General features: G+C 42.4%; 6 protein-coding genes across 7 annotated transcripts; 4 read left to right on the top strand and 2 right to left on the bottom strand.

Annotated features, from left to right (window-relative positions):
* The first annotated feature begins 15,236 nt into the window (after positions 1 to 15,236).
* NXN (nucleoredoxin) lies at positions 15,237 to 118,801 on the top strand. Its single transcript, XM_075264904.1, has 8 exons — positions 15,237 to 15,685; positions 86,372 to 86,489; positions 88,704 to 88,837; positions 90,011 to 90,111; positions 98,714 to 98,820; positions 101,819 to 101,998; positions 107,095 to 107,219; positions 117,417 to 118,801. Exons 1-8 carry the CDS (start codon positions 15,353 to 15,355, stop codon positions 117,597 to 117,599), a joined length of 1,281 nt encoding a protein of 426 aa, XP_075121005.1. The 5' UTR covers positions 15,237 to 15,352; the 3' UTR covers positions 117,600 to 118,801.
* Positions 118,802 to 127,922: 9,121 nt separating this feature from the next.
* On the bottom strand, positions 127,923 to 132,677 carry MRM3 (mitochondrial rRNA methyltransferase 3). The gene is made up of 4 exons (XM_075262778.1): positions 132,350 to 132,677; positions 131,219 to 131,463; positions 129,295 to 129,462; positions 127,923 to 128,500 (listed from the first exon to the last, which is right to left on the bottom strand). Exons 1-4 carry the CDS (start codon positions 132,673 to 132,675, stop codon positions 127,968 to 127,970), a joined length of 1,272 nt encoding a protein of 423 aa, XP_075118879.1. The 5' UTR covers positions 132,676 to 132,677; the 3' UTR covers positions 127,923 to 127,967.
* A 217-nt stretch (positions 132,678 to 132,894) lies between these two features.
* Positions 132,895 to 154,110, top strand: GLOD4 (glyoxalase domain containing 4). The gene is made up of 9 exons (XM_075264930.1): positions 132,895 to 133,029; positions 134,435 to 134,484; positions 137,667 to 137,787; positions 139,397 to 139,541; positions 140,066 to 140,202; positions 141,455 to 141,541; positions 146,362 to 146,475; positions 152,107 to 152,193; positions 153,891 to 154,110. Exons 1-9 carry the CDS (start codon positions 132,940 to 132,942, stop codon positions 153,954 to 153,956), a joined length of 897 nt encoding a protein of 298 aa, XP_075121031.1. The 5' UTR covers positions 132,895 to 132,939; the 3' UTR covers positions 153,957 to 154,110.
* An 8,212-nt stretch (positions 154,111 to 162,322) lies between these two features.
* Positions 162,323 to 172,600, top strand: GEMIN4 (gem nuclear organelle associated protein 4). Of its 2 annotated transcripts, XM_075264863.1 has the most exons (3): positions 162,323 to 162,396; positions 162,558 to 162,615; positions 168,947 to 172,600. In XM_075264863.1, exons 2-3 carry the CDS (start codon positions 162,594 to 162,596, stop codon positions 172,147 to 172,149), a joined length of 3,225 nt encoding a protein of 1,074 aa, XP_075120964.1. In that variant the 5' UTR covers positions 162,323 to 162,396; positions 162,558 to 162,593; the 3' UTR covers positions 172,150 to 172,600. The 2 variants fall into 2 exon arrangements, with proteins under 2 accessions (XP_075120964.1, XP_075120963.1); XM_075264862.1 differs by lacking the exon at positions 162,323 to 162,396 and having other exon boundaries at positions 162,550 to 162,615.
* Positions 172,601 to 185,074: 12,474 nt separating this feature from the next.
* On the bottom strand, positions 185,075 to 232,604 carry TLCD3A (TLC domain containing 3A). The gene is made up of 5 exons (XM_075264933.1): positions 232,477 to 232,604; positions 204,595 to 204,678; positions 201,873 to 202,089; positions 199,027 to 199,122; positions 185,075 to 185,739 (listed from the first exon to the last, which is right to left on the bottom strand). Exons 1-5 carry the CDS (start codon positions 232,596 to 232,598, stop codon positions 185,470 to 185,472), a joined length of 789 nt encoding a protein of 262 aa, XP_075121034.1. The 5' UTR covers positions 232,599 to 232,604; the 3' UTR covers positions 185,075 to 185,469.
* Positions 232,605 to 267,663: 35,059 nt separating this feature from the next.
* Positions 267,664 to 281,237, top strand: VKORC1L1 (vitamin K epoxide reductase complex subunit 1 like 1). Its single transcript, XM_075264943.1, has 3 exons — positions 267,664 to 267,871; positions 277,527 to 277,636; positions 280,121 to 281,237. Exons 1-3 carry the CDS (start codon positions 267,681 to 267,683, stop codon positions 280,345 to 280,347), a joined length of 528 nt encoding a protein of 175 aa, XP_075121044.1. The 5' UTR covers positions 267,664 to 267,680; the 3' UTR covers positions 280,348 to 281,237.
* Positions 281,238 to 288,358: the final 7,121 nt, after the last annotated feature.

Consider the following 288,358-nt stretch of genomic DNA (forward strand, 5'->3'; position numbering starts at 1 on the left):
GCTATATATACGGTGTTGTGAGAAACTTTACATAGTGACTTTGGGACCGAAGTATTTGAAGTTAACCCTTTCCCGCCGATGGCATTTTTTGATTTTGGTTTTTCGTTTTTGACTCCCCTCCTTCTAAACCCCATAACTTTTTTATTTCTCCGCTCCCAGAGTCATTTGAGGTCTTAATTTTTCTGGGACAAATTTTTTTTCATGATGCCACCATTATTTATTCTATATAATGTACTGGGAAGCAGGGAAAAAATTCAGAATGGGGTGGATTTGAAGAAAAAATGCATTTCTGCGACTTTCTTATGGGCTTTGGTTTTACGGCGTTCATTGTGCAACCAAATTGAAATGTCCCCTGTATTCTGTGTTTCGTTACGATTCCGGGGATATCAAATTTATATGGTTTTATTTACATTTTGACCCCTTTAAAAAATCCAAAACTATGTTAAAAAAAATTTTTGTGAAAAGTCGCCATATTCCGACAGCCATAACTTTTTTATACGTCCGTGTACGGGGATGCATAGGGCGTCTTTTTTTGCGGGGCCAGGTGTACTTTGTAGTTCTACCATTTTTGGGAAATGTTATTGCTTTGATCACTTTTTATTCAAATTTTTATCAGAATCAAAACAGTGAAAAAACGGCGGTTTGGCACTTTTGACCATTTTTCCTGCTACAGCGTTTACCGAACAGGAAAAATATTTGTATAGCTTTGTAGAGTGGGCGATTTCGGACGTGGGGATACCTAACACGTATGTGGTTCATAGTTTTTAACTACTTTTATATGTGTTCTAGGGAAAGGGGGGTGATTTGAATTTTGAATCCTTTTTATTTGTTTTTATTTTTTTTTTACATTTTTTTTTTTGCATTTATTAGACCGCCTAGGGGTATTGACATGGGTGGGCGGTGTCGCAGATTGTCAGAGCGGTGGGGGTCGGCAAACATGGCTGCTCCGGAGCGTTATAGAGCGCCTCCTGGAGTATCGTTAAGGTGAGGGGCAAAGTGGTAAAGTATATGTATATGTGATTGTGTGGGGTTAGGGGCGAGGCTGTAGAGGGCAATATGAATTTTGTGGCTTGCTATGGTCCAAAGTGTGTGAGATTGCAGAGATGGTGGTGTGAGTTTGGGGTTTTGTGGGGGTCCTGGCACAAATGTATGTGCGCTATTGTGACGAAAAGTAGCCTATTGCGCAATCGGGTGTATTAACTATGTTTGTGGAAACTTTCAGCCAAATCGGTCGAGCGGGTTTTGCGTGATTGAGGAACAAACATCCGAACATCCAAAACTCACAAACCCACAAACTTTCACATTTATAATATTAATAGGATTTATGGGTTCATGTAATTAACTCCCATCTATATTATCCTCGAATGTGACTAGGGATAAAACTTTGGGCTTATTTTTACCTTGAACCTGAATATTCTGGGTTCGGGTATAATAGAGGATATAGATTTTGATTAGATGGAGTTATCGATTAGTCTACTGAAACACTGTGGTTGAGTGTGAGACTGGCTTGTGTGGTATCTATATTGATCCAAAGAGCCCAGTGCATAAGTGCTTTCAGAGTGTTAGTTCTGGACTCATTTTGACTGTCTTATCCAACTGTGTATATACACAAGTATCAGACTACTATTTCAAAAATATTATATATCAAAGATAGTGGTCCTGATTATTAAAAATGGCTATAATAAGCCAATAATTAGCAAAACCACATAACGGTCTCATAGCTATCCCTGTGCAGGAATCTCATCCCAGGCAAGCGTAAAAAGTACTACAGGTAACTGTTTTTTATAGTGTGAGAAAAAAACAAAAAAAACAGATCAATTTTATATATATTGAAATATTATCAAATAATCAATACCAAATATCACCATATATATTACAAACACAAGTCAAACATATATATATATATATATATATATATATATATATATATATATGTATATATCAATAGGTCCATGGTGTGTAGTCAGAAATAAAAAGATGGACCAGATCTGAGAGTCAAAAATTAAAAGATGGACCAGATCTGAGATTTCAGATTTAGTTTTTTATTAAGAGGTCCCATTGTTCTATTATTATATTTACCAAACAGGAAAAAGACACCAAAAAATTAGAACAGGATCCATCAGTGTAAGCCCCAAAGGCCACCAAATTCAAATGGTTGACCACTGAAGTTAAATCTATCAAGATAACAAGACAACAATATCCATCGGGAGCAAAAGACCTCCAAATCAAACAAGAGGTCCTCCGCTCCTCTTCTCTTCATGCGCTTGCGCAGTCTGGAGGTGCCTTCAATTTTTTTCTTTTTTTCTCCTTTTTTTCACTAGTTTTAATGAAGTTTTGCAAGGCTGGAAAACCAAACCACGATTGAAAATGGAGGACGAGGGAGCAGAGGAACATCGGGGAAGAAAACAGCAGGGAAGTGAATAACAGGTGAGAGTCCAACAGCAAATTATAACAAAAATGAGCGGCACCTATTAAATGATACAAAAAAATTGTAGTTGGCGTAGAAAGTTTATCCTTAACACTGGATTGGCATGGAGCTGTACTTGACCAAGAAGCAGTAAGGGTAATACAGAGATGAAAGGTAGGTACCGCATGGTGCATCCTGGAGGCGTAAGGGTGCATTCAGACTACGTAACGCCGGGCGTGTATGAGAGCCGTACACGCCGGCATTACGGCAGACTGCCGAACACTTCCCATTCACTTCAATGGGAGCGCTCGTAAACGCCGCTGTTACGAGCGCTCCCATTGAAGTGAATGGGAAGTGTTCGGCAGTCTGCCGTAATGCCGGCGTGTACGGCTCTCATACACGCCCGGCGTTACGTAGTCTGAATGCACCCTAACTTTGCTTTCTATGTGTATTCTATTAGTAGTTCTGGTCATGTAAAATAACAAGCTTGTCTGTGTTTAAGATGAATGACGGTCTTTACGATGGCGTAAACCACCAGATGTTGTCTAGCCATTTCGTCTTTTTACTTGTTCTGCATTGGGACAATGTCAATCTGCTATGTGTTAACCTATGACCATCCAACACAACTGAAGCATATTAAACAATTTGGACAAGGTAGTAAAATAATTCCCGTAGCTCCAAACTGTTAACGGTTTCCATTAAGAGGCAAATATAAGATGTCAATCTATTTGTAAAAGTCTTTACTGAGTTTATTATCAGTGTCCTCTCCTGACGTGGTCATTTTAATAAATGCTTGTATTAGAATATTTTGCATTATGCTGATCGTCTGCCATTCCTCTTGGAAACGGATGAATAAATGATCATCTAGGCTTAAAAGCTTGTCAATGGGGTGTGTCACTAGACAGTCTTAACATTCTCTAATCTGTATCTAGTACCAACTGTGTCAAACTGAGAGATGACTACTTTACTCGTCATTACAAAAGGGGAGGAAAAGGGAATTGTATACAGCGGTGTTTACGAGCACTCCCATTGAAGTGAATGGGTAGTGCTCGGCAGTCTGCCGTAACGCCGGCGTGTACGGCTGTGATACACGCCTGGCGTTACTCCGTGTGAATGCCCCCTAAGATCAGAAAAACTGTTTGTAAATGGTTTGTTTAAAACCCCATTAAAACAATCCGCAGGTGTATGTTTTGATCCTTTCCACTGTGTATCTGCTCTTTCGAACAGAGACCATAGTCAGACTTACAAGACTTTGTATCCGTACAAAAAATAAGGATACACAACAGACTGCCTCAAAAAAGTTTTGTTTTTAACATTGAGTTCTATGGAAGGCAGACTACAAATATATTACAATGAACAGTTATCTGTTTGAGTCCATTTTGCAATCTGTTTTTCCTTCTGCGCATGCTCAGAATTAGGCTAAGGCCCAGTGGCGGATCCAGGCTTTGCGGGGCCCTGGGCAATTGACTTTTGCGGGACCCTAGTTACCGGAGGGTCTGGGGGGTATTCCAAAAATTAGCCCTAAAAATGCATTTTTGAGGCTTTTTTTACCCCCACCCCACTGTATTATATGCACCTCAGTACCCCCCCCCACTGTATTATATACTCCTCAGTGCCCCTTTACTGTATTATATACTTCTCAGTACCCCTTTACTGTATTATATGCACCTCAGTACTCCCTCCACTGTATTATATACGCCTCAGTACCCCCTCACTGTATTATATACTCCTCAGTACCCCTTTACTGTTTTATATACTCCTCAGTACCCCCCACTGTATTATATACTCCAGTCCTCAGTACAACCAACACACATACCTCCCAACCGTCCCGATTTCCGCGGGACAGTCACGATTTGGGTGACATGTCCCGCGGTCCCGGTTGGAGGGAGGTATGTCCCGATTTCAACTCAGATCTGCGTCCAGAGGACGCAGATCTGAGTTGAACACATATGCGGCTGAAGCAAGGAGCTGACACAGGTCAGCTCCTCGCTTCGCCGCTGCCCGCCTCTCTCCCTGACACACACGGCTGAAGCTGCTCACGTGCTCGCTTCGCCGCTGCGTCTCTCTCTCTCGCTGACACATGCGGCTGAAGCGAGGAGCTGACCTGTGTCAGCTCCTCGCTTCGCCGCTGCCGCCGGCTCCTGGCTTGTAGAGACGATGTAGAAGCCAGGAGCCGGCGGCAGCAGCAAAGCGAGGAGCTGACACAGGTCAGCTCCTCGCTTCAGCCGCATGTGTCAGCGAGAGAGAGAGACGCAGCGGCGAAGCGAGCACGCGAGCAGCTTCAGCCGCGTGTGTCAGGGAGAGAGGCGGGCAGCGGCGAAGCGAGGAGCTGACCTGTGTCAGCTCCTTGCTTCAGCCGCATGTGTCAGCGAGAGAGGCGCGCAGCGGCGAGGGAGCGGAGGAGAAGGTAAGTTTAATGTGGAGGTGGAACGTGAATCTGGGGGCAGATGAAGAAGAGGACGGCATGGCACTGGGGGCAGAGATGGAGAGGACATGAATCTGGGGGCAGAGATGTGGGGACATGAATCTGAGGGCAGAGATGGAGGGACAGGAATCTGGGGGCAGAGATGTGGGACAGGAATCTGGGGGCAGAGATGTGGGACATGAATCTGGGGGCAGAGATGGAGGGGACATGAATCTGGGGGCAGAGATGGAGGGGACATGAATCTGGGGGCAGAGATGGAGGGGACATGAATCTGGGGGCAGATATGGAGGGACATGAATCTGTAGACAGAGATGGGGGGACATGAATATGGGGGCAGAGATGGAGGGACATGAATCTGGGGGAAGAGATGGAGTGGACATGAAACTGGGGGCAGAGATGTGGGACATGAATCTGGGGGCAGAGATGTGGGACATGAATCTGGGGGCAGAGATGTGGGACATGAATCTGGGGGCAGAGATGGAGGGGACATGAATCTGGGGGCAGCGATGGAGTGGACATGAAACTGGGGGCAGAGATGGGGGACATGAATCTGGGGGCAGAGATGGAGAGAACATGAATCTGAGGGCAGAGATGGGGGACATGAATCTGGGGGCAGAGATGGGAGACATGAATCTGGGGGCAGAGATGGAGAGGACATGAATCTGGGGGCAGAGATGGAGGGACATGAATCTGGGGGCAGAGATGGAGGGACATGAATCTGGGGGCAGAGATGTGGGACATGAATCTGGGGGCAGAGATGTGGGGTCATGAATCTGGGGGCAGAGATGGAGAGGACATGAATCTGGGGGCAGAGATGTGGGGACATGAATCTGGGGGTAGAGATGGAGAGGACATGAATCTGGGGGCAGAGATGGAGGGACATGAATCTGGGGGCAGAGATGGAAGAGGGACATGAAACTGGGGGCAGATGAAGGGTGTATATGAAACTGGGGGAGAGATAGAGGGGGGACATATAATGTACGGGTGACTGTAGGAGGATTATACTGTGTGTGGGCACATGAAAAATTAACGAGTGGGCGGGGTCAACACAAAAGTGGGCGGGGCTAAATTTGCCGCGGCGTGCTATGCGCGCCGCACATTTTGTCCCTCTTTCGGTTCTTCAAAAGTTGGGAGGTATGAACACATCATACTGTCATACACTTACTTACCCATGTGAAGAGCCACAGGCCACAGCCGAGCGTCCTCCTCCTTCAAACTGCACTGCAGGACTGGAGCGATGATGTCATTGCGCCTGCGTCGGCCTGGCTACACTGACAGCTTTCAGTTCTATGTCTGTGCATAGAACTGAAAGCACAGCAGCGATCCGCTCACTATCAGGGAATCGAATCGGATTCCCTGTTATTTAGTGAGCGATACACACAGTGGCGTAACTAGGAATGGCGGGGCCCCGTGGCGAACTTTTGACATGGGGCCCCCCCGACACCAAAGATCTCGACCAAGTCCCTCCTATGCATTCCTGTGCGCTCTATTATGTCCCATAGTGGTCCCTGCACACAGTATTATGCCCCATAGTGGCCCCTGCACACAGTATTTATACCCAATAGTGGCCCCTGCACACAGTATTATCTCCCATAGCGGCCCCTGTACACAGTATTATGTCCCTTAGAGGACCCTGCACACCGTATTATACCCAATAGTGGCCCCTGCACACAGTATTATGTCCCATAGTGGCCCCTGCACACAGTATTATGCCCCATAGTGGCCCCTGCACACAGTATTATGTCCCATAGTAGCCCCTGCACACCGTATTATACCCAATAGTGGCCCCTGCACACAGTATTATGTCCCATAGCGGCCCCTGCACACAGTATTATGTCCCTTAGAGGCCCCTGCACATCGTATTTATACCCAATAGTGGCCACTGCACACAGTATTATGTCCCATAGTGGCCCCTGCACACAGTATTATCCCCTATAGTGGCCCCTGCACAAAGTATTATGTCCCATAGCGGCCCCTGCACACAGTATTAAGTCCCTTAGAGGCCCCTGCACACCGTATTATACCCAATAGTGGCCACTGCACACAGTATTATCCCCTATAGTGGCCCCTGCACACAGTATTATTCCCCATAGTGGCCCCTGCACACAGTATTATCCCCTATAGTGGCCCCTGCACACAGTATTATGTCCCATAGCGGCCCCTGCACACAGTATTATGTCCCTTAGAGGCCCCTGCACACAGTATTATACCCAATAGTGGCCACTGCACACAGTATTATGTCCCATAGTGGCCCCTACAGGACTAAATACTGTCACGTCACCCGCTGACCGCTATACCAGGATCTGGAAAATCTGGTCATGTGCATTACAATTTAGTAACTTCATGTGCCTCATATTAATAGCAGTTAACCCCATCATGTCCCTCACATTAACCCCTGTGTGCCTCACCATAAGAGTTACTGATATGTGAGAGACATGGAGGTAATAATAAAGTATCTTCATTACTATTACCCCCATATGTCTCACATATTAGTAACTCTTATGCTGAGGCACACAGGGGTTAATGTGAGGGACATGATGGGGTTAACTGCTATTAATATGAGGCACATGGAGTTACTAAAACAAAAGTAATCACCCCAAATGCCTGATATTAATAAGTATAGTAACCCCAGAATGTACCTGTGGACCTGTTTTCTTTCTTCAGTTTCATTTTCCTTCTTCCTTTCTTCTTCTCCTCTTGCAGGACGGCAAGAGCTCGGCAGGGATAAGCCCCGCCTCCTGGGCTCTCCTCAGCCCTCTCATTGGTGGGCAGAGGACAGGCAGAGAAAGGGAGGGAGGAGAGAGGGGGAGCGTCCTGAAGCGCTGAGAGGAGCCAGACCTGCAGCTCCTGTGTCTCAGCCGTTGCTGCAGCTTCGGGGCCCCCTGTTGGTGGAAAGTATTACAATTATATCTATGGGGAAACTGTTGGTGTTTCCATAGATATAATTGACATGCTGCGATATCCACTTTTGGAAATTGCAGCATGTCCGCAAGGTGGTTTTTACCGCAAACTAGGCATGGGATTCGCTTCAATCAGAATCGAGGAATTATTATTGTCCCTGTCATCCTGATGACTGCATACTAAGCACTCCACTTCCTGCCCCACAGTCACAAAATAAAAGGTAAAGTTAAATGCTCCACTAAAGGTTTTTTTTTTTTTTTTCATGTAGATTGTGAGCCCCACATAGAGCGCACAATGTACATTTTTTCCCTATCAATATGTCTTTGGAATATGGGATGGAAATCCATGCAAAGACGGGGAGAACATACAAACTCCTTGCAGATGGTTTAATGCCCTTGGCGGGATTTGAACACCAGGACTCCAGCGCTGCAAGGCTGCAGTGCTAATCACTGAGCCACCGTGTGGCCCCTTAAAGGTTTTTTTTATGAGATTATGGGGGTGATCACAATGTGTAATACAAGAAAAAAAACGAAAATGTAAAAGTAAAACAAAAAAAACAAATCACAGGTTCTAGTCCCACCCCTGGCACAGCAGTAATTGTCACCTACATAAAATTATTGTAACAGAGAGGGAAAGCCATTTTAAAATCTGTGCAATTAAAAAAAAAAAACACAAAACCACACACATGAAATATATTGCAAACACATAAAAACCTACACATAGGAGGACATAGTCCTGAAATGCAGTGTACAGTGGCTGCTACTGTGTTATTGTAACTCTTAATATCATCAGCTCTGTAACCGACATTATCATTGGGGGCAATGTGATTGATACATATTTCACCATGATAAAAACAGGGGATACATAATATACACACATTTAGAGGTTCTTTACATGGTTGCATTTGCAATCAGTTCCCTTGTACAGTGGGTAAGGAAAGTATTCAAGCCCCTTTAATTTTTTCACTCTTTGTTTTATTGCAGCCATTTGCTAAACACAAAAAAGTTCATTTTATTTCTCATTAATGTACACTCAGTACCCCATCTTGACAGAAAAAAACAGAAATGTAGATATTTTGCAAAATTATTAAAAAAGAAAAACTGAAATATTACATGGTCATAATTATTCACCCTTTGCTGTGAGACTCATATTTAACTCACATGCTGTCCATTTCCTTCTGATCCTCCTTGAGATGGTTCTACTCCTTCATTGGAGTCCAGTTGTGTTTAATTAAACTAATTGCACTTGATTAGGAAAGGCACACACCTGTCTATATATAGTAAGACCTCACAGCTCACAGTGCATGTCAGAGCAAATCATGAGGTCAAAGGAACTGCCCAAGGAGCTCAAAGACAGAATTGTGGCAAGTCACAGAAATTTGGGACAACCAGAACTCTTCCTAGACCTTGTCATCCAGCCAAACTGAGCAATCGTGGGAAAAGGGCCTTGGTGAGAGAGGTAAAGAAGAACCCAAAGATCACTGTGGTTGAGATCTAGAGATGCAGTAGGGAGATGGGAGAAAGTTTCACAAAGTCAACTATCACTGCAGTCCTCCACTAGTCATGGCTTTATGGCATAGTAGCCCAAAGGAAGCCTCTCCTCAGTGCAAGACATATGAAAACCTGCACGGAGTTTGCCAAGAAATACATGAAGGACTTGCAGACTATGAGAAATAAGATTCTCTGGTCTGATAAGACAAAGATTGAACTTTTTGGTGTACTGCTCATCACCTGCCCAATACAATCCCAACAGTGAAACATGGTGGTGGCAGCATCATGCTATGAGGGTGTTTTTCAGCTGCAGGGACAGGACGACTGGTTGTAATTGAAGGAAAGATGAATGCGGCCATGTACAGAGATATCCTGGAAGAAAACCTCTTCCAGAGTGCTCTGGACATCAGACTGGGCCTAAAGTTCTCCTTCCAACAAGACAATGACCCTAAGCACACAGCTAAAATAACAAAGGAGTGGCTTTGGAACAGCTCTGTGACCTTTCTTGAGTGGCCCAGCCAGAGCCCTGACCTAAACCCAATTGATCTCTGGAGAGACCTGAAAATGGCTGTCCATCTACGTTCACCCTCCAACCTGACGGAACTGGAGAGGATCTGCAAGAAAGAATGGCAGAGGATCCCCAAATCCAGATGTGAAAAACTTGTTGCATCATTCCCAAGAAGACACATGGCTGCACTAGCTTAATATTGAGCAAACGGGTCTGAATACTTATATCCATGTGATATTTCAGTTTTTGTTTTTTAACCACTTCTGGACCACCCATTGGATATATACGTCCAGAAGGTTTCTGCCTTGTTCTGCAAGGACGTACCTGTACGTCCAAACAGAACTCAGCAGCTGCACGAAATCGTGCAGCTGCTGAAACTGGGAACTGGCTGTAACTTCAGCCGGAGCTCCCAGAGAGAAGGCAGGGAAGGTTTATTACCTTCCCTGCCTTCTCGATCGCTGTATACAGCACTATGGGTGCTTCCATGATGGGGCCGCTCTCTGACCTGGCGGTCATATGATCAGCTCTATTAGTCTTAAAATAGTGTGCAGGAGGCTGTATTCCTCCTGAAACTAGGCTAAATATACCTGTCCCAGTTGCAGGGGAAATCAGTCTCCAATACAACATAAAAAGTGATTAGATGTCCCCAAAGGTCTATTATGACCTTATGGGGACAAAATGTAAATAAAAAAAATTAATAGAAAAGTTAAATAAATAAAACAATACTCCAATAAAATGCTGTTATTAAAGATTACAGCCCCACCCCCGACAAGAGCATATAAAATAAAAATTACTGTAATGGAGAGGAAAAACTATTTTATAAAGTGTTTTAGTAGCACTTTGTGTTATTAAATATAAAAAAAAGAAAAGTGAAAAACAGACACGATTTCCCTCCTATTTTGTTTATATTTTTCCGGATATTAAAAAAAAATAAAAGACATGTAAAAATAAAAACAACATAAAAATAAAGCCCTATGTTTAACTGAAAAAAGACGCAGAAATTAGTTGACTAACACATATGATAAAAATGTTGCAACCCTCAAAACCATGCATCCTATTAATATTATAAAGGTGAAGGTTTGTGAGTTTGTGTGTTTAAATGTTTGTTTCTCAATCATGGCCAAACGGCTGAATGGATTTTGGGGAAAATTCACACACACACACACACACACACACACACACACACACACACACACACACACACACACACACACACACACACACACACACACACACATTTGCCAGGAAAAGGTAGTAGGCCACTTTAAATGTGGGTCACTCACCCCAAATCGCCACCATGACCCTCCAAACAATCCTCCGGCTCGGCTACAGCAGCTGGCATTCTGCCAGCGCTGGTCTGTGCACGCACCTCCTATTGTGGGCAGGCTCTGGAGCCAGGGCTGCGGCACCATAGGTTGGGGCTGAAGGTGGGCGTGCCGATTCAGCACGGAAACACTGAGGAAGATGGCGGCAGCCCACATGGTCCCGGCCGCTGTCCCAGCCCACCTACACAGCTCTCAGGTGGAGGAGGCTGCAGCACCCGACACACCACAGGTAAGTGCAGCGGGTACAGGGGGTTGGGGAGGAGGTGTTCCGGGGGGAGGTGGTGTCCCGGGGGGGCCGTGTCCCTACGTCGGGGTCCCCTGGGATCGACCACATACCCCAGCTTCATGTCCCCCCACCCTTCAGCGGCCCCAGCGTAGTTGGACTCACCTTGCCACGCTCCCCCGATGCTCTCTCCGCTCACTCGCTGCACATAGGTGTCGGGTGGCTGGCTGCATATGGTAGGTACACTGCAATACAGGCGCCGGTATTCGGCAATGCACTGTATAATACCGGCGCCTGTATTGCAGTCTACCTGCCTAGGCTGCAATACAACTGCATGCCTGACAGGCCAGGGAGGCCGCACGAGGCTCTGGCTGTCATAGCAACCTGACGCCAGGCCTCGCTCTGCCTCCTATACGCCACATGCAGCCAGCCGCTCAACACCGATGTACAGCAAGCAAGCGGAGGGAGCGACGGGGGAGCGTGGCAAGGTGAGTCCACCTACACTGGGGCCGATGTGAGGGGGGGGACATGAAGCTGGGGGCAGAGATGGGGGGACAAGAAGCTGGGGCCATTCCTCAGCCATAGGCTTTTCTCCAGCGCTGGTACACTGCGTGGTTACTTTGCTAACAATCTCCTGTATTTACTGCGGGCTCGGTCCGGTCTCCTGGAGACTGGTTTGGAGTGCCTTTCCTCTCTTGGCATTTACCGTATTAACGGAATACAATTACATTTATTGGAACAGAGACTGATGAAGGTCCATGGGACCGAAAACGTTCACTTGACTTTACTAATAAAACCTTTGACACTGATAAACGTGAAGTTCATCTTTATACTGCTAGTACAAAATAAACCTAAAATGTTTCTGGTCCTGGACCACAAATTGGCCTGGTACTGAAGTGGTTAATAAATTTGCAAAAATATCTACATTTCTGTTTTGTTTTTTTTTGTGTCAAGATCAGGTGCTGAGTATACATCAATGAGAAATGAAATGAACTTTTTTGCTTTGAGTAAATGGCTGCAATGAAACAAAGAGCGAAAAATTTAAAGGGGTACTTTCCGTATCCACTGTATGAGCTGTGCGAGCGTTTATCAGAGTACACCCCAAATTTATAGCTTACAAACGAAAATAAACCAGAAGTAAAACCCCAGAGTAACCACCCCTAATCATAGAAGCTACTGGAGAAACAGTAGGGAATTTGGTGTTCCCAGTGTAATCCGCACAATGTACATTTTCACTATTCGCTGTGCATTCCCGTTCACTATACCCCCAGATAAATTCTTTGATGGGTGCAGTTTTCAAAATAGGGTCACTTCCTAGCGGATTCCACTTTTCTGGTAACTTAGAGGCTCTACAACCATGACATAGTGTCCAGGTACCAAATATCTAAATCTGCTTTCCAAAAGCCACATAGTGCTCCTTCACATTTGTGCCATGCTGTGTACCCAAACTGCAGTTTATGCCCACATGTATGACATTGGTGTACACAGTATAACATACTTACCCATATGTGTTTATAAACTGTTGTTTGTGTACAACTTGGCATAAAAGGGAACAAGCACTATTTTGGTTTTCGGAGCATAGACTTAGATGGCTTAGCTTTTGGACATCATGACACTTTTGCAGAGATAAAACACCTGTAAAGTGAAATCCCCTGACATGTGACCCCATTTTGGAAACTACACCTCTGAAGGATTTTATCCAGGGGTACAGAGAGGATTTTTAACCCCCAAGTGTTGCATTAATTTTATTATCCATAAATGAATATGCAGCTGATGGTAAAAGGTGAAAATCTTTCCAGGAATATGTCATTTAAGTGTATAATATCTTATGCCCAGCTTGTATCAGAGATGAACGCTTCAAAATCTGTTCTGCCCAGGATACTCGCTTAACAGTTTTGGAGTGTGTGTCTCTGCTGACAAAAGCTGGATAGAACATATTGAGCACAGAAATGATGTATCTCTGGAGAAACAGCTTTTTTCAATTATCATTATCAGCGGCGCAGTCATTTCTGCAAATTAAATTAATGAAACACTCAAGGGTTAAAAAAGCTCATTATGTCACTTGATAAATCCCTTTAGTGGTGAAGTTTCCAAAATGGGGTCACATGTCTGCGGATTCATCTTTACTGGCAATTCAGGGGCTCTGTGAAAGTGGCATGACGTTCAGGAACCAAATTGAACTCCAAAAACCAAAATAGAACTTCTTCCCTTTTGTGCTAGCTGTGCCCAAACAGCAGTTTACATGACATTAAATACGTTATCCTGGGTACAACAGTGCAGCGTCGCACCTCCCATGAGGCAACCTGAAGCGAGCGCTTCAGGCGGCGCTATGCCAGGGCCTCAGGGAGGGTGGCATTTTTGGTTACCTAAGCCAGTCCAGGACAAGCTGTCCTGGACTGGCTTAGCACCGAGCGGTGGTTTGGGGAGGCCACTGGAACAGCGCTGCTCCAGCAGCCTCCTCTCACGCTCAGGCAGAGAGCAGGTCATCTCCGTGCCTGCTCTTTGCCGGCGAACGGCGCTAAGCCTCGCCCCCTTCACTTTGCCACGCCCCCTCCGCTCTGTCCCCTCCTCACGGCAGGGGGGGGGGGGGGTGGGGTGGGCGGCTTTCTGTAGTTCGCCTCGGGCGGCGAAAGGGGCAGGTCTGCCCCTGCAACAGTGTCATACATGTGGCCATAAATCGCCATTTAGGCACACAGCAAGGAACAGATGTGAAGGAGCACTATGTGCTTTTGGAGTGCAGATTTAGCTTGTTGGATTTTGGACCTCATAAAATGGGGTCACTTCTTGGTGAATTCCAGTTTACTGGCACCTCCAGGGCTCTGTAGTACAGGAGACTTGAAGATGAGAAGGAGACAGCCTCCCTTGCCCATGCAACAGAGCTGGAGCACTCCAGCTCTACTGTGCAGGCGGCAGAAAACAAGAGGAGACGGACAGAAGGATCCCCCATGCCCAGATCTAGACAGGAAGACAGATAAGTATGATGAGGTGGGCTGAGTGAGATAGGTAGTGCTAGTAGTCCGTGGGCTAGCTAGGGAAACATGGAGGAGGTGTGAGAGGGAGAGAGGGGAATCTGTGTGAACAACAATGCATCATAGTAGTTGTAGAGTAAGGGCTAGTTCACACGGGGCCAAAGAGGCGGATTTTGACAGCAAAATCCACGTCATAATCCGCCTCCTTACAATGGTGGTCTATGGAGACCATTAGCGTTCTTTTTTCCGCTATCAACAACTGCCGATAGCGGAAAAAAGAAGCGAGCTGCCCTTTCTTCAGGCGGATGCCGCGGCTTCCGCCTGGCAGCCGCAACCTCTGGTGTCGGCCCATTCATTTGAGCCGACTCCGGGGTGGGGGAAGCTGCGTCCGTGACATCGTGGCAGGCGGGTTTTGACCATATTTTGACTTGGCTCCCCGAGTCAAAATATGCCTAAAATCTGCCCCACTGCTCCCCGTGTGAACAAGCCCTAAGAGAGCAGAAAGCTACCCATGTAAACATATGCAGATGATACCAAGGGCGCCAGAGAAATGCACAAATCACTCAAAACACTGCTAAAAGTATTTGGGTGCACTTATTAACCCATTAATAGCACTAACAGACTTAAAAAAAAAAGTTTTTGCCCAGAAAATCCCTTTGTGGGGTTAAAGTTGTGAGTGTGCAGAGAATCTCTATAATAGCCAGCACAGTCAGCTGCAGATTCCTGGAGAAGGAAATACTATGCCAAATGTCAAGAGAAAAGAATAAGGCGAGAGGGAGTCTGCTGAGGCCATATTGGCACTGAGAATCCCAAATATTAGGAAATTGTGAGTGCAAGTAAACTGTTCCCCCTCATCCTACTAAGAGCAGTGTGAGGGGAATGTCCATACATGGCACCCAGGTGGCACTCTTACACAGGGGCTCGGGCTACGACCCCTCCCTCTCTCTGCCCCTGTACTGCCGGCTCTCTGTATAGCCAATCGCCTCAGTGCAGCCTGGACTCCGGCGCAGCTCGTGAAGCGCACACGGCTCATCCCCTCCCGGCCGCCGGGGAGCGCGTCTCTGAAAGCCGTAGCAGCGCAGCACAAGACACGGGGGCCCCAGCATGTCGGGCCCCGGACTGCAAGGGGAGAAGCGGGGGGATGACTCCGGGCTGCTGCTGCTGGAGTTGTTGGGAGATAAGCTGGTGACGGCGGAGCGGGAGGAGGTAGACGTGCAGTCTCTGGGCTCCCGAGTCTCTCTCATAGGGCTGCTCTTCGGCTGCGGAATGAGCGCTCCCTGCCTGCAGCTGCTGCCCAGCCTCAGCGACTTCTATTGTAAGACTCGGGACCGTCTGGAGATCATATTCATCTCTTCGGACCCCGACCAGAAGAAATGGCAGCTCTTCCTCAAGGACATGCCCTGGCTGGCACTGCCGTACCAGGAGAAGCATAAGAAGGTGAGGGGGAGGGCTGGGTTGCCCTGTGTATTGTTACCTACGTAGGAACGCAGACCCTGCCCGGCCGTGTACACTTGTAGCCATGGCAGGCAGCAGTGTGTGGCTGTGCAGGTAGATCCCCCTCCCCAGCTAGTGCCCCGCGTGCCTGTAGCTACATGACTCACTCTGACAGCTCGGGGATGGCTTGGCATAGTCGTCATTGCCATGTCTTATGTATTGCTATGCTGTGTTTGTGATGATTATGTATATACTGCCACGAAGCTAGTGACTTGGTACCCAGTCCTTTGAGCCAGTCACTTCAATGGGCAGTGTTCATCCATGGTATTATAGCAGTCTGGACTGCATTGTGAAGTAATAGGAGTGTGAGTCCAGTTGTCAGCTAGTGTTCTTGTGTCCCCGTGTTGTCAGAATGGCTGTACCTAAATATCCTATCACAAAAATGTTGTGGTTCATTGACCACCGTGTAATTCACCATCTGGGCATGAAACAAAAGCAATGGCATATGAATTAGGTGTAACCAGGCCTGTGTACATAGGCCACCCTGCCCCATACAGTACGAGAATAACGTCAGTATAAAATGTTGGATCTACAGCTGAGATTGTGTAGCTTTCTGCTGTCATCCATCCAGATGGGCATATTATTCATTACGGTATTACAGCATTGCACATTATTTGTGTCGTCATATAAAGCACGGAGATTCCTTTATGCGGGAAGGTAATTGATTGATGCCTGAGGACCTCCATTTTCATTTTGGCATTATTGGGTGGGGGTTGAATGAAATATCACACGTTTAGTTAGTAGTATCGCTAGCATATTCCTTAAGTGGATCCTCTTGCTAGCATATCCCTTGAGTGGTTATAATATTGAGAAACCGTAATATTTATTCCTGCAAATGGGCATTTTACCACTTGTTTGCTAATTGGGCACCTTTAAAGTAGGCAATGATTGTTTGTGTGAGCAATATACCCATGTAACAGGCGCTTCAAACTATCCCTCTGAGCAAAGACAATTTTATTGCCCCTGTAGATGACATGTTTTTATAATTATTAATAGCTGAATGTAAGTTCCTCATCAACTCTTTTTTTTTTTATGTAGATTGTGAGCCCCACATAGAGCTCACAATGTACATTTTTCCCTATCAGTATGTCTTTTTGGAATATGGGATGGAAATCCATGCAAACACGGGGAGAACATACAAACTCCTTGCAGATGGTTTTATGCCCGTGGCAGGATTTGAACACCAAGACTCCACGCTGCAAGGCTGCAGTGCTAACCACTGAGCCACCGTGTGGCCCCTCATCAACTCTTTTTAGGTTTCTGTTTTCTCTACTGGATGGGCATTAGATCATGAGCTTAGCAGTGAAAGTCTGGTGGAAAAAAGCTGAAGGTTGTTCTTATACCTTAGGCTAAATTCACAAGACCGAGTTTCACCCAATTTGATGGCCTGACCTTCGTGCCAGGAGCAGGACACCTAGCATAATAGTTATGTATGATGCTAGGAGTCCCTGCCTCCCAGAAACATACTATCCCTACCAATTACAGTACAGGATAGTATGTTGTCTTGGAGGCAGGGACTTCTATTATCATACATAACTATAATGCTAGGAGCCTCATTCCTAGTGTGAAGGAAGGTCTGTCCAGTAAATCTGGCGAACACACAGAAACTTGGTCATAGTTGAAACTTGGTTACAACAAATAGCTGTCATACCCTGATTAAAGGGATTCTACCACTAAAACAACTCTGTGCTGTTCCTTAGAAATACTGTTTTTTCCTGGAATGCAAATGAATTCTTTTGCAGCGATGGGGGCGTCCCCACCGCTGCCAGAGAAGTGTCTCCAAGCTCCGCCTCCTTCTTCGTCCGCAGCGTCATCTTCAATGTCTTCTTCCGGTGCAGGCTCGTAACTTCTAGGCCTCGGGCCTTGGGCAGAGCAGTCGCACAGGGCACGGGAAAATGGCCGCTAGCACAGTACTGTTAGCGGCCATTTTCCCGTGGCCTGTGCGCCTGCGCAGTCTGCTCTGCTAGAAGTTACAAGGCTGCACCGGAAGAAGACATTGAAGATGATGCTACAGACGAGGAAGGAGGCGGCGCTGGAGACACTTCTCTGGCAGCGGTGGGGACGCCCCCATCGCTGTTTGAGCGCTGGGGCCCGCTCCCATCGCTGCGAGAGAACTCATTTGCATACCGGTAAAAAAACGGTATTTCTAAGGAACGGCGCAGTGGAGACCACGTCTAAAGGTAAGAGACGAATAGCCTTTCTAAAGGCTATTCCGACGTCTTATCCACAAAAGAAAAAAAAAGGTTTTAATGTAGAATCCCTTTAAGGATAAGGGCCTAGTGATGTCACCTACACAGGTCTGCAGTGGAACTACTTATGGGAAAAACTAGTTGAAATGCCACGGCAAAAATCGCTGAGTTTTCCAGTACCTGCAAAATAAGGCCGAGCCCCCACAGAACGGAAACGCAGCGATTTGGGAAAAATCGTTGTGTTTTACAGTACAGGCAAAGTGATTGGATTCTAGCGAATCCCATGCCCACTTTCAGAACAAAACGCCACGCAGACATGCCACAATTTCCAAAAACATGTCAATTATGCCTACAGAAACACTGGTGGTTTCTCCATAGGTATAATTGTAACAGAAAGACCGCAGAGGAAAAACTCTGCAAACTTTCTGTTGAAAATGTTGCGAAAAGAACTGCGATGCGTTCCCGCCAGGACACGGGATGTCCTGTGGGGCCTTAGCCTAAATGGGATTCTGGCTAATACCATCCACACATCACAGAAAAAAATTTCAGTGCAAAAGCTGCGTTTTCAAAAACACCTACCTTTTTGAAAATCGCAGCATGTCAATTTCAACTGTGGAGACACTGGCGCGTTCCCTATAGGTATAATAAGCACAGATAGTCTGCAGAAAAGAACTCGGCGAAAACCCAATGAAAAATGCTGTGGAAAAAAAATGCAATACGAAGTGATTCAAATGTTTTTTTTGCCATGGCTCTCAGCTTTGATTCTCGGACAATCCGCGTCCACAGGGCTTGAAAACTGAAGGGCAGAAATAATTGATATGCTGTGGTTTTTTTTTCGTGCAGTGTGTGGGTGGGATTTGGTTAAATTCCTCTGCACTGCTTCTGTACATCACAGTGGATTATCCACCTGAATTGTTATAGTGGCAAACCTGTTGTGAGTACTCTACATGTATCACTGTCCAGTACCCGAACTCTGTTATCACGTGACCCCATCAGGAATGGGAGAAAGGGTAGTAACCATATGTTACAAAGTTTCTTCAGATGGTATGAATATTTAATAAGTGCACTAAATAGAAAATGAATAACACTTACAACCTCTGTACATATAACTTAATAGGGTGTTCCATGGATCTTTCTCTTTAAGGCTGGCCTTACACGACCGTATTGAATGTACGGTCCGCAAGTTGCTGATCGGCAACATAGACTCCGCAGACGTCCGTGTCCTGCCGCACTCGCCCATAGAGTTCATAGAATTCACGGCCATTATGGACATGTCCTATAAATTGCAGACCACGGTTGCGGTCTGACCACACCACGGATAAAGTATCTGGTGGTGTAAGAGACCACATTGAATATAATGTGTCCGCAATTGAAAACCCTCAGTTGAGGACCATTTGCGGACTTACATTACGGCCGTGTAAGACCAGCCTTAGTCAGAACAGAGGGCCACTCGCTATTACGTGGGCTATTATTTATCTGCAGGAATGGTTTACGGTTTAGAAAAACAAACATGAATGCTGTCCCCAAAAAACTACTGTTTACTAAAAATTAAATAACTTCTGGCTCTTAGAATAATGTGACACAAGATGAAATTGGGCTAAGTTTACATCTACTTATTTGGAGGCCATTGTTCTCATGTTAGAATGTAAATCTAACGTAATGATGGATGCGGACAGAGCACATTCTATCTCCGTCCGTTATCGTCCAAAACTTTCTTCTGTCTTGTTTATTTAAAAAAAAATACTGCACCCTTATGGCCTAACTAGGACATGTGCAAGGTAGAAGTGAATCTATTCATTGGGGTACAGGTAGCTTGTGCTCACTGGACTGAATTTTCTTGTTAGGTATCATAACAAACCTATGAGGCCCAGTTAACATCTGCACATGGGATTCCATTTGCAGAGTCCACTTGGGGATCCCCCAAATGGAAACCTAGTCTGCATAAAAAAGCAGTTACCAGGGGCCACACGGTGGCTCAGTGGTTAGCACTGCAGCCTTGCAGTGCTGGAGTCCTGGTGTTCAAATCCCGCCAAAGGCATAAAACCATCTGCAAGGAGTTTGTATGTTCTCCCCGTGTTTGCATGGATTTCCATCCCATATTCCAAAAAAGACATAATGATAGGGAAAAATGTACATTGTGAGCTCTATGTGGGGCTCACAATCTACATTTAAAAAAAAAAAAAAAAAAAAAAAGCGGTTACCTTAGGAAACCAACGGACCATATAGACTATAATGGGGTCCGTGTGGTTTCCGCTCAGTTTTGCCACGATGCAGAGAGAAAAGTGCTGCTTGTAGGGGAACGGTGTGGCCCAAACGCAGATGTGTTCCGGGCCTGAGATGTGCAGTTTACACTGACAGCTTTCGACAGCCTGTATTCTGCTGCTTGCACCACAGGGAAATCCTCTGCAGGTTACTGTATCATTCCTGCCTAGAACTGGGGCAGTTGTGATCATAGTTGGCAATTGCTTGTGTAATATGATAAGAGACTCCAGTATGGAGCTTCATTGTAAAATAAGTCTGTACAGCTTGGCACACAGAGAGGGCTGTAATTTTGCTTACTGAGGTTTTCCAGTCTCTGACATAAAGGGAAGTTGCTTTTCCTTGTGCACGTTTAGCCTATCATCACTTTTTTGGAGACTTTACTAAGAATGAGAGATTTCCTCCTCCATCCTCCAAGACTGCAGCTCTGCAGTCAAGGGATTGGTGATGTATTTTTTTACTTACCATACAGCTACATGTTTTGGAATGGTGACCATTGGGAATAGTAGAGCGATGTATTGCTAGAGTTCCAGTGTTGTTTGCAGGGTAGTGTAAATTGTGGTAACATTAATTGGATATTTTGCTGTAATTAGAATTTAATGTTTGTCCCTGAGGATTTTACTCTCAGCATTTGGAACAAGAAGCATATACATATACAGTCACTGCTGAAATCCACAGAACACACAATGGGGCATGTTTCTACATTAGATTTGTAGATGTCTTTGTAGATTTATCTGGAATTTGAAAACTAATTCATATCCTTGGGATAGATGAGAATCCTATGTGGAGATGATAGACATTGGGTCTGTTTTTAATGGTGGGAATTTGGGTTATTGCCTATTCTGCGACTGAGCTAGGAAAACTTAATCTTGTTACAACTAGTAAATCAGAGTATTAACCTTTGACCGTCGTGAGTGAATGCACTGGGGGGGAAAGATGGAAAAACACAAGTAGCATGTACTATTTTTATGGAGGTATTACTTCATTTTAATGTAGACCTGTCACTTCTCCTGACATGACTGTTTTAGTAAAGGAGTGGGTACCTCATGAAATAACAACAATTCTGGAGCATCTTTTCTCTTCATCTTCCACCGCTGTGGTCTAGCCGCGATGATATGCCGATGCAGTGCATCAGCATTCAATCACGGCATCCCGCTCCTAATCAGGTGTAAACCTCGAACCGTGGACCCTGTGGGCAGAATCTGCAGCAAGATCAAGCAGGACGCTTCTTTTTCCGTGTCCTGCTGCAATCTCTGCCTCCCATTGAAAACAAGGAATCTGCTCTGGATTTGGGGGGGATCTGCTCCCAAATCCACGGCATATTCCTCCACGTGAACACACCCTAACTCTGCATTGCGTTGTTCCTCTGTTATCCATCCAAGATGTTTATGAAATCAAGAACTGAATTTTGCCATTCCTTTTGTCAAAGGGGTGCACCCCTACACATTTTGACTCTGGTCCACTTTTCTGGTGTAGGGGATTTGATGAATTCTGCCTTAACTACATTTTTCACACATTGTTCTCCATTGAAGTTAGTGGTTACAATGCTGGAAATACTTCCTTAGCGCATCAGTCATCCCGCTGACTTCAAATATGAAACATGGGGTGGGGGGGTGTCCGCTTGTACAAGGCTGAAGCGAGTTAACTGAGCTGCAATACAATCATCAAAGTGTATTTCCTGCATTTTTTTGTTCCGTATAGTGTAAGCAGCACATGTGGTCACTGGGTCACACTGTATTGTTTATACAGGGAAGAATTTGTAGCTGGTGTTACCACTGTGATTTTGCACTGTAAAACAAAGTTTACATTTTGCTCTGAAATACCCCCATAGTTTGACATCAGCTAATGTCCTGGAATGTGTGGTCAGTAAATATGGGCTTGTCTAAGGCCATAAATCCGTGACACTGATATTTACATCACAGGTGGCTGTTAAAAAGGGACTTTTCTTTCTCTTACCAGTATACAGGGTAAAAGGAAAACCAATAGAAATAAGAACATTTTGTGACCTGTACTTGAGCACAACACTTGCTTTGAACAATTTGTAAAAGGTGTATTTCTGGAATACAGCTATAGTAAGCAGATATGTGCAAGGAGATCTTAGAGCATGACCTATATTACATCTGCCAAGATTGCAATCCATTACCTCAGAAGTAATCTGTTTACTTTATATTCAAGTATTTTGTTCCCCTTGTATATTGGGAAATGTCCCCTTATTCATAAAGTGCAGCAAGGATGTCTATTGGCATGTGCCAGTGCAGTGTCCTTTTGGCATTTACAGTATTTATCTATTGTTATTCTATTACACCATGATTGCAATGCTATGATAAAATAATACTGGTATATATGTACCTAATGTTGCATAATGTTGTTACATATTTGGTGTGACATGCCGTTTATTATCTAGCTTTAGAGTTATGCTTAATCTTTTTCCACATATGTATATATCAATTTCCTCAGCACATTCTTCTCTGTAACATGCTGCTAGCAGATTACATTGCACTTCCAGGTGAAGAGTTCTCCTTAAAGGAGGGGAATTTTAAACCTTAAGTGGTTCCTGTCGTTTCAGCTACCTTGTGGGTAGCCAATGTACATGATCATCAAAAGTGTGAATTATTTTATTTACCTTATTTGTGCTGAAAAAATTGCTCCAAAGTTACAGAGGCAGGATGTCTCCATTTCCTTTTAATCGGGGTTGTCATTAGTGCTGCTTTTCTGTCATTCAAGTCCATTGGGAGAGCCAGACCACTAAAATAACAGTGGCATGCAGAGCCCAGTGGACCTCATTGACTATAATGGGGTCTTTCAGGTGTCTCACTTTTATGCTAGATTCACACACAGCAAAACTGTGTGTGTGTAATATATATATAAATAAAATTTGCTGTATTGTATTAAAGTCCCCACAGAAGTGAAGCTGTAAACAGTAGTAATAGTAAAGCCTGCAAAATGGGCAGAGATTGACAGGCACACGTATATCTAGTTGGCCAATGCATATAGAATGCATGAGGTGAAATCTGGAACAGTCCAAGTACCTAGCTGAAGTGATGACAATAGATTTTAGTGTAGCTGTAGAATTGGGAAATATGCTTGTCCGCTGCCTTTGTTTACATTGGAGAGGCCTGCTAGACATGAAAGAAATTCCAACTATGTGAAAGAATATGTGAACACAGAAATTTAGGGCCGAAAAGTTAATACAGGAATTAATCCTAATGCATGGTTTATTTTTGTTCATAGAGCACTATATGGCAAGTTGAGGAGAAAAACATTGCACCTTGCTCTCTGTTTAAATAAAATATTCCTCTTACAGACAGCCATTATTCTTCGTACAGTCATTTTGTGTAGACTAGCCAGAGTTTAGTATGTTCACATCTGTTCTGCAAGCCTCTGTCATATATTCCTTCAGAAATGGCAAAATAGTGCAGTGCTCTCTGCTGTTTATGCAATAAGCTGGTCCAAATGATAGAAAGTGGGTGGACATTATAGTGAAGGGGCTCCTCTGAGCCCGATTTGTGTCTGTCACGCAGGGGTGTAAGTTGAGAGGGTGCAGTTGCATCGGGCCCTGGAGCCTTAGTCGGCCCATAAGCACTGGCATCATTATTTAGATTTCAGCTTCCATCTGACCATAAGCCAAGGAGACCTACAGATTACCCTAACCACTCTAAGGATGATTAAACTCTGTAGAACCCGTAACCATCACTATCAAGAATTCACTGTATTGGTGAGGAAGGGGGCCCTGGACAAAAGATTGCTTTGGGCTCACAAGACTTTAGTTATGCCACTGTTGTCACGTACAGGATTTGGCTCTTTTGTCAAGTTTGTTCTTCTCCTATGATGAAGGAAACCACTAGCAGAGATGTGAATGGAGCCATAATTCACATATCATGATATGGTGGTATGTAGTGTAGACATAATGTCCATCTTATAAGTGTTTGAATTGTGTCAAATTTAATTTCTTTGCTACTGCCTGACCTTTTTAAAAAGTTCTCTGTGAACCTACCTATTCACACCTTTTGGTACTGCTCCCCCCCATACACACACAGAAGAGGAAAAGCTGTTACAAAATTATTTATAGTACATGTAGTTTAGTCACAGTTCAGTTTAGTTTTTGTTCTAGGAGATTTCTGTCCACCAGACCTAAATTAGGAAAGGGAAGGAAAGAGGTTAAAATGTAAAAGAAAAGGTAAGGTAGGAAAATATATTGAAGGGTATCACCATTCCATTCTTATAGGAGAACTGAGGATCCCTGTACTTTAGATAGGTGGGATCTGATAGGACCTTTCCCCCTAATCCCCTATACTTTGGTTAAGGAAAAAGGATTTGTAGGATAACTGTTCTAAATTGCGGTTTTGTTGGAAGCCTTTAGAATATGTCAATGTGGTATTTTGTTCTGACAGTGTCTTGAATGAGCTATGTTACGGACGTTGGAAGTACCATGGAACGCTATTCAGCTTATATCTAAATTACACTGTGAATGAAAATAAAATACAAAGTGTGATGCAAACCAATTATATATATTATCTGAAATATATTGCGTTAAGTGTATTGATTAAAAAAAAATGAAGTATGCCAGAAATGTGCACTTGTCATATAGTGTTCACATCCTTCTCTTTCCAGGGGGTAACTTTACTTTTTGATGACAGTAGTGTTGGCTGCCTATAAATCACACGGTCTTGCCATGACTTGTGTCAGAGGTTTAGTATTTCTTTAGGGATAGTTTAGTTTGTTAGCAAAATTGCTGGTACCCCTTATTTAATAAAAGAAAAGACCACAATGGTCACAGAAATAACTTGAATCTAACAAAAGTAATAATAAATAAAATTTGTTGACAAGCCACAAAGCTTCTGGGAGAATGTCCTATGGACAGATAAGACAAAAATCGAACTTTTTGGCAAGGCACATCAGCTCTGTGTTCACAGACGGAAAAATGAAGCATATCTTAAAAAGAACATTGTCCCTACTGTGAAACATGGAGGAGGCTCCGTTATGTTCTGGTGCTGCTTTGCTGCATCTGGCGCAGGGTACAATGAAATGTCAAGACTATCAAGGGTGCCTAGAGAGAAATGTGCTACCCAGTGTCAGAAAGCTTGGTCTCAGTCGCAGGTCATGGGTCTTGCAACAGTATAATGACCTAAAACACACAGCTAAAAACACCCAAGAATGGCTAAGAGGAAAACATTGGACTATTCTGAAGTGGCCTTCTATGAGCCCTGACCTAAATCCTATTGAGCATCTTTGGAAGGAGCTGAAACATGCCGTCTGAAAAAGGCACCCTTCAAACCCGAGACAACTGGAGCAGTTTGCTCATGAGGAGGAGAAGGCCAAAATACCTTCTGAGAGGTGCAGAAATCTCATTGACCGTTACAGGAAGCATTTGATTGCAGGAATTGACTCAAAATGTTACGCAGCAAAATATTAAGCTAAAGGGAACTGTCGTTTCTGTCCAGGCCTGGTTCATGAGTTTGATTTATTTTTTTTATTTTTTTTAATTCTGTTGAAGCAAAAAGCAATGTCTGACTTTCATTTGTTCATTTTCATAGAATTTTTTTATTTATTATTACTTTCCTCAGATTCAAGTTATTTCTGTGGCCATTGTGGGCTTTCCTTTCATTAAATAAGGGGTATCAACAATTTTGTCCATGTGTGTATATACAAACTATGACATCTTATTGTAAATCCATAAGGCATTAAAGAGAGTCTACCACCTCTCCCAAGAATTTTCAACTTCAATCTTTGGATCATTACTTGACCCATTACAGTGATGAACCGCATATTATTATTTACTTATATAGCGTCGTCATAATCCGCAGCACTTTACGTCTTTTGTTATGTATGTCCCTTTTGAAGTACCCTGGGTGTCACATTTTTAATTGACGACCTACACTAAGGTCAGAAAAACCACTAAATCCATTAAAAAAAAAATCTTTGGAAAACCTCTTTAATATTTAATTGTCTGAGACAACATGCAGCACAAAGTGCCTTACTCTTTGGGTTCAGAACATGCAGCAGGGGCATTATTGCAACGTCACCACCCATCGGTTTCAACCTTGCAATGCAAGGATTCAGGTCTGTTGCGGGATGTTCAGTGGAGACTTTACACAACATAGGTACATATCTGCTGCAAAGCCCTACGCTCATCTCATCCATGCCATGCCTTTTTTTATTCTTAAGTGCCATGAACTTCATTAAAAAAAATTAATTTTTGGCACGTTTGGCCTTTTTGTAAAAAAAAAGTGCAGCTTTTATTGGCCTTTTTATGCCGCAAATTGGCATTAAATGTGTGATGACACCCATTTGTCAGCCTACTGTTCTGTACTGTGCTTCTTTGATGGCAAAGTGAATATTAAGAATAAAATCAGTTTTCAGCTTTTGCCGAGTAGCTCTTTCTCTATGCCAGATACTTGCTTTGCCCCTGTGATTCCTAGAGATAACTTCTGTAATGTAACTAATCTGCGAGAATAGTATAAATGCAATTTTAAATTGTTCTTTTTTTCTTTCAGAAAGACAAAAATAGAGCTTTATTCACCTCCCGATACATTTAATGATTGTTTATGGTGGGCATAGGCGGGCTAGGCTCCAAGTAGCACTACTATTTCTAACTAGATAAAAGATCTGGTGCGCTGGAGGAAAAGCAAATCTCTTCTATAGCGGCATCTCACAATGAATTATTTTGTTTTATTCCTTTTTGAAGACAAATATTACAACTAGAGGTAATAACATGTTATGCTACACCACAAGTGGCTTGTATGTTCTTTCTGATGTAAAATGAAGAGTAAATGGTTGCAATTTGTACTTGTGGTTGAAAATTGCACATAAATATATTTTTATTTCAGATTCCTGGGAATCTAAAAAGGAGCTCATGTCTTGTTTCATTTCACTTCAACTAACCCCTTGATTTCTGAGACAAATGACTGAGGTGCATGGTAAAAGCATTAGGAAAGTATGTAGGAATCTCAGGAGAGCAGTCACAACCCATTTGTAAGGTAATGGCTGAAGAACTCATCATAGCTGGTATAAGGTGCATATCGAGCATTAGTTGTAGCTGTTTTATGAATACTTTATAGAATTATAATTCTAGAATACAACATGCCATCTAGAATACGTAATTCTAGAATACAACTGTAATATTTTATTCTGCTGATCGAATGTGTAAAATGACAGACTCCCAACAGAGCCCTAAAAATCCCATCCTCAATGTTTAATGGATTCTGCAAGAGAAACGGCATGGTCTTGGGAAGTGATACGTCAATGTCCCAGTTTTTTTTTTAGCGACTACTGTTCTTTATGCAGGCAGAGTCAGAGTATATTGACACTACATGTTTGCTGCAGAAATTTCAGTGACTGAAAATCAATTCCATTCATCCAAATGGGGTTGTTTTGGAGATCGATAAATGGATTTTTGCAAGTTCTGTTGCGATAAATTGGACACTCACAGAAAATGGCAATATGTGAATTTGACTGGCTGGAGAAAGGTCAAGTGTATACAGTATTGTAGATTGTCATGATCATAAACGAATTGAAGCTTTGATAGACTCTTTGCTTTATTGCTGCAGATGTCTTATTGATCGCTTCTTTGTAACACGTCTCCAGACCTCCATATTAGAGGCACATTCATATTTAATGAGCAGGAATTTATTTATTGCAGCACATTCTTCCTTGCCATTGACTGGATGTGACAGGAGTTAAATACCATTGACTTGAAGATGACCTGGTCCATCATAATGTGACTTGTCTTGGAAGCAGCTGCCTGATCTGAAACTTTTGGCCTAGGCGCTTTTTCTTTTCAGTTTAGAGAACAACAGATGGCTTCTTAGCAAAAAATCTGGTGCCCAACAGAAACTTGCCATATGTTCTAAAATACATTTTCTTGTCACCAAAAATAGAAAATTTAATGTCTTCAAAAACAGAACAGAGGACTTTATAATCATATGTATACCGATAATGCTGATCCCAGTTACCATAGTTATAATGGTGCACTTGTGGATTTTGCCCTATTAATTTTATGTGGTATAAATTATGGGCGTCTTTAGTGGTTTGCTCTTTACTTCTTCAGACAGACAAGAAGCAGATGCTACTTTAACATAACCAGCCTGTGCTCCTACAAGTTCTGCTGAGGTGCATTTGATATTCTTCTTGTTATTTCTAAATACTCTGTTAAGGCAGATGATTATTCTTGCACATTAATGTTGTTGAATTTTGAAGAAATATTTTTTAATGTTATAATTGTTGGATGGGATTCTCAGTGGTTCTTCTAACATCCAGTGCTTTTTGGGTTAATTCATGAAAAGTAATAGTGGTAAAATACTAAATAAAGGATGACTGTGTCACACCTCGTGGGGTTGACACTGCTGCTTTATGCTGTGTACTGCATTTTTGCCAGCGCCTTGTATTGTGATTGTTACTTTGCATTTCTGCACTTTTTGTTACAGTTTAAAATTCTCAGACATTTATTTTGCTTACTTATATAGCGCCATCATATTCCGCAGCGCTTTACAGACATTGTCAGTCACCGCCCCGTATAGGGCTCACAATCTACATGAATAATAAAATAAACATCTATAATAATGACACGGAATAAATCTTTACAGAACAGATGTGTAGTATGTTACTGGTTTGTGTTCTTAATCCATTTTCGAACTTCCATTCATTTAGTTATATAGATTGGATTACAGATGGATCCTCATGTAGCAGAGTCTCCTCTTAATAGTTCCAAAATTAAGTTTAGTGCTAACCCCTTAATATGCCCCTAGTGACCAAGCCATTTCTTTGCGTTTTCTGTTCACCTCCTTATACTGTTTAAAGGGGGCATGACCTAAATAATTCTAATTAAGAATTACGATTAACAATTACGGTTAATAATTATTAATTGTAATCTAGGTAAAATGGGTTATCCAGTCATTATCACTTTGTTTTATGCTAATGACCTATCCATACAACATAAATGGATATCTATATACATGAGGATAACTGTGCACTTGTGAACTAGCTGTGCGTGCCAGATGTGACTTTTGCTGATTGTTTTGGTCTCTAGTTTACAGTCTTGCAATAGCTTTCAAGATCCAAAAGTTAATAGAAACATTATCCATTGAAGACTGCTCAGTGTAACTTGGGGCTGATGTGCAGATGTTCAACTAAATTGGAGTTTTGTCTCAGGATATCCTCCTCATCTCAGCATCCAGAATTAAGACTTGCATCCTGCCTTGTGATTTTTTAAAAAATTTTTTTTTTATCGCGCAACAGCTGACAAATGAATTATTGTTCATATGTTTTGCATTTGTGAGCATTTATAAACCTAGTCACAGTAACTTGTAGAGGTATACCTCTGTTCTGAATAGGGTCCCATTTTCATGTAAATCACAGTTTTATTACTATGCACTTTGGGTGCGCGTCTTAGGCTTGGTTCACACATCAGTATGCCATCAGTCCGTTTGAATTCAGTTTGAGACTTTAAAACGGACTGATACACATACTGATTGCATACTGACGCTAGGTTCACACTAGCATTCGGGTCTCCTTTCTGTGGTTTCCGTCTTCTGCACGCAGAAGACGGAAACCTGTCAGCGGGTCCGGCGGTGAGCATTTTATGCTCTCCGCCGCGAAACCATTTTAAAAAAAAATCAGACACAGAGTACTGCATGTTCGACTCTGTGTCCGATTTAAAAAAAAAAAAAAAAAAAAAAAAAAAAAAAAATGGTTTTGCAACGGAGAGCATAAAACGCTCACGGCCGGACATCTTTCAAACCGAATGGGTGAGAAAGAGTCCTGCAGGTTTCCGTCTCCCGCCTCTGTTTTGTGCAGGAAACGGAAACCTGCAGAACGGAGACCGGGCGCAGATGTGAACAAGCCCTGACACCTTTTTATGCTGATAGCAGATACTCAGGGGGGATTAAAAGTAGAAAATTGTAAACAGAGTAGAGATGAGGACATTTATTATATGTCCTTATCTCTACTCTGTTTACAGTTGCTGCCTTTTAATCCCCTTATCTGTCCTGGGACGGAAAATAAAAAATAAAATAAAAAAACAACTTGATAGTCTTAGTTGATACCTTTTTAATGGCTAACTACTAATGATGACTGATTACAACTTTTCGGAAATCTAGGCTCCTTTCTCAAGTAAATTTAGAGTTCTGAAATGTTGTAATCTGTCATCATTATTAGTTAGCCATTAAAAAGGTATCAACTACTGAAGACTATCAAGTTTTATTTATATATATATATATATATATATATATATATATATATATATATATATATATTTCCTAGCCACTGGCTAACACGGTATGAGAACAAACCTTTTCCTTACTCTAGGGGACGGACAGCGTTTTATTATCAGCATAAAAAGATGTCAGTATACAATCAGTACGTGTATCAGTCCGGTTTTAGTCTCAAACTTAATTCCAATGGACGGATGGCATACTGATATGTGAACCAAGCATTAGTTTGCTTGGGCTTTGGGCTACATTCTTGAAGAAAACGTTTTTGTGGTAAAATTAGGGGAGCGGCTTATACTCAGGTCAGCTTATACTTGAGTATATATGGTAAATGGGGGCATTTTTGAAGACCACCACTACCTTCCGTGACATTTTATGTACATGTTCCATTTTTATTTTGCATGTATGCAATAAGGAGACATTTTTTTCAGTGTAACTACATATATGGTCATTTTTATTTATGGAACTTAAGTTTGTAAATTAAAACCGGAAACCTGCTTTATTTTATGGGTGCTCACCAAAGACTATGGATCAATGAAAAAAAAAATGGACAGCATACAGATAGTCTGTTTTTCACTTATTAAACTAAGTATGAAGTATAGCATTTTGTTTCTAAAATTGGTTAATCTGTTTTTCACGTATGCGAAAAACAGATGTACCACTGACACAACGCTTCCAAAAAATCAAGACGTCCGTATGCTGTCATTGGAAAACATGTAAAGTATGTAAAAAATGGAAGTGTGAAAATGGCCTGAAGCCAGTTTTTCTTTATTATTCTGTCCCATTATTTTGACAGGAAGAGACATATTCCCCAATTACACCAAAGAATTCAGAGACAATTTTGTGATGGCAAATATGTTAATGTTTGGCTGCATACACGGAATCATCCCCCTTAGGGGTAGGTTTAATAAGACACCAACATGAACGAACTAGAAATTGCAGCAATAGTTTCAAAAATTAAAATAATTTTTAATAGCTGATAAAACTAGAATGTAAATATAGTTTTCCAAAACTATTGTTCATAGCATCAGCACAAAGAGTCCTATGCAAGTTAAATAATCACCTATGCAACAATAACACTTTATCTTATGTAAAGAATCCCAACAAAAAACACAATTTCTATGGCCTAAGTGAAAATGTATAATGCAAAGCCCAGATCACTAGTGTAAACTGCAAAATATAAACATGTGGGCCCAAATACATGTTTTGCTGCAAGCAATGTATAGTAACTGTGTGGGTCAGAGTCACATTGGTTACCAGCAGGAGAAGGGGGGACATCCTCCATCCGATTGCAGTGCCAGAAAGAAACTACCCCTGCCAGAATTACTACCAGTCCCTATGCGTTTCTTAGATTTTATCTATTCTGAACCCTTCTTCAGGAACATAACAGATTAGTCATTGGGTAGGTATACAGTCTCTGAAACAGCATAGAAAGCTATAGTGGTGGTTACTTTCAAACATATAGCATGTTCCAGGGAACACTTCAGGACTGGTAGGGTGTTTTTTGAACTGTTGTTTTGTCAAATTATATTTTTATTTACTGTTAAGTTTTAAGTTTCAATACTATTTCTGCGATTTGTGGTTTGGCCATATACCATAGTTGTAGGCCAAATCCTTGTTCTGGCAACAGCTATTCCTCCTTGCTGTCTATATACACATTTTATTCATATGCAAATGCTTCGCTGAGCATTCGTGTGTTCTGGGAAGGTGGGAGTAAAGCTGGCCTTACACATGAGATATCAAAATCGGCTGAACTCGTTGAGTTTGCCCATTTGAGTTGCCAATTGTAACATTATACATTATACATTACTGACTGGTTGATCACAAATTATCAAATCTGTAAGAAAATCTTGTCAGTGATCTCCTTTGAACATCTTTGTAGATAAAGTGCCACTAGGTGTGTTCTTGTTTCTGCTGTCTACATTATCCTTAGTGAGATTATCTATCCAGACACTCATACTGGATCATGGAGCAATTCACCATCACCATCCAAGACAGAATAGAGAAATTTCTGGACCTGCCTCGCCCCTCGATCCTACCATAAGTCTTTTCTTGTCTTTGGTGTTGTGTAGTACTTCTAATAGTTAGTCCTTAAGGCTGATATTTTTCTCTTCCCTTCCCCCTTTTTTTTTTAAATAGTGTTTTGTTTTTGTTTTTTTTTATAATTACCACTACAGATTCTATATTACCCTGTACACTTGAAGTGGAAGCTCTTTGAGAAGACCTCTGCATATAACGTACTTTCTCTTGCTTACTGAACTTTTATTTCTCAGTTTTTGTTGTAACATCATATTAGATCAATAAAAATACAGCTAAACAGTAATATCTTGGCCAAATATGGCAGATCATTTGCCATTTTGCTCACACTCAGTATGTTTGTTGCCATCCTGCCTCTAAACTAGCCCCTTGATCAGGCAGGATTGGTCATGTTGAAATCCAAAGCCTGTACTCCTGGCATTTGCTTTACACCTTTCCATAGATTTAGTGGTGGACTATCCTGTTTGGCCAGCATTAGTCTAATCATGTGTATGGCCAGCATAAATTAGCCTGCAGGAAACCATTGTTAGTGGACAGAATAATATAACCTGTTATGCTATTCAACTCTGTATTTAGCTATTTACTATAGAGCTATAATCACTGTATGTGCTTTTCATGGGACTCTGGATGTCGTGTGTATTTATTTTTTTTACATCAGAATTTTAATTCTGTCTAAAGAATAGTAGTCCAGATGGGTGACAATCAAAACGCCAGCTTTCGGTCCTCATAGATTTATTATTTTGTGCTACTGCCAAATAATCTCAATAAACAAGGGTATCCTTAAAATGCTACACCAGTAAATTGGAGACAGCAAGAAACTGTTATATGAATCCTGAAAATGATTATGTGGTATGGAAATAGAATAATAAAAGTTGAAACAATGGAAAGTTTGCATTTTATGTCAAGCATTTTTTCAATTTCCTCAGCCTATTGTGACGTCACTTGTTTTTCTGCCTGAATTTTTTTTAATTTGCTATGTACTCTACAAGCCAGTGTAACAATAATGATCCCTATGAAGTGAAATGGACTGCTCACACATGTAACATCTTAAGCCAGCAGCTTCCTATGAGAACCTGACAAATTACTGCATTCTTGAGAGGCCACAGTGCAATTGCTGCTGCTTTGGCCTTAGGAAGTGTTTGGTAGTATATTGAAATATTGTGCACACAAAAATGTCAAACGGTTTTAGTTCTATTGACTTAATAATGAGTATGTAAGAGATGACTATGTTTGTTCCTTCACTCTGTTCCTTGAAAATGTACCAAATTGTCAATTGAATTATTGGTAGCAAAAAAAAATAAAAAATCTTTCTATGGCACCTCCTGGTGTCCTTTTGATTTCTTTCAGGCTAGGTTCCTACTTGCGCTGGGCTCTGTCTTACCTGGACCACTAAACCAGCAGTTACTTGCAGGGGAGTTCCCCTGTCTGTCTATACAGGTCTGTCTGTCTCTGTACAGGACTTTTCTCTCTGCCGACTTTTGGCGAAATTTGTGGCAGAGACTTCAATGGACTTCAGGGCAGATGTGAACATAGCCTGTGAATGTCCACTCAATGTGTCAGTGCTGGTGGTCACACATGTCCAGAAACTTGCCCCCAATACCAGAATCCCCTTGTACATAGGTAGTAATAATTTTTGCTACAGTTCCTCTAATGCATGCCCTTGTGTTCATGCCAAAGCTGCCTTTCTGTCCATGTTGAAATGTTATTACTGGCTATATGGTGATTTTAAAACCTGCCATGTTGTATGCTTGCTCATTGACCATTTTATAGTAAGGCTTTTTCCACATTGTATTTGCTGTTTATGTTCATTTTATATACTGGATAAATCCTTTGACATATGCATGAAGCATATGGTGTAGAATTAGCAGTTGTTTTTTTTTTGTATACCTATGCCATTATTCTGGTAAATAAATGTTCTCTCCCATCCATGGGATATGGAATAACTATCTGATTTATTTGAGACTCGCAAGATCAGGGATCCTGTGAGCTTTCGATAAATGGATCAGCAAGTTGTTCATGTGTGCAGTTGCTTTGTTCAATTCTGTGGCTATAAGAGATAGTGGCCTGCTGTGCTTTTTTTGGCAGTGCTATAAAGTCAAGCAGCAATGGGCATGCACAACCTGCCACTTTTTGACTGGTCTTACGCGACCGTAATGATTCTACGGTCCGCATGTTGCTGATCAGCAACACTAGTTGCTGATCGGCAACATACACTCCGCAGATGTCCGTGTCCTGCCGCACTCGCCCATAGAGTTCTATAGGCGAGTCCGTGCAGTGCCGCAATTCACAGGCATTACGTACATGCTCTATAAATTGCGGACCACGGTTGCGGCCCAGCCACACCACGGGTAAAATATCCGGTGGTGTAAGAGGCCGCTTTGAGTATAATGTGTCCGCAATTGAAAACCCTCTGACCAGCCTTTTTCATACAGAACACACAGAACCCCCATTCTTGTCTACTTTGGGATCCCTGCCATTCAGATAGTTATCTCTTGTAGTTCAATATCCTGGAAAGCCTCTCTAACTTCCTTCTACACCCTAAAAAGCACATCACTTAGTATATATTTGTGGTATCCTCTTGTATTTGAAAGCTGTTTTCTTTTCTTTTATTAATTATATATATATATATATATATATATATATATATATATATATATATATATATTTTTTAAATGTCAAGTTTTTAGAATCCATACAGAGACAGTATACGAACATGTCACCACGCCCTACTCTTTCATTTTTGTATTATAATCCACCCTACACTACCAGTATATGAATAGAGCATCTATCATTAGTTAGATCTGTATACAGCATCTGAGTGTGCATATATTATATGTACTTGGCATGCACTGAAAAAATAGAGAATATAAAAAAAGAACTAAAAAAAAACAAAAAAAACACTGCATTGTGTAGGCTATATTTACTTCATGTGTAGATAGACTGTACTCACATGAGACTTGCCTGACAGCAATTTCCCCCCAGAGAGCAAATGACAAATGGCTACTGTGGTTTGTCCTCCAGCAAATGGTTGGTCGTGGAACAAACTGAAATATCTTTAAAGAATGCACAGCAACCATTTATTTTCCACTGCACAAATAATTGTATGAATAAAATGGCTTTTTCTACAAAACCGAGCCAGGGTCACGTCATAGAAAATGCCTTTTGTTAAGCTTCGGTTTTACAGAGACTTAGAAGGAGCTCTCAGCTCTGCCTTTGGCAACAAAAGAGTTAAGCCCCAGGAAATCTTTCCTCTTCTATATTTTATTTTCTTAAATAAAAATATCTTGTTCTGACATGTAAAGCAACATTGATGGTTTTAATTAGACTGCTGCAGATGTTTGCTTTTAGCCCTGGAGAAGTGGCAGATTCTGCCTTTTATACAAGCAGATAGAACTGCTTGATAATGAAAGTGCTCATGATATAGACATCCTTGTTATACAGAACAGGAGCGCTTGCAACCAATAAAAGATAGAAAATTCTTGTCTGCAACATAAAGACTGTCATATTCTAAACAGGATAGGTTGTTAGGGTAGAAGCCACAAGAATTCTGCTTAAAGAGGACCTTTCACCACCTCCACCAATTCTAGTTCTTAGCATCTGCTAATAGACACCGCTCCACTGATTCCAGTGCAGTTGGAATTAAAAAAAATTTCTGTAACCCCCACCATTCCCGAGTATCAAGTGCAGTTAGTTTTGGTGCCTGATGAGTTCTGTATTGTCAGAAGGGCGGGGGGGTGATTAAGAGCTCCAATCAGAGCTCAGAATCATACCCCTTGTCTGCTCCTGCCTGACATGTTAGACACCCAAAATAACAACATTGATTGGTCATAAGCAGTGGGAGCTAGATGAAAAATTACAACTGTGCCGGAATCGGTGAAGCAACAGCTATTAATTGATATAAAGTGTTAGATATGGTGGTGGTGAAAGGTCCTCTTTTAATTGTAAAGACCTATTTTTCTATTTTTTTCATACCTCTCTCGCTTTCCCTTGCAAATGAAGAAAAGAGGGGCAATGTTTGCGGAAAAAGGAAATATCTATCTATCTATCTATCTATCTATCTATCTATCTATCTATCTATCTGCCCTTTAGTACTGACAGATACCCTGAATACATGGGACTCTTACGTCATAGCACGGTCATCCAACTTCAAGATCAAGATATGAGTTTTCCAGTGCTAATTCATCTTTACACGTTGGTGACAGACCACTGAAATTGTGATTAAAAAAGGAAATTCTATTGAGCTGAAAAGACTTAAAGGGATTCTATCACTAGAATACACTTTTTAAACTAATTTCACGTAGGAATAGCCTTAAGAAGGCTATTCTTCTTTTACCTTTATGTTTCAGATCCGCGCCACTGTTCCTCTAAAGAGGGCCTTTCATGGGTTTGGGCACAGGCAGTTTTATATATCGCTGGAAAGCTGACAGTGCACTGTGGCCCGGGTGAAGAGCTATCAGTACCGGTACCGTACCATAATGTAGCTCTTCACTGTCAGAAGGGCGTTCCTGACAGTCTGTCAGGAACGTCCTTCTTCACAGCAGCGCCTATAGCGCTGTATAGTGTGAGCGGGGAGGAAAGCCCCCCTAGCTCTCCTCACTTGTCCATAGAGTACTATCAGTAGTCTCTCAGTCCAAGGCTGAGAGACGATACTTGGTAAAATCCCACATCATTGCAGCAAAGGCCTCTGGGAAGGTCGGGCATGATGTTAAAGGGAGCGCCCCCTAGCGGGCTGCATGACTGAGGCACTGTCTTCCTATTTACATCATGGAAGACAGATTTGCATATTCTTCCCATGATTCTTCACAGTGGAGCGTCTATGGCTTAATAAGACTCCACACACCTACATGGTGGTCCCTCCCTAAGGACGATATCCCCTTAACCCTATCTGTGTTACAGGGATGGTCATATATGCAATGTGTAATGCTGGTCCTAAAGATCAGATCCTTAATGGCAAGTTAGGTCTCTTAGATAAACTTTGCCAAATGAGTGGCATTTACCAAAATTCACCAGTATTTGGATTCTGTATTACTTGCGTCTAAGTGATGATGGATTCAGACAAGGTACTGTCTGTGTACTGAATGTCATTAAATAGAAATAAAAAAATGACAAATGGTCCAAAGCAGAAAGTACATAAGAATGGTCCAAGTACAGCCGTTAGATTATGCTGCAGATATCTAGATTTCTAGACAAATTGCAGCATTACCACAGGTCAAGTGTGACCAATTTAGTTTTTTTAAAAAATGATTACGGTAAATGAAGATATTAGCGACTGCAAGATGTTTAAGATCTACTTAACAGAACTAGTGAAGGATTTGCGTTTCCAACAGCTCGTAGAAATTTATTTAGACACTAAATGTACGTAACAAGGCCACATTTTTCTTATTCATCACCCAGAAATGGTTCTACCTCCCTTAGGCATTCCTTTGTTCTCTGCTTGTGGACAATGCTGGTCAGTTCAGGGCAACTGAAAACATTTAAAGGGAATGTTCACCCTGAGTACAATTCCTTTAGGATGGGGGGGTGAGGTGGGATTGGGGAATATTTTATTCTGAGTTTGGCCTCTTATCCTATATTTTAGTCGTAAAACATAGAATTTTATATCGCCCTGACGCGTCTTTATTCTTGTTTAGTGTTTACTTTTGCTTTTAACCACATATACTCCAATTTCCTACAGTTACAGCAGAGACTTGAAAGGAGTCATTATGTTTGATAAGGTAATTATCATACATCATATGTAAGGAGTTACAGATGTTAACCATCTTTTCTTGGAAAGTCCTTCTTACAATTCATGGGAACGAGAGCAGCATTATTACCCAGCCCATCCCCCTGCTGCTAAATAATGCTCCAATAGTAATGGGAATGATATGGAAATGGCTTGGCCTTTGTGTATGTTGCAAATCATTGCAGTCTTTTACTATGAAGTCACAAGCTGTGAAGTGAAGTCAGCAAATAAAAGCTGATGGTTTCTGTGGGGTCTTATTGGGGGTGTAGTATGCAGCATTGTAACATTATCTGAGTCATCCTCCACTTTCCCTGGAGATTATTTTTATTGTCTTTAATATAGCTTGACATTGACTTCCTGTCTCAGCTGTACTTGCTTTGCCTCTGGACTAATACATTTCTGTCCTGTGAAGATATTTATTTAATGACTTGCCATTTGCACCTAGAAGGGCCGCATTCTTTCCCAATGTCACTTCTTTTCTAGGGTCCTTTCTTTTCCTGCTGCCCCTATTAACATATAATTGCAGAGGCATCAACTCTGCATGCTGAAGCTAGCGCCACGCACATAGGCATCCAAGCATTTTGTGAATGCTCTATTCACAATACCATCTGGGGTGCAATAAATCCTTCTGTTATGTTTGCTGGAAATAATAGTGTAGTCTGAAGCACTAGATTTCCTATAAGAAAGCGACAACTTCTCGGCTCAAACTTGCCCTCCCCATATGCCTCGATGTAAACTACCCATAGCAGCAGTGGCAAAACTATTGAACTGCTCCAGGGCTTCTGAATTTATCCATAAACCTCATCAGAGCTGCAGACAGATGGCTAGATACAGTTCTGCAAACTGAATATACTTAGGAATAATAATATAGGAATAATAATGATGATATTTTATTGATGACTAGTAAGAAACCTGTTAACTAGAGATGAGCGAACAGTGTTCTATCGAACTCATGTTCGATCGGATATTAGGCTGTTCGGCATGTTCGAATCGAACACCGCGTGGTAAAGTGCGCCATTACTCGATTCCCCTCCCACCTTCCCTGGCGCCTTTTTTGCTCCAATAACAGCGCAGGGTAGGTGGGACAGGAACTACGACACCGGTGACGTTGAAAAAAGTAGGCAAAACCCATTGGCTGCCGAATACATGTGACCTCTAATTTAAAAGAACAGCGCCGCCCAGGTTCGCGTCATTCTGAGCTTGCAATTCACCGAGGACGGAGGTTTCCGTCCAGCTAGCTAGGGCTTAGATTCTGGGTAGGCAGGGACAGGCTAGGATAGGAAGGAGAAGACAACCAACAGCTCTTGTAAGAGCTAAATTCCAGGGAGAAGCTTGTCAGTGTAACGTGGCACTGACGGGCTCAATCGCCGCAACCCAGCTTTCCCAGGATCCTGAATGGAATACACTGTCAGTGTATTCCCGTATACCCGATATATACCCCGATACCCGTTCCAACGGTGTGCCCCCCCACCTTCACCCCAGAAATACCCTGCAAGTCCCCTAGCAATAGAATTGGGGCTATATACACCCACAATTTTTACTACTGGTATACAGTGCCATTGTCTGACTGGGAATTCAAAGAATATATTGGGAATACAAATACCCTCATTTCTTGCTACTGCCATATAGTGCCAGTGTCTGACTGGGAATTCAAAGAATATATTGGGGTTACGTGCACCCACAATTTTTACTACTGGTATACAGTGCCATTGTCTGACTGGGAATTCAAAGAATATATTGGGAATACAAATACCCTCATTTCTTGCTACTGCCATATAGTGCCAGTTTCTGACTGGTAATTCAAAGAATATATTGGGGTTACGTGCACCCACAATTTTTACTACTGGTATACAGTGCCATTGTCTGACTGGGAATTCAAAGAATATATTGGGAATACAAATACCCTCATTTCTTGCTACTGCCATATAGTGCCAGTGTCTGACTGGGAATTCAAAGAATATATTGGGGTTACGTGCACCCACAATTTTTACTACTGGTATACAGTGCCATTGTCTGACTGGGAATTCAAAGAATATATTGGGAATACAAATACCCTCATTTCTTGCTACTGCCATATAGTGCCAGTGTCTGACTGGGAATTCAAAGAATATATTGGGGTTACGTGCACCCACAATTTTTACTACTGGTATACAGTGCCATTGTCTGACTGGGAATTCAAAGAATATATTGGGAATACAAATACCCTCATTTCTTGCTACTGCCATATAGTGCCAGTGTCTGACTGGTAATTCAAAGAATATATTGGGGTTACGTGCACCCACAATTTTTACTACTGGTATACAGTGCCATTGTCTGACTGGGAATTCAAAGAATATATTGGGAATACAAATACCCTCATTTCTTGCTACTGCCATATAGTGCCAGTGTCTGACTGGGAATTCAAAGAATATATTGGGGTTACGTGCACCCACAATTTTTACTACTGGTATACAGTGCCATTGTCTGACTGGGAATTCAAAGAATATATTGGGGTTATAAATACCCTCATTTCTTGCTACTGCCATATAGTGCCAGTTTCTGACTGGTAATTCAAAGAATATATTGGGGTTACGTGCACCCACAATTTTTACTACTGGTATACAGTGCCATTGTCTGACTGGGAATTCAAAGAGTATATTGGGAATACAAATACCCTCATTTCTTGCTACTGCCATATAGTGCCAGTTTCTGACTGGTAATTCAAAGAATATATTGGGGTTACGTGCACCCACAATTTTTACTACTGGTATACAGTGCCATTGTCTGACTGGGAATTCAAAGAATATATTGGGGTTATAAATACCCTCATTTCTTGCTACTGCCATATAGTGCCAGTTTCTGACTGGTAATTCAAAGAATATATTGGGGTTACGTGCACCCACAATTTTTACTACTGGTATACAGTGCCATTGTTTGACTGGGAATTCAAAGAGTATATTGGGAATACAAATACCCTCATTTCTTGCTACTGCCATATAGTGCCAGTTTCTGACTGGTAATTCAAAGAATATATTGGGGTTACGTGCACCCACAATTTTTACTACTGGTATACAGTGCCATTGTCTGACTGGGAATTCAAAGAGTATATTGGGAATACAAATACCCTCATTTCTTGCTACTGCCATATAGTGCCAGTTTCTGACTGGTAATTCAAAGAATATATTGGGGTTACGTGCACCCACAATTTTTACTACTGGTATACAGTGCCATTGTCTGACTGGGAATTCAAAGAATATATTGGGGTTATAAATACCCTCATTTCTTGCTACTGCCATATAGTGCCAGTTTCTGACTGGTAATTCAAAGAATATATTGGGGTTACGTGCACCCACAATTTTTACTACTGGTATACAGTGCCATTGTCTGACTGGGAATTCAAAGAGTATATTGGGAATACAAATACCCTCATTTCTTGCTACTGCCATATAGTGCCAGTTTCTGACTGGGAATTCAAAGAATATATTGGGGTTACGTGCACCCACAATTTTTACTACTGGTATACAGTGCCATTGTCTGACTGGGAATTCAAAGAATATATTGGGGTTATAAATACCCTCATTTCTTGCTACTGCCATATAGTGCCAGTTTCTGACTGGTAATTCAAAGAATATATTGGGGTTACGTGCACCCACAATTTTTACTACTGGTATACAGTGCCATTGTCTGACTGGGAATTCAAAGAGTATATTGGGAATACAAATACCCTCATTTCTTGCTACTGCCATATAGTGCCAGTTTCTGACTGGGAATTCAAAGAATATATTGGGGTTACGTGCACCCACAATTTTTACTACTGGTATACAGTGCCATTGTCTGACTGGGAATTCAAAGAATATATTGGGGTTATAAATACCCTCATTTCTTGCTACTGCCATATAGTGCCAGTTTCTGACTGGTAATTCAAAGAATATATTGGGGTTACGTGCACCCACAATTTTTACTACTGGTATACAGTGCCATTGTCTGACTGGGAATTCAAAGAGTATATTGGGAATACAAATACCCTCATTTCTTGCTACTGCCATATAGTGCCAGTTTCTGACTGGGAATTCAAAGAATATATTGGGGTTACGTGCACCCACAATTTTTACTACTGGTATACAGTGCCATTGTCTGACTGGGAATTCAAAGAATATATTGGGGTTATAAATACCCTCATTTCTTGCTACTGCCATATAGTGCCAGTTTCTGACTGGTAATTCAAAGAATATATTGGGGTTACGTGCACCCACAATTTTTACTACTGGTATACAGTGCCATTGTCTGACTGGGAATTCAAAGAGTATATTGGGAATACAAATACCCTCATTTCTTGCTACTGCCATATAGTGCCAGTTTCTGACTGGGAATTCAAAGAATATATTGGGGTTACGTGCACCCACAATTTTTACTACTGGTATACAGTGCCATTGTCTGACTGGGAATTCAAAGAATATATTGGGGTTATAAATACCCTCATTTCTTGCTACTGCCATATAGTGCCAGTTTCTGACTGGTAATTCAAAGAATATATTGGGGTTACGTGCACCCACAATTTTTACTACTGGTATACAGTGCCATTGTCTGACTGGGAATTCAAAGAGTATATTGGGAATACAAATACCCTCATTTCTTGCTACTGCCATATAGTGCCAGTTTCTGACTGGTAATTCAAAGAATATATTGGGGTTACGTGCACCCACAATTTTTACTACTGGTATACAGTGCCATTGTCTGACTGGGAATTTAAAGAGTATATTGGGAATACAAATACCCTCATTTCTTGCTACTGCCATATAGTGCCAGTGTCTGACTGGGAATTCAAAGAATATATTGGGGTTACGTGCACCCACAATTTTTACTACTGGTATACAGTGCCAATTTCTAACTAGGAATTCAAAATGCGCAAGGCTCCCGGAAAGGGACGTGGACGAGGCCGTGGGCGAGGTCGGGGGAATGGTTCTGGGGAGCAAGGTAGCAGTGAAGCCACAGGGCGTCCCGTGCCTACTCCTGTGGGGCAGCAAGCATTGCGCCACTCCACAGTGCCAGGGTTGCTTGCCACATTAACTAAACTGCAGGGTACAAACCTTAGTAGGCCCGAGAACCAGGAACAGGTCTTGCAATGGCTGTCAGAGAACGCTTACAGCACATTGTCCAGCAGCCAGTCAGACTCTGCCTCCTCTCCTCCTATTACCCAACAGTCTTGTCTTCCTTCCTCCCAAAATTCCGAAGCTTTACAGAACAATAACCCAAACTGTCCCTGCTCCCCAGAGCTGTTCTCCGCTCCTTTCATTGTCCCTCAACCTGCCTCTCCACGTCACGATTCCACGAACCTAACAGAGGAGCATCTGTGTCCAGATGCTCAAACACTAGAGTCTCCTCCATCTCCGTTCGATTTGGTGGTGGATGACCAGCAACCCACCCTCATCGACGATGATGTGACGCAGTTGCCGTCAGGGCATCCAGTTGACCGGCGCATTGTGCGGGAGGAGGAGATGAGACAGGAGTTGGAAGAGGAAGTGGTGGATGATGAGGACACTGACCCGACCTGGACAGGGGGGATGTCAAGCGGGGAAAGTAGTGTGGATGTTGAGGCAGGTGCAGCACCAAAAAGGGTAGCTAGAGGCAGAGGCAGAGGTCAGCAGCTTAGGCGAAGCCAGGCCACACCCGGAATCTCCCAAGATGTTCCAGTTCGTACCCAGCCCCGAAAAACTCCCACCTCGAGGGCACGTTTCTCGAAGGTGTGGAGTTTTTTCAAGGAATGCGCCGAGGACAGATATAGTGTTGTCTGCACAATTTGCCTCTCGAAATTGATTAGGGGCTCTGAGAAGAGCAACCTGTCCACCACTTCAATGCGCCGTCATTTGGAATCCAAGCACTGGAATCAGTGGCAGGCAGCAACGGCAGGACAAAGGCCGCCTGCCGTTCACGCCACTGCCACTGCCTCTGCCACTGCCTCTGCCTCTGCCACTGCCACTGCTGACTGTGCTGGCGATGCACTCCAGAGGACGAGCCAGGACACCACTTCATCTGCCTCCGCCACTTTGTTGACTTCTACCTCATCCTCCCCTGGTCCTGTCTTATCTCCTTCTCCTGCACCATCAAAGGCACCATCAGGCGTTTCTTTACAACAACCCACCATCTCTCAGACATTGGAGCGGCGGCAGAAATACACTGCTAACCACCCACACGCGCAAGCCTTGAACGCCAACATCGCTAAACTGCTGGCCCAGGAGATGTTGGCGTTCCGGCTTGTTGAAACTCCCGCCTTCCTGGACCTGATGGCAACTGCGGCACCTCGCTATGCCGTCCCTAGCCGTCACTACTTCTCCCGGTGTGCCGTCCCCGCCTTGCACCAGCACGTGTCACTCAACATCAGGCGGGCCCTTAGTTCCGCGCTTTGCACAAAGGTCCACTTGACCACCGACGCGTGGACAAGTGCATGCGGACAGGGACGCTACATTTCACTGACGGCACACTGGGTGAATGTAGTTGAGGCTGGGACTGCTTCCCAAACTGGCCCGGTGTACCTCGTCTCCCCGCCTAACATTCCTGGCAGGGACACGAGAAGAACACCCCCCTCCTCCTCCTCCTCTACCGCCTCCTCCTCCGCCACCGCCTCCTCCTCCGCCACCGCCTCCTCCTCCGCTGTTAGATTGACCCCAGCTACGAGTTGGAAACGTTGCAGCACTGGCGTTGGTAGACGTCAGCAGGCTGTGCTGAAGCTGATCAGCTTGGGGGACAGACAGCACACTGCCTCCGAGGTGAGGGATGCCCTCCTCGATGAGACGGCAATATGGTTTGAGCCGCTGCACCTGGGCCCAGGCATGGTCGTTTGTGATAACGGCCGGAACCTGGTAGCAGCTCTGGAGCTTGCCGGACTCCAACATGTTCCATGCCTGGCCCACGTCTTCAACCTAGTGGTGCAACGTTTCCTAAAGAGCTACCCCAATGTTCCAGAGCTACTGGTGAAAGTGCGGCGCATGTGCGCCCACTTTCGCAAGTCGACAGTAGCCGCTGCTAGCTTAAAATCTCTCCAGCAACGCCTGCATGTGCCACAACACCGGCTTTTGTGCGACGTCCCCACACGCTGGAACTCAACGTTTCAGATGTTGAATAGAGTGGTTGAGCAGCAGAGACCTTTGATGGAATACCAGCTACAAAACCCTAGGGTGCCACAAAGTCAGCTGCCTCAGTTTCACATCCATGAATGGCCATGGATGAGAGACCTTTGTGACATCCTACGGGTCTTTGAGGAGTCCACAAGGAGGGTGAGCTCTGAGGATGCGATGGTGAGCCTTACAATCCCGCTCTTGTGTGTTCTGAGAGAATCCCTGATTGACATCAGGGATAACTCAGATCACACAGAGGAGTTAGGGATAGCATCCGATCCGTCACAGCTGGAGAGTAGGTCCACACATCTGTCCGCTTCATTGCGTTTAATGGAGGAGGAGGAGGAGGAGGAGGAGGAAGAAGAGTTGTCCGATGATGTGATGGTGATACAGGAGGCTTCCGGGCAACTTCGAATCGTCCCATTGTTGCAGCGCGGATGGGTAGACATGGAGGATGAGGAGGAAATGGAGATTGAACTTTCCGGTGGGGCCAGAGGAGTCATGCCAACTAACACTGTGGCAGACATGGCTGAGTTCATGTTGGGGTGCTTTACAACCGACAAGCGTATTGTCAAAATCATGGAGGACAACCAGTACTGGATCTTTGCTATCCTTGACCCCCGGTATAAAAACAACATCTCGTCTTTTATTCCGGTAGAGGGGAGGGCCAATCGCATCAATGCTTGCCACAGGCAATTGGTGCAGAATATGATGGAGATGTTTCCAGCATGTGACGTTGGCGGCAGGGAGGGCAGTTCCTCCAGTAGGCAACCAAGTTCTCACCGGTCCACACAAACGAGGGGCACACTGTCTAAGGTCTGGGACACCTTGATGGCACCCCCTCGCCAAAGTGCCGCCACGGAGGGTCCTAGTGTCACCAGGCGTGAGAAGTATAGGCGCATGTTGCGGGAATACCTTTCCGACCACAGCCCTGTCCTCTCCGACCCCTCTGCGCCCTACACGTATTGGGTGTCGAAGTTGGACCTGTGGCTTGAACTTGCCCTATATGCCTTGGAGGTGCTGTCCTGTCCTGCCGCCAGCGTCCTATCTGAGAGGGTGTTCAGTGCAGCCGGTGGCATCATCACTGACAAGCGCACCCGTCTGTCAGCTGAGAGTGCCGACCGGCTCACTTTGATAAAAATGAACCACCACTGGATAGAGCCTTCATTTTTGTGCCCACCTGTGTAAAGCACCCCAACATGAAACTCCATGTCTGTACTCAACCTCTCCAATTCCTCCGCATCCTCATACTCATCCACCATAAGCGTTGCACAATTCTGCTAATACTAGGCTCCCTCCAACATGATTTCCCCCAACTCTGCTGGTTAGAGGCTCCCTCCACCCTGATTTCCACCAACTCTGCTGGTTAGAGGCTCCCTCCACCCTGCTTTCCCACAACTCTGCTGGTTAGAGGCTCCTTCCACCATGAATTTGCCAAAACTGGGCTGTTTAGAGGCTCCCTCCACCATGAATTGGTCCAAACTGGGCTGGTTAGAGGCTCCCTCCACCATTAATTGGTCCAAACTGGGCTGGTTAGAGGCTCCCTCCACCATGAATTTGCCCAAACTGGGCTGTTTAGAGGCTCCCTCCACCATGAATTTGCCCAAACTGGGCTGTTTAGAGGCTCCCTCCACCATTAATTGGTCCAAACTGGGCTGGTTAGAGGCTCCCTCCACCATTAATTGGTCCAAACTGGGCTGGTTAGAGGCTCCCTCCACCATTAATTGGTCCAAACTGGGCTGGTTAGAGGCTCCCTCCACCATGAATTTGCCCAAACTGGGCTGTTTAGAGGCTCCCTCCACCATGAATTTGCCCAAACTGGGCTGGTTAGAGGCTCCCTCCACCATGAATTGGTCCAAACTGGGGTTTTTAGAGGCTCCCTCCACCATGAATTGGTCCAAACTTGGCTGTTTAGAGGCTCCCTCCACCATGAATTGGTCCAAACTGGGGTGGTTAGAGGCTCCCTCCACCATTAATTGGTCCAAACTGGGCTGGTTAGAGGCTCCCTCCACCATTAATTGGTCCAAACTGGGCTGGTTAGAGGCTCCCTCCACCATGAATTGGTCCAAACTGGGTTTTTTAGAGGCTCCCTCCACCATGAATTTGCCCAAACTGGGCTGTTTAGAGGCTCCCTCCACCATGAATTGGTCCAAACTGGGCTGGTTAGAGGCTCCCTCCACCATGAATTTCCCAAAACTTGGCTGTTTAGAGGCTCCCTCCACCATTAATTGGTCCAAACTGGGCTGGTTAGAGGCTCCCTCCACCATGAATTGGTCCAAACTGGGGTTTTTAGAGGCTCCCTCCACCATGAATTGGTCCAAACTTGGCTGTTTAGAGGCTCCCTCCACCATGAATTGGTCCAAACTGGGGTGGTTAGAGGCTCCCTCCACCATTAATTGGTCCAAACTGGGCTGGTTAGAGGCTCCCTCCACCATTAATTGGTCCAAACTGGGCTGGTTAGAGGCTCCCTCCACCATGAATTTGCCCAAACTGGGCTGTTTAGAGGCTCCCTCCACCATGAATTTGCCCAAACTGGGCTGGTTAGAGGCTCCCTCCACCATGAATTGGTCCAAACGGGTTTTTAGAGGCTCCCTTCACCATGAATTGGTCCAAACTTGGCTGTTTAGAGGCTCCCTCCACCATGAATTGGTCCAAACTGGGGTGGTTAGAGGCTCCCTCCACCATTAATTGGTCCAAACTGGGCTGGTTAGAGGCTCCCTCCACCATGAATTTGCCCAAACTGGGCTGTTTAGAGGCTCCCTCCACCATGAATTTGCCCAAACTGGGCTGGTTAGAGGCTCCCTCCACCATGAATTGGTCCAAACTGGGGTTTTTAGAGGCTCCCTCCACCATGAATTGGTCCAAACTTGGCTGTTTAGAGGCTCCCTCCACCATTAATTGGTCCAAACTGGGCTGGTTAGAGGCTCCCTCCACCATGAATTGGTCCAAACTGGGTTTTTTAGAGGCTCCCTCCACCATGAATTTGCCCAAACTGGGCTGTTTAGAGGCTCCCTCCACCATGAATTGGTCCAAACTGGGGTGGTTAGAGGCTCCCTCCACCATTAATTGGTCCAAACTGGGCTGGTTAGAGGCTCCCTCCACCATTAATTGGTCCAAACTGGGCTGGTTAGAGGCTCCCTCCACCATGAATTGGTCCAAACTGGGGTTTTTAGAGGCTCCCTCCACCATGAATTGGTCCAAACTTGGCTGTTTAGAGGCTCCCTCCACCATTAATTGGTCCAAACTGGGCTGGTTAGAGGCTCCCTCCACCATGAATTGGTCCAAACTGGGTTTTTTAGAGGCTCCCTCCACCATGAATTTGCCCAAACTGGGCTGTTTAGAGGCTCCCTCCACCATGAATTGGTCCAAACTGGGTTTTTTAGAGGCTCCCTCCACCATGAATTGGTCCAAACTGGGCTGGTTAGAGGCTCCCTCCACCATGAATTGGTCCAAACTGGGGTTTTTAGAGGCTCCCTCCACCATGAATTGGTCCAAACTTGGCTGTTTAGAGGCTCCCTCCACCATTAATTGGTCCAAACTGGGCTGGTTAGAGGCTCCCTCCACCATGAATTTGCCCAAACTGGGCTGTTTGAGGCTCCCTCCACCATGAATTGGTCCAAACTGGGGTGGTTAGAGGCTCCCTCCACCATGAATTGGTCCAAACTGGGCTGGTTAGAGGCTCCCTCCACCATTAATTGGTCCAAACTGGGCTGGTTAGAGGCTCCCTCCACCATGAATTTGCCCAAACTGGGCTGGTTAGAGGCTCCCTCCACCATGAATTGGTCCAAACTGGGTTTTTTAGAGGCTCCCTCCACCATGAATTTGCCCAAACTGGGCTGGTTAGAGGCTCCCTCCACCATGAATTGGTCCAAACTGGGGTTTTTAGAGGCTCCCTCCACCATGAATTTGCCCAAACTCTGCTGGTTAGAGGCTCAATCCACCCTGATTTTCAAAACAAATGTTGGTGCCAACCTCAACTTACTACAAGGGCCAAATTCACTGCTGGTGACAAGCTCTCCTCACTGCAAGTGCCAAATACACATGTTTCAAGGTGTTTTCCTACTGTCAGAGAGGTGGTATTGAGTGTGTAAAGTGTGTAGTTGTTAGGCTGTGATGTTGGGGTAATAGAGGGTCTTTGGTGTGTTAGATGCCCCCAGACATGCTTCCCCTGCTGTCCCAGTGTCATTCCAGAGGTGTTGGCATCATTTCCTGGGGTGTCATAGTGGACTTGGTGACCCTCCAGACACGGATTTGGGTTTCCCCCTTAACGAGTATCTGTTCCCCATAGACTATAATGGGGTTCGAAACCCGTTCGAACACACGAACATTGAGCGGCTGTTCGAATCGAATTTCGAACCTCGAACATTTTAGTGTTCGCTCATCTCTACTGTTAACTCTTTTAATTATGTAAATCACATATTGCTCATATTTTGCACCTATATTTTACTCAAATCAGATGCCCATCATTTGGGGTGTGTGTGTGTGTGTGTGTGTGTGTGTGTGTGTGTGTATATATATATATATATATATATATATATATATATATATATATATATGATTTATTTTTTTTTTTGTAAGTCTTTTATTGTTTTTTACATTTTTTACAGCAACATAAACGTAAGTGAACAAATCACATAAAACATTGTGAACATCATAAAATTCAGTTGGAAAACAGAATGTCAAAAAGTCCAAGTCCATTGGATGTCAAGTAATTCCAAAGGAATCTATTAAATATGTGGGTAGAACAAAAAACATATCCAATGATCTGGACTATCCATCTATTACGATGTAATGCAATAACAAAAGTTATGATTTTTCTATAGTAAATGTCTGTCTGGTTTGACACTGGCATCTTTTCTCATGAGGGTTCATTGTAATGAATATGCAATGATTCAGATTAGAGATTGCCCTTCACATGAGGTTGTGTTACATGAGGTAGCATAATTTAAAACCTTCAAGTTATTTCATTTTTTTTATGTCACAGTACGACCTGTAGTAAACTGTGGCCTTTAGGGTCAGTTCACACGTGAAAACCGCCTAGCTTATTTGTGCGAGGTAAAAAACCTCGAGGAGTTTTTTTGACGCTGTTTTTTGCATTCCGCGCGGTTTTTGACGAGGTTTTTGACGCGGTTTTCGCTAGCGGTTTTCGCTAGGTTTTTTTTTTCCTATATGTGCTATAGAAACTGCAGGCGAAAACCGCGCGGTTTTTTGCGAAAACCGCGCGGTTTTGTGTGCAAAAAACCGCGCGGTTTTTTACCGCGCGGTTTTCGCCTCCCATTCACTTCTATGCAATTCTTCAGGCGTTTTCCGCCTGAAGAAAGGTCATGTCGCTTCTTCAGGCGGAAAACGCTAGGAGGAAAAAAAAAGCTAGTGGTCTACATAGACCACCATGTTAAAGGAGAGGTTTTTGAAGCGAATTCCGCTGTCAAAAACCTCCCCTTTGCCCACGTGTGAACTAGCCCTTATTGTGCTTCAGGCAGCATTTGCTAGCTATATATTATTGAGGGTGTTGGCAGTGCCATGGTGCTTGGAGACCAGCAAATCAGCATCTACCTATACCCACAGCCATATTATTTACATATTTTATGTTGGTTTTCATCTTTAACTGCAGGTGTATTATATACAAGATATATTTAACAGCTGCTATATTTCAGCGAATATTTGCTGAATCATATAGGCGTTTTGCACTGTTTCTCTATTAGTTTAGGGATTAGAGGTCAGGTCACCACCAGTGTGATGGTATGTTCCAGTTTAAGATAAGATAATCCCTTAATAGCCCCACCATGGGGAAATTTAGTGTGTTACAGCAGCATGGATAATACAGTAATAATACAAAATACGAATACAAAAAGCTCCACGGTAGAGGCATAACAGTGACAGTAGGTACAGATAAAAAAATAAAGGTAAAGATAGTTAGGAGGAGGGGGGATATCACAACTTAAGGATCTTTCTGTTCTCTTTATGGAATGATCTCTACTTAGTCCGGTGTTGGTTGTACAGCCTGACTGTGGTTGGGAGGAAACACTTCTGATACTTCTCCTTCTCACACTTGGGTGAAGTAGTCGGTCACTGACAGTACTGCTCAGTGCTGTCACAGTCTCATACATGGGATGGGAGTTATTCTCCAGCATGGACCTCACCAAGGACAGTATCCTTCTGTCACCAACCACATGTACTGGGTCTAAAGGGCTCCCCAGGACGGAGCTGGCCCTTCTAAGCAGTTTGTCAAGTCTATTTCTGTCCCTGGCTATATGCTACTCCCCCAGCAGGCCACTCCTAATGCCACTCCTAATGCCTGATGCCACTATAGAGTAACCCTTTTTGTGTAGCGCATCCAAGTGATCAGCCCAGTCCAGTTTATTATTGAGGAGCCACGGTAGCTAGGCATACCCCTTTAAAACCAACGGAAAATAAAGTCAGAAATAACACAGCCACACATATATAGTGGTCTATACCTTTATCTATTTCTAAGGCTAATAGTACATGACCGTGTGCTGGCTGTGATTGAATGACATCCATGTTCCGCCTGTGCACCTGCCGTATTTCTGCCGACGCTTTCATTCAATGAATAGGAACCAAAGGAGCACAGCCATAAAACCAGATCGGAATAGGACCTGTCCTGAGTTTTACAGCCCAGACTTTCGGCCTGCGCATGGAACCGTGTAATACACGGTCATGTGCTTGAGCCGACAGTAATGAATGGATCAGTGTACTAACTTTGAAAACGCAGATGGCAAACTGACCTAATCCATAGGCGTGTTCAAGGGACCTAATTCTATACTTTGTGATCATAAAGTATTTGCTTGCTGTCAGTTATGTGCTACACATTTGATTTGGTGACATCTTAGTCAATATATTCATTGTGATCCATCAGTGAAGAGAGGTGATCTACAGTATCACAAACACACTTCAGAAATGCTGCATGTAAGATGAGGGCTAGTTGTGTTTGCATGTCCTGCTTATGGGGTCATGGCATAATGAACAAAGCAGCAATGTCCCACTGAGCCACGGACATTGTATCTTAAATGCTTGTGGACTAATGTGGTACAGTTCTTTGTCTATGAAGGGATTTGATGCTGCCATCTTTGTCCTTTCTTTTTATCTGTAGTAGCTTTAGCTTGAATGAATCGAGAAATTCTTACATAAATACATTTTATTTAAAGTCACCATATTGTGCTCTTGATGTTGGGGTATCTCATACCGATCATAATATGTCTACAGAGATGAACGCACATCTGACTTGCTTGTTCAGGGTCATTTTTATACTGTGCTTTTGTCTTTCTAACCACTGTATCAGAAGACTTGGTGAAGTCGCACCTGCGGGGTTGTATTTGTTTGGGCCTGTCATAGAGACCCTTCCTCAGAGGCTCTTATTCTCTGGTAACATGCCCTTTAACTAAAGGCTAAATACTGTTATCATGTAATATGGAATATACAGTGAAATCTCTTTGAGACAACCACCAAAAATTGCATTAAAAAATGGTCTTCTTGGTAAATATGGAAAAATGAAAATTTTTGACAGAAAATGTGATCTTTTGGAAAGGTTTCACTGTTATGTTTTTTATTTGTTTTTTCTTGTAGTCTGACTGTGTGTCTTGGAAAGGAATCGGTTGTGCACCCCCAGGTGGGACATCAGTTTGGGGTTTATTCCATACATGAAATGGTTTGTGAATAGCTGTGCCTGAACCACATTTAGGGAACCCCGACTTTCTAGAACATACAAGGCAGGGTAATCTGCCAGAGAGCTCAGCTTTCTATTTATTCCAGAGTAATTAAAACGCTTCGGATGTGTTTTTGTCTTGTAACGGTTTGCTTTAGAGAACTTGCATTTGTAGAACACGTGTTCTGGCTCTATTGCTCGATTTTAACTAGAGCTTAGAGAGTTATGTTAAATACTTGTTTGACCGAGTCATGCCAGAAAAAAATCTTATGTTGAATGATGGTATTCAGACCATTTTTGGACAGAGGTTTTTACATTTGTTCTTTTTATGAGCTATTTTAGTTGTGTATGTTTACAGAGGTTTTCTACTTAGTTTTATAACTGACTTTGCTTGAAATGACTTTGCAATTTATTCTTTGTACTATTTTATTGTATTGTATTTGACTAAATTTCAGTTTATATCGTATATAAAACTATTTCCTCCAATGGAAAATGGCTTCAAAATGAGAATGTTTTTAGGATTCTGTACACTTTAGAGAAAATGGAATGCCGAAGTAGAATATAAAGTGTAATATGGCCATATTCATGAGACATTACACTATATATATGATCATTGCAGCAAAATATCACACAAACAGCCAATGTGAACACAACCTAAGAAAAGTAAGAGTTTTTACTTAGCGAAGTCTGGAGAACAAAAACTGTAATATTTAACATCTACTATGTGAAACATTTGTACTTCTATCATAAAGATGAGGCAGACAGTGGATCAGATATACATCAATGCATTTACATTTTTGTGGACACAACAGCCCAGATATACTATTATGGTTACCACTAGACACTGGCATGGGTTGTAGCACATTTTCAGTGAAATATTGCTTTTCTACTTTTAGCCAAAATGTTTCTACCTGCTGGACATTTGGGTGTGACTTTAATGCCCCGAAAGTTGTGTTGTAAAATTCTTAATCACAGTAAGCCAAGTAAAAGGTGGTATGAACATAGACTAAGCAGTTTAAAGATGTGGTGGATGTATCCTCAAGCATCAGCCACATTAACCAGTTTGTACTGTGTAACTATTAGTAAATCTGAACTGAAGCCGCTGTGCAGCTTTTTCCTACATGTATGAATTTACCTGAGAAAGTAAGCTGGTCTTTAGTAATGCTGAATGTGATGCTTTCACAAAAAAATATTTCGGAAAACAACATTGTTTTAAGGTAGGAAGGAGCAGCTACTCGAAAAATTGCTAAAATCTAAACTCTCCCCGAACATTGTGAACTATTGGAGCTATTGGATAAAGGATATACCACGAACTGTGATAAGTGAATAACTGAAACTAAAATTCAGTGGTATGGTGTGGCATATAAATAGGGAGTGTGTTATGAAAAAACAGGGAATGTCAGATGTGCGTGGGACTTTCTTGGATGCCTGGACACCATGGATTCTCTTCCAGGGCTCTCGGACGTACAGAGACCTGATGGATTGATGCCTGTAGGGCTATATTCCTACAAGAAGTGAAAAATGGATGAAATTCTACATTCTATCACTGCTGATTTGGTCTGTCTAAAAATAGATATGTGAATAGCCCAGTATTACGTTTTTTTTTGTTTTTTTTTTAAAAAAAGGCCCAAGGCTGCATTCACATTGGACAAATTTGGTGTGGATTTACTGCCATAAATATGCTTTTGCAAATCTAAAGTATTTTACATTATCGGCTAAACAGCTTAGATTTTAAGAACTCTCATCCACCCATCCTATGGATTATAAACCTGCAACATATGAGTTTATGCTGCAGCCATTTTTTTACAGTGGGATTCACCTTTACAATACGTATAGAGTGACATCAGAGGAAAACCAGTAGCGACTGTGCTGCCGATTTTGCACCAAAAGCTACATATGGTGTATTTTGGTTGTGAGGTCTCTGTTTTTGTTGTATAAGTTTCTCTACACAAAGTCTACCGTGTATTTGTCTTGTGTGGATGTACGCTAAGAGGAGGCATTTAATACACTAATGTACTGTATATAACATTGATATTATGAAAGTAGCATTGTTGACAAAGATTTTTTTTTTTTTTTTTTTAAATGTGGATTGTGACCCCCACATAGGGCTCACAATGTACATTTTTACCTTTCTGTATGTCTTTGGAGTATGGGATGGAAATCTATGCAAACACGGGGAGGACATACAAACTCCTTGCAGATGGTTTTTCGCCCTTGGCAGGACGCGAACTGAAGACTCCAGCGCTGTAAGGCTGCAGTGCTAACCACTGAGCCACCGTGTGGCCCCTCACAGATTTTTTTTTTTTTTTTTTGTTGCCTAAGGGCAAGTTCACACAGGGTTTTTTGGTCTGGAACCTCGGGTTCCGGACCAAAATACGGGTAGCTGCTACTGAATGCTGGTGCCCTAGTTGGGAGGGAGTGTCTTAAGGTGGATGTCGCAAGGCGAATCGGCCTGAAAGAATGAGCATGTCACTTCTTTTTTCCAGGAGCCAGAACAAACTGACAGACTCCCATTGATTTCAATGGGAGCCGTCTTTTTGGCCAGGATTTTGAGGCGGATACGGCCTCAAAATCCTAACCAAAAAACCCTGTGTAAACTTACTCTAAAACTTATCAAATCTATGAACATGCCTTATCCATTGCAAGGGAATGGTTTTTTTTTGTTACCTCATTTAAATGCAGAGGAAAAATCAGAGCAGAATAAGACTATGCTGTGGCTTTTAAGGTTAGTGGCATAAACTATTCACTATGGATTAACCCTATCACATAACGCCCACTTGTGACTATGCCGGCATATCTGCATGTTAGCCTTCTCTTCCACATGCTGCACTACAGAATTTCAGCTGAACCATCAGAATTTAATTGAACTGTACGCTTTTATTATATGTAAAGTATAATATGTGTTTATTTTCTTTCACTAAACATTGGGATTTTTAGCAGATGACGTGTGATGCACAAAAGGTTTTATGCCAATGTAAGAAATCAAAGGAAATAGAAAAGACAGATTTTCCAGGAAGAAATGATCAGTGCTGAGAATCTCATTTAATCGGTCATGTGCTAGGGATTTTATGTCTCAAGGATATCACAAATCTTACACCGTGAGTACTTTTATAGTGCTGTATGTTAATCATTTCTACAGCATATACAGAGCAGGGTACATTTTTAGGTTTTTTGTTTTTTGTTTCCAGTTTTTTTGCTTATATATTCATGGCTCTAAGCTTGCGTTGCTCTTTATGGGAGATATGGGTAAGTCTAGGTTCACACTGTGTTTGGACATTGTGACTAGTAATATTGTTTAAAATGGAGTACACAGTATAATACCACAACCATCGGCTCCATGAAACTAGCCCTATCCACATTCACATCTGTGATAGTTATTTCCGCTGTTCTACTCCAGCATCGGAACAAATAAAATAATGATAGGGCTAAATCTGTTGCATGACCTAAAGAAACTGGGTCCAACAGACTACAATAACTATAAAGGGATAGCAGGGTTTCCGATAAGGTATCCATGACTTTACCAGACAAAATACAGAAGCATGTGTTGCTATTGTGTCTTATATTTTTCACAAAGCTTGCGAGAGATGCAGATAATGCAGATTTGAAGACAATCACTGCTTTGAAGGAATTTCTTAGCAAAACTCTTGACTGCCATTGCTTTTATGTTATCATAAAGTTAAAAGATGGATTATTATTATTATTATTGTTTATTTATATAGCGCCATTAATTCCGTGGTGCTTTACATTTGGGGATTGACATGTGGCATAATGTACAACAAAATTCCAATGACTTGCAGGCAGAGCTTGATCCATATTTGCTGCCTAATTGCCATGCAAAGGGGAATATGCATTGCAACTCAAGTTAAAAGACAACAGATTTTATAGCAGATTTGTTCATGGTGTAAAATTAAAGTGTTAGTCCCAGCTTGGAAATCACTCCTGAGATGGGAATAACTACCTGTCTGTAAAGTTGTGATCTATCATTAAGTACTATCATTTTTATTTGAGATATTAGACTATTGCACTTTCTGAAATGCAATACTGGTTGTCTGTAACGCACCCTTCTTATATTCATGTTGAAATTTCACATGATAGAGGTTTCCCATGACATTGATTTTCTTGTTAAGGACTATGCAGAATAGATGGACACAGCTTAAAAATGTAACCCGAATTGCAAATGGTAAGAAGAGTTGACAGTATGTATTAAATTGACTTTGTCCTGAAATGCACATCAATTTTAAATCCTATAAAGGTCTTTTTGGTGAGAGTTGCAGTGAAGCTATGGTCTGTGAGTAATGTAGAAAGGCCTTTGTGAGTGAAGCAGACTTGGAGGTTTCTGAGGCTCATACGTCTGATAGGAGTCACCACCCAACTGCAACCACTTCTACCACCAGGAATTGGTTAACTCCTGCCTATGTTCTTGGTTTAATAGTGGTCTCAGCAATCCGACTCCCACCTTTTAAGGCATGTATGCTATGAGATCTACATGTCTTTCTTGGGAAATCCCTAGACTAAATGCAGCAGTTTCATCTCTACTGCCGTGATCATTTGATATACAGAATTCAGGTTCAGTTTTTATGAGCTTGTCTTGCTGTATTGTTCATATTTCATTTCTGCAGGGAAAATGAAATATTATTTGGCATAAAATAAAATGGAGGGGAAGCTGTTCGGGGAAACCATATACGGTATGCACATTTTTCTATCACAGTAAGTGATGGCATATGCCGAGGATAGGTGGTCCAGCTGTACGTAGTGAATTGCAGGCTTAAAGGGACTCTGTCAACAAAATTATGCCATATGAGCCCCACATATGCCTGAATAGCCTTTAAAAAGGATATTCAGGCACCACTAATCTTATTCCCCCCCCTTCCATTTTAAACTAATACCCTAAAAACCAATATGCAAATTATAATTACCATGCACGCTGGGCGGTTCATGCACTGGTCGACGTCATCTTCGGTCCCACCTTCCACTGGTGTCTTCTTCAGCAACGTCCTCCCGGGCTTGCTCTTCCCCGCCTCCATCTTCTTATCTATCCTGCAGGCGCTCCAAACTTCCATTAACAAAAATGGCGTCCAAGCGTGCGCAGTAGTGCTCCAGAGGGAGCGCACGCGCAGGATTTGTACACCGCCCGCAGGAAGATTAGCAGTGCCTGAATAGCTATTCAGGCATATGTGGGGCTCATACAGCATAATTTTGCGGATAGAGCCCCTTTAACATTTCACTACGTTTTTGGACTCTTCTAGGGATTATGTGGGGTCTTGTATTTGTATGGATGATGGTGTCTTCTAACAAATGGTCTGGATGATTGTAATTTCTCTACATATGGAATCCTCATATATAGGCAATAGGAAATAAATACATCATGTACTATGTTGGGGAAACCTCTTTATTGTGCCTTAGTAGGGCATGGGATACAGGGATTTTATATGTTAGAATATTTGGCAATACAGATCAACAGTGATTTGCTTTTTTTTTTTTCTGAAACGTCCAGTTTTAGCATTTTATTGCAACAGCTCAGATTTAGCATTTGGAAGCCATTCAGATCACCACTACTTTCCACAGACTACAGAAGTGGAATGACTTTTTCTTGGGTCTGTTTGGAGCAGTGACCTGGCAGGGTGCTCTTCCATTACATCCTCAGGTTGCCTTTTAGTGACTTTTCAAGATGTTATTTACAAAAATGGATACTTCTAAGAAAATGAAATTGAAAAGCAGTCTGCCAGAAAACAGTGTCAGCCAAATATGTCTTTGTGCTTTGTGAATATCCTACATTGATATGAAAAAATACCCGTCTGTATGTGGTTGTCACATGTGTTTTTTTTCTTTTGTCACATGTACATTTGAAAATTTCATGGGTGAATTTCTCCATCAAAATGGCTTGGTGCAGAGATTGATGGCAGACGGTGAATTCCATTTTGGACACATAGCAGAATTTTACATTTTTCCTGTATTTGTTTATGTTATGCAGGGTTACAAAAGAAACAAAATGCTAGTATGCATGAAATGTTAAAGGAACAGTCCAACAAAAACTCTTTCCCAACACTGAACCCTAAGGCTAGGTTCACACCTGCGCCCGGTCTCCATTCAGGATTTCCGTCTTGAAATCCGCTTAAAAATCGTGGAGAGAAAAGTCCTGCAAGCAGGCCTTCTCTGTCCCCATTTTTCAGCCTTATTAGGGTGGAAACGGCATCAAATGAGCACCTAGGTACAACACCATCAATGCCTGCTGTCAGACCAGTAATTATCCTTTATTTCCGTATTTTACTAAGTTACCAAAGAAGTCATAAGTATATAGTAAAGAAGGCTGAACTGTAATCTTCAGTGACAGCAGCATGTCTAATACGTGCCGGTATCCAAGTTGCAGGTTTTTTATTCCCCATTTGGAAAGCCTACACCGGAAGTGAGATTGTAACTTGTAAAAAGCATAAAGTCATGTAAATTTCAGCAAGACAGAATGAGATGACGTGACCCAACTAAAGGATCCTGTGAATTTTTAGCTATAAAGCAATATCTAAATGAGGTGATACTTATTAATGGTGAGATCTCTGGCAGGTTTTATAGGTGGTCTCCGTTAACAAATCTGGTTATCTGATTATGACAAGAATAGTCTCCATTGCAGTGCTAAAGACAAATTATATTATATATATATATATATATATATATATATATATATATATATATATATATAATCACATGATGCATGCATCATAGCAGATTGCCATGAACACTTTGTGGGTATATCCATATCCGACCTGTGGCAGAGAAGCAAGGCATGTAATCTGATCAGCCCCAGTCAGTTGTTTCCAACAGTAAAGCAAAGCAGGCCACTTCTATTTTCAGCAAGTTGACAAAACAAGTTTTGGTCGCTGTGTCCCATAGATTGCGGATTACTTCAGTGGTGAGTCCAAAGTTGTTGTTTTTTTTTTTTTTTTTTTTTGGGGGGGGGGGGGGGGTGTCACAAATAACACTCTTGCCATCTAGATTTAGGGTGCCTGTGGACAGACACACTTAATTTGCATCAGGATTTATGCTGGAGATGTTTGTAACCGTTTCAATGTTGTAGGAGTAAACCATGCACATTATTATGCCTCTCTTTGTAGTTATAACTTGTCATTTCAATGATTTTTTTAAAAAAATTTTTACTTTTGTGTTGGGAGGGAGTTTTGAGGAAACCGCCTGACATCCAGCAAATAATGTGCTGCATCCTATTAAATAAAATACATTGTGCACATTTGGCTCTGGACCATCTTTCCATGCTAAATACGTCTCTCTGTACAAAAGGTTATGGACCACTGCTGTAAATGTTCTGAGTATGGCTTACTGTTCAGCCTGCCTCACATCTCCCAGCAATGTGTACAGCTTTGTCTCAGGACTTTCCTATAATTTGCTCATAGCACCAGACTAATAACCAATCCACTTCTGTCTGACATGTTTTTCATGATCTGTTGGCTTGATAATGAGAGATGCAGCAAGATAGAAAAAGTGTATTAGTGTTCACAGGTGTGAGGAGAAGGTACCGACTCTGGTCTATCACCTTCACAAGCATATTCAACTGCCACCACTGTGTTACAGGGCACATAACAGTAATAAGCATCATACCTTTATTATGTGAGGGAGCCTTCACACGGAGTAAACGCGTGTGTATTTTTGCAAAATACACGTGTAAAAATAAGACTCCCATTGACTTCAATGATATTTTTTACACGTGTAAAAATACGCCTGTAAAATGTCATTGAATGAACTTCGATGGCGTCCCTGGGTTATGTTCCAGGAATCGTCTGCCTTCTCTACTGCCTTCGCATGAGTGTAACATGGCCGTGTGTTTTCTTTTCCCTTTTTTCCTTGCTTTTATTGTCTTATTTGTGGTTTCTCCGTCTGTCTTGTGTTTGTTTGTTTGTTCTGTGTCCCTTTCTTATTCCCCTTTTCTTTCTCTTGTTGGGCTGTATTTGGTTTGTGCGGAGGGGGGTCTTTTTGGCTTCCCTGCCCGCTGACTTGTATGATCCTGCATTATTGCTCGACTGCATTTCTTTTGCTCGTTCTGTATTTTATTGAAAAATCTTTAATAAAACCCGTTTAAGCATAAAATGTCATTGAAGTCAATGGGAGTCTTTATTTTTACACGTGTATTTTGCAAAAATACATGCGCGTTTACTCTGTGTGAAGACTCCCTAAGTCACTTTTGTAGATTTGGAGAAAAACAACTTTTAAGTCATAGGGGAATAATGCAGTTGGTGTATTGGGGGGCGGGCCTGCAGTGCTGGGAGCAATGCTTTTGCCACTCAGACCCCTGCCATCTTCTGCCTATGCTACCCTGTACATTGAGAGTTGATCCTCCCACTGCTATGACATCCTCCATCCTACTTGAGCAGCAAGAGCAGTGCTCCAGGGAGCTTAAGGCCCGCCCCCAGTGCATCAGCTTCCTCATTTGCATAATAATTAAGAGTTTTCTCCTAATATACAAATTTGAAATACATAACAAAGATATGTTGTGTATCATGGTCATTTGCTCTGTAAAGCAGTGGTAGCAGTTTTCACATGGGGAATATAAAACCTGCAGTTTAGATACCCCCCCCCCCCCCACTCACACACACACACACACACACACACACACACACACACACACCAAATGTACATTTGTAAAAACACCCGTATACAGACTTTATCCCTTGACTTCATCTGGGTGCCTGTGTGTACAATCTCAGCTTTTCTGATACAGAGAGAGTCGGCCACGTATTCCTTCACTTGATATTTGATCAACTGTATCTGCTGCCCTATATACAGATGCTTCTATAGTGAACTGATTCTCAGGCATGCACACTGCCCTGCAAGTGTAAAAAGACAGAATTTCCAAAACCAAGTATTACTGTTTGAGTATGCATTCAAAATCCTATATTTATCTTCTAAGTATATAGCTTGTACTTTCACAATGGCTCATTTTCTAACATTCTGGAACCCACATTTTACTCTGTTTATTTTCAGGATCATTTATCTTTCTTTTGCAAGGAATGCTTTTACATTTGAGCAGTATATTTTATCTGCCGTTTCTCTTTCAGTACAAACATACCCTGAAGGTTGCTGCAGAGAGAGCTAGACTGTGCATATCTGATTGGCTGTATTGCTCTGGATGCTGGGCATTGAAGTTCTTACATTGTTCACTGTCAGCCAAGAAGAGAAACACACAGGGACATTTAGTTAATAGACCAAACTTGTTTATACAATGTATTTTTATCATTATCGTTTTCTAAAATGCAAAGAATTTTTTTTTTTTTTTTTATATCCAAGTTCTGGAATGTGTATGGTGGCGTGTGGCCCCTATATAATGGAGCTATCTGCTTCTTGTTCTCTGCACTACATAGTGGCCCGAACAGCTGATCCTTGCAGGGACCACCTGTCGGCCTCCCACCGATCGATATATATGGCCTATCCTTACATTTATCAATATTAAACCTCCTTGGCCACTTCTCAGTTTGCTGTGATTTCTGACATTTCTTGCTGTTTTCTGATGATGGTTGTGGAACTTATTTAAGGAATCCATGTCATGCAGCAGAAGGAGCTCTTCTTTCTTTCACCCATAAAGTATGATTAATCTCCAAAAACCGAAACATTTCAGGCAGATTCAATGTTAGCGCGTCAGAGCAGGGACGGTTTTTATTATGTGGTCTTAATTGTAGATTTTATATAAACCACATTGATGTCAAAAGGTGGTGACTAAGTAAAGGCTTTACTTGCTAAGAACAATGTGTTTTTTTGCTCGGGATATCTCAGTTTAGCCCAGGACTGAGAGTGGATGGAGCCAGGATGCCTAACTTGTTGGCAGTCATAAGGCAGCGTGATTTCCATTTGCTGACACATTATGGCTTGGATACTTTTCATTATACATGCACAGACTAAGAGGAACCCAACAATCTGACTTTTGTGTTACTGTAAAATATAAAGGAACATTTTCTTGAAAATTCCACATTTGGCCATTTGTATTACACGCTATACAGATGGCTGTGAAAAAGGGATGTTTTTCACAACTGTTTTGCATCCATGGGGCATTTGTTTTCACAGATTTTTTTTTTTTATAGTCTTGAGGCTATTGAGGGATCCGTGAAAATGGGTCGAAAAAATCTGTCATGTGAATAGCCCATGTCATGTGACACATCAAAGTAGCTTTCCTTAAATCTGTTGTTATGAACACCACAAAATATTTTGTGCACGGCCCACATGCTTGGGCTGGTTATATAGTTTATATATGTGTTATAAAATATTTCCAAAGCAATACAGAAGCAAAAGGGTATGGTGAATTGGAAGGGCTCCAGAACATGTTATATACCGTATTTTTCGGACTATAAGACAAACCCAGGTTCAGACTATAAGACGCACCCAGGTTTTAGAGGAGAAAAATAGGGAAAAAAAATTTTCAGGCAAAAAATGGTAAAATATTTAATATATGGGAGTTGTAGTTTTGGAACAGCTGCAAGGCCACATTGACAGGTGACCCTGCAGCTGTACGGGGATGTATAGGGCGTTTTTTTTGTGGGGCCAGGTGTAGACCGGGCATTTTCAGACACAGGGATACCTAATGTATATGTTTCACAGTAATGTTATACTTTTATATGTATTCTAGGGAAAGGAGGTGAACTTTTATTTATTTTATTTTTTATTATATTTTTTAAGTGTTTTTTTTTGTTTTTGTTTTTTTACTATTTTAATATCCCCCGCCTAGGGGGCTTGAACCTGCAATCATTTGATTGCAAGTCCCATAGACGGCAATACAAGTGTATTGCCGTCTATGGGAGATTCTATACATTACTATCGCGGAGGGTCATAGACCAGCCGCGATAGTAATATATATCTATGACAGGCCTCGGAGCCTTCATTAGGCTCCCAGCTGTCATCGGAACAGGCCGGCTCCTGCGGCCTCGCCGTGCAGGAGCCGGCCTGCATCACTAAAGGTATGAGGCCGGGGGGGGGCTAACTAACTGTCGGGACCTGCGGAGGAGCAGTGGGTTTGCAGCATGGCCGTGCTACTGCCACCGCTGGTTTTCTTCAGCGGCAGTAGCGCGGCAATCCGCAGGCCCCGGCAGCTAAGACAGTCCCCGGCATCTGCTGTAATAGACCGGCGGATGCCGGGGAGTGTCTTAGCTGCCGGGGCCTGCAGTATTGTCACACTCCTGCCGCTGAAGAAAACCAGCGGTGACAGTAGCGCGGCAATCTGCAGGCCCCAGCAGCTAAGACACTCCCCGGCATCCGCCGGTCTATTACAGCAGATGCCGGGGACTGTCTTAGCTGCCGGGGCCTGCGGATTGCCGCGCTACTGCCGCTGAAGAAAACCAGCAGTAGCGCGGCCATGCTGCAAACCCACATTCAGACTATAAGACGCACCCTCATTTTCCTCCGAAATTTTGTGCGTCTTATAGTCCGAAAAATACGTTTTTTTCTTTGAATCAACCCTATAGTACAAAAAAAAAAAACTGAGAAGAAGCTATTGCAGTGTTTGCATTGTTTCCAGGGAATATTCTTCTACACAAAAAATGTGTGTATTCTTTATTGGATCAGTCACCACACCCCAATTGTATCGTAAATAACTGTATTTTCATTTGAGAATTCTGCATCCCCTTAGACTCATTGCGAGATCTATCGAGCAATATGCATTAGAATACTGGGGTAATTTGTGGCAACAAGCTGTTTTACGCTAGGTTCACACCTGTGCTGAGCTCTCTGGTGGACGACAAGAGCCGGTCCGCTAAAATGGCGGTTACCTTCTTCCGCCTATGGACTATAGTGGGGTCTGCAGGGTGTTCGTTGGGTTTCCGACGTTTTTATACAGAAACCAGCAGAGAGATCTGGAAACACAATGCATTTCCTCTATCAAACAGGTCTCATAGTTCATATGAGTGTTGCAGCTCTGTCAAACAACTGATCTGTGGGGGTCCTTTGTCTGGGATCTCCACTGATCATGTATGGATGATGTAACCTGTGGATAGGTCATCAATAAAAATACATATTTTCTAATGCGATTCTATAAAATCTTTACTACAGGTGCACAAGACAGACTGGACAGATAAAGGAGTGTGGAAGGAGCACTGTGTAATTGGAACAGATACCTGCGTGATGCAGTATTTAACATGTCTAATCATAGAACCTGCAGCTGTCACCCTGGAATAGTGAGGGAAATGTTATGGGGTTTGGATTGCTATCAGTGAGTTTAGCTTTAAAGCCTTACACCACGTTGTAAGGATTATGTAGTCATGTGGATCGATTTGAGCTGAATCACTCTATGGCACATTTTCATCTTCTGCACAAAAATAGCTGAAGTTACTTGGCACTAGGACATAATATACATTTTTCTCAAGGTATATGAGCTGTCTATGGTGCCACCCCCAAGTCTACAAAGAATATTCTTTCTAGTACAGTAGCTGCATGACCTCTTTGAGTATTATTTTTGCAGCATATTTACCTAAACTCTTGAATTTCCATGGTATATTTTTTTTCTTTTCTTTTAACAAAGCAAATTAACTGTTTCTTGTCCAAGATCATAGAGATGAGTGAGTAGTATTCGATTGAATACCTCCCCGCTATAGGTTTCTGTGTAAGTGGCCAAATACCAAGGGGTTAAATGCATTGAATATTCGATGCACTTAATCCCTTGGTGTTTGGCCACTTACACGGAAACCTGTGGTGGGGAAGTATTCGATCGAATACTACTCCCCCATCTCTAATCATGATCCTTGAAGTATTTTTCATTCTGGCTGTTTGCAGAGTTTTTATTTATTTATTTATTATTTTTATAATTTCAGAATCCATTGCAGCTGTAATAAAAAGTTACATATTTGGTTAAAGCCCCTAAAGTTGGCTGCTTGTTTCCCTTCCATTTATGCTGTTATAGGAGAAGACAGTGGTCCTGTAAGTGACCTGACCACTGCTGACTCAAATGCTCCCCTGCACTAGGGGTCTAGCATCCGCCTCTATAGCCCTACAACTAGTAAGCTACGGAAACATATGGTTGAGCAGCTTGAAGGGCTTTCACTCTCCACTGGGCTCATACTTAGAAATCCCCTGAGGATTGCCCCTCCATCTTGATGGGACATGAAGGAAATGAGGGAAACGGATCTGATTTGATAGGGAGATACAGGGAGAGCTCTGGGAACTGTCAGCTGCAAGTCCGGTTGAGTCCACAACATCTCTCAGTAGGTCCTCTTTTTAGCTAGAACATGGTTTATTATGTACACTTAAATTGGTGATATTCTTTGATCGTTTAAATATTTATTATTGGAAGTTATATTAAAAGTTTAAGTTTTATAGTTTTTTGGATCCTCTGCTGGTGACAGTGGATTATTGGATTGTGAAGTTTGTTTGATAACGTTGTAATTGCATGCTTTGGCAACAAAGAATGTTAACATAACAATATTCTAACAATTTGTTTCAGCCTACCCTCGGTTACAGTATAGTTATCCACCAAACCCTGTTGGCTTCTCCTGCCCACCAGGCTCTGCCTCATTTCTGCCCAAGAGGACAAGAGATCTAAAGTGTAGTGATATAGTTATGTCCCTACAAAGTTACAAACATTGCCTCTACTATATTTGTGTGCGGTGTCCAGAATTTCCTTATGAGATGAAGCTTCACATTGCTCTCCCCCTCTCCTCCCAGTTTGTAAGATCTGGTATAAACCTTGTACTAGCAGGAGGCAGGGGAGACGGACTAAATGCTGGATCACAGGGGAATAGACTGTACCTCAGCAGTGTGTATTAGAAACTTTACTCCACTGATTTATTACTTTGCTTCCCATAGATGGGATGCAGAACAAGTGCAAAAGATGAGAGATCCCTATCAGGGGAAATGTAGGCTGCATTTAGGTAATCATCTCATACAAAGAGAGAATCAAGATGATATCAAATAAAATAGATATACTGGACTGGCTGCATATTATATGTAAATGCTTGTAGTCATGTGATGACATTGTGTTTGCAGCGTGAATGCCATAAAATCCCATCACTAACCTGTGGTTTTTTTTTCTTTGTTCTTTTTAAAGATGGCCATAGATAAGAATATTGAATTAAAGTAAACCTTGCCAGTTTGAATGTTTTCATTTCCAGTGAACCCATATTCACTTTCATACTCTGAAAAGGCATGGTGTAGGAATGGGAAAACCCTTATAAGGCCAGGGCCTCACGGACCAGAAACGCCGCAATCTGCCCGCAGCGGAGACACTGCGGGAAAAATGGTGGCGTTGTACAGTGCAGGCAAAGTGGATGGGATTCACTGCTGAAAAGATCGCAGCGCGGACATGCTGCGATTTGCAAAGCCGTTGCGGCTTTGCAAATCGCAGCATGTCAATTATATCTACGGAAACACCGGCGGCTTTCCCATAGATATAATGTTAAGAGAAAGTCCACAGAGGAAAACTCTGTGAACTTTCTCTTAAAAGCGCTGCGGAAAGAACTGCAACGCGGTCACTCAGCGGTTCTTCCCGCAGCACTTTAGTGCCCGTGGGGCCTTAGCCTAAGGTTCCATTAAACAGTGGTTAGAATTCATTGTCTTAAGGATACATTCACAGGTTCAGCCCTGCTGCAAATTGGTGAAGCACATAAAAACCACAGAGCAATTTATTATCCTCTGTATGGTAGAATTCTTGTGCAAAAATTGGCTTCTTTGTGCAAAAATATTTAACATTTTTGTTTATGATTTATCATAGTTATCATATGGGAATTTTAAAAGAGTTTAAAAATATTCACTCTTTTACACCAGTAGGGGTTAACTTAAAAAGTAAAGTAACATCTCTCCACAGAAGTGTTAGATTTAAAGGGGTATTCCAGCCAAACCATGTTACAATTTGCTGATTGGTGGGGGTATAACTGCTGGGATGTTTTGCACACCAGTTTGAATTGAGATTATGGTCCGAAATGCATTGCACTATTTCAGTGGGGCTGCTGGAGGTAGTTATAAAAGTGTTAGTCTAAGACAAAGGCCCTACGTAGTGAGTTACAGTTAGAAAACACTGTGGAAAAGGCCTTGTCTATAAAAGTCTGCAGACTTTCTGCTTCTGTTATACCTATGCAGAAACCACCAGCGTTTCCATAGGTATAATTGACTTGCTGCGATTTACAAAAATGCAACAGTTTTTGAATTTGCAGAATTTCGGCCTCAGATTTTTTTCTGCAATATGTAGCTGGGATTAGTCAGAATCCCATCCGCTTTGCAGATACTGTAAATGTTGCGTATTCACAACATGTGGCCCCCGCCTTAAGGGATATTTCAGCCACAACAATACCCCCCCCCCCCCATCCTGTGCCAAATTTATCAAAAATTGTGTAATGCTTAATGTGTCAGCAAAACTACCCCCTTGGTGCTTCACCTATAATTGTTGTTACACTTGTCTCTTTATTGTTTGTGCTGACACTTCATTGTGTGCTGCATGATAGAAAAGTAGACACGTTTGTGTAGCATATGTAGAGATTAGAGATGAGCGAACAGTGTTCTATCGAACACATGTTCGATCGGATATCAGGGTGTTCGCCATGTTCGAATCGAATCGAACACCACGTGGTAAAGTGCGCCAAAATTCGATTCCCCTCCCACCTTCCCTGGCGCCTTTTTTGCACCAATAACAGCGCAGGGGAGGTGGGACAGGAACTACGACACTGGGGGCATTGAAAAAAATTGGAAAAAGTCATTGGCTGCCGAAATCAGGTGACCTCCATTTTAGACGAATAGTGGATTTCAAATCCGGGTCATATGAGAATGTGAACTTTGTGACTATGAGACAGGGATAGCTGTACAGGCAGGGATAGCTAGGGATAACCTTTATTTAGGGGGGAATGTTATTAAAAATAACTTTTTGGGGCTCTATCGGGTGTGTAATTGTGATTTTTGTGAGATAAACTTTTTCCCATAGGGATGCATTGGCCAGCGCTGATTGGCCGAATTCCGTACTCTGGCCAATCAGTGCTGGCCAATGCATTCTATTAGCTTGATGAAGCAGAGTGTGCACAAGGGTTCAAGCGCACCCTCGGCTCTGATGTAGCAGAGCCGAGGCTGCACAAGGGTTCAAGCGCACCCTCGGCTCTGATGTAGGAGAGCCGAGGGTGCACTTGAACCCTTGTGCACCCTCAGCTCTGCTACATCAGAGCCGAGGGTGCGCTTGAACCCTTGTGCACACTCTGCTTCATCAAGCTAATAGAATGCATTGGCCAGCGCTGACTGGCCAATGTATTCTATTAGCCTGATGAAGTAGAGCTGAATGTGTGTGCTAAGCACACACATTCAGCTCTACTTCATCGGGCTAATAGAATGCATTGGCCAGCGCTGATTGGCCAGAGTACGGAACTCGACCAATCAGCGCTGGCTCTGCTGGAGGAGGCGGAGTCTAAGATCGCTCCACACCAGTCTCCATTCAGGTCCGACCTTAGACTCCGCCTCCTCCGGCAGAGCCAGCGCTGATTGGCCGAAGGCTGGCCAATGCATTCCTATGCGAATGCAGAGACTTAGCAGTGCTGAGTCAGTTTTGCTCAACTACACATCTGATGCACACTCGGCACTGCTACATCAGATGTAGCAATCTGATGTAGCAGAGCCGAGGGTGCACTAGAACCCCTGTGCAAACTCAGTTCACGCTAATAGAATGCATTGGCCAGCGCTGATTGGCCAATGCATTCTATTAGCCCGATGAAGTAGAGCTGAATGTGTGTGCTAAGCACACACATTCAGCACTGCTTCATCACGCCAATACAATGCATTAGCCAGTGCTGATTGGCCAGAGTACGGAATTCGGCCAATCAGCGCTGGCTCTGCTGGAGGAGGCGGAGTCTAAGGTCGGACCTGAATGGAGACTGGTGTGGAGCGATCTTAGACTCCGCCTCCTCCAGCAGAGCCAGCGCTGATTGGTCGAGTTCCGTACTCTGGCCAATCAGCGCTGGCCAATGCATTCTATTAGCCCGATGAAGTAGAGCTGAATGTGTGTGCTTAGCACACACATTCAGCTCTACTTCATCAGGCTAATAGAATACATTGGCCAATCAGCGCTGGCCAATGCATTCTATTAGCTTGATGAAGCAGAGTGTGCACAAGGGTTCAAGCGCACCCTCGGCTCTGATGTAGCAGAGCCGAGGCTGCACAAGGGTTCAAGTGCACCCTCGGCTCTCCTACATCAGAGCCGAGGGTGCGCTTGAACCCTTGTGCAGCCTCGGCTATGCTACATCAGAGCCGAGGGTGCGCTTGAACCCTTGTGCACACTCTGCTTCATCAAGCTAATAGAATGCATTGGCCAGCACTGATTGGCCAGAGTACGGAATTCGGCCAATCAGCGCTGGCCAATGCATTCTATTAGCCCGATGAAGTAGAGCTGAATGTGTGTGCTAAGCACACACATTCAGCACTGCTTCATCACGCCAATACAATGCATTAGCCAGTGCTGATTGGCCAGAGTACGGAATTCGGCCAATCAGCGCTGGCTCTGCTGGAGGAGGCGGAGTCTAAGATCGCTCCACACCAGTCTCCATTCAGGTCCGACCTTAGACTCCGCCTCCTCCAGCAGAGCCAGCGCTGATTGGCCGAATTCCGTACTCTGGCCAATCAGCACTGGCTAATGCATTGTATTGGCTTGATGAAGCAGTGCTGAATGTGTGTGCTTAGCACACACATTCAGCTCTACTTCATCGGGCTAATAGAATGCATTGGCCAATCAGCGCTGGCCAATGCATTCTATTAGCGTGAACTGAGTTTGCACAGGGGTTCTAGTGCACCCTCGGCTCTGCTACATCAGATTGCTACATCTGATGTAGCAGTGCCGAGTGTGCATCAGATGTGTAGTTGAGCAAAACTGACTCAGCACTGCTAAGTCTGCATTCGCATAGGAATGCATTGGCCAGCCTTCGGCCAATCAGCGCTGGCTCTGCCGGAGGAGGCGGAGTCTAAGGTCGGACCTGAATGGAGACTGGTGTGGAGCGATCTTAGACTCCGCCTCCTCCAGCAGAGCCAGCGCTGATTGGCCGAATTCCGTACTCTGGCCAATCAGCACTGGCTAATGCATTGTATTGGCTTGATGAAGCAGTGCTGAATGTGTGTGCTTAGCACACACATTCAGCTCTACTTCATCGGGCTAATAGAATGCATTGGCCAGCGCTGATTGGCCGAATTCCGTACTCTGGCCAATCAGCACTGGCTAATGCATTGTATTGGCTTGATGAAGCAGTGCTGAATGTGTGTGCTTAGCACACACATTCAGCTCTACTTCATCGGGCTAATAGAATGCATTGGCCAATCAGCGCTGGCCAATGCATTCTATTAGCGTGAACTGAGTTTGCACAGGGGTTCTAGTGCACCCTCGGCTCTGCTACATCAGATTGCTACATCTGATGTAGCAGTGCCGAGTGTGCATCAGATGTGTAGTTGAGCAAAACTGACTCAGCACTGCTAAGTCTGCATTCGCATAGGAATGCATTGGCCAGCCTTCGGCCAATCAGCGCTGGCTCTGCCGGAGGAGGCGGAGTCTAAGGTCGGACCTGAATGGAGACTGGTGTGGAGCTATCTTAGACTCCGCCTCCTCCAGCAGAGCCAGCGCTGATTGGTCGAGTTCCGTACTCTGGCCAATCAGCACTGGCCAATGCATTTCTATGGGGAAAAGTTAGCTTGCGAAAATCGCAAACTGACAGGGATTTCCATGAAATAAAGTGACTTTTATGCCCCCAGACATGCTTCCCCTGCTGTCCCAGTGTCATTCCAGGGTGTTGGTATCATTTCCTGGGGTGTCATAGTGGACTTGGTGACCCTCCAGACACGAATTTGGGTTTCCCCCTTAACGAGTTTATGTTCCCCATAGACTATAATGGGGTTCGAAACCCATTCGAACACTCGAACAGTGAGCGGCTGTTCGAATCGAATTTCGAACCTCGAACATTTTAGTGTTCGCTCATCTCTAGTAGAGATGTGTCGGATTCAGACTTACATAAAATTCCTGCTGGTGAACAAAGTATTGTAAGATGTAAGGGAAAGATTCTGTTACGTAATCTATATATTTTTATACATTGTGTTTGGCAAAGTTCGGGTTTTCCTTGACATGTCAAGCACTTTTAAGGTTAATCTGCCAGGCAGATTGTAGTTTCATGTCTCTGAGGGCAGCGCAAAGCCCAGCTTGTGGATAGTCTAATGGCTTCTACATCTGTGTTAGCTTTGGCTGATGAGGAAGATTTAAAACAGCTGCTCACAAGCCGCGCGCTTCAGTCTTTGACACAACAGTTGGAGAAAGCGGAGCGCTCATCATGCATATTTCAAGAAGCTCAATGAAATAGGGACGTTTTCTGAATTGTTTCCTTATTCGAACCAAATGATTCTTACATCACACATCCTACAAAGTGTCTGTCTGTAAAAAAAACAAAAATTGTACTTGCAATGTGAATTTAATAAATGATGCATGTGTTATAATTGCTAGTTCCACCCAGTGAATGAAGCTTCAGAACGTCAGTGAACAAAGCAGGGTCATCTATAAGTCAAAGGCGCATTATCTATTATTTGGACATGGAGGGGTGCCTGAGCTATTAAATAAAATCCCCAGGGTTAGCTTTTGTTATAGAAGAAGAAAAAAAAACAATACTTATCACACTAAGGCTGCCTTCACACGGAGTATACGCTCCGCTCATTCTGAACGTAAACTCGTTCAGAATGAGCAGCGTTAAAACAGATCCCATTGATTTCTATGGGTACCGGCATACGCGCGCTCCCCATTTAAATCAATGGGAGGCTTTTTTAACTATTGCTTTCAATGTGATATGCACGTATCACCTATCACCTATCGGATGTTTATGGCATATACTTATTCCTGACAGAAGTACTGAAGCCCTCTTTACTATTATTTGATATGTGATATGCCCCAGGTTCAGTGGTGCCCAGTGATTCCTGGATTGCTCACAACAAAATTCAATAGGTACTGAATTGAAGCCATGAAGGTGTCCATCACAGTGATCCATGTTTGTTATTTATTTTTCAGCTTGTGTCCACACGCAATACATAGTCTTACTGGGATAAAAGTAATTTTTGAATCAAGACAAAAAAAAAGGTTTTTCTGTGTCATTTGCTTCCAACATATCTTGCAGAATTCATGTGTAGAGATCGGTTCAGCAAAGATGTATCTAACAGTTTCCTGTGTCAAGTGATCCTTATAGTGTACACATAGATACAAAATATTAACACAGAAAATTCCTAATCATTTCTTAGATAGCTGCAGATCTATATTAAATGTAATCTGTCATCAGAAATATGGTGGACAACCACAGTAACCAATTAAATGGATGGACTACAGTATCTGTAATGAGTTCTAGGGTTATTTAATTTAGAAAAAAGAGGGGTAACTGAATGTAAAAAGTAGGTCTGGGTGATTCTAACCTAAATCAAAATTGTGATTAATCGGGCATTTTCCCTCAATTGCGATTAATTGGGATTATTAGGTTAAGCTTCTATTACAGTATGTTTAAGTGTTGGGCGAGCCCTGCCCAGATGTTTCATTCGGATCGAGCACAGCCGAATCGAAATTGCTATTATTACTATTATACTCTGGGGTCTCTTCAGAGTTCTCCAGTCAATAATAAAGGATCCAAACAGAAAGGTGCTCCATCTGCCCCCTGATCTACTACTATAATGTGGGAATAGCTGAAGACACAGATTCCAACAATTTAATTATCATCTCTGAGCTCACTTTCACCCCGTCCCCCTGCAATAATACAGTGAAACATCTATGTGTCCGCTGTACTATTTCTATAAGTTTAGTGAGTCTGGAGAATGCACAGAGCATGGACATTGCACTACCCCACAATGAGCCAGTAAATAGGATGCAGGTTTAGTAATTACATTCTTCGAATTTCTATTTTCAGCTGTCTACACAATATAGTATTGATGGGAATGAACTGACGGTGTCTGGGTTACTTTCACGCAATGGAAGTCATGGCAACAGAATCTTGTTATAATTAGAGATGAGCGAACACTAAAATGTTCGAGGTTCGAAATTCGATTCGAACAGCCGCTCACTGTTCGAGTGTTCGAATGGGTTTCGAACCCCATTATAGTCTATGGGGAACATAAACTCGTTAAGGGGGAAACCCAAATTCGTGTCTGGAGGGTCACCAAGTCCACTATGACACCCCAGGAAATGATACCAACACCCTGGAATGACACTGGGACAGCAGGGGAAGCATGTCTGGGGGCATAAAAGTCACTTTATTTCATGGAAATCCCTGTCAGTTTGCGATTTTCGCAAGCTAACTTTTCCCCATAGAAATGCATTGGCCAGTGCTGATTGGCCAGAGTACGGAACTCGACCAATCAGCGCTGGCTCTGCTGGAGGAGGCGGAGTCTAAGATAGCTCCACACCAGTCTCCATTCAGGTCCGACCTTAGACTCCGCCTCCTCCGGCAGAGCCAGCGCTGATTGGCCGAAGGCTGGCCAATGCATTCCTATGCGAATGCAGACTTAGCAGTGCTGAGTCAGTTTTGCTCAACTACACATCTGATGCACACTCGGCACTGCTACATCAGATGTAGCAATCTGATGTAGCAGAGCCGAGGGTGCACTAGAACCCCTGTGCAAACTCAGTTCACGCTAATAGAATGCATTGGCCAGCGCTGATTGGCCAATGCATTCTATTAGCCCGATGAAGTAGAGCTGAATGTGTGTGCTAAGCACACACATTCAGCACTGCTTCATCAAGCCAATACAATGCATTAGCCAGTGCTGATTGGCCAGAGTACGGAATTCGGCCAATCAGCGCTGGCCAATGCATTCTATTAGCCCGATGAAGTAGAGCTGAATGTGTGTGCTAAGCACACACATTCAGCACTGCTTCATCAAGCCAATACAATGCATTAGCCAGTGCTGATTGGCCAGAGTACGGAATTCGGCCAATCAGCGCTGGCTCTGCTGGAGGAGGCGGAGTCTAAGATCGCTCCACACCAGTCTCCATTCAGGTCCGACCTTAGACTCCGCCTCCTCCGGCAGAGCCAGCGCTGATTGGCCGAAGGCTGGCCAATGCATTCCTATGCGAATGCAGACTTAGCAGTGCTGAGTCAGTTTTGCTCAACTACACATCTGATGCACACTCGGCACTGCTACATCAGATGTAGCAATCTGATGTAGCAGAGCCGAGGGTGCACTAGAACCCCTGTGCAAACTCAGTTCACGCTAATAGAATGCATTGGCCAGCGCTGATTGGCCAATGCATTCTATTAGCCCGATGAAGTAGAGCTGAATGTGTGTGCTAAGCACACACATTCAGCACTGCTTCATCAAGCCAATACAATGCATTAGCCAGTGCTGATTGGCCAGAGTACGGAATTCGGCCAATCAGCGCTGGCTCTGCTGGAGGAGGCGGAGTCTAAGGTCGGACCTGAATGGAGACTGGTGTGGAGCGATCTTAGACTCCGCCTCCTCCAGCAGAGCCAGCGCTGATTGGCCGAATTCCGTACTCTGGCCAATCAGCACTGGCTAATGCATTGTATTGGCGTGATGAAGCAGTGCTGAATGTGTGTGCTTAGCACACACATTCAGCTCTACTTCATCGGGCTAATAGAATGCATTGGCCAGCGCTGATTGGCCGAATTCCGTACTCTGGCCAATCAGTGCTGGCCAATGCATTCTATTAGCTTGATGAAGCAGAGTGTGCACAAGGGTTCAAGCGCACCCTCGGCTCTGATGTAGCATAGCCGAGGCTGCACAAGGGTTCAAGCGCACCCTCGGCTCTGATGTAGGAGAGCCGAGGGTGCACTTGAACCCTTGTGCAGCCTCGGCTCTGCTACATCAGAGCCGAGGGTGCGCTTGAACCCTTGTGCACACTCTGCTTCATCAAGCTAATAGAATGCATTGGCCAGCGCTGATTGGCCAATGTATTCTATTAGCCTGATGAAGTAGAGCTGAATGTGTGTGCTAAGCACACACATTCAGCTCTACTTCATCGGGCTAATAGAATGCATTGGCCAGCGCTGATTGGCCAGAGTACGGAACTCGACCAATCAGCGCTGGCTCTGCTGGAGGAGGCGGAGTCTAAGATCGCTCCACACCAGTCTCCATTCAGGTCCGACCTTAGACTCCGCCTCCTCCAGCAGAGCCAGCGCTGATTGGCCGAATTCCGTACTCTGGCCAATCAGCACTGGCTAATGCATTGTATTGGCGTGATGAAGCAGTGCTGAATGTGTGTGCTTAGCACACACATTCAGCTCTACTTCATCGGGCTAATAGAATGCATTGGCCAATCAGCGCTGGCCAATGCATTCTATTAGCGTGAACTGAGTTTGCACAGGGGTTCTAGTGCACCCTCGGCTCTGCTACATCAGATTGCTACATCTGATGTAGCAGTGCCGAGTGTGCATCAGATGTGTAGTTGAGCAAAACTGACTCAGCACTGCTAAGTCTCTGCATTCGCATAGGAATGCATTGGCCAGCCTTCGGCCAATCAGCGCTGGCTCTGCCGGAGGAGGCGGAGTCTAAGGTCGGACCTGAATGGAGACTGGTGTGGAGCGATCTTAGACTCCGCCTCCTCCAGCAGAGCCAGCGCTGATTGGTCGAGTTCCGTACTCTGGCCAATCAGCGCTGGCCAATGCATTCTATTAGCCCGATGAAGTAGAGCTGAATGTGTGTGCTTAGCACACACATTCAGCTCTACTTCATCAGGCTAATAGAATACATTGGCCAATCAGCGCTGGCCAATGCATTCTATTAGCTTGATGAAGCAGAGTGTGCACAAGGGTTCAAGCGCACCCTCGGCTCTGATGTAGCAGAGCTGAGGGTGCACAAGGGTTCAAGTGCACCCTCGGCTCTCCTACATCAGAGCCGAGGGTGCGCTTGAACCCTTGTGCAGCCTCGGCTCTGCTACATCAGAGCCGAGGGTGCGCTTGAACCCTTGTGCACACTCTGCTTCATCAAGCTAATAGAATGCATTGGCCAGCACTGATTGGCCAGAGTACGGAATTCGGCCAATCAGCGCTGGCCAATGCATCCCTATGGGAAAAAGTTTATCTCACAAAAATCACAATTACACACCCGATAGAGCCCCAAAAAGTTATTTTTAATAACATTCCCCCCTAAATAAAGGTTATCCCTAGCTATCCCTGCCTGTACAGCTATCCCTGTCTCATAGTCACAAAGTTCACATTCTCATATGACCCGGATTTGAAATCCACTATTCGTCTAAAATGGAGGTCACCTGATTTCGGCAGCCAATGACTTTTTCCAATTTTTTTCAATGCCCCCAGTGTCGTAGTTCCTGTCCCACCTCCCCTGCGCTGTTATTGGTGCAAAAAAGGCGCCAGGGAAGGTGGGAGGGGAATCGAATTTTGGCGCACTTTACCACGTGGTGTTCGATTCGATTCGAACATGGCGAACACCCTGATATCCGATCGAACATGTGTTCGATAGAACACTGTTCGCTCATCTCTAGTTATAATAATAGCATGCTGCACGTTTGCTGTGAAAATACACTCGTTGACAAAAAAAAAAAAAAAAAACTCATCAAGAAGGTGCTGTTGGGATTAAATGCGACTTTATATATTTGAGTGTAATGGGTATATATGTAGTTGACTGCAATAGTACAGTGGGGATTGGGGAAATGAGTCTCTAGCACCCTGTTGTGCTGCCACTAACCTGGATATAAGATAAGATATCTTTGGTCATGGAGACATATAGGTTCTGTGTGGTATCCTGGGGCACATTTACCCTCAGATGTTCCACCTAGGCCTTTAGATCCTGCACACTCATAGGTTGGTGAAGCTGGCTTTTTTCCCCCCGCTGGTCCCATAAAGGGTGATAAACTTGAGGACCAGGCAGGCCAAGGAAATGTTGCATTCCCATTAAAACTTTGCTGCCTGTGGGCTAGCATTAGCCTGATAAAAAATGTCATTTGAAACATGAGATGCATCACATGTGGCTGCAGGATGTCCTCCGCATATTACTGAGCAGTTAGAGTCCTTCGTATCACTAATGTCGTATGTGATGGTGCGTCAGATCATCATACCAGTAGTTGAGGCAGTGTGTTGTTCCACAACAAAGGTAGGATTAAAGCATTCAATTGTCAGTGGAACCGTGGATTTGTAAATATGTATATTAATGGATCATCTGCTCTCAAGAAAATGAGGGATACCGGCTTTTTTTTTTAGATGGTGAAGGTCCTCTCTAGATATTATAGATATTTGTATATTCGCTTGTACAACAAAAAAGGTGTGGTTCTATTTGTGAATTTAGCTCTGAATGATATAGCTTGTCTGTCAAGGGCCGTTTGTGAGGAACACTCCCTTTCCCACATTTTATTGACAGCTTGGTAGTTTAACAATGTTTACAGTAAACAGTATGTGAAGTCTTTACATGTTAAAAACTGAAGATCTTCATATTAGTCTATCTAATACAATGTATTCCAACCTTCAGGCCCCACAAATAATTTATACTAAAAGCCAAAAATGGCAGTTTGGCTATGTTTTTGTGTTAGCTCAGTTTTTGAATGTACTCTTGAAATATAACTTATTTTACTTGTAAACTTAGAAAATCTCACCAAAAACTTTTTTTCTGATGCAGTTTTAATATAATTTCAACTGCATCGCAACTGCACGATGTGAATGCCCCTCAAAGCTACACCATCCTTATACTTCTTATCCTGCACATAATATAGTTCACCTTTTACAATACTCCACAATGCTACCAAGTGTCCCCCAGACATCTAAAAATACTTCCCAGTGGCGCCGCGACACCTAATGATGCTTCCCTGTGGGCCCCTAGTCACATAATTCTCCCCAGTGGCCCCTAGACAAATAATAATGCTCCCCTGGGGACCTCAGACACATTAATGCTTCTGTCCTCCTGCTCTTGCCTGTAGTTTGATGCAGCAGGTCGGAGCCGCAGACATCACTAGTAGATGGCTGAATGGAGGAGCAGAAAGCTAAAAGCTTCTTGCTCACTATTTTATTCATTTATGTCAGCATCATAAGATTTCCTGGATTGTTGTACACCCCTGGTGGTCTTCATGGCACCCAAGTTGGGACTTGTTGCTCTAATACTTAAAATTCATTATGTTAAGGTATGTATTTTAAAGGGTCTCTAGCAATGGGAAGTGTTATTTTTAGCTAAGCACATGCTTGCAAAGCCTTTAGAAAGGATATTTCATCCCTACCTTTTGTATGTAAATTGCCTGGGTAGTTTTTGAATAAGTCAGTTTTTATTCATATGCTAATTAGCCTTCTCCGTGCACCGGAAATGTCTGTGTGCACCGTCTGTTCTGTGTGTGAGAGAGCAGAAAGGCTGCTCCTGATAACTCTTCTCTTTGCTCTCTCACACACAGAGCAGACAGTTCACAGACACTTCCGGAGTGCTCGGAGAAGGCTAATTAACATATAAATAAAAACGACGTATTCAAAAACTACTGAGGGAATTTACACACAAAAGGTAGGTGTGGAATAGCCTTTCTAAATGCTATACAAGTATGTGCATAGTTAAAAATGACTTTTCCCAATGATAGAGCCTCTTTAAATAGGAAATACTATAGTATGCCATATAGAATGTATCTACACACACACTGTACCTGCAGCAAATTTTTCATTGAGACCTTCCACAATTAAGATGTATTATCCAGAAACAGCAAAGAGGATGAGATTTAAAACAAAAAAAAAACAAAAAACTGTCCACAGCATGTCATTTTGTGCTTCAGGTTTTAGCACTTCAACATTGCAGTGTGAAAGCAGCAGCATATGTCCTCAGCATTTATTGCACATGTGGTACTCTGATAGATCTGTCAATCACATAGAAAAGAAAAGAGTGGTGGAAATGGTTCGTATGGGAAAAAAACTCTACTGAAAAAAATTCAGTAGAATTGCAGATTTTTTTTTTTGCTGCAATGTGTGGATGGGATTAGCCAGAATCACATCCACTTTGCAGGTACTGTAAAACACAGCGATTCGCAACAGTGGGCCTTGCTGTTCCAGGTGAACATCTCTCCATACTCCCTGCTAGAGTATGGACAAATTAGAGGGGACCAACCTCTAGATGCAGCACAAGGAACAGCTGCACTGGTGGACTCAACACAACCATTTATGGCTGGGGTTAACATCAATTTCACGATTCTGATAAAAAATCTGTATTTCATTTCATCTAAACTGCAATTTAATTGAATTTATTTAACAACCCAGGCCTAAAAATATGTATTGCATTATTACCAATTCTTTTGGTATGAATAAACAGTCTCCCTCCTTCTTGTTTGGGGCATGTGGGTATCCGTGAGTATGGGGTAAACAGGTGATATGGGGTGGGGGAGGCTTAGTGGTGTTTGGGTGGTGGGTGGGGGGTTTAATAGTCCATGGGGGGTGGGGTAATATAAAGTGTTACACCTATTATGTGCCTTGGCTTATTAAGACTGATGGAAAATACTGACCAAACTAAGGCTACATTCACATCTGCTTTGGAGTCTCTGTAGGAGACACCACCACAGATTCCAGCTAAAATCGTCAGTGAGAAAAGTCTTAGAAGGAGGACTTTTCTCTCTACCAATTTCAGTATAAAAATAGTCTATGGGGTCCGCGGATGTCCACAGATAACTGCTTCTTAAGCGGACCGGCTCTTCTTCCTTCGGTTCCCCATGTGGACTCAAACGCTATTGTGAACCTAGTGTAACCATGTGTAAGTGACAGAAGAAGGAACTTGTCCAGATGAGTACATAGAACAGAGAGTTTGCTACAATGTATCCAGCCTAAGCAATTCACTTTGCGCTAAACAGACTAAACTCTTAAGACTCTAGAAAACCACTGAGGTGTATTACGGCAATCCTCCAGTTTGTAGGTCAGTTTTCAGAAAATGTTGGGACTGAATAACTGTGTTCGGCATGTAGGTATTCTTTAGGCCAGGGCTACAATGCAACATTTTTTTTTCCAACTGCTAATGGATTTTAGTGACAGCTGCTGGACACAACTCAATGTGTTCGTTTGGGCTGTAGCTGTAGCTAAATAGGTAAATCATTTAGTAACTTTGAGTCTCAGTGTAGCCTTGTCGCAAAATGCACAAGCAAAAGTTCAAATGGTCATTCAGGCTGAATTGTTGGATCCTCCTTATTCCAAAGTTGTGCCACTTTTTAAAGCAATGTATAATATGTTTTCTGACATTAGCCAGACCTTCCCTGATCTGTAGGACTTTGGAGATGGATACTAAGCCAAGAAATTCAAACTGGCCATTCCTTTTAGGTCTGAGTTACGTTAATGTATCAAACATCACCAAGTTTGAGACTGCAAAAAATAGATTTTCTCATATTTATGAAGGTTCATATGTCTACAGAGGCATTGGACTAAATGACCATTGGATGCAGTTGTGATCTTCACTTGCCAGGTGTTTTTTCTCTGCAAGAAAGTCAGCAAAAAAAAGCCTACCAGATTTACAGTATTAACTATTGTGTGTCCGTGTGCTCTTTTGCTCTAGACACAGACCAAAAAATATATTAATGTGAATTAGCCCATATTTACTAAAATTCAGCTTGTATCTGTACTGCTGTTGAAAGGGGGGAGGGGTTTTTTCAGTCTTAGATATTTCTGGTATATTCTCTTGCATGTTAGCTACCTCACCAGGCAGAAAGCGGTGGATTGACATTAAGCAGCTGCTTGTGACATAACATGTTTGAAATGGCAATATCTCTTTAAGAACTGAAATTGAATTTTTATATTTCTTTCTTATTGGGTGAGTATTAGATTTCTGAAATGTGTGTAATATTATTAATTAAACCCAATATACTTAAAGAACTTCACATCCAACAAGTCCAGCTGTTTACATCATTTATTAGGTGCTGCTCCACTGACTCTTGACAGTCTTATTGGAGTTCTGAATCGCCCCCTGCCTTACACGGCTCTTCTGACATTACAGAGCTTAAATAGCACATTAGACACCAAAACAAAATGCAATGATAGCTTGGAAATTGTGGGGGGTTAGAAAGGAAATTCCAACCACGATGGAATCAGTGGAGTAAGCAATGCTATTAGTCGTCATAGTGCCCCCCCATAGATAATGCTATTACTTGTGGAGGTGGGGAACCATTACTGCAATTGTGGCCTAGCAGTTCCCCTTTCCTCCACATACAGTTCAGTTTGCTGTGTATAATTATATTGTACTTACACAGCAGGGATGTGACAGGGAGGAGATAGCTGCTGTGTGTGCATCTTTTATTCTCCTCCCAGCACCTACTTTGTTTTACCGCTGGGAGAAGAGAAGAACATAAATGAAGCACACATCTGTGTGTAAAGAGCAGGTCCTGCCTGCCTGGCTGCCCACCACATCACTGTTTTGTAAGTACAATATAGCACATGGAGAAGGTCCCTCTAAAGCTGAGGGAGTGTGGGTTGCAGTTCAGGGGCAGACAGTAGTGCAGCTTGGTACTCACTGTCTTCACCCGATCTACTTTCCAGTGCATCCCATTCAGAGACTGTGTGATCTGCTGCCTGAGACAAGAGGCTCATCTTGCCTCATGGTAGATTCCACCCTGCTTGCCTGGGCTTTAGTCTCAGCTCTAGGTTCTTGGACAACACACTTCCTCCTTCTTTTCCATATAAATAAAATATCAATTGAGATAACGGGGCTCTAAATCTGAATAATAGAAGCGTATTTGGAACTATTACTGCAGAGTCACCTCTGCAAGGTACTGTGATTTGGTCTTTTACAGAATAATATTACAAACTATAATGCTAAGACTCCCTTTAAATGGAAAGAGCAATCACTTGTGGAGGTTCAAGCATAAATTTGGCTTCGATGGTTTGCTTGCATCCACAGAGGTCATGTGTGATGGATTTTCCACTTCAGTTTGCTCTAATATCCTTCTTATGTTTGTGTAAAATTCCCAGCTGTGCTCTGAGCCTGGACCTTATTGCTTTTGTTCCCAGACCTGTGAACCACCTGCTTATCTCTGCTTCAATAACTTCTTTCCATTGTGCTGATACATTGATTTGACCTAGGCCAATGCAATATAAACATATTGGCATTTTTAGTTTGTTTAGTATAAAAACCTGTTATAATAAGTTTATTGATGTAGTTAATAAATGTATCCTCATTAGCAGAAATTACTTAGTGTACTCTTTAAGTTCTCCAAGATAATGCTTTATTCTAATGAACCTGCATCTGTGGCTTTAGGCTAGAGCTACACAGCGCCAATAATAAGGTAAAGTGGATCTACTTTAGGAGACGTTGGCAGATATACATATTACATTATTTTTTACAATATACTTTCTGTATATCACTTCCTCAAGGTTTTCTAGATCTCGTAACATACAGAAAGTATATTGGAAAATTATATAACACTTCAGCATACAAACAAGCATTTATTTGCCGAAACCTTGACAACTCCTTTTACTGTTTTATGTACATTTATATCCGTGCACTACACAATACTGCTACATATTGTGAAAACTTGGCACATAGGAACTATTCTGTTGAATGAGTAGTTGAGCACCATAAATATCATGCTAGATTCGGACTACCATACTATGGGGTAGTTGGTCTGATTTGTCAGAAGATCAGAATAAAGAATATTAAAGTGGCAAGATCGATGGCTACAAATGGAACACAAATTTGTCATCTGGCATAAACCACTGTAATACATTTATCATATCTTTAGACTGCTTGGTTTTAGTTTACATTATCTAAGTATTAGAGAGGATTAGTCAATTTGTTCCAGTTTGTTCACAATTAAGGCTTTTCCAATTTTAATAAAATTGATGACCTATACTTTAAAGGGGTTTGGTCCGGACTTGAAAACAGGAAGTGAAATCATGTCTGTTTATTACATTGCAATGCCACTTCTCCATCCCATTAAAATGAAGGAGATTGAGCTACAGCTTGGCTTTGTGACCAACAGACATGTTTTCACTTCCTGAGAAGGAAAAAGCAACCATGTTTTCAAAGTCCCGTACAACCCCTTTAAGATGGGCCATTAACGTTAGATTGTTTGGTTCTGAATGTTGGGACCCCTGCAGATCAGCTTTTTTTCCCCAAGACCACAGCTCCTGTGAATGTTTACATACCCAAAGCAGTGTTCACTTTCCTTGTTTGTTTTTTTCTTTCTTTCTTAATAGTAGTATACTGCAGTGGTGTCGCACATTCTTGAATGGGACACCAATACAGTGCTAAAAATTGTGGCTATGAAAGAGATGGTGAGTGCAGTGCAGTCTTCAGCGTATAAGCAATTCTAGGAGCTGAAGTTCCATAAAACCAACTGATCTTTGAGGGTTTCCACAGTTGCTCTTCTGCTGATATATATTGATAAAATGTTTTATGGGTAGTCCATCGGTTTTATCAAAGCGGATAGCCCCTTAAAATAAACCTGCTATGTATATTTGGCTGTTGTTCCTTCATTCCATTCTTAGGGCTAGTTCACATGTGGGCAAAGGGAAGTTTTTTGACAGCGGATTTCGCTTCAAAATCAGCTCCTTTACAATGGAGCCCTATGTGAACAGCTAGCTTTTTTTTCTGCTAGCTTTTTTTTTTCCGCTAGCTTTTTTTTCCCCGCTAGCTTTTTTTCAGCTAGCAGAAAAAAGAAGCGACATGACCTTTCTTCAGGCGTTTTCCGCCTGAAGAAAGCAATAGAAGTGAATGGGAGGCAAAAACCGCGTGGTTTTTGCAAAAAAACACGCGGAAAAAAACGCTAGCGGTTTTTTAAGCCCATTCACTTTATGGGAGGGGAAAACAGCCTGGCTTTTTTTGGAAGCGGTTTTTACAAAAAAAAAAGCTCCAAAAAAAGCTTGGCAAGGTCAAAAAAAAGCTTCCTAATTAGGAAGCGTTTTTTTTCAGGACCAAAATAAGCCAGGAGGTTTTTACGTGTGAACTAGCCCTTACCATTGCGGGATCACTGCCCAATCTCCTGTTAAATAGTGTATAGAATTTTTATTTGTGATGATACAGTGAATTTTTTGTAGATGCCGCCTTGTCACAGTTGCAGGCCAGGGTGAGATTATTGGAAAAAATCTCTGCATTGTTCATTCATATATTTGTACAGTATGATTAGGTTGCTAAGTTGTCCTCTTTACAGATTGAATACATTTGATGATCTTTGTATTGTTTCACTTTACCCATTCTCTTAATCGCTTGTTATTACCACCTCTGCTTCAGTTATAATACTGATGACCAGAACTATGGCTTGGTGTAACCCCCCCCCCCCTTTTTTTTTTCTTTGTTTCGGGGGTGTTTGGTGACCATTTTTGTAAAATACTATATGAACCTATCTAATTTCCTTTCTAATAGAAAACAGGCTGTAACATTTTTCTTACCAACCCTTAAACTGAGCAGTTACTAGGGAAAGTCAGTACACATCAGTGTTGTGAATGTGCACAGATGAAGAATTTACCAAAGGGGTTTGGTCACTTTAAATGGCTGTACCTTGGGTTGTATACCATCTAAGAAAATGGTTCTTGTATCACAAGAGAGCTGACCAGATTAAAGTACTAGCTAAAAACCCAGTCAGGGCTTTGAAGATTTGAATTTATGTAGTAGATGCTTATTGGAATATTGAGAGTCTCATCTTTCTTGTTTTACCAGAACTGTTTTTCTAGGTGATATAAAACCAGAGACACAGCCATTTACAGTGACTATCTGCCCCTTTGGTAAATGCTTTAGGGCTACATACTGCATTGAGTACATGTGTACAGTCAGAGTCTTCCTGGCAATGCTTAGTTGGAACATTTCTAATGGGAACTTTACAGCCTGTTTTCTATTAGAACAAAGTTTAATAAGTTAATAAAGTATATTACAAAAATGTTCACCACACACAATAGCAAAAAATAAATATAATGGGAGTTACATTTTAATGTTACTTAGCTAAATGTAATATATATTATTTTGATTTTGGTCTGATGCTATATCCTATTTAAACATTTGGTTTTTACTTTGCTTTACTACCTTTGGTCAATGGAGGCATTTTTTCTTTACATTTGAACTTTAGAGATGTCTATTGATCTGGAAATCATGTTAAGCTGGTCTGATGCTTATTGTACTCTGATAGAAAAAATGATTGAATTTAGCAACCATGGACCAAGTATGGTAAGATCTAAAGAAGTGCCTTTTAGGCCAGGCCCCACATGGCCCCAAGGCTGTGGCAAAAAAACGCTGTGTTTTGCAGTCCCTGCAGTCTAGCGAATCCCATCCACACATTGCTGAAAAATACGCGAAGCGGAAAAGCTGTCATTTCCACAACCGTTGCGGTTTTGGAAATGGCAGCATGTCAATTATACCTAAGGAAACGCTGGAGTTTTATCTAAAGGTATAATGGAAGCAGGAAGTCCGCAGAAGAATTCTCTGAGGATTTTCTGTGAAAAGCCCTGCAGTGCTTTTTTGCTGCAACCCCACTTTATGGGGCCTTAGCCTTAGGTTGGGTCTATCCTCCTGGAATAACTTGCTTTAGTTTGTATCGATAACCATATCCTTACTTTTTAGAGTTCAATGTTATTCTTTACTTTAAGTTATTGTACTTATAATCGTGGGTTTTCTGTTCTTTTAACAGTTGAAACTTTGGAACAAGTACAGAATTTCCAACATTCCCTCGCTTATCTTTATTGAAGCATCTACGGGGAAGATTGTGTGTAAAAATGGTCTCCTATTAATAAGAGACGACCCAGAAGGTCAGTATAACCTTTTCTTCTATTAATCTCCATACTTGCACACCAGATTTAGATCTCTTTCAATTAAGAAAATGTTGATTTACTCTTATGTGATCATAATCTTGCATGTTATCCCAGTATCTGCCCACAACCTGTGCATTGTCAGTGTGCTAGTCATGTTTTTCATTAACACACTAGCACACTGACCCATTCACTCCTGTACTTTGCAGTCTTGTGTATGGGGTAGTGATCCAGGGGCAAAACTCAAGACAGGTCCTATATCTGTCTGTTTTTGTGGCCCTTGTTCACTGAAATTGGCAAATGGGGCCATGAAGACACCGGCAGCAAATAGATGTCATTCATGTGCTGTCTGTGCCGTTTAATCACACTACATGCATACACTTATGTGCAGCTTGCCTATGGCTGGTCATATACTTATGATAAATCCATCAAATTTCATGTATGGATATCTCCTGAGGGGTTGCCCGGGATAAAAAGGAAATCCCTACACGAAACACCGTGCTACTTTCTAAATAACATAATTAATGAAAAAATATATATTTACCCATGTGTCAGGGACATTTTCTGGTTATCCAATGATAATCAGTTTCCCCATTTCCGGAAACGAAACATCACTACTACTCTCCCCCCCACCTTCCTGCACTCTATTATATCTTCCAGGCTTCTTCCTGAGGAACGGCTCCTCCTTATTTCCTGACTGCCAGCGCTTGTCCGAGCACTGCTGTGCACTCTGCTGACAATAATCTACGTGTACTGCACAGTTCCCACACCTGCGCAATAGAGGTGGATTGTCGCTACATAGCACAGAGCTGCGCTGGGACAAGCGCTGACAGCCAGAAAAGAAGGATAGGAAGGAAGGAATATAATGGGGTTGGGGGTTAGGCTGAGTAGGTTGGGATAGAGCTACTAGTGGGTGGGATAGCTAGAGACAGGGAGGAAGGGAGAGAGGGCACTACTAAAGGTATAAGGGTGCATTTGTTAACCCATTAATAGCACTAACACTATACTCACTAACTATATTCCTTTTTTCCTATCCTTCTATATATATTTTTTGCCCAGAAAGCCTCTTTAACATACCCACAATGGCAACAACTTATTCCCCTCCCACCAATGAAATAAAATGCATGCTTAGCCAAACTGAGTTCACATGTTTACAGTGCTATTGCTGTCTCAGGTGTATGGTCAGCATATAAGAGTTTCCAGGAATTGGATCAAACCCATATGGAAGCCAGAAATCAATGAAATCACACATTGCAATCAATGGGAGGCTTTTTAAGCCATTGATTTCAATGTATTCCGTGCGGAAGACGAAACTCATTGAACTCAATGGGAGTCTTTTTATCAGCGCTGATTCTGCCGCGAGTTATCGTGGCAGAATCCGCGCCACTTTACTCCGTGTGAATGGACCCTAATATGTAAAGAGAAAGAAAAAAGGCTAATCCACCTGTTTTTGATGCTCTGTGTCCACCACTGGTGTCCGTTTGTGTCATCTGTGCCGGAAGTCCTCAGCCAGATACTGCTGAGACCAGTCGGTGGTCGCTGGAGTACACTATGGTGATGTCACTCACACCTCATCCGGTTCCTTGCCAATGCAAAATGAGGCTGCTGACTGGTCTCAGCAATCACGTGAGATTTAGGACTTCTGGCATTAATACATTACATGAGACCAAACATTCATCAGTAGAGGAGAACAGAAAACTGGGGTTATTGGGTATGTAGGACTTTACTCTCTGTTGAGTTTCTGTGGTTTCTCCAACAGAGGCTCCAACACAGATGTGAACTTAGCCTGAGGCTTCTTTTCCATGGATTGTGAATTGTGTAAAAGAGGAGTAGCAACCTTGTATACTATTCCCCCCCCCCCCCACTACCACCACTTTTATAATTCACACCTGGATTTGGCTTAGAAATTGGCAATTAAAAGCCTGAATAAAACTTGAATATGGAAACCTAGTCTAATATGATCTGTGGATCAGCTGAATGTGCTTCCAGCTGTCAATCAAACTGTGAAGGAAACAAAACTTCCTCTATGACAACTGAACTGTATTATCTATTGTGGTGCATATGGACATCATAGAGGTCATCTAGAACCAATTTTAAATACAGAAATCGTCTTACTAGATATGCAGCTCAAATGCAAAGTCAATGGAAACCAGTAATACAAGTAGAACTATTATAGTGTAGGAATAATCTAAATGCAAATATTATTTTACACAGGTCTAGAATTCCCTTGGGGTCCAAAGCCCTTCAGTGAAGTTATTGCAGGTCCTTTGCTCAGGAACAATGGCCAGTCCCAGGATAGTAGTACTCTGGAAGGCTCGTATGTTGGTGTATATTTCTCTGCTCATTGGGTAAGTACATGCATATTCATTGTACCAAACAGTCTGATAAGAAGATACACTGATGGTGTTTAGGCTGGATTGTATACTGAAAAGGAAATTTAGAGGTTTAATGTGTTTTCCATTTTGTTGTTCAGACTTTTAGCCAGATTGCTAAAGTGTTCTTTTCATTTTAACAAGATCCTTTTACACAGCCTTCGTTCTTGTAACAATCACTTCTCAGTGTAAATGCACAAATCTAGTGTCGAGCTGAAAATCTGTTGTCCATAATAAATGAACGCTCACTCAATTACTACTTGCAAATGGTCATCCATTTTGTTGATAGTGGATTGAATACATAAAATACACAGTTTGATAACAGTTTGGTCAATTGCTTAGGCCTCCTTCACTTAACTGTAGTGGTTTTTAGTGTCTGAAAAACTGATCCTCGATCTGCAAAAACATGTCGGCACGTCATCCGCAATCACTGATTCGAAAAAAAGACTTATATGATTCCCTAGGCTTGTATGTGCCACAAATGCAGGCATTCCAGCAAAGACCTAGAGAAGGGGGGGGGGGGAGAGAATTTGTCGTTATTTACCTTATGGAGGGTTCCGCTGGACAGCAGTAACTAGCGGGTGGTATTACTGCGATGGCTTCGCCTTCCCTCAAGCCCCTGCTCTGTGGTTTTGGCCCCAAAAAGGTGTGGGGCTGTGGCTGATGGAGGAGAGGTTTCCCTAGGCTTGCATCCGTTCCATATAGAAAACAATGCTAAATAAATGGCAACCGTTGCAGATTAGAGATGAGCGAACACTGTTCGGAACAGCCATTCCGAACAGCACGCTCCCATAGAAATGAATGGAAGTGGCCGACGGCCGGTAAAGTCTGCGTGCCAGGTGCTTCCATTCATTTCTATGGGAGCGTGCTGTTCGGATCGGCTGATCCGAACAGTGTTCGCTCATCTCTATTGCAGATCTGTTTCAAAAAAGTAAACTTAAAAAACTGATCCGTTAATTATTTTTTTTTGCAAAAAAAAGCAAACCGATGCACATTCGTTAAAGGATCAGTTGTTTTTTGTTTTTTTTTTGACAGATACAATTGCAGTTTGCATCAGTTTTTTAATTAAAATAACGGATCCATTAAACTGACTTGAGAAACGTGATGTGAATGGCCCCTAATATGTACTTTTATATGTTTACATTTCAGTGTCCTCCATGTCGAAGCCTGACCAGGGTGCTGGTGGAATCCTACAGGAAAATTAAGGAGTTGGGGCAGAAGTTTGAAATTGTTCTAGTTAGTGCTGATAGGTAAAGGGTTTTCTTTGCACATCTCTGACAGTCATATGGTTTTAATAAGCACATTGTTCCTGGCAAGTTACAGTAACTGCACATTGCCTAAATATTATATAGAGTAGTGTCATTTCCTCCCAGCATAATCAGCGTATGTGAAGAGTTTACTTTTTAGACATTATGCAGCATTTTTTATTATTATTATTATCATTATTATTATTATTATATAACATTTTTCTTATTACTAACACATGGCGCTAAGTTCACACCAGCGTTCGGCACTCCGTTCTCAGGTTTCCGTCTTCTGCATGCAGAAGATGGAAACCTGTCATACCGAGTCTGGCCGCGAGCGCCGGTGAGCGTTTTATGCTCTCCACGGCAAAACGGTTTGTTTTTTTTCTTTTAAACCAGACAAAGAGTACTGCAGGTCCAACTTTGTAGCCGGTTTAAAAAAAAAACGGTTTCGCCACGGAGAGCATAAAATGCCCATCAGCGCTCACGGTCGGACACTTTTAAGATGCCGGCAGGTTTCCTTCTCCTGCCCAGTTTTGGGCAGGAAACGGAAACCTGCAGAACGGACTCCCGGGCGCAGATGTGAACGAGCCCTTAGCAGATACCCCATAACAGTTGTATTTCTCAATAATTCAAGCCTGCCTAGTTTGGCATTGCAAAACTGTGAGTCCAGCTAATTCCTTATGTATTACATTGTAGATTACAGTCATTGTTTGGTAATGCAACTATCAAGTCATTCGCTAAAGTAGTTTTGTCTTTTGGGTAAAATGGCTTGTGAAGAGCTTGCTATTACTTATATAAAGTTATTTGCTATTCCTACAATGTGTATTTCACGGTTAGACAATTGTAGACGATGCATATCACGCATGCGCAATACTGTACACAGAGCTTCTGACCCATAAACATTAGCAAAAAAATAGGTGAGAAACGACAAAAGATGCAGGCTGCCTCAAATAACAGTAGGTGTCTAGCACTTCTATAGCAGTATTATAGCAGGTTTTACGCAGGTTTTAGCAGTTCTGAGCAGTATAGATAAAGCTAGTAAGACAGGTATCACTGTTGGTTTGCTGCAGGACATCTGTGTCTCTCTTTTTACTAGTGTTGCAGTTATTCCTTCATCCCCTTCTCCTGTCCATAGACTTCAGTAAAGATGGGCCGGAGAAGTAAATTGAGTAGTTAGCAAGCAGGAGAGGACTAATAAAGGGAGATAAAAGCATTTTCCTTTGCTGAGATATATAATATTTCTTATATAGAAATAACACGTACTGATAGTCACTCTCTAAATAATCCTTATTCTCATTTACGGACTCTCTGGATTTCTAAAGGTATTTTTACCTTAAGAAGTTATTCCCTATCTATAGGATAGGGAATAACTTATACAGTGTTGGCCAAAAGTATTGGCACCCCTGCAATTCTGTCAGATAATACTCATTTTCTTCCAGAAAATGATTGCAGTCTCAAATTCTTTGGTATTATTATCTTCATTTAATTTGTCTTCAATGGAAAACCACAAAAAGAATTGTATAAAAGCCAAATTGGATATAATTCCACAGCAAACATAAAAAAGGGGGTGGACAAAAGTATTTGCACTGTTTGAAAAATCATGTGATTCTTCTCTAATTTATGTAATTAACAGCACCTGTTACTTACCTGAGGCACCTAACAGGTGGTGGCAATAACTAAATCACACTTGCAGCCAGTTGAAATGGATTAAAGTTGATTCAACCTCTGTCCTGTGTCCTTGTGTGTACCACATTGAGCATGGAGAAAAGAAAGAAGACCAAAGAACTCTCTGAGGACTTGAGAAGCTAAATTGTGAGGAAGCATGAGCAATCTCAAGGCTCCAAGTCCATCTCCAAAGACCTGAATGTTCCTGTGTCTACCGTGCGCAGTGTCATCAAGAAGTTTAAAGCCCATGGCACTGTGGCTAACCTCCCTAGATGTGGACGGAAAAGAAAAATTGATGAGAGATTTCAACGCAAGATTGTGCGGATGGTGGATAACGAACCTCGACTAACATCCAAACAAGTTCAAGCTGCCCTGCAGTCTGAGGGTACAACAGTGTCAACCCGTACTATCCGTCGGCGTCTGAATGAAAAGGGACTGTATGGTAGGATACCCAGGAAGACCCCACTTCTTACCCAGAGACATAAAAAAGCCAGGCTGGAGTTTGCTAAAACTTACCTGAGAAAGCCAAAAACGTTTTGGAAGAATGTTCTCTGGTCAGATGAGACAAAAGTAGAGCTTTTTGGGAAAAGGCATCAACATAGAGTATACAGGGGAAAAAAAAAGAGGCCTTGAAAGAAAAGAACACGGTCCCTACAGTCAAACATGGCGGAGGTTCCCTGATGTTTTGGGGTTACTTTGCTGCCTCTGGCACTGGACTGCTTGACCGTGTGCATGGCATTATGAAGACTACCAACAAATTTTGCAGCATAATGTAGGGCCCAGTGTGAGAAAGCTGGGTCTCCCTCAGAGGTCATGGGTCTTCCATCAGGACAATGACCCAAAACACACTTCAAAAAGCAATAGAAAATGGTTTGAGAGAAAGCACTGGAGACTTGTAAAGTGGCCAGCAATGAGTCCTGACCTGAATCCCATAGAACACCTGTGGAGAGATCTCAAAATGGCGGTTTGGAGAAGGCACCCTTCACATCTCAGGGACCTGGAGCAGTTTGCCAAAGAAGAATGGTCTAAAATTCCAGCAGAGCATTGTAAGAAACTCATTGATGGTTACCGGAAGCGGTTGTTCGCAGTTATTTTGTCTAAAGGTTGTGCTACCAAGTATTAGGCTGAGGGTGCCAATACTTTTGTCCAGACCATTTTTTGGAGTTTTGTGTAAAATGATCAATGTTTTGACTTTTTTTCATTCTCTTTTGTGTTTTTTCATTGCAAGCAAAATGAATGAAGATATTAATACCAAAGAGTTTGTGCTTGCAATAATTTTCTAGAACACGAGTATTATCTGACAGAATTACAGGAGTGCCAATACTTTTGGCCAACACTGTAGATAATTGGGGGTCCAACTGCAGAGACACCTTCAGGTCAGGGGAACGGGAGAAGTGTTGTCCCCTGTTCTGAAGGGAGCAGTGGTTGGGACAAATACCTTTTTCTCTATTAATTTAAATGGGAGCGATGTAGATAGTTGAAGTACAATGCTTGTCTATCTCCAGTGCTCCCATTGAATTAATGAAGTGGTGTACATCTGTCCCGAGCACCATTTCTTTCAAAATTGGTGGCAAAAGTACTCCATTTTCCTGATCAGTGGGGGCAGCATGTTGTAGAGCAGAAGGAGCTAACCAGATTAATATATAGGTTTGTTTTAGAGTTGGGCGATTAATCAAATCAATTTGATTTGCTAAGGCCTGGTTCACCTCTGCGTTCAGTATTCCGTTTGGGGAGTCCACTTGGGGACCACCCACCGAATGCATTAAAAAGCGGTGAGAAATTAAAGCACACGGACCCCATAAACTATAATGGGGTCCATGTGTTTTCTGTGTGGTGTCCGCACGAATCATGCAGAGAGAAAAGTACTTCAAGAACGGGGACTAAATGCAGATATGAACCAGGCATTAGAGTGTTTCAGACTATTCTGTTTTTTTAGCAGAATTCCATCTACCTGACATCCGCCATAAATGATCAAAGTCACCAGAGTTTCGTTTTGATGGAAACCGCAAGCCTTTTGAAGGCTCCTGTGCTTGTCATAATATATAACTATTGAGGCCTGCCTGTAGTAGGCTTCAGTAGTTATACAAGAATTTTACCATAAACTGCAATACAGTAGTAATGCAGCCTATGGTAGAAGTGATCTATTGATTACTGGTTCAAGCCCCCTACAGGTAAGTTTCTAATATATTAAAAAAATATAAACTCGCACTCCCCTTTCACTATAAAAGTATATATAAGTAAAGTGCATATAAAGTAAATAAAAAAATAAATACGCCCCCTCCCAAAACATTAGGCAACCTTGTGTCACAAAATTCCCCGCTAGAAGAATATAAACTGATTCAATGATATCCAGTCGCTGGAGCCAAACCACCAATTCCCTCAGATATTAGGAGAACCAAAAGTCCCCCTAAAGATCCCTTGTTAATGTAGCACAAGTGCGCTTGTGTGACCCGTGCTCTATTCAGATCTATGAGACTGTAATGTCTGGCATTACCTTCATCCCCTTAGAAGTCAATGGAGCTCCGAGCATGCAAGTGCACTGACACTACACTAACAAGAATGCACCTAGTGGACTTTCGGTCCCCCTTTCAACTGTTTATTCGGGTAGACCTGTCGATCAGACACTTATTCCCTGTCTGGTAGACAGGGCATAAGTGCCATTAATGTCACAACACCTTTATGTCCTGTTGCACACCCTCCATCAGAGTGGTTGTCCACATACCATTTAGCCTGTGATCTTTTCCATCTAAACTTTCTCCTCCAGCCACCAGGCATGCTCAAAGATTCTTCAGTTTGGTCATTATTTAGGCGATCGGACAAGAAAGCTACATCCAATAGATCAGTTCACTGAACTATAATTATTTATTAATTTTTAAACAAGAAAATTAAGATCAAAATTGAAAATCGCCCTTAAACTTAAATGTTAATTTATTGGAGAATCACCCAGCTCCAGTTTGTGTCATTTATCCTTTTGTAATCTCTGCTCCTTCTATGTTGTGAAGTCATGGAGACAGTCCTATCAGTGAGAGGACTGCCTCCTTGACGAACAATTTCAGTGGATAAATGACAGGTTTTACTGAATCTATATTTCACAAAATTCTGTATCAATCTGCTCAGTTCTTTCTGCTCTACAACTTGTTGCCTGCTGATTTTCCAGAATTTTCCAGGTGACAGCTTTCCTGTATCAGTGTTGCGAAATACCCACTATACTTATACATACTATTGTAAAGTATATAGTGGTCCCAGTCTAGCTTATTAATCAAAGTCTCCGTTTTCTGTTCCATTGACAGGCCACTTGCACAGCAAAAGGAGCTAAGGTTGAGGTCACACTAGCGTTTGGGCACTCAGTCCTCTATTCTGCAGAAAATATGTGGAGAGAAAAGTCCTGCAAGCAGCACTATTCTCTCCGCCGATTTCAGGTGGAAACTGATCAGAGACTTGGTGAACTGAATTATAGTCTATGGGGTCCACGGGTAACCGATTTTTTTTTTTTAAGCAGATATGGTAGATGGTAGCAGATGGTATACGTTTTTAGGGTCCCCAAGCTGACTGGACGAACAGAAACCCAAACACTAGTGTGAACCTTCCATAAACAGTACTTAGCTATCCATTGTCAAAGTTTAATCCACCTGTGTAAAGAACCTAGTTGAAATTTACATGCCACTTTTTTCCCACATGAGGAATATGGTACAAAAAGGCGACATAAAGAGCTTGTTGTGGCTCTGTGCCATTTCATGATAAATGAATTACACTATGAGACTGCATCTTCATGGTGTCTGGTCTTATCCCAACCAAAAGGAGTCCATTTACATTATATAAATGTTGCCAGAACCAGACAGCCATGTAATGTGTTTTGGAGGTCTCTTCTTTCTCCCCTGATGATAGGTATGGGGGAAATAGAAATATCAAGAATTTGGATTTTTAACATGTTCAATCCCTTGTTCTCATGGGAGATAAGCCAGCTCCAGTGGCTGTGGCTTATTCCCTTCTCCCCCCAGAGTACACGCACGCTAGAATAACAGTCTCTTGTATGTCATACCTCTCTTACGTGGTTCACAATGGATTATGTGAAACCATGTTTCGTGTCATGTGCAGCAGACTGTCGCCACAATCTCGGGATCTTCTTATAAGTACAATAGTAGTTTCTCGTTGTATTTTGCATATTTATTAGCCTGCAAGCAAACACAGCAATATTTGCTTCTCAGATTTTCAATGTTCGTATCTGAAATCTAAAAATTCAATACAAGTAACAAATTTACATAAGTTTTTTGGGACAGACACCATTGTTATGAAGTTCTTACATAATATGTCAGTGAAAAACCATTTTCTGGTTAGTATCTCATATCTCTGATAGCAGATAATTTTACAGAGTGATGAGTAGGTTCTTTCACTGTAACCTGTTGCCAAGTAGAACTGAAAGAGGAGAAGGCAGAGGGGCTCTGGTTGGCCATATGAAATATGAAAAAGCTAAACCATGGCTGACAATGACAGGTTTCAGCTACTTTTTGCCCCAGCTTGATAATTACAAGAGAGAGACTGCAGTATGGGTTTAGGAGTACTGTTAACTAGTTATTTTCAAATAGAGGTACAGTCCTATGAAAAAGTTTGGGCACCCTTATTAATCTTAATCATTTTTAGTTCTAAATATTTTGGTGTTTGCAACAGCCATTTCAGTTTGATATATCTAATAACTGATGGACACAGTAATATTTCAGGATTGAAATGAGGTTTATTGTACTAACAGAAAATGTGCAATATGCATTAAACCAAAATTTGACCGGTGCTAAAGTATGGGCACCTCAACAGAAAAGTGACATTAATATTTAGTAGATCCTCCTTTTGCAAAGATAACAGCCTCTAGTCGCTTCCTGTAGCTTTTAATCAGTTCCTGGATCCTGGATAAAGGTATTTTGGACAAACAATTCAAGTTCAGTTAAGTTAGATGGTCGCCGAGCATGGACAGCCCGCTTCAAATCATCCCACAGATGTTCAATGATATTCAGGTCTGGGGACTGGGATGGCCATTCCAGAACATTGTAATTGTTCCTCTGCATGAATGCCTGAGGATTTGGAGCGGTGTTTTGGATCATTGTCTTGCTGAAATATCCATCCCCGGCGTAACTTCAACTTCGTCACTGATTCTTGATCATTATTCTCAAGAATCTGCTGATACTGAGTGGAATCCATGCGACTCTCAACTTTAACAAGATTCCCGATGCCGGCATTGGCCACACAGCCCCAAAGCATGATGGAACCTCCACCAAATTTTACAGTGGGTAGCATGTGTTTTTCTTGGAATGCTGTTTCTTTTTGGACGCCATGCATAACGCCTTTTTTTTATAACCAAACAACTCAATTTTTGTTTCCAAAATGAAGCTGCCTTGTCCAAATGTGCTTTTTCATACCTCAGGCAACTCTATTTGTGGCGTACGTGCAGAAACGGCTTCTTTCTCATCACTCTCCCATACAGCTTCTATTTGTGCAAAGTGTGCTGTATAGTTGACCGATGCACAGTGACACCATCTGCAGCAAGATGATGCTGCAGCTCTTTGGAGGTGGTCTGTGGATTGTCCTTGACTGTTCTCACCATTCTTCTTCTCTGTCTTTCTGATATTTTTCTTGGCCTGCCACTTCTGGGCTTAACAAGAACTGTCCCTGTGCTCTTCCATTTCCTTACTATGTTCCTCACAGTGGAAACTGACAGGTTAAATCTCTGAGACAACTTTTTGTATCCTTCCCCTGAACAACTATGTTGAACAATCTTTGTTTTCAGATCATTTGAGAGTTGTTTTGAGTAGCCCATGATGCCACTCTTCAGAGGAGATTCAAATAGGAGATCAACTTGCAATTGGCCACCTTAAATACCTTTTCTTATGATTGGATACATCTGGCTATGAAGTTCAAAGCTCACTGAGGTTACAAAACCAATTTTGTGCTTCAGTAAGTCAGTAAAAAGTAGTTAGGGGAATTCAAATCAATAAAATGATAAGGGTGCCCATACTTTTGCACCGGTCAAATTTTGGTTTAATGCATATTGCACATTTTCTGTTAGTACAATAAACCTCATTTCAATCCTGAAATATTACTGTGTCCATCAGTTATTAGATATATCAAACTGAAATGGCTGTTGCAAACACCAAAATATTTAGAACAAAAAATGATTAAGATTAATAGGGGTGCCCAAACTTTTTCATAGGACTGTATTATTTAAACTGATGATTTTAATTTATTTTTTTTTATACAGCATAAGGCTAGGTTTACACTTGCGGCTTGCTCCCTGTCGTTCAGACTGAGCGGGAAACCCAAATGACGGAGAGGCCGTCTGCTAAAACAGCCGGTGACCTCATAGACTATAAGGGGGTCCTCTGAGTGTTTGTCAGGTTTTCACCGTTATTATACTGAAACCGGTAGAGATAAAGATCCTCAGTGCAGGAATTTTCTCTCCACCGATTTTCAGCGGAATCTGCGACAGTCTCCTACAGGCAGACTCCAATGCAGGTGTAAACAAAGTCTAAGCTGGCATTTTCATTGTGATATCAGTGACCTAAGGTCTTGTTAACACAGTCCAATATGTATGCATTTTTCAGCCAGAGTTACCATTGAATCTGAAAGACGACTAGAAGTCTTACCTTTATGTTTCTATTTTGGGTCCATTCATGGTGTGATCACTATGTAAACAATGCCTATGGTGTATGGCAGATTTCCTCAAAATCTAGTCTCAAGAGAGGTTGTGAACAATTAATTTTTTTAATTTTACTGATCTTTAAGTACAGCAGCATTTAAGTACATGTAAATATAGCCGCCTTTTCTGCATAATATACAAACATCCATCTGTAAGGTTGATAAGTGCGAGTACTGATTTTATTATGTTTCTTAGACAATACTTCTTTAGCATTTGCTTGCAACAAATATATTTAAAACTATGTTTCTCTTTCCCTAGATCTGAAGAATCCTTTAAACAGTATTTTAGTGAAATGCCTTGGCTGGCTGTTCCATATAGTGATGAAGCAAGAAGGTCACGGCTGAATCGGTTATATGGTATACAAGGTGCGTACACTGTCTATTTTGTAGCTAGAGGAGTTATTCAAGAGGAGCTTTAGCCAAATTATGATAACTGAGGTCTGTGGTTTGTGAGAGTAGGCAGGAAGGACAACTCAATGTTCCTGGGAAGCAAAGGCTAGCCTATCTAGTCCAGTGCCATAGAGGAACAACTGCTGATTTACCCTGTGAAGAGATGGCAGCTGGATACAATGTGAGGAACAAGGAAAGCTAGCAGATGGAGCATAGTGGTCTGGGCAGTGTACTGCAGGAAAAACTTTGTTCTTGCCGTTCATGTAAATATTCACACTTATCACATACCTAATAATTGTTGCAGACTAAATACACCCCTTTGTGGCAACCATTTTCCCTAGTAACAGTAGCCATTTTCAGCAAGATAACGTGCCTTGCCACACTGCAGAAAGTCTTCAGGAATGGTGGGAGCATAACAGAAAGCTCAAGGCCTTGGCCAAAATATACAGATTTTATAGTGATGCATCTGTGAGATGTGCTAAAGAATTCTATTCCTTGGCAGTCACACCTACCAACCTAGCTTAAGGATTTTCTGCTCACATCTTAGTATTGTATGCAAAAGGTCACCTCTAGGTGTTATCAATCTTTAGTAAAGTTTCTCAAAATTCAAAACACAATAAAACAATGGCAAGCCATGGCATATGGAAGGAAAGACAAGGCCCGAAAGGGTACAATACATCGGCTTGTGCATAAATCGCAGGAAGAACAAGCAAGGTATAAAAATGGGGAAAGGGGAGCCCTCGAGGCCAAAATGACCGAGGTGTACCAAACATAAAAACAGGAAACACATATGGGACAAGGACACAACAGGGGCAAGGCACAGAGGGGGCATAGGCAGGCTCTAGGTTAGGAAGGGGGCCGGGGGCTCTAGGGGCCCAGAGGGAGAGAACCATAGACAGAGGGAGTTATACAAAGAGGGAGGAGAATTCTGCAGATTCCTGGAACACGACCCACGGCTGCCAGAGGGTTTCAAACTTAGACAGGTCCGCAGAGTCCTCCGCAACCAAGGCCTCCATCCTCCTGATAAGGAGGAGCTCCTGGAGCCATTCCATCAGAGAGGGGGGTCGTGGAACTACGCCAGTGGCAGGGGATAACCTTCCTGGCGGCCGTGAGGAAGTGGTGCAGGAGATCGCCCTTTACTTTAGAGATCTTACCCAGGTTGAAGGAGAGGAGTGCTAGCTGGGGAGAGGGGGTCAAGTAGCGACCACTGACCTTCTCATATAAGGAGAAAACAGTCATATATGGCGCCAGTCCTGTTACACTTGAGAAAGGGATTCCACCCCGAAACATATGTTGTGTATTGTGACTTCAGTAAAGACTTTCTACTGATTCAACGACCTTGTGGAAGCATGGTCCTTTTGAAAATTCCAGATGAATCCTCATCCTGTCCATGGTTGTCTATCCACAACACCCATGGGTGTCTGGACCTTACAGCTGCCCGTTATCAGAGAGGAGCCCTCTGTTCAAATCGGTTCTACTGCCAGCATAGTAGTTGTGAACTGGTCACAACTAGCTAAGTTGAGAGTTTACATATTGGTATTCACACAGTTGCACCTTAACATACTTCACCATATGCAGCTCGGTGCTATTTTTTCTGTTTGTTTTTGAGCATTGAATTTAATGGAAATCTTAACAGATTTCTGACGGTTCAGCTAGTGTCCGTTGCTAAAATCTTGTAACAGACAATAGCTACGGATACTGCTGACAGTCACCAATAGTAGTGTGAATGCCCCCTAAAACTTGTACAGACAGCAATGTGTCCGAGCAGGTGAACTTAAACAACCAGGGATACTGGCCAGATGCAAAAAACCAACACATCAGCTACTAAATTTACCTGAATAATTCTCACTCCTACTTAGATGGAGGTTACCTAAATTTCATGTAACACTCCACAAAATATAACATAACCATCAGTTCCCTGACTCTACTGTAGTTAAAAATCTGCAGACAATTCGGGGATCAGTTAAACTGCCTGCACAGTGTTATAACTATCTACAACACTGGGAGTGACTCTCCGATGTACTTTTTTATTACGCGATCACCTACACCTTGGTACTACCATTGTTTTGATTTATTTTGCCTTAAAAGAATATGAAATTATAATTATTTTTGGGGGAGATTTAGTTGTTCATGCTTTTAGAAGAGCATATGTTGTGGCATTATCCACTAAAAGTACAAGCGTTTGCTCAGCAAGCTGTATGATTTTGTTTGCTATGTGGTTAAGTACAATGTTTTATGTTTGTAAGGTTTATTTTATGGGGATTAGAAACGGTTTTTAAAAGCGCAGATTAAATGTAGTAGCTTTACATGAGATCACACACCAGTATTAAAGAAATCTATGGGATCCTGCTGTAAGCGCACTGTCCGACATGCTTGAGAACAGACCTGCCTGCTCTGAATCAAGCCTGTGTTAACAAATTTTCATTTGTATATGTGGGTTTACCATGTGTTTATGTTCAGACCAAGCTTTTGCGGCATTCCAAAAAATTATCTAAACCTTTTTTTTCTTTGCATTGAGATTCGTAACTAAACACTGCATCAGGATATCTCTTCTTATTCCTTCTTAAAGCTAACGTCTTGTACATGTAGTTTATATTATTTCTGAAATTGATGCAAGTTGCTTGATACCCTTCTCTTTGGTGTTGTGAGGTTATTATGGATCTAGATTTCTTCTAGATAATCTTGATATATGCCATCTTCTGACTCTATTAGATACTTTATTATTATTTTCAAGCTTATAGGAGCCATATCTAACCTTAAATATATGTTTTTTCGTGAGAGAGAAGAAATAACCATCTTGACTGTATTATGTTGAACTAGAAAATGTCTCTCTAGTTTGTCTGTCAAGTTTGTTGTGCACTTCCTGACTATATAAACTAGTAAGCTTTATATTGTATGTATGAAGTTTGATATGTTTACATGATTCTTTATTTTGCTGCTATTTTAATGAATACAGTATGTGATTACTTTACAGGCATTCCAAACCTTATTATATTGGATCCAAAAGGAGAGGTCATTACACGACAAGGAAGAGTGGAGGTTCTTCATGATATGGACTGCAAAGAGTTCCCATGGCACCCTAAACCCGTTGTGGAACTGACAGAGTTAAACGCTGTTCAGCTGAATGAAGGTCCCTGCCTTGTTCTTTTTGTAGGTATGGAAATCGAATGGTGGTTACATCACAAGATTAAATTGCAAATAGCAAAATTTCCATATAGTGTATTCTGATAGGATTCTCTTGATTCATACAAAGATATGTATGATTTGGGGTAAATTTATTTTGTACAAAAGACATGGTAAATATATTGGATAAAAACTTAATCCTAGTACCTTGTAGAAATATGCTTTGGAAACTGTAGAATCCACTCTGCAAGGTACTACACAAGTTACAAGTTTTACAATGGCAAATGTGACATTTACAAAATTACTACATTTTATACACGTTTGTGGTTCTTTACTGATGATCAATCTATTAGTTTTTTTTTCACAATATGCAGCTTCTACAGATATACAATGATATCTAATAGTAATAGAAACAGGACTGCATGGCTGCTTGTACACTTGAAGAATTGGTTCAGGGGGGATTATTTCTATCATCTTTGTTACTGAGTGACCTTAATAGATAGCACAGTGCTATGATTTTGTTAATGTGTAAGTAAACTTTCACTTATTTTTTCATAAGTCAATAGTGCATGTGAATTGAACAGACTTTGTTCTATGCTTCACTAGAAATGTGCCTGAAATAGAGCTACATCAGCAAAATAGATAGATTAACAGAAAGGTTTCCCTGCCATTACCTGCTCCCTCACCCCTACGGATGGTGACTGACACACTTCTTTGAGGACATTTATATACAGCAGGAAACATAGTGTTTAATCTTTAGATAAACTTGAAGATTCAATTCCTTATCTTTTAATTTTTTCTGTCGGGCTTTATTTACTGTATTTTCCCGATTATAAGACGCACTGGACTGTAAGATGCACCTAGGTTTTAAAGGAGGAAAATAGGGGGAAAAAATTTAAAGCACAAAATGGTAAAATATTTAATATATGGGAGTTGTAGTTTTGCAACAGCAGCAAGGCCACATTGACAGGTGACCCTGCAGCTGTACGGGGACGCATAGAGCGTTTTTTTTGCGGGGTCAGGTGTACTTTTTAGTTATACCATTTTGGGAAATGTCTATTACTTAGATCACCTTTTATTTAAATCAGAGGCAAAACGGTGGAAAAAAAAAAAAATCATTTGATTGCAAGTCCCATAGATGGCAATACAATTGTATTGCCGTCTATGGGAGATTCTATACATTACCATTACCAATAGTAATATTCCTATGACAGGCCTGGGAGCCTTCAGTAGGCTCCCGGCTGTCCCAGGAACAGGCCGGCTCCTGCGACCTCACCGCACAGGAGCCAGCCTGCATCTTTACAGGTATGGGGCCGGTTAGGACCGACCCCAGGGGAGAGTTTTAAACTTTGAGGGGGTGGGGTTACTTTAAGTACTAATGCCCACGATCAGAGAGAATCTGACCACTGGCATTAACTCTGGTTTCTGAAGTGGAGCAGCCGCCATTAGCTTTACAGACCCGGAATCCGCTGTAATAGTATGGCGGATGCCGGGGAGATTTTTAGCTGCTGGGGCCCACAGCATCGCCACACTCCTGCCACTGCAGGAAACCAGCGGCGGCAGGAGCGTGGCTATGCTGGAATTCCGCTCTTCCGCCCCCTCATATAGTCCACATTCGGACTATAAGACGCACCCCCATTTTCCTCCCAAATTTGGGGGAAGAAAAGTGTGTTTTATATTCTGAAAAATACAGTATACATGTATGAACTAATTTGTTTAAGCTGGTTCTGGAAGAAAAATTATTCATACTCTCTCCATAGGATCCTATTAATATTATAAATGTGAAAGTTTGTGAGTTTGGATGTTTGTGGGTTTGTGTGTTTGGATGTTTGTTAGTCAATCACGCAAAACCCGCTCGACCGATTTGGCTGAAAGTTTCCACAAACATAGTTAATACACATTGCAATTGCGCAATAGGCTACTTTTCGTCACAATAGCACACATACGTTTGTGCCAGGACCCCCACAAAACCCAAACTCACACCACCATCTCTGCAATCTCACACACTTTGGACCATAGGAAGCCACAAAATTCATATTTCCCTCTACAGCCTAGCCCCTAACCCCACACAATCTCATATACATATACTTTACCACTTTACCCCTCACCTTAACAATACTCTAGGAGGTTCTCTTTAACGCTCCGGAGCAGCCATGTTTGCCGACCCCCACCGCTCTGACAATCCGCGACACTGCCCACCCATGTCAATACCCCTAGGAGGTCTAATAAATGCAAAAAAAAAAGTTTTAAAAAAAGTAAAAAAAATATAAAAACAAATAAAAAGGATTAAAAATTCAAATCGCCCACTTTCCCTAGAACACATATAAAAGTAGTTAAAAACTGTGAAACACATACATGTTAGGTATCCCCGCATCCAAAATCGCCCGCTCTACAAAGCTATACAAATATTTTTCCTGTTCGGTAAACGCCGTAGCGGGGAAAATGGTCAAAAGTGCCAAACCGCCGTTTTTTCACTGTTTTGATTCTGATAAAAATTTGAATAAAAAGTGATCAAAGCAATAACATTTCCCGAAAATGGTTGAACTAAAAAGTACACCCGGTCCTGCAAAAAAAATGCCCTATACATCCCCGTACACGGACGTATAAAAAAGTTATGGCTGTCGGAATATGACGACTTTTCAAAAAAAAATTTTTTAACACAGTTTTGGATTTTTTTAAGGGGTCAAAATGTAAATAAAACCATATAAATTTAGTATCCCTGGCATCGTAACGAAACACAGAATACAGGGGACATGTCATTTTGGTTGCACAGTGAACGCTGTAAAACCAAAGCCCGTAAGAAAGTCGCAGAAATGCATTTTTTCGTCAAATCCACCCCATTCAGAATTTTTCCCTGCTTCCCAGTACATTATATAGAATAAATAATAGTGGCATCATGAAGAAAAATTAGTCCCAGGAAAAATTAAGACCTCATTTGCCTCTGGGAGCGGAGAAATAAAAAAGTTATGGGGTTTAGAAGGAGGGGAGTTAAAAACGAAAATCAAAAAATGCCATCGGCGGGAAAGGGTTAACTTCAAATACTTCTGTCCCAAAGTCACTATGTAAAGTTTCTCACAACACCGTATAGCGGCTCAAATACAAATTAACTTCAACACAAAAGTCTCACGTATTCTCTGAATTACAGAAAAAACAAGATACAAAGTTACATTTCATATCCCATACCTTATAGACACTTCGAAAACCTTACCCGCGCCTGTATATACCCACTGCTACAATCACCGCAGGCGAAGTCGCGGGTACCAGCTAGTAGAGTATATATTGCTAATTGGTGGGGTTCTGACTGTTGAGATCCTCACTGTGGCTACATTTGCAATGGGAGTAGAAACCCCCGTTTTAACGCCGCGCAAAGCGGCGTAAACGCGGCGTTAACGCAACGGCAAACACGTGCCGCAAAACACGCATTCCGTGTGAATGCTCCCTAACTCTGCAGGGCATGATATATAGCATATTCAATAATAGTATTGATTTTTGCAGAGTTTGTTGAAAAGTGACCATTTATTAAGCAGCTGGATCATGGCTTCATGGAGATTCTTCTAGAAGTGTTGGCTGCCAACAACCTCAGTATGCACTTGGCCTGAATTCTAAAATTCCTTTTATAGTGGCATTTTCCCTCTAAAATAGTTTGTGATGTCATGTAATCTTACTACATGTGTTCATGTTATGGGCTGCTTCATAGAAGAAGTCTTGTCCTAGAAATTGCTGACCTGGACACTTTGAACTGTGAACTGAAATGAGGCAGATCTGGAAATGGCTCCCTGGCTGCTAAACAGATGAGCATGTGTGACCAGAGGAGGGACTAGAATGGCAAGTTGATAATTGTATTGTGAAAGTTTTTTTCACCACATTTGTCCCTAAACCCTTCTAAGTGACAAAATCCCGTGTGACATTAAGCTGCTTGTGGAAATGAATATACAGAATTAACCTGTAAACCTCCCACATTGGCAGAGACCGTGACAACGTGTTTTATACGGTTTCCTTATTTTCTGTGTGTTTGTGTCTTAATTGTGATGGTTTCCATGGTTACAAAGTTGTTGATTTTTTTTAACTACTAAACCGGGCAAGGGGAGTCACATTCTCTTTCCTTTGTATGGTCTGTTATTAATTCGAGGAAGGCAATGGATAGGGAAGGGAAATGATTCCCTTGTTTCCAGTTTCCTTTCTTAGTGCAAGATCCAACACTATAAAGTACTGTTTATGTATAACTCTCAAACGCTTCTGTCTAACATGTGGTTATTGTGTCATGAAACTTTTAGTAACGAGCTTGTTTATTAAGTTATTTTGTGTTTTATAGGATTTTTTTCTTTCAGTTTCTTAAACAGGAGCTTGAAATTCAGCAAATTTTCCTTTAAGAAAACACAGGTTATTTGTTATCCCCCTAGAATTTTCCACTGCCTAACAAATTTAAAGGGGTAGTACTATAAAATAAACTTGGACCAAAACGTATATATGTAACCAGAAAACAAAGCCATCTGTGGATAATTCATTTTAAAACTGTCAACTCGTTAATTTCTGAATTTTGACTTTGGCAATTCTTCCACAATTCCAGACATGTTATTTTGGCTGCAGAGTGAACGCCATGAAAACAGACCCCATAAACAAGTCACACAAATGCAGTTTTTCTCCACTCTGATTTTTTTTTACCTCTTCCGAGTACATTGTACAGAATATTAAACGGTACCATTACAAAGTACAATTTGTCCCAATGTAGGGTTTGTAAAACGGGGTTAAAAATGAAAATTAAAAATTGAAACATGCAAATGGCGGGAAAGGGTTAATGGCACAATTGTTGCCAGAAAATCTAAACTTTTGAAAGCTTAGTTACACTTTATCACATTGCTTAGAACCCCTGGTGCTCAAACAAGCAATCCCATCAGCATCTGGAAAAACCTAGTCTTATCTTCTCCCTTATGCAAAGTTAGAAAAGTTTGTGATGACCCTAATAACCATTTCTGAGTTTCCCCCATTGTACTTCTCTGTGTTTGTGGCCTTTCCAATGTTTATTACCAACCTGTATTAGAAGATTTATTCTCAGATTTCATGTAGTAAGGTGATAGTAATTCTAACACTTGTTTCTATTCTATCTATTATACCTATTATCTATTTTAGACTCTGAGGATGAAGGAGAATCAGAAGCAGCAAAGCAGCTTGTTCAGCCCATAGCAGAGAAAATTATAGCACAATATAAAGCCAAAGATGAGGAAGCACCACTACTGTTCTTTGTGGCCAGTGAGGTGAGTAAGAAAAAAGTGAATGTATTAGCCGTTATATTAACACCCTGTATACGAGTCAAAGACATTAAGAAATCTATTCACCCAACCGTTTTCCTTACAGTCCATGTGACCAATCTGATAAATAATAGAATAAGCCATGTCCCAGGTTATTTTCATGGATCAGTAGACTCAAGTCTATGATGGATCCATGAAAACAGGGTACCCTTTGGTGTACACTCTGAATGCTACAAACATGACCATACGAGAATGTATACTTTCGACCACTTACTATAGTGTCCAGGAAGAGAAATTCCAGAATGATTGTGTTAGCTCCATTGGACATTTGCAAATGCCAAGTTAGTGAAGCAATAGAAAAATACTTAGGCGATGAAGAAATCTTTGCGAGCATTCACATCTCTTGTATGAAACCTTGTGATGTTCTGTCCAAAATAACATCAATCATTTGTGTTTGGGAAAGAGACAAATGGGGTTTAGTGGTTTCAGATTCTGGGTGTGGAAGTACATGCTAAAGCGGATTGCTGGAGTACACAGCACATCTGCAGAGAGTCTGGTCAGACTGTGGGATCGATCACACCTCATTTTACTAGCTGATAGAGAATAGAAGATTCTTTACACTCGCTGGTCTGGCAGTCCAGGCACAAAACTGTTTACCTTTACTTTGCAGTGTTTCTGTTATAAGACTTGTGGATTCAATAGTCTGAGTGGCATCTGGACAAAGACTCTGGTTCTAATCTAGTGCTACTTCATAGCAAGTCCTTAAGACAGAAAGCATGGGACACTTTATAGTACCTTGTGAAAGATCCAAAAATGTATAAATCTCCTAACCCCCAGAGAAGTATCGCATGTATAAGTGCTGTATTTTACTTCCATCTCTTGTCAACAGAACTGTAATCTTACAAGTGTGTTCTGCTCTCTTAGTGACGTAACATTTGTTCACAAAACACAAAAGCCAAATAGTAAACTGCTAGTTTTGTCCAAAGTCCTAAAAAGAGAGACCTTTTTCCTTCTTTTTTGCTCACTATATATATTTGAATAACCTGAGCTAAAAAAAAGTTTTAGTTTTCAAAACTGTACCAAAACCCCCCAAAAATAAACATAGCTGGGTACTTAATTGGTTAAAGGAGTTGTCCAGAATTTAAGAAAAAAAAATGTATGCAGGCAGTAGTGTAAGTAGTGTAGTATAAATATAGCTCTGCATTTCTACTTACCTGTGTCCTTCCCTCCACTTGTGTTGGCCACTTCCTCCTCTGCTCTATTTGTATACAGAGAGGCTGCAATGGTGTCATTGTGTCAACAGGACTAGTGCAGCCATCCGCCCAGTATACAGCTGAGAGCGGTGAATGGCTGCAGCGGTCCTGTTAATGTGACTTCACTGCTGTAGCCTCTTTGTATACGTTCAGATTAACGGAAGAGACGCTCAGCCCAGCACAGGAACAGAGGGGAGGATGCAGGTAACTATAAATACTTTTTCATTTTTTACATGTCCTCTGATCCCAGAGATTTAAAGGGGTTTTCTGGACAAATGTATTTATTTATTTTAAAGTGTGTTAGTGCTATTAATGCACCCAAATACCTTTTAGCAGTGTTATGAGTGATTTCTGAGTTTCTCTGGGAGCTCCTGGTATCCTCTGTATTTGTTTAAATGGATAGCTTCCTGCTCTCTTATCTTAGAACTACCATGATATATTGCTCTTCACTCAATTCCCCCTCTCACCCTCTCCCTCTTTCACACCCATCCCTATTCCTTAGCTAGCCTGCGGACTACTAGCCCTTCTTAACGAACTAACTCAATTCCGCCTATAACCAACCTCCATTAATTTAAATAGGAGTCAGATACTGATTTTTCCTGTAGATGAAAAAATAAGCTATAGAGAAAATCTGCATCTGATTCCCATTGAAATCAATGGAGGATTATTTTAGGCAGCATTTGGAGCTGATTTTGAGGTAGAATCCAACTCAAATTCAGTGCCAAATTCCTCCATGTGATATGAAACACCTATTCTAAGAATAGTTTATCAGTATTGTAGAATATTGACTGAAAACTCTTTACTGTTTTTATTATATTTTATAATGTCATATGTTGTAAACAAGTCCATTTAATGCTTTTCCACATTACAATGCAGGATAACGCTAGGTTTACATTAGCGTTCGGGTTTCCATCCTTCAGGTCCGGCTGAAACCCTGCCCGCTTAGAACGCAGTTACACGTCGAAACTAGACTAGAAGGGAGTCCACTGAGTTTCCCCTTGGCCCTACTTGCAGAACTTTTATCTCTTCTGATTTTATGCGGATTGAGTGGCAGAGTTCTCGAACACTAGTGTAAACCTAGTGTAAGATCTCTGCATTCCTCAAAACAGATGTGCAGTACGCCCTTATAATCATTTATCTATGCAGACTTTGCCTTGTCTTGACAGATCTCTGTTCTGCCCATAAGATTAGAGATTAAGATTCCTAAGGCAGAAGCTGAAGAAGCTAGTTTACAATTTCCTAGATTTAAAAATCTCCTTATTATTTCTGGATTTTTTATTTTACTATATGATTAAGTGTAATCTCTGCCTGACAGGTTCTTACAAAGGCTCTGTGATTACTTTTCAATCTTTTCAATTTTTAACAACCTTTGCCAATGATTGTATTGTAATGGAAACACTACAGAAAATGTATACATTGTGCTATGTGGAGGGCCTGAAGGATCTGGTGCATGACACAGGGATTCAAAAGCACATAAAAGTTAGAATGTGTAATGTTATACAATGGGCACACTGTTGACCAGTGTGATGGGTTCATTTTACACTGCGTTGTTTAGGAGTTTATCTTCTATTAATGAACAGGCAGGAAGAAAGCTTGCATCTTATATTAACATTACATCTTTCATTCTATTAGTTTTTCAGTCCATTGTTCTTATTCTATCAGAAAAATGGAGTAAAAAAAACAGTGTCAATGTACCTTTAATTTACTGATATCTTTTTATCTGGTTTTTGCAGACGGATGTAGTTAGTCCTGTTTTCATCTGACTCGTGGGAAAGACACTTGGAATTAGAATTTTCCAGGCAGCAATGCAGTAGATAAAGACTACCTCTGTAGCCAAATAATGCAGCTCTTAATAATCAGAGTATTTAAAGAGAACCTTAGGAATCACATTGAAGGTTATAATACACATAAAGCAACAGGAGCTGAGATTGATATATCATCTTTTTTTAGACAGGTTTCAGTGTCACTTAACTTTTTTCAATAATGTGCTTAGGAGTCCAGTGTGCGGTCCTAGTGACAGACAACCTTCCTTATATGACTGTGCATACAGAGATAACAAAGTCACTGAATAGGGTTGCCCACTTGACTCCTAAACCCAGAATAAGCAGAGACTTTTCACCACCTCCAACAGGTCCAGGTTTTTACATCACATAGCCATGCCTCCACTGATTCTGGTACAAGTGGAATTCTTTCTCTAGCCCCCACCATTCCTGAACAATTAATACTATTAGTTTTTGTGCCTGTTTAGTCTCTGTACTGTCAAGAGGGTGGTGTCAGGCAGGAGCAGGCTAGGAGTGTGATTCTGAACTCTGTCACTGGCTGCCTCTGATTGAAGCTCTGAATCACGCCAAACTCCCTGCTTGACACCGCCCTTCTGACATTACAGAGCTTAAAGGGAGTCTGAGGCAAAGCCTTTGCTCTCAGGGCTGAAGCCCACCCCCAGTGCACAACTGCCTAATTTGCATGTGACTTCAAAGTTCATCTTCTCCAAATATACAAAAGTGACGCAAACATCATTCATTTGTTACATAATCATCGTAACGTCCTCTGTGACACAGTCGTGGCAGTTAAATATGCCCAGGCATCAAAACTAACTGCACTTCTTGCTTGGAAACTGTGGAGCGGAGCATATTAACAGAGGCTAAATACTAGAATTGGTGGAGGTGGTTAAAGGTCTCTAAATTAGTAGCCTGCAGCAAGTGGCTGCATCACTTCTAGAAGCATTGCCAAGTTCCTGTGAGTTTGGTAGATAGACTGGTGGTGAAACGTCTATTTTATCAGTGATACTGGAGCAATGAAAGTACTGGAGCATTAGGATATTTTATGAGATAGAGTTTCCATGCAGTTTATTAGACAGGTAATACCCAATATAATTGTGTAGCAGGATTTCAATGTGGGTACTGGCAGCCTATTGACCAAGATCAGGATTCTAAGGCAATTGTCTTTTGCAGCCTTTTATGCCAATGGGCAGATTTCCATCCAAGTGCATGGTCAGATTAGGAAACTATCATTTGTCACATGTGGTTGCTGAAACCTAATTTCCATTTCTTGAAATTATCACCGCACTCCACTATGAAATATTTTCTTTGGCATGTGTACATTAAATTGCAAATGAAAATGTGGCCAAACCTGCTCATTTTTTGTTCATAAAATGAGAATATTTTGCAGACGAGAAGTGGTGTGAATAGAACAGGATGAGCTGTAAACCTGTTTTGCTCAATAGACCATTCTTCCTTTTCCTTGTCTGTGATCTATCACATTATACAGTCAGTGTAGGAATGATTCTGTATTAGTCTTCACATCTGTTTCTTTTCAGCAGTACAGTCCAAATGTAGAGGAATTCATTTACCAAAGGAAGAGCACATTATATGTCATTTCAGGATTTCACAGTCATGCTGCTAGGCAATAATGTTACTAACGGGGCCAAGCCTCATCTTCAGTGTCCTCACTTCATCTCCATCCAACCTAGAACTCACCTTGTCATCAGTGATCACTTGTCTGCATTTCTGCGCTATATTTTGGCTTAGATTATGTGAATACACTGAACCCAAGGAATCAAATTAAAGAAGGCCTGTCAAAACTAATGAAGGAAGTCACAAGGACTTAGTTACAGGACTGAAGCCTTAGGTTGTTGTACAACGTAATTCTGTTTGTAGAAACTTAGCAAAAGTAGTGACAAAGTAAAATTGAGATGTTGCCTATAACAACCAATTTGCTGCTTCAATTTTTTCAGCAGTTCATGGGAAAATTAACAGTAATATGTTTGGTTGGCATGGGGAACTGCATTTTGTGATAGAGATACCCCCAAGGAACAATTATAGCCTCCAAAATGTTATCTGCCTAGGTGTCTCATGAAACTTACATCTATTTTAGGACAGGGAAAAACCTTAATTGAGGCCCTTATTAAAATAGAAAACGGAAAACAATAAAGAGTGCGTGGCAGGGATTCTGGACATATAGTTGTGGGCGACCCCTTGTATTGCCCAAACTACTGCCAGCACAAACTATTAAGGGATAGGAAAATTCTATGTTTTGCAGCAGAGATTGGCCACTTCGATGCTGCAGATTAATTACCATTAAGAAATATACGGATAGTATATTTTTGTATTAAAAACTGACTCAGTATAAGGGGTTAAACCATATAGGGAGATTTTCTTTTAGGGAAAGCCCTAATTCTGTTAGGGGTTGCGGACTACCAGAGTGTGTACACTGAGGGAGTTCTGAAGAGCCCCCCACTGGAGCCGTGCAGGTACTGCTGACCGGACTAGTGCTGGGGTGTCAGATGTGGTTCACGGCCAGACAACAACAGTCACTGCTCTGGTGGGATCAGGAACCCAAGCCTCACTGCTGTTTGAGGCTAGACAGAGACGTCTGGAAGAGATGCAGATAATCTAGCCTGTGACTCCCGTAACTCATGCTAGATAGGTGTGAGGAACAGGGGAGAAAGAGTTCAACAATGCTGTTCTGGTTCTTGATCCCTCAGGAGCAGTGGCTGCTGTTATTGTCCTGGCACTGGTCTGGGCATCAGTAGCTGCTGTGCAGGACCTGCCGGACTCCCTCCATGTATACAGCATTAGGCCTCTTGCACACAACCGTGTGCTTGTTCATTGTGCTATTGGGCTTTTTCCTGGATAGCACCCTGACCCATTAATTTGTATCAGTCCACACACAGAATGTGTATTACACGGTTACGTGTCCAGGCCACAAAACTCAGGACCGTTCCTATTCCTGTCCGGTTTTGCGGCCATGTACACTCAGCATTGAGATTTTCCCCAAAAGGTTTGTAATTGGGAATTGCCTTATATTATTTCAATCTCTGGCACCCCTTATACTGAGTCAGTTTTTAATACAATAAGCATACTGGATACACTATATGTACATTTCATAATTGGCACTGAAGTGGCCAATCTCTGCTGTAAAATATACAATTTTCTTATCCTTCTGTAGTTCCTACTGGCAATGGATTGGGCACTACAAGGAGTCACCCACCACTATCCCTTATCACTATCCCTTATGCCACTCACTACTTTATTGCTTTCCATTTTCTATTTGAATAAGAGCCTCAATAAAGTATTATTTATATATTGGCTCCTTGCTACCTAATTTTTCTCTACTGGATTCACTAACTTCATCCTAGGTATATATAAAAAAAAAAAAAAAAATTAGGCAAAATTTTCTTCTTTATTTGAACTTATGGTGCGTTTGGCAAAGTAAATTTCTTCTCTTGTTTTTATTTGTGAACTGAAATAAAAAACATAGAGAAAGCTATTAAATAAGGTTTGCACATTATATATGCTATACAGCATTGCATCTGTGTCATCTGGTCCTGAAAGTCTTCTTTAGGCTAAAGCCCCTCGTTGCAGAAACACAGATTTTGTTGCAGATTTTTTTTTTTTTGCGGTATTTTGAGCCAAAGCCAAGAATGGCTCCAAGTGGAAAGGGAAATGTATAGAAAGCTCTTAAATTTCTACCTTTTGATGAATCCACTCCTGGTTTTGACTCAAAAAATAGCAACAAAATTGGCAACAAAAAAAGCTGCGTTTCTGCAATGTGGGGCTTTAGCCTTAAAGACAAAATATAACAAAAAGGCATTCAGTTCAGGGGCCACATGGTGGCTCACTGGTTAGCACTGCAGCCTTGCAGCACTGGAGTCCTGGTGTTCAAATCCCGCCAAGGGCAAAAAACTATCTGCAAAGAGTTTGTATGTTCTCCCTGTGTTTGCATGGATTTCCATCCCATATTCCAAGACATACTGATGGGGAAAAATGTACATTGTAAGCCCTATGTGGGGCTCACAATCTACATTAAAAAAAAAAAAAAAAAAAAAGTTCATTATTTCCAGTTACTTTAACAGGGCATCAGATACCTTATGTGTGTACCGCTCGCTCTATTTGGCCTATTGGCTTGTCAGACCAACAGCTGTCAGCTATGAGTAGTAGTTACTACACACGTGTGCTTGTGTTCTTCTGACAGAAGCATGGGACTGCTAGAAAGGAGCACTTGTCTGTAGAGAATCATTTAGCCTAGTACCAATAAGGATTAGGTCTGAATGAATAACGGTGAGAAGGACAGTAGAATCTTACTTCTTCTTACCTATTTATTATTCTTATATAACTTTCTATTTAATATATCAGTATCCTTAAAATCTTATTTGTTGCAGAATTGACATATAATATCAATATGAGATGTGAGCAAAGCCTAAGCATGATGACAAAATGCAGCAGGTGGAAGAGTATAGGATGCGGGAAGTGACAAACCATGACAGCTGAATGGGTTTCACATGCTACAAGGGTTGTGCACACTTTAAAGTGCTATGAGTGTCATTTTCATACAGCCATGCTGTTTTTTGGAAAGAAAGGTGTTATCTCCAGTTTTATATTTTAAGAGTAACACACCTTCTTTACATAAGAAATCCTTTCATGCCGCATCCAGAGTTTGTACATGGATCCCCTCTCCCAACACACTGTACCATATACAGTACAAGACAGCCAATCCGCTCTGTGACTGTGTATTGTACAGACATATTCACAGGCCGAACATTTAGAAAATTTAATCTGGGTTTTTACTTGTTTCATGTATTCTGTGCCGCATGATTTGTTGACGTCATTTAAATTCAGCTTTGTTGCCACATTTGTATACATATATATACTGGGACATCTGTATGTCAGATGCGTCCATAGGCTTTCATAATCCAGCGGTATGCCAATAGTGTATTTGGTGTGTTGTAGAGCTGGGCAATTTAGCGAAAAATAACCAAAACCGAATGTCAACCCGGATAACTGTTGTGAACGGCATGTGTGTACATGTCAGTTATTTCGGTTTGGTTATACCTGCAGTTTTACACATCCAAACCAAAACTGCTATTATACTTTCAAGGGAGGTGACCAAAAATAATAATCAATGTCACTCACCTGTACTTGGCAGCGGCATGACTCCCTGATCTCTTCAGGTCTTCTGACTGCCGTCAGGGACCACTGAGTCCTGTGATTGGGCTTCAGCGGTCACATGCTGTTGCAATCCTAGCATCTATGCATCCCAATGCCACGTGATCCTTAAGGTCCAATCACGCAATCTACAGTACATGGCCATGTGATGGACACACAAGTGCACAGCACAATAATCAAACCTTGCGTAATGAGCTGTGTACCTGTGTGGGAGTCACATGACCACGGTCAGAGTTTTACCCACTGAGGGTTTCAGAATGAATGACAACGAGCAGAGATCAAGAAAACCGTGAGGAATTGATACAGAAAGTATATTGGAAAACTGTATATGTTTTTTATTATACAAACTATAACATTGGTCTCATAATATTGGTTTAAAACTGGACAACAATGACTGGGATTTTATATGATAAAATTGGGCATAGATAAGATAGAGGAAAAGTTTGAGGATTAATGATGTCATTCAATGATTTAGGATATTATATAGTTGATAAAAAAAATATATATAATTAAAAAAATGGGAAGTGGGGGGGGGGGGCATTTTTTGGGCGCACATGAAATGATATGGTGAGTAGCTTTGAGACATACAGGATGTTATAGGCATGTTATCTGAACAGTCCCTTTTCTTCCAAATGTATAAAATGAGTACATGGATTATTATGTGTAAAAGTTACAATTTTCTGTGTTCTTTGTATCTATGTAGAATAGTGTGTGCTCTATAAGGACCTATTAACAGAATAAACAGTGTATTCCTTCCAGGCTGTAGTGAGATGTGTTAATCCCCTGGCACTAACATGCTCTAACCGGAGCGGCCGAGCTTTCTAGAATAGCTGCATTGTTGGCCATGTTGCTATGCCCTGATAATGCAGATGGCACTAAGCTGTGTATGCGCTCATTGTTTAGAAGACGCAGTAAACAAATCTCATGCTTCTCACACTTCGCTGCTGGGAAAACGTATTGCTACACAAAGCCCTTGGTTTATTGTTGTGTTCAAGTGTTGAATCCTGTAACTAATTTACAGACGCTCACAAAGCCGAACATCCATCTTTTTTTCTTTTTTTTTCTTTTTTTTTTGAAAGGCAGACAAAATAAAGTGCAGAACTTGTATAAAGCAATCCTTATTGAAATATGGCATTTGAACTGGCACCAAGCCCAATACATCCCCCATAGAGGTGTTGTCTGTATATCTACGTACTTTATCCTGGAATTTCCTGTTCTCTGTCTCTCACCATGTTCTCGGCTTTCAGAGTACTGTCCTGGCACTGCCCCTTGTCTAGTCAGAGAAAACTGGTTGCTGATACCCTCTAGTGAAAAGATGTATGATTGCAAGTTCAGCATTAGAAACTTTTCCTTTGTATGGTCCGCATTGCCAGAGGATTATTCTAAATACTAGTGGTGTGACTGCTATAGAGAGAGCTTGATGACACCCCATAGCTAGAGGTTCTTGCCGAATAGTTAGGGAACATTGATGTGTACTGTGCCCTACATCAGACTCTTTGGTCTCCTTATGTCTGTCTAAGGATTTTTTATTTTATTTTATTTTTTAATCCATTGTGGATTCTGTTAAAAATCATTGATGAAAAGGTCCTGAATGCAGGGCTTTTTCATCTGTCAAAATGACCATAAGAGAAATATGAAGGGCTCCATTATATAGAGAGGGGTCTATCTGGCTCCACTGGTGTTTGTGACGTAACCGTTCCATCCCCATTTACATGTTTTTATGATGGGACAGAAAAATGGAATGCCTGATGAATACAGCGCCTTGTAGATTAATACAGACCTGTAGCAATGGAAAGTAGGACCTATTGTAAGTTTTTCCAGTGAGCTTGGTGGCACTTGTACAGTAAGTAGCATGTAGTAAGGCAGCGTTCATATACCGGAACATGGAGAGTTTACTGGGCATCCATGAAATGTTTGAGATGCATTGATGTCTTTACATGATTAAGCAGATCATACTACATTAAGAAATAGTGACCCTAACTGAATATCTCTCTTATTGCTTTCAGGATGACATGACAGACTCCCTGCGGGACTTCACTAACCTCCCAGAAGCTGCACCTCTACTGACCATACTGGACATGTCTGCCCGGGCCAAGTATGTCATGGATGTGGAGGAGATAACGCCCGATATTGTGGAGAATTTCGTCAACGACTTCCTAGCTGAAAAACTGAAACCAGAGCCCATTTAACAAGATCCTGATCAGTATTCATGCCTTGCATAAAGAGTTGTTATTTAAGAACACTACTGCTTACCCTCTTGCCATATGGATTTTAACATAGTATCTCTCCAGAGAACGCCTTGTCAAGGTGCCTTTTGTGTCTTGGTTTTAAAAACTGATCCTCTACCAGAGCTGTCTGCTGACAAATTCCTCTTCAGAAAGCGTCACCATGTACAGGGTCGACATCACTTTGTATCCTGACCCTGGATTTGTATCTGCCACTTTAGTCATCTGCAGTAGACCCTAAACCTTTGTCATTCAGAATTCCATTCATTTGGGTTTGATATGATAACTGGGTTTGTAGTAAACGTAAAGGTTTTTTAGAATTGGATTTGTTTCTTGTCTGCACTTTCAGGTCCTCACTGCATTTATTATGCATTCTCTTGTTTTTCATATGCAGCTTAATACAGTATTGGTTTTCTTGGCTTGATGGCCTTTTTGTATGTTCCGGAGCCTTGTGTATCGTGAACAGGGAGTCACACATCAGTATTCAGTGCTCATGTTGGACTGGTATTAGTAGTGCTGTGCACATGACTTGTTGCCTGGCTTTCAACTCTCCTACCAATTTACCACTGGCTTGCCATGTTCTATACTTGTGATATCACCTCCTCATGTAAAACACAAACCTAATAATCATCTATGAGAGTAATTCACATTTTCTGTTTTCGTGTTTGGCTTTTACAGCAATTTCAGTTCTTTATGAATCCTAGGTTAACCTTCCCGTCTGTGATCTATGGATATGTAACATTTGCAGGGTTCATTAAAATCCCGTCAGCATCAGAAACTTTAGAGTCTTGGATTCCTATTCAGAACTGTGGAACTGATGTAAGCAAGCATCCTCTTCAAGCACAGTCGGCACTATGATTTTTCTAGTACCTTGTATTGAGCAAGGTAAGGAAGTGAATGTAACATGCTACTTAACCAGTGCGCGCTATACATACAGTACCATATAGAACAGCTTAATGACCTCAGGTACTGGTTCCTGTGTTTTCCAGGCAGACAGGTAAAATGGATTTAATAAAGTGGTCTTATTACATCTGAAATCTGTACCTTCATCATTGTTTAATTTGTTGTCATTTATGTAATACCAGAATATAGGAGTGTAAAATTGGAGTCACACCTACAATTGTTAGGTGCTATACAAATGAATGAGAATGCAAACATCAAAGTACACACATTAAAAGGTCTCTCAAAACAGAAAAATACTCTTCTTCAATTTACAAGGAAACCTGAAGCTCATTGGGGAAATCTAGAAAAGATCAAGGATTTTTCATCCCTTTGTTCTCTCCATGATTTTCTAAAAGTAAGAAGAGGTAGCACATGTACACATTCTATGCATTTTTTTCTAATTTTGCTACAAATCTGAGATAAAATTTGCATGTATTACACATGGATATGGAGTGTGATTCGCCTTCCCATCTGAGGTGATAATCTCCAGCATAAATTGACATCCCGCTGTAGCCATTTTTTACTTCTCACCATCCGAAAGCCTTAGAGCAGGTTCACCTGCGCCCTTGTCAGCTTTAGGCAATCCTGCTGGTTTCCGTCTTCTGCGCTAAAAAAAACTGGACAGGGGATGGAAATCCGGCAGTCAGTTTTCAAACCCAGTCACTTGATTGGGTTTGCAAAGTGAGCGCCCATGAGCATTTTGTGCCTCTCCGTGGCGAAACAGTTTTTTTTAACCGAACACAAAGTTGGATGGGCAAACTGGCACAAAACGCTCCCGGGCGCTCACTTTGCAAACCCACTCAAGTGAATGGGTTTCAACACGGACTGCCGGGTTTCCGTCCCCTGTCCAGTTTCTCAGGGCAGAAGACGGAAATCTAGCAGGATTGTCTGAAGCGGACACAGGCGTTTGTGTGAACCTGCCCTTACTCTATTTTTCTGTTCACACAGTTGTGTGAGTTTATTTTTTGCTGGATAGATTGTTCTTCATAGAGGTGCCATTTAATACAAAAATATAGAATGGGGGGGGCCAAGTTTAGAAAAAAGGTTTTTTTTGTTTTTTTTTTTAGATTGCCAGGCAGTCATGTGACCGCCCCAGGCACATTTTCAGATTTACCAGTAATGTTCCGTTTCCCTGTTTCCAGAAATGGAACGTTACCTATACAAACCACCTCCCCCCATGCCATTATACTTACCTGTCCTCCTGTCCGGATCTTCTGGGCACGGGACATTACTTCCTTTTGTAGGGCTGCCTCCTCCTCTTCTCAACATCTGCTAATCTGCAGCTACCCATGCCTGCATAATAGTGCCAGGTACAGTGCATGCCGGAACTCCAGCTCTATTGGACAGACTGTCCTAATTCAGACGAACAACGAGGTAGATTTTTCAATTGGAAGAATCTTCCCTTCTGGACTTAAGAGCTCTGCATATAAGAGGATATCTGAATATCACAGCGGATCTTCTGAGCTGGATGCCAATCAGACCAATGGAATGGGAATGAAATCCAGAATATTTCCGTCTTCTAACATACAGATGGGGAATGCCACAAACAGACTTGATGGCAACCAAAAAGAATACAAAATTTCCAGTGTTTTGTTCTTTGAATCCACAAGATCGCCCATACGCTGTGAATGCGTTCTGTATGTGCTGAAGGCACAAATTTCTTTACATCTTTCCTCCAGTCCAGGTTTTCCAGAGACCTCTTCAGAAAATATTGCTGGTAGGTCCATCAGTGATATTAATAGTAGCATTCTGGCCCCAGAGATGGCCTGGTTTCCTCTATATTTCAAATTTTGAACAGTGAGAATTGATGTCCCCCTCAGAAACTGGATCTGTTAATCTAGAAAGGCCTGTTCCATCCAGAGTTGAGCAATCATTCAGCTTGGTTTGTGAGGGATCAGGACTGAAGAATACAGGATTATCTACATTAGTAATTAATACTCTCTTGGCAGCCCGTAAAGACTCTGCAAATAAGACTTACCGTATTTTACGGACTATAAGGCGCATTTACCATGAGCGCCTTATAGTCCGTCTCGGTTCATATATAAGGCGCACCGGACTATAAGGCGCAGTCCGGTGCGCATTATATGTTATTGAAAGCGGCGGCACGCAGACTTTGCCAGCGGCCGCTTAACCCCCGCGTGCCAGCCGCTTCTATTGGAAGCGCTCGGCAGGCGAGGAGTTAAAGGGGCTCTATCAGCAAAATCATGCTGATAGAGCCCAACCGTAAAAGTTATATTAAAAGGAAGAGGAGGCCTGAATGCCCGCCCACCCTGCACCGTTCGGTAAGTTTCACATTCTGTTTCAGGGTTTTATTTTAAACGGGGGGGTAGTTTAATATAACTTTTAAGGGTGCATTCACACTACGGAACGCCAGCGTGTATCACAGCCGTACACGCCGGCGTTACAGCAGGGCTGCCGGACACTTCCCATTCATTTATATGGGAGCCGGCATGCGAGCGCTCCCCATAGAAATGAATAGACTGCTTTTTTCCATTCATTTCTATGGGGAGCGCTCGCATGCCGGCTCCCATAGAAATGAATGGGAAGTGTCCGGCAGCCCTGCTGTAACGCCGGCGTGTACGGCTGTGATACACGCTGGCGTTCCGTAGTGTGAATGCACCCTTACGGTGCCTTTTATGTATGTATGGAAGCGGCACGCAGACTTTGCCGCCGCTTCCATCCATATATAAGGCGCACCGGACTATAAGGCGCACTTACGATTTCTGAGGAAATCGTAGGTTTTTATGTGCGCCTTATAGTCCGGAAAATACGGTATCCTAAAATCTGGTCTAAATTCTCAAAGTCGCCGATGTCAGCTAATCACGGCCAATAACTGGGCCAATTTTTGTTTTTTCATTTCCATTTTTTCCTCTACACATTCCAAGAACAAGAACATTTTATTTTACAGTTCACAGAGTCACATGATGGCTTATTGTTTGTGGGACAAATTGTACTTTGTAATGGCGCCATTTAATATCCTGTACAATGTATTGGGAAGCTGGAAAACAAATTCAGAATGGATTTAATTTTTACGGCGTTCACTGTGTGGTAAAAATTGTTACTTCTATGCTATGGGTCAGTAAGATCATGGCGATACCAAATTTATATTTTTATTATTTATTTAGTATTTGTTATTTTTTGAAAGCTTTGAAAAAAATGTTCTGACACCTGTAACTTACCGTATTCATATTTAGAAGTATGGAGCTGAATATGGTGACTTTTAATGCGGGACAAGATGATGGTTTTGTTGATGCCATTTGGAGGAAGGTCTGATCATTTGATCACTTTTTATTCAATGTTTTTTAAGAGGCAAAGTGTGTGTGTGTGGGTGGGGGGGGGGGGTGCCATTTGTAAATTTTGATATTTTTTTCCTCCACTCCGCCATTCACCATATGGGATAAATATTTTAATAGTTCAGGCAATTTTGAGCACAGGAATACCTAAAGTGTTTTTTTATTTTTATATGTGATTTAGGGAAAGGGGGGTGATTTGAACTTTTGTGTTTTTAGTGTTGTTTTTTTTTGTACTGTAGTTCTGGATAATAGAACTAATGTACTGTACTTCAATATTCCTCCTGCAATGCACGAGCAGTAACATAAAGTAGGAGGAAGCATAGCCAGGCGTACATTATAAAAGACACGCAGCTGGGCACGCTGCAGGAAGAAAAGGTAACTATACAACTGACTAAAGCAAAATGCAGTTATTTGGCTTAAAGGGGCTCTATCAGCAAAATCATGCTAATAGAGCCCCACATATGCGTGACTAGCCTTTAAAAAGGGTATTCAGGCACCGTAAATCCTATATTAACCCCCGGTCCCGTTTTTAAATAAAAGGATAAAAACATATATGCAAAACTTACCTGAACGTGCACCTTGGGCGGGGATAAACGATGCGACGTCGGCTTCGGGCACGCCTGCCTCTTCTGTCTTCTTGGAATAACGCCCTCTTCTCCGTGTCTTCTTCCCCCTTCTTTTCGTGAAATCCCACGCCTGCGTAGTAGCACTTCCCTCCGAATCGCTACTGCGCAGGCTCAGTCCCCGTAGACGTACGCGACAGTACTGCGCATGCGCAGTACAATCGCGAACTGCCATTAAGTGAAATGGCAAGTGAGCCTGCGCAGTAGCGATTCGGAGGGAAGCGCTACTACGCAGGCGCGGGATTTCACGAGAAGAAGCCGGAAGAAGACACGGAGAAGAGGGCGTTACTCCAAGAAGACAGAAGAGGCAGGCGTGCCCGAAGATGACGTCGCACCGTGCACCCCCGCCCAGGGTGCACGTTCAAGTAAGTTTTGCATATATGTTTTTATTCTTTTATTTAAAAACAGGACCGGGGGTTAATATAAAATTTACGGTGCCTGAATAGCCTTTTTAAAGGCTATTCACACATATGTGGGGCTCTATTAGCATGATTTTGCTGATAGAGCCCCTTTAAGCCTGGCTTAGTGGGGCCTCATAGGCTTAAGGTGGCCCGATGCAGCTACATCATTTGCGCTATGGTTAAAGCTGCCCTGATACTGGCAATTTTGTGGCACACAAATGTTACTAGAAGAATCTTGTGGCAGCACCCTTGGTAGTATATACCAATTAACCACACATGCCACCTAGTGGGTAGCAGTAGTAACTGCATCGTTTATACAAGATTTTACAAGATTACACCACCAAAAATGAATCTACCACCTCAGCATTAAACTCGGGAAACTAAATGCATTAATTTTTCTGGTTTTTGAATCAGTTAATGTTTTACGTGTTAATTCTTGCCACTGCACCCATTATTGTTCAGATGTTGTTGGAACCAAGAATTGGGATGCTTGGCACGGTATGTTTACAGTCAGGGTTCGAAATGCAGGTATGGATTATAAAGTGTGAGTGTATAAATTACAAGTGATACTTGGAAACCACCAAACCTTCCCTATAGTGTTAGTATGAATGATCATATTGTACAATTTGTTGACTCCTACACAGTTCTATTATACGTCTCTAGTTTAATGCCCAGATTATTCTGTATGATAACTCATTCTATAGCCTATAGATGGAGCTGTACAGCAATGTGAATACAGCATCCAATAGTACATGCTACATTTTTTTCTGTGCTATCCCTGCAAATCTGACAAAAAAAGAAATGTATAAAATGTGAGCCATATGAAGGAACACAAAGTTTCATGCAAACAGATGTGTGCCTGAACACGTAACACTTGGATCTCCTGCATTGTTCATATTTATAATATAGCCTATAACGATTTATGAGCACATGTTGTACCTGCATATGATTTTATACAAAGATTTTTTCACACAACTGTGTGGATCAGTGAGAAAAAAAAACGCACTCTGTTGCTTCAAAGGGAGAATTCAGTAGAAAAATAAGGATTCCATATAGAATGCAATCACATGATTTGGATGAAAGTATATTTAAATAATGGTGTGACCAGCACTTACTAAAGCTGCTAGGATAGGGTCCCAACCCGGTATGTATAGTTAAATAAAAGGATCCTAGTAGAGTTAGTTCGGTATCAAAAGGTTTTTATTTGTTTACATTGCACTGTGCCACACGTGGCTATGCAGAGTAAGCTCGAGCTTACTCTGCATAGCTACGTGTGGCACAGTACAATGTAAACAAATAAAAACCTTTTGATACCGAACTAACTCTACTAGGATCCTTTTATTTAACTATGGATGAAAGTACAGAGACAACCCCTTAACCAGTGAATAAAACCCAGCTGTCATAGGATGCCACCATTGTAAGTCAATTTGTGTAATATCTTCCCTCCTCGACCTTCCAACTCTTCATCTGTGAGTAGTAGGATTGAAAAGTCCAAGTGTTTAAGGAGCCACAAACACAATGTGGCAGACTACATAATGTTACAGCACAAGTCAGTCTGTGCCAAATTGCATAGTGCAAAAAAAAAAAAAAAAAAAGTCACCGACACCTTGCTGAAAAATTGATTGCAGTTCCAAACTTCATCTGGCATTGACATCGGCACCATATCTGTGTACCAGGAACTTCATGGCATGGGTTTCCACCACCAAACTGCTGCATGCTAGCCTTGCATGACAAAGCACAATGCAAAGAAAGTTGGAGTGGTGTGACGCATGTTGCTACTTTAGTGGATTTTATCACTTAGTCTATTGCAGTCAGATGCTGGTTCAGGCACAATGAAAAAAATAATAGGGTGAATTATGTCACATTGTATAGAATGAATTTCAGAATCAAAACTTGCAGAACGTCTACGAACATGATTTCTGATCGATCCTATCCCTTATGGTTTTGTTCTACTTCGACACATGGCAGTGATGGAACTGAAGCTGAATTCACATGCAGATAAACTAATGCTTTCTAAGGGCCCCTTCACACTGAGTATACGCTCACTGATTCTGAACGTGTAAACTCGTTCCGGATCAACGGCGTTAAAACAGATCCCATTGCTTTCTATGGGAGCCGGCATACGTGCTCTCCCCATAGAAATGAATGGGCTGCTTTTTTCCCTATTGCCTTCAATGTGATATGCACGGACAGAATATAACAGCAAATGTGAATCAACCCTGAGCTGCAGTCATTGACCACAACTCTCTGGATACGATCTTTCAACCAGTTTTCAATGCAATTACTAACTATATTTTCCAAGCCAATGGATCTGATTTTACCCATTAAGGGAGCCTTCACACGGAGTAAACGCGCGTGTATTTTTGCAAAATACATGTGTAAAAATAGTCAGTCAGGAACGTCCTTCTCCACAGCAGCGCCTATCACGCTGTACAGTGTGAACGGGGAGGAACGCCCCCTTCCCCTGCTCACAGTGCTCGTCCATAGACGAGTATTATCAGGAGGGGAGGGGAGGGGGGGGGGCGTTCCTCCCCGCTCACACAGTACTCTACGGTACTGGGACCGATAGCGCTTTACCCGGGGCACAGATCTGGAAAGCCGATAGTGTGCTGAACTCAGCGCACTGTCGGCTTTCCAGCAGTATATAGAACTGCCTGTGCCCAATCTGATGAAAGGTCCTCTTTAAGGATATTGATGAGAAATTACACACTGATCCAAATACCATATTTTCCATCTTCAGGAAGTTTTAGCAATTACCATATGCTGATTTGGAGGTGCCTATGGCAGAGGGAGATGCTTTCTTGGCAGTGGTCAAGCTTCCTACTATGTCAGATAAACATAAAGGACCGACAGAGGAGGAAATCTGTTCTCTTATCAAAGAAATGGTATCAGGTTGTCAGGTAAGGTTTCCCGTGTAAGGTTTTCAAGGTGCTATGTGAACAGGTAGTTCAGCTCCTGGTAGATCATTTCAATGCTATCCGAATCTGTGTTCTTTAGACCTATATTCTTAATTGTTGGGGAAATGAAGAGATTGTCAAAGGTTGTCAAGTACATTACAAAATACCATAAACCCCTATTATTGATAGTTGCTTCAGAGGTTCAAAAAACCATACTTCATACTTGGATTTCACCTAAAGCGCCATCTATAAATGTATTTTTTTGGTAAAATATGTAATACTCAATTTGGATAGATTACACGCCATCTTGAAACTTTCAAATTCACAAATTGGTACCTTACACAAAAACTGTTAGGCAATGTAGTGATCGACATACCTAGAGGAACCTGGACAGGTTCCTTTGCACTGGAGTGGTCTGGTCCTCAGGATGACACTCAAAGTGGAGTTTTAATGTTTATATTATTATGATTATTAACACTTTGGAAAATTATGTTATACAGTTGGTGTGCAGAGCATGTATATATTCTCAGGGTAGATAAAGCGATGCTAAACTCAAAGTTACATATAGGGTAAAAAAACAGCAGTACAGCTCCAAAAGAGATGGAAATGACGTATGCTCAATTATATTTAACATTGGATGCTCTTCAATAATAATACAAATTTTTAAAAAATGACAAATTTCAGGAGGGTTTTGGCAATTTTAATGTGATGGATTAACCCTGTGACAATCTTATCTCTCTGCTGGTATGAGGGACGGCAGGTCAGAAATTCGGAGGGAAGTAGGACCCCTATTGGTCAGAACTTTGAGTTTTTTTATGGGGCAATTTATTTTAGAAGTAGAAAATTGAAAACATCTTTCACTGTCCAGCAGAATAAACAAAGAAGTTTCAAAGTTTAGTACTGATTTATGGTGGTTTAAAGTGATCTCTACACAACAGGGGGTGTGAGCCAGAAGGCTCTGTGGCCAGTGTGACAATGGCACGATGTATGACATTAATGGTATACATTCATATGAATGGGAGATACATAATAAATTAGTTTGTTATTCCCCAATGACTGTAAACCAATATATACCTGCCTGAAAGTACAATGGCTGCCAATCTTTGGTAACAAAGGTTACTAGAATATGATGCCCCTAAACAGAGGAGGAATGTATTCTTCATACAGATCCAGATTACAGAAACACCAAAATTGAACCATGAATACATTACTTTCTGCTGAGAATTTCCTTTCTTGTGGACATTTTTCAACCATGCACTTTTATTTAAATGTATTCTATGCAAAAGAGTTGGCATCAGGGACACTACTGTACATCTTCTGGGAGTGTTCTGAGCTGAGACTTCTGGGAGGGGGTCCACTGAGTGAATTGCATGGTATATCAGGTCACCCACCCTAAGACACCGCCTTTCTACCTGTTTCACTTCTTTGACTATTCCCCTCGTGCGTATCGCAAAAACTCCCTCAAACATCTGGTTAATGCTGCCGGGGCTTGCATTCCTGCACTCTGGGAATCTGCCACTTCACCCTCGCTCATTTATTGGATCCGTAAGGTGGAGGACATCCAAAGTATTGAGGATCTCACTGCATGCCTTCGGAACAAGCATGAATCCTTCACTGTAGCCATGGACACCAGGGAGCCTTTTATAGGGGTTGCAAGACTACAGAGACCTAATGGACTAAGTTACGACCTGTGGGCTTTGTCCCTAGTGGCGAGGTTGTTGGAACTTCATACCCTACACTCCCCCCCCCCCCTTTTTTTTTTGTGTGTCCCTTCCCTTTCTTCTCTCTCATCTCCCATTTCTCTTACTACCTTCCCCCCTTCCCCCTTCAAGCACTTGCCTCTTATTGCGGTTGTTCATGCCAATATACCATACCTTGTTATGCCCCCTATATTTGCATTTAGTGTGAGATGGTTCATGACTACTTGAATGCAGTCTGTTTTCGTACTGTTTGTTGTTTTATATGATAAAGAATTTAAAAAAAAAAAAAAAAGCATTGGCATCTTCAACTTGGCAGCAACATGAGAAAACTCGATAAGACTGATATTAGAAAACCTGTTATTTGCAGTATGAACACATTAGAAAGAATGACAAGTAACAATGCTTTTCTCTATATTTGACAGCTCCTCCAATCCTACAACCTTTTAAAGTGTTAATAAAAATGATATTTTCTTCAGTTAAGAACTGTGTTTGATCTGTCTTCTTCCTTCAAATAGGAGTATGCTAGCAGCCATAGCAGAATTTAGGCTGTCAATACCTGGCACTACGGGAATGTACAGCCTCCTGCCACCTGATATTTTAGCCAGTAGTAAGGACTCCAAGCTCAGTCCATGCGTCTCGCCTCCAATCACAAGTGCACTGGGACTTCTGGCCCAGGGTTCATGATATTGCTGTATAGGAATATCAGGAATCTTTTGCTCTACGTTATCCTCTCCATCTTCCTCATCACTGGATGAGTAATAGTCATCATCTTGTATTTTATGTAGCTTCCTAGGATCAGAAGAAATCCAGCCATAGTCAATAGCTTTATTAGAAGGACGTGTGTTGTAACTGGAGATGTTCTGCCAGAAGTTATCTGCCAGAAACACCTTGGTGCCTTCTGAGAAATAGTTAGAGAGCGTGTCCCAGTCTAAGCCAGTGATTATGGGCAAGCGAAAATGGGCTCCCATGCCAGCTCTTATTACTTTAGGTTCCCACGCATCAACGCAGCCTAGAAAGACAATGAAATTTCTTTTCAGAAAATGAATCAAGATAGACATAGGATTGTAAGGTTTCGTTTAGACTACCGTTGGATGTCCCTTTTGATTAAAAACAAAAAAAAAGACACCTATCTTACCAGACATTAATGAACACTAACTGATGTTAATGGGTTAGTATTTTTAAAGCTTAACTAAACTTTTGGATAATGCTTGAGTTTCTGGTAGTATTTGTTTCATTAATGCATTTTGTAATATACTTTAGTAACAAATTTTGGATCATTTTTGTGAAATCTTGCATTTTTTCACACATTTCCCTTCACTCTATATTGAGAGTTTCTGCCTATCACTGAATGTTACTGTGTACCGGACTGTGAAAGAAGTAGAGAAAACAAGGGAAGAGTCACTTCAAACAGCTATATCTCTATTACTATATCCTAGGTGCAATACAACAGCACCATGATGGGTTGTTGTATTGACACATCAGTGGCAACTTCAGTAAGGCTGAAGTCACCTGATATGATGTCACATCAAACATAAGCTGCATGGGACAAAAGTAGGATGGCAAGTATAATGCACTATTTTTTATAACACTATACACTGCAGGCAGCAGTAAAATATATATATATATATTATATATATGTAAAATTTAAATATGCAAATGACGGTTCGGAAACAAAACAATTATTAGCAAAGGAAACCTCCATATATAAATGAATGAATTAGCCTTCTGAATAAATGTAGGGCTCCATAGCCCTGTAGGGCACAGAAGTCATAAGACAAGCTCAGGTCTATGCAGGCTACAAACCTTTTGTGAGCAGTACTTTATTGCAACCTGCTCCAGCTGCACACCTCAAAATGGTTCCCAAGTTTCCAGGATCGCGGATGTTGTCACAAATAAGAGATAGCGGTAAACTGTTCTGGACCTGAACATCTGGAAACTTCATCTTTACATGATCAGGCTTTCCAAAAATTCCTGTGGTTATAGGAAAAATGCTGCTTTTATAAAGATGCTTGCAGTAACATTACAATATGTACATCGCATGAATCAAGCTGCAAAATTGTAACTGCATTACCAGGGTTAAACAAGCACAATTATCACTATCGCTTTGCATTTTTACTATACAAAGCTTATAGCTAGAAAGCAAAGTGTTAATCTAGTAAAACAGTTCCAACTGCAACCCACAAGTCTATTGAAGTGACATGAACGGTATAACTACAGTATCTACACATCTATGGTATCCACAAGCTTGCAAACATACAGTAGAGTAGCTACTATCCATTATTAGCCTGCTCCTGATTGTACAGAGCCTAAATAGCATATCAGGCATAAAAACTAACAGTAATGATTACTCAGGAATGGTGGGGACTAGGAAAAAAGTTCCAGCTGTTCCAGAATACATAGAGCAGTGCCTATTAAATGATGCAAAGAGTTAGACTTGTTGGAGGTGATGAAAGGGTCTCTAAAGGGAGTTTGTCAGCAGAACATCTGTATCAAACTAATAACAGTACCTTGTAAGCCAGCTTCTACACTTTCCAAAGATGCCTTTCTTATTCTGCATTGTACCTCGATTTTCTTCTCCTGCCAGAGCTTCACTGTTGATAACATCTCATAACTGCTATCCTGCTCTGGTCCCCATTGCTAAGTGACATTTTCCACTTTGTTGCACTTTGTATGCAGTTAGGAGTAGTTATCTAGAGCAGAGAATGGAGCCCAGCAGGAGAAGAAAAGCCACTAAAGCCCTTTCAGCTATTTTATAAGCCTAAAAAGCTGATTTTCATGAAAATGGAGCTGCAATACAGAATAAGAAAGGCATCTTTGGAAAGTTTAGAAGGTGCCCTACAAGGTATTGTCAGTTTCATGCTGATTTTCTTGCTGATGTTACATTAATGTCACCCACTTTATCTGGCAGTATACTGTGCATGGGGTAAAATGAGTATATTTAGTTATTTTTTAACTGAACTATGAATTGTCCCTTATTACTTGTTTTCGTGATCCTAAAAGGGATAGTTAAGGATTATTAATGCTGCTGTGTGATAAAACAAAAAAAAAACAAAAAAACTCACCCTCTGTGCAATAGTCTATGACTCTAGTGCAGTGTTTCTCAACCTTTTCAAGCCAAGTACCCCTTGTGATAAAAAAAAGTTTTAACTGAGTACTGCCAATAAACATTGTGGAGTCTGTCACATGACAGATCCTGTTTTCAATATCAAGTGAGGAAGAGAAATTGGTGGTCGTAGCGTGTCACACAAATCTTTTTAACGGGGGCATCTGTGGCAGTCACACACTAAAAATACTTAGAGTCTTTTAGCTTCCGAACAGCTTTTCACACATCATAGATCATAAGCTATTTGTCTATTGAGCACAGACTACCCACTGCTGTAGAGGAGACGTGCGCCTTTAACCCTGACGCTGTCTCATGCCTGCCTGTGCTTAGCAGCCACTGTGCCTCAGCAGTAATGCACACCATTCATGTGAGCGCTGCAACCACATTGGCCATGCATTTATCACCTCTGAGGTCAGTGACTTGCTGCAACGGTAACATAAATGTGTGCATGAAGTCAACTCAAGTCTGAAGTCAACGAGAAATTTTCTTACCAACTTATTTTTGAACATCCTGGAAAACCTTGTTAGTTCATCACAAACTATAGCAAATGTAATACAGTTAGAATATCAATGGGAAATAATATTCTAGTACTACTCAGACTTTCACGTGAGCAGGTTTACTCACCCATTAGTCCTTGTGGCGTGACAACATCAGACCACATCTTAATATCTTCAAACTTCACTTTGATTAAGTTTGCCTTCTTAAGTTTCTCAGCAGGCAGTGTCTTCAGTTGTTCAACCCTGCTGAAGAAGAGTGTTTGCAGGACGGCACCAGACTCTAGAGCATCCACAAGCAGCCTCTGTCCTTCCAGCAAAACCTGTCCATGGCGCTCACGAAAACTTCTGGACTTTGCAATTGTAACTACCTTGCTGTATTTTAAGCAAAAAAAAAATCTGTATTCAGAATCAGCTCAAATTTTCTGCCATCATTAATAAATCTGGTAATATACCTTACTAACAAATTTTGGCTCCTTTTCGTGAAATTTGGCATTTCTTTATTCTCTTCCTTGCTTCTCTATTGAGAGCTGTATCCTGCTTCTTACTGTATACAGTGTATGGGGTTGTGTGTAATGCAGGGAAAATGAGTTTTGGGGGAGGGTCACATTAAACAATTAAAGGATACCTGAGTTTTTATTTTAAAAAAAAGTTGAAATATGTGCAGAGCCTCGCTGGGCAGTCCGTTCTATGACTGAATAAACCTCCATACTTTATGTCCTATCAGTTTTTCTGCCCCATTTTGGCTGAAGCACATTTTGTATATGCCTTTGAGGCTGTGGATTTATACAATAAGGAGCAGTCTGTCGCCCCCAACCATTATACAGTAGTTTGCTTTGTTATGCTGTGCACTAAAACATAAATAAATACACTTTGGTATCATAGTAAGGATTTGCTGAGATTTTTAACATTTTAATGGAAGCCAAGAAATATTGTTTGGCTTCTGGTTCAGCGTTTTCGAGAGTACGAGGTTTGCGTTATGTATAAATTGTGTACACCTGCATCTATTCTATTGTTTGTTGTGAGGGTCAATGTACTATTGAATGAGTTTTAGGTGCAAATATATGTTTTAATGCAATTTTTTTTCTCAAAAATAATTTGTGTTTGTCACAAAGTTACATGATGATAGCCATGGCTATCAATAACTCACTGAGAAAAATGCAATGGTGAGATTATACAGATTCAATACGTGGTGACGCCAGTGCACACTAGCAGCTTCCTAAGAACTAGTACAAGGAATGAGGAGCACTAGGAGGAGTACCTGAGCCTCTTATCCCCTGCTTTGGCTCTGTCGTACTTCAGCTCATATGTCTGCAGCTTCTCAGGGTCACCCTCCTGCAGGTGACTGGGGCTCTTCTCCTCAGTGACAGGGTCATGTCGCTGCTTGTCTTGTACTGATGCTCTGGTAGTCGGCTCCTTCACGTCTTTAGGCCGCTTCTCTCGCTCATCACGTTGGCTTTCCGGGGGAATAATCCGCACTGGCTTTCTCCGCAGAGCCCGCACATCACGCTTCACTTGTACATTGACTGGTAACCTTATTGTTGTTAGTCTAGAACAGCCAAGCACGCTCCTCATGAGCGCCGCCATCTTGGCCCGTCGCACTTCGTGACGTAGCCGTCACTAAGTAGTCGCCCTGTTGTGAGTGGCGGAATAAAGTTTGAGTATTTGATCAGATTTGGTATATTTTTAATATTATCTCCCTGCCTTAGAGATCATTGTGACCAATAAACATAGAGATCTAGCTTTAGACTGCGTATGAAAGCGTGTGGTCTCCATGGTGATAATGCATGACGTCATCAGGAAGCGCGGGCACAGTGCCAGGTAGTGAAGCTGTTCTTGCTGCTGGCAGTAATGGGTGTCAGGAGAACTCTGCACTATGTCCTTAAAGTGGGCGATAGGCTTCAGACTGCACGATTCTTCAGAGAGGTGCTAGGAATGATGGTGAGACGTTTATATAGTGATCAGATAGATGGACCTGCAGATAAGGCTGTGAGCTGTGGGGAACTATATTTCCCAGCATGCTGTGATGCTAGCTAGGAGGGGGAGGGGGGCACATATTTTTTTCTAGCTATTTAGTGGAAGATGTAACCAGAGCTGTTCTGGAAGCAGATGGTGAGCTACATTACTAATGGACAACCACACCCACAGCCTGGCCGTGGGCTCATCCTTGGGTGCCACCTTATGCTGCTTCTAGGGGAGTATGCCACACAGTGTTATGGAATGGCATAGGACATGGCATCATTCTACTGTCAAAGTAAATGTGAGAATCAATTGCAGTAAGAGGAGAGTTCTGTGTAGGCTGTATGATATTGCACAGGATTTTATGCCGCTCCCTGTGATATTATATCTTGCAGTGTTGCAGAGGGAGATAACTAAAAGCAATATCTGGGGGGATCAGCACAATACATACACTCAATTCCTATGAAAGTAAATATGCAAGACACTATACATACAAGTCTGTAACTTTTTATTCCAGCCAAAATTGGTCTCGATGGTGACTATGCAGCCCTGATGACAGCTATGCTGAATCCACGCACATATAGTTCCTGGCAACGCCCAAAGTTTGCTTATTGTTAAAATACCTTGATAACCAAATGCCTGCGCTGTTCCAAAGGGGTTAGATGTCTATAGATCCATTCAGTTTTGTAAATCAGTGGTAATCCAAGATCGGAAACTTTACCATTGTAATATTGTCATATAGACCTGTTAAGCAAGATGATTATGATTGATTTTCTCTTTAAATCTAAGGACACACATGGCTAAATTAAGCTAAAAATGCTTGCGGCTTTCATTATTGCCTCCCCTTACATAAATATATGGAGAAAACAGCATTTCTGCGGGTAAAATGAACATGCTGCATTGATGTTTTTACTTTTTTGTTTGTTTGTTTTGAAAATTCCTTCACTTTGCTGGGACTGTAAAATGTAGCATTTTACTTGTGCTGCATTACTGCAAAACCCAAAAATGGCACATTTCCTCAAGGTGTGCCCTCAGCCTAAAGGGTTTTCCAGGATCAGCGGGGAAATGTCTAATAATAATAATAATAATAAACAAAAATACTCCTCTGCCAAATTCTCTGCTGTTCCATTGATTCCACTTACCATTCCCCCCAGTCTATTATGCTGTAGTGATAGTATGACCACCGCAGAATAACTAATGAGTTCATATGGGATGTAGAGCACGTCATTGCAACATCACAATAAAGGCCAGCGAAGAGCACCAGAGCGGGTAATGGGTCCTTTGTTGTTTTATGAAATTAGCATCAATTTCTTTTTTCTGATCTCAGAAAATCCCTTTAAGGAGTTGTGACTGAAAGTTAATATTTATTTTGTAATTATTTTTTCAGGTTTTACGACATGAAGAATTTGAAGAAGGTTGTAAAGCCACTTGCAATGGGTATGAAGTATGAGATATTACAAGCTGTTGATGAAGTGGAGATAATGATAAACTAAAAACACTTCAAGGGGTTTCCTGAGATTTGGTTGAGATCAGTTGTGTACCTCTTAAATAGATCACCAGTTTGAGATTAGTGGTGATCTGAGATCCAAAATTCAGGCAAGTACAGCAGCCTTTCCACTGAGTTCTGAGTACATTATCATGGGACAAAAGACCAATTTACATATGAATGTTATGCCATGGGCTGAACCAAGAATAACCATACAAAGAATGAGAAATATATAGGAAGTAATGTGTTCTGTAACATTCTCCAGCTCTTCTAGCAGTGTCCTCTTCATACTGTGTACTCATTACCAACAATAAAGTCATTTCACATGAAATACGTCACAAATGAGAGACAGAAGCAGGTTACATAAGGGTCATTCCGTGTCAAGTGAACCAATGATTTTTCCCTCTATATTTTTAATTCTTTTGAGATTTTGTTATTTGGTAATAGTGTGTCAGAGAATGCAAAATGTGAAGAAAAAAAAATTCTAAATTTTTTTTTGGATTTTTAATTAATTTTAAAAGTTCAGAAAAAGTGCGAATTTCTGTGTTTCCTGCCTTTACATTTCTCCTCATAACTTAGGCTAGAAAAAAGATAGAGAAACAAAATAAACGCCATTCTACTCAGAACTATACAGGCTTTCACCAAATATGTCACAAGAGTATCTTTGTTAATATTTTACCCATGTGAATGCAAACGCAAAATTTTAAAACGCATTTCCGAAAAAAACGTTTTATTTAAAAATTTCAAAAAAATGCACATGGGCCTGCTATGCCCTTAGCCACATCTGTACCAAAATTCAAGTTGGGATCGCGATGGGATAATATTTTAAAATATAACTATTAGTGTCATTCCGAAAATCTTGAATTCAGATCTGTCCTTCTGATCTGAAGGAGAGTTTGTTAAAACATCGGTTACAGGAAACAGAACCCATCCAAGGGACTCAGCAATACCACACTTTCATTCCATATAGTGAAACAGAAATAAAAACAAGGATTTTTTCATTCAGCAATGTCCATGAAATGGTAGAAGGCGGCACAAGATTGGCAATGGATGACATAACTGGTTATGTGACCTGTGAATATGATCGGCACTGGTGGCTGGCTACTGTACTCTTCAAAGATTGTGAAAAGGAAGACATAAAATTGACTTTTATGCATCCTTCTGGTCCAGCACCATCATTTGTGTATGCAAGAAAACCAGACATTTTACAAGTCAACGAAAATCAGATATTAACTCAGGTGGAGCCTAACACCATGACAGGCCGTACATACTCTTTGACACAAAAGGAAATGGCCATTGCTAGTAAGCGCTTATGGACAAGATTACATTTCACTCACTAGAAAGGACAAATTGATGATAAAAGGCCAGTAGTTTAAAAATGTCCTATTAATTGTTTGATTAGTTCATATTTTATAGAATGAGGATTTATCTACTGGACTATTTTTCTTAATAAATTACATGTTTAGTGATATAATAAAAAACAATTGTTACATGTAGAAATAGGTGTTATAAATATTGGTTCTTGTACTCTTGTTAACATATAATTAGGATGAGACTATTTAGAAAATCGCACTTGAGGATATGAGCAACTTTTTTCTTTCGGTTTGTTCAATGCATTCAGGTTGAAAATGCTGAACAAGTCGTGTTCTGATGATGACGCTAGGTTCACACCTGCGTTCAGGGTCTCCGTTCTGTGCTTTCCGTCTTCTGCATGGCAGAAGACGCAAAGCACAGACCGGGTCCAGCCGTGAGCGGCGGTGAGAGTTTTATGCTCTCCGCTGCGAAACCGGATTTTTTAATCCGGACACAGAGTACTGCATGTCCGACTCTGTGTCCGGATTATAAAACCCGGTTTCGCGGCGGAGAGCGCAAAACGCTCACTGCCGCTCACGGCCGGACAGCTTTCTCACCCATTCAAATGAATGGGTGAGAGAGACTCCTGCAGGTTTCCGTATCCTGCTCTGTTTTATGCAGGAAACGGAAACCTGCACAACGGAGAGGAGAACGCAGATGTGAACGAGCCCTAAGATGTATTTGTTCTGGCACTTACAGTATTTGTTTTTTATGTTTTTTTATTGTTGCATATAAATGTTGAATTCAGCAAGTTGTAATTTGAAAAGAAAAAAGGAAGAAGCTCACACAAACATAAAATCAGATGATTCAAGGCTTAAAAAAAAATTGATCCCAATTTGGTCCCAAGTTGAAAACCTGTACAAATATAACCAAGAACACAAGTAACACACATGCATTTTTTCACAATTTTAAAACATATGTTTTCTTCACAATTGCGCATCAAAATTTTGAATTTGATTTCTTCAAAACAAAATATAAAGAAACATCGTCTTGTGACATATCAAATGAAAGCCGGTACCGCTCTGAGAAAAATGATGCCTCTCCCACCTATTTATCTTAATTCTAGCCCAAGATATGTTAAAAAATGTAAAGCCATACCAGGCCAAAATTCACACTTTTTCAAAACTTTAGAAGTCTATAAAAAATTAACTGATGAAGAAAAAAATTCAAAACTTTTTATTTGTAATTAACTTAAGTTGTACTTCATAAAAAATAAAAAAAAAATCTAAGGACGTCCGGTAAAAAAAATATTCCTATTTGGATCACTTGATATGGAATGACCCACAAAGGAAATGTGAAATGTGGTTTTGGCTGTGGCATAAAGGGGTTAAACAAAATATCAGGCATCGATTAAGAAAGATGTATATGCAAGAAATTAACTGCACCATCTTATGATTGCATGAACTGGAAAGTCACCGCAATATAGGAATTTGACCAGACTTGAATGGTTCTTATGTTGTCAGATTAGTAAGCCTCTAACCCCATAGGAAGACAAATAGCATATATGGAGGGGCAGAAACTGTAGACTAAAGGTAGGAGAAAGTAAATACTGCTCATGGTTAGGGCAGCATGACCTCTGAACAGGTTCCCTTATACAATTTCTCCTAAAAGAAGAAATAAATTTACTACAATATTTTATTCTATAGTAACTAGTAACAATAATGATCAAAATGTGCAATGACAGGCCTTAGAGGGGATTTATTCATAGGCAGGATTGCTTTTTAAGCTGTCTCACTGTCTTATTATTATTATCATTATGTTTAACTACAATCTGTTTCAGCCCATATGATGGGAAATGGAGTAAAACTATGATAGGCTATGGGTCTGAAGATAACCACTTTGTTGTTGAGCTGACCTACAACTATGGAGTTGGGGAGTACCGTCTTGGCAATGATTTCTTGGTAGGTCTAATGTTTCATAGTCTTTTTCTTATTCCCATGTAAGTTACATCTTCAAATAAGCTGTCTTATATTTACTGTGGGGTCATGAAAGTTGCCAAAACACACACATGTGGACAGAATTGTTGGTAGCCCTCGTTTAATGAAAGAAAAACCCACAATGGTCACAGAAATAACTTAAATCTGAGAAAAATAATAATAAATAAAAATTCTATGAAAATGAACAAATGAAAGTCAGACATTGCTTTTCAACCATGCTTCAACAGAATTTTTCTAAAACTAAAACTCCTGAAACAGGCCTGGGTATAATTAATGGTTTCCTTAAGGCTAAGACCCCATGGGCCATAATCGCAGCGCTAAAGCGCTGGGGAAAGAACCGATGCATGATCGCAAGATTGTGCGATCCCTACCAATGTACTTGAGCGATCACTGGCAGGAGTCCAGCTGACACACAGAGGCAGGTTCCTGACACAACTGCCAGGAATGGATAACTCTGATCCCTAGAAGTTTAATCTTTTACATGTGACTGTCAATAGCCACCACAACATATAAAGATATAAAGTGGCTAAACAAAGGAAAGGGGTTCTTTCTGCCAGCCCCTTAGCCCATCGCAGCACGATTGAGGGGTACTGAGGGGTTGCGATAGTAAGCTGAAGGCTTGGCTTTGGCTTCCTGTACTGCCATGCAAGTAAGCCTATTAGGCCTAACCAGCAACAGGGTCTAATAGATTGAATATCAGTGTTACAGTGACATGTATAATCCCAGAATTACAGTGGGACTAAATGAAAATGTCAAATAAATTATAACATATAACTAAGTTAATTGAATGTTATAATTTAACATATAATATGTTAAAAAATATTTTTAAAAAGTAAAAAAAAATTGCAAAACATATTACAGTTTTTCCCTTCCACATAACTTTATTAGGTTAAAAATAAAATAAAGAAACCAGCATATAGTATTGCTGCATCAACCCACACCCATTAGTGTTTTTATTGAGCAAAAGTAGTAAAAAAAAAAAAACAAACAAACTATGAATTATGAATTTCTATAATCGTACTGATTCCCAGAATAAAGTTAGGGGGCGTTCACACTACTGTTGTTAATGTCTGTTGCTGTCTTCTTCATAGCTCACCAAAACGGGATATATTACATGCTAAGAGGGCATTTGCGCTACAGTCATAGGATGACAGCAACAGACATTAAACTGTTGCACTGAACGGACACATGCATGCAGGATTTTATCTTCCATTACAAAGGTAAAAAAAAACATGACGGAAGATGAGAACAGATACAGAATCAGTTTAATGTCCGTTGCTGTCATCCTATGACAGTAGCGCAAATGCCCTCTTAGCATGTAATATATCCCGTTTTGGTGGGCGACATAAACACAAAACAGAAAAAAATAAATCAAAATATTGAAGAACTGCAAAAAATGTTTTAATGCATAATATGTAGTCCAAAATGGTTGTATTCAGAAATGTAACTTGTTTCTGCAAAATCAATAGGTATGTCAATGGAAAAATAAAGTTATGCCTCAATCTGAAGGCCAAAATAGTCTCTAATTGAGGGGATAAAAGTTCTGATGCCTTCTATTAATGTGTATTATCAGGGGCTCACGCTACAGTCTAGTCAAGCTATAACTAATGCAAAGCAGATGAATTGGCCACTTTGCGAAGTATCACCCGGACTGTTTCAGACTGAAGCTCCTGGAGGTTATAAGTTCTTTTTAGAGGACAAAACTCAAACCAACACAGGTAAACAGTATTAGGTCACATTCAGAGGAGCCTAAATTAGATGCTTTCTTAATCCCAAATTTAGATCAAGATCAAATATCTATAGTATAATGATCTAACTTCAGTTTTGACGACCCATGGAAGGTTTGGGGCTTGTGTCTGCAATATAGCTGAAAAAAGCACCACACTATAGCTGTTTGAAAGCTTTGGCTAAGGCTCCACGTAGTGAACCACAGCTAAAAACGCAGTTTTTTTCCTTGCGTTTTTCTTCTCTTATTAAATGTATAGGGAAAACATGAGCATTTCCACAGGTAAAATTGATATGCTGTTTTTTTTCTGCAATGTGTGGATGGTGTTAGCCAGAAGTACCTTGCAAGTACTGTAAAAAAAAAAATGCAGTTTTTTTTTTCTTCTGCATTTCCACAATATGGGTCCTTAGACTGTGTTACGAAAATGTTCAAAAAGTTTAAAAAAAAAAAAAATTCACATTATTCACAGTCCAGATTCAAAATTATATTTTATTTGATGTGCAATATTTTTCACAGATCCAGTGCAAAAAGTGACTGTGGCTGTATCCAATCTGCAGAAGTCCGTTGCATACTGGTCTGGCCTGTTGGGCCTGAGAGTCTATCATGAGGATAAGGACAAAAAGAGTGTTCTTTTGGGCTATGCAGACAACCAGGTAGACACTGCCATTCCATTTTGTTTTGTTGCAAACCACTTTTCTTGACCACTTTAAGAGAATTGTTGCAGTTGACCAAAAACACAGATCATTAGCTAATATAGAATTAGAATTTATGTGCGTAAAAAGTACATCTGTAACCACAAAATGGAGCCCTAATGACCGTTCCTCAGGGATGTTATACTAAATGGCTCCAAAAAATGATGTGTAGCTTAGTTAAAGAGGTTGCCCGGCTAGATTAAATTCACTTACATGATCCAGCGGATGATGATGATGGACCTGTGGGGATAGGGGGGAGGATGGCATCATCACGAACCTCAGGTCTTGTGATCAGAAGTAGTGCTGTGACTCACTAGATTGCTCCACCATCAGGTCTCTTCTCCCTTTACTATAGTCAGACAGCCCCAATAGCACCGATATTTGCAGTAATGCTCTTGCTGCTAGAAGGGTGAAGTTGCAACATATTTTGTTCACATTTGTATTGTAGCCACAGGAACGTTCATCTGCATTTCTTGTTCACATTGTTTGGCAGTGCTGACTATTATTTGTCTGTTTCTTGTACTTGAGCTTTTAGGGAGTGTGGCTCAACTCCATTTTGGTTTGTGCAAGCCACACATCTCTTCATTCCTCTATTCATTCAGAGTTCACAAGTCCAGAGAAAGGACGCTGTTTGTGGTGTATGCTAGGCATAATATGGCTGAAATACACTTGTCCTATAATGATGGAGGCAAAGGCCATAAAAGGTGAGTCCTTTTAGTGTAGGGACACATCTAATAGAGGTTGCCTTGTCGTTGGCAGATGGGCTTAAGTACATGGTGATCAAGATGTTAAAACCAAGAACCTCATTTTCATGTATTTTTATATACAATAGGTATTTGCAGTAATGCTCTTGGTGCTAGCAGAGTGATGTTGCAACTTGTTACATGGCAGTTGTGACAAGGTCAGAACCCCCAGTTCCATCATGTTCCACTGGATTAGGTAACCGAATTTAATCTCCCCAGACAACCCCTTTAATAGTAGCTAAGACCAGAAAAATTCTGCTGTATTGATGAGACTGCTCCCAGCACCAGAGATTGACAGACACTGCTTATAGGCCTGTATTAACTACTGCGATGAATCATGTGGAGGTGGGGGCAAGAAAAAATACTAATGTTGAAGATGTATGAAGATGAAATATGCTGTCTGATTGGTAGCCATGGGAAGCTCATCCACTTTTCCTTTGCACTGGTTTTGATAAATCTCTATTTTGCAGTGCAAGCTAGAGCTCCAGGATGTTGGGGGACCAGTGGACCATGCCACAGCCTTTGGACGAATTGCGTTTGCTTGTCCGAAAGACGAGGTTGGAATTTATTGAATTTTTATTATTTTAAATAACAATGATGTTTATTGCATATTTTCCATCAAAATAACAAAACCTCCACCAATTTGCTTGTAACTGTGTGAATATAAATGTATTGTACTTCTCCTGGTATCACAAATTTTTAATGTTACAAGGCTATTAAATGCAGCAGTTGCAGTAAATGTTATGTCTTTATTTTAGTTTTGACTATGGGAACCTTAATGTTATCCCCTCTGTCAGTGAGGTCCATTTGTTGTCATTTTTTGTTAAAACTGGTCATACACATTGGAATCCAATTTCATTGGGACTGGCCAACCATCTAGCCGAGGGGACACCTACTGACTTAGATGTTTCAGGCAAAGAAGAATTGATCATTGGTATTGGTGACTGACATCAGGGGCGCAAAATTAATTGTGCACTAGTAAGCCATAATAGTGATTTGTACAGAGGCATAATTATACACTTGTCTTAAGCACTTATACCTTTTTTTTGTTTGTTTGTTTTTTTATTGATTTTCCGAACAGTTTACAAAAAAGGCGAGAGTAACCATTGATAGAAAGGGGAGGGTGCGGAGAATAAAGTGGGTAAGGTAATAAGGGAAGGTTTCGGAACAGTCACAGCTCTAGCACAGCAGAAACATAATATATAATCAAACACTGGTGGCATGTGGTAAAAGCGAGGTAAAACCTTCAGCAAAATAAAACAGATTGCATAGGAGGGGAGGGGGGTTGGGGGAGAGAGGTTGAAGAGTTGAGCGTGAAGCTGTGAAAGAACAGAGAGGATGAAGCAAGTTTAGAGAGGAGAGATATTAGGAAAGGAGGAAGAATAGTAAAAGGTATTGTAGAGAAGCCAGACTCGGTGTGCTCTGAGTTCAAGTTGAACGTACAAGAATTCACAGAGCCAGGATGTATAAGGGTTGGTGTAGATGTAGATTTCCACAACCTCGGGATGATGGACCTGGCCGCATCTAGCATGAAACCAATGAGTTTGTGGGGGAAAAATGGAGAGAAGAAAGGGTGCAGGATTGTCCACTAGGGTCACTCCAGTGACCGTCTTGACTATTCCACTAATCTCACGTCAAAAGTGTTGTAGAAGAGAGCAGTCCCATCAGATGTGTTGCATGGTCCTCCTGTCCGTCCTGCATCGTCAGCAACGGTCACAGGCCGAGGGAAAATTCTTGTGATGGGTACCGGCACTCTGTACCAGTGCGATAGGCTTTTATAGTTTGGAAAAATAGTGTCCAACGCCTTCTCCCTGCTCTTAATAAAGGCAGGCAAGGGGTCATCAGGTGTATCAGAGAAAAGACTATAGATAGTCGGAATAGCGTAGTAGAGGATGTACAGTTTTTCACATTTTTACTTTTTTTTATGCATCCCATAATTTTATTTGCCTTGGCAGCAGCTGCTTGGCACTGGTCAATAAAGATAAACTTACCGTCCACCAAAATCCCCAGGTCTTTTTCAGTGGCAGTCTTAGCTAGTAATTTACTAGCTAGCTTACTTAGTAATTTACTAGCTAGTTTATTCTTTGGGAGATGTCTAGGTTCTTCCATGAATCAAAAGTGTCTTAGTCTGATATGCTGAGCTTATTGGGGTTTTTTCCTTTGTTGGTGTCTTTGACTTACAGTTCTTCACTGGGAGCCATATGGACCCAGCCTTCTTCTGACTGGTACAGGTAATTTTTACCAGTTGATTGTATTTTGTATGATTGTAGTTTTTGAGCCCCCCCCCCCCCCCTTTTATTTATTTGCCTGGGTTTTTTCTTCATTATTTGATTATTGTTTAAGGTTCTGAAGCCTCAGGCACCAGAAAATGAGGCTAATATGGCCATTGGAACATCCTGAAAACAATCTTTTGTCTACAGTCTTCTCTTCTGACTTTTCAGCCAAAGTCTATTTGTCTAAGTACATTTTAGAGCTCCAGTTGTTCTTTTTTTTTTTTATAAACAACAAAAAACAAAACAGGGATACTTACTAGAGATGAGCGAACACTAAAATGTTCGAGGTTCGAAATTCGATTCGAACAGCCGCTCACTGTTCGAGTGTTCGAACGGGTTTCGAACCCCATTATAGTCTATGGGGAACATATACTCGTTAAGGGGGAAACCCAAATCCGTGTCTGGAGGGTCACCAAGTCCACTATGACACCCCAGGAAATGATACCAACACCCTGGAATGACACTGGGACAGCAGGGGAAGCATGTCTGGGGGCATAAAAGTCACTTTATTTCATGGAAATCCCTGTCAGCTTGCGATTTTCACAAGCTAACTTTTTCCCATAGGAATGCATTGGACAGCGCTGATTGGCCAGAGTATGGAATTCGACCAATCAGCGCTGGCTCTGCTGGAGGAGGCGGAGTCTAAGATCGCTCCACACCAGTCTCCATTCAGGTCCGACCTTAGACTCTGCCTCCTCCGGCAGAACCAGCGCTGATTGGCCGAAGGCTGGCCAATGCATTCCTATGGGAATGCAGAGACTTAGCAGTGTTGAGCCAGTTCTGCTCAACTACACCGTGTGCCGGTCAGCCCATCTGATGTAGCAGAGCCGAGTGTGCATAAGGGTTCTAGTGCACCCTCGGCTCTGCTACATCTGATGGGCTGACCGGCACACGGTGTAGTTGAGCAGAACTGGCTCAACACTGCTAAGTCTCTGCATTCCCATAGGAATGCATTGGCCAGCCTTCGGCCAATCAGCGCTGGCTCTGCCAGAGGAGGCGGAGTCTAAGGTCGGACCTGAATGGAGACTGGTGTGGAGCGATCTTAGACTCCGCCTCCTCCAGCAGAGCCAGCGCTGATTGGTCGAATTCCGTACTCTGGCCAATCAACGCTGTCCAATGCATTCCTATGGGAAAAAGTTTATCTCACAAAAATCACAATTACACACCCGATAGAGCCCCAAAAAGTTATTTTTAATAACATTCCTACCTAAATAAAGGTTATCCCTAGCTATCCCTGCCTGTACAGCTATCCCTGTCTCATAGTCACAAAGTTCACATTCTCATATGACCCGGATTTGAAATCCACTATTCGTCTAAAATGGAGGTCACCTGATTTCGGCAGCCAATGACTTTTTCCAATTTTTTTCGATGCCTCCGGTGTCGTAGTTCCTGTCCCACCTCCCCTGCGCTGTTATTGGTGCAAAAAAAGCGCCAGGGAAGGTGGGAGGGGAATCGAATTGTTTTGGAGTTTGCCACGTGATGTTCGATTCGAATCGAACACATCGAACAGCCTGATATCCGATCGAACATGTGTTCGATAGAACACTGTTCGCTCATCTCTAATACTTACCTTACAACTGGTCCTCCATTGTGACATTGGGTCTCCCATTCCAGGAGTAAAAGAGCTCAGGTGACCGCTGCAGCCATTCACTGTCCTCAGCATTTCAATGTTTGGTACCGGGGACTTATTAGCAGTCATGTCACCAGTACCCAACATGTGACTTTTGAGGCCAGAGATTGGCCAAAGCAGTCATCTGAGCCCCTTCCTTTCTGACTCACATCCTGTGTCCACACTGGTTAATGAGGGACCTGACGTAGCAACAGATGACTATTAATAGATCAGGAAAAGCTCTTTTGTAATTAAAGGTATTCTATCATCACAATCCTTTTTTAACTAAGTGCATGTCGGAATAGCCGTAAGAAAGGCTGTTCTTCTCTTACACTTTTTTTTCTGATCTGCGCTGTCGTTCCTGAGAAATTTCTTATTTCTTCCATATGTAAATGAGCTTTCAGACAATGCTCCAGCAATGCCTCTTTCTTCTTTTCTGGACCGCCTCTTCGCCGGGTCATTGACTGCATCTTCATCCAAAAGCGCCGACTGCGCATGTCCGTCAGCTATTTTCCTGTGGCCGAACAGGTGCTTCAGTAAGAGGCCACAGGAAAATGGCCGACGGACATACGCAGTCAGCGCTTTTGGATGAAGATGCAGCCAATGACCCAGAGAAGAGGCGGTCCAGAGAAGAAGAAAGAGGCGTTGCTGGAGCATTGTCTGAAAGCTCATTTACATATGGAAGAAATAAGAAATTTCTCAGAAACGGTGGGGCAGATCAGAAAAAGAAAAGTAAGAGAATAATAGCATTTCTTAAAGGGGTATTCCCACGTTGCATACTCAGTCTTTACTGCTGTAAAATCTTCTTTCTTCCTGGTTTCTTGCATCATTTGGTGGGCGGGGTTTCACATGCAACCTGCCGTTTAGCTCTGCCCCCAAATTCATGTGTAGCTCCGCCCACCCATATTGGACTATGAAGTACAGGCAGCAGCAACTCCATTCTGTGTTACATACAGAGACTGCCTGTCTCTGCCATAATGAACACAATTGAATTAGCTAGCCTGATAACTGGGAGAACAGAAGAAATGAAAGCAGCTCCTCTCCTCTATCTGATAGCAGGGAGCTAGGTCACGTGGTGTAGACACAGGAATAGCTAGATACACAGGTTCGCTCCCGTGCACTTAGCCCCTCCTCCCTCCCCCCTCAGAGCAGCAGATACATCACTTGACTTATGACCAGATAAGTCAAGGGATGTGTAAAAAAAAAATGAATAAAGTAAGATGGTGGACAAACAAAGCAATTTTGCTGAAGCAATATATTTAGGAAAAGTCTTACATCCACATTAACAAGCAGTATAAATAGGATCCTTGTGATGGGACAACCCCTTTAAGGCTATTCTGCGTATACTTGGTTAAAAAAGGGATTCTAATGATAGAATCCCTTTAAGTAAACCAACATTATCAAAATTTAGAAAAATACCAAGCTGTGAGATTCTAGTTATTTCATAATTCTAGATGCTAAATACTTTGTATTTTTCTTGTTCTTGTGTCAACAGCTACCAACTATTGAGGCAACCATGAAAAAAGAGAATCAAAAGATCCTGACGCCTCTTGTAAGCTTGGATACTCCAGGGAAAGCTACAGTCCAAGTTGTTATTTTGGCTGATCCTGTAAGTAACTTACCAGTAGACATGTAACCTCTGGTTAGAAATTGAAATAAATCATGATGATCAGGATTTACAAGTAACAAGAAAAAAAGCGTTTCAGCTCACCCTGTAACGTATTGTAAGGGCTTCTTGGAGAGCACAGCTTGTGGGCGGACTCCAACCCTCTGATACAACAGTAGACAACAATAAGAGACGCCAGCTGCATCCAAGGTACCAATTTAGAACAAGGATCCACGAGGTTAAAAATTAACTCTTTATTCTTCCATATTAAAAAAGTCACAGATGTAGCTGTACAGGTTAGTCTGGTACAAGGCTACGCGTTTCGGGTGCTATACGGCCCTTCTTCTCGGCCGAGAAGAAGGGCCGTATAGCGCCCGAAACGCGTAGCCTTGTACCAGACTAACCTGTACAGTTACATCTGTAACTTTTTTAATATGGATCAGGATTTACCTTATGCTCTAAGATTGCTGTTAGACATCCATAGGGTATGTGCACATGGAGTTTTTTTACAGGCAGAAAAAATTTGTTTCAGGAATAAGGAAACTTTTTTTTGTTGTTGTTTTTACATGATATAGTTTTCGTTGCATTTTTTTACACATTTTTCGTCACGGTTTATGCTGCATTTTCCTTGGCTCCAGCACACTGTATGGACCTGCAAATGTTCCTTTGCAAAAAAACTGCTTAAAAAATGCATTAAAAGCCACAACAAAAAAAGCGCCTCCCATTGATTTTAGTGGGTTATTCAAAGCGGACTACACCTGAAGATAGGTCATGTCGCTTTTTTCAGCTAGAAGTAAAAAAAACTGCTACTGACTCCCATTATAATGAATGGGACAAATTTTTTGAGGCGGATTCCACCTCAAAATCAGCCTGCAAAAAAAGTCTATGTGAACATACCCTTAGGGTCCACTTATGTCACATCAGTTATGCACATTTAGTTGATCCATTTGACTGGATCAGTTTTGTTTTAATGGTGAAAATGGTTCCAAACATGCATCCTTGTTTACATGAAAAGACAGCAACTACTCTTTCCAGTAATTGTCTTTCTGGAAGCCCACCACAGCACCCACACGAGAGGAGACTGCCCCATCTGAGGATAGGAAACGTAGAATATAAATGTGACTACACCTCTATTTCACCTCAGTGCTTTTCAAGATAGACACCCAGAAAGGTGAAATACACATAAAAGAAAACAATCAACAAAATTAAGTCAGAAGGATCCCCGTCCAAAAAATTATAATCTTACTCTCCCTAATTAGCTGGGGAATCGTGACCTATCACCTAAAAAGGATCCAGTCTGGTAGATTATGTCCCCAACAAAAAACTGCAGGCTAAAGACAAGGAAGGGGGCCCAGGGTGGTGTCATGTGCTTCCAGAAAGACAACTATCGGTAAGAGTAATTGCCGTTTTATCCTCGTCCATACAAGACTAAAGTAGGAGTTATAAGGGAGGAATGACAGTGTGCAAGACTTTCCTTCCAAAGAAAGCATCCGAATCCAAAGGAAGGTTAAGCCTGTAATGTTTGAAAAAGGTATATGGACAACTCCATGTCGCTCTACAAATTTGAGCTAAAGAAGCATCTGTTATCTCTGCCCAAGAAGCCACTATAGTTCTGGTGGAATGGGCCCCAAACCCTTCAGAGGGAGTTAAAGACTAGGCTAGATGGATAGCTATCCTAATGCTTCTAGTGATGGTAGCAGAGGAATCTTTCTCACTCTTTCTGGAGACCTGAAACTGAATTCTAGTCTTTCCTCCATTTTGAAGAGAACTCCAGGACCTTCTGACATCTAAACAATGAAAGCTCCTCTCCTTATTATTGCTAGGTGTAGGACAAAAAGATGGAAGGATTACTACTCTGGACATCCTAGGCTACCTGGTGGCTCCCTGGCAGCAACTTGGGGATGGTAGATCCCCTACTCTCTTTTCTGGAATCCCGACGGGACTGTGTGTGTAAGAGGCAGCTGTGGCCATTTTGCCTCCGTAACTACTCAGGATCGACTTGTCGAATACTTTCCTTCCCAGTCCTCGCTGCTATGTTGTGCACCACCGGCTGCTGGGAGTAACTGTTCTTGAATCGGTGAGCCTCCATTCTTAAAGGGGCTCTATCATTGGGAAAAGTCATTTTTAACTAATCACATCCTTGCATAGCCTTTAGAAAGGCTATTCCACACTTACCTTTAGTATATAGATTGCCTCAGTGGTTTCTGAATAAGTCCATTTTTATTCATTTGCTAATTAGACTTGTGCACGATGCATCGTGCACCCTCTTTGCTATTGTTTCCTATGGGTGTATACTGCACAGGCTGCTGCTGCTGATGACTCAGCTACCTGTTTGCACACACACATAGGCGATAATAGCAGGGACGAGTGCTGCTGGCAACTTCCTGTGCTGGCCGGAAGCTCATTAGCATATGAATAAAACTGACTTATTCAAAAACCACTGAGGCAATTTACATACTAAAGGTAGGTGTGGAATAGCATTTCTAAAGGCTATGCAAGGATGTGATTAGTTAAAAATGACTTTTGCCAATGATAGAGCCCCTTTAACCTCTCCAACGAGTCTCCCCATTCTCCTGCTTGCACCATCCTGTCAGTACCCCAGGCCTTCACATGCTGTGGCTTTATATGGACTGCCCTGGGCACCCTGCAATACCACCATCTGACCAGCATTCCCTATATGACTGTAGCTAACATGGTTATTTACTGGCCCTCTGATAACACCTACTGGCTGCATTGCAGTACACCGTGGTCTCTGCTTGCCACTGATCTTCTGAACACCTGCTGACTGTTCTGATTTGCACAGTGAATGATCTCTGTACTGACCCAGTGATAACGCCTGATAACCGTGTCCTCCTGCACTGCGCACATAACCTGTTTCTGACCCTCCGCTACCACCTATTGTCTATTATACTTTGCACCATGACTGCTGTTTCCTGCTGACCCTCCAGTAATACTTCCAGATCATATTACTCTACACCATACCTCCCAACCGTCCCGATTTCCGCGGGACAGTCACGATTTGGGTGACATGTCCCGCAGTCCCGGTTGGAGGGAGGTATGTCCCGATTTCAACTCAGATCTGCGTCCAGAGGACGCAGATCTGAGTTGAACACATATGCGGCTGAAGCAAGGAGCTGACACAGCGATGTACAAGCCAGGAGCCGGCGGCAGCGGCGAAGCGAGGAGCTGACACAGGTCAGCTCCTCGCTTCAGCTGCATGTGTCAGCGAGAGAGAGAGACACAGCGGCAAAGCGAGCAGCTTCAGCCGCGTGTGTCAGGGAGAGAGGCGGGCATTGGCGAAGCGAGGAGCTGACCTGTGTCAGCTCCTTGCTTCAGCCGCATGTGTCAGCGAGAGAGGCGGGCAGAGAGCGGCGAGGGAGCGGAGGAGAAGGTAAGTTTAATGTGGAGGTGGAACGTGAATCTGGGGGCAGATGAAGGAGAGGACATGACACTGGGGGCAGAGATGGAGAGGACATGAATCTGGGGGCAGAGATGGGGGACATGAATCTGGGGGCAGAGATGGAGGGACAGCAATCTGGGGGCAGAGATGTGGGACATGAATCTGGGGGCAGAGATGTGGGGCATGAATCTGGGGGCAGAGATGGAGGAGACATGAATCTGGGGGCAGAGATGGAGGGACATGAATCGGGGGGCAGAGATGGAGTGGACATGAAACTGGGGGCAGAGATGTGGGGACATGAATCTGGGGGCAGAGATGGAGGGACATGAATCTGGGGGCAGAGATGGAGTGGACATGAAACTGGGGGCAGAGATGGGGGACATGAATCTGGGGGCAGAGATGGAGAGGACATGAATCTGAGGGCAGAGATGGGGGACATGAATCTGGGGGCAGAGATGGAGGGACATGAATCTGGGGGCAGAGATGGAAGAGGGACATGAAACTGGGGGCAGATGAAGGGTGTATATGAAACTGGGGGAGAGATAGAGGGGGGACATATAATTTACGGGTGACTGTAGGAGGATTATACTGTGTGCGGGCACATGAAAAATTAATGAGTGGGCGGGGTCAACACAAAAGTGGGCGGGGCTAAATTTACCACGGCGCGCTATGCACGCCGCACATTTTGTCCCTCTTTCGGTTCTTCAAAAGTTGGGAGGTATGCTCTACACTCTGGATACAACTCAGCATTGGTTGACGGTTGACTCTGCTAAGTGCTTTATCCTGCATTGTGGACTCTACCTACAATTAGCTCTTTGACTCCCTCTCCTGTCTAAATAAATGGACGTGGTGGCCAGTGTTCAGTACAGACCCTCTGTAGCCTGGCCTGCTGCTACCAAAGTGGTATTGCCTTAAGAGGTTTCGGCTTGGTAAACTCCATGCAGAAAGGACCAGCTTCCCGTAAATGGGTTAAAGGGTAAAGATTGGAGAGTCTGCTGGGATTATGCATGTGGGTTTCTTCCAGGTAGTCCATTTTCCTCCCAGACAAACTGATAGGTAATGATGTTTGTAAGCCCTATATTGGGCAGTGATTTACATGTCTAGAAAGCGCTGTAGAATATGATGGCGCTATACAAGTAAGCAAAATAAATAAATAGCAGAAGTGACCCAATGCCAAACTAGTTTGGTAGCACAGCAGGTCCAAGATTTGCTTCCCATGACATTCATAATTTTCTGGTATAACTGTGTTTTGTTGTGCTTCATTCCTAAGAGAAGATGCTTCAAAATGGTCATAATATGAGCACTTCAAGTATATTTACTAAAAACAGACATACTTATAAGATTGTGTATGCTTTGAGATATTTGTCTTCAACTTAAACTGTCTCAAAAATTCCTTACGTTGAGCTGTGGAGGCATGGACGGAAACCCTGGTGCTGCAATATAGCACCCATGGACACATGGTATAATATAATAGTAGTCATATGTTTTTCATGAGTTGTTGGCAGCATTCTGTGTCTAAATTCTTTTCCCAATACTTTGGCATCCTAATGATTACAGGACTCCATAGTATGGCTTACCCAGTCTGGCTCGATGCCAGCAGTCCTAGTTTTAAGTCCATTTATTACATTTTGCTGGTTCAGGAAGTATTGGTTTTATTAGATTAAAAGACTTGGTGCCTCAGATCATAGGAAGGGCACAAGGATTTCTTCCCCTTTAATTACCCAGTAAACATTTAACCAGATGGTGGATAAACTAAAGGAGCTTTAGGACTGTAGACTCCAAGTAATAGTGCTACTAAATTGGTTCCATCTTCCCATTTTATTCTGTACTTTCATCATTATTAACTGATATCATCTTATTCCTGAATAATCCATAACAGAATGTGCAGCTACATTTATATGAGTTGTTATGAAATCATTGCTTACAAGTTAACTTTCAGCTTTTATGTCTTTGGCAAAATAGCTGAACTGTTTCTGACTTCGACATCGTCTTACAGTGGTTTTATATGTAGTAAGAGGAAGCTGTAGTATTATCCTGAGGCCGATTCTCAGATTCAAAGCATCGTTTTATATGATGACTATGAGTGGGGAGTTTATAACAGTGGTAATGTTGTATAGGATGCAAAGGTAGCGAATGCAGCAGGCCCTGGAATCTTAAGGTACTGTATATTGAGGTTTCTGTGCCGGACAATGATTGTTCAGGCGCCAACTCATTCATTCCTTGTTGTCTTTTAGGATGGTCATGAAATTTGCTTTGTTGGAGATGAAGCATTCAGAGAACTGTCTCAGATTGACCCGAATGCTGATCAGCTTCTCAATGATGTAAGTTTATAATGATGCTAAGCATACATAAAAATATCTCAAGACTGTAGCCCATGGCATAAACGCTGTTCTCCTCAGATGGTGCCCAAGTGTGTTCATATCTAAGTCTATGATAGGTGATTCCTCAGGCAAGCCCGACAGAAGTGGAGGAGTAGGGAGTAAGCGCGCACACCAACGTATGATCTTGAACAGTTTATTAAACACGACGCGTTTCGGGCATCTACCCTTTCTCAAGTGTGATACAAACTGTGTAGTGGTGAATACCAATATGCTGCTTCGCTTCTGCGGAGAAGCGAAGCAGCATATTGGTATTCACCACTACACAGTTTGTATCACACTTGAGAAAGGGCAGATGCCCGAAACTCGTCGTGTTTAATAAACTGTTCAAGATCATACGTTGGTGTGCGCGCTTACTCCCTACTCCTCCACTCCTGTCGGGCTTGCCTGAGGAATCACCTATCATTGCATCACGCTGTTTCACAGTGTAAGGGAAAGAGCTGCTGCTTTAACACCTTTTATATGCTCATATGGAGTTGTGACTATTTCACAACACCAATAGGTAAGAGACTAACTACATATCATCACCAAGAGTGTTTATAATTACTACACTATATTGGCGCTCGGTGTCTCTCCCATCATATCTAAGTCTAATCTGTGATATTCCATTAGATTGCTTTTGTAATTTTCCAGCCTGCTTTGGAAAAATGAATGCAGGAAATTGAGTTAAAGATTTAACCCTTTATTGAGATTTGTATTAATACATAAAAACAGTGGTGCAGGGCACTTTGTAGAGGGAAGTCTGGAACTCTTGTTCCCCTGCTGACATTTTGACTCTTGGTCACGACTGACTCCATGCTACTCAACAGACCTGTAGCCTAAGTAGAAGGGAGACTGTGACGTCACTGAGAGTCAGAGCGGTTGCAATAGACACAAAGTTCCAGCCTCTCCAGCTGCCCTCCTCAAAGGTAATAAAAGGGGCTTTCGGAGACAGAAGTGTTTTATTAGTAATTAAGCTTCATCAGTGGAGGAATGCACTGGTAAGCTTTATTACACCTCAGATAACCCCTTTAAGGGTAAGTTCACACAGGGTTTTTTGGTCAGGATTTTGAGACCGTATCCACCTCAAAATCCTGACCAAAAAGGCAGCTCCCATTTAAATCAATGGGAGCTGGTCAGGTCTTTTTTCCGGGAGCCGGAAGAAGAGAGATGCTCATTCTTCAGGCCGATTCACCTTGCGATTTGGCCTGAAGACACTCCCTCCTCTGGACTAGGCCCTTTCATTGTTCGACTGGATATCAGTGCAGTGCACCAGCATTCAGTCACGGCTACCCGTGTTTTGGTCCAGAACCTGAGACAGCCTCCACCTCAGGTTCCGATCCAAAAATCCCTGTGTGAACTTACCCTAATGCCTCAGATGGTAATATCACTTCAGGTTTATTTCAGCCCTTGGGCGTCATTCAATGTGACAATGTGCCTTTGGACCAGAAAAGGTGTACCTACCTTCCTTAAAATGAGGCACTGTTTCACATATAGCATTTTCTGCACTATTATCCACTAAAACACCTCACTGTTGGAGACTGTGAACTTTTAATTTAATCTCTTGTTTTAACCTTACTCTGTGGATAGTTTCTTCTTGGAATTTTAGTATATTATTTGTGATACTACATGAATCTTTTTAATCTATTTATTTCCTATAGGCAATGTCAGCAGACAAGAGTGATGAATGGTTTGCCAAACACCAAAGGCAAAAACCATCTGCCTGATCAAACTGGATGAAGTACATGTCTTCAGAAAACCTGCCTTTGCTTTATATTCTCACTGACCAAAAAAAAATATGATCAATTAACGCTGAAGAAATTTAAAATGTTTTGTTTTAAATCTTATAATTATTGGTGTTATGGAATGTGTGCTGCATAAATAATGAACTTAAAACTGACAGTATGGACCCTGTGTTTGGTGGATAGCTACAACCTTAGAAATTACATTTATATACGACTTATTTAAATTGAAAAAAATTGTCCAATTGAATAGTCTATAAATGAACTTCTCCAACACCACACCACAACTGAGCTTTATGCTGAATTTTATGGCATGCACAGCACAGCACAGCACATAGATCATTACTTATAGGGAGGGGATGCTTACAGCTAATTGACAATCCCCCAGAGCTACAGTAAAGATCCCATGTACTTTTCTTGGTGCCCATTTGTAGCTATATACATAGCAAAGCTACAATATGGCCATATATATGAAGCTTCAGGGTCCTACAGTACTTAAATAGCTCGGTTTATACCTACTGATATTCAGTTACAGAGAAGCTTTCTTCTCCTCAAAAATCTAAAAAAAAACAAGAGCATACCTTTATACATATATAGTAAATGCAAATTTAACTAACACAGTGCGGTGAATTACTAGCCCTATCTAACTAATTAACTCAGCGCCTGCCCCCACCCCATCAATTACCTTACCATTACCTGTCTTTCGGTCCTGATCTTCTGGGCACAGGAGATCCTTCTCCTCTTCTCATCTACTGTACATGAGCAGTAGAGCCAGAGTGCTCCAGCTCTATTTCGCAGGCTTGGGAGGCTGGCTCCTTCTCCATGTTGCGTCTGCCAGCGTCTGTGCAATGGCTCTATTGTGCAGGCACCGGCAGAAGCGAAGGAAGAGACAATTTGTACCCAGAAAATCAGGACATCAAGACAGGTAAGTATGATGGGATGAGTTAGTATTGGTGATGTTCCGTTTCTGGAAATGGGGAAATGGAATGTCAATGGAAAATCTGAAAATGTGCTAGTGCATGTGTACAATTTTAATTGCGCTATACGTGACTAGCTCTGCTCTGAAGGAAGCAGTGAAGAACTGTAGGAAGAGGGATCATGTGTAAAAAAAGGGGAGGTGAGAACTGCTCAGGGAACAGTGAGAAGGCTTCCATTGCTCCCTGAAGAGTAATTAGCATATGGAGAAAAACGTGTTAGGGCCCCTTCACACAGAGTTAACGCTCCGTGTATTCTGTACATTTTACATGTGTAAAAATACACGTGTAAAATGTAGTTAGCCATTGAGTTCAATGGCATGTTCGTATAACGCACGTCTTTTTGCGTGTGCGCAAAAGACGTGCGTTATACGAAAAAGCCATTGAACTCAATGGTTAACTACATTTTACACGTGTATTTTTACACATGTAAAATGTACAGAATACACAGCGCGTAGACAGAAGACACAGAGCCTAAACTCTGTGTAAAGGGGCCCTAAATTCAAAAACAGCAGTGTGGATCAATGAATGAAAGGTATGCCTAGAATAGTCTTTCTAAAGGCTATGCAAATATATGCTTATTTAAAAAAAATGACTTAGCCAATGACTCCCTTTAATCAATCTATCTGCGGGGCAGGGTTGATATTATGGTGACAGATTGTTTCCATTTTTGCCAGTATCTATTGAATAGCCTTCGTTGTCTCATAATGGGAAATACAGTTTTGCTAACCTCCAGCTCAGCTCAGAAAAGTTTGGTACTTCTGATAGAGACTTAATACACTGCAATACCAAGTGAATCTAAAATTAATCTAAGGATTTAAGGCACCCAGCATAACTGATACAAAGATCAATATTTACTTAGGACATTTGCAGTGGATTTACTGCTTACTTGCAATGAACCATACAGCATTATTCATTGTACAGGAAATCTCCTATAAGAATGTACATCAGCAGTGTAGCTACTGTATATGATTAGATTTTAGGTAAAATAAGTGTACTACACAGAAAGCAAATTAGTTTAATAATAATCCCTTATTCTAAAATTCTACACCGTATATGTTAAAAAAGGAAACTGTATATACTAATACTAGCCAATCTGGAACACAAATTAAATAATATGTCACTGAAATGGGATGACATCTAGTGGTCATAACTAGTAGTGCACGTTTTCATTTTACAGTTTAAACAGGAGTCAATGCAGCAGTAATGTAACATGTCACAGACATTATGTACAGATCACTAAAAGGAAGCTACAAGTTTCCTTATGTAATGCTTATATCACAATATCTTCTTACAGAGGTTTGGGAAGTTTCAACTTTGCCATAGTCCTATAGGCAGTATTGGTAAAATAATGAATGACATACTAACTCATTTCTCTATCTCGTATAGCAAAAGTAGTAACAGACTGGCACTTGTTGATCCTGGTAATACAGTGATTTTTTTCATGTTAATAAGTCACTGTATTACTGGCATCAACAAGTGAGCACCGCCATGCTTTTGCTATATATATGTGACTGCGACCACTAGGCACAAGCAGCACTACCGTTATCCCAGTGGCAACCATTTCTACCTTTCATTTCATGTAGATGTCTTCTAAAAAATTTTGTAAAAGTGAAAACTAAACACTAGGTTAATGCTGCCGACTACCTAACCTACGACAATAATTGAGGACCTAATATTGATGCCTTCGGTTTGGTGGTTTAGACACTGGACAGTGTTACTATGTGCATTATATATCCTGACATTACTGTTATGTGTCTACTGGATGAAGCTATCATGTAGGCACTGTACAGTAATATTATTATAGATAAACATGGTATTCCTAAGTAGGGCCTACATATTAGACTAATGGCTTCTGTTCCCACTGATCCTCTAATGTGAATAGGGACCCCTTAACTCTCTCTATGGCAGATGTTGATGTTATGAAAGATCAGGATCAGGCTGTTGGACTTCAACATGCCCTATCCTTTTTGTCCTGAGAGAGGATCAGTTGCTGCCAGGAACGGCATTTATAGAAGGATGTCCATTTACGTTGGATACATACTGACTTTAATGTGGATGATCTGTATTATTTGGTATTGCTCTCTAACTACTTCCTTTCAAAGAATATGTGACCCAACGCAATTTGGCTCTGGGTGCACAGACCTTGGCCATAATCAATCTATCTATCTATCTATCTATCTATCTATCTATCTATCAATCATCTATCTATCTCTGTGTATCTATCTATCAAGAGCAAAGGTGGGCAATCCTGCAAAAACTAAACTGTAGAAAAACAAAAGTGCAAGGCCTGGTTCACATCTATGTTCGGCATTGGGGACCCCAGAATGGAATATCGAATGCATTAAGAGGTGGTGAGCAATGAAAGCACACGGACCCTATAGACTATAATGAGGTCCATGTGTCTTCTGCACGGTGTCTGCATGACTTGTGCGGACGCCGCACAGAAAACACATGGACCCCATTATAGTCTAGGGGTCCGTGTGTTTTCATTGGTCACCGCTTTTTAATGCAATCGGTAGTCCATCCAAGCGGTCCCCAAACGGAAAACTTAGAAAACCTTCTGAATAGAATCAGTCTGCAATGTTGAAATACCGTACTTCATCCTAAGTAATATTCTTAAAAACTGATTATTTTTCCATGTATTGCCGCCTTTCACAATCTACCAAGTATAAGAATACCTGTTCACAATGTACATTTTTCCCTATCAGTATGTCTTTTTTGGAATATGGGATGGAAATCCATGCAAACACGGGGAGAACATACAAACTCCTTGCAGATGGTTTTCTGCCCTTGGCGGGATTTGAACACCAGGACTCCAGCGCTGCAAGGCTGCAGTGCTAACCACTGAGCCACCGTGTGGCCCCTGAAATCACTTCCTTTATTTATCAATGTGTCACTAGGTGAATTCAGTCTCCCCTCCTGTGTAGTTTATCATGGCATCTTACTCATTGGCCACTTTATTAGGTACACCATGCTAGTAACGGGTTGGACCCCCTTTTGCCTTCAGAACTGCCTCAATTCTTCGTGGCATAGATTCAACAAGGTGCTGGAAGCATTCCTCAGAGATTTTGGTCCATATTGACATGATGGCATCACACAGTTGCCGCAGATTTGTCGGCTGCACATCCATGATGCGAATCTCCCGTTCCACCACATCCCAAAGATGCTCTATTGGATTGAGATCTGGTGACTGTGGAGGCCATTGGAGTACAGTGAACTCATTGTCATGTTCAAGAAACCAGTCTGAGATGATTCCAGCTTTATGACATGGCATTGCATTATCCTGCTGAAAGTAGCCATCAGATGTTGGGTACATTGTGGTCATAAAGGGATGGACATGGTCAGCAACAATACTCAGGTAGGCTTTGGCGTTGCAACGATGCTCAATTGGTACCAAGGGGCCCAAAGAGTGCCAAGAAAATATTTCCCACACCATGACACCACCACCACCAGCCTGAACCGTTGATACAAGGCAGGATGGATCCATGCTTTCATGTTGTTGACGCCAAATTCTGACCCTACCATCCGAATGTCGCAGCAGAAATCGAGACTCATCAGACCAGGCAAAGTTTTTCCAATCTTCAATTGTCCAATTTCGATGAGCTTGTGCAAATTGTAGCCTCAGTTTCCTGTTCTTAGCTGAAAGGAGTGGCACCCGATGTGGTCTTCTGCTGCTGTAGCCCATCTGCCTCAAAGTTCGACATACTGTGCGTTCAGAGATGCTCTTCTGGCTACCTTGGTTGTAACGGGTGGCTATTTGAGTCACTGTTGCCTTTCTATCAGCTCGAATCAGTCTGGCCATTCTCCTCTGACCTCTGGCATCAACAACACATTTCCGCCCACAGAACTGCCGCTCACTGGATGTTTTTTCTTTTTCGGACCATTCTCTGTAAACCCTAGAGATGGTTGTGCGTGAAAATCCCAGTAGATCAGCAGTTTCTGAAATACTCAGACGAGCCCTTCTGGCACCAACAACCATGCCACGTTCAAAGGCACTCAAATCACCTTTCTTCCCCATACTGATGCTCGGTTTGAACTGCAGGAGATTGTCTTGACCATGTCTACATGCCTAAATGCACTGAGTTGCCGCCATGTGATTGGCTGATTAGAAATTAAGTGTTAACGAGCAATTGGACAGGTGTACCTAATAAAGTGGCCGGTGAGTGTATAATATAAGGCACTTAATGCAAACAGTGCAGCATAGCCTATATCCAGCTGGCTGGCTGTCTCTGTGTCACAAGCTATCTATTATTCTGCAGTGACTGCTAAACTTTGAATAATACAGATCGCCTCTGGGGGAATATCTGAAAAGGACGGATCCGGTTTGTATACTCTTTACATGAAAGAGGCCGTAATGCTTACTGCCATCTTGTTTCTTCCTTCCCCCAGACGCAGCTTATTGCGTGCGGGCAGCCTGCTTTTATTGAAGGATACAAGTTTAACAAACTAAGATCCTTTTTGATGTTTCGCTTCCGGCTATTATCAGTCACAACAATTGGCAACGTAGCAGTCATCGTGTTTACCCCTGATATGTAGAGCGCTAACCCAAAAAGTCTATATTCTCAATGTTCTGTGACACTCACAAATGGGCTTTTGACAGCTTCCATAAGTGGACGCCTCTATGGTGCCCCTTTACATGACGTCTAGAATTGAGATCTGTAAAATCATATTTGTAACATTTATATACATTCATTTTAGCTTCTTTAGGTTAAGTCACGTGCAAGTCCTCTCTTCAAAGTTGTTATAGTAGGGCAGATTCTATAGGGCTAGATTCACATTGGGCTAGGGACCGCATATTTTGGTCCTGATTTTGACGTGGGAAGCCGCGTCAGAATAGGACCAAAATGTGCCTGCCGTGATTGTCGGCTTCTCGCTCCGGAGTAGGCCCAAATGAATGGGCCTAGTCCTGAGGGTGCTGTCACAAGGCGGATGCCTGGGCTGAATCAGCTGCTGAATCCGCCTGAAGAAAGGGCAGCTCGCTTCTTTTATCCATGAGCGGGAACAAACCGCTCACGGTAAAAAGGATGCTAGCGGTCTACATAGACCTGTATTGTGAGGGAGCAGATTTTGAGGTGGATTCTGTGTCAAAATCCGTCCCCTCTTGCCCCTTGTGAACGAGCCCGCCACTAGAACTACATAGTGGACAGAGTTGGTAGCAGACGGCTCTGTTCACTGTATAGTGGTAGTACCTATTTTCTGCAGCTCCGCTAACATAAACCGGTATAGCTTCCTTAACCCTTGTATAGCATTGGCAACTTCCCATGTGAGTTGATCGATGGGGGGTGCTAGGTGTTGGACCCCCATTGATCTGATATTGATAATTTATCCGGAGGTCATCAAAACTTATAAGCTGGAAGACCCCTTTAATTATGCAACACTGTGTAGCAAAGGGAATATCACATTACCAAAAAAAGCAATATACTTAACCCTATTTTTTAACTATATTTGCCATATGTACTGCATTGTATATACAATGCATAGGCCTAATGTATCTATAGACTTGCCTGTATATGTTTTTGCACGTTTAATTGGCAAGTGGCAGAATATAACTTTTTTTTATTGTATTAAAAAGTATGAACAAATAGGCTTTTTTGTAATATACAGAACTCTACAGTAATATATACAGCAGTCACTAGTAAGCTTGCAGAGTGTATGTGTGTGTCCTGTTTTACCATTATCTGCACCACCCTTGTAGATAACCTGTGAACCTTGCCAAGTTAAGTTAACTGGTATGACATAGGCGTCAAGTGACTTAGAAATCATGAGAGTTTCCAGGTATAAGCATGACATATAACACAATGTATAGGTGACGTAACTAGGAATGGCGGGGCTCTGTGGCGAACTTTTGACATTGTCCCCCCCCCCCTTCCCGACTGACGCCAAAGACCTCGACCAACTGACCCCCCCCCCCCCCCCCCAGTGCATTTCTGCACACACTATAATGCCCCTGCACACAGTATTAGGGTGCATGCACACTACGTAACGCCGGGCGTGTATGAGAGCCGTACACGCCGGCGTTACAGCAGGGCTGCCGAACACTTCCCATTCACTTCAATGGGAGCGCTCGTAAACGCCGCTGTTACGAGCGCTCCCATTGAAGTGAATGGGAAGTGTTCGGCAGTCTGCTGTAATGCCGGCGTGTACGGCTGTGATACACGCCCGGCGTTACTCAGTGTGCATGCACCCTTACTGTATGCCCCATAGTGGCCCAAGTACACAGTATTATACCCCATAGTGGCCCCTGCACATAGTATTATCCCAATAGTGGCCCCTGCACACAGTATTATGCCCCATAGTGGCCCCTGCACTCAGTATTATTCTCCATAGTGGTCACCCATGAACAACTATTATACTCTGGGGTCTTTTCAGACCCCAGAGTGTAATAATCGGAGACCCAGAGGGGTACAAACATAAAATTATGTTACTTACCTATCTCCCGACTCCGCTGCATGCCATCTTCCGGGACGTCATGTGACCGGGGTCCTGCGTCACGATGCATATGGACACAGGTCCCTGGTCATGTGACGTCACGCAAGTAGACCCGGATCGCGGAGAGGTAAGTAACACAGTTTCTTATGTTCTCTTACTTCTGACGGGCCTCCGATCGTTATACTCAGGGGTCCGAAAAGACCCCCGAGCATAATAGTGCTTATGGGGCCCGTGGCGTCATTTACCGATCCCAGTCCCTGCCAGGATGGGTAAGTAAATAGGGCCCGTTACTGGCTGGTAACAGACTATTAAAAAAAAAAAAAAAAAAACGCAGCGGTAGCGGCTGTCGCTGGGCCCCCTAATGTCCAGGGCCCTGTGGCAGCCGCTACCCCTGCTGTTACACCACTGCATGCACTAAAATGGTGACTATGTCTTGAGCTAGTTAAAGCAGCTCTTTGCTGACAGGAAAAGCCCACATTGTACTTGTATAGTCACACCACAGACTCCTGCCTAATGCTGTCATCCATTCCTTCCGCTAAGACATGAACAGTTTGTAGATAGTTAGCCAGGAATGGTCACGTGGTGCCAAAGGCAGCATTACGGCGATGTGCACATTTGTAGTCAGACGTGGTCCGCCCGGGTCCTTCAGTCCTGCAGCATTGGACACCGCTATACAGCCGCCTCACGTTACCCTGACAACACCGCAGTACAACACCAGCGCCATCTGCTGGTAAAATTGACGTCTGCAATGTCGCGTTCCTATGACGCCATACGGAAAGCTTGACTGAACCTGTCATTGGATTATTCTCGTCTCTAGACGTGGAGCCATTTTGGAGGTGATACTCCCTTAACTAAACAGGGCAATGTCTTCGGCAACATGTCTTCTTCAAAGTCCTGGGGCTTTGATAAAGTGAAGCTATTTTAAAATAGATTGTTCGGGGAGAGAGTTCTGTCATAGGAAACTGCATGCTGCCGACTGAGGTTGGCGACTGTGAGAAGAGTCTGTGCAGCGTGGGCAGGTATGGAAGGGGCCACGTGTTCTGTGTGTGTGTCCAGCTACTGTGATACGTCTGCAGCCGCTGGTAGAGGACGAGTGGTCTAATTGTAGCTAGACATTGTATGTGTGTCATTTCACTGGTTTGTTACCATGTTCCTGTAACATGTGTTTGTTTGTCTTCAGGTAGTGCTGGAGATATGCAGTAAGGACCTATATATCATGAGTAATGAGATGGACTTTGGTAAGTATGGATTGGATTGATATTTAACATGACGTGATACATATATCAGGTACTGTCACTTGTACAGACCGCTACATTGGTTAAAGCTTTTGGACATGGTCACTCTTTGGTTAGTGTGGTAGAGGATTGTTTTAAAGGGATTCTATTACTAGATTCCCTTTTTTCATTACTACCACGTGAGAATATCCTTAAGAAAGGCAATTCATCCCCTACCTTTAAGCTGGATTCACACTGAGTTTTTTGGACCGGATTTTGACGCGGGAAGCCACTTCAGAATCCGGTCCAAAAAACGCCTCCTGCGACTGTCACAGCATTCCACTCCGGATTAGGCCCAAATGAGTGGGCCTAGTTGGGAAGGAGCATCGCGCCTCGGAATGCCCACGGCTGAATCAGCCGCAGAATCTGCAGCAAGAAAGGGCAGCTTGCTTCTTTTTTCTGCGAGCAGAAAGAAATCGCCTGCAGAAAAAGGAAATGAACAGCTCCCATTGAAGTCAATGGGAGGCGTTTTTTTTTTTTTTTTTAGGCGAATTCTTTGTCAAAATCTGGTCCAAAAAAACCCTGTGTGAACCCAGTCTTAGAATTATTCTCCGCGTCACCAATCTGGTGATATTCCCGGTTTTCTCCTAAGCAAATGAGTCTCCAGACAGCACAGGGTGCAGTCCCTCTTCACTGAAACATGCAGTACGCTCATGTAGCAGCCACAGAAAAATGGCAGTGTGCAGTGATGGAAGAGCTGACTGTGCATGTCTTGTCAGCCATTTTTCTGTGGCCGCTACATTAGTGCATGCAGTCTCAGGCAGAAAAAGATGCAGGAGGACACATGCGGCTGTAGAAGAAGAAGGGCATCGCTGCAGAGTCTTCTGGCAGCACAGGGGACACCCCCTGTGCTGTGTGAGTGCAGGGGGGACTGCCCCCTGTGCTGTCTGGAGACTCATTTGCATACAGAGAAAACCAAGAATATCACCAGAATGACAGCGTGGAGAAGAATTCTAAAGGTAGGAGAAGAATAGCTTTTCTTAAGGCTATTCCAACGTAGTAGTACTGAAAGAAGGGATTCTAATGATAAAATCCTTTTAACCTCTTACTGCCCCAGGCATTTTTTGAATTTTGTTTTTGACTCCCCATCTTCCAAAAGCAGTAAATTTATTCTTCCATTTACAGAGCCATATGAGGAGTTAGGTAGCGTTCACACTACCGTCTGTGTCCGACAGGTAGAAAAACCCAACATAGGGTTTTTCTGTCCGCTTGAAAAGTCGGACATCTTTACATGCGGACAGTGAAGGAAGGGCACGGAGTGCAAAAGAACGCACCCGATCGCCATTTAAATGAATGACAGGTGTCACGGACACAGCTAGTGTTCGCTCCTAATGTCCGTGCCAGATTTTGAGCGGACACTACCTATCGGACACAGACGGTATTGTAAACGCCCCCTTAGTTTGTGTGACAAATTGTACTTTGTAATGGTACCACTTAATATTTTGTAATATGTACTGCAAAGGAGGGAAAAATATTCAGAATGGGGTGGAATTGGAGGAAAACTGCATTTGTGCGACTTTATTACAGGCTTCATTTTTACAGCATTCACTGTTCAGCCAAAATGACACGTGACCTGTATTCTATTGATCAATACAATCCCAGAGACACCAAATTTATATAGCTTTTTCGATTAGGTGTTTTCCGCCACAGGGATTCCTAATGTGTTTCACTTTATTTTTTTCTTTTAGATGTGTTCTAGGGAAGGGGCCTATAGTTTTAAATTATTCTGTTTAATTCCGTGTTTACTGTAATTATTAGCCCACCTAGTGGTCTTGAAATTACTGACACTTCTATTACAGGCATAGAGCAGCCGTTCCTAAAAGCTGATGTCAGACAAGCTGGGGGAAAAAAAGGAGTACTTACCCCTGGTCTTTGTCCAGAAGTAAAGTAACTCAGATTATAACTATGGTCAGTCACTGGACTCGGCAATCGCATGTCAGGTCACCAGTGATGTGCTAGCAGTGATGTCATTGGTACCCAACATGTGACTGCTTAGATGGCCATTAGCTACAGAGGTGAACCTAAACTGCTTCTCATCCAGCCCAGCCAGTATTGGTATGGGATGGAATAGGGTACTTGGATGCCCCAAGCACAGCAGCATCATACCCTCCCTGGTCTTCATTCCGTCTCCTACACTTTTCCTGCACGCCCCCTTCTATGTAGATCAGTTGCAGCAACTCATCAACGAGATTGAAATTTCGCGAATGCAGGTATGATGCTACTGTGACGCTGCATAATAGTTAAAAACTATTTAATTAAAAAATGGCTGCAAGATGAAGAGCAGAAAATGTTGGGCTAGAACAGACTTTTTAAGGCTAAGGCCCCACGTTGCAGAAACACAGCTTTTTTTGTTGCAGATTTTGTTGCTTTTTTTAAGCCGAAGCCAAGAATGGCTACAAAAGGAATGGGATATATAGAGGAAGCTCTTATGTGTCTATCTTTTGCTAAATTCATTTCTGACTTTGACTCCAAAAAAAAAAGGCAACAAAATCTGCAACAAAAAAAGCTGTGTTTCTGCAACGCGGGGCTTTAGCCTAAAGGTTAGCCTTTTTAAAGGCTATTCCAACGTGAGTTTTTAAAAACGCATGTTTTGAATGATAGAATCCCTTTAAGTTCTGATAACCATATTTTGTTTTTATATTGCCATCTTTACAAACCCCAAAGCACACTTAAAATGATCATGTCACAGCACATTTTTATTTTTTAGGGGGGACAATAGAACATTTGATCAATTAAACCATACACTGCAATACTCTAGCATTGATGATTATGATATCTTATATCTTTACAGACTTTAGATCTTTATATGTGTTTACAGACATGCAGGGCACATTGTACTTGCTATTACTAGTGTGTATAGATGCAAGCGTGTGACCTGAGACAATGCAGCAAAAAGCATTATCCACCCGTTCCCCACACGTAATGCCACAGTACTTCTAGTAATTCTAGTATGCTAAAGAGATGGACTGGGACAAGTACTTCTAGATTGCAGGATAGTTGTGGATATGTCTAAAGCGAGAACTCTGTATCTAATTGTGAATGGAAGGGTGCAGTTGCTAATGCAGACTTCTCACGTGTCAGAGATAATCTCAGCAAATTGCCGCTCTGCAGGAGTAAAGGAATGACTATGACTAAAGGAATGAGTATGCTACAGTAAGCATCAAGCCCATAATTTTTTTTCTCTATACAGAATTCAGTAAACTTTGATATATTTAACTCCTTTCCATTTCCATGTATGGGAATGCATAATGTGTCTTTTTTTTTTTTTTTTTTTATGCGGGCCAGATCTACTTTTTACTTATTTTTTTCCCAAGGGAAAGGGGTGTGATTTGATTTTTCTAAAATTCTTTTTAAAACATTTTATATACGGTACTTTTTTTTTTTTTTTTTTTAACGTTAAAGGGATTCTACTCCTATCTTTAGATGTCTTCTCCGCACCACCGTTCAGTATAAATCCCGGTTTTCGTCAGTATGCAAATGATTCTCTCGCAGCACTAGGGGCGGGCCCCAGCGCTGAAACGGCACTGGGGGCGTCCCCAATGCTGCGAGAGAACTCTCCAGCACTGCCTCCATCTTCTTCAGGAATGGCTCCTTCGCGCATCTTCTTCTGGTGCAGGCAGTCAAACTTCTAGGCTTCGGGCCTAGGGCAGAGCCGACTGCGCATGCCCACAGGCCCCTAAAATGGCCGCTTAGTTACTGTGTAAGCGGTCATTTTTCTTGTGGCCGCGGGCATGCGCAATCGGCTCTGCCTGAGACCTAGAAGTTTGACCGCCCGCGCCGGAAGAAGACACTTGACAAGGACGTTCCTGAAGGAGATGGAGGCGGTACTGGAGAGTTCTCTCGCAGCATTGGGAACGCCCCAGTGCTGTTTGAGTGCTGGGGCCCGCCCCCCAGTGCTGCGAGAAAACTCATTTGCCTACCGAAGAAAACCGGAATTTATATCGAACGGTGGTGCGGAGAAGACATCTAAAGGTAGGAGAAGAATATCCTTTCTTAAGGCTATTACTACGTATCAACGAGAAAAAAAAATTGATTTTAATGGTAGAATCCCTTTAATTATTAGGGCCACTAGGGACCTTGAAACACAGGGTTCGATCACAAAATTCCTGCATTTGTATTACAAGCTTCATAAAGCAGCAAAATGGCGCCTTGGTCAGGTTTGACAAAGGTGTTTCAGATGTGAATGCCCGCAGGCATTAGTGAAGAATATCCGCCACATAATAATCAATAGGATCTCGGCTGTCATAGTAACGGATCACTGGCCTTTAATCTTGTTCTGGGGACCAGTGATACTCCTCAAAATGGCTGCACTCCTGGGAAACCGCTGACCAAGGCCCGGGGACCTTTAGCAACATTGTACAGCAGAGACATGGCGCTGTTCAGCTCCTGAGCCAACGACATATTTAAATACCCATGTGTTTTACGCACAGTGCCCACATGATTGATGCAGAGAGGAAAGTACTTCATGAACTACCGTACTTTTCTCTCCGCACGTTCCTTGCGGACACTGTGCAAAAAGCACATGGACCCCATTATAGTCTATGGGGTCCGTGTGCTTTCATAAGTTCACCGCTTGTCAATGAGATCAGTATTCTGTTCGGGGGGTCCCCATGCGGACTTCCCGAATAGAATACCGAACACAGATGTGAACCAGGCCTAAGAGTCTATGCATACATGTGATGTACGTGACACAGGAATAAATAAAAACGAGGTAAGCAGTACACTGAAAATGTATAAAAATTATTTATTAATATATCAAATACAACTAACACAAGAAAACAAACATCAATACAGGAGAGTTCCCACCAGAGGTCAGCATAGCGGCAAATAATTCGCTCGCGGCAAGTCCTGGATACTAGTTTCGGCCCCTCACATGGGTAAGCACTTAAGGTCCAATGCCACATATTGAATTGATTTTCTGGGGTACTTCATTTACTTGCGTGTTGATCACTGCTCCTATGTACTTATCTACAACAACCATTGTGGATGCGTGTTGGTTGCAGTGATTTCAATACACTGGGATATGGTTGTTGGTCCTGTCTGCATGTGAGGTTCGTAACACTAGTTATTTATTTTTTACTTGGTACCTCTCATGCAGTCCTTTTTCTGCAACATATTGGTTTTAGCCATTTTTGATTTATTTTTGAGGTTTACAATACTGCTCATATATATGTTATATGCAAAACCTTTAATACTTCATCTACATACCTTACCCTTATGCTGCTGTGCTTATTAACTTTTAATATTGAATGTATTTACAAAACACCATGTGATTTGACAATATGATGCTTTATTTCATTAATACTTTGTAATAGGGACCAATTATTTGCCGCTATGCTGACCTCTAGTGGGAACTCTCCTGTATTGTTGTTGTTTGTTTTCTTGCGTTAGTTGTATTTGATATATTAATAAATAATTTTTCTACATTTTGAGTGTACTACTTACCTCGTTTTTGGTTTTTCCTGTGTCATGTATTTCTTTTGAGGTAGAGACATGCAAAACTAAGGGGTTACATTACAGTTACAAGGTGATTCTATACTTTTTTGATTTCATATCGTTACGTGTTCCTCTCCGTATGATTTAGTACTATGTTTTTGTTTCTCATACATTTGATGTATTTGTCAACGCAAGTTTAAAAACATATGAAATACTTATAATTGTCCTTCGGTATAGCATAGAAACATCTGAATAAAAGATCTAAAAACACTGAAGCTCCAAACAATATGATAACCAAATTTTGTGGCAGTCTCAAAACGTTTGGCCATGACTGTTCTCATACCAGTTTTTGTTTTATCGGGTCATCTATTTAATGCCTAGTTTTGAACAGTCCTCAGTTTTGGCACACCTAAACCAGCAGCTTGTCTTTACGCTGCTGAGGTTTTGGGTTTCTAACCTGATAACCTTGATTGTGCGACTGCAGGTTTAAAACTTTGAATCTGCAAGTATGTCTGGGGTGCAGCTAGCCTTAATAAATGCTACCTGTAAAACAGCACTTCCTTCTTCCTGGCTAAGGTTCTCTTGAATTTCTCTCCAACATCTTCATTGCAAATGTGTTGGGGATTCTGCTTGAAAAGACAGGTAGGAAATTAATTTCCCAATAGGTTTTTACTGCTTTTGAGGTTCTGCAGTCTCCTGGGCTCGCCTCTCATTAAACAAGCCGCTGAACAGGTTCCCAGACAATATTTTTGTAGTGAGTGTAAATTTCAGAGGTAACGTGGTTAATGAAAACAATAAAAATCTGTTTGTGAAAAGCAAACATTCAAGTGTTTTTGTATTCTTTGTTTCTTACTTGTAGGAAGTTGGAACATATGTGAACAAACAGTGGTTCTTCAAGGAGCTCTACTCTTAGCAGAAAAGCTCACCTTACAGAACACACTGCTGGAGATGAAGAAGGAAGAATGGCCACTTGTTCAGAAGCCAATCACAAATGCTTTAAAAGAAATCTGCTCAGGTACCTGGTCTCAAAGCCATGAGTGGAGAAAGAAAGTCATTGCAATATTTTGGGCCAAAGTACTCTCGTGTCAAGCACAGCTCTCTTTGGAAGGAGACTTTGATGCTGACAGGAGATGGAAGGAGGATGCGTTCTTTCCTGTTCAAACCATGATCCCAAACATGAATCGCACTATTTTGTTTGAAGTACTCAAGGCAATGAAGGCAGCAGATGTATTCGCTGAACTTCTCTTGGCCCTGCCAACTGATTTTTGGGTGGAAGAGGCATCCTTAATGTTGAACTATATTTGTGATGACACTTCGATAGAAGATGTGTCTTTTTTCCTGGATGTGTGGTGGGAGATCATGAAAAGTAGTAAAACCAGGAAGGATGAGATTGTTGAAACCTTTTCAGCTGTTGCACGCCAGTACTTGACCAAGACTAATGATGAAGTTTGCCAAAGCTCTAAGAGATTTAAGCCGGATCCCGAGCAATGCTTACCTGCAGCTCACGACATTCTCAGTGTTTTTTTAGAGGGGCTTCCTAAAATTAGGCCAAGCATCGGTAACAGCAAACTGAAGTGCTACACTATAGCAAATTTAGCAGACATGTTATGCTCATCGTCTTTTCTAGAAAAAGAATCGGGCGTTATTCCCATTAGACTGTATTTGGAGAAGCTAGTTGCTGTCCTTTGTTTTTGTACCACAAAAGTCAAGGATGATAGTCCCCAAAAAAGCCTCCCAGAAAGGATTAGGGAAGCAGAGAGGATTGTGCAGAGCGGTAGCACTGCGTCCAGGTTTAGGTTATTAAAAAGTGCCCAACACTTTGGCTTGAAAATACTGAAAGACCTGCTGCTTTACTGGGGGAAAGAATTGCACAACTACATGATTAACAGTGAAAAGATTTCCTATGAATGCTTTAGGATGAATGGCAGTCTTGCATCCTTGCAAAAAAACTTGGTTGCCTTAGAGCTTAGTGAGACTTTGTCTGAAGAGCAAAAAGCAAATACTTTAGAACTGGTAAACTGCATTTCTAGCCTACTGGGGAAAACCTCTAATGTTCAGATAGCAGGCAAGATGAATGATGTGGACATGATGGCTGCTGTTGCCAAAAATATAATTGACTTTAAAATGTGCCGTTACAAAGAGGTGTGTTTAGAGTTTGCATCTGAAATTGCTTGGGCGTTCTCCGTTGACTGGCTTAATTGTCTTAAAACAAATAAGGATGTTTTTTTGAAACCTGATCTCATCTTGAAATTGTTGGAGACTGTCGTTAAAGCCACACATGAGCAAAACAATCTAAATCTAATAGAGATTCAGAAATCTACAGCTGTTGTTTTGGATCTATTTTGTGAGCTTCCACTCGCTCAGATGGATGATGTGCTCATGAGAGTCCTGCATATGTGGGGGGAAAAAGGTCTGTCTCACTGCATATCTGCCTTTACAGATAACTTTCAAGAGGAGCTCAACATGACGTTCAATCAGATCTCTCAAAATGTAACGGACTACAACACTGTTTCCAGAGTGGCGAGACTGGCCCTCTTGTATCCAGAGTATGTCATCAGCAAAGCATGCCACTTTGCTGTTTCAAATCTTGGTGCTCATACATTTTTAGCCAAAATTTTGACTTCCCTTCCTGCTTTAAGCTTCAGGGGCCCTAATAATGCAGACCCAGCAGTCTCCTTATTATCTCGCTGCTTGATGGAGACCTGTTGGGGCAAACTGTCCTCTGATAAAGAAGAAAGTCAGTTTTTGTACTTGTTGGGTTATTTAATGAATCCTTCTGAACATACAGGTGATAATATTTCCCTCCTCCAGCCTGCAGAAGTAGTGAGGATTTTTGTCCTTCCCTATATACTTGACGAATGTGTACATGTGGAGCTGTGCTTAAATATACTTCACAAAGCTCTAAATGTTGGGAACCCCCTAGATATATCAGGTAAGCACTGGGTTCTTTCCTGCTCACCATTCCCTCTTATTATGTCTCTTTGTAAACTCCTCAATAGTTTTAGTAGGTGCTGGCAGCAGTCAGATAAACCATATTGCCTTACACTAGGATCCAAGGAGTTGATTATTGAAATTCTCTCCCAGATTTGTACACTGTTATTGCCAGAGTCTGAAACTAGCACAGAAACTTGGGGCAAGTCGCTCTTCTGGCTTCACAGGAAAATGGAGCATTTTGATTGGGTAGTACGCTTGAGGTTAAAACCGGTGTTTGGAGAGCACTTTAAAAATGAAGTCCCTGCATCCTTATTTGACGTCTGCAAACTGTCAGAGAATGAGTGGACAGCACTAGCTCTACCGGAGTATGGTCCTGGCACAGGGCTCTTGGCCTGGATGGAATGCTGTTGTATTTCAGGTGAAATGAAAGATCTGATGCTTTCACTTCTTTGTGTCAACTCGGAAGACCCAGATGAAGTGAATATGTTTAGTAAAGGGTTTTTAGTAGCCATGGTACAAGTCCTGCCATGGTGTAGCTCAACAGAGTGCAAGCTTCTTTCTCAGGTTGTAAAAAGTCTTTTGAAAAGACAACTCCTCCATGTACCATATTCTCTGGAGTACATCCAGTATATGCCTCTCTTGAACCTCCGTCCTTTTGCCTATGATCTTCAGTTTTCTGTCCTCTTACTCAGAGCCTTCCAGCTCCTCTGTAGCTCAAGCTGTTCTAACTGGCTTACCTTTGATGGCCAAAAGCATATTGCAAGACTTTATACTGTTTGTATATCTGAAATGCTGGATGCCGTAAAACAGCAGGTGGATGAATACAATCTTCAAGTGCAGAAAGTTGAAAAAGAAGTAGACTGTATACAGGAGGTATTATTTATTTACAGTCAAGTATTCTGTCACGTCCTCCATATAATTGCAATGATGCCAGAAAATACTTGTGAACCTCTCTTTTTCTTGTCACTAGAGATTCTCTCCCTGTATGAAAGCCTGAGAGCGAATGACACTTCCAGAAACCGTTCACTGAGACAGGCCAATGAAAGACATTTCTTAAAGTCTATTACTGAGAATGTGAGCAATGAACACCATCGAGCTACCCTAATGCAGAAAATTAACAAGCTTTAATGACAGAAATGTATTGTGTAGCTGTTAATACAATATTATACCTCCTTCCCTATAGCAGACAACAGTAAACCTCTGGCTGTTTGAAACAAATGCTTATAAGTCTACTCAGAAAATGCCAACTAGCACTTGAGAACATCCTCAATATCTTTACCTGCACTCCTTCAATTGTCATACTCACTTACGCCATAGATAAGAGGCAGAGGTGTAAACCTTTAGATACTCTATTTAGCATACATGTACAATTTACTGGTCTGATAACTAATATGATGAAATATGCTACACAATTTTTTTTTTCCTCTTTGGACTCTAGTGGTAACAGAAATTCATAATTTGCATGATTATGAAATAAAAAGGTGCTGAAATAAAAGCCATGAGTGAAGCTAAGATGTTTTTAGAGCAGATTCTTTTGAAATGAAGTATGTGTAGTATTGCCTCCTTAACCCATTGTTATTCCTGAATATTGCTTCTAGTCCATAGCTTTTAATTGACTGTTTTATTTCTGTCTCAATAAAAGACTCTTTCCTGTTACTATATATGAAGCTTGGATTAAATGCTTATACATTTCTGTCACCTCTCAGTTCATTTTAGTGTCAAACATTGTTATGGTCGATCATACATGACTCTTGTTGTACTAGTCATGGACATGTCTGTCAAGCTGAAGGATGAATTTTTAAATGTCCAGTTGTAAAAAAAAATTAGCATTTGCAAATGTGTGACATCAGGGTGCTGTATTTCGATTATGGCATAACCACATTCAGTGCCGGGGCCAGAAATTGTTATGGTTAACATGCAAGGCCACAATTAAAGAAAGAGAGGGATATTGGTAAATTGCGAGCAGTAGAGACAGCTTCTTAAAACTAGCACACGTTTGTGAGCCAAGACAGACCCCCAGATGCCTGCACCAGAGCCCACCGTTAAGCAGGTTGGATGTGCTAAATCTGGGAGTCTGACTTGTCACCAAACAGATGGATGTACCAATAATAAATGCACCACTGCAGAAACCAAAACAAAATCTGCTATAACTTACTCAGTTTTGAGGAAGCAAGTCGTAGAAGAACATATCAGTAGCAAGAGAGGATGTCAGAGACTAAATCAAGAGACAAACGCAAAACTGGGAAAACAAGCCAAAGGTCACAAATCCAAACAGGCACATTCAAGAATCAGGAGACTAAGGGAAATCTGAGAAAAATGCCAAGGGAGAAGTCAATAGCAAATAGACACAAAAGGTATCAAAGCCAAACCAGGAGTGGTAAAGTAATTAGTCGGCATCTGTGTCAGCAGGGCGGGCTCTTACGTATCCTCAGCTGCAATCTGGACCAAGCCAGGAAGCTTCTGAAACTGCAAAATCTTCTCAGGTTGACATGGTAACTTTAAAGGGAGTCTATCATTAGACATTATTTATAAAAATATTGAAAAGTACACCGCAATTGGAGAAATTTACTAATATTGTCTAAAAGTTATAAAGTCTTAAAATGTACCATGTTTGTCACGGTGTCTAATACTGGATTATAAAACATTATGCCTCTGATTAGTTGATTTACTGTATTTTTCCGACTATAAGATGCACTCCTCCCCCTCCCCCCAGATTTGGGAGGAAAATGGGGGGGGGGTGCATCTTATAGTCCGAAGGTGTGTGTTTTGGTGGGGGGGGGGGGGGAGACGGCAGTGGGGTGATGCTGTGGGCCCTGGGCTTGGAGGAGACTGTGTCCCAGCGAAAGAAGACTCCTCTCTGCAGGACAGTCGCCATAGGTACCGGGTTTCCGCTGTAGTATACAGTGGAGAACTGGAGCTAATGGCCACTATCAGAGTCCATTCTGATCATGGGCATTACTACCTGTAAGCCCTCCTAAGGTATTAAAATTGCTCATCGGGCCGGTGAATACCTTTTTAGTTGCAGGCCAGCTCCCACATGGTGAGATCATGGGAGCCGACCTGTTCCTGTGACTGCCAGGAGCCTTATGAAGGCTCCCAGACCTATCATGGTAAAATTACTATTGCAACTGGTCTATGACCATCCGCAATAGTAATGTACAGAATCTCCCATAGACTGCAATACAGTTGTATTACAGTCTACAGGACTTGCAATCAAATGGAGGAGGAGCTAATAAAATAGTAAAAAAAAAAAAAAAAAGTTCTAAATCACCCCCTTTCCCTAGAATACATATAAAAGTAAAAAAAAAATTCTGTTAAGCACATATACATTATGTATCCCTGTGTCCGAAAATGCCCGGTCTACAAACTTATAAAAATATTTTTCCTGTAGGGTGAATGGGGGGGGAAACAAAATCAAAAGTGCTGAACTGCTTTTTTTTTTGTTGTTGTGCCTCTGATTTGAATAAAAAGTGATCAAAGCAATAGACATTCCCAAAATGGTATAACTACTAGAGATGAGCGAACACTAAAATGTTCGAGGTTCGAAATTCGATTCGAACAGCCGCTCACTGTTCGAGTGTTCGAATGGGTTTCGAACCCCATTATAGTCTATGGGGAACATAAACTCGTTAAGGGGGAAACCCAAATTCGTGTCTGGAGGGTCACCAAGTCCACTATGACACCCCAGGAAATGATACCAACACCCTGGAATGACACTGGGACAGCAGGGGAAGCATGTCTGGGGGCATAAAAGTCACTTTATTTCATGGAAATCCCTGTCAGTTTGCGATTTTCGCAAGCTAACTTTTCCCCATAGAAATGCATTGGCCAGTGCTGATTGGCCAGAGTACGGAAATTGACCAATCAGCGCTGGCTCTGCTGGAGGAGGCGGAGTCTAAGATCGCTCCACACCAGTCTCCATTCAGGTCCGACCTTAGACTCCGCCTCCTCCGGCAGAGCCAGCGCTGATTGGCCGAAGGCTGGCCAATGCATTCCTATGCGAATGCAGAGACTTAGCAGTGCTGAGTCAGTTTTGCTCAACTACACATCTGATGCACACTCGGCACTGCTACATCAGATGTAGCAATCTGATGTAGCAGAGCCGAGGGTGCACTAGAACCCCTGTGCAAACTCAGTTCACGCTAATAGAATGCATTGGCCAGCGCTGATTGGCCAATGCATTCTATTAGCCCGATGAAGTAGAGCTGAATGTGTGTGCTAAGCACACACATTCAGCACTGCTTCATCACGCCAATACAATGCATTAGCCAGTGCTGATTGGCCAGAGTACGGAATTTGGCCAATCAGCGCTGGCTCTGCTGGAGGAGGCGGAGTCTAAGGTCGGACCTGAATGGAGACTGGTGTGGAGCGATCTTAGACTCCGCCTCCTCCAGCAGAGCCAGCGCTGATTGGCCGAATTCCGTACTCTGGCCAATCAGCGCTGGCCAATGCATTCTATTAGCCCGATGAAGTAGAGCTGAATGTGTGTGCTTAGCACACACATTCAGCTCTACTTCATCGGGCTAATAGAATGCATTGGCCAATCAGCGCTGGCCAATGCATTCTATTAGCTTGATGAAGCAGAGTGTGCACAAGGGTTCAAGCGCACCCTCGGCTCTGATGTAGCAGAGCCGAGGGTGCACAAGGGTTCAAGTGCACCCTCGGCTCTCCTACATCAGAGCCGAGGGTGCGCTTGAACCCTTGTGCACACTCTGCTTCATCAAGCTATTAGAATGCATTGGCCAGCACTGATTGGCCAGAGTACGGAATTCGGCCAATCAGCGCTGGCCAATGCATCCCTATGGGAAAAAGTTTATCTCACAAAAATCACAATTACACACCCGATAGAGCCCCAAAAAGTTATTTTTAATAACATTCCCCCCTAAATAAAGGTTATCCCTAGCTATCCCTGCCTGTACAGCTATCCCTGTCTCATAGTCACAAAGTTCACATTCTCATATGACCCGGATTTGAAATCCACTATTCGTCTAAAATGGAGGTCACCTGATTTCGGCAGCCAATGACTTTTTCCAATTTTTTTCAATGCCCCCGGTGTCGTAGTTCCTGTCCCACCTCCCCTGCGCTGTTATTGGTGCAAAAAAGGCGCCAGGGAAGGTGGGAGGGGAATTGAATTTTGGCGCACTTTACCACGCGGTATTCGATTCGAACATGGCGAACACCCTGATATCCGATCGAACATGTGTTCGATAGAACACTGTTCGCTCATCTCTAATAACTACAAAGTACAACTGACCTGCAAAAAAAAAAAAAAATGCTCTCTGCATCCCCGTACAGCTGCAGGGTCACCTGTCAATGTGGCCTTGCAGCTGTTTCAAAACTACAACTCCCATATATTAAATATTTCACCACATTTTTTTGCCTCAAAATTTTTTCCCCTATTTTCCTCCTCTAAAACCTAGGTGCATCTTATAGTCCAAAAAATACGGTAATTTATGCCAAAAAAACACCAATATTTTGGAGCCTGTTTGTGCTCACTGTTGTCATTTTAGACAAGTTCTGAATGTGTCTACAATACTTGATAAATGTGTTGCAGGGCATGTTAGATATTTTCTTAGCATAAGTAGATCTCAAGTCTTGATTTTTGTAGCCAGAGGCTTTTTTTTCCCTTTTGAAACTCCTTCAAAAATGCCAGAAAAAAGTGACACTAAACACACCATGAAACTCTTGTGAAGTGCGAGAACTGGAAATAAATGACCAGGCGAACTGTGACTGCAACTTGCTATTCTAATACAGGTTGTATCTTGTAACAGATAAGCACAGTAGGGGTAGGTTCACACCTCTTATTACCCTGCACTGTGCTTTCTGCTGGCGATATCATTTTAATGCTGAAACTGCATTCATGCATATAACAGATTCCTACAACTTAAATGGGGCAGAAGGAATTCATTTGTTCAACTTTGGACTCTTAACATAAGGGGACGGTTGCAGGATCAACACTTCTATGTTAACCTTTTATATTCTAGGTGACTGATGGATAGCACAGTACGGCACGATAAATGGAGCAGCTTGCATGCTTGACTGTCAAGTGCGTTCTGTTCTTAGGATTAGTCAGGGGCACTTAACACCTCTCTTGTACTTAGGCCACTCCTCTCATTTTTTTTCCTCATCTATCTGGTTATAGTTAGGGTAAATTCACACAAGGTTTTTTGGTCTGGTACCTGAGGCGGAGGCCGCCTCAGGTTCTGGACCAAAAAACGGGTAGACACGACTGAATGCAGGTGCACTGCACCGGCATCCAGCCGCGCACTCCGCTCCAGATTAGGCCCAATGAATGGGCCTAGACGGGAGGAGGGAGTGTCTTCAGGCCGAATTGTGAGGCGAATTGGCCTGAAGAATGAGCATTTTGCTTCTTTTTCCGGGAGCCGGAACAAACCAGCTCCCGGAAAAAAAAGCTGACCAGCTCCCATTGATTTCAATGGGAGCCGTCTTTTTGGTCAGGATTTTGAGGCTGTATCCGCCTCAAAATCCTGCCCAAAAAACTCCGTGTGAACTTACCCTTAGGACTGTGGAGTCTGTGGGAACACCTCCAACTACGACTCCTATTTTTCAGCAGCCCAACACCTTCATAAAAAGCAGATAGCCCAGGTCAGTCAAAAGAAGTAAAAAAAATATGAAAGTAAATATACATCAAACTATACATCTAATTATTTATACAAATATTAAGAATGTAAAATTAAGAAATAATTAATCATTTTATTTTTTATTACCAACTCCACCCAAAATAGGTCCCGATACCTGCTCAGACTCCACAGCCCTGGTTATAGTTATAGTAATACTTTTTTGCTGATTTGGCAAAATGAGAGCAGAGCCATTTCATTTCAAGTCATGTTCTATACAGTTTGTCCAAGTTTCTTGAGGAACATTATGACTCATACATTGGCAGACTGCTTCAGTTTAGGAGTACACAAAGGGAACTTTAAATTGGCAGATGTGCTGAGGAATCTCCAGGTATGTAATACTACAATCTTATTTCTTCAAATGGGGCTCCACAGAATGGATCTCTCTTTATTGAGGCTGCACCGTTTATATACAGTTCAGTACAGTTCTATCATTAGAATCCCTATTTGAATTAAGCCCACGTAGGAATAGTCTTATGAAAGGCTATTCTTCTCCTACATTTATTATTCTGATCCACGCCGCGGTTTCGGTATTTTTCTAGTTTTTTTCACCATATGCAAATAAGTGTTCAAAAAGCACAGGGGGCGTCCTCTGTAATGTCCAAAGACTCTCCAGCAATGCCTCCATCTTCTTCTCCGACCACCTCTTCACCACGTCTTCAGCCAAAAGAGCCGACCGCGCAAGTCCGTCAGCCATTTTCCTGTGGCCGAATGGACAATCTTGTAAGAGGCCAGAGGAAAATGGCCGAAGGACATGTGCAGTTGGCTCTTTCGGCTAAAGATAAGGCCGATGAAGAGGCGATCGGAAGAAGAAGATGGAGGCTTAATTATTGTCTTAGTAGACAATAATATTAATTAAATGCCATGGTACAAAATATCAAACTCTGTTGTCATTTTAATCCCATAGAAAAGTTATGGAGGGAGCTGAAGCTCTGAGTTGCCAAGCGACAGCCTCAAAATCTTAATGATTTAGAGATGATCTGCAAAGAGGAGTGGACCAAAATTCCTCCTGACATGTGCACAGACATGTAATAACCGGTATTTTGTTGTATTAGTATTTTTATTTATTTATTGTACTAGTATATTGATATTCCTCCTACTACGTGTTCTCTTTTCAGTTTAGGTTGGTCATATTTTAGGTGTTTTTTTTGTTGGGTTATTTATGCAGGGAGTTTTTTTGTATGTTTTGTCAGAGTATTTGTACAGAGCAGGAATAAATTCTATATCAGAAATAAATACTGAAGGTAAGTAGACCTAAGTGTACATCAAACAGGAAAATTTTGTATATCTGTTAGCAATGCGTAAAGATAGAGCAGAGATAAGATACTTTAATAAGAATACGCTGTAAATCATATAGGAATAAATAGAGGTAAGTGTACTGTAAAAAGGTAAGTAGAAGTCACTACTTTAGCAGGAATAAGTTGAATATCAGATATGGGTAAGTAAATGTAAGTGTATTGTAGTATAAATAAGCTATACGTCAGACTGGAATAAAAGATAAAGTAGAAGTGTACGTTAGCAATAATGAGTGAAGGCAAGTAGAGAAGGCTATACTTTAACATAAGTAAGATGTATAGCACATAGATAAAGTGAAGTTAAGTAGAGGTAAGTGTACTTCAATACATACTTATGTAATGTAGGAATAAATAAAACATAAAAGAAGTATGTGTACATGAGAAGGAAAAAGTGAAGGTAAGTAGAGGTGAAAGCACTTTAGCGGCAGTAAGTTGTATATCAATTAGGAATAAGAAAAGTTAAAGGGTACCTGAGTTTCCATAAAAAGTTTCATTATTGGGAGCATGGCCTAGGCAATGGTGGTGTGCAGACGTATCCCTTCAGACCTCCCGATACCCCAGCAGCATTTAAGCTCTATATTTTGGGTCTCACAACCCATCTCCTTCCGGTTCCACTATGGTCCGACGCCTGGGACGGAAGCCCTCCTACCCTGCCTGGATAGAGCCACAGCTTGCCAAGTTTTTCCTGGCTGCGGCTTCATCCGCACTGCTACCCGGTGGCTTCAAGATGGCGCCGGCACGCGCTCCCTCTGGAGAGACGGAGGTCCCGCCTCCGCAAAGGATGGATTCACCGGTGCTGCTCTCTCCTCCTGCGGCCCCTGTCAAGCCTCCGGCTGCTGTCCAACTCTCCCCTGGCATGGGGACCCTGTGGCCAGCTACTGACAAGGTACTCCAGCCTCCCCCTGGGGTTATACTGTAGATGGCGGCGGTAGTCTCATGGCTTCTCCTTCCCCCACTCCTCTGCCATCTGGACACTGGAGTTTCTCTGCCTCCCCACATGGTCTCAGTGCATGCTGGTGCCCCCCCTGCAGCTGTCCAGTCTCCCTCTCTGGGAACTCCTGAGACCTCTCCCCTTGTGACCACCCTGCCCTCTCCACTCCATGTTCCTGGTCCTGTGCAGGAGGGAGTCCTGGCCCATCCTCATGTCCCTTTCTCTGACCTCAGGTCTCCCCTGCTGGACACTACCTGCTCCCCCATGGGGGCTCCAACTAAGTCCCCTGTGACTCTGAACTCTCTACCCTCCCCCGTGGCACCGCAGTCCCTCCTCCCAAGAGGTGATGTCCCCCTGGCTGCTCATCACGCTGATCGAGATATATAGACTTCTCTGATACCCCTGCAGCCACCACTTGCCTCGGATTCCTCCGATTCTTCCTCGCACGTCTCTCCTTCCTCCCACCGCTCTAAGCGTCCTAAACTATCGAACATATGGGAACTTCTCCGTTCTATGCCTACTAAATCGGACCTGGAGGCCATGGTCCACAGAGTGGAGGAGAGGCAGGACAAGATCCTATCAGGCTTAAAATCTGATCTCCAATCCCTGTTTCTACTCAACAGCAACGATCCGACTCCATGGACCAACGCTTGGCGGCTGTTGAACAAACCTTGTCTACCCAACGCACGTTTAACCGCCATCTGTTGTTGGACTACATTGAACTACAAGAGCAAGAGTGGCCTCCAAAAAATGGCCACCGGCCAGCATGCACACTCGGCTCTACTAGTGTCTCACTGGCAGAGCCAACTGCGCAGGCATGGGAGGTGACGCAGGAGGAAGACGACAGAGAAGGGGAGGATCCAGCCAAAGATAGAGATGTCGCAGGATCGTGTTCTCGAGCAGCAGTGGGGACGCCAGAGAACTAATTTACATACCGGTAAAAAACGGTATTTCTAAAGGCTATTCTGACGTCTTATCCACAAAGAAAGAGGTTTTAATGGTAGAATCCCTTTAAATGCTTCCTGCCATAGACATTTTTCAATTTTCATTAAAAGATTTTTTTTATTGAAATTTTTAAGAGAATGTGTATGATAGTACAACATAATGAAGGCAAGTGGGGGAGGAATGGAGGTTGAGATGAATGACAAGCGAAGGAAAGAACAAGCAAGAAGAAGGGGGTTAGTATGCAACTCCATGACATGGAGAAAAAACAGCAGATGTCTAAGAATGAAAAGAAAGATGGGGGGTGCGAAGAGGAGGAGGGTGGGATAAAGGGGAAGGCTAAAGGGGGGTAGAGAAAAAATGACTAGAAGACAGAGGAGTAATAGAAAGCATTCCACAATAGCCACACTTGCTGGTGTGCACTGTCATCAGGCCTCAACCAGGTCCTCCATATGTCAGATGTAGAAGAGCTCCTGTAAAGAGGTGGTTATGGATGGAGTAGAAGTAGATTTCCAGATGCTGGGGATGATGGACCTGGCTGCAATCAGCATAAAGCCAATGAATTGCACATGTGTGTCTTAAGTTTGTGGGGGGAAAATAGGAAGCAGAAGAGGTGCCGGGTCATCCCTCAGCTTCATCCCAGTGACTGTCTTGATAATTCTGCGTAGTTAATGCCAAAAGGGGTGTAGGAGGGGACAGTTCTTGTCTGGGAGGCAAGGGGATCTCCAGTGATCTTTATTTGTCCTAGATCTGCCCATTGTCAGTGCACAATTCACTCATTTACTTGGGCCAGGTCCGGAGCTTAGTCTAGGCACATCTATTCACCAGGATGTCAGGCCACGTCCCTCTCAATTTTTATTTTTGACTCCTCACCGTCCAAATCACATAACTTTTTTATTTTTCTGTCCACAGGGCCATGAGGACTTAATGCTTGCAGGACAAATTCTACTTCATACAGAATATTAAATGGTACCATTACAAAGTACAAGGAAGCTGGGAAAAAAAAAAAAAAAATCAGAAATGGGGTGGAATTAGAGCAAAACGTCGTTTTTTTTTTTTTGTGACATTCTTATGGGCTTTGTTTTTATTGCGATCACTGAGCAGCCAAAATGGCACCTGTATTGTACGGGTCAGGACAACTCCAGCGATGCCAAATTTATATACTCATTGCCATAATTAGTGGAGCATCAACTACTGAAGGATGTAAATAGTTGGAGTTCACAGAGATGATGAAAGGTCCTCTTTAAGGCTAAGGCCCCATGTAGTGGGCCACAACAAAAAAGCTCTGCAAGAAAAACTGTAATTGTAATGCGGCGCGGTTTTTCCTGCAGCATTTTTCATAGAATTTCCGTAGAGGACTTTCTGCTTCCATTATATCTATAGGCAAACCATCAGCGTTTCTGTAGCTATAATTGTCATGCTGTGATTTACAATACCGCAACGATTTTGGAACCCAGAGTTTCCACTGCATGTCTTTTTCTGCATTGTGTGGATTCGATTTGCTAGAATAGAATCCACTTTGCAGTGATTATAAACCCTAGCGTTTACAACACGTATGGCCCCGGCCTAAAGCAGCATTTCCATTTGCCACATTTATGACATATCTACAGAATATGTCGTAAATACATGATGGGTGTAGATTCCAATTGTAGGACCATCACTTTTTGGGAAAATTGGGATCCTGTATTCCCCATTTGCTGATTTTGTGAGGCTGCTGTCACCACGTACCTTAATGGACAGAACTGTTCCAGAGGGCCGTCGGCTTTGCCTGAAATGTTTGATTAGGTGTGTTGTACCTGACTTATAAAAGCTTACTGATATTATCTTATATAATCCACTCATTTCTGCTGTATGCATGCAAACAATAGAGTCACACATTGCTCTCCTGACTTCACGTGCAATGTAAAATTTTCAAATATTTCATGGGCTCCAAAACTGCTTACAGTAACAGATCCTATGGATCATGTGATCACACTGATGTGGAGTCGAGAAGTTCTTTCACTATAAACAATACAGCTGAAGGCTTGAGCGACTTCTATTAGTATTTTATTTTTTAAGTCATTTCTAAAGAAAAACAAAACACAGTCTGAGAAACTGGGATGTGCTTTCCATAATTTATTACACAAAAAATGTGCTTCTGTACTTGTATATCATGTGGTGTCAACCATATCAAAACATAATAGTATAAGTCACTGTGATGTCACCTATAAATAAATCTGTATGTGTGTATCATAAATATCTTAATATTTAAATATCTATATGTATTTCTGTCAAAAATATATTAGTCCATATATTAGTACATGAAAGATTACAGTGGTCAAGTAAGTATTATTTAGATGATTTTTGATAATGATCAGTAATAATGATTCCTGATATGCAGGACTGAATGCCAACCTGGTTGGCAAAAACTAACCTCGCCTCTCTGCAGCTAGATGATGTCAAGAGGAATGGCCGATCCTCTGATTAAATACATCAGTAAGTAACACATTGTAAGGAGGAAATCTTTATGTCTGTGGCCAGGTAATGTTTAGCATACCCAAGTCTAGAAGCCAATTTTTTCATTCCTGATTTAAAAAAATGTTGTCATTACCATTTGGCTTGCTTTACATTCTGCTTTTTTTTAGGTTTGTAAAAAAAAAATTGCCTTTAAATTTTGTTTGGTCACACATTTATTTGTCTTGCATTTTTTTCAGGCATTCCTTTTTCCATAAAGAAGCCTACAGAAAATCTGAATCTCTGATCTAATCTGCAAAAAATGGAATTTAACACTAGGCATGTGAAACAAACCAGCAATACAAAAAAAAAAAATTAAATTTCATAATTCCAGTAACTTCTGTATGCAGTATTTTTTTTTAATCAAAAAACAGTTTTGCCCCCCCCCCCCCCCCAAAAAAAAAAAAGTGTGAGACCAGCCCTTAAAGCTGATATATACAGCATATGGCTAAGAACCCCACAACACTTTTCACAGAAAGTCAGAAGAGTTTTCCGTCTGTGGGCTTTTTGCTTCTATCAACGCTAGTGTTTTTAAAATCGCCTCATTTCTGCTGCAGATTTTTTTTTTCTACAGTGTGTGGATGCGATTAGCCAGGATCTCATCCTCTTTGTAGGTACTGTAAAACTCTGCATTTTTTTTTGGTATTCAGTATGATTTTTGCAGCATAATTTATGCAGCTTTTCCTCTTTCCTATTCCAAAGTACTACAACCAAATGTTTCATCATAGAAAAAAAAGGTACTGTGACCACTTTAAAACATCTGATTGTCAGGGGTCCCACTAGTCAGACCCCCACCAATATAAAATCTATGGCCTATCACCGTGATGGCGAACCTATGGCACGGGTGCCAGAAGTGGTACTCAGAGCCCTCTCTTTGGGCACTCATCCATGGAATAGATCATACTGTGAGGGTGCCACTGTGGAGCAAATTGTACTGTGTGGGTGCCACTGTGCAGCAGATTGGACTGTGTGAGGGTCACAGTGGAGCAGAAAGCTCTATAAAACCCCATTCACACGACTGTATTTTGTAGGTCTGTAATTGTGTGCAATTGTGGATCCGCACATTAAGGTTAGATTGCCGTGTTGGAACTTTGTGATAAATTAGTAGGTTTTGGGTTGCAGTTTGGGCAGTCGGTCTCTAAAAGGTTCACCATCACTGGCCTAGCACTTTTAAAAACGTGAATAACCATTTAAAGGGCTGGAGTGTTTATATGCATAAGGTCTTCCAAGCACGTCACTTTTTTTTTTTTTTCCAGGCGAGAAACAGTAATTCATGGCAATAATGAAAATTTTGCTTTAGTTCAACTCTACTTGTGATGTCTAATATGCTAATTCCATTGTAATTTTAGTGTCAGACCAAAGTTCATGAGTTCACATCCTACATACAGTTACAATAAAACAGATAGGTTTACAAATTAACATATTAATGACAAGGCATTTTAACAAAGGCCACAGCATAAAATGTAATTACCAGTGAAGAAACTCTGCTGCACCCATTAAGTTACAACCTGGACATCATGTCACAAATCCCACCCAAACCAAGTATATCCTACATAGGAATTGACAGGATTTGTTTAGCTGCCTTTTCAGTCTATAACAATAGTAAATTATTCATCATCAGAATTCATTAACTGTCATCAATGTTGAGCCGTTCCCCTCTCTACTAAATGCCATTAAAAGAAAAAAAAAAAAAAAAAAACACCTTGTTGTAAAGACAAACTACCTTATTCGGAAAAATGCTGTGCTATTCTTACGGAACATGATACGTCTCTTAAAATGTACATTCTATTTGTTTTTAATAAAAAGAAGATGTAAAACAAGTACTCTTCAAATTACCCATAAGAAATATAGTGCAATTCTGTAGCTGTAGAAAATCACATTGTGATTTATAATAGAACCATTTATGTATCTAAAATATAGAAATTTAGTGTATTTGTAGCTTGGAAGCTTGTAACAAGGCTCCTTAATGTTTCAGTTTCAATACATAGGAAGTAGTAACTGTCCAGGGATAGGACCGCAGCTGTACTTGGAGGACTCCTACACTAGTAGCAAGATTGTTACACATGAAGGAACAGTAGTCCAGACCCTTCTACTTACTCAAACAAAATCTTAGTCATACGGCATGACTGCAGCTTAGACATATTAAGTGTTATCTGTCTTTACTGGACGTAGAATTGCTGTATAGTCTCACGGCCTTTCGGCAAATTAGTGAAAACCAATATATCTGAGGGGCCATAATGGTGGCCATTGTAATGTTGCAATGTAGGGGAATGTTGAAAGGCACTTTGTATAGTGGAATCCCAAACTGCTTCCCGTAGGCGTGGTACATGAAGGGGAACAGCAGGATACGGCAGGCAAAAAATGTCAGCAAGATTAAAGCACCGTTCACTTTGTGCAATAAGGATTTCTGCAGATTCATCTGTTTGGAAATAAAACACATTGTATTACCATTGATGCACATTTGATACTAGTCACAATGTTCATAGGGGTCATTAAACAAAGCTTATTCTTAAGGCATCACAACTTTACATTTCCATATGCTAAGTGTTTTTAAAGGTAATGCGCATATATATATATATATATATATTTTTTTTTTTTTTTTTTTTTTTTTTTTAACTAATGGCACAAAAAATGGCCAAATGGAAGAATTTTAAAAATGTATGTACAGTCACGGCCAAAAGTTTTGAGAATGATACAAATATTAATTTTTACAAAGTCTACTGCTTCAGTTTTTCTAATGGCAATTTGCATATACTTATAAAGAGTGATCAGATTAACAGCAATTACTTGCAAAGTAAATATTTGCCTAGAAAATGAACTTTATCCCCCAAAACACATTTCAACATCACTGCAGCCCTGCCTTAAAAGGACCAGCTAACATCGTTTCAGTGATTGCTCCATTAACACAGGTGTGGGTGTTGATGAGGACAGGGCTGGAGATCAATCTGTCATGATTAAGTAAGAATGACACCACTGGACACTTTAAAAGGAGGCTGGTGCTTGGCATCATTGTTTCTCTTCTGTTAACCATCGTTATCTCTAAAGAAACACGTGCAGTCATCATTGCACTGCACAAAAATGGCCTAACAGGGAAGAGTATCGCAGATAGAAAGATTGCACCTCAGTCAACAATCTATCGCATCATCAAGAAGAGAGGTTCCATTGTTGGCAAAAAGGCTCCAGGGCGCCCAAGAAAGACCAGCAAGCGCCAGGACCGTCTCGTAAAAGTGTTTCAGCTGCGGGATTGGACTAGCAGCAGTGCAGAGCTTGCTCAGGAATGGCAACAGTGCAGAGCTTGCTCAGGAATGGCAGCAGGCAGGTGTGAGTGCATCTGCACGCACTGTGAGGCGGAGACTCTTGGAGGAAGGCCTGGTCTCAAGGAGGGCAGCGAAGAAGCCACTTCTCTACAGAAAAAACATCAGGGACAGACTGATATTCTGCAAAAGGTACAGGGAGTGGACTTCTGAGGACTGGGGTAAAGTCATTTTCTCTGATGAATCCCCTTTTCGATTGTTTGGGACATCTGAAAAACAGCTTATTCGGAGAAGACGAGGTGAGCGCTACCACCAGTCTTGTCTCATGCCAACTGTAAAGCATCCTGAAACCATTCATGTGTGAGGTTGCTTCTCAGCCAAGGGAATCAGCCCTCTCACAGTCTTGCCTAAAAACACAGCCATGAATAAAGAATGGTACCAGAATGTCCTCCAAGATCAACTTCTCCCAACCGTCCAAGAGCAGTTTGGCATTGAACAATGCCTTTTCCAGCATGATGGAGCACCTTGCCATAAAGCAAAGGTGATAACTAAATGGCTTAGGGAACAAAACAGAGGTTTTGGGTCCATGGCCTGGAAACTCCCCAGATCTTAATCCCATTGAGAACATGTGGTCAATCAAGAGATGGGTGGACAAACAAAAACCTACGAATTCTGACAAAATGCCAGCATTGATTGTGCAAGAATGGACTGCTATCAGTCAGGATTTGATCCAGAAGTTGATTGAGAGCATGCCAGGGAGAATTGCAGAGGTCCTGAAGAAGAAGGGTCAACACTGCAAATATTGACTTGCTGCATTAACTCATTCTCACTGTCAATATAAGCTTTTGTTACTCATAATATGATTGCAATTCTATTTCTGTATGTGATAAAAACATCTGACAAACACACATAAAAACCAGAGGCCAGCAGATCATGTGAAGATAGAAGATTTGTGTCATTCTCAAAACTTTTGGCCATGACTGTATGTGCTGGCATATCTGTAATAAACGAACAAAAAAAAAACAAAAAAAACAAAATACAAAAAGATTTCTGCAAAGCATAAAAGTATATAATTTATTGTTACACATATAGAATACATATACTGTATATTCAAAAAGGATGAGTGAAGAGACCACATAGAAAAGCAGTAACTCCCTCTGTTCACTCAATGAGTGAAGTGCAAGACTGAGTGAGTGAAGTCAGTTGACCCTTGATGACCACATCCACACCACATGCTGGGACAGCCCATATGTGACACTCCCTGCTAATGAGATGGTTGTCCAGAACTCCTTATAAAACGTTTACCCATCTCCCTCTCTCAACAGTTTGCCTGCTGTCTCGTCTTCTCACTTCCTGTATTCTACAGCAAGCAGTGGGGTGGACTTTGACTGTTTGATGAACAGGACACTATAAAGTACCTCACTAGATATAATCACTGTCTTTACCATGAGTGTATTTATTATGATTACTAGTAAACTAATATAAATGCAGATCAAATACTATGCACAGTAAATGTATATTACATTACACAGGGTTGGAGAGAAAACCAAACTTACATACTGCAGAAGAGAACAGACTTGCCGTAAACTCAATGTTATCTTAGTGTTTACATATAGATAATTTACATTGTCCAAGCCTTGATCAGCAAACTACAATTAGCTGAACTGATTGTCCTGACCACAGAGCTGTACATAACAGAGAGAGAACTCGGCCCTCTCAGAGGGCAGTGACTCATCTCTCCAACATGTTATCGAAGGACAGGGCGGGGACTAAAGAAATAATCTGACATATCAGGCAATCAAAGTAGCATTGCTAAAGCAATGTATTTAGGTAGTCTCTTGAATTTACGTAAGCTAGCAGCATAGATAGGATCCTTGAGATGGGAATACCCCTTTAAGATGGCCCTTATCTCTGTCAGATACTCGTTAGTAGGAAGCTGTGGAGCAATCTCATAGCATTCCCCGTCATGGAGAAGAGTTTCACATATGATCTGATATTTATCAGAATCCATTACAACTACATTTTATCCCTTGTTTGAGGGTTTAATAACAAGTCCTTCTGCAATACTGACAGTGCCTGTAGCTCATTGTGGGAACAATTCACATGTAGAAGTTGTGGCATTAGTATTTCTAGATCCCTAGTGTCTGATTCAGTTACACATCAAGGTAAGATGGACTCTGTGGAATAAGCCTGGTGAATGTGCTGGAGGGTCAGAGGCTGAACATGTGAATAGTTCCCCACTAGAGATGAGCGAGTACTGTTCGGATCAGCCGATCCGAACAGCACGCTCGCATAGAAATGAATGGATGTAGCCGGCACGCGGGGGCCGCTTTAGTACCAGGTGCATCCATTCATTTCTTTGGAGCGTGCTGTTCCAATCGGCTGATCCGAACAGTACTCGCTCATCTCTATTCCCCACATAAGGGATTTGGTTGAGCCACTAAGATTGCTAGCTGTCCTCAGCAGTAACTTTACTGGGGTTGTGACTATACTTTAACCAGATGTCGCACCACATTTTTTCTAAAAGATTAAAAATACTCATTTCTATTATTTCCCAAAGAGAAGTACTTTTAGCCATGAAGAAGTGCACAGTTCGTAGTAATGTAAATAAAAGCTATGTAAGCATAATGCTAAGAGTTGATTATTTAAGCAGAGAAACCATTACTATAAGGGTGCATTCACACTACTGATACGCTGCCTGATTCTGAACGTTAAAATACGTTCAGAATCAGCGCGTATAAAGCAGTTCCCATTCATTTCTATGGGAGGCGGCATACGAGCGCTCCCCATAGAAATGAATGGGCTGCTTTTTTCACTACGAGCACTCTCATTGAAGTGAATGGGAAGTGCTCGCGTGTACGGCTCGGAATGAGCAGAGCTAGCTGTACACGTGAGCACTTCCTATTCACTTCAATGGGAGCGCTCGTAGTGAAAAAAGCAGCCCATTCATTTCAATGAGGAGCGCTCGTATGCCGGCTCCCATAGAAATGAATGGGAACTGCTTTATACGCGCTGATTCTGAACGTGTTTTAATGTTCAGAATCAGGCAGCGTATCAGTAGTGTGAATGCACCCTTAAGTGTCTTCCATGTATAAATAGCAACTTTAGGGTTTTGGTTACTGTGTAGTAGAAACAACATGTTCTTTATATTCTTTGATTTGGCACGGCCGCAACAATACCAAATTTCTATTGTTTTTGTCATGGTGTCCAAAACGCCAGTCTGATACCATTTGATATAGTCTGATGATATGGACAAATCCACCAAGGAATGTCTACTGCAAACATACTGTAACAGACCTAACAAGGGGTATTTTAATTTCTGCAAAAATTGTTATTCATTGTAAAATGCATTCATGTATAAAATAATACAATCCTCTAATATACTTTTGAGTTTCAATTTCTTATTGCTTTCAAGATCTTTTCTTGAAATGATGAAATGTGTTTTGTAACGGTTTACTTCCAGAGAATGAAATAGCAATAGAGATGAGCGAACAGTGTTCTATCGAACTCATGTTCGATCGGATATTAGGCTGTTCGGCATGTTCGAATCGAATACCGCGTGGTAAAGTGCGCCATTACTCGATTCCCCTCCCACCTTCCCTGGCGCCTTTTTTGCTCCAATAACAGCGCAGGGTAGGTGGGACAGGAACTACGACACCGGTGACGTTGAAAAAAGTAGGCAATACCCATTGGCTGCCGAAAACATGTGACCTCTAATTTAAAAGAACAGCGCCGCCCAGGTTCGCGTCATTCTGAGCTTGCAATTCACCGAGGACGGAGGTTTCCGTCCAGCTAGCTAGGGCTTAGATTCTGGGTAGGCAGGGACAGGCTAGGATAGGAAGGAGAAGACAACCACAACAGCTCTTGTAAGAGCTAAATTCCAGGGAGAAGCTTGTCAGTGTAACATGGCACTGACGGGCTCAATCGCCGCAACCCAGCTTTCCCAGGATCCTGAATGGAATACACTGTCAGTGTATTCCCGTATACCCGATATATACCCCCGATACCCGTTCCAACGGTGTGCCCCCCCACCTTCACCCCAGAAATACCCTGCAAGTCCCCTAGCAATAGGATTGGGGCTATATACACCCACTATTTTTGCTACTGCCATATAGTGCCATTGTCTGACTGGGAATTCAAAGAATATATTGGGCTTACATATAACTTCAATTCCAGGGAGAAGCTTGTCAGTGTAACGTGGCACTGACGGGCTCAATCGCCGCAACCCAGCTTTCCCAGGATCCTGAATGGAACACACTGACAGTGTATTCCCGTATACCCCATATATACACCCCAAATCACCGTTCCAACGGTGTGCCCCCCCACCTTCACCTCAGAAATACCCTGCAAGTCCCCTAGCAATAGAATTGGGGCTATATACACCCACAATTTTTGCTACTGGTATATAGTGCCATTGTTTGACTGGGAATTCAAAGAATATATGGGGGTTACGTGCACCCACAATTTTTGCTACTGCTATACAGTGCCATTGTCTCACTGGGAATTCAAAGAATATATTGGGGTTATGTGCACCCACAATTTTTGCTACTGGTATACAGTGCCATTGTCTGACTGGGAATTCAAAGAATATATTGGGGTTATGTGCACCCACAATTTTTACTACTGGTATACAGTGCCATTGTCTCACTGGTAATTCAAAGAATATATTGGGGTTATGTGCACCCACAATTTTTACTACTGGTATACAGTGCCATTGTCTGACTGGGAATTCAAAGAATATATTGGGGTTATGTGCACCCACAATTTTTGCTACTGGTATATAGTGCCATTGTCTGACTGGGAATTCAAAGAATATATTGGGGTTACGTGCACCCACAATTTTTACTACTGGTATACAGTGCCATTGTCTGACTGGGAATTCAAAGAATATATTGGGGTTACGTGCACCCACAATTTTTACTACTGGTATACAGTGCCATTGTCTCACTGGGAATTCAAAGAATATATGGGGGTTACGTGCACCCACAATTTTTGCTACTGCTATACAGTGCCATTGTCTCACTGGGAATTCAAAGAATATATTGGGGTTATGTGCACCCACAATTTTTACTACTGGTATACAGTGCCATTGTCTGACTGGGAATTCAAAGAATATATTGGGGTTACGTGCACCCACAATTTTTGCTACTGGTATATAGTGCCATTGTCTGACTGGGAATTCAAAGAATATATGGGGGTTACGTGCACCCACAATTTTTGCTACTGCTATACAGTGCCATTGTCTCACTGGGAATTCAAAGAATATATTGGGGTTATGTGCACCCACAATTTTTACTACTGGTATACAGTGCCATTGTCTCACTGGGAATTCAAAGAATATATTGGGGTTATGTGCACCCACAATTTTTGCTACTGGTATATAGTGCCATTGTCTGACTGGGAATTCAAAGAATATATTGGGGTTATGTGCACCCACAATTTTTACTACTGGTATACAGTGCCATTGTCTGACTGGGAATTCAAAGAATATATTGGGGTTATGTGCACCCACAATTTTTGCTACTGGTATATAGTGCCATTGTCTGACTGGTAATTCAAAGAATATATTGGGGTTACGTGCACCCACAATTTTTGCTACTGGTAGATAGTGCCATTGTCTCACTGGGAATTCCACAAATAATTTGGGGATTCATTCACCCTACATCTCAGGCTCTTGCCATATTCACCCAGGTTGTCAGTGCTGCACCAGCTCGTTCCCAGACAGCTCGGCCCGAAAAACACGTTACCTATATAGAGGATTTGGACAATGAAGACAACATGTTCTAAATCTAATGTCTGCACCTTCTCCAGAATTAAAATAAAGGCAGCGTTTAACTTTCAAATAGCACTGCACAAAGGAAGAGCTTATCAGCTTGTCTCATGACATGCTACTGAAAAGTGTCATTTGTGTATCTTAATGTAAATATAGTTGTATAAGCTTTTTGGGTTTTAGGCACTGCCAAGTTATTTATTACCACCCGCTCCTTAATAATGATGATGACGCCAAAGTCACTGTGGGTGTTCAGAGCTCACAGCTTTGGGTGACATTTGTCTTGCTCTCTGTCGGTACCAGCTGTCTTTTTGGATACCGTAAAGTTATGTTGACTTTATTAACAGCTATAGAAGCTTTAGCCAGGTTGTGACGGTGTGTAACCCTAACAACACTAAGTGGGATACACATTAATAGTCAGTCTATGTACGCTAAACGTATCACTGAAGTAATTTTTTTCCCTCTCCCCTAATATAAGAAAGGAACAGACATTAGACCTAGACCGGGGTTCGAGGCTTGAAAAAATCCAGTATTATTTGTTCTTCATGATGTGAAATATGTGTTGAAAAGCAACCCAAGATGAAGTCAGCCATGTGTGCCAGTGTGTTACTTGGCATGCCTTTGCTGGCCCCAACTGTAAGGGTCACTCTCCATTTCCTCCATTTTCCACTCCCCTTCACACCATTTGTGGTGAAGCAATGGGATGCACTGAAGTGCACCCTCTAGCCTCGTGTGGGATAGGGACATCAGATGCCACTCCAACCCCCTCGTCTTCCTCCGCCAGCCAACGGTGCGAAGATGAGAGGAGTGTGCTCTGAATGTTTTCTGCCTAGCAGAGGCTAGTTCTCACTTACGAAAATGGCCCCACTTTGACCTGTATATCAGGCACAATGGTGTAGGTTTCAAAGAAACATGGCACCAACAAGTTGGAAAACGTGGGCCATGCGTGGACCGTGTTTGAGTCTGGCAAGCTCCAGATCTGCTACCAGGTTCCAGCCATTATCACAGGCGCAAAAATGCCAGGCCCCAGGTGTAGCAGGGAAAAAAAATGCCATCTCAGCCAGGATGGCATCCCTGACCTCGGAGGCACTGTGCTGTCTGTCCCCCAAGCTGATCAGTTTCAGCACGGCCTGCTGACATCTCCCCATGCCAGTGTTACAGTGTTTTCCGCTAGTAGCTGGGGTGGAGGTTGCAGCTTCGTAGGGTTTCAGTCTACTCCTGCCATGAATTTTGGCCTGGGAGAGGAGATAGGCCACCCCAGTTTGCACCCGGGGAACAGACTCCACCACATTCACCCTGCCTGTCATTAAAGATAAGCACTGCAGCATCCCTGACCACAGGCGCTTGTCCATGTGTCGGTGGTCAAGTGGACCTTGCAGCAAAGCGCAGAGCTCTGGGCCCGACTGATGTTATGGGACACATGCAGGCGCAAGGCAGAGACAGCACACCAAGAGAAGTAGTAACGGCTAGGCCCAGCATAGGGAGGTGCCCCAGCTGCCATCTGCTGACGGAAGGCCTGGGTCTCCAGAAGCATAAACAAACACCAACATCTCCAGGGCCAGCAGTTTATCGATGAGGCTGTTAAAGGCTTGGGCATGGGGGTGGGTTGTGTTGTACTTCTGCCTGCAATGAAAAGCTTGGGAAATGTGGAGTGGCTGGGAAGAGGCGCATGATGGTGCAGGCCAAAAGGGCGCATGAGGGTGAACTCCCCAATGTGTCAGAGATAGGTGTGTAGGTGTCCTTGCATCATATACTTGCACCATATTTGGCTTTGGAAGTTAATTTTGTGCCAAAAAGTGGTTAAGACAGCGATCCCTCAGCTACTCCCGTTACACTGTCTATTGAAGTTACCATCTGTGGAAGTGGACCACCATTTCTAAGATCCCAAAGGAAGCAGGCAAGAGATGTGCAGTTCAGAAAAAAAGATGAGAAAATAAGTGTAGGCTGTAGAGCACAGAGGGATCGGAGAGGACAGAGCTGGTGTCGGCCAGGTATTCCCACAACATGCGCCTATACTTGTCCCTCCTGGTGACACTAGGCCCCTGAGTGGCAGTAATTTGTCCAGGGGGGCCATTAACGTGTTCCAGACCTAGGAATAAGTCTTCCAACAGGGTAGAGTTTTGCATGCCTTTGCTTCTACCCACTGTTTTTGCTGCTTAGCTTCCCTCCACATCTACACTGCTTTCACCCCTAAACATCACCCCAGTTTATGCCTTTGCTTCTACCCTTTTTTTTTGTTGAATTAGCTTCCCTCCACATCTACACTGCTTTAGCCCCTAAACATCACCCCAGTTTATGCCTTTGCTTCTACCCTTTTTTTTCTGTTGAATTAGCTTCCCTCCACATCTACACTGCTTTAGCTCCTAAACATCACCCCAGTTTATGCCTTTGCTTCTACCCAGGATTTTTGTTGATTTAGCTTCCCTCTACATCTACACTGCTTTAGCCCCTAGACATCACCCCTGTCCATGTGGGGTCGGTGGCCTCGTCATCCACCAACTCCTCTTCCAATTGCGCACTGCCCCCTTACTGCAAACCGCACATGACCACAGCTTGCCTTGATGGCAACTGTGTCTCATGATCCCCACTTAGGTCCAGACAAGTCGGTGGCGGGTCCAAAACCCCAAAATTGGAAGGAAATGGCAGATGCTGCAGTATTTCTAACACCTGTTCCTGGTGCTCGGGCCTGGTCTGTGTTGTACCCTGCACCCTGCTTAACGCAGCTGCCATATCCGAAGTTGTGCTGAGCGCATGCTAATGTTTCGTGTCCAGTGCAATGGATGGGATGGGATTTCACATAAGTCTGCCACCCATGGCCACTCATGGTTGAGCAACTGAGGGAGTTGACTTTGACGAACCCGAGGGTTTTGGAGTTGGAACTACATCAAAGGTCTGTGCTGCTCACACACTCTGCTCAACACATGAAATGTTTAGTGCCAGCAGTGTGGAGACGTCGCACAACAGCCGTTGTTCCAGCAGGTACAGGCGTTGTAGGAGTGCATAGAGGCTAGCAGCGGCAACTATAGACTTTAAAAACTATCCGCACAAGCGCCACACTTTCACCAGTAGCTCAGGAACATTGGGGTACCTTTTTCAAAAGATTAGCAGCAATGAGTTAAAAACGTGGCCCAGGCATGGAATATGTTGCAGGCTGCCAAGCTACAGAGCCAATCCCAGGTTACGGCCATTATCACACATGACAACATGCCTGGGCCCAGGTGCAGTGGCAAAAACCACATTGCCGTCTCATCGAGGATGGCATGACTCACTTTGTAGGCAGTGTGCTGTCTGGCCCCCAAGCTGATGAGCTTCAGCACGGCCCGCTGACGTCTCCCCACACCAGTGTTGCAGCGTTTCCAGCTCGTAGCTGGGGTCAATTTAACAGCGGAGGAGGGTGGTGTTTCAGCCCTCCTCCCAGGAATGTTTTGTGGGGAGACAAGTCAGGAAAATTCTTGAAACGGGAGAGTTTTGCATCTTTGCCCTTGCTGCCTATGGACATCCCTTTGCCTCTAGCCACCATTTTCCCTGCTTTGCTTGCCTCCACATCCACACTGCTTTTGCCCCTAGACATCACCCCAGTCCATGCCTTAGCTTGTACCCCCAGTTTTTCCTGCTTAGCTTGCCTCCACATCCACACTGCTTTTGTCCCTAGACATCACCCCAGTCCATGCCTTAGCTTGTACCCCCAGTTTTTCCTGCTTAGCTTGCCTCCACATCCACACTGCTTTTGCCCCTAGACATCATCCCTATCCATGCCTCTGCCCCTAGCCATAACTCTGCCACCCCTGGAAACTCATGGTGCAGAAACTTTGGTTGCTGACTTTGAGGAACCCTTGGGTTTTGTAGATGGAACTCCATCAAAGGTCTGTGCAGCTCACACACCCTGCTCAAGATATGGTATTGTAGGGTTTCAGCGTGTGTGAATGACGGACAACAGCCTGTGTTTGGACAGATGTAGGCCTTGCTAGAGTGTTTTTAGGCTAGCAGCGACTCCTGTGCACTTGCAAAAGTGGGCGCACAAGCGCCGCATTTTCAACAGTAGCTTCGGTACATTTGGGTATGTTTTTAAAAAACTTTGCACCACTAGGTTAGACGTGGGCCAAACATGGAACGTGTTGGAGGCTGGCAAGCTCCAGAGCCGCTACCAGGTTCCAGCCATTATCACAGGCGTAAAAATGCCAGGCCTCAGGTGTAGCAGGGAAAAAAAAATGCCATCTCAGCCAGGATGGCATCCCTGACCTCAGAGGCACTGTGCTGTCTGTCCCCCAAGCTGATCAGTTTCAGCACGGCCTGCTGACATCTCCCCATGCCAGTGTTACAGTGTTTTCCGCTAGTAGCTGGGGTGGAGGTTGCAGCTTCGTAGGGTTTCAGTCTACTCCTGCCATGAATTTTGGCCAGGGAGAGGAGATAGGCCACCCCAGTTTGCACCCGGGGAACAGACTCCACCACATTCACCCTGCCTGTCATTAAAGATAAGCACTGCAGCATCCCTGACCACAGGCGCTTGTCCATGTGTCGGTGGTCAAGTGGACCTTGCAGCAAAGCGCAGAACTAAGGGCCCGCCTGATGTTGAGTGACACGTGCTGGTGCAAGGCGGGGACGCCACACCGGGAGAAGTTGAGACGGCTAGGGACGGCATAGTGAGGTGCCACAGTTGCCATCAGGTCCGGGAAGGCGGGAGTTTCAACAAGCCGGAACGCCAACCTCTCCTGGGCCAGCAGTTTAGCGATGTTGGCGTTCTAGGCTTGCGTGGGTGGGTGGTTAGCGGTGTATTTCTGCCGGCGCTCCAATGTCTGAGAGATGGTGGGTTGTTGTAAAGAAGCGCCTGATGGTGCCTTTGATGGTGCAGGAGAAGGAGATAAGACAAACAGGGGAGGATGAGGGAGAAGTCAACAAAGTGGCGGAGGCAGATGAAGTGATGTCCTGGCTCGTCCTCTGGAGTGCATCGCCAGCACTGTGAGCAGAGGCAGTGGCATGAACGACGGGCGACGTTTGTCCTGCCGTTGCTGCCTGCCACTGATTCCATTGCTTGGATTCCAAATGACGGCGCATTGAAGTGGTGGACAGGTTGCTCTTCTCAGGGCCCCTACTCGATTTCGAGAGGCAAATTGTGTAGACGACACTATATCTGTCCTCGGCGCATTCCTTGAAAAAACTCTACACCTTCAAGAAACGTGCCCTCGATGGGGGAGTTTTTCTGGGCTGGGTACAAAAGGGAACATCTTCGGACATTCCGGGTCTGGCCTGGCTTCGGCAAAGCAGCTGACCTCTGCCTCTGGACATGTCTCTGCCTCTAGCTACCCTTTTTGGTGCTGCACCTGCCTCAACATCCACACTACTTTCCCAGCTTGACATCTGCCTTGTCCAGGTGGGGTCGGTGTCCTCGTCGTCCACCACCTCCTCTTCCAACTCCTGTCTCGCCTCCTCCTCCTGCACAATGCGCATGTCAACTGGCTGCCCTGACAGCAACTGCGTCTCATCGTCGTTGATGAGGGTGGGTTGCTGGTCATCCGCCACCAAATCGACCGGAGATGGAATGGAGGAGACTCTAGTGTTTGAGCATCTGGACACAGGTACTCGTCTGTTAGGTCCGTGGAATCGCGAAATGGAGGGGCAGGTTGCGGTACAGTCAAAGGAAGGGAGAACAGCTCTGGGGAGCAGGGACAGTTGGGGTTATTGTTCTGGGAAGATTGGGAATTTTGGGTGGAAGGAGGACAAGACTGTTGGGTAAGAGGAGGTAGAGGCTGCCTGGCTGGTGGACAATGTGCTTTAAGCGTTATCCGACAGCCATTGCAAGACCTGTTCCTGGTTCTCGGGCCTACTAATCTTTGTACCATTCAGCCTAGTTAATGTGGAACTTTTGTGCAAAGCGCAGAACTTAGGGCCCGCCTGATGTTAAGGGACACACGCTGGTACAAGGCTCAACTCACCCTAAGTGCCAAAAACACTGCTGGTGCAAGGCTCTACTCATGCCAAGGGCCTCAATCTCTGCTGGTAGCTCAGCTTAAGGTCCTGTAACTTTGTTTGGAAGGGCTCATGTTAAGGGCTAGAAAAGTGAATTTTGGAAGGTCTTACCACATCACACACACACACACACACACACACACTCAAAATGACAGTTAAGGGTGAGGGCTTTTGGAATTCCCATTGCCTATTCCATTTGTGGTTGTCATGGGGAACGTGATTTAAAGGGGTGGTTGTTACTGTTTGTTGAGCTTAAATTGGGGTTTGTGTCCATCCATTTGGGGAGTAAAGAAGGTTTCCAGGTATTTTCCCACTTTGATAGAGGTTTTTTTGAATGTGGAAAGTGTGTAGTTGTTAGGCAGTGATGTTGGGGTAATAGAGGGTCTTTGGTGTGTTAGATGCCCCCAGACATGCTTCCCCTGCTGTCCCAGTGTCATTCCAGAGGTGTTGGCATCATTTCCTGGGGTGTCATAGTGGACTTGGTGACCCTCCAGACACGGATTTGGGTTTCCCCCTTAACGAGTATCTGTTCCCCATAGACTATAATGGGGTTCGAAACCCGTTCGAACACACGAACATTGAGCGGCTGTTCGAATCGAATTTCGAACCTCGAACATTTTAGTGTTCGCTCATCTCTAAATAGCAAATCAGAAAGTAAAGTAGTAGCCAGAGTTTAACTGTGTTATAATGTTATTAGTAACTGAACCCTAACACATACCTGTATTAAAACTTTGCCAAGTGATACAAATGGTGTGCTCATTTCTGCTACCAAGAGACAACCAACATAGAAATCTCCAATATCTCCTCTTATAAACTGGAAAAAAAAAAATAGGAAAATAAGAACAATAAGATCAGCATATGTAGTATAGAAGACCTGGTGGAAGAAATGCAAAGTATGACAACTCATGTTGATACAAGTTTCTTTGCTGAACTTAGTTTAACATAATAGTAAAAGCGAAGCTGATATTACACTTAGTGCTATGGTACCACGGCAACTATTACTATAGTGGAGTGATTTTTATAAATGCACTCAGGCCTTAATACTATCGTGACTACCATTATAATATTACACAGAATATTACTGGACTAAGCAAACTTTTTATTCAGGTGTGAAAAATGCTAATAAGTAAAAATGCTTTTAAAAATGGGAGAGTTATTAGTTTATTATTGTCAGCTAACAAAAAACAAAGAACAAACTAAAGAGAAATTTAAACCAAGTCAACATTTGGAGTAATGACTCTTTGCCTTCAAAACAGCATCAATTCTTCTAGGTATACTCACACACAGGTTTTGAAAGAACTCAGGAGAAAGCTTTTTCCAAACATCTTGGAGAAGTAACTCCAGATTATCTGTTGATGTAATCTTGCTCAAGTCCTCCTTTCCTTGCAAACCTGATAAAATTGAGATTTCATTTCCAGAGCGTCTTGTTCTTCTTTATAATGAAGATAGTTCTAATGATAGTGGCAAATATTGGATGTTGTTCTGCTGCATAATAAATTTGAGGCCAATTGGATGCCTCCATGATGGTACAAACTGCCTTTTGTTACAGCCAAATTTCAAGATGTGCCAAGAAACAGGCAAGGTTTAGGATCATAGATGAAGTGGTCCTTCAAGGAAACATGTGCAGCATATGAAAACACATCATGATTAATTCCCTTTTGAAATTGGAAGATTCCCAGCAGTGTAATCTACTTACAACTGTCAGAAAATAAAGGAACCATCTACGGTTTGGAGAAGTATGGCTAGTGGGACCCAGGTACTGTTTGGAGAAGTATGGCTAGTGGGACCCAGGTACTGTTTGGAGAAGTATGGCTAGTGGGACCCAGGTACTGTTTGGAGAAGTATGGCTAGTGGGACCCAGGTACTGTTTGGAGAAGTTTGCAGCCAAAAAGCCATACCTTTGACGTGGAAACAAGGCCAAGCGAATCAACAATGCACAAAAACATTGCAACTGGGATCTAGGAAAATGGCTGCAAGTGCTGTGAACTGAGGTCTCAAAATGTGAAATATTTGGCTGTAACAAAAGGCAGTTTGTTTGCTGAAGGGCTGGACAGTGGTACAATAAAGAGAGTCTGCAAGAAACAGTAAATCATGTTGGAGGTTCTTTGCAGCAAATGGGGTTGGGTATTTGGTCAGGATTAATGATGAGATACACAGACACTTATCCATCATGCATTATAATCAGGGAGGCATCTGACTGGCTCCAGTTTATAATGCAGCAGGACAACTACCCTAAAAATACATGTCATAAAGAACTAGCTTCAGTCTAAATAAGAACAAGGACTCCTGCAAATGATAATACAGCCCCCCAGAGGCCTAATCTCAACATCAAGTCCATATGGGATTACATGAAGATAAAGAAGGATCTGAGCAAGCCTACCTCCACAGAAGATCTATTGTTAATTCTCCAAAAAGTTTGGAGCCCCCTTGTCAAGTTCCTTGACAGCCAAGTTGCAGTAACTTGGTTTTGTCACTACACAAAACCTGCCTGCTTCCTGCTCCACTCTCTGTGTATCAACTATTGAGAACAGTTGATCGATAGGGATTCAGGGTAACAAAGTCCCCACTAATTTAATATTGTTGACCTACCAACAACTAAAAGTTGGTACACTGTGTAAAATATAAAAAGAAGAATGCAATGATTTGGAAATCTCAACCATATTTTGTTCACAAGAGGGCATAGTTGAAAGTTAGTAATTTTTTCAATTCTCCAATTTAGAAATGGTTGGCAACACGGCTCAAAAAAGTTGGAACTGAAGTTGTACATATGACCACTCAGTATTAGACTAGTGGGGGTGTTACCTGGAAGTTATATCAATCAACTTTTGTCAGCAGGTGATACACAGAGAATGGAGCAGGAAGCAGGCAGTGTTGTTCTGTGTGTGGTGGCCAAACAAATGAATGGGAGCTGATTTGCAATAACCTGGTCTGACCACAATACAGGGAACAAAACTGCCCAATTCCTGCTCCATTCTCTGTGCATCAGCTGCTGACAATAGATGATCAATAGGATAGGTTAGGTCATCAACATTTTTAGCCATGAAAACAACTTTAGTCTAAGGCCCCATGCAGCAAGCCACAGCCAAAAAACGCTGCAGAATAGACCATGGTGGGAACGCATTGCGTTTCTTTCTGCAGAATTTTTCACAGAAAGTCCACAGAGTTTTCCTCAGAAGACTTTCTGTTTCTATTATATCAATACAGAAACCGCTAGCATTTCCGTAGGTATAATTGACATGCTGTGATTTACAAAACCTCAACAGTTTTTGAAATCACAGTATTTCTGCTGCAGATTTTTTTCTGCAATACGTGGATGGGATTATCCAAAATCCCATCCACTTTGCAGCTACTATAATATGCAGCGTTTTTTTGCCACAGCGAAAATGCTACATATTCACAACGTGGGCTCTCAGCCTCAAAGGATACCTTGGTTCACATGCCCTATTAGAAAATTTGGAAAATATAGAAGTAATCTGCTCAGGACCCCTTTTTTTTTTTTTTAAGAATAGACACCTTGAATTTGCATGCTAATGCTTTCTCAGTTATATTAGAAAATGTACTCACCAAAGCAATTGGCACAAGGATGGTCAGGATAGATATGTGATGAACAAGCATAAGAAAGTCTTTCCGCAGAAGGCTGTTCATTGCAGCAGTAAAATGATGTTTTCCATTCAAAACCTTACTGTCTTTACATTTATACCAGTGGCGAATATACATAACATATGTATCATACATCATGTATGGGATTATCACCCATATGTACGCTGTAGCCAGCCAGTGTCTGTGGGTTGAAAATACAGTATTAGTATACCCTTATTTCACACTTTATTAATGTCATTGTATGTGGTTTTCTCTGCACTGTTAACTGAATACTACTGCTAAGTTGTTTGCTCCTACTCTCGTAACATATTTCATATTACCCGGCAGGGCTTTGAAGAGAACAAATTGTTTGTTGGACAATAAGAATTTTTGGAATATTAAATTGAATTACTTGTACCATATCAGTGCTATGTATCAGTATGACACACAAAATTGTTTCTAATACGTATGGTGCTTACATCCATTTAATACTCCTTGCATAGAGTTGGCTTCCAGTTCACGTTCATAGTAACAAAGACGCTGTAAGGATGAAAAAGACATATGTCCATATAGTTTGGCTAATACCCTTTACAATACTGGTATACAATAGTTATGCAGTAGAAGTCAAAAACCCCATTGATAGAAACCAATTTCTCATCATACAGAAAAAAATCCTTCCCGATTCTAAATACACTTCTCAAATTATCAATAGTGCCAAAAATTGTATTGGAAGACCTGACAGCTCAAGTAAATAATCACTAAGAGGTCTTTCACAGGTCCTGGGATTTTTAGATTGTTTACCAGGACTTACTTGACTTACTTGGCTCTACTCTGAATGATCTTGACTGGGGGTGACAGCCTGATCCGCTGTCCCCTTACCATGTCCCCTCCCACCCCCCTTTTTTTTTTCTTTCCTCTACTACTATTGTGACGAGCCTGCATGGCCTAAAAATTCTATCATGGCCTGTGGCGTCCCCAGACTTGTCTAGCATCAAGCGCATCTGGCATGTCATTGGTCCATTGCATAGTTAGCTTCCAGTGGCTGATCTTGATATTTAGAGTGCCCATGTGCATTGAGAATGGCATTACATTTCTGAGACAATTACCCTAAACACAATGCAGATCCAATAATTACACATCACTATCTTTAATGACTATTAGAATTGTCATAGGGCGTTGGATTGCAAAACACTGATAACATTATGATTGAATGAGACATAAAAACACTTAGCTAGACCAGCTCTAACTTTTTCTCTGTATCTGCTAAACAGATATAGACATAACTCATCAGGATCCATGTAATAAGACGTTTATCGCACAGTATATGAATTTTATTAAATGCCACTATATGACAAAATATAGTTTGCTTCCCTAGAGTTAAAATAAATGAGGCCCCAGTGAATACTGGCAAACAGAAGCCAAAGAATGCAATATAATAGAGGCCTATGAATGGGATATGAAAAAAGTCTAAGGGACCGTTCAAATGGCTGAAAATAAAGAGGAATTTGAGGTAGACAGTTTTGATTCCCCTTCATTTTCAGCTCCTGTGGCAAAATTGCGAAGAAGAGCTTCGACATTCACTGTTGACTAAGTTCAGAAGAATGAGCATCATCAGCCGGTGTCTCACACACAGACTATGTGGCTGAATCAGCGACAGAATCTGTGGAAAGGTCGAGCAGGACACTTATTTATTTAGCGTCTATCTCTAATTACAATGAGAGGCAGAATCTGCCATCAATTTTGAGGCGGAATACCCATTCATTTCAATGGGAGACAACTAAAGTATGGTATTTGGCTATCTGTGGCACTTCCATATAAATAGAAATCTGTTGCAGTTTGAGCGGTCATATCACCACTGATCTGCAGGTTATCTCCTATGGGGGATAACTTGCTTTCCTGGGAAAACCCCTTTAAGAGAGTAGTGCTGACCTTAAGCGGGGGAAGCATGAGACAATGTTTGTAGTGAGATAGAAAAAAAATCTAGCTCCTTCTCCCCCTTTCTTCACGAACATGGTACCAAAGGAGGATAATAGAGAGACTGGAAGCATTGTTAGACCTAATGCTTTGGAAGGAGGTAAGTGAAAGCACAGCGGCAAAGGAATACAAATATGGCAATCGTGTGGCCCCTGGCTGCAATTGGAAATCACGAGCACACCTCTGTCTGTGATGCTTGAGACAGAGTTTATTGAAAGCAACAGCTAAGGGGCCAAATGACTAGGATTGCATCTAGCACTGATCCTGGATGTTGGAACAGGGTATCAGTGGTATGTGACAGCTGACATTTGCTGTTCAGCCCTGGCTATCAGCAGCATAAGTGTAGAGTGCAGGCTTTCATAGTAGACTGCCCCACATCTGAAACTACTATTCAAAATTTTGAGCCACATTGCTAAGCTGCAAACTGGTAATGAATAGATCTAATCAGCTTCTTCTACTTTGGTTCATCTTCTGAATTCTTTTGTCAGCACAGATAATATCACAAAAATTTTGACTAATATATGGTAATGTATGACAACACTTGTATGGAATCAATACTCAATATACGTAGAATATGAATATTCATGTAGGATACCTAAACAAGCGAAGTAATGAAATGTGTTGTCAGTAACCAAATATTTCTCATCTTATGCATACCTGGGAGAGGTTAGATCTCTTAATATGATAAAAAATAATATTCAAATGATAACTTAATTTGTTTTCTTGCACTTACCTGCTATATTTCACATCTTTGCAAGAAGTGATGACAATTATCCCACAAACAGCAGCAATAATTCCATGAATAGATGAAACAATTCTGAAAAAGATGAAGAAAAAAACAAACAAAAAAAAAAAAAACCACACCATGAAATGTGTCTTTATATTTTGTCAATCTGTACTGGGCAGTACAGAGTCATAATAAGAATCCACTATCAGCCATACTGATTTTATATAGAGGCATATGAAGGTGTTTCGTGCGTACGTTCCACTGAATCCTGTATAATAATGACAATGATTTTAGTGGCAATAACACCTTAATATAGTGCATAGAGGATGCCATCATAAGGAACGCTTAGGACTAGCTCTGTGCGCTAACCTCTGTATGAGGCCTTATAGCTAAAGCCCCAATTCAAAGCATTTCTACAATACTCTTAAAGAAACATGTTTGGAATGATTGAAGCCTAACTAAAGGTGTAGCGGGATGGGGGACAATAACTCTGTTTGAAGGGGCCACAGGGGACTACCGGGGACCATAATACTGTGTGAAAGGGCTAAAAGGAACAATAATACTGTGTGAAGGGGCCACTGGGGACAATTGGGGACCGTAATACTGTGAAAAGTGGCTTAATGGGGACTATTATGCTTTGTACAGAGACCACTGTGGAACACTAAGGGTGCCCTGAATCTGAAAAGGTTGGGAAACACTGTTATAGTACAGGGTTGCCTTGGGGGTGTTAAAGGGGTTTTCTGAGTAAAAAATGTTTTGTTTTTTTAAAGTGTCTATTAGTGCTATTAATGGGTTAATTAATGCAGCCGTATACTTTTTAGTGTGTTTTGACCGATTTCTGGGTGTCTCACAGCTTCTGTGTGATGTAAATCCAGACTTATCACATTCATCTCTATGTGACAAAGTTGTAATTACTTCATATGGCAACTATAAAGCAGACAGCATGGATGTAAACTAAGAAGCTGTATCTTCATATATCTTAACAGTGCTGGACCCCACGATCTTTTAATATACTGAGGAATTAAGGGACGTTATTAATAAACGGGGCACATATCATTAATTTAAAGATGCACACAGGGGGTTATTATTCATTTCCAGGAGAGTTTATATTATAAAATTTGGCAGAGCAGCAGGAAGGAGATTTTGTGTAGGTGAGGGCAATGTGGGTCAGGTGCCTGGAAAAGTAAGAAGCCAAACAGGTCTTTGTGGCAAGCTTTACAGAAAATAGTCACAGGTAGAAGAAGTAGTGGTCATGGCTGTCTGATGCAGATGGAAGAGATGGGAAATGGGAATGATTACAGTCCAAAACATAACCTGTAAGTTGCTAATTTTTTCCTGTACTGTATTCATTCAAATGGTCTGCAGAGCCCAGTGTATAGCCTGTATTTACCACTATATGGTCACCCCTACCTACACCTCTGAGCCGATCTCTACAGAAGACTTGAGGTACGCTGATAATACTGCGATCTCTGCCTTCAAATTACAAGAGTCCAAAAGACTAGACATTGGGAGATACCTGTCCTCATACTGTAGGGCAGCTTTACCTGCCCCTGTGTCTAACAGTAATAGGTGAGATCACAGTGATCAATGCTGGATTTCTTTCCCTGGCCATCAAAATACAAACTTTATAGAATAAAGGAACCAAAAACCATTCTGTAACATACTAGGCTTTCAGCCCCTTTGCGAAAAGTGATAGACTATTACAGTGAATGCCGGGGTTTTAAACTTTCTATTTCATTTTCGGCAATGGAACATTCCTCCCGTGGGGAGTTCACAGGAACTGTCCCTTTACCATGGCAGGCTGGAAGACTCTCAGACCTGCCATAGTAATAACTATTGAATCCTACATAGGTAGGCTTACATAGGTATATTGCCATAGTCTATGGTATAAGCATTAAATAGCGCCATTTTGAAGTACATTTTGTCCTGCAAAAAATAGTCCCTCATAAGACTCAGATTTCAGAAGATAATGAAAAATCTGTGTCCTCAAGGGGTTAATTGAGATCCAGTCAAAGTGATCTTGTGATATGTCATAGATACATGAGAATCGATTGCACTAGTAAAGTCTGTCAATCCCAGATCAGCATTCATATCCAGAATAAAAGAAGTCTATTGAAAATTCAAACCTTTCTTGGCACTGCTTAAAGATTCCTGTTACTGAGAATTTGTTGTTAGTATGAATGTTTGACTCAATGACAGTTTTCTTAGAATGTGGTGTCAGATGTTCAGTAACAAAAAGTGCCAAGTCCATTGTCAAAATTAGTGGGGACCTGAGGTCACAGACTTCACCATTTTGGTTACATTGCCTCTATGTAATAGTACGTAGCAGTAATATTCGCTTTAATGACCTCCTGCCGGGTTCCCCACTGGTCTCTGCTTATTCGTTTCTCTTGAAACACAAGAAATAAACACTTAGACAATAAATGTCTGAAGTGTTGACCCGGCATTTCCTGTATGTCAGGAGGGACCAGGAAGCAGAGACTGGCGAAGGAGCCACGTAGCACCAGAACAGGAGTGGCAGTGGATTGGTGTAGTGAATATGCCTTTTGTTTAAGGTCTGCACACCATTGTTGTTCACTAGACAACCTCTCTAACTCCTGTACATACAAATATATTCATTAAAGATGTATATGTAAGATATAGGAATAACCCTTACAAAGTCACATTGCATTGTTGGACGCTACAGCAGTATCCTTTTGTTCTTACAAGGTTATATTGATAACATGTTTATATTCGTGAATGAATGAACAGTGCAGTAGTAAGTAAAGTTAAGAAAGGCCTACACACATACAACTTAGCACTCTCCTACTAACAAGGCTCAAGATCAATGTTATTTAAATATGGTTTGACCTTACAATGACTGCCCCTATCTGTAAGTTATCATGGTGTTATAACAATCCCCGCCTGAAAGACCTGATAACAGTCCAACTGCAAATAACATATTCAGGAACTTGAAATAAAGCATATGATCTACAACTGTGGAAATCCATACACACTAAAAAGGGACACACACAAATACCCTTTTTAGGATACAAAGTTACCCATACTGCATAGCACATACAACAAAATCACATCTGATAATAAGAATAATAGAATGAATCAACTCTCGAATCTATTCTTTAAGAACATTTTGCATGTCGCCTCCTGGGCCGTTGCATCATGACCCCATGTCCTAGTCCTTCTCTTCACTGCATAAACTGCCAATGCTGTCTTCACTGGGATCAAAATCCTGTGCATGCGCTGTACATGAGCACAATACGCTAGTGTAGGAATAGAATAAAGATGGCCACCAAGCATGCACTGTCGGCTCTGCCTTAACCCAATGTGGCAGAGCCGACAGCACATGCGTTGTATTTCAATCCCGCTGAAGATAGTATCGGCTGCTTGAATGCCCAGGAGTTGGCATTCAAGGTATGATGACAAAGCTGTGCTCGGAGCACAGGGGGAACATCCCCTGTACTCCCTGAGCATCATTTGCATATATGCTAAAAGTGATTTATTTCAAAAACAGAGGTGTTCAAGACTGAACCAAAGGTACGAGTAGAATAGCCCTTCTAAAGGCTATACCAACGTGTGCTTAGTTTAAAGGGGCTCTATCCTTGGGAAAAGTCACTTTTAGATAGGCTATTTCACACAAACCTTTTGTATGTAAATTGCCTCAGTAGATTTTTAATAAGTCTTTTTTTATTTATATGTTAATTAGCCTTCTCCGAGCACTCCGGAAGTGTCTGTGTGCACTGTCTGCTCTGTGTGTGTGAGACCAGAGAGAAGAGTCATCAGCAGCAGCCTCTCTGCTCTCACACACACAGAACAGACAGTGCACACAGACATTTCCGGTGCATGGAGAAGGCTAATTAGCATATGAATAAAAACTGACTTATTCACAAACTACTGCAGTGATTTCCATACAAAAAGTATGCGTGAAATAGCCTTTCTAAAGGCTTTGCAAGGATGTGCTTAGTTAAAAATGACTTTTCCCAATGATACTGTAGAGCCCCTTTAAAATACATATCCCCCAATGATAGATTCCCTTTAAAAGTCTGACAAGTGTAAGTGTGATTTTTCAGATTTACCAGAAAATATTCCAAACTGAAGAGAGTACTTCAAATCTGAGTAGGATTTTAAAAGCCTAAATATTATTGATCGCAAATTAATCACCCCATTTTGAAAACTGCACCCTTCATAATTGAAAACCACATTTAGGAAGTTTGTTAACCCTTTATGCATTTCACAAGAATTAAAACAATAGAGAGATGAAATTAAGACATCACCTTTTTTCAATAGTATGTTCATTCAGCCCTAAAATGTACACATTCACAAGGGGTTAAAAGAGAAAATGCATCACTAAATCTGTTCTACAATTTCTCCCGAGCACAGAAATACCTCACATGTGGATGTAAACTGCTATTTGGGAACACAGCAACACGCCAAAGGGAAGGAGCGACACTGCGTGTTTGAAAAGGAGATAATGCTGAAATAGTTTTCAGGTGTCCTGTCTCCTTTGCAGGGCCTCTAAAGCAACAGTACCATGAACATCCTCTGTGACCACATTTTGAAAATTACACCCCTCACAGAATTTATCAAGGGTCATAGTGAGCATTTTTAACCTAAAGTTGTTTCACAGATTTTATTAACAGTGGGATGTGTGAATGAAAAATTACAATTTTTCCAAAAAACCTTTAATTTTTTCATTTTCATGAAAGGGTGAAACAGAAAAAGCACTCCACAGTTCGTTACAAAATTTCTCCTGACACTAGGTTCACACTAGCGTTCGGGTCTCCGTTCTCAGCTTTCAGCTTTGCATGCAGAAGACGGAAAGCTGTCAGAGCGGGTCCGGCCGTGAGCAGCGGTGAGCGTTTTATGCTCTCCGCCGCAAAACCGGTTTATTAAAATCGGACACAAAGTACTGCATGTCCGACTGTGTCCGATTTAAAAAAAAACAGTGGTTTCGCGGCGGAGAGCATAAAGCGCTCACCGCCGCTCACGGCTGGACATCTTTCAAATCCATTCAAATGAATGGGTATGAAAGAGTCCTGCAGGTTTCCGTCTCCTGCCTCTGTTTTGTGCAGGAAACGGAAAGCATAACGGAGACCGGGCACAGATGTGAACGAGCCTTGAACTTGTCAATACCACATATGTCGTAATCGTAATCTGTTGTATGTGTTAGGAGTATTTAGGTTCTTTACTTTCTATTTTTCTTACCTGGGGAGTTTTTGGCTGCGCAGTGTCTGGGGTGGCATCCTGGCGCTGCGGGGTTGTCCTGTTGTGAGTATTGGTGCACACCTTCTGACTTGCACGCGCGCACTGCTGGTAGGCAGCTTTATCTCCTGGTTGATTAGTCTGTCCTCCCATTTGCACCTGGGAGGAGTGGTCTCTACTCTGTATTTAAACCCATGCCTCCCATGGTTCTGTGCTGAGTGTCGCTTTTACAGAGCTAGGCCTTAGCAGGAGGAGTAGGTGGTGATCTGGGATAGAGGAAGTTCCGTGGTTGGTTTTTGGGAGGTTTGGGTGAACTAGTTGGTGTGTGAGTTTTCCCTTCTGTGTTCACCAATCCTACCTCTGTGTGTAATTGACTGTGTGAGTGAATTGCCTTATCCTTTGATTTCTACTCAGTTTCCCTGTGTTTGTTTCCTAGTGTAAGGTTCCTTCCCATATTGGTTTGGGGGAATCCTTTCCCACATGTTTCCTGTGTGCTGCTTGTGTTGTTAGTCAGCGCACACCCTTGTCAGTCCCTGTCAGTAGCAGCTTCACTTGTTCGTTAGGGGTGACCCCCTTTAGTCTCCAGCCCCTAGAGATCTTATAGGGCATTCCTTCTCCCACTTCCCTCTAGGCCTACGGTATCAGTGAGAGAGGAGCTGTCGGGGTCAGGCTTAGCCTGAGTACAGCCGACCCACACCCGTGAGGCAGGGACCGGGATAGCTAGTGGGAGTAGTGCAGGGCGAGATTTCCTACTGCTGGTCCTTAGCCCCGTTGCAGCTACCTGGACTGACATAACAGTATGGGTACATAGCAGTGCTTAGAATGAGCTTTATTTGGAAGGCAGATTTTGCTGGAATAGTTTTTGGGTGCCATGTCTCATTTGCAGAGCCGCTAAAGTACCAGTCAATGGAAACCCCCAAAGAGTGACTCCACTTTGAAACTACACCCTTCAAGGAATTTATCAAGGGGTATTATTTTCAACCCAAAATTGCTTCCCAAAAATTAATGTACAAATAGAAAATTTAATTTTTTAAAGAAATATGCCATTTTAGTGCCCAATATGTTGTGCCCACTTTGTGTCTACAGAGACAAACACTCCTAAAACTTTCAAGTAGGTTATCCCGGGGAATAAAAAAGTTGTTTGTATAGATGTAAGCCACTGTTTGGGTAAACAGTAGAGTTCAGAAAGAATACTGCACCTTTAGCTTTTGGAGTATACTAGGACTGGTTTCTGGATGCCATATTGTTTTTGCAGAGTTCTAAAGGTGCCAGTAAATTGGAAAACCCAAACATGGCTTCCAAAAACTAAACTATTTAAATCTGTGCCCAAATAAAGCCACTTGGTTCTCCTTCACATCTACACCCTGCTGTGTGCCCAAACAGCAGTTTATGCCCACATGTGTGACACTTTTGTACCCAAGATAATGTACTTAATGCCATATGTGGGTATAATCTGCTGATTGGCTATACAGCCGGGCACAGAACAGAAGGAGAGCTATTTCGTATTTTTGAAGCACAGTTTGGCTTTTGGACATCATGTCACTTTTGCAGAGCCCCTGGATGCAGTGCCAGATATGTTGCGCCCATCTTGTGTCAGCAGAGACACACTCCCTATAAACTGTTACGCAGTTATCCTGGGCACAACAGCCTTTGGAATGTTCGTCTTACACAAGCTGTGTACAACACACTGTGGCAATTTTTCCAGAAACATATTTCATTGCATTTCTCACTTTTCTCCTCTGGATAAATTCCTTTAGGGTTGTAGTTTCGAAAATAGGGTCATATGTCAGAAGATTCCACTTTGCTGGTATTTCAGGGTTCTGCAAATGTGGCATGGCGTCAAAGACCAAACCATCTAGATCTGTACTCCAAAAACCAAATTGCGTGCCTATCCTTCTGTGCTCAGCTACAGTCCTATGAAAAAGTTTGGGCACCCCTATTAATCTTAATCATTTTTAGTTCTAAATATTTTGGTGTTTGCAACAGCCATTTCAGTTTGATATATCTAATAACTGATGGACACAGTAATATTTCAGGATTGAAATGAGGTTTATTGTACTAACAGAAAATGTGCAATATGCATCAAACCAAAATTTGACCGGTGCAAAAGTATGGGCACCTCAACAGAAAAGTGACATTAATATTTAGTAGATCCTCCTTTTGTAAAGATAACAGCCTCTAGTCGCTTCCTGTAGCTCTTAATCAGTTCCTGGATCCTGGATGAAGGGATTTTGGACCATTCCTCTTTACAAAACAATTCAAGTTCCGTTAAGTTTGATGGTCGCCGAGCATGGACAGCCCGCTTCAAATCATCCCACAGATGTTCAATGATATTCAGGTCTGGGGACTGGGATGGCCATTCCAGAACATTGTAATTGTTCCTCTGCATGAATGCAGAGTCGATTTGGAGCACTGTTTTGGATCATTGTCTTGCTGAAATATCCATCCCCGGCGTAACTTCAACTTCGTCACTGATTCTTGAACATTATTCTCAAGAATCTGCTGATACTGAGTGGAATCCATGCGACCCTCAACTTTAACAAGATTCCTGGTGCCGGCATTGGCCACACAGCCCCAAAGCATGATGGAACCTCCACCAAATTTTACAGTGGGTAGCAAGTGTTTTTCGTGTAATGCTGTTTTTTTTGGATGCCATGCATAACGCCTTTTTGTATGACCAAACAACTCAATCTTTGTTTCATCAGTCCACAGGACCTTCTTCCAAAATGAAGCTGGCTTGTCCAAATGTGCATTTGCATACCTCAGGTGACTCTTTGTGGCGTGCTTGCAGAAACAGCTTCTTTCTCATCACTCTCTAATACAGCTTCTGATTGTGCAAAGTGCGCTGTATTGTTGACTGATGCACAGTGACACCATCTGCAGCAAGATGATGCTGAAGCTCTTTGGAGGTGGTCTGTGGATTGTCCTTGACTGTTCTCTCCATTCTTCTTCTCTGCCTTTCTGATATTTTTCTTGGCCTGCCACTTCTGGGCTTAACAAGAACTGTCCCTGTGGTCTTCCATTTCCTTACTATGTTCCTCACAGTGGAAACTGACAGGTTAAATCTCTGAGACAACTTTTTGTGTCCTTCCCCTGAATAACTATGTTGAACAATCTTTGTTTTCAGATCATTTGAGAGTTGTTTTGAGTAGCCCATGATGCCACTCTTCAGAGGAGATTCAAATAGGAGAACAACTTTCAGTTGGCCACCTTAAATATCTTTTCTCATGATTGGATACACCTGGTTATGAAGTTCAAAGCTCAGTGAGGTTACAAAACCAATTTTGTGCTTCAGTAAGTCAGTAAAAAGTAGTTAGGAGTATTCAAATCAATAAAATGATAAGGGTGCCCATACTTTTGCACTAGTCAAATTTTGGTTTAATGCATATTGCACATTTTCTGTTAGTACAATAAACCTCATTTCAATCCTGAAATATTACTGTGTCCATCAGTTATTAGATATATCAAACTGAAATTGCTGTTGCAAACACCAAAATTTTTAGAACTAAAAATGATTAAGATTAATAGGGGTGCCCAAACTTTTTCATAGGACTGTATGTACCCAAACAGTAGTTTATACCCACATATGACATTAATTACATTATCCCAGGTACAACAATATCATACATGTGGGCATAAACTGCAGTTTGGGAACACAGCAGGGCACAGATGTGAAGTAGAGCCATTTGGCTTCTGAAGAGCAGAACTAGATGTTTGGTATTTGAAAACTGCAACCTTAAAAGAATTTATCAAGGGATGTAGAGAGCGTTAGTTTTCCCAGATGTGAATGCACAGAAAATAGTGGAAAGTTAATATGTAAGCTATACCAAGTACATTGGGAAAACCAAATTCCCTACTATTTTCCTAGTAGCTCCAATGACTGGGAAAGGGGGATCATTCTAAAGGGGGGGGGGGGTTACCTCTGGTATCTTTTCCCTCATACGTTCTAAATTTGGGTGTTACCCTGATATGACTGCTGCAAAATAGGGCATTATACCATGTGGGGTCACTATACTATGTGAGGGCACACTGTGCGGAGGTGCTAAGGAAAACAGTGTTTGGGAGGGCACTAGGAGGGATTATACGGTGTGCGTTGAGATTGTCTGCGACCTCCCCCATAATCCACCTTCTGGAAAATCCTGAATACACCCCTGAATAATATTATCCTATAACTGCATTCTGTGTCAAAGAACTAGAACCCCTTGCTCATCTACTTAGCTTTATTTCTTACAATGCCATTACAACCTCTTCCTAATAGAATATCATTCTCTGTCTACATTGAAATATTTTGGTGACAGATTTACTATAGCATTAGTCATGCCAAAGTACATCTCTGTGACTGGTCAACTGTACAAACTAAACAAATCTGTGTAACAGGCATTACACAGGCAGGCAGATTTGGGCTAATCTCATAATACTTTTCCTTGCTGTTTTGATAGATATATTTGCCAGGTGCTGGGTATGCATGTTACATACAAAACAGAAACTGAATTCAGGGCATTTGGTTTCCTGGTTTTACCAGATGCTGTTGTGCCATAAACTACATTTCTAAGCAATTTAACAATCCTCATCCTTGAAAAAATCTGCTCTTAACCCCTTCCCGAGATGCGCCGTAATAGTATGGCGCGTGTCGGGTCTGTAACTATGGCGACCGCCCGGGAGCCGGACGGCCGTCATAGCCGCCGGGTGTCTACTGCTTTAAGCCCCTGACCGGACCGATCGGAGGCATTAACCCCTCCGGCGCATGCTCCAGGGCCGACCCCCCGTTGCCATGACAACCGGGAGCCTTGTTAAAGGCTCCCAGCCGGTCTGCAAATTCTCTCTTTTGCAGGCTGGTGTATACAGCCTGCAAAAGAGATGATGCTTTTTTGCAATGCATTGCAATGCATTAGCATTGTAATGCATTGCATTAGTGATCAGACCCCCTGGGGTTCAACACTCCTAGGGGGTCTAATAAATGCAAAAAAAAAAAAAAAAAAAAAAGTAAAAAAAAAAAAAATATAAAAAAATATAAAAAGTATTAAAAGTTCAAATCACCCCCTTTCCCTAGAACAGATATAAAAGTAGTTAAAAACTGTGAAACATATACATGTTAGGTATCCCCGCGTCCGAAATCGCCCGCTCTACAAATCTATAAAAATATTTTTCCTGTTCGGTAAACGCCGTAGCAGGAAAAATAGTCAAAAGTGCCAAACCGCCGTTTTTTCACTGTTTTAATTCTGATAAAAATTTGAATAAAAAGTGATCAAAGCAATAACATTTCCCGAAAATGGTAGAACTAAAAAGTACACCCGGCCCCGCAAAAAAAGACGCCCTATGCATCCCCGTACACCTATGTATAAAAAAGTTACGGCCGTCGGAATATGGCGACTTTTAGAAAAAAAATTTTTTAACACCGTTTTGGAATTTTTTTTAGGGGTCAAAATGTAAATAAAACCATATAAGTTTGGTATCCCTGGAACCGTACCGAAACACAGAATATAGGGGACATGTCATTTTGGCTGCACAGTGAACGCCGTAAAACCAAAGCCCGTAAGAAAGTCGCAGAAATGCATTTTTTCTTCAAATCCACCCCATTCTGAATTTTTTTCCTGCTTCCCAGTACATTATATAGAATAATTAATGGTGGCATCATGAAGAAAAAATTGTCCCGCAAAAATTAAGACCTCATATGACTCTGGGAGCGGAGAAATAAAAAAGTTATGGGGTTTAGAAGGAGGGGAGTCAAAAACGAAAAACGAAAATCAAAAAATGCCATCGGCGGGAAGGGGTTAAAAGTGCAGATAAAATAGAAAAAAAAACAAAAAAACACACACACACCATCAATAGGTTTTCAGCATCCCCTTGTTAAAAGGGTTTTCAAAAATCACAATATTAATGGTCTTTTGTTAGGGCAGACCATAAATATCAGATCAGTAGTGCTACAAGTGGTGATCCCATGAAGATCATCTGTCTTCATACCTGTATGCAAAAAGGAACCAAAAAACGGACAACTATGCTTTGTACCACATTTCAATGTGCTTTAGATACTTTTTGTGTTTCTGTAGACAACGGACGTATCTTAAAATGTGACAAAGTGCACCCAAGCTATACCAAAATTTGGGGCATACTAAGCTGATCAATAGGTGGGGGAAAAAAAAATTAAAGAGAAGTATAAACCATGTCTAGCAAAATTTTCCTTCTTTCTTAGAAGATTTATTATTGTTTGTATTGATAAAAAGCCTGGAGACTACTGAGAATTGGACGTGATCGAGAATTGTAATCTTCTCATTGTAGAATTTGGAAAATTCCCTGTGTGGTACATTCTTTGAGTGAAACATATCAGTGAAAATAACATGTCATTTCAAATTCAACATTTAATAATACACAAATTAAAAAAAAGAGAGAATATCCATATTGATCAGTAAATGTACAAGTGTCCGCATAGGCATCAATAATCATAAACAGTATATATGTGATACCATAGAGCTGGGTGTATACTATATGGGGTAAGGTGGAGGAATTACCAAGTTTCCAAGTTAAAGGGGTTTTCCAGGCAAAAAAAGTTTCGTTTTTTTTTTTCTTTTAAAATGTCTATTGGTGCTATTAATGGGTTAATAAATGTACCTATAGATTTTTTAGTGTGTTTTGGGTGATTTATGGGTGTTTCAGGGAGCATCTAGTTTCCCCTACTTTAGTTTACATCAGGGGTCTCAAACTCAATTTACCCGTGGGCCGCTGGAGGTAGAGTCTGGGTGAGGCTGGGCCGCATCAGGTTTTCCCCAAAAAATTTTTTCTAAAAGTTGCCTTATTCTAACACCCGTAACTTTTTTATACTTCCGTGTACAGGGATGCATAGGGTGTCTTTTTTTGTGGGGCCAGCTGTACTTTTTAGTTATACCATTTTGGGCAATTGCTTTTGCTTTGATCATTTTTTATTCAAATTTTTATCAGAGGCAAAACAGTACAGGAAAAATATTTTTTATAGATTTGTAGAGCTGGCTTTTTCGGACACAGGGATACATAATGTGTATGTGTTTCACAGTATTTAACTACTTTTATATGTGTTCTAGGGAAAGAGGGGCAATTTGAATTTTTAAAACTTTTTAATTTTAACTGGTTTTTTTTTTTGTTTTGTTTTTTGCATTTATTAGATCCCCTAGGGGTCTTGAACCCCAGTGGGTCTGATCACTAATGCAATGCATTACAATGCTAATGCACTGCAATATATTTAAAAAAAATAGTAATTTCTTTTACAGGCTGCATAGAGCATTGCAATGCAGCAGCTACTGGAAAATTTCTAAAATTAAAATGGCCGGAATTTTGGTGTGCAGTAAATGCTGGGTGCTGGGGAAGGGGAGGGGGTTTTGGTAGTCTGTCTGCCCCTTCCCTGAGCTTGAGGACTGGGTTTTTTCCCCCCACTTGGAACTCAACCTGGCTGAATATAGCATATCTGCAGTGCTCCTATTAACCCCTTCCCGATGGAATAGGAGCACTGCAGATCCCCTATATTCAGTAGACTGGGCACTTTCAGACACAAGGATACCTATTGTGTATGTGTTTCACAGTAATTTTCTACTTTGAGGGCGGGTTTCAGTTTCCTGCCCGAGAAACTGGGCAGAAGACGGAAACTGGCAGGCATTTTTCAAAATTGTCCGCTGGTGAGCGTCTTCTGCTCTCTCCGGCGAAATTTATTTTTTTATTTTTTTAACCGGACACAACATCGGACATGCAGGACTTTGTGTCCGGTAAAAAAAACAAAAAAAAAAACAAAACAAAAAAAAACAAAAAACGGTTTCAACGCGGAGAGCAGAAGATGCTGACGGGCGCTCACCGATGGACACTTAATGCCGGTTTCAGTCTTCTGCCGACAGAAAACGGAAACCTGCATAATGGAGATCGGGCTGGTGTGAACCCGCCCTTATATGTATTCTAGGGAATGGAGTGATTTAGAACTTTTATTTATTTATATTATATTTTTTGAAAGCTTTTTTTTTTTTTTCTTCACTATGTTATTAGCCCCCCTAGGGGACTTGAACCTGAAATCATTTGATTGTAAGTCCAATACACTTTTATTGCCGTCTATTGGAGATTCTATACATTACTACTGCGGCTGGTCTATGACCAGCCGCAATAGTAATATAGTGATGACAGGCCTGGGAGCCTTCAGTAGGCTTCCGGCTGTCATCGGAACAGGTCGGCTCCTGGGACTTCGCCGCGCAGGAGCCGGCCCCAAGGCTTGTTTTAAACTCCTTTTCTGGGGGGGGGGGGGGAATCTCCCCTGTAACTTTTACAGCGGAGTTGCCTCAGGTTCCAGACCAAAAAAAACCCATGTAAGGCCGGGGCCCCACGGGACGTAAACGCCACGATTTGTCTGCAGCGGAGACGCTGCGAGAGAAATCGCGGCATTTTACAGTGCAAGCAAAGGAGATGGGATTCATGCGAATCCCATGCCCACTGTGCGGAAAAAAAAAACGCAGTGCGGACATGCTGCAATTTTCAAAACCGTTGCGGCTTTGCAAATCGCAGCATATCAATTATATCTATGGAAACGCTGGCGGCTTTCCCGTAGATATAATGGGAAGAGAAAGTCCGGAGGAAAACTATGAACTTTCTCTTCAAAGTGCTGCGGAAAGAACCGCACTGCGATCACACAGCGGTTCTTTCTGCTTGAAATCAATGGAAGGCTTTTTTACTAGAGATGAGCAAACAGTGTTCTATCGAACACATGTTCGATTCGAATCGAACATCACGTGGCAAACTCCAAAAAAGATTCGATTCCCCTCCCACCTTCCCTGGCGCTTTTTTTGCACCAATAACAGCGCAGGGGAGGTGGGACAGGAACTACGACACCAGAGGCATTGAAAAAAAAAAAAAAAAAAAAAACGGAAAAAGTCATTGGCTGCCGAAATCAGGTTACCTCCATTTTAGACGAATAGTGGATTTCAAATCCGGGTCATATGAGAATGTGAACTTTGTGACTATGAGACAGGGATAGTTGTACAGGCAGGGATAGCTATGGATAACCTTTATTTAGGTAGGAATGTTATTAAAAATAACTTTTTGGGGCTCTATCGGGTGTGTAATTGTGATTTTTGTGAGATAAACTTTTTCCCATAGGAATGCATTGGACAGCGCTGATTGGCCAGAGTACGGAATTCGACCAATCAGCGCTGGCTCTGCTGGAGGAGGCGGAGTCTAAGATCGCTCCACACCAGTCTCCATTCAGGTCCGACCTTAGACTCCGCCTCCTCCGGCAGAGCCAGCGCTGATTGGCCGAAGGCTGGCCAATGCATTCCTATGGGAATGCAGAAACGTAGCAGTGTTGAGCCAGTTCTGCTCAACTACACAGTGTGCCGGTCAGCCCATCAGATGTAGCAGAGCCGAGGGTGCACTAGAACCCTTATGCACACTCGGCTCTGCTACATCTGATGCCCCCAGACATGCTTCCCCTGCTGTCCCAGTGTCATTCCAGGGTGTTGGTATCATTTCCTGGGGTGTCATAGTGGACTTGGTGACCCTCCAGACACGGATTTGGGTTTCCCCCTTAACGAGTATATGTTCCCCATAGACTATAATGAGATTCGAAACCCGTTCGGACACTCGAACAGTGAGCGGCTGTTCGAATCGAATTTCGAACCTCGAACATTTTAGTGTTCGCTCATCTCTATTTTTTACCTATTGCTTTCTATGTGATAAGCACGTATGCCAGCACCCATTGAAGTCAATGGGATCTGTTTTTTACGCTGCTCACTCTGAACGAGTTTACGTTCAGAATGAGTGGAGCGTAAACTCCGTGTGAAGGCTCCCTGAACCCGGCCTTAGGTTTTTGTCTGAATTCTGCAGCAGATACTGATGCTGTTACTGGGCCTGCCCTTCTGACAGTGGAGGGATATAGTTATTGAAACTAATGACACTGATATCTCTGGCACCGGGGTACATACCAGCAAAGCTGAGTGCTAAGTACATTGTCAGCTTAATATTGGTATATAATACCACCACTGTCAGAGGACATGAAATGTGGATTCTGCCTTAAAATCAATTTCATATTCTGCCTGAAACGAACCTTCATTTATCTCATTGGGAGATTTTTTTTCCTCTATCTGAAATTTTTAGCTAACAGAAAAAAAAGTAGTGTCATGCTGGATCTGCAGGCAAATTCCATCTGACAACTCCCACTGAAGTGAAAGGGAGACAGATAATTTCATTCATACAGCATCCTACAGGTTTTCTACATTCTCTTTTTCACAGAGTGTCTATATAAAACAATGATTGACTTATACCAGCATAGTGGACAAAGGAACCCAATATAAGAAATGCTTGCTCCTCCTCTGCATGGCTCATTTACATTACAACAATTAATGCGTGACTGTAAACATGTCCCTCTGGCCTACAGGCAGCAACTTATAGAGCAGCAGGAGATAAGCAGACCGATACATAGTTTTGTGGGAAAATCTCTGTTCCATCTAGTCTTACAAATCTAAAGTCCTGTTACACCTGCAGATGCGGGCATGGAACAAGTGCTCAATTTTTTTTCAAAGTCATGCAGGTATTGACCAACTTATGCTAGGTTCACACCAGCGTTCGAGTTTCCGTTTGTGGGGTCCACTTGGGGACCCCACAAACAGAAAACTAATCTGCTTAAAAAAACGCGATTTCCTGTGGAAAACCGTGGTGGACCCCCATAGACTATGATGGGGTCCATCGGGTTTCTGCCCGAAAAATGTGGAAAATTCTCTCTACATTTTGAAAGCAGAATGGGAAACGGAATCCCTGAGTGGAGATCAGGTAAGATGTGAACCTAGCCTGAGGTCTTCAGAATTTTGGCCACTTATGACACTGGACCATGTGGTCTTACCATAAAAGGAAGGCTGGCAAAAAGGGTGAGCTAATACAAGTAGACACACTGCGAGATAGATTAAGATCATTTCTCAATTCAAGCCTCCACAGCAGAGATAACATAATAAACTAAATTATGTAAATGAGCAGTATAGAGCACCAGACTGAACCCGCCCGCTGCTGCTATGTGACATTGACATCTCGTCCTGTGGTTGCACTGTATTTCACAGTATTGGCATATATGCAGTACACAGTCTCTGGCTTTAAAGGGTTGGCCACTTTCAGACCAATATGGAGACACAAACATTATTGTCTGTATAATAAAAAGTTGTGCAATTTTCCATTATTCTTTCTGTATCAATTCCTCAGTTTTCTAGATCTCTGCTTGCTTCTAGTGGATAAAAATCAGTCCATGGTCATGTGATGAAAACACATTTTTAATGACACAAGATATAAAACATACATACATGCATGAACATATGCATAATATAGTGAGAAAGTGAAGGGTGTGGTCTGGGAAGACAGGTATGTTTCAGCCAGGCAGCTAAAGGGTGTTTGATAAAGGTTCACACCAGGGAGGTCAGCTGACTAATCAAGGCCTGATATAGTCTGTGTGTGAAGACTGGGAAGTGTGGCAGCACACTGACAGAGCTGACCTGTCCAAACTGAATCTACAAAGAAGGTACTGTGCCACCCGTTGTTGTTGCCAAAGTGGGAGTCTGGTAGTCAGGCTCCTGGATAGTCACGGAGCAGTTTCTCATGTTTAGTTAGTGCTCAGCCGAGAAGGCTTTTGTTTTGTTGGTTTGTTACTTTGCAAAGGCAGTTTATGCAGCTCAAGTGAAAATAAACGCTGAACTTGAGTGTAACCCAGTCTCTGTGTCCCGGTTTCCTGCACTGCTACTAAGCATCTACCTCAGTGATTACCCACAATATATATAAGTATACACACCTCTTCAGACTCACACATTACATCTTTATTCGTTACCATTACTGAACATGAAATGGAAAGTGAAAGTAACAACATTTGACCACAGCAACTGAGTGGTTAAATGCCCCTTATCAGAGTCATCTCTGATCACGGGCAATGCTGCAGAGTCCTTGCTGTGTGAAACAGCACAGATCTGGTGGCTAGTGCGGCCACCATACTTAGTCACGTGTACCTGAATGTAGGGGTTAATATATAAATAAACAAAAATACAGCACCTGTACGTCCAGTCAGAACACAGTAGCTGCACGGAGATCGTGCAACTACTGAAGCTGGGAGCTGGCTGTAACTTCAGCCAGCGCTCCCACAGAGATGGCAGGGAATATTTATTACCTCCCCTGCCTTCTCGATCGCTGTATACACGGCTATGGACGCTGCCATAATTCAGCTGCCCTCTGACCCGGCGGTCACATGATCCGCTGGGAGCAGAGTCTTACAAGAGTAAGTTAGTTGACTGAGACATACGGGAAAAATGTTACAGCCCCCAAAACCTCACATACAAAATAAACCTAAAATGTGTCTGGTCCTGGACCACAAATTGGCCCGGTACTGAAGTGGTTAAGGATATACTTACATGGCAGAAATAGAAGAGGAATTTAAAATGGAACTCTGCCCCTCTGGCTTTCCACCACGGCTAACACTCACTAACTAACCAGTGGAGTGCCTCGTGCTGTGTGCTATGCAACTGAATTAGATGCAAAAGATTAAACAAGATTCTTATTTCTTTCAACATCCTGATTTGATCTCTGCCACCCAATATTTTCAATGGGAGGAAGATTCATAGAGAAATTTGGCAGTGATTTTGAGGCAGACTTCTCCTCGAAAATGGCACCAAATTCCACCATGTGAACATACTATTACTGTACTGTCAATGGCATGTGGTGTGTGAACATGAACAATAGCTGCCTGCTTTATGTGTCCTATATTAAGGCATGATGGTATCTCAGCACATTATATATATATTTTATATATGTTTGTAATAGATCTGTATCTAAATATACGTGAGAACAAACAGTCCAGCAACTCAAAGTGTCACATCAGCTGACAGATCTTAGTGTGAGTTAAGACAAAGACTGGATATTGCCTTAACCTTCACATTTTCCTGCCCCCAAGCTTGGCATCTAAGTAAAAGGAAGCACAATTGTCCTGGGCAACGGAAGACAGTGTTTGACATACATACATTGTAACTGTTCTTGGCTGCTCTGTAGTCATGTGAGTTTGCCTTCTTTTTCTTTGTTCTCTATCTGATTGTAATGCCTGTCTAATGTATTTGCACATTTGTCTATCCTATTGATATCTATAACATTTGTCTTTTTTTTTTCTTACCTATTCAGAAATATATACATTTTATGTACAAAAGTTTTCAGATACCTACACGTTACACCTACAGGAGCTTTTATGACGTTATTAAATCCATACCATATAAAATAAGAATCCTTTAATAGTCCCACAGTGGGGAAATTTCAGTATGTTACAGTAGCATAGTAATACAGATACAGGATAATACACAGTAATATATTATGGAAGTAGACACACAAGCTGAGAAGAGAAGATATACTAGGAGTCCATAGCAGCTAAGGAACAGAAGAAGGAAGACTTCATAATCCTTAGTTTTCTGTACGGAGTGATCTGCGCTTGGTCTGATCGCGGTTGTAAGGAAGTTGAGATAGCGCTCCTTCTCACACTTGGGGTGAAGCAGACGGTCACTTACAGTGCTGCTAAGTGCCATCAAGGTCTCATACATGAGGTGGGATTTGTTCACCCGCATGGAGGTCACCACGGACAGTATCCTTCTGTCACCCACCACCTGTACTGGGTTCAGGGGGCTCCCCAGGACAGAGCTGGCCCTTCTGATCAGCCTGTCAAGTCTATTTCTGTCCCTGGTTGATATACTGCTCCCCAGCAGGACACACCGAAAAAGATGGCTGAAGCAACCACAGAGTTGAAAAAGGCCCTAAGAAGTGGCCCCTGGACTCCGAAGGCCCTCAGCCTCCTGAGCAGGTAGAGTCTGCTGTGGCCCTTTCTGTGCAGCACATACAGGTGATCAGCCCAGTCTAGTTTATTATTGAGGAGCACACCCAGATACTTATAGGTCCTGACTACTTCAATGCATGTCCCCTGGATCTCCACCGGGGTCGGAGCACTTCTCCGTTTACTAAAGTCCACCACCATCTCCTTTGTCTTCCCAGCATTAAAGGGATTTTACCATTAAAACCTTTTTTTTGTGGATAAGACGTAGGAATAGCCTATAGAAAGGCTATTCGACTCTTACCTTTAGATGTGGTCTCTGCTGCGCCGTTCCTTAGAAATACCGTTTTTACCGGTATGCAAATGAGTGCTCTCACAGCAATGGGGCAGGCCCTAGTGCTCAAACAGCGATGAGGGCGTTCCCACAGCTGCCAGAGAATTGTCTCCAGCGCCGCTTCCTTGTTCGTCCGCAGCGTCATCTTCAATGTCTTCTTCCGTACAGGCCACGGGAAAATGGCCGCTAACAATACTGTGCAAGAAAGGGCATGTCGCTTTTTTTTCCACGAGCGGGAACAAAGCGCTTGCTTTCACTCATTCTGATTACTTCCAGTGAATAAAAATCAGTCCATGGTCATGTGATGTACATCCAGGTTACCAGGCAGATGTCCGATTACGGTGCTGTGACTATAACAAGCTGTGCACCTGTGTACTCATCACATGATCGTGGACTGATTTACATGCACTGGGAGTGAGCAGAATGACAACAAGCAGAGGTCTAGAAAACTGAGGACTTGATACAGAAAGTATATTGGAGAATTGCAGAACTTTTCATTATACAAACAACAACAATTGTCTGAAACCAGACAACCTCTTTAAACTAGACTGTCAAAAAACAGACATGTGCATAACCAAAGTGAAAACAATAGGCTATAAAAAAAAAAAATTAAAAAAAAAAATTGATGTGAATACACGTCAGTATGTAACTAACGCTAGGTTCACACTTGCGTTCAAGGTCTCCGTTCTATGGTTTCCGTCTTCTGCATGCCAGATGACGGAAACCATAGACCGGGTCCGGCCGTGAGCGGCGGTGAGCGTTTTATGCTCTCCGCCGCGAAACCGGATTTTTTTATCCGGACACAGAGTACTGCATGTCCGACTGTGTCCGGATTATAAAACCCGGTTTCGCGGTGGAGAGCGCAAAAAGCTCACCGCCGCTCACGGCCGGACAGCTTTCTCACCCATTCAAATGAATGGGTGAGAAAGTCTCCTGCAGGTTTCCGTCTCCTGCCTCTGTTTTAGGCAGGAAACGGAAACCTGAAGTACGGAGTGCCGGCGAGCCCTTAGTACAAATTCTCTTAGCATAACAGACTATGTGAAGAAAAGGAGGAGGAGGAAATATAGTCCTCTAATAAAATATATTACAAAGTTTCTTATATCCACACTATTACTATTCACTTTTTACTTATGAAAAGTGGTTTTATAATTCAAGGTACACTTTAACCCCTTCCTGACATCCACTGTACTAGTACGGTGGATGCTCTGGAGCCAGGTGGCCGCCATAGCCGCCAGGAGTTTGCTGTTTTATACAACTGACACCCATCGCTAATGCCTGCAATCGGTGGCCACACCGATCGTGAGCATTAACCCCTCTGACAAAGCTGACTGAGTTGCCGTTTTACCGGTGATTACCGGCACCCGGAGCGAGCTCCAGGGCTTGCGTCACATGACAGCCAGGAGCTTTGTGAAGGCTCCCAGGCCTGTCATTCAATTTGCTCTATTGCAGACTACTCTATGTAGCCTGCAATAGAACTGCCGATAGTTTGCAATGCATTAGTATCGTGATGCATTGCATTAGTGAACAGATTCCCTGGGTTCAAGATCTAATAAATGCAAAAAAATAAAATAAAAATATATATTATATATATCTCTATATATATATTTTTATGTAGAAATATTAAAAGTTCAAATCACCCCTCTTTCCCTAGAACACATATAAAAGTACTTAAATACTTTGAAACACATACACATTGTGTCTTTGTGACTGAAAATGCCCGCTCTACAAATCTATAAAAATATTTTTCCCGTACGGTAAATGCCATAGCAAGGAAGAAAAAAAAAAATCTAAAGTGCCAAACTGCCGTTTTTTCGTCGTTTTGCCTCTGATAAAAATTTGCATAAAAAGTGATCAAAGCAATAGCAATTCCCCAAAATGGTATAACTAAAAATTGCACCTAGTCCCTCAAAAAAAAGACACCCTATGCATGGGTAACCACTTTTTAAGCAGTTAAGGTTTCCGTTTTTCAGGTATCCACGCACTTTATTTGCAGGCAATTAGCTTGGTTACAGGAGCAGAGCAGCATGCAGGGCAGAAGCATAGCGATGTTGCTGGCTTCACCTGTGCCGGCGTCTAACCCTGTATTGGAAGCCCCTTCCCCCAAAGGGTAAACTAACCCCCCCCTCCAGGCTCGCTCCTGTGCACTTAGCCCCTCCTCCCTCCCCCCTGAGAGCAAGCTGATACATCACTTGACTCATGATCAGCTAGGTCAGGGCTGTGGCCACAAAGAATTGAATAAAGTAATATAGTGGACAAACAAAGCAGTTTTGCTGAAGCATTGTATTTAGGAAAAGTCTTACATTCACATTAACAAGCATTATAGATAGGATCCTTGTGATGGGACAACCCCTTTAAGTTCATGCATAAACACAACAGAAACCTGCTCGGCTGACCTCTAACTTAGGGTTAGTTCACACGTTTTTTGGTCTGGATTTTGACGCAGGAAGCCGCGTCAGAATCCGGGTCAAAATGCGCCTGCCGCGGTTAGCCATGACTGTTGCAGCTTTCCGCTCCGGATTAGGCCAAAATGAATTAATTCAATGGAAGGCGGTTTTTTGACCCGGATTCTGAGTCAAAATCCAGACCAAAAAATACTACGTGTGAACTAGCCCTAAACAAAAAAAAACTTTCCTCACTATACGAGTGGCTAACTACCAGATGCTTGGGAAAACCAAAACTTAAACTATAACTTTTTCTCACCACATCATACAGACTCAGACACGTCTTGCCTCTCCCATGGTCTGCCCAGAAGTACTGGCTCTGCACTCTTTTTGGCCAATACATAGGTGAGATATCTAGGGAGATATAGCAATTTTCAAGCACCCTGCCTGCCACCTTTTCATAATTTGTATCTACTTATGGATATTTGTGTGATTACAGATGGAATATTATTCATAGATAGAAAGCATCTTTACTGATTGTGCTCATAGATTGTTTTTTTATTGGCCCATCTGCAGCCAGCACTCACAGTATTAAGAAGAGTAAGGGCTAGTTCACACACAATTACGCATGTGCATATTCCGTTGCAGCTGGCATGATGGGATGCCAGTGCAGTCCGCGGCATCCCGTCACAGCTTTCCACTCCGGATTAGGCCCAAATGAATTGGCCTAGTGCGGAGGGTGCTGTCACGAGGCGGAAACTGCGGCTGATCGGCTGGAGTCCGCCTGAAGAAAGGGCAGCTAGTTTCTTTTTTTTCTGCTAGCGGCAACATACCGCTAGCGGAAAAAAGAACGCTAGTGGTCTACATAGACCACCATTGTGAGGGGGCGGATTATGACGTGGATTCCGTGACAAAATCCACCCCCTCTTGCCCCGTGTGAATGGAACCTTAGGGTCTTGATAGAGCTCCCCCAATGTGTTTCCTCTCTACCCATTACTCATCATAAGACCACAAATAACAAGGATCACTTTACAAGTGATGTGCATTACATATTGTGTCTTACTTTTTTTTTTTTTTTTTTAACCATTTTTATTCTAGCAACTTGACGTTGAAGAACAGACATTAAATATTGCTGAGGCTAATCAACGGCCTAAGGAAAGGGACGTCACAGCCGCCGAGGACTTCTGGCAAAACAAGACAGCGGACCGAACCATACTAGGAGACACAGGAGCACCAGGGACAAGTGAGTATGTTTTCTCTTTATTTTTTCACCTTCCCTGTCCTAAATATATATATATATATATATATATATATATATATATATATATATATATATATATATATATTTATATTTTTTTTTTTTTTTCTCCTGGACAACCTATTTAAATCCAAAGACGTGGGGAAATATTGTCCTCATATGTCCTTTATGACTAGGGATGTGTATGCTTTTTTTTCTATAAATATGTGTAAAAAAATCAGAATTCAACTAGATTAACCCAAATTATAGATATAAAGATACTGTAATGGCAAATACTTTTTTAGGCTCTATTGATATTAGGATATAAAATACAGGATGGAAGCATTAAATTCTAGATCAGCGAATGGGATCTATTCTCATGACCTTTATTTTGACGGTCCATTGTAACAGACCATCAAAATATAAGTCAAATCCTATTTTTGTCCGTTTTCACAGGTCCCTCCATACATTCAATGTATAGGGGATGTATGAGTGTCCCTCGGGTGCAAGACGATCATAAAAAGTCTACGTTTTTTCACAGCCATTTTGCACCCCAGTCATCTGAATGTAGCACAGATGTCTGATCATTGGGGACCTCCTGGACTGTAGTAATAAATCGACTGGGAGCCTGCAATTGTCTCTGAGTGCGCCATGTAAATGGAGTGGTACTGCACACGCTTGTCTGCCACTCCATTTCCTCCTAGGAGACCCAATTGATTAGGCAATTCTCCCTCTTCTCTCTTATATAAACCCATGGCTAGTGCCCAGTGCTCATATTCCTGCCCATGATGCTAAGAGATGACTTAATGGCTTTTCTAGTGACTGGCCTGTGCCACTGATGGTACCAATGGAAATGTACAGCTCTAGGGTTGTTACTTATGTATTACAATGGTTGTACTAAGCAGCCCCAACAAACTATTCTGCAGACGGTATAATGTATAATAGCTACTGTATTACTTCCTTGTTGTTACATATATACAGTTGCCCATCTGCGATCAGATCATTACTTCAGTCTCTTCCTCCCTAAAGTTTAGAGACAGTTGATGATTTAACTGGCTATAAATTTAGGGCATAGGACGGGCTATGAAGTGCTTAGATCATGGGATATTTCACATTGTATTGCTATCTGGTGACATTCCTCTCATGTTACTTATCACCTTTACTTAGGAGTGTTCCTTGGTATTTTTGGAGTCACTTCCTTTGCAAAAAAAAAAAAAAAAAATGCAGACCAAGAGAGGAGAATTTTGAAATCTTCATACAACATAGGCATAATAAAATATCCAAGTTTTGTACTAGATATAGACTCTAAAAAGAAATCCTTATTACAACTTGTAAAGACATGGTTTTATATATATTTATATATATATATATATATATATATATATATATATATATATATATATATATAGATATCTTTGCTGCAAGTCAGGAATTTTAAGTCTCCTTAGACTCACACTTCTGCTTGGGAAGTCCACAACATTCTTGACTGCAAAAATAGCTGAGTCTGCAGCAATTTTCACCATTAAAGATACCAGAACTTTAAATTGCACCTTTCACAACCTCCGCTATAACCCACCAAGACCAGGTCTGTAAATGACATCACTCCACGGATTCCAGTGCAGTTGAAATTTTTTCTCTATCGCCACCATTCCAAAAAAAATCAATGCAATTTATTTCAGTGCCAGCTAAATAGGCTCTGTGTTGTCAAGTGGTCTCAGACAAGGAGCTGTCCTCCTCTGACACTGTCTGCCTCTGGTTAGACAGCACCAGATCTGAATCACGCCCCCATGTCTACTCCAGACTGAATACCTCCTTTAGGCTGAGGCCCCATGTTGTAAACGCAGCTTATTTTGTTGCAGATTTTGCTGCATTATTTTGAGCCAATGTCAGGAGTAGATTGAGAAGGGCAAAGTTTCCTATAGAGCTTCTTATATATTTCGCATTAAGCCTTAAAGTACAAAGCCTAATTAGCATATCAAGCATTAAAACTAATTTAAAAAGCTCACAAGGAAACCAGATAGTTGTAGGTGATTATAATGTGTGTGTTATATTGCTTGTTATGCCAAACACATAGGTATTGTATGCCACTTGCATTGCTGAAGATTTTAAGCGATGTTAAAAAAAATTTCAAGATTTTATTCCTGTTTGGGTACCAGATGTTTTCATCTACACTGGGCCAAAACTTACCATACCGATAACTTTGCAGTATTAGGGACTAGAGAAAAAATTCCACTTGTGCCAGAATCAGTGGAGAAGCGACTATAAAAGGGTGCAAAGACCTGAAGTTGGTGAAGGTTTAAAAGATCATCTATAACACATTTCATTAAAGATATGCTGGGTTCACGCCAGTGTTCGGGCCTCCATTATCTGGTTTCCGTCTTCTGCAGACAGAAGACAGAAACCTGTCAGACCGTGAGCGTTTTATGCTCTCTGTGGCAAAACAGTTTGTTTTTTTTTTTAAACCGACACAAAGTCCGGCATGTCCGACTTTGTGTCCGGTTAAAAAACAAAAAACTGTTTCGCCACTGAGAGCATAAAACGCTCACAGGCGCTCATGGCCGGACTCTTTTCAAACCCATTCAAATGAATGGGTTTGAAAAATGACTGCAGGTTTCCGTCTCCTGCCTAGCTTCGCACAGGAAACAGAAACCTCCAGAACGGAGACCCCGAGCTCAGATGTGAACGAGCCCTTAGTGGAATTTGAGGGTTGTGTCTATTAGAAAACAGGGCATAACAGTCAAGGACTGTTATAAAGGGATGACTTTTAGCACCGAAATGACTTACAGGCATATTAATGAACATGACATCTAGCAACTCTATAGAAATGGATATGACATACAGTCTACATTAATGAATGTGACATTCAAGCAGTCTATATAAATGACTAGACATTCAGGCAGTCTATATAGATGGCACACAAGCAGTCTATATGAATGAATATGACAAACTACAAATCTATATGAATCAGCAGGATATCCAGGCAGTCTATATGAATGAACATGACATCCAGGCAATGTCTATGAATAAACAGGACATACTGACAGTTTATATGAATGGACAGGACATACAGGTAGTGTATATGTATGGGCAGGATAAACAGGCAGTGTATATGAATGACAGGACATACATGCACTGTACATATGAATGGACAGGACATAAAGGCAGTGTATATGTATGGGCAGGATAAACAGGCAGTATATATGAATGACAGGACATACATGCACTGTACATATGAATGGACAGGACAGACAGGACATACAGGCAGTGTATATGTATGGTCAGGACATACAGGCAGTGTACATATGAATGGACAGGACATACATGCACTGTACATATGAATGGACAGGACATTCAGGCAGTGTATATGAATGGACAGGACATTCAGGCAGTGTATATGAATGGACAGGACATACAGGCAGTGTATATGAATGGAGAGGACATACATGCACTGTACATATGAATGGACAGGACATTCAGGCAGTGTATATGAATGGACAGGACATACAGGCAGTGTATATATGAATGGACAGGACATACAGGCAGTGTATATATGAATGGACAGGACATACAGGCAGTGTACATATGAATGGACAGGACATACAGGCAGTGTACATATGAATGGACAGGACATACTGACAGTTTATATGAATGGACAGGACATACAAGCAGTGTATATGTATGGGCAGGATAAACAGGCAGTGTATATATGAATGGACAGGACATACAGGCAGTGTATCTGTATGGGCAGGACAAACAGGCAGTGTATATATGAATGGACAGGACATACAGGCAGTGTATATAAATGGACAGAACATACAAGCAGTGTATATAAATGGACAGGACATACAAGCAGTGTATATATGAATGGACAGGACATACAAGCAGTGTATATATGAATGGACAGGACATACAGGCAGTGTATATGAATGGACAGGACATACAGGCAGTGTATATGAATGGACAGGACATACAAGCAGTGTATATGAATGGACAGGACATACAGGCAGTGTATCTGTATGACCAGGACAAACAGGCAGTGTATATGAATGGACAGGACATACAGGCAGTGTATATGAATGGACAGGACATACAGGCAGTGTATATGAATGGACAGGACATACAGGCAGTATATATGAATGGACAGGACATACAGGCAGTGTATATGAATGGACAGGACATACAGGCAGTGTATATGAATGGGCAGGACATACAGGCAGTGTATATGAATGGGCAGGACATACAAGCAGTGTATATGAATGGACAGGACATACAGGCAGTGTATATGAATGGACAGGACATACAGGCAGTGTATATGAATGGACAGGACATACAGGCAGTATATATGAATGGACAGGACATACAGGCAGTGTATATGAATGGACAGGACATACAAGCAGTGTATATGAATGGACAGGACATACAGGCAGTGTATATGAATGGACAGGACATACAGGCAGTGTATATGAATGGACAGGACATACAGGCAGTATATATGAATGGACAGGACATACAGGCAGTATATATGAATGGGCAGGACATACAAGCAGTGTATATGAATGGACAGGACATACAGGCAGTGTATATGAATGGACAGGACATACAGGCAGTGTATATGAATGGACAGGACATACAGGCAGTGTATATGAATGGACAGGACATACAGGCAGTGTATATGAATGGACAGGACATACAGGCAGTGTATATGAATGGACAGGACATACAGGCAGTATATATGAATGGGCAGGACATACAAGCAGTGTATATGAATGGACAGGACATATATGCACGGTATATGAATAACGCTTTATCTATGGGCATGGAGACAAGCAGCGTATCCGGGGGAGTAGAGCAGGATACAGATGCTGAGGTGATGGCCAGTGTATGGCGGGCCTCCTCCCCAGCTGTATACATCACAAGTTCCAGATGTTCACTCACTGAGGAGACAGATGTTTCTTCAGTCACTTACCTGGAGCTGATGAGCGAGTAGTCAGCCTCTAACCAGCCCGGCAGGGCCCGGCGAGCACATCGGTTACACAACTGGTAAAGTGCCGGGAAGAAGAGGAATCCGGCAAGTAAGACGTGCCACATCGTGCCCGCTAGCCGTCCGACTAATGCCCAAGTCCGGGAGCCGCCTGCCAACACCAGAGCCGGCCCACATATACGTCACTGGCTCATGACCCCGCCCGTAGGTGTAATTTGGCCACGCCAGTAAGATTAAATCCCCAACCTCCGGCTGTCCCAGCGGCCACGCCCATTGCCTGAAAAATGTTGTATCATCTCACAGTACAGGAGAAAGGCAACCGGGAGAGATGGCTATATATAGATGGCTATACTGTATATAAATGGCTATACTGTGTATACATGGCTGGGTGCAGCAGAAAGACAGACAAGTGGGAAATAAGGTGCATTGCCTAATATCCTGTCATGGGGTGGGCAGTTGGTGATGACCATCGGTGCAGGGGGAGATAGAAAGAGGAAGATATTGTATTGTGTTCTACGTTCACTCTATCTCAAGGGTCAAAGACACTGAAATATTATGTATATAATAGATACCTAAAAAACATTGCAGTCATTTGGAGAGTGAGGAAACACCACCACATACAGTGTTGGCCAAAAGTATTGGCACCCCTGCAATTCTGTCAGATAATACTCGTGTTCTTACAGAAAATTATTGCAAGCACAAACTCTTTGGTATTAATATCTTCATTTATTTTGCTTGCAATGAAAAAACACAAAAGAGAATGAAAAAAAAGTCAAATCATTGATCATTTTACACAAAACCCCAAAAATTGGCCGGACAAAAGTATTGGCACCCTCAGCCTAATACTTGGTAGCACAACCTTTAGAGAAAATAACTGCGAACAACCGCTCCCGGTAATCATCAATGAGTTTCTTTTACAATGCTCTGCTGGAATCTTAGACCATTCTTCTTTGGCAAACTGCTCCAGGTCCCTGAGATGTGAAGGGTGACTTCTCCAAACTGCCATTTTGAGATCTCTACACAGGTGTTCTATGGGATTCAGGTCTGGACTCATTGCTGGCCACTTTAGAAGTCTCCAGTGCTTTCTCTCAAACCATTTTCTAGTGCTTTTTGAAGTGTGTTTTGGGTCATTGTCCTGCTGGAAGACCCATGACCTCTGAGGGAGACCCAGCTTTCTCACACTGGGCCCTACATTATGCTGCAAAATTTGTTGGTAGTATTTAGACTTCATAATGCCATGCACACGGTCAAGCAGTCCAGTGCCAGAGGCAGCAAAGCAACCCCAAAACATCAGGGAACCTCCGCCATGTTTGACTGTAGGGACTGTGTTCTTTTCTTTGAAGGCCTCTTTTTTTCCCCCCCTGTAAACTGTATGTTGATGTCTTTTCCTAAAAAGCTCTACTTTTGTCTCATCTGACCATAGAACATTCTACTCCAGCCGGTAACGGGCCCTATTTACTTACCGACACCGGTAAGTGACACCGCGGGCCCTACAAACACTATGATTATACTCGGGGGGGGGGGGGGGGGGTCTTTTCAGACCCTGAGTATAATGATCGGAGGCCCGGGAGAGGTAAGAAACATAAAAAACACTGTTACTTACCTTTCCACGATCCGGGCAGGCTTCAGGCCTAGTCGTCTGACGTCTCATGACCCCGGCCTGCATCCCGGGTCATGTGACGTCTGATGTAATTGAAGATGGATTACAGCGGAGGCCGACAACGTAGGAGCCGGGAGATAGGTGAGCAACAGAGGTCTCCGATTATTATACTCTGGGGTCTGAAAAGACCCCAGAGTATAATAATTGTTTATGAGTGTCCACAGTGGGGCATAATACTGTGTGCAGGGGCCACTATGGGGTACAATACTCTATGCAGGAGCCACTATGGGGATAATACTGTGTGCAGGGGCCACTAAGGGACATAAAAATGTGTACTGGGGCCACTATGGGACATAATACTGTGTGCAGGGTCCACTATGGGGTATAATACTGTGTGTAGGGGCCACTAAGGGACATAAATATGTGTGTGCCATGTCAAAAGTTCGCCACGGGTCCCTGCCATTCCTAGTTATGCCACTGGTAATGCTCCCTAACAGTTCTCAACAGTAATAATGTGCCCCATTTGTAATTGTGTCCTTATAGATCCCCAATAGTAATAATGTGCTTAAAATAGTATCATCTGTAGCGCCCATCGTGCCCAGTGTGTCCCTATTAGTAATAAAAGATAAAAATTTAGTGTGCAGTAGATGATACCTTTTAAAGGGGTTGTGCTTTCTTCTTCACGGGAAGTGACCTCACATCCTTTGGTTACATTGTAATGCTACAGCTCAATCCCATTAAGTTGAATGGGCTTGAGCTGCAGCATGGCCATGTGATCAACAGACATGATGTCACCACCTGAGAAGAAGAAATTGAACATGTTTTGTAATTTCACACAGCCCCTTTAATGGATAACTGAAAATAAGATGACTAATTGCAAAATTTAAATGTATTTATACACAACATAACGTAGGAATACCATGTTAAATGAGACAAGTGATGTAAAACAGAGTTATCAATATAAGGACTAAACAATAAAAGAGAATTTAACTTTCCCATCGTGGCCATTTTTTTTTATTGTCGTTTTTGACTCCCTGCCTTCCAAAGCTCATACTTCTTTTGTATGGGGGACTTAATGTTTGAGGACAAATTGGACTTTGTAATAGTACTATTTAGTAGAGATGAGCGAGTACTATTATCACATCTGCATTATCACCATTTTTCGGGCCACCATTCCAGACTTATGTAACACACTTCACACAGTGCTTGTATGAACACCTGTGAACGTTTAAAAGGCACTAGCAATAAGTGCAAATGTACATACGGAGCATATGAGCTAACTCCACTGCAGTGTTTGTCATGCCAGAAGTGATAGACCTTGTGATGAGCCAACTTGTTGATTACGATACTTTGCCTGGGCATCCATCTCTTGCCTTTGAGGGCAGACTTTATTTCATATTCCTCCAACTGTCAGGGCACTCATTTGACATGAATCTCCATAACTAATCATATGCAAAATAGTTGCAATTCAAATTTATGTATGAGATAGTCAAGATGATTGTCTATAAAATAATGGCACGGTTGATGGTGAGATATAGAGCCTGAAAGTCAAACGTTCCAAACATTGTTACTAGAGATGAGCAAACAGTAAAATATTTGATATTTATTATTCGTTTTGAATAGCCGCTCAATATTCAACTATTCGATCGAATATCGAACCCTATGATTGTCTATGGGGAAAAATGCTTCGTCTCAGGGGAACCCACCATTCGACTCAGGAGGGTCACCAAGTCCACTATGATACCCCAGGAAATGATGCCAACACCTCTGCAATGCAACTGGGACAGCAGGGGAAGCATGTCTGGGGGCATCTAACAAGCCCAAGTCACTGATTTACCCCACCATCACAGCCTATCAACTATACACTTTCCACACTCAAAAAAACTCTATCAAAGTGGGAAAATAACTGGAAACCTTCTTTCTTCCCCAAATGGATGGACAGAAACCCAAATTTAAGCTAAAGAAACATTAACAAGCACCCCTTTAAATCACGTTGCCCATGACAACCACAGATGGAATAGGCAATGGGAAATCCAACAGTACCCACCCTGAACTGTCATTGTTCAGGGGTCCTCAAACTTTTTAAACAGTGGGCCGGAGGTAGAGCAGGTAGCACAGACATCGGGAGCGGTGCCCTCCAATAGGTAAAGTGAAGTGCGCTCCATGGCCTGGCCCGAGCTCCCCAGGAGCTTCATTATAAATGCATGCCTGCCGGCGTTGTCGGCGGGGCCAGACAGAAGTGCTTGGCGGGCCGCATGTGGCCCTCGGGCTGCAGTTGAGGACCCCTGGTCATTGTTTATGTGTGTGTGATGTGGTGAGACCTTCAAAAATTCACTTTTCTGGCCCTTAACTTGAGCCCTTCCAAATTAAGTTAGAGGCCCTTAAAGGGGTTGTCCCATCACAAGGATCCTATATATACTGTTAGATTATGTGGATTTAAGACTTTTCCTAAATGCATTGCTTTATCAAAACTGCTTTGTTTAGCCGCTATCTTAATTTATTCACTTCATTGTTTACACTCCGTTTCTATGGCCCTTGGGATTATCTGCTCATTTGTCAAGTGATGTAGCTGCCTGCTCTCAGAGGGCGAGGGAGGGGCTGGGAGCAGGTCTGAGCTGTTTGTGTCTTTTAAGTAGCGGAGCTTCTCAGAGAGCTCCGGGATTTCTGAGCTCTTATCAGTCGGTTTGGCTGATATGGGCTGAGATAGGGAGTCCGGTACCTCTGTATGTAATGCAAACTGACTCAAATCCAGCTCTGCTACTTCAGCTTCACACTGTGGTAATTCATTTACAACCAATCCCATGCAAATGAAACCCCGCCCACCTATGTGCCTAGAAAAGCAGAAAGTGAAGAGAGCACAACAGCCTGCAGGTTAGTGAACAAGCATCATGGGAATACCCCTTTAAGCTGAGCTACCAGCAGAGATTGAGGCCCTTTAGGTGACTTCAGCCTCTTACCAGCAGAGTTTTAGGCCCTTTAACTTAGTTCAGCCTTGCACCAGCAGAGTTTTTTGCCCTTTGGGTGAGTTGAGCCTTGCACCAGCAGAGTGTTAGCCCCTTTAAAATTCTTAGCCCCTAAAACGGTGGTTCCAGAACCATCACTCTCATTGTGTGGGATTGATGCAGTGGATTGGACTGAGGACCCAGACATTGACCTTGATTTTGATTGTGAAATTGATAACATTTTGGCATCAAGTCCTGGGGGTAACTTTTATTTAGAGGACCGCAAAGGTGGAAAATTGGCTGCAACTACTACTACCGGTAATGGTCCTCTAATATTGGACTCTACATTACCTCTTTCAGCAGCGGTTCTCAACCTGTGGGTCGCGACCCCGGCAGGGGTCGAGCGACCAAGACACAGGGGTCGCCACATACCCCCCAACCATCCCAGTCGGTGGGAGGTATGTCCTGGTTTCAACTGATCGGCGCCCGGAGGACACAGCCAGCTCCTGCTTTAACGCTGTGCTGCGGCTTCTGTATGTGTAGCCGCGATGTGATGACGTCACATCGCGGCTACTACTATATGAGTGAGCAAGACTGAGCGGGCGGCGGGGGAGCGTGGAGCGTTGGAAGGTGAGTGTAAGTGTTTTTTTTTTGTTTTAAACATTAAGGTGGAACATAATGAAGGGGCAGATGAAGGGGGGGACGGCATAACACTGGGGGCAGAGATGGAGGGACATGAAACTGGGCAGATGAAGGGGGGGACGGCATGACACTGGGGGCAGAGATGGAGGGATATGAAACTGTGGGCAGATGAAGGGGGGGACGGCATGACACTGGGGGCAGAGATGGAGGGACATGAAACTGTGGGCAGATGAAGGGGGGGGACAGCATGACACTGGGGGCAGAGATGGAGGGACATAAAACTGTGGGCAGATGAAGGGGGGGACAGCATGAAACTGGGGGCAGAGATGGAGGGACATAAAACTGTGGGCAGATGAAGGGGGGGACGGCATGACACTGGGGGAAGAGATGGAGGGACATGAAGCTCTGGGCAGAGATGGGGGAACATGAAATGAATGAGAATGGGCGGAGTCAGCATAAAAGTGGGTGGAGCCAAATTCGCCGCGGCGCGCGCCACATATTTTATCCCTCTTGCTAATCTTCAAAAGTTGGGAGGTATGCCTAAAGCCAACAGAATACATATTTCTGATGGCTTTAGCCACTGAGAAGCTGCGCTACTGTCTGCAGCAGCGCTATTCAGCTGGAACGCACGCCGTTATGGACGCGTGTTCCAAACTGAATGGGGTCACTACAACATGAGGAACTGTATTGCGGGGTCACAGCATTAGAAAGGTTGAGAACCACTGCTATACAGGGTTCTGATCAGGTGTTAATAGTCCAAACAACATGCTCCAGTACTTTAGATGTAGATCAGAAACCCCTTTCCCTTCCGACACCAGATTTAACAAAGCTTCACCATCATCATCCTGCTGAGATGGAGCCACTAAAGGAAACCTTGCCTTCACAGGCATGTTCTGGAGCTGCGACTGAGCCAAATCTAAACAGAGTCCTTTGGAACGGAACAAAATTCACCAGCAGTGTGTTTGGCCTTTTGGGTGAGTTGAGCCTGAAGCTCATCAGCTTGGGGGACAGACAGCACACTGCCTCCGAGGTCAGGGATGCCATCTTGGATGAGATGGCAATGTTTTTTGCCCCGCTGCACCTGGGCCCAGGTGCAGGTTGGCGTATGTGATAATGGCCGGAACCTGGTAGCAGATCTGGAGCTTGCCAGACTTAAACACGGTCCACACATGGCCCACATTTTCAAATTTCTATTTTCAATTTCTAACAACTTACCCCAATTTACACAAGCTACTGGTTAAAGTGCGGTGCTTATGCTCCCACTTTGGCAAGTCTACAGTACCTGGTGCTAGCCTCAATACACTCCAGCAACGCCTACATCTGCCAGAAGCACCGGCTGTTGTGCAAGGTCACCACATGCTGAAACCCTAGATACCATATGTTGAGCAGGGTGTGTGAGCAGCAGAGACCTTTGATGGAGTTCCATCTCCAAAACCCAAGGGTTCATCAAAGTCAGCTCCCTCAGTTTCTACACTATGAGTTTCCATGGGTGGCAGCAGGGCCGCCGATAGGCCAGTACTACTGGTACTGGCGTCAGGGGCCCGGCCAAATTGAAGAATGGGGGGGGCCCGGTTTTGGCCCGCTACCGTGTGCTGGCCCCCTGGCGCCCGTAGCAGTCATTGTGTATGTCCTATTTCAACTCAGATCTGCATCCAGAGGACGCAGATCTGAGTTGAAGACATACGCGGCTGAAGCAAGGAGCTGACACAGGTCAGCTACTCGCTTCGCCGCTGCGTGCCTCTCTCGCCGACACATATGCGGCTGAAGCGAGGAGCTGACCTGTGTCAGCTCCTCGCTTCGTGCTGCCGCTGCTACTGGCTTGTAGACGCGATGTGATCACATCGCGTCTAAAAGCCAGTAGCCGGCGGCAGCAGCGAAGTGAGGAGCTGACCTGTGTCAGCTCCTCGCTTCAGCCATTGCGTCTACAAGCCAGTAGCCGGCGGCGAAGCGAGGAGCTGACACAGGTCAGCTCCTCGCTTCACCGCTGTGCGCCTCTCTCGCTGTCACATATGCGGCTGAAGCGAGGAACTGACCTGTGTCAGCTCCTCGCTTCGCCACCTCCGCTACTGGCTTGTAGACGCGATGTGATGACGTCACATCGTGTCTATAACTGTGCGCCAGTGAGAGAGAGGCGCGCAGAGAGCTGCGAGGGAACGAAGGAGAAGGTAAGTCAGTCAGTGTAATGTGGAACGTGAAACTGGGGGCAGAGAGAGGATGGCATGACACTGGGGGCAGAGATGGAGAGGACGGCATGACACTGGGGGCAGAGATGGAGAGGACGGCATGACAATGGGGGCAGAGATGGAGGGACATGAATATGGGGGCAGAGATGGAGGGGACATGAATATGGGGGCAGAGATGGAGGGGACATGAATCTGGGGGCAGAGATGGAGGGGACATGAATATGGGGGCAGAGATGGAGGGGACATGAATCATGGGGCAGAGATGGAGGGACATGAATCTGGGGTAGAGATGGGGGACATGAAACTGGGGGCAGAGATGGAGGGGGGGACATGAAACTGGTGGCAGAAATGGATGGGCGGACATGAATCTGGGGGCAGAGATTGGGTGGGAGACATGAAACTGGGGGCAGATGAAGGGTGTATATGAAGCTGGGGGAGAGATAGAGGGGGGACATATAATGTACGGGTGACTGTAGGAGGATTATACTGTGTGCGGGCACATGAAAAATTAATGAGAGTGGGTGGAGTCAACATAACAGTGGGTGGGCCTAAATGTGCCGCAGCGCGCGAAGTGCGCCGCACATTTTGTCCCTCTTTTGGTTCTTCAAAAGTTGGGAGGTATGGGTACAGGGGGTAGTGGAAAGATGTTAGAAGGTGGACGGGGGGAAGGGGGATTGTTGGGGCATCGGGTGTGCGGCACTGTGGAGAGGGAACTGGGGCAATAATATATAATATCTAAGTTTTTAGCTGGAGAACTACAAAGCACACAATAGCTCCAAAGGTATGTGTCCTTTGTATTAATAATGATGTAGGCTGCTATGTTACTAGCATAGCAGCCTGTTTAGGGGTGGGACTTTCACTTTAAAGGAGTGTTCACATTGCGTTTTTGGCCTCCCTTGCCGGGATACGTTGGTAACCAGTCACAATCAGCTCCCCACTTATCCCTGCACGGAGAACTGCAGGCCCCCCTTTTATTTAATGGCCAGTTCTTTGTGCAGGGATAAGTTGACAGCTGATTCTGACTGGTTACCAATGTATCCCGGCAAGGGAGGCCAAAAACGCAATGTGAATAAGCCCTGAGGATTTATTAAGAGAGCTCTTATAAATGGTGTTGGCTCTCTATAGGGGCTGTCACACGTAGCAGATTGTACCTGCAAATAGAATCTGATTAAGCCTTGTAAAGCTGCTAAATAAAGGGAAATGTAATACATAATGGGTATGTCGCAAATTAAAGTAGTTTTAAAATGGCGGCGGGGGGGGGGGGATGGCGGCCCAGACACTTAGGCTGTATGGGGCCCCAAAATTCCTGATGGCGGCCCTGGGTGGCAGACATGTGAAATCCTATCCCATCCTTTCTACTGGACAAGAAACATTAGCATGCGCTCATAACAATTCCTGATATGAAAGCTGCGTTAAGCAGGGTGCAGGGTACAACGCAGACCAGGCCCGAGCACCAGGAACAGGTGTTACAATGGCTAGCGGATAATGCTTCCAGCTGCTTTTCCAGCAGCCGGTCAGCCACTACCTGCAGTCGTGTTCATACCCAAGAGTCTGCCCCTCCTTCCTCCCAACATGCCCAATCTTCCCAACAGAGTCATCCCATCTTTGCCCACTCCCAAGATCTCTTTTCGGGTCCTTTTACTGTCTCTCCCTCTGTTGAACCACTTCCCAAATCCCAGGAGCTACCAGACGACTTTGTGTTTACTGATGCCCAAACACTGGAGCATCCGCTATCACCTGGCGATTTTGTGGTTGTGGACCCACAACTAGCATTTTCTGTCCTCAGTGATGATGATGAGACACAGTTGCCATCAGGGCATGCTGTTGTCATGTGCAGTTTGCAGTAAGAGGAGAGTGAGCAATTGGATGAGGAGTTGGTGGATGACAAGGCCACCAACCCTATATGGACAGGGGTGATCAGTGGCGTAACTACCACCATAGCAGCGGTAGCAGCTGCCACAGGGCCCGGGACATTAGGGGCCCGGTGACAGCTGCTACTGCTGCTATCATTATTCTCGGAGGTCTTTTCGGACCCCCGAGTATAATGATCGGGGCCCCCTGTGGTGGAATACTTTCCACCAACAGGGGGCCCCGAAGCTGTAGCAACGGCTGAGACACAGGAGCTGCAGCTCTGGCTCCTGTCAGCTCTTCAGGACGTTCCCCCCTCTCTCCCCCCCCTCCCTTTCTCTGCTGTCCTCTGCCCACCAATGAGAGGAGGAGGCGGGGCTTATCCCTGCCGAGCTCCTGCCGTCCGTCCTGCACTGGAGGAAGAAGGAAAATGAAACTAAAGCTACACAGGTACGTACTGGGGTTACTTATTAATATCAGGCATATGGGGTGATTACTTGTGTTTTAGTAACTCCATGTGCCTCATATTAATAGCAGTTAACCCCATCATCTCCCTGACATTAACCCCTGTGTGCCTCACCATAAGAGTTACTGGTGTGTGAGACATATGGGGGTAATAATAATGAAGATACTTTATTATTACCTCCATGTCTCTCACATATCAGTAACCCTTATGGTGAGGCACACAGGGGTTAATGTGAGGGAGATGATGGGGTTAACTGCTATTAATATGAGGCACATGGAGTTACTAAATTGTAATGCACATGACCAGATTTTATATCCACAATTTGTCCTGGTATAGCGGTCAGCGGGTGACGTGACAGTATTTAGTCCTGTAGGGGCCACTAAGGGACATAATACTGTGTGCAGTGGCCACTATTGGGTATAATACTGTGTGCAGGGGCCACTATTGGGTATAATACTGTGTGCAGGGGCCACTATTGGGTATAATACTGTGTGCAGGGGCCACTATTGGGTATAATACTGTGTGCAGGGGCCACTATGGAACATAATAGAGTGCGCAGGAATGCGTAAGAGGGACTCGGTTGAGATCTTCGGTGTCGGGGGGGCCCCATGTCAAAAGTTCGCCACGGGGCCCCGCCATTCCTAGTTACGCCACTGGGGGTGATGTATAGCGGGGAAAGCAGTGTAGATGTGGAGGCAAGCTAAGTAGGAAAAAAGGTGGCTACAGGCAGAGGCATGGACAGGAGTGATGTCTAGGGGTGAAAGCAGTGTAGATGTGGATGCAAGCGCAGCAGCAAAAAAGGTGGCTAAAGGCAGAGGCATGTCCAGAGGCAGCAAGGCCAAAGATTTGCCGTGTACTAGCCACTCATGCAAAACTTGCCCATTTGGCCGGAATAATTCCTCCAATAGGCTAACAACTGCCATCCGGTCCACACCCACCAGGGGCACACTCTCCAAGGTCTGGGACACATTAATGGCCTGGCCAAACTACCGCCACTAAGGGGCCTAGTGTCACCAGGAGGGACAAGTAAATGGCTTAACGGGATCTTATCATTTAAACTGAATTTTTTTCTGCTTATCACGTAGGAATAGCCTTAAGAAAGGCTATTTGTCTCCTACCTTTAGATGTCTTCTTCGCGCCGCCGTTCCGTACACAGTATTGTAAGTATTTCTTGTGGCTGGCAGGCATGCGCAGTAGGCTTTGCCCTAGGCCCGAGGCCTAGAAGTTTGAAGCCAACCCCCGGAAGAAGACGCGTTAAGACCCTGTACCTGAAGAAGATGGAGAGTTCTCTCGCAGCATTGGGGATGCCCCCAGTGCTGTTTGAGCGCTGAGGCCCGCCCCCAGTGCTGCGATAGAACTCATTTGCATACCGACAAAAACTGGGATTTAGGTAAGAGACGACTAGCCTTTCTTAAGGCTATTCCTACGTGATATCTCTATGCAAGGATCTGGGATTACCAGTAATTCATACAAGACCAGAAAGGGGTATCCCCACAGCAACAAAAATCAAGATTAAAACCTAACTTTTATTAAAGTCATTTAAAATAAGTCTATAAAGTTCATGTGTACCTCCTACTACCACCTAGTGCAATAAAATCACTATTCCTCACTGAGTGTCAAATCTTTTTTATGCAGGCGTGTGTTCTGTGATACCTAATCCGTATGTCGGGTGTTCACCCTGAATCTAGGTACTTGTTCACACCACTCTCTCTAGCACTCCTAAGCCAACAGGTGCTCGTTCTGACAGCTCCCTCTCCCCTCCTCAAACAATTGGGTTTCAAATTGACTGTGCTGGGAGTCTCTGCCTGAGCCTAGACACTTCTGAGAACCTGCTGCTCTGGACCCTGCTAGTTATTATGCCTGTATCTGTGAGAACAGATTGATATTCTAGGACATCAGATATGTTCGGCCCTTATATTATAGCGTCTCTACGCGTTTCATCAAGCTCATCAGGAGACAATTAAAATTTTTTATTTTTTTTTTGCAGGCTGCCCTAATAACTATAGCCTGCCATCTAGCCTATTGCAATACCAGCGATATGGCCTGTGCTAAAAACCACAGTTGAGACCGGGACCCTGATGGTGGATCCCGGTTGTAGTAAAGAGGCTGGTCAGTTTAAATTCTAGGATCCCTTTCATAAAATCCCCTCATCCATTGGTAGTAGTCTAAATAGTCTTTTTTTCCCTAACTTATTTCTCTTGGTTGTACTTAAAAGGGTTTTCCAATCAAAGAAAGTTATCCACTATGCATAGAGTAACTTACAGATCAGTGGGGTCAGACTGCTCAGGTTGATCAGCAAATCAAGAGAATTTTTTCCTGTTTTGAATGGAGCAGTGGTTGGGCAGTGCATGCACCACTCCCTTCACTTAAAGGGAGCCCCAGATTCAGCCAGACATAGTGCTGTACCTTGACAATCTCTGTTGCTCCCATTGAAGTGATGGAGAGTACAGGTACAGTATGTTGTGTCCAGCCGGAGTAATTCACATCAGGGACACAACACCCCATTTTCATGGTCAGTAAGGGTCTCAGCAATCAGGCCCCTGCTAATCAGCTATTTACCCATTATCCTACAGAGGGGGCATAAATGTGCTTTGTGCAGGGGTGTAACTAGCAAAGACTACACAGCATAGCGCCTCCTTTCCTGCCCCCACACCTTATGACACCTCACCATGGCCCCTACGATGTTTGTTGCAAATTTTTGGGGTTCACCAACAACAAAACATTATTATAATTTTCAGATCCTAGTGTATAATGATAGGAAGCCCAGGGGAGGTGACAAACATAAAAACCATTGTTACTCACTGATATGTTGTAGATGCCTGCTTAATGTACAATTGTCTCATGACAGGTGACCTTCAGGAAATCTGTCACAATGACATGTAAGATGTTGTAATTATAACATGGCAGTGGATGCTACTGCACCTGCTGAATAGCATCTTATGTTTAGGGATCTCAAGGCTAGTGTGTGCTTGATAATTGCAGGTTTCTCAAACCACAGGAGAATTCTGAATAAAAAGCTAAGAAGCCACAAGGGATTCCCTACAGATTGTCAACAGTTTTGCAAAGTCTGCTGCCTCCATTCCATGGAGAAACCAAAAACTGAAATGAGTTTGTTAGCAGACTTCAAAGACTAAAATGCAACATTAGTGGAAAGGTTGTGAGTTCAATTTCATTATCCTGTATTTTGAGGCACTTCTGAGCTCCTACTTTTTCTCCTTCAGCACATGATGAAAGATGATAACCCTGAAGTAAATAGCTTGATGGTTTATGATGTAGGACAATAACATAAGAAGAAAAAACATTATTTTGACAAAGTCTGGACAAACCCACTTACCTCTTGTGTCTCCCTATACCCTCATAGATTGTAAGCTCTTGCGTGCAGGGCTCTCACTCCTATTATTTGATATGTTGATTTCTTTATCACATTGTAATGTCTCATATTGTTTGTTAATGTGTCCTCCGATTTGTAAAGTGTTGCGGAATATGTTGGCGCTATTGTTAAATCTGCTAAACTTAGGGTGCATTCACACGGAGTTACGTGCGTCGTGATGTGGCACGTATACGGCATGTGAGACTTTGCGCGCTGTAAAAGCTCCCATTGATTTCAATGGGAGCCTGGATCGTATACACCGCGTTCTTTTGCGGCCGTGATTTTGCGGGCCAATGCTGAAGAGGTATAGGCTGAGTTTGCTGTCAGACTGGCTGGGGTAAGCACTTTGGCAGTCTGCTACGGCTGTAGAGATGTTGTCAACCTGGAGGGAATCAGGGAACAGTGAGTGGTGCTGATATCAAACCTATTGGAGCTATCGCTGGGTCCAGCCAGATCTGTAATCTTTGCTCATAATTTAGCGACTTTTGAGTAGTTGTAGGGGAGGCCATGTTACCTGGAGGCTTGAAGAGTGGTTGTGAGATGTTCCAGACTGAATGAAGATAAACGTATTTGTTTTGTACAATGGTCCAGGTGTACTAACTTGGATAAGACACACATTAGCCAGTCACCCAGGCAGTATCTCTGTATGTACAGAAATTAAATGTATTAGGTTGCTAGGTGTTTGGGGTAAATAAAGGAATATAATTTTGAAGAATAATGGTGATAAAATGGTAGGGGTCAATTTATGAAGACTGATAAACTGTCAACCGAACACAACTCATCATTTTTGGAGCAATAACAATGAGGGGCAGGAGCCGACCTGTTCCTATGACAGCTGGCAGCCTTAGGGTTGGTTCACACTAGCGCTTGTATTCCGTCCACAAGGAGTCCGCATGAAGACCCCCCCAAACGGAATACCAACGCTAATGCAAGCGCTGTGCAGTTAAGCACACGGAGCCCATATACTTTAATGGGCTCCATGTGCTTGCCGCGCACTGCCCGAACAATTCATTCGTGCAGGCAGTGCGCGGCAAGCACACAGAGCCCATTATAGTCTATGGGCTCCATGTGCTTTGCAAGCACATCGTTTGCAAATGCGATTGCATTCCGTCCGGGGGGGGGGGTGTCTCCATGCGGACTCCTTGCAGATGAAGTACAAGCGCTAGTGTGAACCAACCCTTATGAATCAGGACCTATAAGTATCTGAGTGTGCTCCTCATTAATAAACTAGACTGGGCTGATCACCTGGAGGCGCCGCACAGAAAGGGCCACAGCAGACTCTACCTGCTCAGGAGGCTGAGGGCCTTCGGAGTCCAGGGGCCACTTCTTAGGGAGCCTTCACACAGAGTAAACACGTGTGTATTTTTACAAAATACACGTGTAAAAATAAGACTCCCATTGACTCCCATTGTGTACCAGTCATTGCAAAGAGACTACACCATGGCCACCAACCTGGAGAGAATACGCCACCCCAAACACAGACAGACCCTGAGCCGGTTACACTGGGCAAGACTGGGCGGATTATGGCGCTGAATCCACGTCATAATCTGCCCCCTCACAATGGAGGTCTCTGTAGACTGCCAGCTTTTCTTCAGGCGGACTCCACAGCTGTTTCAGCCCCGGCGTCCGCCTCACGGCAGCACCCTCCGGGCAAGGCCCATTCGGGACCAAAATCCGCCAAACTGCTCCCCGTGTGAATAAAGCCTTAGCTAATAACACAGTAAAAAAATATATATAAATTTTTTTTTTCAAAAATAAACAAACCCCTAAAAGATTAAATCATCCCCCTTTCTCTGGAATACATATAAAATTGAAAAAAAAACCACTGTGAAACACATACACATTAGGTATCCCTGCATCCAAAAAGACCTGGTCAACAAACTTGTTACAAATCTTTTTTTCTGTACTGGTCACAGCAGTCGCCGATGACGGCTTCAAGAAAGCAAAATAGCATTGATGGTTATGGAAAAGCATAGAATGACATGCTCTTCTCATCCCCTGGCTGAACTTGATGGACATACTGTATCTTTTTTTCAACCGTACTATGTAATTATGTCAAGAACTGTGCCTAAAACTCCAAAAATTCTGATACAAGCCATAAGTGTGTTTACTAATTTTTTGGATAACTTGGCTAAACTCCTGCCAAAAAACCTGTTTCTCTGCCTGTTCCATAACACCACACAGTTCTCTTATTCAGCTGCCTCTGCATTCTTGTTATGATGGAAGCTTTAAGTGGATTCCTGAATAAGTGCACTATTAAGTTTGATCTGCATGCACACCTATTTGCTCCTGATAACATTAAGGAGAAGCTTTGTAATGGGTTAGCTCTTTGTGGGAACAAGATAACCACAAACCTGCAAGTTTTTCTCACTATGTGGTGTGCTGTTTTTAGAGGACCTGGGCGCATCTCTCCTTCTTTCTCTGTTCTGCTTCCTCTGCATCTGAGAAATATGTCTGTAGATCAGGGGTCCTCAAACTGCGGCCCGCGGGCCACATGCGGCCCGCCAAGCAGTTCTGTCTGGCCCCGCCGACAACGCCGGCAAGCGTACATTTATAATGACCACACAACCAGATATCACAAGGAGTGAGATCCGGAGAGCGCGGTGGCCACGCTGTAGGGAATGAGCGGCTTAAAATCCTGTCATCGGGAAAATGTGCACGAAGAGCGTTCTTCACAGGATTTGCAATGTGAGGAGGGTGCATGAAGGTGATCATCTGCAGACACTGCCGCTGTTGGAGTTGGGGAACGACCACTGTTTCCAGCATTGTCCGGTACCTCGCTGCTGTGATGGAACAGGTGGGAACCCCAGGTTGGCCCAAATCTTCGAAAAAGAACGGTCCGATCATGAACGATGAGGTGAACCCAAACCAAACGGTCACCTTGGGCAAATGCAGCGGAACCCCCTCGAGCGCACGTGGGTTTTCGGTGGCCCATATGCGAAAGTTCTGTGTGTTGACCGTTCCATTCAGGTAAAAATGCGCTTCGTTGCTCCACAGGATATTCCATGGCCAATTGGTATCCACTTCCACTCTGGCCAGAAACATTAATGAAAATGTCATGCGGGTGTCATTGTCACGGCGAAGCAGTTGGTGATGAAGGCTAATTTGACTGTTTGGGTCTGCACCACTAATTAACCACTATTAGCACTGCTAATAATGAACTAAACCGGGCAAACTGTCTACAATAAATTTGCCACCTGGAAATACACTCATATTCTGCTTATGATGTGGCAGACACTAGTTTTTATAAAACGCCCTTACATGGGAGGCTTTTAACTGAATTTACCTCAGCTTCTCTGTTGCACTATTGGATCACTCTTCTAAGGAAACTTTTCTATAAACGTATAGCTGTGTGTCCAAACCTATAATTCACAAAACTAGAGGTTAACAATATGTTGTAACTTATGGTTTTAGCTGCATTATTGTTGTGAACAGGATACAATTATAATCACAATGTCTTCAATCTCATGATTATTTCTTATCATGGTTCACAGCCTCAATGTATTCCTCTCTGGCATTCTTCACATACTCTGCTACACAGATATGTGTCTTATTTGCCTGATTGTATTTAGTGAGGAGAGACTGCTGACTATGCCAGCCAAAAGCAACCATACAAAAATCTATCCACTGGAGTCATTTATTGATCCCTTGCAATACTTTGATTAGAATCAAGTGTCTCTTTAAATGGTCACTAATAGTTTTGATCCGAAAAACCTTTCTTAAGTTCCTGCTACTAGGGAAGTCCCATACTTAGTGAAGGGAGGATAGACTGGTCTCTTCCCACAGTGAAGGAAGAGGGGAGATTTTCCTTACAGCCTCCACACGTCTACAAGCTGCGTTCTCTGCAGACTGAGAGCATTCTGCAATATCTCCCAGCATATAATGTAAATCAACTATGTGCTTACAACTATTTCTGGTTGTTTATGTTATTGCTGATGTTAGTCATAGACAGCAAACAGCTTTCCTTATTGGGCTCAGATATCTCTATTGTCAGTAATCTGTTTAGCAGCATCATGTCCTGTATTTGTAGTCCACTGTCCTATAGTATGGTCTCTTGGGCTTCAGTTATTTGTTTGCCCTTTTACAGTTACTTCTGGCAGAATAGCGCATAAATAAACCAGTACTAGTAGTAATGGATAGGGGAGGGGAGCAGACTGCTCCTTATTGTACTTGCCACCTGTCTCATGATGAAATGCAAAGTGTTTTTCAACCAATAAGGGGCTATTAGCATCAGAAAAACCATATACAGCCAGAGAACAATTTGACCATTGAGACTCATATTTCAACTTTTGATGAAAACTCCAGTATCCTTTAAGGAGAATTATACCTCTTGTGACCCATGTCCAATCATATCTGAATTATTTCAGCTGTTTGCAGATGGGTCTCTCTTCCTTTTGGAGGAGGTATTCTGATCTGGCTTCATTTAATGAAGATTTTACATATAATAAGCAAAGAACAAGAATAAAAGGAAAATACAAAGGCAAGTAAAATCAGTCCTTGCACAGCAGGGGACAGCTAAATCAGTGGCACAACTAGGAATGGCCCCTGCACACACTATTATATCCATTAGTGGCCCCTGCACACAGTATTATGTCCCTTAGAGGCCCCTGCACACAGTATTATGTCCCTTAGTAGCCCCTGCACACAGTATTATGCCCCTTAGTCCACTGTGGACACCCATAAACAATTATTGTAATAATCGGAGTCCTGGGGGAATAAAAACATAAAAAACCCCACTGTTGCTTACCTGTCCCCCGGCTCCTATGCTGTCGGCCTCCGCTGTCGTCCTTCTTTAATGACGTCGGACATCACATGACGTTATACTCGGGGGTCTGAAAAGACACCCGAGTATAATGATAGTCTTTGTGGGGCCCGGCCGATCCCGGCCCAGCCAGGACCGGCAAGTAAATAGGGCCTGTTACCGGCTAAAGTAACTTCAGCCAGTAACGGCCTATTAAATTTTTTTTAAAAAACGCAGCAGTAGTGGCTGTCACCGGGCCCCCTAATGTCCTGGGCCCTGTGGAAGCTGCCTCTGCTTTAGTTACGCCCCTGAACTAAATACTACATAACAACTAAATACTATATCAGCATGAATACAGTAAGCCTATAGGCATAATATCACAGTTTTAGAGAACTAGAATAATGAGGGTACACAATGGAAAGATACAAAAGGTATACGGAGTAGGTGAGGATGGGGAACTGAAAGGGGGATGGGTAGGCATCAGGAGGGGTGTTGCAGTTGAAGAGATCTGGGAAGTGTACATTCATCAGTCTCTTCGGGTGGTGGACAGTGATCTGTGTTGGTGGAACTGTTGATGGCATCCAAATCGGGCAGTTGTAGCGGAGGCAGATCCAGTTCCTGAAAGAATGTAGGGAGGTTCTTAGTAGATGAGAGAACGATGAGACTATTACCTGAAAAGGAACGCTCAAGCAATACGGTATTCCACAATATTGGAGAAAAATGAGGAGGGGTTTCGAGGCGCGACTAGCCCTATGTGGGTAGGGGAACTAGATCAAGTGTATGGGTGGCTTCAGGAAAGCCTCTGATACAGATATTATTTTCCAATTTCTATTTTCAACGTCATCTAAATGGACGAGCAAGTGATGTGGTTGGGAGGACTGGAATGTTAAGACACATAGTTTTTGTATGGTGGATATGACAGAGGATTTTAAAGATTTCAATTCTTCCACCCTGCTTTAAAGACTGGAGATGTCATTTTTGACCACTTTGAGGTTGTTGCACCTGGCTCTCTTCAAGTCAGTGGCAAGATTGTCTATGTCCATTTTGCTGAGGAGTTAATGCCAGGATGGTTTGAAGTTCCTGTTGGCTTTATAGAGGATACCGCCCTTTCAGGTCTGCAGTGAGTGAAATTACTATGGAGGTGCCACTGAAATCAAGTTAGCTGCAGCTTTGATACAGCAGGCTGTATCAAAGGTGGAATAATGGTGTGGACTATTGTAGTGGTCTATAAGTGTGGATTAAACACCCCAAAGTTGTCACATTTGGTTCTGAGGAAGAATTAAAATAGACAATATTAGGCAGACTTGATCAGGAGCTCTGAACAAATATATCTACTTCAGATGCCGGCAACACCCGTCTGATCTGGCTTTAATTCCACATCATGTCACTAAACTCCCTTGCACACGACTGTTTGAATGGTCAGTGTGCTATCCAGGCCACAAAATATGGAACAGGTCCTATTCCTGTCCAATTTTGTGGCCCTGCTTCCATGGCTCCTATTCATTGAATGAAAGGTGTCATAGAAGCACGAGAGGCATATGGGTGACATCAGCGTGTCGCCTGTGAATCAAGAAATTGATTTAGAGGGAGTTACCTTCCAAAAGATTATGGTAGAGCAAGTTTTCTATAAAGGAGAATGTTTTTAAAACTAGAGATGAGCGAACACCGTTCATCTCCGATGTAGCAGTGCTGGGCGTGTGCTCTGCTTGGCTGTATCTCCAGAGTAGTTAAGCTGAGCGCATGGCCCGATGTAGCAGTGCTGGCCGATGTAGCAGTGTCCGATGTAGCAGTCCGATGCAGCAGAGCTGAGTGTGTAGCAGGTTCAGCTCTGCTTCATCTCGGCATAGGAATGCATTGACCAGCGTTGATTGGCCAAATGCCATACTTCTGTATGGCATTCGGCCAATCAACGCTGGTCAATGCATTCCTATGGGAAAAAGTCAGCTCGCGCATATTGCAAGCTGACAGGGATCCCGACATAAAACAGTGACCTGGGCATGTTAGATGCCTCCAGGCATGCTTCCCCTGCTGTCCCAGTTGCATTCCAGGGTGTTGGCATCATTTCCTGGGGTGTCATAGTGGACTTGGTGACCCTCCTGAGTCAAATGGTTAGATCCTCTGAAGCGAAGCAATTTTGGCTTCACGACTGTTATGAATTTATGTTCACATACTATATTACACTGCTCTTGCAGCAGCTTATTTCAGCTTCTAACACAAGGTCTGTTATCTCTCTATGTAAACACTCAGCTAACCTTCAGTGGATTGTGTACATGCATTTGCATATTATCTGATCTGCTCCAGGCAGTGCTGACACACTGGATGGGAAAACACCTTTTAATCCAAATTGACAGTTTGCTGCTTTTAAACATGCCGGGGGGAAAAAAAAATCTAATTTGTTGCAAATTTCTAAAACAATTAGAGCTATGAAAGTAGCCTGAAGTCACAGAGTTCTCCTCAAGTGGAGCTGACAGGGATAATCGACACCAACTACACACTCATTATATTGCGTCCCAGCGAGCTGCTAAGAAGCCAGAACAATCACGGGCACAGCGCGAGCAATGAGTTCAGCGGCAGTCCAGCTTGACAGCTGCCGAAATGCCGAGCAGGCGGATTATCAACGCCAACAACATGCTCATTATATGGCTTCCCAGCGAGCAGCTGAGATGCCAGAACAATCACAGGCATGGCGTGAGGAACAAGTTCAGCAGCAGGACAGCTTAAGAGCTGCCAAAACGCCGGAGCAGGCAAACCATTGACGGCAGCAATTTTCTGAATATAGGCGAATCATCTACGCCAACAACACGCAGACAAAGTTGCGGGCAGAGGCTAGTACTAAATAATTTACTAATAAAATGCATTGAAAACAAGGCACTTCACTCCTATCTATACGGATACCTCTTTATTTACACCTATTTGCATTTACGGCTGCTTGGCATTCTGATCCCAGCTTGACTGTTAATGGAAGCTCAAGTGACTCATTCAATTCATAAATAACCTCTATTAAATAACTCTAGGCACAGCAAAGGAAGCTTGTGAATATGCAGTGCTGTGGTATATGCATTGTTATTCAATGATGGCCACTGATGAACAGGTTGGGTCACATGACCCAACATCAGCAGCCATTTTGACACTGAAACGCTGCAAACACGTTAGTGTAACAAATCAGGAGGCTGTTGTTCTAGTGATATTATAGTAGTTACTTTTTGTACTTAAGCCTGAGGCTCCATACTGCAGAAAAGCTGCTTTTTTAGTTGCAGACTTTGTTGTGTTTTTTTTTTTTTTTTTTAAACTCAAACCCAGGAGTGGAAAATATGAAGATAGCACTTAGTCTTCTCCTTTTTCCTTTGGTTCATAAAACTGCAGCAAAATTTGCGACAAAAAAAGCGGCTTTTTCGCAACGTGGGACCTTAAAGCCTTAAAGGGGTGTCCCAGAATCCGAAGTTATCACCTATTCATAGGACTTAGCTACCAAGGACTCACTACATTTGTCATGGCAGTGAAATTGCTAACATTTCTTTTGTAATTTTCCATCGTTCTGATTTCTAATGTTTGCCAAGAACATGTCAAGAATGTAATAGACCAGATCCTGAGTCCGGGTGCTATCTACATGGTCGAGAAGAGAATCTGCATTAGAGGTCATCACTGGTATTTATTCTGCAATAGAGAATGGCTTTGTATATTTGTGACTAGCGACTCTTCCCCATTATGACCTGGTGTGTAGCAAAAAAACAAACTCTGACCATAAATTATGTTCAAAATGTCAAAAAAACACAGGTACCCCATGGTTTATATACATATATTTTAAAATGACAATTACTCACATATGAATATTATGTGGACAATTTGTTTATTTTTGCAACAATAAGTCTCATGTTATGTCTATTTTTACCCATAATATGATTAATTATCCTGCAATGTATGTTATCCAATGGAGCTTGCTTTTTTTTTTTTTTTTTTAAATGACCCATTATAAAAAAAAATGTAAAAAATTACAGTAGTATAAAAATAATTAATATGATTTTAAGGGGATATATGATCAAATCCCAAATACCGCCATAAGGGTCCATTCACACAGAGGAAAATGGTCAGGAATTTGGTGTGGAATTTTCCACGCTGAAAAAAAAAAAAGCCTCCCATTGATTTCAATGGGTTCTGCTAGTTTTTTTTTTCCACTAGCGGAATTTTCCGCTTGGACTCTAAGGCCTAAGGAACAGAAAATAATTTAGCCCCCCCCCCCTAAAATGTCATACAGGGTGTGCGATAAATTCAGTAGTAGCAATACAGAGCCAGTAACAATGCATACATAATGATATACAAGATTCTCAAGGTCTCGTGGTCAACAGTGATTCAGAATATACAGAACAAATGGTCCAAAAACTAATACTACTAATAACCAATAACTAGTTGGTGACATCCCATTGACTATATATTTCAGAGTAGTGGCTGTTTACTTGCGATGATGCACCTGTATATCCATACAGAGATAGCAAAGGCACATAATTGTGCTGTTGCAAGAGTGGAGGACCCCCAAAAGAGAATGGAAGGACAGTGTATTGCCATCCTTGCATTCCCGATCACTATGTATACAGCTATGGAAGCCACCATAATGCAGTTTCCTGCCATCTTGGCGGTCATGTGATCCGCTGGGTGTTGGGGAACTGCCTGAGCTGCAGGTTTCTATAGGATCCAGATCAGCTTTACAGTAAGGGTTACAAGGTTGTATTTCTTGTATAACTGGGCTAATGTATCAGGACAAATCATAAAAAGTAGCAATAGAATGTCCCCCAAAATACTACTAAAATATTTGCCTAAAAAAAAAGAAATATGTGAAAAACAAACACATTTCCCCTCATTTTTTTTACATTTGTCAGGGTATTAAAAGAAAAACCATGCAAAAATAAAAAATTACATTAAAACAGTCTTGAAACAAATGCAAAAATTATTTGAATTACCCAAATGAAAAAAAAAAATGTTATAGCTGTTAAAAGTGTAGCCTTTATTACATATACATTGAAAATAATAATGCAACTAAATAAGCACCAGGGATTGACTTTCACCCCCAAAAATCAAAGGTTAGATAAATTACCTGTGAGAGTAGCATAAATGCCACAGAGAGTATGATACCAAATTTTATCCATACAACCACTCACAGGGTAATGAGTAAATCACACACCAAACTATAATCTTAAACCAAGTGGGACCACCACCAATAATCTCACTTTGTCCCAATACATTTCCCCAAGCCTATGGGTTCATCAAGGGACAATAATCAAGCATTGTGTGTGACCAATTAAAGCAATCTATGTAAAGAAAAACTACGCCCTGATACCAACACCAGATCTTTATCACAATGAATATATAAACCTTTACCTTTATTAGGGAAGTTGACTAAGGAGACATACACATACTGAGATAAGTATCAATTTATATCATACAATGAGTGCTGATGCATGACCTGTATAAAACATCTTTGATTAATTACTTTATGGGTGTATCTGGAATACTTGCATCTGATTTAGGATCATATGATGGTTTCACAAACACTATCATTTTCCTTTTTATTGTGGTGTATTAACACTACTGGGGGGTTGGACTATTGAAGCCTTTTTATTGGCATCTTTCAATAAAAGTTATGTTTTAGCCCAGGCATGTCAAACTCAGGGTACCCCAAGGGCCACGTGAGTAACAAGAGGTTGTTGCGAGGGCCGCACACAGCAGCTAATGGCTAGGGCCTAGGGGACTGATCACTAATACCATGCATCGCAAAAATCCGGCATTTCTATTGCAGGCTGGGCTTATCTGCTCATATCCTAAGTGACTAGCTGCCTGCTCGGGGGGGGGCTGACAAGCAATGGAGCTCCTCAGATAGGGGAGGGGGAGGTGAGAGCTCCGCACGCTGCAGAACAAGAGTTATGGGAATACCCCTTTAAACCTTTCAGTGGCTAAGCATGGGTGGCACAGAGAAAAAGGAGATACGTAAATCACAGCAAGATGTTTCTTGGTCTCCTTCTGATGATGAATCTGTGGCTGGGGAGGCACTACCAAGATCTAGCACAGTATCTCAGATGTGGTGGATGTTCAATACCTACTCCTTGTTCAAACTGCAGATCTTCAAAGCCAAATCAAAACTTCCACTGAAAGAGCAGAGGACATTGAGACATCCTAGACACAACAATGTTAGGATTGTTGATCTTCCTGAAAAATCTGAAGACCCTATGACTATGCTCAAAGAATTTTTGGTCAACGTTACATTTTTTCCATTTTACGCTATAGCCACATTCCCTGTTGGCTAAGTACTACACTTCTAACCTGTGAGAGCCAAGGGAGTCAACAACAACAGTTGTGTCACATTCTACCCTGACTTCTCCACCTTGATCCAGAAACAATACACCCAATTCAATACAAAGGCCATGATTATGCTAGGCTATACCCTGCAAGGTTAAAGTGGTCGATGAAACACCGACACTGAAATATTGGCGTGTGTGGAGGCTGTCCGTCGAGCCTGGGTAGTCCACTGTACCTGATTTAGGTCACCACTTGTACTTGTGTCTAAGTCTTTTTTGCTTGCAGGGACTATTATACCAGATCGGGGATAACAACTGTATCTACTTCTTAATATGCTGTATTTAAACTTACCTTCTTTAGGGTCTAGGGCCCAGGGATATGTGTTCTGTATGTGCATGAAGTCAATGCTTGATAGGGGTTGGGTTTATATTGTTAGTTTGCTATGACTTGTTTTGGTTTGTTGTATGAATGGCTGGTTATGAATGTTTGCTCCGTTGTCCCTCTTCCCCCATGCTCCCTGCACTGATTCAAGCCCCCTAGTGGGACATCAAAAAAATGTAAAAAAGGGGGCTGATATGTATTTTTCCAGCCTAGGGTCTAATCAGTGACCCTGGGCTGCCTGAGCCACCTACTTGGTTAATCCTGCCTGTAAGTGAGGAAATCAACCTATGCATGTATTTCAGTGTATGCTACTGAACCAGTGATCAGAAGATTGCTGGTACAAGTCCCATAGTGGAACATTAAAATGTTTTAAAAATTAACACAGCCCAAAAAAGACCCCTTTCCTATATAAAATCAGTTATTTAAAAAGCATACTAAAAATGAATAATATCTATCTATCTATCTATCTATCTATCTATCTATCTATCTATCTATCTATCTTTTATCACGACGTCCGTAACAACCCGTATACAATAAAACTGAAACATTATTTAATCTGCACAGTGAACATCGTGAAGAACAATTTGTCTCACAAACGTTAGGCCCTCATATGGCTCTGAGAACAGAAAAATAAAAAAGTTATGGGTTTTGGAGGTGGGAAGTCAAAAACGAATCGAAAATCAAAAAATGTCAGCGGCGAGAAAGGGTTAAAGAGGGTAAGTCTGTGCAGAAAGACCATACATAATATTTTTTTCTATCAATTACAGAACTCACTGTAATCGATTGTGTCTCTTACCACGACTGACAGAAGCTGGGTCCACTGACACTCTGTCACCCAAGGGCCCGCCAAAACCTGCAGCGTTAAAATACCACTGCCTGTTACAGTTCTCCTGGCTCAGTCTTGGAGGCAAAGACCTCAACCAACTCCATGATTGATGTCTGGCAACAAACTTGCATCTTAGTTGAGACTTTCTTCAGGAGATGAGCCAGGCCGCAATAAAAGATGTCCTGTTAACTCTCCGGGCTAAACATGTTGAGGAACTTGAACACTTGCACATCTATCATAACCAAATGTCTGGAACAACTGTTGGTGTAGGCACATTCTGGCAGTTGGTGTAGGCACATTAAGTGCTGGATCTCAGGGCAAAAGGAGTCAGGGGTCCAGGGTGAAACCTCTATTGCAGCTGATTCTTGTGTCTGGCTAGGTGAAAAAAATCAGGTTTGTCACGACATGCCACAGAATTTTCAGTTAATCATATATCAGCAATCTTGATTGGATAGTATACAGTCAGTGAAATATCCTATAGTCAATGGCATTGTGAGACGGGATGGCATGGGTGTAAAATAAATGAAATAATCGATTAGAGCAAGTTCACATCCATAAATTGAGCTGACTATTGTTTTGGGCTGTTTTGCAATCACTTGCCAAGCCCTAGAATAAGCTATATTAGGTACCAGGGACACACGTAGTATCTGACACAGCCTCACCCATGACATCATGTCTTAATTATACAACAAGCATTGTATTAAATTATAAATTACACATATAACAAACCAATATTGCAAAAATATAATAAAAAATAATAATATTCAGATATAGGCTCAATATACGATAAATGAATAAATACCTCAACTAAGCCAATAATTGATGCAATTATATGCTGAGGTATAATGATTTGAATATAAATAAAATATTATTATTACATTTACAATGGCATAATTTGGAGTGATACAAAACTTAATTAAAATATGTTTCAAATAGAGAAATAAGCTTGTCAGTAATGCAGTGTAGCTCTGTTGCTTAGCCACAAGATGGAGCTAGCGCACTCATGTATCCCCACTGAGTATATCCACAGTAGCTGCTCACATTTTGACTTTGTAGTGGTGGTTTGGGGTCTTTTTCAGGGTACACAGACTATCAATGGCTGAAAAGGCTACCCAAATTGCAGTTCTGTTAATAGTAGTAGATAGTAGTTGACAAAAACATGTGTTATTCAGTAAATAAGGGGACTAAAATGACAAAGTTGTGCCTGAAAAAAGGTAAGTACATCTCGGTTTATGTTTCTGAAAGATAAAAGGGGGGCGAGTTAGTGGTAAATGTTAAATGGGTAGTGTTTCAGGCTACAATAAGATAAGCATGTTACCCATACCTCTAAACTTTCAAAGGACAGAAAGAGGAACAGTATGCGTGCCACTGCAAATTTAGCTCCACCCTCTTCTACGCTGACTCTTCCCCTTTCTATCCATTTTTCCATATGCCCCTACACAGTATAATTCTCCTACACTGACCCTAACATTATATGCCCCCACATTATAATGTTCCCATCCAGTTGCCCCACAGTATGAAGTCCCTCTCCTGGTGCCGTAGTTTAAACTGGGGGAACTAGAGGGGGACATTAAACTGGGGCAGCCGGAGGGGGACATTAACCCATAGGAGTAGTTGGATGGGGACTAGAGGCTGCTGGAGGGGGACATTAAATCGTGGGGGTAGCCAGAGAGGGACTTTAAACCATGATGGTAGCTGTAGGCGGACATTAAACTTGAGGGGGGATGAAGTCACTGTCCTGGTGCCCCAGTTTAAACTTGGGGAAAACTAGAGGGGGACATTACACAGGGCGCAACTAGAGGCAGAAATGTCCCCCTTCAGCTACTCCCACGGTTAAATATTCCCATCCCCCCAATTTAATGTCCTGGTCCAGCAATCCCCACTGTTTAATCCCTTCCTGCTGCGGGCATTTTTTGATTTTCGTTTTTTTGTCCCTGCCATCTCTATGGGAGGTCCGGCTGAAGTTACAGCCGGATCCCAGCTTCAGCAGCTGCACGATCTCCATGCAGCTACTGTGTTCTGACTGGACGTACAGGTACGTCCTGTCAGAACTAGGCAACCATTTCCTAGACGTTTATAGTCTATGGGCGGTCCGGAAGTGGTTAATAAAATAAAATTTCACATGCACATAAGTATTCAGACACTTTGCTATGACTTATTTGCTATGAAATTTTGCTCTGATGGCCTCCTGTTTCTCTTTATTATGTTTGAAATGTTTCTACATATGGACTGAAGTTCACTTGTGGCAAATTCAGTTGATTTGACATTTGGTAAGATGCACCCTGGTCAATATAAATTCTGAGAATGCATATTATTGTAAATACCAAAGGCATGAGAGTCATGAGAAGAGAATTACCTGTAGGGCTCAGAGACAGGATTGTGTGTGTGAAGGCACAAATTTTGGAGAGGGTACAAAAACATTTTTGCTACACTGAAACTTCCCAAGAACACGGCGACCTCCATAATGCTTAAATGGAAGGAGTTTGGAACAACCAGGACTCTTCCTAGGCCCTACAACCAAACTAAATAAATGGGAGAGAAGGTTCTTGAGGTGACCAAGAACCCAATTGTCACTGTGGCTTAAAGGGGTATTCCCACGTCACATACTCACCAGTCTTCACTGTTGTAAAATCTTCTTTCTTCCTGGTTTCTTGCATCATTTGGTGGGCGGGGTTTCACATGCAACCTGCCGTTTAGCTCCGCCCCAAAATTAGCGTGTAGCTCTGCCCACCACATCGCGTGATCCTATGGGGCGGCTGAAGGGCCTGTGATGTCATCAAAGGTCCTCAAATAACACTATATGCACAATATTGGACTATGAAGTACAGGCAGGAGCAACTCCATTCTGTGTTACATACAGAGACTGCCTGTCTCTGCCATAATGAACACAATTGAATTAGCTAGCCTGATAACTGGGAGAACAGAAGATGAGTTCAGAAATTAAAGCAGCTCCTGTCCCCTATCTGAGAGCAGAACCTAGGTCACGTGGTGTAGACACAGGAATAGCTAGAAACACAGGCTCGCTCCCGTGCACTTAGCCCCTCCTCCCTCCCCCCTGAGAACAGGCAGCTACATCACTTGACTTTTGAGCAGATAAGTCAAGGGCTGTGTCAACAATGAATTGAATAAAGTAAGATAGTGGACAAACAAAGCAGTTTTGCTGAAGCAGTGTATTTAGGAAAAGGCTTACATCCACATTAACAAGCAGTATAGATAGGATCCTTGTGATGGGACAACCCCTTTAACATCAAAGATCCTGTGTGCAGACTTCTAAAAAGTCAACCATCACTGCAGCATTCCACCAATTTGGACTTTATGGCCAGGAAGGAGGGGAGTGGCCAGGAAGAAGCCTCTCCTCAGTAAAAGACACATGAAGTTGTATCTTACAGTTTCTTGTCCTATGGCCCCGACACAGTATATATTGTTAGGATCATATCTTCTATCTTGTATTTTGTCATAACTCTTTCTCTAGCAAAGATAAGTCTTGTCTCAAAAGGAAGTGGTTAGACTAATTAAGATGGAGATGCTATGGGGATCAAAGAAGGAAAACCCTTTTCTTCTCTAGGTAATAAGGAAATTGAATGCTAATGAATCCTCATGAATCTGATCAGCTTTAGGGCTGCACCTCTGTCTTGTCAATATAGGGTGTGTAACACAGGATGCCTATAGAAACACTGGAAGTTAGATCCAAGAAGTGACACAAAAGTCTTTGATGTGTAATTGTCTTCTGAGCCTTGAGATACACATACTGTATACAGTGACTGTAGGGGGTAGTTTCCTGTTGAAGTGTAATTAGTCAGCACTCCACATCCAATCCTGAAATGTTATAAGTCCAACCTGCTTTTGTCTGTATAAATATTGCCTCTTCTGTAACAATAAATCAGAACTCACTTGATACACTATCAGCTGCGTGTGTGTGTGTGGTTCTCCAGGCCCAATGGGTGGTAGCCCATCTAGGCCTGTTAATTAATTATTTAATTTGGAACCCTGCAACATACTCTTACGAGGACAATTTAATGTCCCCAACAATATTGTGTTTCCCAGTCCTCTCCACGCAGTATAAAGCTCAACAGCTCCCCCCACAGTATAATGCTCCACATGGTATATAAAGCTTCACAATGCTTCAGATGATACTCCACATGATATACAGTATAATGTTCCACAATGGCCTCATCCAGTATAATATGCTCCCCAGAGCACCTCCTACAGTATAATGCTCCAAAGCTCCATAGTATACTCTCAAGAGGCCCCTATACAGTATAACATACTACTTAGTACCCCCCAATAGTATGATGCTCCACAGTGGACTAGTGCTCTCCACAGTGTCCCCACACAGTATAAAATGCTCCCAAGATCCTTGAGCCACTAATGGTGAATCCCACAAAATTTTTTCACGACTATTTCTGAAATTTGTCCCTTTGGTTCATTTCAATGCTCTTATTGTATTTTGGGGTCTCTTCAGACACCACAGTATTATAAATGAAGGTTCAGGGGTGGTGAATAAAAGTAACAAATAGTTATACTCACCTTGCTTCATCTCTTGGGCATCCTTGTAATGTTTGGCTGTCTCCGGCGTCCTCGTCAGGCCTGTGGCTGACATCACATGTCCTGGATTGGACCTCACCAGTAACCCTGGGGTGTATGATGTCAAGCATAGGCTGATATAGGCCAGAAAATGACACCAGGGATTGCTGGACATCCAGGAGAAAAGAAAAACAATCTGACTAACACAGTTATAGTGAAACTGTCACTGACCAAGTCAGGCTGAGGAGTTAGGCATAGGAGCAGAACCATCCCAGCAGGATAGTCAGTGCTTACTCGTGTCCGCTTCACAGCGTATATTGATGGAGGAAGAGGAGGATGACGAAGTGGCGAGACTAGCGGGGAAGTTCAGTGCGTCCCATTGCTGCAGTGTGGATGGGGCGAAATGGAGGAGGAAGAGGAGGAAATGGAGAGTGACCATTCTGGTGGGGGCAGCGAAGTCATGCCAAGTAACACTCTGGCACATATGGCTGAATTCATGTTGGGGTGCTTTTCAAGTGACAAACGCATTGTCAAAATCGTGGAGAGCAACCACTAGTGGATTTTTGCAATCCTCGACCCCCGGTGTAAAAATAATATCTCAACTTTTATTACGGTAGAGGGGAGGGCCAGTCGCATTAATGATTGCCACAAGCAACTGGTGCAGAATAGGATGGAGATGTTTCCATCAACTCTTGCTGGCGGCAGAGAGGAGAGTTCCTCCAACAGGCTAACAACTGCCATCCGGTCTACACCCACCAGGTACACACTCTCCAAGGTCTGGGACACGTTAATGGCACCCCCTCGGCAAACTACCGCCACTGAGGGGCTAGTGTCACCAGATGGGATAAGTATAGGCGCATGTTACGGGAGTACCTGGCCAACCACAGCCCTGTCCTCCCCGATCCCTCTGCGCCCTACACTTATTGGGTCTCCAAGTTGGATTTGTGGCTGGAACTTGCGCTGTACGCATTGGAGGTCCTTTCCTGCCCTGCCGCCAGCGTGCTATCGGAAAGGGTCTTCAGCGCAGCCGGTGGCATAATTACGGATAAGTGCAGCCGGCTGTCAGCTGACAGTGCTGTCCAGCTGACGCTGATCAAAATGAACAGCCACTGGATAGATTCATCGTTTTCATGTCCACCAGTGTCAAGCACCCCGACATGAAGTTTCATGTGTGTGCTCAACCTCTACAATTCCTCCTCCTCCACCATCAGCATTGCACAATTCTGCTCCTCCTAGGATCAATCCACCCTGATTCCCCCAAACTCTGCTGGTTAAAGGCTCTATCCACCCTGATTCCCCCAAACTCTGCTGGTTAAAGGCTCTATCCACCCTGAGACCCCCAAACTCTGCTGGTTAGAGGCTCAATCTACCCTGATTCCCCCAAACTCTGCTGGTTAGAGTCTCAATCCACCCTGATTCCCCCAAGCTCTGCTGGTTAGAGGCTCAATCCACCCTGATTCCCCCAAACTCAACTAACCCCAAGGGCCAAAAACACTGCTTGTGCAAGGCTCAACTAACCCCAAAGGCCAAAGACACTGCTGGTGCAAGGCTCAACTAACCCCAAAGGCCAAAGACACTGCTGGTGCGAGGCTCTTCTCACTCCAAGGGCCAGAAACACTGCTGGTGCAAGGCTCTACTAACTCCAAGGGCCAAAAACTCTGCTGGTGCAAGGCTCAACTAACCACAAGGGCCTAAAACACTGCTGGTGCGAGGCTCAACTCACCCCAGGGCCAAAAACACTGCTGGTGCGAGGCTCAACTCAACCCAAGGGCCAAAAAATAAAACGCTGCTGGTGCAAGGCTCAACTAACCCCAAGGGCCAAAAACACTGCTGTTGCAAGGCTCTACTCACTGCAAGGGCCAAAAACACTGCTGGTGCAAGGCTCTACTCACTCCAAGGGCCAAAAACACTGCTAGTGCAATGCTCTACTCACTCCAAGGGCCAGAAACACTGCTAGTGCAAGGCACTACTCACTCCAAGGGCAAAAAACACTGCTAGTGCAGGCTCTACTCACTCCAAGTGCCAAAAACACTGCTGTTGCAAGGCTCTACTCACTCCAGGGCCAAAAACACTGCTGGTGCAAGGCTCAACTAACCCCAAGAGCCAAAAACACTGCTGGTGCGAGGCTCAACTGACCCCAAGGGCCAAGAACACTGCTGGTGCAAGGCTCTACTCACTCCAAGGGCCAAAAACACTGCTAGTGCAAGGCTATACTCACTCCAAGGGCTTAAAACACTGCTGGTGCAAGGCTCTACTCACTTCAAGGGCCAAAAACACTGCTAGAGCAAGGCTCTACTCACTCCAAGGGCCAAAAACACTGCTGGTGCAAGGCTCAACTAACCCCAAGGGCCAAAAACACTGCTGTTGCAAGGCTCTACTCACTCCAAGGGCCAAAAACACTGCTGGTGCAAGGCTCAACTAACCCCAAGGGCCAAAAACACTGCTGGTGCGAGGCTCAACTCACCCCAAGGGCCAAAAACACTGCTGGTGTGAAGCTCTACTCACTCCAAGGGCCAAAAACACTGCTGGTGCGAGGCTCTACTCACTCCAAGGGCCAAGAACACTGCCGGTGCAAGGCTCTACTCACTCCAAGGGCCAAGAACACTGCTGGTGCAAGGCTCTACTCACTCCAAGGGCCAAAAATCATATTGGGCGTGTTAGATGCCCCCAGGCATGCTTCCCCTGCTGTCCCAGTTGCATTCCAGAGCTGTTGGCATCATTTCCTGAGGTGTCATAGTGGACTTGGTGACCCTCCTGAGTCGAATAGTGGTTTCCCCTGAAACGAACAGTTTTTCCCTATAGACTATAATGGGGTTCAATATTCGTTCGAATAGTCGAATATTGAGGGTCTATTAGAAACGAATAACGAATATCGAATATTTCACTGTTCGCTCATCTCTAATAGGTATGGGGGGGAGGTTAGTGTGATTTTTAAACCTTGCAATTTAGGTTTTATTTGTTCATCTCAAAACTGTGAACATTGCTCTGGCTATTAGAGGTGCAAAATATCCAGAGACTCCTGGCAGAGAAAGGCTTAATAGTTATACCTAAATATAATGAACACTGTCATTATTAAGATACTTACGTAACTGCTCGCACCAGTATTTCATGAGTAACATGCCTCCTGGGCAAACATAGGAATGTCACAAGAATGTGCTGAGATGTGCTGGACCTACCAGTTCTGTCCAGCTGAAATAAAAAGTGGATCATTGATATATCCACTGTGATGTAAATTTTATATTCATTGTTTTAACCCTTTATGGATTGGGCCTATTTTGACCCTGTGTTCCCAGAATCCTGATCACTGCACATATTTTATATTATGTAATGCATTATAAAATATCCAAAAAAACAGGCAGTACAACTATTGTTCCAATCACAGACTAGGGTTTAATGTCCCATTTATTGTCCCCAAACAGTATAACATGGCCCTTATAACCCCACACAGTTTAGTAGCCCCCATTATGCACCAACACAGAATGTTGGCCCTTATATTATTCCTCTACTCCGTATAATGGCCCCTTATTATTCTTCCACTCCATATAATGGCCCACTTATGCCCCCACACAGTATAATTACCCCATATTATTCTCCCCATGCTCCCCTGCAACATAATAATGTCTGGTAGAGCCCCATGGGGATGAAGCAGTGCGTGTGCATTTCATATTTACTCACTGCTATTAGCAACCTACTTATTACGTGCTGTGGCATGGAAGGGGCAGGGATTTTGGGAAGTTAGTGGTGAGTAATCATGAAATCCATAGTCGCCGCTCATCCTTCAGGAAAGCCTGTGACTGAGGTTACAATGGCGTCAGTGCACCCCACGTGACTGCTGGGTGCGGAAGAGCCCCAAAGATGCTGATGAGAGTCAAACGGAGAGAGGAGGTAAGGTGAGTAAAAGTGTTTATTTTTAATCACTTTCTCTGGGCCTCTACTTATTATACTTTTGGGTCTGAGGAGACAAGGGGGCTCTAGGGTCCATTTTATACTGTGTGCGGGCCACTGTGGGAAGCATATTATACTGTGTGGGGGCCTTCACTATTCATATCACACGCCATCTGTTTTATAGCAGCTGTGTACTATTAATACAGGCTGTAATAACATGACAAGTACTTCAAGAACTACATTCCTCTCCGCAAGATTCATGTGGACACTGCGCGGAAAGCACATGGACCCTATTATAGTCTGTGGGGTCAGTGTAGTTTCATTGCGCACTGCTTTTTAATATGTTCAGTATTCTGTTCGGGGGTCCCCAAGCAGAGTCCCCGATCGGCATACCAAACACAGTGGTGAACTTGGCCTTAAAGAGGACCTTTCACCACTTTTGGGCACATGCAGTGTTATATACTGCCAGAAAGCCGACAGTGCGCTGATTTCAGCGCACTGTCGGCTTTCCCGATCTGTGCCCGGTGTAAAGAGCTTACGGTGCCGATACCGTAGTGCTCTATGGTCAGAAGGGCGTTTCTGACCATTAGCCAGAGACGTCCTTCTGCCTCGCGGCGCCAATCGCGCTGTGCTGTGGAGCGGGGCGGAACTCCCCCCTCCCTCCGCTCCTGATAATACTCGTCTATGGACGAGCTGTGTGAGCAGAGGGAGGGGGCGTTCCTCCCCGCTCCACAGTACAGCGCAATAGGCGCCGCGAGGCAGAAGGACGTCTCTGGCTAATGGTCAGAAACGCCCTTCTGACCATAGAAGAGCTACGGTACCAGACCGTAAGCTCTTTACACCGGGCACAGATCGGGAAAGTCGACAGTGCGCTGAAATCAGCGCACTGTCGGCTTTCTGGCAGTATATAACACTGCATGTGCCCAAAAGTGGTGAAAGGTCCTCTTTAACTATATTCTTGATAAGTGCAGTTGTGGGTACTTTAGTTGTATCCCTATGAAGTATCTAAGATACCGCTGCAGCACCCATAACTCTCACTATCAAGAATTCACTCTAGAGAGGGGTTAGGGGGCCCAGACAAAAGTATGCACCGGGGCCCACTTTCGTCATGCTACTGCTACTTGTTCCAGTCACGATTCCTTGTGCACAATGAGCAGACTACAGCGGCATTAGCTATATTGTTATAACTGTCCAGAACATGACCACTAGGGGGCAACACGGTGCCTCCGATTGACGGGGACTAGCCAAGTGCTGGACAAGTGATGGACCAATTTTTTTGTGGAAAAGTGAACTGCTTCTCAGTTTCGCTAGTTCCCCGTGACGTCAGCAGCTTCTCCTCTGCCTATTGGATGATTATAGAAAGGAGGCCACGCCTCAGCCCCGGGGCTTGGCCCCACCCCTCAGGCCACTAACCGGTGGAGACGTCACTGCTGCAGCTGGAGCGCGCTTTGCGTGTATCTCGCTCCCGCGAGAGATTAGAGCAGGCCGGGGTTAAGATGGCGGCGCCCGTGCTAAGAGTGTCTGTGCCGCGGTGGGAGAGCGGGGCCCGGTATGCTATCTGCGTTCTTGGTATCGTTATATCCCTCTATGCTTTCCACGTGGAGAGAGAAAAGGAACGAGACCCCGGCTACCAGGCCATGTGCGACCTGAACGAGTGGGTGCGCTGCTCCACCTTCCTCTCATCCAGGTACTGGCTCACTATGTTCAGCAGTGGCAGGACAATACAGGGCACATGTGTGTTTGGTGCTCGGGGCCCGGGCACTCTGCTGGTGATGTGCGTGGTCTGACAGTCACTAGAGAATACATAGTAAGGGCTTGGACTAGTGGGGTAAGGCTAGTGGGGCGGTCTATGTCTTACAAGGCCATGCTGGGGAGTGCTGAGCCTGCTCCATCCTCTACTCCTGTATGAAGTTCAAGGCTAGGTTGTCAGGTGTCAGCACTGCTGGCTGGAGCAGGGCCACGTAGTCAGTGGTGTACGTGGTGTGGGAAGCAGCAGCCTGTGTGTGACCTCTGCACCTGGCCAGGGCAGCACTTACTCATAGTGGGGCAAAGGTTGCTGGAATGTGCTGTCACCCGTCAGTAGATACCCCATGTGCTCAGGTCACTCAGTGACATCAGTCAGGTGGGTGGGAAGCATGGCACTGTCATGGCTTGGCATATTGCCATTATCTGCCACACCCCCTGAGACAGGTTCCCTAGGAATGCAGGTAGCAGGAAGTCATCTGTCCTGAGTGTATCCTGCAAGCTCTGGCTGAGCTGCATAGCTACTGACTGTATCATCAGATGATGTTGGCCTGGCTAGCAGTATAGTGCTAGATACTCTGCAGGTTTGCTTCTCCAGCAATTTGTATGACACAGAAGATACATGAGAGCTACTTAGTATTAGCAATGAGATGTTTATTTACCATCTCACTCTTAGATCTTTCTTTTTTATGTAGATTGTGAGCATTTTTCCCTATCAGTATATCTTTTTTATAATATGGGATGGAAATCCACGCAAACACGGAGAACAAACTCCTTGCAGATGGTTTTATGCCCTTGGCGGGGTTTGAACACCAGGACTCCAGTGCTGCAAGGCTGCAGTGCTAACCACTGAGCCACCGTGTAGCCTCCTTTGTGATGAGTCACAGCCTTTATTTCTTTTTAAGGTGACACCACCTACATGTATATTTAGAAAGTTTCTATTCGTAAAAGGTAATGCTGCCATACAGTGTGACTGCAGCCGCTTAGCTTCTCTGCTGTCAGTCTTGCTTCAGCTCAGCAGACATGAGACAGACTAGTTGCTAAGGATATGTAGCTTGACAACCACAACGGTTCATATAGGCTTGATGGTCAGTTTTGGTTACTCGGGCGTTCAGCTTAAGTGTGTATAAGCATAGTCTTTGTTAAATTCCCAGTATTCTGCCTGTTACAGCATTTTCTCGTGGTTTTTTTTTTTTGGAAATGAGTGGCATTGCGAAAATATGTGAGATCAGAGAGAGGGTTTCCCTCTTTTCAGGGGGTCTCTAGTTTTCATGTGCTTACGTGGGCACTCATACATTTTAATGGATACCTTCAAATGAACAATAAACCCAGAAAATGCACAGAAAAATAAAATCTTCTTTTAGTTTGTCATGCTACAGATAAGGCTGTAGTTTTTTTTTTCTAAGTGTATGTAATATAATATCCTAAGAACTTTTTATTTGCAGTAATGGGTAGTACATTTCTACTATATCAATAAGACAGAGGTTTTCAATTATAGTGGATTTTGGCATACAGGTGAAATTCATAGTAACACGTGGCATTTCTGCAATTCAAAACTGCATGCAGTTTTTCAGCATGATATAAAGCTGAACTATAAAACTAAGGAATTTACACACGCTGTGTATGTGTATAGAATTATATGGATCAACCATGCCTATCCAAGACGCCAGGATCGTGAACATTCTTTGGTCTGACAATAGCCAAGGCTATTATAATTCTTCTGTTTTAGCTTTTATTTCCTGGGTTTAGTGTTCCTTTAAATTTTCCTTTGTGGCCACTTACAGCTTGTCCAGCAGTCACTGAATTGTAGCTTTCTAACAAACAGCCTACAACTACCTACTTAATAAGTGCAGTTTATGGTGGTATGTGTGGTAAAACATCCTGATCTACATAAACTAGGCTGACTTTAGGTCATACACTTCTGCAATAAATCTGCTACATGTGAATATACCCTAATTTTCTTAGAATGTAGTGCCTTCTGAACTCAGCTTATTTTTTTTTTAGGACCGTGGCTCTACTAGGTACAGTGTTTCTCAACCTTTTCAAACGGAGTACCCCTAATGAGAAAAGCTAGTGGCTCTGAGATGGTAATAGTCTTGTCTTCAGCCGTTTCCATGTCTCCTGACCATGAGAGGCGAACATGGCTTTCTTCCATAGAAAATGATGTGATGGAAACAGCATAGCACAGTGAGCTGTATTGTTTCTGTAATTGCTGAAGTTATGAAAAGTCATAATTCACTTTATTGTAATTGGCAATCTGGTGAACAAAAGAACAAACTCCATATTTTAGTCACACATTTAAAGTGTAACTCTGGAGCAGTATTACAGTAGTGCTTAGGCTGTTTGGGACCTTATTGTTTCATAACTCACTGAGTTTATTACACATCCGTGTTCAGTCTGGGACATGGTTGTGTAAGTGTGCACAGATGTGCAGTTTTCCACATCTCTCATCTACTTTGCATTCAACTCCTTTCTACTGACAGACAACAACTTTTGACTTAAAAACTATTTATGCTCCTCAATAAAGTGCTATGGATACAAAACTGCATTGAAAGAAACTGCTTTTTTTTTTTTTTTTTTTGGGGGGGGGGGTTTATTGCAGTTTCTTAATTTTACAGGTGAAACACTTTGTGTGCGTACCACATTACTTTGCAGGCAATTTCAGGACTTCTCCCCCTCCTTTGCTGTGCAAGTCTTCACCTAGCAGAAGTGTGCAGCATGTATCATGTCTGTGTGCTAGGGCTAGTTCACAGGGGGATTCCGCGTGTGCAAATTCCATTGTCCAAATGAATTAGTCCAGAGGGTGCTGTTGCGAGGCAGACGCCGTGGCTGAATCGGGCACGGAATCCGCCTGAAGAAAGGGCAGCTCGCTTCTTTTTTTCTGCTAGCGGGAACAAACCACTAGCGGTCTACATAAACCTCTATTGTGAGGGGGCGGATTTTGAGGAGGATTCCACTCCAAAATCTGCCTCCTCTTGCCCCATGTGAAATAGCCCTTAAAGTCCTTCAGGTTGTTACAAGTATTGTGAGTAATCCTCAAAACTCAGAACATTGTATATCCACAAGTTACACTAGGTTCAAACTACTGTTGGCTGTCCATTGTTCTGGCCCATCAGCCCCCACTGAGCAATCAGTGCTGTTACTGTTGGGGTCTGATATGCTGTTTAGGCTCTGTACTGTCAGGAGGGCGGTGTCACACAGGAGGGTGTGACTCTGAGCTTTGACACTGGCTGGCTCTGACTGGAGATCTAAACAACAATCCACCACCAACATCCTCGCCTGTTGCTGTCCGCCTGACATTACAAAGCTTTTATAGCACATTTGGCACCCAAAAATATCTGTGTTTTTGGCTTGGGAATGGTGCTGGCTAGAGAGAAAATTCCTACTGTTCTGGATGCTAAGCGCTTGAATTGGTAGAGGTGGTGAAAGGTCCTCTCTATGCAAATTGCAGCTGTATAACGCTGGTGCTCCAGGTAATGTCAGCACGCACAACTTCAGCATGGATGGGCTTTAATGACAGACAAGCAGTTCAAGTGCCATTGTTATTTTAGAGAATCAAAATGTGAAACTCTAGGACACGAAAGCTGGATGATTGGGCAGTGAAAAATTGGTGCCTGGTCAGGTGAATCCAGATGTCTGTTGCACTACGCTGATGAAGGGTCAGAATTTAGTTCAAACAAAATGAATCAATGAATGAATCAATTGTCCTTTACTGTCAGGTGTCAACAGTTCAGGCTAATAGAGGGTGGAGTATTATTTGGAATGTTTTCTTTGCACACCCTGATACCTGTGTATGTACAGTACTTTGTTTTTGAAGGCTAAAAAAAATCCAACATGCTACCAAATGTCTTTAAAGCTGAAGCCCCACCTTGCGGAAAGGCAACTTTTTTTATTTTTACTTTTTTGGTGCAGTTTTTTGAGCTAAAGCCCAGGAGTGGATTACGCAGAAGAGAGAATTATGTTTAACTATTTCCTATATATTTTCCCATTCCTTTTCTGGCCATCCTTGACTTTGGCTAAAAAAAAAAATCCAGTAAAATTTTCAACAAAACTAGCTGTGTTTCTGCAACGTGGGGCCTTAGCTGCATGCTTTAACCCGCTTCCCATCACGGGCATTTTTCGATTTTTGTTTTTGACTCCTTCCTTCCTTCCAAACCCCAAAACTTTTTATTTTTCCACTATGAGCCATATGAGGTCTTAATGTTTGCGGGACAAATTTTTCTTCATGATGCTACCATTAATTATTTTGTACAATGTACTGGGAAGCTGGAAAAAAATTCAGAATAGGGTGAATTTGAAGAAAAAGTGCATATGTGTGACTTTTACAGGCTTTGTTTTTACGGTGTTCACTGTGCAACCAAAATGACATGTCACCTGTATTCTATGTTTCAGTACGATTCTGAATTTACCAAATTTATATGGTTTTATTTGCATTTTAACATCTTATCAAAAATCCAAAACTGTACCAATTTTTTTTTTTTTAATCTAAAATTCACTGTATTGACTCCCGCAACTTTAAAAAAAAAAAAAAAAAAATCTTTCAGTGCAATGTATCACAATGCTAATGCATTGCAAAAACTGTCATTTCTATTTCAGGCTGCATAGAGTACCCTTGATCAGCTCTGACCGAGTCACCAGAGGGGTTAATGCCTGTGAGTGGCTGCCATCTTTAAACATCTGGCATCCGACGTACTAGATGTCGGGAAAGGGTTAAGGATGCAGGGTTGTTTCTACATTAATGCCGAGTGACTTTTTCATATTTTCCTTCTCTACCTTCCAGAATTCAGAACTCTTATTTTTGTCGACATAGCTAAGTGAGGACTTATTCTTTCCGTAACAAGTTGTACTTGCATTTTGCACTATTTTGGATAGTGTGAACTCACATAGGGGATACCTATCTTGTTTGAGTGGGTGTGTTCAAAAAGGAGTTTTTTTTTTGTTTTTTTTTAATTCTTGTAATGTGTGGATGGTTTGAGTCAGAATCTTTGCTCAGACTGTAAAATGCTGCTTTTTTTCCCCTAAGTTTCTGCAACGTGAGGCTTCAGTCTTATAGTGACCTCAAATATCTTTTTTCATACTTTTTAATTTTTAAGGTTTTTACTGTACATTCAATGCGGGTAAAATGTTACCTGTAAGAAAATGCATGTAATATTAAACAATGCCATTATGAAGTACAGTTTGCCCTGGAAAAAAAGAAAAAAAAACTTATGACTTTCTGAATTAAAAAGAGAGAAAAAAAGGCTTTTCCAGATTAATCATTTATGCCAGCTGCTATAGATTTTAGTCTAAGCGCATAGGCTGCAGTGGATGCGCTATAATATAATATACATATTGATAAATCTGCCCCTTTTCTCTTTGGACCCTATGGTATTTTGAGGTAACATCTGTAGGAGTGGATTTCCATTACAACAAGCATAGAATTTTTAGAAGAAATTTACAGGAATGCTAAATCTAGACCTGAATGTTAAAGTAGAATTCCCACAAATTTTTACTCTCTGGCCTGTTAGAAAGACACATTGTGTAAATTGTAGTATTTTATTTATTTATTATGCTTACTTATATAGCGCCATCATATTCCGCAGCACTTTACAGATATTGTCAGTCACTGTCCCATATAGGGCTCACATTCTACATTCCCTATTAGTATGTCTTTTTGGTGTGTGGGAGGAAACCCACGCAAACACAGGGAGAACATACAAACTCCTTGCAGATGTTGCCCTTGGCAGGATTTGAACCTAGGACTCCAGTGCTGCATAGGTGACTTTGTGATTTATTCACTCAGGAAGTCTGTGTATTCTAGGGATTGGCAACCTTGTTTGTATGGTGTCATGCAGTAACTGCAAGGATGTCGACCTATCCCATGCCACTTCCATCCCATGCATGAGACCATGATAGCATTGGGCAGTACTGTGAGAAGGAGCGCTATCAGAAGTCTTTCCTCCCAACCACAGTCAGGCTGTACAACACCGGACTAAGTAGAGATCATTCCATACAGAGAACTGAAAGATCCTTAAATTGTGATATCCCCCCCTACTATCTTTACCTTTATCTTTTTATCTGTACCTACTGTCAGTCTAATGCCTCTACTGTGGAGCATTTGTATATGGAATTACCTATGCTGCTGTAACACACTGAATTTCCCCATGGTGGGACTATTAAAGGATTATCTTATCTATACGTGACATAGAACACAAACCTTATCAGCAACCAGTTACTTGAATATCTCATCCTTCTGGTGATAGGGCCGACTTTCATATGAACAGAGGACTCAAAGATCGTGCTGTGTAAATGTCTGAGTCCAGTGGACTATTTGCTTTTTAGCGTTACATAAAACCACATGTGCATAAGGACATGAAACATCCTCTTCAAAATATGGCGCAAGGGCTCTGCTGCTACATAAAAGCAAGCGCTATAACTGCTGAGTCTTTGTTGTTTTACACAGCAGAGACCTGCCACTAAGGACAACAATCTTCCCTGATAATGAGCCTTTAGTGTATCTGAGGCACCCAATCCCTTCTCTGCCCACCTTCCCTTACATATAGGTGCTGATACAGCACCCATACTGTAAGATCGTAGGAGTTGTCTGGTGTCTTTGGCAGCTGAAGGCCATGTGAAGACTTCCACTCTGTGCTGATCTGCAGAACAAAGATTTGATACGGCGGACTAAAATGGATCGCTGGCCAAACAGGTTGATACAGTTTAGATTAAAGGGTTGTCTGGGATAATCTGAAATCTTTACCTATACTACTCTTAACCCACTAGTAGCACTAACAGACAGATTTTAATAAAACATTGTTTGCTCGGAAACCCCCTAAACCTGGAACATCCCTTTATCTTATCTTCTAGTTTATAATAATTCTATGCTTGCTGTAATGGAAGTCCTCTACAACAGACATTAGGCAGGTTTCATACTACCTTGGGGTACAGTAACAAAAGAGGAAGCTTTTACAGCAGAGCGACATCCATTATTTATAATGGGCAGTACTCCCAAATAATCTCATTGTTTTGTTACAGAATTGTTCATTAACCTGAAACAATCAATCTTGGCAGAAATCCTGCAGAAAATGAAAGGGTTAATCATGGAATGACAGGAGTCTCCTGCTTCAGCCAGTTGTCATACAGCTTATGGTAGGACTGTGAGAAGGGAAGCAGGGCTGAGCTCCAGAAACAAGAGGGTTAGTTCATAAATTTCTCAGCTTTACCTGGAAGGGGAGATGAAGGATGTAAATGTTAGGATATTTATTAACTTTCTATGTTTAATGTTCCTATAACTTCAAGCCAAATATCATGTTTTAGTCTTTGAAAGATTGTATCAATGTTAAAGGAGTTATCCCCTTTGCCTAGGCCTCCGGGTCAGGAGAGCAGTGGTTGGGCTGTGCGCGCATTGCTTCAATTATTTCAATGGGTTTTCCCTGGTTGGCTGACGTACACTGCTTGACCATTCCAGCGCTCCCATTGAAATGAAGTGGGGCCCATGCTGCCTGACCACTGCTCCATTTAGAATAGCAGATAGATATACCCACTGATCAGGAGAACAGTGATCTGCAAGTTATGGCTTGCCTAGGTCGTAAAATAACTTTTAAGAACTGCTGCACTATACATGTATTTCCTTACACACTATCATTCCTAGTCACTCGGCCCCATTCTTTGATTCTGGTGATTCAGAAGTCACAGAGGTTTGACTAATTCCAATATGTCCTAGTGTCGTGCCATTACATTACCAGATGGGATTACCCCATTTTCCCAATATGTTATGTGAATGTTCTACAAGTAGTTCAAAGAGCTTTGGCAACTTTGCCTTCCTCTAGACTTAGCTGAGTCATATTCATGTGAAAGAGACTTTTGACTTCTTTGTGTGTAAGTTCAGTTTATCTTGTGCTTTGACCTCAATTTAACTCCAGGTCTTGCAAGATTGGCACATCTAGGATTTCTGTAATGGTACTTAACATTTCATGTCAATTCCCATATTATGGTGACAGTGAAAACCATATAGTCAGTCAGGAAGCGGAGAGGTCTTGTATTGCATATACAGTATAAGATCTTGGCTACTTTTGATGTGGTTGTGCTGGTCTCTGACATGGACAAAAGTACAGGTGACTTTACAAGTTGTGAACGGTTAGCAAATATTACTTGACAAAGGCTCTTCCGCTTTTGATAACTATGGGTCATATTTTACACCCGTAACAAGCATTGGTTGCCTACAGGCACATTCATTATCATTCGGGTGTTGTAAAATGTAATGAAGCTGTGCCCATAAGTTGGCATTGGTACAAGGCATATATTATGGGAATGCTCAGCTGGTTATTGCTCACTGTTAAAGGCTCTTTATTTACAGAAAGTGTTACATAAGTCTTAGAGCAATTTTCACTAAAAGTCCTGTTCAGTTTCTAACAAATATTGAGAAATAACAAGAAAAGTTACAGTTTCCCTATCAATAGGAGATGGAAAAAACAGTGGTTTTATTTTACATGGTCTATCGGGTCTATATCTAGTAGCTTCTTGAATCTCATGGTTTGTTGAAGTAATACCAGCCCACAACCGTGAATTTGGCTCCTAAAGTGAACTGTACTGTACAATATATACAGAATGGTGACGCGGACAAGTTGTAAGTGACCTATACACCAAGATTGAGTTAGATTTTTAGCAAATGTACAGGTATTTGGTTTTGGTGCATATTCTTCATACTTTAAACAAAGCTTTTTTTTTTTAAACAAAAACAAAACCTTTTACTTCCCTTAAGCTTTCTTTTGCTGAAAACTAAAGTTATAAGTGTTTTAGAACCTTAGATCAGCATGAGCAAATTTACCTTAACCTGTCATGGGGGCTGGAAGCGGCTTTATGTAGTCCTGCAGTGTGAATGACATTTTTTCGCTGACATCTGCCTGATACTCTACCTTAGCGCCAGTCTCTCGGGGTGTGATTTCGCAATGACTGGTTAAGATAAATTTGCAGATGCAAATTTAAGGTTTTAATGTATAACTTTCCGCGAACACAGAGCTTAGTGAGGGGCACCATAGGAAAGATCTTTACTTCATTCTGGAGACAACTGCCAGGTTACTTAAAGGGAAGCTTCACCAAATGAACATTTTTAGCAAATTCCCTCATAACCCTTGTGCACTTGAAAGGGTCTGCACATAAGTGACTTCTTTCACTAGGTTCACACCTGCTTTTGGGTTTCCTTTGGGGGGGAGGGGTCTGCTAGGGGACCCTCTGAACGGAAACCTAATGCATACCAATGAAGTGGTTACCCAGGGATCCCATAGATAAAAATGGGGACTGCTTGGTTTCCACCTGAAAAGGGTGAAAAATATGGAGAGAACATTTCTCGCCAAATTTTTAAACCAGAATGGGGAACGGAATTCCCAGACTGAAAGGGCACAGGTGTGAACCTAGTCTTACTTCAGTGCATGAAGCAGGTGACAACTCCTTCCTTGCATCTGCCAGCTGCAAAACGCCTACTCTTCTGGTGATAGATGGTGGCTGGTCCCCAGCACATGAAATATAGAATAGTGTGGGAGAAAGGAGGTGCTTCCCTAGTATCTTTCAGGATATTAAAGACTTTATGGCTTTTCATGTTATCTTTATTTTCTGTCTTGCAGATGGGGTCAAGGATTTGGTCTTTTGGGGTCCATATTTGGAAAGGATAGTGTAATGAATCAACCAAACAGTGTCTTTGGACTTGTATTTTATTTACTACAGATGCTGCTCGGTAAGTACACTTATATAACCTCGACTTTATCAAGTAGTTAGTGGGGTCAAGGGGCTGCTATATTATGACCTGTGTCATCGACCAGTTTATGGGCTCGTATTACATGTGCAGTGCTATATATGGTGAATATGTTGAGTCTTTAAGATAAGACGCACTAAAGATCCAGCAGCTCATCTGCCCTGGGGTGTAGATCGCTGACATAAGTGAAGTATAGCTATTTTTATTGGATTGCATGTCTGGATTTAGTATTGCTCTGTCTTGAGTACATAGTATCTCACACTGAAGACATGATGGTATGTTATAGAAGTAATATAATGATTGTTAGTTTCTTGTAAGGAATATTTATACAGCACAGATTTCTTAAAGGGTTTTTTTGTGTGAATTTCCGCAATTTATATTTCACCATCAACTGACGAGAAATGATGCTTGGTATGTACAGAAGGACTGGACTTGAGATGAGGCTTATTCAGATACATTTTTGTAGTTTGGGATAATTTATATTTTAATGTAATTTCTTTTGCTTATGTACTCTTGCCTAATTTTTGTCCTTATTAAATTGTATATTGTTTATCCATATGAAACTGGAGAAGAGGTAAGTAGGGCTCACAATCCCAATTCTTTAGGCTATACATACTACTTGCAGATGTCCTTAGCTGGTGTTACGTGGCTGAATTTGGGCAGGTAAACTGTGTTTTGGCTGGAATTATTGTACCATATGTAATCCAGCTGAACTTAATTCAGAATGACAGTTCATTTTGGCCAATAAATCTGTCTGTTATAGCGCCTCTATTACCTGTGTAATTGTAATATACCCTATTCCCCCCCCTTCACCACAGGTAATGTTAACTGGGGAGAGGGGTTCGGGTGTGGGGGGGAGGGGGGTGTTAATACATGTGGGGACTACTAGGGCACTGTTAGTTATTAATCTCTCCTCCCCCCCCCCAGTCCATAACATTACCTGTGTGTGGAGGGGTGGCACTGTGGGGGGGTACTATTACAGTTATAGTGCCCCACACACATTAGTAATACTGTAATGTTCCCCCCACATTGATTGTTTACTATAATTACAACTACATTATACTTACCTGGTCACTAATGCAGCTCCTGAGATCTGTTCAGGATATCGCCTATGCTTTCTATTAACGCAGCAGCATAGGTCAGGTGACGCCTACAGAGGACTCCGATGACTGAGCCGGCCTGGTACCAAGTGATCGGCGGCCCTTTGGGTACCTCTGGGTTATGGCATAAGGCCTAAAAGGCTGATATAGTTTAAGATTTATGAAGAATGTTGCCACTAATATGGGGAGTTTACTACATACAGATGTATGAATCTCACTTTGAAGGTATTTTGATAGTTTCTCCTGGTAGCATAGGTAGACACCCTGAATTTTGTCCTTGAAGGCAGTTTCTGAGCTCCAAATAATGGTTTGATATGGGTACTACAAATTGAAAAAAAGTCTCTCCCTGTTATCATAGCTGCGCAGTGATGTATCATGTAGCAAAATGCCAAAAAGAAAGCAGTAGCCAATCAAAACCATCCTTGAGACACCATAAAGCCTTCTAGCTGTGGGAAAGAGGTTAAAAGGCTTAGTGCTGTTATTGCACATGTCTTTAGATAAATTCGGTTTATTTCTATAGCTAAGCCTCCTTTAAGTGTTTGGCAGCCACACCTGATGTCACTATGTGTCACAACATGCAAAGCCACACCAGTCATTGTTGTAAGTATTGCTTACATCACTTCTAAGGGCAAGCAATCTGGATTCAGCATATCTATCACACAAAGCGTTGTATTATAGGGGTAGATGTTGACAATGAGCACGTTATCCCATGTCTGTGACAGCATTGTACGTTTATGCTGTTGTAAACAGGGAAGCATATAAGTGTAGCACTAAATTAAAGGCCATTGGTACGAAATGTAAAGACTGCTCTCTCCAACTTTTCCGTAAGGTTCTAAGTGATTTAAGAGCAAACAAATTGTAGCCTGCAGATGCGCTGTTTAGTCAGCTACACCTGCTGGAGCATCCATTTTCTTTTGTGGGTGCCACCCAATTCCCAAAATATAGAGAATGGTCTATTCTGTAGACTGAAATTTTCAGCCAATGTATTCCTTCTCCGAGTGCACCAAACGGGTAAAGTGTTTCAATTTCTCAGTCTGTGCTTTGACCCTAGGAAGGTATGTTTTCTATAGCACCGGCCGACACTACAACCGTATATAAATGGTTTGAAATAATATACAGAATCCTGCTGTTCAGACATGTGCTTAATATACATAGGCTTGAAAGGAGTTGGGTCGGGGGCGTCCTGGTTTATCTGTCATGTCATACTTGGCACAGCATACAGCCTCTGAACTCTTAGGTGCGACCCTAACCCATCTAAGTACCAGAATATCACTTGTTTTGGAGCAGTGGTAATGGGTTGATATGCTGGGTTCTGGTGATAGTTTATTGCAGTTTGCCTTGCTGACTTGTCTCCTTTCTCTTCCAGGTATGACAGTGAGTGCGGTAGCAGCGCTAGTGTTAATGAGCTCTTCTATAGTGTCTGTAGTAGGCTCCCTATACCTAGCATACATTCTGTACTTTGTGCTGAAGGACTTCTGTGTTATCTGCGTCACCACCTATTTGCTGAACTTCATTCTCCTTATCATCAACTACAAACGACTAGTTTACTTGAATGAGGCCTGGAAACGGCAACTGCAGGATAAACAAGAATAAGAGGCCTCTTGAACTGACTGACGTCTGAAGGACTCTGCTTCCTTAAAGTTTATTTTGCAGTACACTTCTATTGGTTGGGGACAGACCGTTTCCAAGAACAATCTTAACCAATTTTCTTTTTTTATTACTTTTTGACCGAAAGGGCCCTGGATACGTGTTTGTTTTTGTAATGGCGCCTCCCATTTGAAATGGCTGGATGAAGGAGCGATAATGTTTAAAAGAAAAAAGTGGCAAGCTTTAACTGTACTTACCAAGGTGTTTTGTTGAATGGCACATTCTCTTTTCTTGTCGACATCTTTCCTTCCTTTGTGCCTCCTTCTTTGTGTATGTATGTGTCAGTCCTTCAATGCGGGTATTTTTTTTTCTTCAATGTGGCTGATTGGTTAACATGTGTATTTTGTTGCTACCATTGGTATATTAAGTTGCCATGTACCCTGTGACTGCCACTGGTATTTCATGGGTTGTCAGAGAACAATATTAGCAGCCAAATACAGCGTCCATTTATTTCTATGCATACGGAGTAGAATTAACACCACACCCTGCTTGTTAGTCACCAGCACCCTGAAGGATTTTGCTATGTGCAAAGGCCAATTGAAGGGGGTACGTTAATAGCAGCATTTTGCACGGGCTTCAGATTGATGCTAAATTTAGCAGTCATGAACAGGTGAACTGAAGATGGACTTTAGAAATGGCTGTGGACTTCTGGTCAGCTTGTGATTGCATCAGCCAAGTCAACCACAGTGCAAGGTTTCGTATGGATGAGTAGTAAGAAGGTTGACCTTCATAGTTGAGGGTACATAGATAGGTTTTGAAAGTATGCAATGCTGAGTAGTCACTTATTCCTCAGAAACCAGGACCAAGAAAGTACTTGTGCTCTGTAGTTACTTGTACAGAAGTTGTTAAGCGTCTTCTTGAGCCACCTCTATATAAAGCTGCTTATGACGCCTCCTTAGTAGACTGTACCATGATGACTTCCCTGTGTTACTGGTACCTCCCAATTCTGGCGGTGCACTTTACTAAGTGGGAAATGCTAATGTTGAATTGTTGATGTATAATCTGAGTTGGTCTGTTCCATTTTGCCTACCATGTATGTCACAGCAGTTGGACTTTGGGTTGCCTGCCCTCAGTAAGTTTACTATGCAGCTTATGAACAAGTAGTTGGCGTCATACTGCACTGAGATACATGGGGGGATCTTTTCTGTAACATTTATTTGTCTTATGGTTCTGCTTTTAGGTTAATCACACTGGCTGTAAATTGGGAAGGGAAGGCTTTAGTTTTTTTTACCTAGCCTAAGTGTTGTGTGTCACATACCAGAACCAGTATGTAAACCTTGTAATATTGTGCCTGATGAGACCGTTTTATGACCAGGATGGATCTCCCCTTTAGCCTGGTAGTACTGACCACTATATTTGGACATGCATTGGTATACATAAAGGGGAGCTCTCACAATTAGTACAGGGATATCGTATAGGAGACCAGGTGTACTATTACATAGTATAGATGTTGGTATAATTCTGCATCGCTTCAGCCCCAGGTTGTCAAAGCATGTAGAGCTGTAGTATTGTAACAGCTGAAGAGCCACCAGTTGGAGACTAGAGGTCCAGCTCATTCCACAAATATCCTGTGTTTTTGGACTTAACAAAAGATGTTAGTTATTAAGGGTTGGGCCTGATATTTGACCAGGGCTTTGGGTAATGCATGAGGCTAAGGCTTAGTTCACACGTAAATAACGTGTGGCTTATTTTGGCACCGGAAAAAAACGCTTCCTAATTAGTTTTTTTGTAAAAACCGCTTTTAGGCGTTTTCCCATCCTTTAAGAGAACGGGCCACAAAAAACGCATTATGGTAAAAAACACTTCCCATTCACTTCTATTGCTTTCTTCAGGTGTTTTCCGCCTGAAGAAAGCAATAAAAGTGAATGGGAAGCGTTTTTTTACTGTGGGTCTTTTCTCAAAAAAGCGCGGTAAAAAACGTGACACATTTTTTGCGGCCAGTTCTCTTAAAGGATGGGAAAACTGCGTGGAAAAAGTTTTTACAAAAAAAAAACCCCGCGCCACGAAAAGCGTGCCAAGATCAAAAAACGTTTCCTAATTAGGAAGAGTTTATTTCCGGTGCCAAAATAAGCCACACGTTATTTACATGTGAACTAAGCCTAACATTGTATGGAGGAGGATTATGACGTGGATTCCGCTGTCAAAATCCTCCTCCATGTCCCTGTGTGAACTAGCCCTAAGACAGCACTAAGGGTGAGAGGACATGTTCAGGTCCGTTATGTAGTTTTTGAAGCCAAAACTAGTAGTCAATTGACCTTAAGTACGATTTTTAGGATTCACACATTGGTTTGGCTTCTAAAACTGCATCAAAACGCCTGAGTGTACCCTTGCCCGCAGTTCAGGACCCTGTTGTCAAGATCACTGGGTATCCTAGCAGTTGGCTTCAGTGATCTGACAATTATCCCCTGTTCACAAGATTGGGAAAGTGTGTCTGTAATGGCATAACCCCCTTTAAAATCAAATGTCAGTGTAAGCCCTTAGTATATTCAGACAGGTGGTTGCAGTATAAACTGTATCAGAAAAAACTGCATGTAGTTTTAATATGCTTTGTATGCAGTTTCTGCAGGTGGAACACACTTTCAATATTTCACTCTTAAAAGCAAAAACTACCAAAAGTCTAAAAAACTACATGCAGTTTTTTGATAGAATAGGGTTACGCCTAGACTGTATCAAACTAAAGAAATTTCTTTCCAAGGGGAATTAATTCAGTAGCTTAAAAACCTTCTTCAAAATCACTGTAGTCTGAACAATTTGGGATTTCAGAGCTGTTTTCTCTCCTTAGTGACATGGAAATCTCTCTTGCAAATTTGGCAGATTTATGTATTAAAATTAAATTGCTTCTGCTAAGCTTACGCTACTGACTTAACAGGCTCTGTTCACATCTGCATTCAAGCATTCCGTTCTCCTCTCCGCATGAAAAATACAGAGGAAAATGTCCTGCAAGCAGCACTTTTCTCTCTGCGTTTTTTGTGCGGAAACCACATTGTAGTCTTAGATCCGCAGGTTTCCTAAAGTAACCGCTTTTTTTATGTGGATTAGGTTTCCGCTCGGGGTCCACTTTGAACCCCCTGAACGGAAACCCATGTGCAGGTGTGAGCTGGGCCTTAGTATCCTTGATACATTTCCTATGGACAGCAACATTATTTTGTGTGTATTAAGTCTAGATATAGGCTTGGCCTTAGCTTTAAAAGGATTCAGAACAACGCAGTTTACACTCTGCTTTCACTGTATTCAGTATTGCATTTTTAACCAAATTTCTTATACTGGTTCCATTTTATTATTAGTGTTGCTTAGAGATGAGCGAGTAGTATTCTATTGAATACAACTATTCGGTCAAATACCACGCGGGAAAATTCCATTGAATTCAATGCAAAAACCTCCTCGTCCTGCTACTTCCGGAACTTGGAGGATCCAATGTGTCGAACTTTGGTTTCCATGGAAACCGGAACAACATTCCTGTTTTTCCCCATAGACTATAATGTTGTTTGATCGAATACTACTCGCTCATCTCTAGTGTTGCTATTATGATTTCCTTAGTACAGAGGGCTGTACAGTTTCACTAGAGCATGTTAGGGGTGACGTCTCAGGGACCTGTACAGCTTCTTGTGGAGAGGGGTATCGGGTTTTCTATAATCTGTAGAACAATGGGTAATAGTCAGGGGCTGATCTACACTTCCTATTCATTGCTATATTCCCATATTAGACCAGTTTTGTGCTCTTCTTGTTATGGTGACTAACCCCTGGGGAAAACCACAAATTCAGTTTAGTCTTCTGCACCTGTTGCCTGTGTCAGCTGTTTTATACCATTATTGCAGGTTCAACGTATATGTTCTCAATAATAAGCGTGTTAAGGACTCTCCATATTACACATGCATGATGCCGCTGGAAGATATAACCACGTTAGAGCCTTGCACCTGCATGAATGGTGGTTTCTGATGTGGAACATATACAGAGGAAATACGAGGTCTTGCTCTCATGAGACCATTCACATTGAATAGAAGTAGTTTGGGTGTTGACACACACACTGGTGGTTGGGGTTTCTCCATATGGAATTGTTCACAACTCTGAGGTGATTTGGAAGGCCAGGTTCTAGCTTTTGTTTTTTACATACATGTCCCTAATGATGGATATGTATAATTCCCTACAGTGTTTATGTACTGTCAGTAACTTAGATTAGGTTTAATCTGTATCCAGAATTTATTTTTTTGAGACCTGATTCCCTGTTAGCCACTATTGTACCCATCAGACACTATGGTCACAATTGCCAGAACCAAGCTTCATGTCTTGACCGACCTAACACGTCTGATCACAGTAACTGGAAATGGATCTTTATGCTAGTGTGCACATAGTCTGTATGTCCATTCAATAGCCAGGATTTGTTATGTTTGCTGTTCCTTAGGTTTGTTCAGTATTTCTACCTTTGTATCGTCTTTGATAACTAGGCGAGAGCTTTGCAAGACTTCACATGACGTCCGAGCACAGGTTTAAGTGCCTTCTGTTTTTCGCCTTCTAAAATAATGTGAACAACCAAATTACCACTGCATTTAACCCAATCTCCTATTAAAAAATAAAAGTCCAATGTACAATAGTTTTACTAATCAGCCCAATGCATCTTCTTCCCATGAGTACAAAGTGCTGAATGGGAGCTCCACTTGCCCACATTTGGGAACTATTCTAGGAGTACACATTTTTTGACTTTTATAACCTTATCATCTGAGTCACCACTATATACTTGTTTTCTAAATGTTTTGTTATCTCATTTTATTATTTTAACACTTCACTTTTTTTAACTTTCTCTTTTTACACTTCTGTTTGTCATTCAAGTAACTTAAAAAAAAAAACCCCACAAAAACCTTGAACACCGTCTGGGGTTCTGGACTATTCTAAGCAGCACCTTTTTTTTTGTTAATCCCTATGACAGTTTGTCAGTGGCACTTTAGCTTTTCTTTTGCTTTGCAGACTTGCGGCACTGATAGGTGAGCTTGACCTCAGCCAGAATATCATGGGAACAGTAGTTCAGCAGCATTACTTAAGGTTGCCTCTCCTTGCTACTAAGTGTTATACAAAGTGCTGCATGTCCCCTAGGACTGCTGCAAACCTGTGATTTCAGTACACGAGGTATCAATTTGGTAAGTTCTTGATCATAGGCCAGTGTGTCTAAGACTTACTATTCTGAGGTTGTTTACATGGGCAAGCTACTGTCTTGATATTGCGCAGCCGGGGCTATACAACATTCCATTGTGTTATAATAACATGCACCATTATACAGTATTTCATTGTTCAGGTGCTTCTCACCTGCAGAGGCTATGTCTCCAGCATTACTCCAAAACTGGGCCCTTCCAATCTAACCACATGCTCTGTGAATCAATCATAGGGAAATAAGGATCTGGGCTCTTTTTTTTTTTTTTTTTATCACAAAAGTTGGTACAAAATGTTCTCTCCTCCTGCTGGGTACCTGTCTATTCTTCTGTACTGTAACCTAGCCTATTTAAACACTACAAAATGTTGGATACTGAACGTTTATTGTGGTGTATGTCTAAAATGAATAAAATGACTACCATAAAGCATTACTTTTTACAATCTTTGAAGGTGCATGTAGTTTTGTATGGTCATCCTGTGCTTCCAGAGGGTAAGTTCTGCCACACGTGGTCAGTGGCCGCAGTGGTTTTTGAAAGTACAGTTAAAGCTTGTCGTTGACTAACACGTCAGCGTTCTTGAATTTGCTTGCGCTGAATAGTTTCTTGCACTAGTATTCTCTTGCATTTTGGGTCTGGATGACCTAGAAGAGAAACCTACAAAGCAGTAGACTGCATTGGGCCCCTATGCATCAGCAGAAGTGTCTAGTAAATTTATAGTCATTTACCGTTCATTCACGTGGAGGGTTAAAGGGAGGTTTTAACCAGAGAGTGACATGGGAATGAGAAATGGAGTCATCTCGCAGACCTTTACACAGTTCCTTAATATCAATACATCTCATTCACATAACTTGTCATTAGTTAGACATTAAAACATAAAGTGGAGGTCACAAATACCACATTGTTGCCTTTTTCAAATAAATTCAGAAATGTCTTGCTTAACGTTTCTACATTTCTGGTCCGAGCTTGGTGTTTCTAATACAGAGGTCTGTTTTAGTAAATAATTTGCATCTTTTCTTAGAGACGTTGCACTGTTCCCCTATTATTCCTCCTAGAAATTACAAATGCATCTACTGCTGGGTATTACCAGATGGGTGCATGACCCTACACAGTGACCATGTCCAGTCAGTCCCAGAAAGTGCATGGATGTGTCTGCTTTGCAGGTGGAATGGTACCACCCAGTTGTTGTTTTAGGGTCCATTCACACAGAGTAAACGCGCACTCATTTTGGCAAAATACACGTGTAAAGAATGTCATTGAAGTCAATGGGAGTCTTATTTTTACACGTGTATTTTGCCAAAATGAGCGTGCGTTTACTCCGTGTGAATGGACCCTTATTCTGAAATTTCTAATGGCAATGCGGGCACTGTCACAGATTGGTGTTTTGCCATTTGGACCAGCGTCTGTCATTTTCATTGGTGTAGAAAATAAAAGGTACATGTGAGCAATGGCACCCTTACATGGCACACCATCACCATTAAAATGGATGCTCCAGAGTTGTTAGTTTACAGGGAATACTGCCAAGTCATCTTTATATGGGAATATGCGGAGTGCCTGCAGTAGATCACTGAACACTACTATATAATAAACTCCAGCTAGCTCCCAAACGCCCTCTAGTGGTAACTGCTGATATTTACAGTTATCTTTTAAAACAGTCACTGCAGGGGATTTGGAGCAAAATATTATAAAAACAAAGCTCTGACTGCTATAAACAAATTGAAAGAAAACTCCTAATGGTGTACCTACAAATGATTCACTTAGGCATGTTTCTATGTGCATAAATACTTCTATATTTGGCATATACAGTACAGTTCTTGTCTGAAATCTGCAACCACAGACCTAGGTGTCAGCATCAGTTGGTTAAAATCCAAGTAAGAACCCAAGGAGCCATGACTGCGAAGAATATGCTTTAGGGTGGATAAATTGCTTATCAGCAATAATACTGAACAGAGAATTTTTCTATCTGATATGTGGGTAACAGGGTATTTTATAATAGTCCCCCTATTAATACTACTACTATGTGGGTGCATTTTTTTGCCTGTTTGCTTTGCACTAGATATTATGGACATCAGATGGTTTTGACTCGTATGTGTTTGTCATCATGCTCTTTGTACATAACATCCTCTGTGGAGACTACTACCTCGTGGCTTGTTGTAAAGAGGTATATAGACGACCATTATACCACTGCATAAGTTCTGTGGCGTTGGTAAGGCCCCATTCCCATGGAGTAACACATTGATTTCAATGTGTAGCGTGCGTAAGACAGCACCCATTGAAGTCAATGGGATCTGTTTTAAAACAACTCACTCCATGTATTTACGTGTCAGAATGAGCGGTGTGTTACTCCGTGGGAATGGGGCCGAGGGTTCTCTCAAATTTAGATTGGATGGTTTCCTGGGGCTCAGAGGCCCTGCAATATATAGCTTCACATAATGTTACTTTTAATTCTGAGAAACCTGCCTTAAGCTTCATTCATATTTACATGGCAGGCTCTCTAAGGAGTCTTAGTAGTAGGTTCCATTACAAATGTGAGACAGAATAGTGCACCAGGCAGTAAAACGCCAGTACCCAGGATGGAAACCCTACAAACTCAATTCTAATCTCTGACTATAATTCAGGTCCGTCCTGAAGCAGACCCATCTTCTCCAGCAAACAGACTTCTTTCTCATAACTAAAAGCACCAAACTGTGTCTAACTATTTACTGCTGTGCTTGGTCTTCACACTATCCCATCCGGTTGTCAGAATGGCATCTAAAAGATCTTGTACAACAGTGACTGGTTTATATTAGGCTAGACTCCTCGTTTACAGGCCATGTTGTGAC

Source organism: Leptodactylus fuscus, chromosome 2 (assembly GCF_031893055.1).
Source record: "Leptodactylus fuscus isolate aLepFus1 chromosome 2, aLepFus1.hap2, whole genome shotgun sequence".
NCBI lineage: Eukaryota > Metazoa > Chordata > Amphibia > Anura > Leptodactylidae > Leptodactylus > Leptodactylus fuscus.

Bases quoted from the DNA above. Each gene is read 5' to 3' on its own strand.
- NXN (XM_075264904.1), top strand. From the start codon at position 15,353: ATGTCGGGCCCCGGACTGCAAGGGGAGAAGCGGGGGGATGACTCCGGG. The intron at 86,490-88,703 runs GTCAGTATAACC...TATTTTACACAG, and splicing joins AATAAGAGACGACCCAGAAG to GTCTAGAATTCCCTTGGGGT. The intron at 107,220-117,416 runs GTGAGTAAGAAA...TATTGCTTTCAG, and splicing joins TGTTCTTTGTGGCCAGTGAG to GATGACATGACAGACTCCCT.
- MRM3 (XM_075262778.1), bottom strand. From the start codon at position 132,675: ATGGCGGCGCTCATGAGGAGCGTGCTTGGCTGTTCTAGACTAACAACA. The intron at 131,464-132,349 runs GTACTCCTCCTA...CTTAAAATACAG, and splicing joins GCAGGGGATAAGAGGCTCAG to CAAGGTAGTTACAATTGCAA. The intron at 129,463-131,218 runs GTGAGTAAACCT...CTATAACCACAG, and splicing joins CACGCCACAAGGACTAATGG to GAATTTTTGGAAAGCCTGAT.
- GLOD4 (XM_075264930.1), top strand. From the start codon at position 132,940: ATGGGTGTCAGGAGAACTCTGCACTATGTCCTTAAAGTGGGCGATAGG. The intron at 140,203-141,454 runs GTAGACACTGCC...TCTATTTTGCAG, and splicing joins TGGGCTATGCAGACAACCAG to TGCAAGCTAGAGCTCCAGGA. The intron at 141,542-146,361 runs GTTGGAATTTAT...TTGTGTCAACAG, and splicing joins TTGCTTGTCCGAAAGACGAG to CTACCAACTATTGAGGCAAC.
- GEMIN4 (XM_075264863.1), top strand. From the start codon at position 162,594: ATGAGTAATGAGATGGACTTTG. The intron at 162,616-168,946 runs GTAAGTATGGAT...TCTTACTTGTAG, and splicing joins GAGTAATGAGATGGACTTTG to GAAGTTGGAACATATGTGAA.
- TLCD3A (XM_075264933.1), bottom strand. From the start codon at position 232,598: ATGTGGCACGTCTTACTTGCCGGATTCCTCTTCTTCCCGGCACTTTAC. The intron at 199,123-201,872 runs GTGAGTACATTT...TTTTTTTTCCAG, and splicing joins TCCTTGTGCCAATTGCTTTG to TTTATAAGAGGAGATATTGG. The intron at 185,740-199,026 runs GTATGTGTTAGG...ATTTCCAAACAG, and splicing joins TTGGCAAAGTTTTAATACAG to ATGAATCTGCAGAAATCCTT.
- VKORC1L1 (XM_075264943.1), top strand. From the start codon at position 267,681: ATGGCGGCGCCCGTGCTAAGAGTGTCTGTGCCGCGGTGGGAGAGCGGG. The intron at 267,872-277,526 runs GTACTGGCTCAC...TCTGTCTTGCAG, and splicing joins TCCACCTTCCTCTCATCCAG to ATGGGGTCAAGGATTTGGTC. The intron at 277,637-280,120 runs GTAAGTACACTT...TTTCTCTTCCAG, and splicing joins TTTACTACAGATGCTGCTCG to GTATGACAGTGAGTGCGGTA.